Here is a 276,867-nt window from a genome sequence, read left to right on the forward strand (position 1 = left end):
CCTGCTTCCCATCCTGCTGTGCTGCAGGGAGCAGTGGCAGGAGGAGCTGCGGTGGGATTCAGTGTTGGCAGAGCTCTGGCAAACCCATGGCTTCTTGTTATCCCCTGTTGTCCCTGCAGCTGGGCGCAGGTCCATCCCGGGTTCCTCTCTGCAGGGAAATGGAGCATGATGATCACCACCACTTATCTCATTTTCTCCCCACAAGAAGCAATCGATCTGCGCTGCACAGGCTTGGTGCTGATTGATCCGTAAGTGTTTATGGGCAGGCAGGGACTTGCACCAAAGCTCTGTGTGCCCTTTGGGGGGCTCTGTCTGCCCTTCTGCCTTCTCCAGCCTGCCTGCAGTGCTGCCCACCCATGCCGGGGCCCGGCGTGGTTCCTGGGCTGCGCTCTGTGCCATGTGCAGTGTGCCACACTCACAGCCACATGGCTGCCCTGGGGTCTCTCTGTGAGTTCTCCTCACTGTGTTTTTCCACAGGTCCTGGCTGTATTTCGTGTCTGTGGGGCACTGCCAGGAGTGTGTGCTGTGCAGGGCTCTGCATTCTGCCACGTCCCAGCTGGGGCAGAGCAGAGCTGTGGACCCCAGGCTGTGACTTGCAGCTCTCACCTCCAGCTCAGCCCTTGGTGGAGGCAGATCTCCCCTAAATGAGATCCTCCTGAGCAATAAGTCGTGTGTAACACAGGGTATCACTGCTCTGCTCCTTGCTTTGAGGGTTCGATTTCATATTACGCTTAATGTCTCATCCGAAGACTTACGTGTGTAATTCATCCCAGCATTTAGAAAAATCCCCCGTATCCACGCTCAGATTCACTGCTGCTCTGGCTCTGCTCAGCACTGAGTGCCATCGAGCGCTGCTGTGATTTGTGGGTTGCCAAAGGGGATCTCAGGATGCAGAAATAAATGTGCCCTGCTCGACGAATGGCGAGGAGCCCGCAGAGCCCTGGCAGCACTCAGCCCAGCCTGGCATTGCAGGCTGGATCCCTCCAAGAAATTTTAATTAACTTAAAACAAATGCGCAGGAAAGGGCCAGCCATTAGCTGCTATTGCTTCCTGAGTCTCATCTCTGCTAATTAACAGCGTGTCAGAGCAAACGACCTACAGATAGCAAAGCACCGAATTTGCATTTAAATTAAAAACCATATTTTTAAAAAATAAAGGTTTCATGGCGCCCTGATTGTTTGTCTTTCCAGCATCCCCATCCTGCCTCCCCCCAACCCCAAGGGATGGGTGCTGCACAGGGGCACCTGGCTGCCCTCTGCCACGCTGTGTTGCCCAGCCTGACAGCTCTGATTTCTTTCTCCTGGTTAGAGAACATGAGGTTTTTGACAGCTGCCTTTGCCATTATTCTTCCCTTAATGCTGTTGTTGTTTTGCGTTACTGTCAAATCACATCTTATTAAAGTTCTTCCCATCCTGTCAGCAGCAGAGCTGAGGAGCGCGGATGCCTGCGTAATCTCCCGGCTCTGTCCAGGGAAATTGCTTTCCATTACTGATGGAGCAGTGCTGGAGGATGTGACCCAGCCACGCTGGGGGCTGCAGGCCCTGCCAGACCCCCACGGCTCTGCAGCAGCTCTGGCTCATGGGGTGCAAACACCGGGAAGCGGGCGCTGCCAGGGCAGGGCATGCAGGGTGAGGGCAGCGTCCCGTGGCTGCCAGTGTCCCATTTCCAGATCAGATTCTGATCAGCCGTTGGGCTCTGGTTACTCTCTGTTCTCTGGGAACTGTCACACCTTTGCAAAGCCACTGATGCTTCCCACGGCTTGCTAAAAATTCCGTAGCACCAAAGCAGTTCTTCTGGCTTCGTTCAGCTCCTGCCAGCAGAGCACAGGGCATGGCGGGGAGCCCGCAGACCGGAGGCACCTCCTTGGTTTTGTGGCACAGGAATGTGGGCATTTCCCTTGAGCTCGTTCTGTAGCTGCCCAAAAGAGCTGGATTGCAGGGCCTGGGTCTGTGCCAGCCCTGGATGCTACTGCTGGTGCTGTGGGAGTGTCTCCTTCGGTTGTTTGCATCCTAGGTCTGAGGGGACCATGGTGGCACAGTGTGGTGATGGATGGGGCCGGGATCTGCACACTCAGCAGCAGCCCAGCAAAGCGGGTTGGTTGGAAGTCACTGCAGCAAGCACAATGTTTTTGCTGATAAATCTTGTTTGTAGATCAGCTGCATGCCAGACTGGTAAATAATGCATCTTATAGATGAAAACACTGTTCAAATGAGGACTGGAAGAAGCAGCCCGTGCTGCAGGCACAGCCGGTCCTGTGCAGCAGGGAGGGCAGGCGCAGCGGGACCTGGGAGCAGATTGCCTTCTGCTCTGCTTTCCTAATTGCCTTCGTAAGCTTTTGGTTCCCACAACGTATTCCACGAGCTTCTCCCCGAAGCATAAATCAGGGAGAGGCTTTGGTGGGAACATGAAGGTATGAACTCAGAGCAGCAGGGGAAGCTGGAGGCTGCTCAGTCTGGTAGCCAGCTCAGCCCATTCCCAGCAGCGCTCAGCCGCATTGGAGCCCTCGCACAAAGCACACGTGCAGAAGGGGCTCCTTTGGGATGGCACAGCCCTGCCCTGCTCAGGAATGGGGCCCTTTGTTGGCAGCAGCCCCCAGCAGTTGGCAGCCCTGGTTGTGGGCTGGGTGCTGTGTTTTGGGGAGCTTCATCATCCCCAGGAAGCTGGCAGTGCAGGTTCTGCCCATCTGCAGAGCTGTCCCTTCTGTGCAGGCTGGGGGGGGGAGTTTGTCAGTGATTTATTTTGTGCCGTTATTGGAAGCGATCACTGGTCAGCAAAACGCCGGAAGGCAGAATGGAGCAGCCTGCAGATGGCTGGGAGAAAATGGGTTCGATTCCTTGAATGCTGCTCAATGGGTGGGGAATAGTTAAGGGCTAATTACAAATCTGAATGGTTTCCAGGAGGAAATAGCATGGGACAGTTAAGGTGCTCGTGGGCTGCTGTTACAAACCATGCTGTGCATGTTGGGCTCTGAGCACATCCTGGGGCCAGGCAGGCAATGCCCTGCTCCCATCTGGGTCCTCCAGTTCAGCCTCCATATCCATGAGCTTCCAGCTGGGAAGGAGAGATGAGGTGTCCTTGCTGATGCTCGCCTTTGTTCTCGATTGCAGTGCTGGGACAGCAGCAGCAGCATTGCAGCACTGCAGGGTGAGCTGAGGTCCTTGTGGGGCTGCACTCTGAGCTGCTGTTGGGTGTTTTTCTTGCAGGCACTTTGCAGAGCAGTGCCACGAGGGGAAGGGGCAGCTTGCAGCCCAGCCACATCCACCCAACAACGGTGGGCCCTCCTTGCTTTGGTTCGAGCTCCAAAACTGATATTCCACAAAGGTAATTTTCTGCTTCTCTGGCTCAATTCTGTTCATCTTTCAGAGGGTAATTAACATCACTTCAGTGTTCTTTTATGCCCAACTAATTGCACCTTGCTTCAGGAGTGAAAGTTAATGCCTCTCCATTTCGGTTAGCGCAGCAATATGTAATTAGGGGTGAGGCCAGGCAGAAAAGTGAACCATGAGCAGCGCTGTCTGCCTGCTGGTCTGAGGTGTTCTGCCTGCACCAGGGGAGAGATTTCCCATCTCACATCTGAGATGCTCCTTATCAGCGATGCCCCAAGCACAGCGGGCAGCACGCAGCAGTCAGTGCATCATACAGGGCACTGCCACAGGAGAAGGGAAAGGCTGAGCATCACTGAGTGCCAGGGAAGCTCCACAAGCCCAGCAGCCACCGCTTGGCATCTGGAGGCTTCTGGATGGGTGGCAGCAGTTCTGGTAGCGTTGAGGATTGGAAAGTAAATACTTTGTCCATAAATCTTGTCTGCTTTAAAGTAGGTTATATTTTCAAAGCGCTTTAGTTCTTAGGAATTTAATATCGTGATGTCAGTTTTAAGACAAGTAATTGGATGCAGAGAAGGTTGTTACTGGAACCTGAGATTAAAGGCAGGATTTGCAGCGCTGTGCTGTGGGCTGACGGTGCTTTGCTCCTTGCAGGTGCAGCTGTGGGGCATTCACAGACAGCACTGCTGTGCAGAGCTGCCCCACTGCTGCTGTGCAGTGCTGTGTGCAGCCAAAGCAGAGGGCATCGCTGCAGCAGAAAAGCAATTGAAGCTCGCTGGCAACCTGTGCCCCACTTTACGGTGCGACCACGCAGAGCCTGGAATCCTGCAGCCTTCTAAAGCCCTTTGCAGGGTTTGCTGGCTAAGAGCAGTGTTTGTTTGGGAGATTGAAGCCTGCAGCCCCGACCTTGCTGTGACAGCAGCAGCCAGCAGGTGAGCAGGCTGCTGTGCCCGATGGAGACTGAGAGCCTATGGGCTTTGCTGTTCTAATTTGCTTATGACCCGGAGAATTAGTGAGGAGGATCTGCTATCCCGTGGTGCACTGATGGCTCCTGCAAGCCACGGGCTCCCAAGGGAAGGAGTGGTATTTATCAACCTTTCCTCTGCACACTTTATGTAACAGCACATTCCTCCAAACGTCCTCAGCATGACCACCTGCTCCTCTCTTTTGTTCATCCTGCAGTGTTTTACTTTCTATATTTCAAGGACCTGAGGGAGCAAAGCAAGGCACTGAAGCCCTCCCTGCACAGCCCTCCTGGGCAGTGAAGGAGCAGCAGAGAGAGCTCTGAGTCCTGAGGTGCTGCTGCAGGACCAGGGCTGCAGTTCTCCATCTGCAGGCAGTGCACATCTGAGTCCTTTGCACTGCTCCACAGCGTTGTGCACACAGCAAATCCTGGAAGGTTTCCTTCCTTCCTTTCTTTCTTCTTTCCATGTGCAGGCCCTGTAAGCTCCCATAGCTGGCTGCCGCTCTGTGAGGGCTTTTGTCTCCATTGCTTTCTTTTTTTCAGGGACCACGAGAGCCTGAGAGCAGCCGAGGTATCAATTGGTGCTCTGAGTTTTCCATTCCTATTATTAAAAGAAATTTTCCCATGAAATAATTCATGAATGGAAGAGATGGTAGAGAAACCGCTTGCACAGAGCAGCCCCTGCCTCTGTCTGCAGGCTCCTGCGAGCTGAGGGGGAGCTGCAAACGAGCACGAGGCAGTTTTATGCTTCTATTTGCCACTAGTGCTACTATGATCCGTGAGCCGTAACAGACAGATCTTTCCCAAAGCTGCAATAATAAATCATAAATATTTATGGTGCTTAATCACGAGGCTGCAGCAGCGCAGAAGCACCCGACCCAGTTCCAGCACCTGGGGTGTCGGTGCTCACAGGGTGCAGGGGCTCAGCCTGAGCCATGAGCACCCATCTGTGCGCTCCCTGCTTTGATGGGGCTGGGCCACGTGGAGCAGCAGCCGCACAGAGCCGGCAAGTCAGAAAACGAGCTTTGAAATCGACACCAACGGAGCATCTGCTGCAATGGAAACTGAGCGGCAGCGATGTGACAGCGAGGAGGAGGGTTCGCCTGAGAGCCGTTTCCTACTGGAGTGCTTGGCAGTGCTTCCCAGTTAGCATCTCACACACGTGTGCTCACTCAGAAAAGCCATGAGGGGCTCTTGCAATGTCAGCCCACTCCTCTGCAGGTCCCACTGAATGCACCATGGGTCGGGCGGTGCTGCTGCAGTGCTCCGGATCCCCACCTGCTGTTGTCACACCTGCACCAAGCACTGCGAGTTGTGCTGGTGCAAGCCAACACATCGAGCCTGATTGAGGGCACCAGGCAGTGTTGGATGTGAACCTGCAGTTAATTGCATCTTCTTGCTAAGAATAATTGAGTAGCCTAAGTTCTGAACTCCGTAATTGCATCCTAATGAACTGATGTGTCAACTCTGGCATCTTCTGGTACTGAATGGCCGCACCACTCGCTTCTCAGGCACACAGGGGCAGAAGTGCCAACACACACTGTGTGCTGGAGGGGGCTGCCCAGGAACTGAGCTGAGTGAGGAGCAGAAACGGGAATGCCTATTGACTCCAGGAAATGGTTTGAAATTGAGGGAGGGAAGATTGAGGTTGGATGTCAGGGGGAAATTCTTTGCTATGAGAGTGGTGAGGTGCTGGAACAGCTGCCCAGAGAGGCTGTGGATGCCCCGTGCATCCCTGGAGGTGTTCAAGGCCAGGTTGGATGGGGCCCTGGGCAGCCTGGGCTGCTATGAAATGTGGAGGTTGGTGGCCCTGCGTGTGGCAGGGGGTTGGAGCTTCGTGATCCTTGAGGATCCAACCCGGGCCATTCTGTGATTCAGCAAGAGATGGAAGCAAACAGCCATTTGTTATGAACTGTGGTGACTGAAGAAGGTCAGAACTCTTTCTGTGCTTCTGGTAGGAATGCAGAGCTTTGGCAGAAGGTTGGGAGCTGATGCTGCGGTGCCGTCACGGCTCATTGCAGAGCTCAGAGCCACCACTCCTCGTGTTTGCTACCACACACCACCTACAGCTCCCTACAAAGCTGTGCATGTTAGTTAACCTCATTAAATCCTAAAGGATTAGTCAGCTGTTCCTCAGCCACGGAATTGTTAGGAAACATCTAAAGCTCAAAGTTATGTGGCTTGGAAAGTGATTTTCTAATGCGCAGACTTCAAAGGAGTTTTGAAATCCTGCAGTGTAAGGAGACAGAGCAACGTTAATCCACTGGAGTGCTGCTTAATGGCCTGCTTAATTTCTGTCCTGATCGCCCTCTGATCAGCACTGAGCATCAGCTCTGTGCCCTGCAAAGCCACGGAGCTGCTGCGTCCCATTTGTTCCCAAGGAGCCCTTTGCTGTTCCAGTGATGGCAAAACCTGGCAGCGCTGACGAGGTCCCAGCCCACAGTACTGGGGAGAAGGGCTGAGCATATAACCCCCAAACTGAACTACAACAGAATGGGGACTCAAGAATTTGAGATGTTATCATTGAGTCCAAAACAACAGAGAGGATTCAGAGCTCACTGTGCCCCCCTGCATGGCTCCATCCCCCCCAGACCCCCCCCAGCTCTGGGCTGTTGTGTCACACTGCGGTGTTTCACCTTTTCTGCTAACACATAAATTAACACCAGGTCGTTTATTGCACGTGGCTGTAATGAACACCAGGCTGTGAAGAAAAAAAGAAACGCTCTCTAAAACTTTGATCAAAATTATTTTGTGTTATTACTGCTGTATGTGATGCAGTAATGCTGCACTCATCTTGCTGCCTTTGATAGCGGTTTTGTGACAGATCTGCTGAGACTCCAATGAAAAGAGAAGAACGGGGACAGCCTTCCTACATCGGTCTGTAAAATCTCTTGCATGGCATTGCTGCTGCTTAATTCCTGATCTTGGGAAGGTAGGAGATGAATTAATCGTACAGCACTGCGCAGAGCAGCGCAGGTAGATTGGAGCGATGCTGCTGGGAGCATCATGGCCCTCCTGCAGTGTCCATGCAGATGGAAGCACTCCTTGATCCACAGCCCACCCCCTCCTCCCCATGTCTGCTCTGCAGTGGGAGCAATGTGACCAGAGGGCCCTGGGGAGCACAGCACAGCACAGCACTGCTACACCCAGCTGTGCTGCTGCAATGGCAATGGTTTGCTCTGTGACAGACAGCAGCAGGATGCAGCACAGCCTTCAGACGCCTGCAGGGCTACCAGGGCCTGGTGCTGGCAGGCAGTGATGTGCAGGAGTAGGTGTCCACTCTCAGCAACCTGGATTTCCTTATGCATTCTGCAGGTAACTTTGCAGCTTTCTGTGAGCTGCTGCTCCTTGCTGCCCCATCTGCTCCAGTTGGGGTGAAGACAGTGACTGGTGGGAGCTGGGGATTACGTGTGTCAGGGGCTGGGATGGGTTTTGGGGCCATGTCAGCTCTCCCAAATCCCTGGGAGCGGGGCTGTAAAACTCGACAAGGCGGCTTCAGCTCTTTCAGATCCCATTACAGATGTAAAACCACCGACAGAGCTGAAGTGCTTACAGCTGCTCACCCAGCTCCTGGCAGAGCGCTGACACCAGGGGAAGGTTCAGGCAGGGGATTTAGTGAGTGGTCCTCAGAGATGTGCAAAAACGGAGGGCAATGGAAGAACTGATGAAGCCAAGAGCTTGTGAAGTTCAGTTTGTTTCAGGCAAGCTCTCAGGAGGTGATATTTGCAACAGGTGATCCCATTCCTGGGGATGACTGCAAAATCATGGAATCAAAGCCCTCCCTGTAAGTGGGTGCAGCAGCCCGGAGCCCAGCTGGGTTCCCAATGCCCAAACTGCCTGGCACAAAGGGCACTTCTGGATCTTGCAGCAGTCTGAGCAACAGAACATGAGGAAGTGCTGCAAGGAGCAGAGCTTTGCCTTCACCTGGCCCAGCAGGCTGGGAGCCATCAGAGCTGAAGGCTGCAGAGCTCTGCTCTGCTCTGGAATGGAGCAGCGCTGCTCATCCTGTCTGGGACAGCAGGGCTGTCAGCACAGCTGATCTGAGGCATTTCTCTGCATCCTCTATGAGTGGGTAAAAGCCTGGAGTTTGCATATGGTCTCAGCTCACCAGTATGGCAAAGAGGGGACATCTCCCCAGGGACGCCGCTCAGCTCTGGCTACCAGCTGGGATGTGTGCTGATCCCAGCTGTGGCTGCACATCCCCAGGGGTGACCCCCAGCAGCACCCCCAGTGCCCACCTGGCCCCACATCACCTCACCACATCCACAGGCTTATCCCTCCCTGATGGTTCCGCACGGCGCTAAGCTCAAGATCCAGACTTAAATGCTCCATTACTACTTTTAGGCTCTAAATCCAACATGCAGACTTCAAACACACGCTCAGCTGTGATTCTGTGTGACTGCACAGCTCCCTCGGTTCCCTCCCTGGGTCTTTATCTGCACTTTGCATCCATAGGCAGCAGCAGTGCTTGATCGCATCGCAGACGTTCAGCGTGCATCCCAGAGCGAGCAGCAGAGGGGGATTTGCATAGGCTGCCTCCTGATTCACACTGACAAGTCCTCTTAGTTCATCTTTTTAGCTCCTCTATACACAAAGCTCCAGCAGCAACCAGCTGCACTCACAGCACACGTAGAGCAATCCCTGTGGTTGCCTTCTTTATTTCAGAGTGGATGAACAGTGCTTGGGGGCACATTGCTGTGCTCTGCACACCTCTGTGTTACAATTACTGCTGGGGGCTGCAGCCCCAGGTCCAGCAGCGCTGTGTTTTCAGCTGGGAAATCAAGGCATACAGAGGATGTGATTGGGATGAATTTGCTGCAACATCTCACCAAAACTTGGTGAATCCCCAACCTCCTGTTGTTTGTAAACTTTATGTGATTATTTGTGAGAGTCGGTCCCTATTGAACGTAATGATCACCAATTTAATATCTGCAGTGCCTCAGGGTGTTTTTTATTTGGGGGGGAGGAGGGCAGGGAGAGAGAAAAAGACATCATGATGCACAAATGCTGTTGTTGTTGGCACTGTGGTGATGCACGGACCAAACACTGGGGATGGTGCTCCAGCTTCAGGTGGAGCCAGCAGGGCTCAGCCAGGATGGCACAGCTCTGCATTCAGACCTGGCTTTGCTCTCTGGGCTTTTTTCAGAGCTTGGCAACACAAGCAGTGGCACTGCAAGCATTGGGCACAGGAATGACTTTGTAAGAATCCAAACACAGCACCATGATTCCCTTTCTGTCCTCTCCACCAAAAGTGTGTCTTCACGCTCTAATTAAACAGCAGTCTGACATGTTTTTGCTGTTTTGATTGCTTTTGAACTCTGACAGTGTGATAAACAAACACTGCATCTCTGCACAGCTGCGGTCTCAGAGCAGTTCCTTCTCTCAGCTGTGATGTGGCAGAGCTCAGCCCTGCCTGTATGGCATCACATTGCCCCAAAGGACAAGTGGATTGAAGTGAGTGTGAAATCCTTGTTGTATTTAACATGGAATTAACTGCTTCTATGTGTAAGAAATCCAGGCTGGATGTGGCTCTGTGCAGCCTGGTCTGCTGGTTGGCGACCCTGCACATAGCAGGGGGTTGAAATGAGATGAACATTGTGGTCCTTTTCAACCCAGGCCGTTCTATGATTCTATGAAACACATTACGGCACACTCACGGAGCTGCACCAGTTTGGGTCTTGTTGTTGGGTTGATGCCTGATGCCCAGCAGTGCTCCGTGCTTACAGCCCGTGTGCTGGAAGCAGAGGAGGGGGGGAGACACCCAGCACAGCTCCAGCTCCAATCACCTGCAGCCCAGAGGTAACGAGCAGCAGATGGATAATTAAAGTACAGCCCAAAGGAACAGCGATGTGAGTTATGGTAGGTGGGCAGACAGCTGTTAGCTGCGTGCCACAGAGGAGCAGGCCTGCAAAGGGACAGAGCTGTGGAGGAACGGGACAACGTGTAGCAGCAGGAAGGGTTTGTTTGGAGCAGTTCTGCTGCAGCACAGGAGGCTCTCAGCGGTTTCTGTGCTACACAGAAACGAACCCTTTGTTGCTGTTTACCATTGCAGAGCGCTCCGTGTTGAAACGCGATTCCTCCAAACGCGCTGTTGTGCAAACAGAGGTGAGCGCCGGGGCGCAGCGCTGCAAACAAACAAACAGACAGACAGACAGACAAACACCCGTTGTGCTGCAGCTGCAAACACCGCCGGGCTCCGCAGCACCTCTCAGTGGGGCCGCTCCGTCGGGACGGGGCACCGCGCACGGAATGCAGCGGGAATTCAGACTGAAAAGGAGCGGGCACAAAAACGCTCATCAAACCGCATCGCCGGGATTCATTTCTGCCCTTCACAGCGGTGATGACCGCTGCCGGAGCGGCTCCCTCGTGGTCGGCACTTGTGGCGGTTCAGTCGTCGGGCCGTGCCGACGAATGCCTGAGCCGAGACACGGAGCTGGGAGCAAAGCCGGCACGGTGCGAGCGCCCCGGATCACAACAGCAGCCGCTGCTCCGCGCGGCTCCCCAAGGCTGTCACGCGCGCTCCGAGCACAGCGCGCGCCAACGCAGGCGGCGCGCGCCGCCGTGACGTCACGAGCCCCGCCCCGGCTGAATGGGGGCGGGGCCAGCGCGGCAGGGCCGGGGGCGCGCAGGGGGGGCGGGGCGAGGCGCGCGCGTAGGGGGCGGGGCGGGCGGCGCCGCCGCGGCGGGCGGCAGTCGGGCGGCAGCGGCCGGTGCGGGAGGCGGCGCGGGCGCGCCCATGGTGCGGCATGTCCAAAACGCTGCGGAAGAAGCGGCACTGGCTGAGCAAGGTGCAGGAGTGCGTGGTGTCCTGGGGCGGCCCGGCGGGCCCCGACCCCGAGCTGCTGCACGGCGGCGCCGAGCGCGGCGAGTTCCCGTACCTGGCGGGCCGACTGCCGACGGGCGCCGAGGGCGCGCCGGGCCCCGCGCTGCTGTCGGGCAAAGCGCCGGCGCCGGGGGACGTGCTGCTGGAAGTGAACGGCACCCCGGTGAGCGGCCTGACGCACCGCGACACGCTGGCCGTCATCCGGCACTTCAGGGAGCCCGTGCGACTCAAGACCGTGCGGCCAGGTGAGCCCGCAGGCCGCGCCCGTCCGCTGCGGGCCCGGCGTGGCGGCCTTCGGGCGGCGGGACCGGAGTTGGAGCGGGGCGGGCGGGGCTGCGGGGCGGGCGGGGGCGGCGGCTCCGGCGGCTCCGGCGGCTCCGGCGCCGGGCCCGGCGGGGCTCAGCGGTGCGGGCGCTCCGTGCGTCCTTCGCGGCGGCGGGCAGCGCGGGCAGCGGGAGCGGGGTCCGTTCGATTCGTCTCGCCGTAGGTTTGGATTCGTTCTGGGCGCGGATGCGATAAATCCATCGGTCCGTGTGCCTGGCGGTGCCAGGCTGTGTTGGTTCCCCGCTCCCCGGGTTGTAATGGTCGGCTGTGAGCTTGCTGTGCCCTGTGTGAGCACCGACGGTGCCGCAGGGGTTGGCAGCTCCGCGTTTCTTATCTATCCGCTTTGTTCTGTGCTTATTTGCGATCCCCGGGCCGCCCTTTGGTTGTAGGTAATGTGTACCTGAAGGCAGTTTCCTCTTTTGACCGCTAATTAAGAGTTATCTGCTGTGCCCTGATGGGTATCGCCTGCATAAAGCAGAACAGAAGTGACCCACGGGAGGATCCTGGAGAGCTCTGGAAGTCTGGTTGAAATGGAGAAAACAGAAAAACAGAAAGGGTAAATAAATTGAGGAATAAGTTCATTAATACAAGGCAGTAATAAATCTTTAATTAAAAGAGGAGAATTTAATGGGAGATGGAACTCGAAGTATCAGATGGAATTGCATTTGCTCTGGAGGGCAGCAGGGATGTTCCTGCGCTGGGATTTCCATAGCAGAGATGTCCCAAACTTCACATTAAAACTGCCAGAACAGATATTAGGATGAGCGTATGCAATGTCAAGCAGAAAGGTGCTGTAGGACAGGTGATGGTCCCACGATGCCCCACACAGCAGTGGAATGGGGCTGCTGAGCACTGGGCTGAGCCTTGTGTGTACAACTGGCTTTTTTCTGCTGATTTTATGTAATTTTTGGAACAAATCATATCCATGCTCGAGATGGAGCAGCTTTTCCATGCTAGAACATATTGTGAACTTATTTACCACATCAGATGGTTTTGGCAGCAAGCTTCTGTGTCAGACTCGCTGTCCTTAAACGCAGCAGCTCGCAGCAGGCTGTTGCTGTTGACACCACACGGAGCTGGGGGTGCATGGAGGAGCACAGAGGCAGCAGGCAGAGCTCTGCGGGGCTCCTCTGCTCCCATCCCAGTGCTCCCAGCAGTGCCGGGGCTGCAGCGGTGGTGATGTGTTACGCTTTCCATGTGTCTGAGCTCTGAGCCCATCCATTCTGCATCCTTCTGAGATCCTGTGCAGGGATCAAGCTGCCTGTTCTGAGTGGGGCTGAGTGCAGGTGTGCAGCGGATGGGAGCCGGGCTGCCTGCTGCTCTGAGCATCCTTCATTAAAAGGCAGCGACAGCTTTCCTTGGCAGCAGTGAAATCTGTCTGTGATCCTTCTAGCAATCTCACGGAAAATGGAAAATGGAAATTTCAAGATACTGTTTAGTCTTGTTTGGTAAGACACTCGAATGATATGAATACTAAATTGAACGCCATCTGTTAAGTGCGGATCGGGAACGATGGACCACTTTGTTGCTGGAGGAATGGTTCCTTCCCTCTCTGGCCGTGTTCTCTGCCCCACAGAGTGAGGCCGTGGGTTGGTGCTGTGCCCAAAGCACTGTGATGGCTGTCAGCAGCCGTAGGTGTGTGCAATTTGTAACCTCCCATTCCTCTCTATACGAACATGTTATTCTTGGCATAGAGCATCTTGCCATTCCTTTTCACACACTCCTTTGTTTAAATCTCGCAGCCATGAGTGCTGTGATTTCACCAGCTCTAATTATTCTATTCTTTCTTGGTGCGTTAGCTTCAAACGATAATGAGGCCTCATGTGGCCAGTTAAACAACCGCTGTGCTGCTGAACGGTCTGAATTTGTTCCCTTCAGGGTGCTGCTCTGTGCTGTGCTCTGCTCGCTGGGGCCTCTCGGGCAGCGCCGGACTGGAATCACCTGAGCTGGGCATGGTGGTGACATCAGCCCCAAAGCCACCCCGTAGGTACAGGGTTTGTGGGGTGGGTTAACTTGGTGCTCCAGGTGTCCTGAAAGCAAAGCCTCTCTGCTCAGACAGCTGTGATTGAGACACCTGCATGTGTGTGTTGGTTGTGACAGAGAGGATTTTTTGTTTTTCCGCTCTTACAGTCCTGGTTTGCCTGCTAGCCTGGAACTAACTTGCTTAAAATCCTTGAAGTGTTGGTTGGCTCTGCTCTGCAATGGCAGGAGCTGCTGTGCTCAGTGGGAATGAGCATGAATCTTCATTAGAAGCCATGGCTTCAGCCACACATCGCTCCCTGGTTCTGTCTGAGCTCTCAGCTGCTGTAACCAGGGCCTCGTTGGTTGCAGAAAATGACTGGGTTTCGTTGTCTCGGAAGATTCAACTTCCTTAGTGTTTTTTCAGAGTTTTTTTTTTTTTTTTTTTTTTTTTAGCTTCTGCTTGAAGTTATTTTTCAGCTGGTGATTCTGAAAGTCTAAAAAATATAATGAGCAGCATGCACTCAGATTGAGAGCTGGAAAAACTCCTCAGGTTTCGGTTGTTGCTCTGATTTAAGGCCTTTGAATGCATTCTTCTGGCTCTTCAGGATGCCTCCTCTTAAGAGCTATCTCCTCACATCCACACCTGTTAGTTAAATTGTGTATTGTTCCCTGAGCCAGAACAGTTTTCTTCTTTAAAGCAGCATTATTCCTGGGAGCTCTGGATGTGGATGAAGAAAAGCACAAGCTCTTCTGCCGTATCTGAGAGTCATTCCTTGCTTCATCCTGGAGGGGAGAACAACGACGGTGAGAAAGTCTGCAGAATTGCACTGAGTTGCTTTGAATCCAGAATCCCCCCCCCCAGTTCCCTTCTCTGTCACTGCTGGGTGCTGGGCCTGCGCTGCTGCTCTGCGCCCTGCGGCGTGGCTTTGCCTGTTCCATGCAGGTGCAGCTTTTGAGGTGACACAACATCAGAACAGTCCTCTGTGCAAACGTGCGTCACCGTGCTTTTGTGGCAAGACAAAAAATGGAGTGTAGTTGTTCAGGGGTTGCTGGTTGCTTTTAGTTGTGTGCGGTGTCCTCAAATGAAAAGTCACTGCTGTGTTTGCTGTCAGTCCTGTGCCGCTCTGCCCTGTGGAATGGAGCAGTTTGCATAACTTGATTCATCTCAGGAAAGCAGTGTGTAATATGTAAGTAAGGAGTTAATCCCTTTAGGTTCAGGGTTGCCGTATCTCTTCAGTTATCTGCATGAAAACTGTAAAACTGGAATTCCAGCTCTGCCAGGCCGTGGTGTGCTTCCGTGTGCATTTTGACTGCGTTCTACTTCAGTGCTGTTTCATTACTGACTTTGGTAATAAATACAATCAGACTAACAGCTGGGGTCTGATGAATATGGATCGTGGGTTCTATATAAATACCAGAAGTGGGAATCTGGGAGAGCTGTGTAGAGATACGTTATTTTCATCTGCGTGGTGATGAAGCATTCTTTCAAGAGGCGTTGAAGGCGGTCAGCGAGGTTGGCGTGGTTGTATGGAATTACTGCTCACTCAACTTTCTTTAAACCTGCTGTGTTTGGAAACATTTGCTGCTTTCTTATCAATCTAAACTAGTGCTGTCCTGATAGGAGAACAGAAACCCAGGGGCTCACGGCAGCGACAGCAGCAATAATGTCTGCCCAGTGCTGTGTACTTGGATCTGGCCATGGTGGAAAACCTTTACTCTGTGAGACAGAGGAGGGTGGAATTACAGCACAGAGGAGCAGGAATGTGCCGTGCTGTACTGAAGAGCAGCCATGGGAACTTGTTGCTCCTCCTCTCAGTGCAGGTAGGAGGTGACTGGGGCAGGTAACCTGCGGCAGCAGGAAGTGAGAGGTCACCAAAGGGAAGCTCTGCCTGAGCCCAGCGATGTTTGCAGAGTGAGACTGCGCATGCTGCAGGAGCATCGCATGGGGGAAGGCACAGCCATCCCTCCTTTCTCCTGCTTGATTCCTGTGTGTCCCCCAACTTGTTTCCTCCTTGCAGTGAAGACCTGGGAGCGCTCCTCTCGTGCTGTGTTGTTCACAGTGCTTTTGCTATGCCAGCCAAGTGGAAGCTGCAGCGACTTGAGGGATCTCCAGACACACACATGTGCTGGAGGAGTTCCTGGGGTGCCAGTGCTGGGCTGGAGGAAGCCCTGCCTGAAAAACACTCTTCTGAAAAGCGACTGGTCTGTTCTAAAAGCGACTTATGCTGTTGCACCTGGGAGATGAGTGATGTTTACTCCATCCTGCATTCTTGGCTCACAGGTTTACAGCTCTCCATAGCTGTCTGCAGGCCGTGATGGGTTTACATAAAAACACTTTCAGAAGTTTCCAATCTAAAGATGCATCATAGACTAAACACTGAAGTCACTTAAAAGAAGGAGCCGCTCCTCTCCTCACAGCCCAGCCTCCAACCCACACCCTGTAGGTCTGGCCATTAGGCATCTCACTTTGTAGTGTAAATGTGAGGGTAGAGCTGTGTCCTGGAAATACAAAGGAATGGTTGGTATGTTCCAGTGCTGTTTATGTTCTGGTAAGCAGATGGGGTTTGAGGTGCTCAGCATCTGCCTCTCTCAGGGCGATGAACAACACTGAAGGCCGTTTTGCATTTTAAAATGCAAAGTCAGGAGCTGTGTGCAGTCATCTGCCAAAAGTTGCTCTGAAAAACAATCATGGATATTCTGAAGTGCAACCTGCGTGTAGTGTAGGAATAAGGAGCAATGGGTTTAAATGCCCCCAATGCCTTTGTTGAGAATCTTTGATAAGGCACCTGGGGGGAATTTCATTTCCCTTGGACTCGGGTTGTTTTGCAGTTAAATTCTGAGAGCAATTTGGTGCTCATTATGCTTTGAGATTCAAATTGTGTCCCTTCTATTAGGACAGCTTTGGTATGCAGGAGAGGAGGTAGCGTGTGATTAGAGCCCTGGCACGCTGCTTTGCATCACTGTTCACCATTTGGGAGTTTGGTCAGCTTTTGAATGTTCTGTGGGCTGTAAAGAGGGAGGTGGTGGTGGGAGCTGCCTGGGGCTGTTCTGCTTGGGCTGTGTTCTGCACACAGGTGTGGTTGTGGCAGGGTGAGAGGTGTTGACCTGAGGTCCTCACTGGGCTGAACCAGGAGTGGGCCAGGGGGCTGTGCTGGTGGGCCAGGGGGATGCTGACGTACCATTAGGATGCACTGTGGGCCTCCTGCAGCAGCTGTGAACCAAGCACTGCTCACATGGGTGTCCATAGCAGGAGCCAGCAGGGACATTCAGGTTGGCCTGCAGTGCTGGGACTGCCATCCAGGAGGTCCTGGAGGATTGCAGCACTCTCTGAATACATGAGAAGAAGCACATCGGAGGTGAGCGGTGTTGAGAGCAGGGCTTCAGTGAGCGCCAAGCAGGAAAATCCCTCTTAAAATAGGCCATAACAAAAAGAAGTGCCTGCTTCAGAGTGGATTTTCCTTTTTCCTGCAGGATCAAGGGGAATATCACAACACAAACATGACTGAAGTGGGAATGAGGGCTGTTTGGTCCCATTGGCACATGCCTGGTGTTTGTGCAGCTGTGGCTGCCAGCTCCGTGCTGCGGCCAAGCCCAGGGCGTGTGTATCTCTGCCACTTGGTTCTGCTTTTCCTGACACTGTTAAAGAACAAAACATAAAACTGCTGACCAGTAATTTGAACCCAGTGTAACTCAGCATGCTGATGAGATATTTTCCTACTTGTATGTAAAAAGCTAAGGACAGTGGATTTTTAAATAATCGTGACACAGGTTTGGCTGAAATGAAAGTAAGTGCAAAGCAGTTAGGCTTTCTCCTGCCTTTAGGATTTCATTGCCCATAGATGCAACTTTGCTTTGGTTACAGCCCTCATTGGCGGTGACCTTCGTCCAAACGAAGGTTTGCTAAAGGCAGAGCTTGCTGGTGCTGCTCATTAAATCCAAGAGGATTAACGTACAGTTTATTTCCTCTAAACCCACAGAACTATCAGGAAATAACTAAGCCCTAAAGTTTTAGGTTTGCAGAGATGATTTCCTCCTAATGCATGTACTTGGGAGGAATTTCAAAATCCCGTTATGTAAGAGGGAGGCAGAGTCCCCATTAATCCCAGGGAATGATGTTTAATGGCTTGTTTCATCCGTTATTGGTCTAAAGAATTCCTCAGAAATCAGCTGACCCAAAGTGCCAGGGAAGTATTTTTACCTCTGTTGCTGAAACTATTACTGCTCAGTAATTTCACTAATCTCCTTTGCAGCGAGATTAGATTGCAAATGCTTTGATGCAGGGAGGGCTGTGTTTGTGAAAACAGCTCAGTAGCCGCAGGCACCGCCGAGTGGAAGTGCCAGTAAGTGAAAAGGAGTGCTGCTCTGCTGCCCAGCAATGGTTTGAACCATCCATCGCCTGCATTGCGCTTCAGATCGGCTGCGGTTTGCCGTAGTTCCAGCCCTGCCCAGCTGTGTGCTTCTCAGCCCCCAGGACGTGGGGCGGCAGGTTCTGTGTCGTGGAACAACTGCACAACTTGTGCTGGAGTGGCAGCTCTGCTGCCCTACTTATGTGGTGTAAAAATACCTAATCCTGAGGATTTTATTTCCCTCTCTGTAGGGCAGCGGAGAGTAATTACTTTTCTCTAGTGGAGGTAGAGATGCTGGAAAAGTTTAATTAATGCCCGTTAGGAGATGCCAGTGATACTTAAATGAATTCATCAGGGCAAGGCACTTAACGCTCATCAGAACAGCCAGCAGTTGCATGGCTGTATGTTTTTGCACTGAGTTGCTAATGGCTGTGCAGAAGTACCTGCAGACACTGCTTGACACTGAGTGGAAGAGGAATTAAGGAATAACCCCCCCAAAACTTCACCTTTCTAATGTAAATGGATGTAACAGCATGAGAGCCTGGGAGGGCTGGAATCTACCTGTGATCACAGATGTGAGCCTTGAGGTTTGTGCTGAGGAGCCTTCAGCCTCTCCCGTCCCCGTGCTGATGGAGCAGATGCTGTGAGGATGGCACCAGAGCAGAGCTGTGCCAGTTGTCTCCACTGGAGCTGTGAATCCCTCCGAAAGAAGAGCGGCAGACACGTTAGTGCTGTTCATATGGTTCCTCATCCCAAATGCTGGCATCAGAGCCTTCCAGAGCCTGGAGAATACTACTGCTGGGCCGTGACTGCAGGAATTTAACCAGCCCTGCTTGGCCATGCAGCAGCTCTGCTCTGGTTTTAGCACGGATTCTAGGAGGAAAAAAAGACAACACAGCTGTGTGTGTGGGGAGGAGGAAGGTGCTGCTGTTCTGCTGCTGCTCCTGCAGACACGGAGCTGCTCTGCTCAGGAAGGAATGTGAGCATCGCAGCATTGCATGTGATGCTGCTCCATTCAGTCATCAAACTCTGCTCCGTGATGTGGAGTGTCGTGGTGTAGGAGTAGTACAAGGGTTTGTACCTGAGGAACTTCCATCCGTGCTTTTTCCCTAATGCAGGAGAGGAGAAAGGACTGACATCAGTTCCCGCTTTGTTGAATCACCCTCAGGGACATACAGTTGTGTTGTTCTGCAGTTGTAATTTGTTGCCTCTTGGCAAATACATCTTTTCTTTTTTTCTTTCTTAATTGAACTACATTGTTAAGAGGTCCATTGTTCTCTCTGGTTCAGGTGGTTGCAGAGATGTTATATGTTAAGGGAACTGAAAGGAAAGCTGTGCCTGCTCAAGCATGATGATATCTGCTGCTGCTCCGTATTTCACAGCACTGCAGCGTGGTTGGGTTGAAGAGACCCGGAGCCCCCAGCCCCATCCCCTGCCATGGGCTGGTTGTACCTCTGCTTCTTCGTTTGCCTTCAAATAGTGGTGGAAGTAAATGTGGAGGTACTGAGGGTGGCTCTGAGTAAAGGAGCGCTTTGGTAAAGGTCTGTTGTGGGTATCCAAATATCTGCTCTGTGAAATGCTGCGCCCTGGCAGTAGTAAAGCATTTCAAAGTGATGGCTCCAGAATGAATATGGTCGGGGGAGGATGACAGGAAAGGCAACGATGCAATAAATAGAGGGAAAAATGGCTGTGTGTCAGTTCTGGTTTCCCTGTTGGGGTGTGTGTATGTAGCTGCCTTCTGATTGATTGTGAATTGAGAACAGGAATTACATTTGGCTTTGCCTTTAAAGCTGTCTTGTTATTTGAAGTGCTTTCTTATGAGAAGAGCTCCATTCCTGTGTCAGCCTGGGGTTGGGGAGCTCTGTGAGCAGACACGGAGCAGGCCTGCCCTGCAAGAGCTGCACCCCAGAGCTGGGACTGTGGGACTGTGTGGCTGTACCAAGGGATCTCATGGCCTGCGTGAACATCGCTGCTCTGCTCCAGACATCTACCTTGTGGAGAACGTGTGGAGGCAGTAATGAAGATGAAGTCACCTGGAGAAAGTCGATGACAGGCTGATAACTCATCCTTCACACGGCCGCTGCGGCTGCCTGCCAAGGGAGTTGTTTTCTGTTCTCTTCTTTGGATTTTAATCGGTGTGTGATTTTTGCTGCCGTGTCAACGTTGTGACAATGAGGGGACAGCGTGTGGCTGGGATGAGTGAGGTGGCTGCAGCCCGGCACTGTCAGATGGCTCAGGCTGCACCCAGCTCAGGCTCCTTTTTATGGTAGAAAGCACAAAGTAGAAATGAGAACAGCAGTTTTCTTACTGTGAAGTTGCTGCCTTTGTTTATCCTCTCTGCTTCAGCTGGTTCTGCTTTATAATGTGTTTTCAAGTAGTGGAAAAAGTTTGTTCTGAAGGTAAAAACTAACCTGCAGAGATGTGGGATAGGAGGAGATAGCCAGAGTGTCTGTGGGACACGTGGGTTCATCAGTAATCCAGAGGATCCCGTATTAATTACCAGCAGTTAATAGACTCATTTACCAGTTCCAGTTTCCATGTGCTCTGCTGAGACCTCATCCTCACTAACTGTGAGATAAGGAGAGGAGAAATGCTGAGAAGCAGATGTTGCATGACCAAGTACCCAGCTGTGCACTAACAAAATGAATCTCCTGGTAATTAGTTAACAATTCCTTGGCAGTCAGAGGCATATGTAAAACAGTAAACACAGCATGGGGAAATAATAATAATAAAAAACATTAAAAGCACTTTCTGAGCTTTAAAACATTGGCAGCGTCCTTTCAGCCATCTGTGTTGCTGAGGAGCTGACTGCTCGGTAAGTCATGCCAAGGTCAGAGCTGACTTGCAGCCCTTAACCCTTTGGCAGTGAGATGTAACATCCTGCTTGCTGAGCGTGGTTGTGTATCAGCATGGCGATCAATCAAGGAGAGCAGTGGTGTGAGTGGTGCTGACACACCTCTGTGTTCAGTGGATGCTTCTTATGGAAGGAAAGCAAGAGCTGAAAGGTGGGCTCGGATGGGCACAGTGCAACTGAATTGCTGTTAATTTTTTCTGGTGCTATTGGTGTAGCCCTGGAGGGAGTAGAATATCTGTGCCCTAACGGTTGTGCTTGTAGGGAAAAAGTTGGGCTTTGTTCTCAGCAGTGCTGTGTGTAGTTCTGTTACTTTGTGTATGGTTCAGCTGTAGTCTGCGAGTTATTCAGCTGATTTATCAATCGCTTTTAATACAAACCCCACAGTTTACCCCGGTTTTCTCTGAGCCCCCCGTGGCCCAAACACTTTTATTTATGGAATACATCAGAGTGGTACCAGTGTGTTCAGTCCATTGGAAGTGTTCACCATCTGCATCCTCCTGGGGACGTAATGCTGCCACATCACCACAGCAGTCCCTGCTCCGTGCTGCAAATTCTGTGCTTGCACAACTATGAATTATGAACAATTGGTTAGGGCAGGAAACATAATCAATCAATTAAAGCCTAATGAAGCTTTTTACTTCAGAGTAGCTTCATCTGCTAAAATATGACGTCGGCTGCTGAGAAGGGGTGGTCTGTAATTGCTTCTCAGGGCATCCTGTGCATCTTGCCAGTCAGAGCTGGGCTGTGCACAGCTCCCAGTGGGATTCCAGGCCCTGTGCTGAGCTCGGGGCTCCCTGCCTGGGTCCTGAGGACATCCCAAGCTGGCAGAGCAGGCGACTGCAGCAACCTGCCTATAGTTGGCCTGCCCTCACTGCCCAGCCTTCTAGAGTGGCATTGCAAATACACAACAGCTTCGCTTCGGGAGAGAATGCTCTAGGGAATGCCAAATACCAGTACCACTGTATTTTGTGATGTGCTGTGGAGGGCTTTCTGCTAAGCAAGAGCTGATGAGAAGCTTTGAAACATCCCAAGGGCTATGTTTGACCCCATAGCGCCAAGCCTGGCTGCCCTGCACCCTCCAGCAGTGGGGCTGGGCCTGGCTGGGGGTGAGCAGGCAGCAGCCCTGCCTCCTGGCATCTGTTGGTCTTGAGGTACTTTTCTTGAGGTTTTTTTAGGTTACTGTAGGGCACCTGTGGTTTGGATGTGCTGACTGTAAAACTGGGATGAACATGGGGTGCATTTGCAGAGGTGAAAGTTTCAAGTCCTACAGGGTGCTGTAAGGGTTTAAGGCAGTCATGATTGGCACTAAGTGCTGTTCTGTAGGTTGTGTTTTGAGAGGAAGTCATTTTCTTGTGTTATTCTTACAAAATTAATGTGACTTGGGCAACATAAAAGTTGCATTGCTGTTTATACCATATTGCTGACATGTCAGCATGAAAGCTTGTCTCTACCCAGCTTGGTTTGCTAATAGATGTGTTGGACAACATGTGAGAAACATGAGCTCCCTTCCAGCCCTTTTCCTGCGGAAGGGGATACAGGGACATGCAGTTTGGGCCCTGCACTCTGCCATCACCCCATGCCCAGTGAGCAGGGCAGACTGAGCGTCACTTTTCTCCATCCCAAAATTGAGAACGGTGTGAAATTGCATGAGGCAGCATCAGCATTAGCCATGGCTGTGCACATCTGGAGGCAGAAGGATTGTGCTGAGTGTACGTATCGAGCAGAGGGAGCTTTTGGGGGGGTGGCAATGCTGCTGTTTACCAGTTAAACTTGGATGTACCTGCAATCAATACGGCTGTGGGCACGGCACGTTGGTTAATGTGATGCAGAGGAGTGCTGACCTAGAACGCAAGGTCGGTGTTTTTGAATCCCTGGGAGTCCTTGGGAGCGCAGTGAGGCACTGCTGTGAGTGCTGGAGCCTGCATTTATTGCTGCACTGCCTCTCTGGCGCAGCAGGAGATGTCCTCGGGGAATGTCACCGCTGTGTCGGAGGTGCTGGGCTTTCCAGAGCTCCTGGAAACAACCAAAGCCTCAGTGCTGAGTGCTCTTGGGTGGAAATGTCTTGAAACTGGGGGGGAAGTTTAAAACAAGAAGAAGCCCAGAGCCTGGCAGATGGGAAGTAAGGTAAGGTAAGTAAGGTAAGGTATCCCTGAGTTGTTAAAAATGTTTGTGTCCCTGGCTCTGCTCCGCGATGGCTGTTGATGGGCGAGGAGCACATGGGAACAGCAGGGAGAGGAAGCAGGGACGATAATAAATGCCTCATTTTGGCTGCAGTTCACGGTAATTCTTCATTTTTCATGGTCAGTCTAATCCCAGCATGCGAAGCTGAACTGCTCACGGATAGTTTTTTGTGGTCAAAGAGCTAATCTCTAGCCCCAGTTGATATGGACAGAGCTGTCTGCTCAACAAAGCTCTCTGATTACATTTCAACGTGAGCCAGCGCATGGGAATGAGCTGCGCTGTTAGGAAAGCAGTGATACTCAAAGCGAGGGGATGTGGGGACAGCTGTGGGGTCCCAGAGCAGAGCTTGGCTGCTGGGCTCGGGCAGAGCAGAGCTTTGTGGAGCTGCTGCCACCAGCTGTGCTGTTCCAGGAGGTTCCTTGCTGACGGGGCTTCCCGTGTCTCAGGAGAGCACGAGCACAGTGTCACTGTCGAACTGCTGCTCTGCCAAACTCCAGCCCGAAATAGGTTAGTGGGCCTAGAAATTATGCGCAGTGTAATTGTGTGTCTTGCTTCCTACGAAAAGTAGGCTAAAAATAAGCCCGTGTCGTATTTGAATAAGTTCTAATCAGCGCATTCCAAAAAAATAAAAAAGGTCTTGGCATGTGAACACGTACCATTCTGCTGGGAAAGTAATGCCAAGTCCCAAACAGATTAAATGGCTTGTGTAACACAGAGCAGCTGCAAGGACATTTTTCTTTGGGGATGTGACTGAAATGTGTCATTCTATAGAGCTTCACGCTGCTTAAGCAATAAGATATGGTGTGTTATCCATATGTCAGTATGTGAAATGTGACACTGCGTTGGGACAGGCACCAGGGCAGAGCATTTTTACCCAGGGCAAAACCAGTGCAAGTTGTCCGATTGGGACCCTTTGTTGGAGAGGGCTGTTGAAGCAATGCTTGCAAAGCGTAGCTATGAATTGACACGTTTGCTGCGGATTACGGTAGGGAAGCATTAATGTTAGAGCAGTTTTGTTCATTTGTGTATGCTAATTGTGCCTCCTGGAGCAAATTGCTTCGCTTCAAATCTCAATAAATAATTTTCTCTACTGTGAATGTACTAAGACCCCACACTGGAAATGCAAGGGAATGAATGGAAGACTGTCTATAAATTTGGAAGAACAAGCCGTAGTTACCCTGCAGAAATTTGCCTCATTGTTTGGATTGCTTGCCTTTGTTTTGCAGCGTCCCAGCTCTGTATCTGCTCAATTACGAGCAGATTAAACACTTTATGTATTACTACAACCTTAGCAGCTATGGGGGATTCTGATTTCATAGCTGTGATGCCTGTGTGCAGCTCTGCAGAGCGAGAGCAGCAGCGACAGCCCTGCTCCTACCAGACAGCCCCGTAGGTGTGCTCGTTTGCACGCTGATTAAACTCAGCAAGAGACGGAGCGCTTAATTAGGAAGCCTTAATAAAGCCATCCGTGCTATTCTTAGAACAACTCTGAGTTTTTAAGTTTTTTGGGCAATTTTTGATCCTTCAACTTTCTGTAGCGTGCGCTTTGGATGCATGTGAGCAGTGTGCAGTGTGACCGCGCGGCAGCAGCAGATCATGTTATGTCCTGTCCTACTAATGGGCCTTCATCTCCTGCGACCATGTCAGAAACTTGCTGGCTCTCCTGCTTTGCATTTCTGCTTCACTTTCAGAGGCAAGGTTTGATCTCACAAATCTAAGTTTTGTTTGGTGGGGTCTTTCAAGCTCTCCAGGATGCGTTCACTGAGCTTTCTAGATACCCATGTGAGTCCTTTTCTCTGCCTGAGTCTGGCAGTGGCAGAGGAGTTTGAGTTCTTTGTCATCAGTGTGAGCACAACTTACTTGAGCTGGTAGCTGTGTGCCATTCTGGCAGATGGAATATTGTGGGGGCTGCTAGAAATGAGGACAGTGCTGAGGGCCTGGGGAACGGGCAGCACTTGCAGTAGGCAGAGGGAATGATGGTTGTCCTGCTGAGCTGCAGCTCCAGCTTCATCTGGTGCATGAAGAGCAGGACCTCGAGGGCGGCTTCCTGCTGACAGCTCTTCCTCTGACTCTTATTCCCACAGCCGCCATACGGCGTCAGAATAGAAAATGCTTTCTGTGAGCCAGGAGCAGAGGAAAGTGGTAGCTCTCAACTTGGAGGCACTGCCCCGTAGGACCTGAAAGCAAAATCATAGGATCATAGGATGGATTGGGTTGGAAAGGGCCCTGGGCATCACTGAGTTCTGACCCCCCGCCACAAGGAGAGCAGCTAGCCTCCAGATCTGGCACCAGCTCAGGCTGCCCAGGGCCCCATCCAACCTGGCCTTGAACACCTCCAGGGATGGACGGGGCATCACAGCATCTCTGGGCAGCTGTTCCAGCACCTCACCACTCTCACAGCAAAGAACTTCCCCCTGACATCCGATCCAAACCTTCCCTCCTTGAGCTTAAAACCATTCCCTTGCCCTGTCACTGTGTAAATTTTTGTCAACTGTGGTACTTTCAGAAGTTGTGAAGTGCTCCATCTTTCCCGTGAGCCACGTGTGATACAGTGGACCTCTCCATGAAGTATGGGGAGGCATCTTGAGAAAAACAGAGAAGCAAAATGTTTCTTCAGAATATAGCAAACCTTTATAAATATGCATAACATTGTTGATCTTTTCTGTCCTTTTTCCTGAAGAAAATTCTGAATCAAAGAGAGGAAAGTCACCATATGTTATGCAAAAGGTCAAACTGTTCTCTTGCGGAAAGTTCTTTTGCATTTCTCTTCCCCTCTGTTCAGTTGAAGGAAATGGTTATGTTTGCGTTTTATTTGAAACCCATTCATTACTTTAAATCATTTGAGTTCTACTCATATCTCCTTCAGTGTCTGATCTTATATCAGAAACAGCTGTACAGCTCTTTGTGCTCTGCCATTCTCCTGTTTAATAATAGCTACGCTAAAATACTTGGCATTATCAGAGAAACCCCTACCCAGCTGTAATTCTCCCGACTCTCTTTCCATGGTTAATGGATTTTTGTGTGCGTGCAATGTATTACTGTAATTATATCTGATAATATTATATTTGAAGCTTGCCATCTGAAAGTTTCAAGTTCTTTGCTCGCAGGATTTCCCTTTTGAAGACCCTAAAGACTGCAGGCAGGTGGCGGATCGGGCTGTGCCACCACTGCATCACACAGAACGAAGTGAAGCTGAGGTCGGTGCCTGCCCAGCTCTCCCTTGGCCCCTTTGGGTCTTTGGGCAGCACTCGGTAGATGGAAGCAGAATCTTTCTGTGGAAAAACCTTTTCGCTCCACAGTGCTGCGTCCTCTTTCCTCGCTTCCAACATTGTCAACTGTGACACATCTGTTTGCAAACTGAGGGAATTGTTAGTTGGGTAACAAGTGTTATTTTCATACGCTAACCAAATGGCACTGAAAGAATCCTGTAAATGCCATCTATTTTCTGCCAGTGTTTTCTTGCTTCCTTCTGCACTGAACAAAACATTTTTTCTGGTAGTGGATGAGGAACCTCGCCATGGATACCCACAGACAGGAGGCTTCTGGCGCACTGCGTTTTGCTGTTTCCACACCACTGAAAATAAAAGAACCAAAGGACGGGGCACAGCTGCTGCTGCTCACACTTCATCTCTTGTCCTTTCCAGCCCTCAGTGTGTTTCAGAATTAAGCTGCGTTAGGATTAAAAGCCCAGAGCTCACATCTACTGGTGTTTTCTGTGCGTGGTGCAGCTGAGCTGGGCTGTGTTAAGGGAAGCTTTGGTCTTGGCTGGGTTCAGGCACTACCAGGGTAATAGAGAGCTTTGTGGCAGCCTTGCTTCAATCCGGAGAAACGGTTTTTCATTTATTTCTGTACTGTAAACCAAACATTGGATTTTTTGAATGCTATGGTGAACGATTTGTTAAGACTGTAAGGCTTATCTCCACCACAACTTCTGTAAATACAAATGTATTACCGAGATTTCATTGGACAGAGTGTAACAAACTGCAATTAAATAAGCCTTTCAGTGTAAACCCTTTAATATTTTCTCGGCTTTCAAGTGGTAAATGGGTCTGCTTTAATGGGCTGCTGTGACTTTGAACTGTCTTGAGATTTTTCTTCTGTACAAAAGACTCCATGTAAATTCTTCTGTGGGTTGTTCTGCATCTGTCATGTGAAGGCAGCTCGGTCAGTGCGACATACCCTGTACACGATGGTGGATTTGCAGAATATCTTTAACGACACATCCATTGCTCCATGAAAGATCCTTAATTCAATTTTCTTGAAAGCAGATTGACGCTAGTCGCATTCTCTCAGCAGGTCACCAGCAGATGCTCTTCACTCCTATTTCTTTACAGCACAAAGAAACAAGATTCGCTGTTGTAGCTGGAAGCTCACAGAAGGTTTTGCTGCCTTCCTCTGCACAGTGCTGGTGCATCCCAGCCTGGCCAGTCCGTCCTGTCCTGTTGCTCTCCGGCCTTGGGGCGTTTGGTGGGGATGTGTAAAACCAGTCTGATGAATGCTTCCATTTGCATAGCTCTTCAGGATTCAGTTATAAAGTGATCTGTGCTCTCCTTGTCTTCAATCAAACCATTTATTCTCTGCAGACGTTCAGCAAAGTGAAATTCGCATCCCAGGAGGCTTTAGCAAAATTTTGCACGAGCGTTTGAAAGCTTTTGTATGGCCGCCTACTGAGGAATTTAATATATATATTCAAAATATTTTCTCTTTAGAGCATGATTCTGAGTTGCTGTACCTGCTTTGTTGCCTGTCTGTGTTCCCAAACAGCCTGGCTTGCTTTCATCTGTGCTCCTCCACTTCTCCATCCCAGGGCGGTGTCCTCTCGCATCACACAGCTCTCTGGGCCCTGCACTTTTGGCAGTGTGGCTCAGCTCTCATTCTGCATCTCTGACAGAGCCTTGTGCTGAGGGAGGAGGTGAAAAGTCTGCTAATACAGCCAGAACAGATGAGCAGCATGTTTTGCTCTTTTTTCACGACCTTTAAAAATCTAAGGTGTTGGTTTCATGTGGTTTCTGGGTGTTTTTTTTTTTATTTTTGTCTCAGTGAAATATATCATTTGCATTTCAAATCCAAAATTATGCTTTTAATGTATTTGGCTCTTCTCCCACCTTTGTTCCAGAAAATCAAGTTTTGTTCTTTACCTTGTCCCTCCTGCTCGGTGTGCAGGGGGAACTTGATGTCCTGTGATGGGTTTCATCGTCAGCAAATGTCCCCACCCAACCTGTGCTTGCTGCCCATATGTGAGCAGTGGGGCAGCAGAGGCCTACAGGACCTTGTCTGAACCATGGCCAGCCTGGCTGGGTCCTGGCAGGATGCTCCCAGCTGTACAGGAGCTGCGGGTGCAGTGAGTGTGCCAAGCAGCACGCTGGGCCCACTGCTGCTCAGTCCCACTGACAGGCAAACAAGCTGTGTCTGTCACATTCTTAACGTGCTGCTCTGCTCTCGGTGCTGGGAGCATCCTGTGGTGACCTGAATGTAATTGATGGGTAGCATATAGGAATTGTTAAGTGTTGTGAGCTGAAACCGGTGATTTTCTTTCTTGTTGTCCATTAGAAAATAATGCAGCAGCTGATTGCTCTTTTAAGAAGCTTACCTGATTCTCCTTGGTGTTTTTATGAGGAAGTGGCTGTGCTCAGTGAGTGCAGTGTCAGGGTCTGCAGCTCGTGCTGAATTACACCTGTGAGTCGTTGCTGAGGAGCTACAGAGTGAATGCTGTGCACGCATAGCTTTGGTTTCCTGGAGCAGCACACCTGGTTTGTGCAGCTGGGAGCTGCTTTAAATGGCTTTTGCTTAGTCACAGGATCACAGAACGGCCAAGGTTGGAAGGGACCTCAAGAATCATGAAGCTCCAACCCCCTGCCACATGCAGGGCCACCAACCTCCCCATTTCATAGCAGCCCAGGCTGCCCAGGGCCCCATCCAACCTGGCCTTGCACACCTCCAGGGATGCACGGGGCATCCACAGCCTCTCTGGGCAGCTGTTCCAGCACCTCACCACTCTCATAGCAAAGAACCTCCCCTGACATCCAACCTCAATATGCCCTCCCTCAACTTCAAACCATTTCCCATTCCCATTCCAAAAACCATTTCAATCAAGTCAAAGACCAGTTAATGTTGCTTTTGTACTGGTACCAAGATGTAATTGAATGGTAGATGTTCTCCCTTGCCCTATGCTGTGGTTCCTGCTGCAGTGTGAGCATTCTGCACAGCCCCGTATGCTTGGCTGTGTCACAGTGTGGGGAATCCCCTCAGTGTCCCCTCTGCTTTGTTCCCACTGCAAACCAGAATTGCACTGCAGGATCTAATCCCTGCTTTTTTTTGTTCTTCAATGCTTTAAAAAAAAGAGAAAAAAAAAGCCCCTGTGAGCCTCTGGCGTGCAGGATAATCTGGGGAAGGGCTGAGGGGATTTAGGGTGAGGAGCAGTGCGCAGTGTTTGTGCACCAGTTTACTCAAGTTCAGGATCTCTGTGGGTCTGCATCACAGGACAGTGGGTTTCGCACAGGATCCTCTTCCCATGGCTGTGCCTTATGGCCCTCTCCCCTCCCCTGGGCCTGCTGGCAGTGGCCGAGCTGTGTTTGACTGCTGGGCCTGGTGTCCATCCATCAGCTGGGCTGTGCGGCCGCTCCTCAGTGCTCCTTCTGACACCTGCAGCCATTCCCCCTTCACATCCATTCCCTCGCATTACGTTTCCATGCTGGGTGCTGCAGTGAAGGTGCGTGCCCTTGCAATGGATTTTGTCATTTGCTAGCGAAGTTAACGTGCTTTTAATGAACTGCTGCTTGGAAAAGTTGCTTTTCTTGTTAACAGCGAGGTATTTTTTAAAAAAAAAGGAGGAAAGAAAAATGCCTCCCAACGCCGCCGCTGCAGTTTAGCATATAGAGGTCATTGTCTCAGCAGCTGTTGGCATGGAAACGTCGCTGAGCTCCAGCACAGAGCAGTGCCTGCTGTGCACCGCAGGCTGCGTTCACACCTGTGGGCACGGCTGTCACACAGCCCCTGCACCCACAGCATCACCTGCAGCTACCTGTGGAGTTGCAGTGTTGTCTCTTACGGTTGGGCGGTGATTCGTGTATCAAAGCTTGAGTGCTGCTGTTCTGCCAGCACTGGTAATTCAGCTGTGGGCTTGTTGGGGTTAATTCTAGTCATGCTGTAGCAGGAAGCAACTGTTTGTGGCTGTGTGCTCAGCATTCATACTCAGGTACAGCTTTACCCCTCCGTTTATGAGGTGAAAGCAGAGGGCTGCTGCCCTGTTTGTCCCCAGGTCTGTCCTCGGATCAGCTCCATGCTTTGCAGTGCTGCCAAAGCCTTTTTGTTAGCGTGCTTTTCCTCCAGGATCCGCACTTAACCAGTTCCTTTGTGGTTAATTTAAATGAAAGCAAGAGGATTGTGCCCGTGCATCTTAGAGAACCTGAGCGGTACAAAGGACGTTATTCCTCTCGACTGGTCCCTCTGTTGTGTGTGCCATCCATAAGGGCAGCTCAGCAGCACGGCACGCAGCAGCCTGCATTTAGCTTTCTTATTGCTCCCGGGGTCTGCTGGGCTGAGCTGTGTGCACAGCGTGCTGCTGGGCTCCTGCAGGAGGAGGTAGCTGCCTCTTGCATAGAAACGGGCCCTAGAGGCCGCCTGGAGCATCCTCGCTCTTCTTTCAGTTTCCTGCTTTTTAATGCATGCCACTCGCTGTGACCTTCCCTCATTTTTGTCTGCCAAGTGTTTTGTTTGACTTTCTCCCGTTTTCCCCAGGCAGTGCTTTCAGCTTTGTGGTCGTGGTCAGAGAATGCAGTCCAATCTGCGAGGGTAATGTTAAGATTAACCCCATAGCGTTGGCCCATCCTTAGGAGCAGTCTTAGTTGTACTTTTTTTCTTCCTTTGGAATGAACTGATATTTATTGAGAAGGCTTTATAAGCTTTTACATTTTAGAGGGGGAGATGAGTGAATAAAGGCTCTGCAGGTCCACGTCCCTCTGGGATTTTTCCCACTTGCCAAGCCTTCCCTCCATGCAGCTCTCGGAGCATAGCTGAGAACCAGAATCATCTGCCATGGGGAAATCTGCCTCTATCGATCTGTGCAGAGATGTGCTCGTGTTGCTCAAGTGCAGCACTGTGGGTTGGGCTTTGACAGGGAGATGGATGGGCCGTTTTAGTAGTAAAACATTTTTTAATGTTGAGAAACCATCTTGCCTGCAAACAATGAAGAGATTTACGGTAAGAAATGGAAAATATTCTTCTTGGTGGAGATTACACCATTTGTTTTCATTTTCCGTGACATGTTTTGCTCATTATGCTGCAGGAATCAAATCCAAAGCTTCATAAAGAAAAGCGCGTGATGGCAAAGCAGGGAATTCAGCTCAGGGTTTGCTGTCATAACAGCAGAGAGTGCTTCACCCATGGGAGCACTGCGAAGTTCTGCGCTTGGGAAGCGGTGAGGGGCTGAGAACTGTGCTGCTCACCCCACCCACGTGGGGTAATCAGTGCTTTACCCCCAGCACACAGCGAGGGTTATACTTTGGGGTCATCTTCGTGCTGTAAAATCCTTCTTTTGTCTCTGAATGTTGTTTCTTCAGCGCTAAATGAGGGTGAGAAATGAAGCCTGGAGTTCAGGGATGGAGTTGGGTGCTCCCTGTGCTGCACCTGCTGTGGGCTGGGGATGGGGTGGGCTTGCTTTGTGCTGGGCCATCTTTTGGTTTCTGGTTTTGGTCATCTCATGGGCAGACCTCCATAAGCTTAGCTGTGTGTGTCATTTCATACACAGAGTATTTTCTTTTTCTGAACAGATCACCTAACTCACTGCAGTAGGGACGTGGTTATGGGCATGATGGGGATGCGCTGATGGTTGGACTTGATGATCTCAGAGGCTTTTTCCAACCTTAATGATTCCTCCGGGCTCCACCTGAGGTTGTTAAGTTGTTAAAGGTTCAGGTTTTTGTTTTTGCTTTTTAAGTGTAACAAACAAACCCAAGGATGCCAGGAGCAGTAGATGATACACAGAGTCACTGATCTGTTATGTTGGAGAAGGGAAAAGCATAAACCCACAAGAAACAGTACACGATGTGCCTTGTGGCAGTGCTTGGGTCAGTAGCAGTGGATGGGGCTTTGTCTCCTCACCTCCTGACTGGCACCTCATACAGGAACACTTGCCTTGTTTTTAGGGTACGGGTGAGCTTTGTGTTAAGGCTGATGTGGACCTGGTGCCCCATTCCAGCAGCAAGGTCTCAGCTCCCTTCAGAGGCCGCAGTTAAAATCACTCATACAACTGTTTCCTTACGTTCTGTAACCTGTTGCTGACTTCCTTTCAAACAAGGCATTGAACATTACAGTTCTTGCTCCCGTCCTGCTGTACTGGTCCAACCATCTCCTGCATTGGTTTTAAGAGGCAACAACTAAAAGTCTTTTTCCCTGAAGCCCTGAGTGTTCTGCTGTAGTACGTAACTTAAATTTATCAGGGTCACTGAACCCTATTTAATGTGCTTTCTGGGAAGATGACAGGGTACAAAAGATTGTTTTGTACCCTTCTGTCAGAAGGATGAGGCAGTAATACAAGAGCTCGCTTATTTGTGTGCTGAAGGGGCCGTGGTTGTCTAGTGATGTGGCAGATTTGCTAATGATACCTGACAGAAGTATTGCAAAGGAATAATTGTAAAGAAAAAAAACCCACAAAAGCAGCCTCTTCTATCATGCAGTGTTTTAAAAAGAAAATATTTTCTTTTTGTTACATCAAGAATGCAGGCTTGTGTGTGACAAAATATTGAATTCAGGTATCTAACCAGCGGCAGTAAATTGAATGGAAGGTATTACTGCTGTGTGTGTTTTGAAGCAGCTTTCTATCTGTGTGGGGTTTGAATCTGGATAACAGATTTCATATTTTATTACTTTGTAGTTCAAAATATTTCACTGTCTTGCTTGGGAGGTTCTGAGGTTGGAGGGCTGTTGCTCAGTTAGGCTTAAAATCACCTTGCCATGTTTACACCAGCTGAGAATTAGGCTTTAGCAGTATGTTTTCCATTGAGATTATTCAGTTTCAAACAACCCAAGCCTTGCTGCTGCTTTCTTTTTTTTGCAGAACTTCCAGCAGCAAAACACCATCGTTGGCATTTTGTTTTTCGGCTCAGTGTCGACAAAAGATATTTTTGTTTGTTTGTTTTTAAGGAAAAGTCATCAACAAAGATCTGCGTCACTACTTGAGCCTTCAGTTCCAGAAGGGCTCCATAGACCATAAACTCCAGCAAGTGATCAGAGACAATCTCTACTTGAGAACCATCCCTTGTAAGTATGTAATGGTCAGCCTCGTTTGATCTGTTTGTGCTCACCATCACCTCATTCGAGAGCTTTACACGTCTCCTCTCTTAACATGGTGCACAGTTCTACCTTTTGGCAGGAGCTTTGTTCAAAGCTGTATGAGAACAGTTTCATATCTGAAGTTGCAATGACAATAACTCCTGGTATGGACTGACAACACAGCAAAAACTTCGGAGTTCAAAGCTCAGTATTTCAAGAGTATCTGTGTTCAGTTCACTGGAAGTTGTTGTTGTTAGAATAGCCACGTTACTTCCCACTTGGGAAATAAACTTCCTCAGAACAATCAAGCAAACATGTGAACACATCATGACTGTGGGATGTCATACACGTGTAGTTGGGAGGTTACATAAAGTGATGGAATGGCTTGGATTGGAAGGGACCTCAAGGATCACGAAGCTCCAACCACCCTGCTGTAAGCAGGGCCACCAAGCTCCACATTTCATAGCAGCCCAGGCTGCCCAGGACCCCATCCAACCTGGCCTTGAACACCTCCAGGGATGGACGGGGCATCACAGCCTATAGGGTTGCAGTGACAGAGGATGTGATGAACCTGCTGGGTGATGCTGTTAAGAAAGCACGAGGAGATGGTGGCAAGAGGCAGAGGGGGGTCTGTGACCAAGGAAGAAGAGGAGGAAGCAGGGCAAGGACAAACTGAGTGTCACAGCAAGACTTGATTAGCTGGAGGAGCTGGATGGACACGGGTCTGTTTAGCTGTGCCAGCCCTTCTGCTCTGTGCATCTGCTAGCATCACAGTCCAACCAGCACAGGTGGGAGCCTGCTGCCTTTATCTGTGTGTTACCTACATGGCTGCTGCTGCGGGTGAGGGTTCCCAGGGAGCACCTTGTAAGGCACAGGGTGCTAGGACAGCTGCCAAACATCCCGCCTTTGCTTTTCACCCTTCTTTGTCTTTTCATTTCTTAATTACCACAGAACCATCCTTCACCTTGTCTTAGAGGTCCTGCCATTTAAAAAGACTCACTGCTGTCTGAATTTGAGTATTCATTGCACTAAAAACTTCAGAGTTTGTCAGCTAACAGTTTTGTAACTACAGAGATTCCATTCTCTCGTTACAGCCGTTACCATTTTGAACACGTCTGCGAGTTTGTGAGTTCCTTGAAAGCTGATGATGGTGAAAAGCCATTCATTTATTAGCTGCTCTCTCTCTGAGATAACTCTTATTGAGTTAATGCTGCTCCCTCAAAAAAAAAGAAAATTAAAAAAATTGATGTATGCCTTTCCTGCTTTGAACCTAATAGGATTTTAATGAATTAGTAAATTCCTTTCCAGGGGAGCTTTAATTAAGCTGTTATGACAGTAGGTGGCCCTTACTTATAGAGACAGAAACTTGTAGAACTTCTGTATGTAATAGAGCAATTTACTGATCATGTTGAAGCAGTTAACCTAAGCCAGTGTTTGGAGTGCAGATGAATTGCCCTCTGAACTGTAAGGTTAAAATACGATTCCTCTGCCTGTTTATGGATTTTGTGGCCCAAAGATCAAGTGTATTTAGTCATGTTGACCTCATTACTGAATTAATACGGATGCTCAAGAAATGATGGGGAGATGAAACACCCATACAGCTGTATTAAAATACCATAGCTCTTAAACAGTCTCCCAGATTCCCAGACTGCTGTTGCCTAGCCCATGTAATCATCAGCTTCTACAGTGTAAGTTTTTGGTTCGCTGAACTTAAGGAAAAATTTCTAATTACTGCCTCGTTCTGCTTTTTTCTTCCTCCTTCCACCATAACTTATCATTCCTACACGATCTCTTGGCCTAGTTTTTACACATTATTGTTCACTTGCTTGCATAGCAGAATGAGGTCATCATTGTATGAAGCCTCAAAAATATCTTGTTTTCACTTATTTTGACAGCAGGCTGCATTTGGTAAGAAGGCAGGATTTCATTACCTTACAGTTGTGTTTTCTGTTTTTCCAGGCACTACAAGGGCTCCCAGAGATGGGGAAGTCCCTGGCGTAGACTATAATTTCATTCCTGTGGAGCAATTCAAAGCACTGGAAGAAAGTGGAGCCTTGCTGGAAAGTGGAACGTATGATGGTATGTGGGTGAAGCTTATTGGAATGGGAACTCATTTGCAGTGCTCACATCCAGTGTCTTGGTTTCTGTAGCTCTCTGTATCCAGGAGGTGCCACTTTTCCTACTCACCTTGATGGTTTCATATTGCCTCTCCACTACTGCAGTACCTATCTTAGAGCTGGAGTGCCTATGAGAGGAGTACTGGTCTTTTTCTTTTCTTTCTTTTCCCAGTTTTATGGAACAGAGGTGTTCTTCTCAGAGGCATGCATTAAAGGAATGGGAGGCAAGGGAAATCCTGATAAAATAGGGAAAAAGTGTTTTGCAGTTAAAAACATTTCATTGAAGGCAATGAACCACAAGGAAGCAGTTAGCTAGAGACCTGGAACTGCTATCATGATAGCCTTCTGTTGTGATTTAAGGGGTTAGATAGCAGGCAGAGAGAACTTCACAGGGATGTGAGGGACCTTAATGTGGGAGTGGAGGGAGTGGACCCCAAACCCACCTTTGTTTGAAGCAAGTGGGTGAAGAGAGGAGTTGCACAACCTTCAGATGTCTGTTACAGCATCCCCTGCCTGCAGTTGTGCTTCAGGTAATGTTTGTTCTTTGTTGCCTCGTGCTGTAGAATGATTTACTTTTTGGCACTTTCAGCAGAAGAAATGCAGACGTCTTACATTGCTTTTTGTACATAAATATCTGCAGTATAATCCTGCTAGTGCTTGGGCAAGTATCAGTGCTTTCATTATCCTGATTTCTGTCTCGTTGGCAGGTAATTTTTACGGTACTCCAAAGCCTCCAGCAGAGCCCAGCCCCTTTCAGCCTGATCCAGTGGATCAAGTTCTCTTTGACAATGATTTTGATACTGAATCACAGAGGAAAAGAACCACATCGGTCAGCAAAATGCAGAGGATGGACAGTTCTCTCCCTGAAGATGAGGAAGAGGAGGAAAAGGAAGCGGTTAATGGCAGCGGAGGGATAGGTTGGTTACAAGGGGAGAAATTCCCTGAAGTATTTTATGAATGAATAAGAAGCATACAAATAGTATTCATGCTTGCTTGAACTGCTTCCTTAGTTTTAGTGAAGTTTGAGAGCAGTTTTCTATTCAGGCGGGTGTTTTTGCTTTCCTTTGAAATTACATTTTAAAAAGAAACAGCTGTTCTCCCAGCCAGATGTGCAATTGCATCATAAAATGCACTGCTCAGTAGAGAACATGTAGTGCTGGGCAGCAGCCAGTTACTTGATTGGGAAGGAAAAATTTATCCATAGAACAGAATCCCTTTGCAGAGTGTAATTCATGCCCTGTAAATTTAATCGTTTCATTTTGGTCAGATTACCAAATCCAGGAGGTTTTAGTGAAACAATCAGTCTGAGGGGCAGCACCAGCTCGTACTGTAAAACATTCAGATTATTCTGCTGAAAGGAACTGCAGGATAACCCGAGGGAGTGTTTGTGGAGAGGAGTAAAGCACAGTGCATTGAGACCGGACCAGTGTCCAGTAGGATGTTTCAGAGATTGGCAGCACGCCCTTTTCGTTTTGCTGTCATGGTTATTCCTCTCGAGGGGGAAGAACTGATGTTGGAGAGAAGCCGTCACATTGAATTTGCAGCTGATCCCGTGTGTGAGTGTTCAAGAAAGGCTTATATTGACCAGACCTGACCTAATCTTGTTAGCTTCAGGGTTGGCGACGCCACAGCACAGGGCGCCCGGTGGCCTGGCTGGTGGTGATGTGAAAGTTGTGGGCATCATCGTGTGGCTGGGGATAGCAGGCATCACCTCTGAACTGCCAAGCTGAGGCTTGAATGAAGTGTTAGCAGGGATTTCTGGGGAGCTTTTACTTCTTGTAGCTTGCAGGAGAGAGGTGTGTTTGTCTTATTGGCAGTTTGGGTCTCTTCTACGTTTCAGTGCTGGTGCTTTGAGGAATATTAGTAGGACTTGTGGGAACTACTGGGAATAGGTGAACGGTTGGACTGGATGATCTTGAAGGTCTTTTCCAACCTTGGTGATTCTATGGTTCTATGACTTGTATATGTTTATTTATTTATTGGTGGCATTACAAACACTGTTCTCTGTGTGAGGAGGGACACAAATTAGTCAGCTTGCGTTTCTACCCGTGCTGATTTTGTAGCTTAGGCTCAGACAAATAATATGAGGTTAATTCTCTTTGGCAGGGGCAGAACAGAGTTCAGTGTTTTCATGTCAGCTTTTCAAAGTCCATAGCTGAAAAAAAAAAAGGAAAAAAAAAATGTGGAAAAATGCTCATCACATCCAGGGACATGTTTGACATTCTCTCATAGCCAGATTAAATTAGGGTGGTGCTTAGTGAGAAACAGCATAAGCATCTGACAAATAGTAATGCTTTCCCTGAACAACTGCAGAAAACAAAGAAAAACACTCAGATTCTTCTGACTGGATGAAACCTGTTCCCAGTTACAACCAGACAAGCAGCTCCATGGACTTCAGAAATTACATGTCAAGGGATGAAACCCTGGAACCTCTGCCCAAGAACTGGGAGATGGCCTACACTGACACTGGCATGATCTACTTCATCGAGTGAGTACCCAGCAGTGCCAGCAGGAAAGATCTGAGCTGAAGAGCCGCAGTCTGGGAAGCTGCCTAAAGCTCTTCCACCTCTCCTTTTTCCTTATGTTTCTGTATGGAATTTTGTATCTTTCTTCTCTTTTGTTCCTTACTGATAATGATTTGTGCTACGTATTTGATGGTCATTGTGCAGGAAGGTGTTTTGGCTCTGTGTGCACAGTCAGTTTGCAGTGTTGTGTATCTCACAAAATGCTGGCTGGGTGGATGTTGGAAGGGAAGCATCATATAAACTTTTACAATGACAGATCTCTCTGAAAGCTGAGAACTTGTGTGTTCTTTCTTCTCAGCGTGTTCCTTGGCTGGGAATACCTGCTTGAAAAGATGAGCTGCACAGATTAAACCTCAGGATAGAAAAGCAGTTCATACGTGCACGTGTGAAATAGCCTCATTTATGAATTCTGAGGTGAAAAGAAATAAGAGCCTAACTGAATGTTAAATATATGATAGCAATATATATGCAATAGCAATATATATATGATAGCAATAAATATATTGCTGCTTTCAGGTAGAAACAGATGATGTTTTCACATGAGCTTTCCAGGCCTCTCATGTTTCACATCTGTCCTCAGGAGTGCTGGCACCTCTAAGTATCATTGTTGCCTTTTCTATTTAGCATTTGACCGTGTGACTGCGGTGTAAACAGGGGTTAGGTTATCTAAAGGCTACGGTTTGACCGAGGTAGTAAATATTTAAAGTAAAGCAAAATTTCTTCAGTCTGAGGAAGGCCTCTTCTTTTAATGGGCTGTTTTGCTCTGCAGTCACAACACCAAGACAACCACATGGCTCGATCCACGGCTCTGTAAGAAAGCCAAGGCTCCTGAAGATTGTGAAGATGGAGGTGAGATATTCAGAGCTCATTTGTTACTGTGGCTGAGTTTATCAGGGCTGGATAAAATCCATTACTGCTGTGACAGAAACTTCTTGCTGATACATGTGCCTCTGGAGCAAGCAGGGCGTAGTGCTGAGCGTCCACAGTTCAGTGGTAGTGAGAGCCCACATAAGGCTGGGAAAAAGCTTAATGTATTTTTCCTGGAGTCGTGGAATCTGACTGAATCATGGATGTATCTGCATTCCTGAGAAGAGAATGATATGTGTTGTTCCAGTAAGTACCATTGCTAAGGAGAAAGCTGGATGTATCAGCAGAGATCACACTGGGATTTTTTATGTGGGTGGAATATGGCAGGGATAGAAGGTCCATAAATACTAGAATATATGCAGAATGAAGATACAGCATAATACCTACTGCTAGTAATGTGTATTGCATGTTTTAGGGTATAATATTTGAATGTGTAAGTAGAGGTAACAGCTCTTCATGCTGCTGTTTCAAGACTTGCAAGTCAGGTTCATGACTGACCCACAGATGATACCTGTATCATTTCCTATGCAGTCTGTGATTTAGTCAGCCAAAAAAGGAGTACCAAGTAGCTCTGTCTTCAGCAAATGCATGTTACAAAAGCTGAGGCAGATTCAGAACGGCCTGTCATCTCCTTAAATTGCACAGGCTAACAATCATGTATTCATAATGAAGCCAGCTGGAGCAATGGACTCATACTGCTGCTTGTTAAACATACGTGCAGCACACCACAGGATAAAAAGAGCACTTGAAACAGAGAGATGCAGGGTATCCAAATGAACAACGTTTAAATGAATGGCCCCCCTGGGTCTTTTGTCAAATCCTGTGGAGTGATGCTGATACTAATAAGTGGTAACATGCTGTCATATGCTTGGAAAATTGCTGTTACCTTCAAACTTAGGGCAGCCTCAAACAAGATTACACAGAAATTTTATCCTTCAGAATGTCTAGCTACCTGGTTGTGTCAAATATTTAAATTTGTGTGGTCAAGGTAACTAGGACAATAATGCTAGAGTAATTGGACCTCTGTTTTAACTGCCTGCCACCTCTGGTAAGTAATGATCTGCTGCTGCCTACTATCTTACCAGACTTTTATTTTTTATTCCCTTTCATATGTTCTTCCTTCCCAAATAGGTTAATTTGGATCTGTCTTTAAGTTTATTACAGACTTGAAGTGATGTGGTTTTGTTAAATGGAAGTCTGATCCAGTGGAACAAAGATTGAGAGGAGCAGGGCTTCAGATTCCTTGGAGTAAGCTAATGTGTTTTCATCAGAGGGACAAGTCTCAGACAAACAGAGGGAAAAAAGTGACTTCTATTTAATTCATGTTTTCCATCTGTCCTTTTTTTGTTGAGTGTTGATATGTGCAGACAGTTTTCCAAAGTAGTGGAGAATTTTGTTCTTTCTGATTGCAGAACTTCCTTATGGATGGGAAAAAATAGAAGACCCACAATATGGAACATATTACGTTGAGTAAGTGCTAATTATTAATTTGAAATAGTCACAGACTGAGCAGAAAGTAGTGAGGCAGTTGCTTAGCAGTGTATACAGGTTGTACTGAGGAACAACAAGTTCTAGAGGCCAGTGTGCACATTTCAGAAGCACTGAAGGTCCATAAGATGACTGTGCTGACATACTGGTGTAAATTTCTTCTAGGGAAGGAAAGCAAGTAGCAGTGAGAGTAATTAATGGGAATGAGCTGATGTCATTTTCATTAGCTGTAGCAAAAATAGGGTGACTTGATTTAAGAGTGATAACTGTAAAAGAGCAAGAGTAACATTTCTCATTGCTGTCTCCAAAGGGGCATCACAAGTAACTGCTAAACTGCTGCAAAAGCTCTTTTTGGTCTTCTTCAGGTCAGGGAAAATTAAACCTTTCTTTAACCATCGTTAAAAAGATCAGCAGAGTTGCAAATAATGAGATTGAAACAACACAGCTAGTGTCAGGAGAAAAGGCAAGTTTTCTCTGTTCTTATCTAATAGAAGTTTGCAGAGTGGAATGAAGGTATGCTCTACCAAATGGTCACAAGAAGTGAAATTACGTTGTTTTTTCAAATAAATCAAGGTGTTGAAAGGAAAAAAAGACATTCCATGTTGATTCTCTGATAGTTTGGCATTCATTTTTCCAAAGTCTTAATCTGATCAGACAATAGTATTTGTAGGTTGTCTTCTGTGGCTGTGTTTTCTGTGAAATGAGCAGGATGGTTTCCACTGATATCTTAATCTACCTTTTGTCTACAGTCATATTAACCAGAAAACTCAGTTTGAAAACCCAGTATTGGAAGCCAAAAGAAAAAAACAGCTGGGACAGACTGATGGTGGCCCTTCAAAATCAGGTATCACCAAATATTGTGTTCTTTATCGCTCATATCTTTATCTACAAGTAAGCATTGCACATAATCAGGTTGGGAATTGATGAAGAAATTGGCCTTTCTGCTGGCCCTTGTGGTTTTGCTCTTCAAACTCTGTAAGGTTTTTGGAGTGATTTTTTGATGTTAAAATTCAATTGAGACCCTGGCACTGCTTTAAAAGCATTTTGGTAAATCTCAAGCTGGTTGTCATAAGCAACTCTGGAATAAGTGGAGGGTTAGGAGAGCCAGCTGGAAGGTGCAGGTAAAGCCACTCCTTGAATTTTATTTGCTGCTGACGTTGATGTCAAAGGTAAGAGAGTAAAACCAGAAATTAGAGGTGGGAGGTTTAATTTGTCCCATTTTAATCTGTAATACAGTTTGGAAAACCTGTAAGTTTGGTACCCAGACTTGAAGATATCTTCCTTCTTTCTCCGATTGTCTATTTCACATGTGCTTGTGGTCACTGTCAGTTGGAGATCTAATGGCTGCCATAAAGCAGCTTTGTGTTGGTTGATTATGCTGCATCTTGTCATGCACAGGGCCAGAGAAGTCTCTCTTCACTAGAGATCCATCCCAGCTCATAGGAGCTCTTATACGGACGTCACTGAAAAAAAGCACGATGGGTTTTGGCTTTACAATTATTGGAGGGGACAGGCCTGATGAGTTTCTCCAGGTGAAAAATGTGTTAAAAGATGGACCTGCTGCCCAGGATGGGAGAATTGCACCAGGTAAATGGTTATTTCTCTAAGCTTGCATTTCTTTTGATGCTTTTTGGAGAGTGCAGCTGCTGATGTGTGAGATTGAGAGGACGATTTACTCCTGGGGATTTGTATTGTGTACGCAGAGTTTCTTGATCAACACGATGTGTTATGAAACAAGGTTTCAGGATTTGACATGCACTTTCTCTTCATTTTGCAAATACATGCTTAACCACGTGTGGCAACAGGGTAAGGCTATGAAACACACGTGGGTGCAATCCTGGCTTAAGTTCAGCCAATCCTAAAATAAACATAGGAACCCCCCCAAAAATCCGATTTATTCTTGGATTGAATTTAGGATGCTCTAAAGTCTGAATTAAAGCAGAAGACATCTGTTTGCAGCAGTGTGTGTGCCGTGCTTCATCTCCTGTGGCTGGGTAGTGGCATTTTTTAAGATCTGCTGGAGATTAAACTTTATATATTTAGCATACTGTCTTCAGAGATGACACAGAGTAAATGCAGAGAGAAAGTCCTGTGCACTTCTTGGAAACAGGTAGTCAAGAGGTACAGCCAGCATTATTGTTTTGTGAACAGTGGAGCAATGGAGCAATGCACAGTGATTGAACACAACGCACAATGATTTTGTGATTTCTTCTTTTTCTTCTGAGCCTCAGAATGCTGGAAAGGTGTGTGCAGTTTTGTTTCTGGTTTTAATGCTGTTTAAATTCCTTTTTGAACAGGTGATGTCATTGTAGACATAAATGGAAACTGTGTCCTTGGCCATACCCATGCAGATGTTGTGCAGATGTTTCAGCTAGTTCCTGTCAACCAGTATGTGAACATGACTTTGTGCCGTGGCTATCCTCTTCCTGATGACAATGAGGACCCAGTTGTAGATATAGTGACTGCTACACCTATTATCAATGGACCACCTGTGACCAAAGGAGACATTTGTCTGACCAGCCAGGAGTTAATAGCCGGGGCAGTTGTGTTGGACCAGAATGGAAAAGCAGGCCCAATGTTGGTCAACGGCCGTCTCAATGGCCCTTCCATGGAGACAAATGAGCAGAGGATCTCTGTTGCATCTTCGGGAGGCTCTCAGCCAGAGCTGGTCACCATCCCACTGGTCAAAGGTCCTAAAGGCTTTGGGTTTGCCATTGCAGACAGTCCTACAGGACAGAAGGTGAAAATGATTTTAGACAGCCAGTGGTGCCAAGGACTTCAGAAAGGGGACGTAATCAAGGAGATCTGCCATCAGAACGTGCAGAGCTTGACGCACCTGCAGGTCGTGGAGGTACTGAAGCAGTTTCCAATAGGAGCAGAGGTGCCCCTGCTCATCTTAAGAGGAGGTAAATATGTAAACTTACAGCTGTCACAAGTGCTTTTTAAAAGGCCTCTTTTTAGTGTGATAAGTTAGCTAGCAGTTTCATTCTGTCTCTCAGCCATGACGTTCTAGGTTTAATTTATCACCCTGAGTATTTGGATGAGGGCATGCTGCTAGGGGTTTTTTTTACACAAAACTTATTATAGTGTGTTCAGACACTGTCTCTTCCCAGTGTCTGGGGAGTGCTAAAGCAACAGTGTAGTCTCTAGTATTACACAAAGGGTATGATTGATGGAGTTTTCTGGACATGGCCAAATGTATTCCTGTAACTGTAGCTGTGCTGGACAGGTGATTAGGAGTGGCAAGAATCATCAGCTGTAAGATGGAACCTTTCACTGAAATGGAAAAAATGATCATTTTCACATCTGCATATTCATAGCTCGTTGTTAACCACATACCAGATGGAGCTGAATGAATTAGAAAGCAACACGACTGCTTTAGCGTCCTTTTAAGGTTTTATTGTAGCCTTTGGAGTGCATTTGGGTCATTTGGAAAAATCTCCAAGACTTTTTGTGTACAAATGCTGCTGCTTCTTAATCAGCCAGGGGAACAGATTTCTTTGGTGGCAAGTGAAATTCCACCAGGCTAATTCACAGCCTCCTCCAGTGAACTCTTGTGTGATCTGGTTGACCAGCATCCAGCAGAAGGAGAAACTCACTGCTGTACAGCCAGCAGCTCTGATCTGAGATTTCTCCTAAGTGATGGCTTTGGTCAACTAAACGATCCCTTGCAATTTAAAGAAAGAATGAATAAGCAGTTATCACTTTCAGCTCAGGAGGGACTGATTATATTCCCTTAATGCTATTTAAGCTCGGATGACCTAGAATTGAAATTGCTGTCTGCATTGTATTTTTTCAGGTCCGCCCTCACCTACTAAAACTGGCAAAGTGGTGAGTATTTACAGTCTATTTAAATTTGCTTCAGATGGAAAAATATTGAAGGGGGGTTGGTGGCAAAAAGACTTTTTAACATGGTCTACTTAAAACTGAAGTTCTTCTACAAAACCCTTTGAGTATTTTGAGTTTGGGTAGAATGGATTTCTTATTTCTTACTCCTGAAATTTCAAGAATAATACAGTGTATATATATGTATTTTTTTGGTTTTTTTTTTGCATGATCTGTATTAAAGTGAAATAGGATTTCTAAAAGAAATGTCAGATACTTCAGTGTTCCTCGATCCTCACATAAAATAACAAAATGGTTACTGCTCCCTTCTTAACACACTGCAGTTTTACATTTCTAGTTTGATGCTCGTGGTTTTTGGAAGTTCCCTCCACTGGGGTGTCTGTAATATATTTTGTCTCAGCAAAGAATCATTAGGATTGGTGAAAATACCCTCAGATTGTGAAATGTTTTTGTCATGAGCACTTCTCTTATGACATAGGCTCACTGATAGCCACCAAGAGCGTCTCCAAGAGCAGAGCTGCACACTGAAAAACGTATTGTACCCAACAAATTATTTCATTTTGGGAAGAAGCCCATCAGCAGGATGTAAATACAGTTCCTTTTTCCAACATTGTCCTGCTCTTCAAGTATGAAAGCTGCATCAGAGCAGCGGGATGATGGAAAGCACTCGCTGAGATGTGCAGATTCGGTTTCTCACAAGCATGCAGCTGCCTGCAGTAAAGAAATTGCTGCACAGATTGGTGCAGCTGGAGGACGTGGGCTGTGCCTGCATGGCTCCTATGTCAGCACGCTCTGCAGCCATGCTAAAAATACCCAGGGCTCCGGGAGCAGCGTTCCACACACGGGCAGAGCAGCTTTTCCACGGAGCACTCAATGTTCAGTGGCATTAAGCAACGTGGCAAAAGAGTTCAGTTAAAAAGGGCAAGTTCTTGTGTTCATGGACATGCAAGTGTGAAAGCTCTGAGCTGCTTGGGGGAGTTTTCTTCTGCCCTCCTAAAAGGGCACAGCTCAGAATATTGTGCTGTTACTCAACGTGCACAGACACGTGCAGAGCACCACGTTCCAGGTTTCCAGGTTGGTTTTATGGCCCAGAAGGATTATTTAGACTTATTGTTCACTGGAAATTAAGATGGGAGAACACAAGGATACTTGGTGGCCTTTCCTCTTGGCATGGCAGTGTTGCAGCTATCACAGGAGAAGAATACAAAGCCTGCTGACTTATTCCCAATTCATTTCACCTCTCTGCAACGCTTATCATCTTTGCATGCATGAACTCCTTCAGGCTTTTGGCTTAACGTGGGCTTTGTGGGGTGGGATTCTGTTCCAGAAGGACAAGCAGGAGAGTTCAGGGAGCTTGGAAGCGCTCAGCGATGCCATCCCACAGCCTATGCCTTTCCCTCCCACTGCTGTAAGATCAGGCTCTCCTAAACTGGACCCTTCAGAAGTCTACTTGAAGTCCAAGACTATGTATGAGGACAAACGTGAGTATATCAACCCCAGCTGGGAAATGCTCAGTATAACAGAGCCTTTTCTTTGGCATGCTTGTGGTAAAAGCAGTGTGACTTCACCCACTGAGTTTGTTAACCCTGTATGGATACAAACATTTCCAAAGTGCATAATTCACACAAATCAGAAAACTGTAGAGCCCGTTCAAGGTAGATATGTGCATATGCTGTGTGTTTCAACCATCGTGTCAATAATGTAATCAGTCATAAAAGTGGTATGATGTTCTAACATTGTATCTGCTCTCCAGGAATTTCTGAACAAATTGGTCACTCCATGGGCCTGGCAAAGCAGATGTGACTTCCTGCTCCCCCTGATCATCTGGGGGATGTGGTTTATTTTAACAATCTTTATTCAAGGGAATTCCACAAAAGAATGAGTAAAGGTGTTTTCTCCAAAAACCTTTTGTGTTCTGAGCTTTGTTACAGATAGACCTCAGTGGGCCCACTCACATACAAAGCAACTGTGCAGACGATTCTTTTTAAATGCTGTTCATAAATAAGCTGAGCAAAGAGTAACATCAGACCAAAGGACCAAAGCAAAGTGCAGAGCTGGACTTGGTGATCCCTTCCAGCTCAGGATGCTCAGTGGCTCAAACCATTTCAGCATTTATAGATGGTCCTGAGTTGTGCTGCGGAGTGGATTTCATCCTGGCACACTGTGTGAATGCAGCTGTGATTTTTCCCTTGGCACTCATCAACCTGTCCTTTCCTTTTTCATCTTTTTCTATATTGTTTGTTTGTTTTTTAATCCATTTTGGAAGAAGAACTTCATTAACTGTTAGAATTGTTTGCTGTATTTCCTGTTACTGTGTTCTGTCTATAAGAAGAATCAGAATGCACAACAAAGGAACAACCTTCCAATAACCAAAGGTAGCTCATCACGTGTTCTGCAATGTTTTGTCTCAGCTCCAAACACAAGAGATTTGGATGTTTTCCTACGAAAACAAGAGTCGGGCTTCGGATTCCGCGTGCTTGGAGGGGACGGACCGGATCAGCCTGTAGGTGACACTTCTTACAGCTGCTTACTGTTATCTCACTGTGCTGCTGTTGGGATGGCTACTGCTCTGTCCTCCTCATTTCTCTCTGCTTCTAGGGAGGGAATTCAGTGATGGAAAAACTGGCTTTTAAAGGTCGAGGATCGATTCAGATTACCAGATTGATTCTGGGTTTAAGAAGTGGTTCAGCTCAGGCTCCTAAGAAAGGAGAATCATTTCGTCTTCAGTCAGTGAAATGCTCTTGAGTAATCCAGTTAAAGCTGCGAGATGTAATCCAGTTCTGCTTAAAGCTGGACATTGTGTTCCCTGATCACAGAATCACAGAATGGCCTGGCTTGGAAGGGACCTCAAGGATCACGAAGCTCCAACCCCCTGCCACACACAGGGCCACCAACCTCCCCATTTCATAGCAGCCCAGGCTGCCCAGGGCCCCATCCAACCTGGCCTTGAACACCTCCAGGGATGCACGGGGCATCACAGCCTCTCTGGGCAGCCTGTTGAGCACTTCACTGCTCTCACTGTAAAGAACTTAACCATGGAGGTGCTGAGCATGGCCTGAGGGCTGCAGCTCAATCCCTGGGAGCAGGTGGCTGTGCAGGGCTCCAACTGAGGAGCTATAGTGGTTGCAGGCTCTTGGGTGACTTAAACTGGAGGCTGCAGGGAAACAGTTCTGCCTGACTTGTTCGAGACAAACAAAGGGAAGAATATGGTTGGTTACCGTTCTTCTCTTTGCTCTTCATAGAATTGTTTGAGTTGAAAGGGACCTTTAAAGGTAATCCATTCCAACTCTTCTTTAACAAACAGGGACACCTAAAGCTCGCTGAGGTTGCTCAGAGCCCTGTCCAACCTGACCTTGAATGCTTCAAGGTTTAATCTGCAAGGCTCTTGTTCCTTTTTTGCCCAGAGCCTTTCTTTGGCAGCAGGAATTTACTGTCAAGCCTGTAATTGTGGTGCATTTTGGTAACAGTTGTTGCATCTCAGGAAGCCTTTATAGGGCTGAGCATCAGCATCCCATGCTGTTGGCACCACGTGCACTGGCAATGTTCAGTTTTTGCTGCACATGTTGGAGCTTCCTGGGGAGCAGATGAGCAGAAGGGAGCTGCTTACCCTGCAGAAACTGCCAGGCTGTTCTTCTGACTGCAGCCTGATGAGACAAGGCAGCTCTGGGAGGTGTTGGATCCCCTTCCCCTTCCATCCTTCCTGCACGTTTTCAGAATCAAATGTTTTGTCAGTCTGTGGTTTCTGGTGGATTTTCATCTTGAGGATACAAGCACAGTTTTCCCAGTTTACTCTTGTGTTTTTGCCTTGGGTTTTTTCCTCTCATATTCAAAAACACAAAATATGCTGCTTTAGGATTTGCATTAAAGCCTTGAAGCTGTTAGACTGGCTTCCTCCTGCAGATGGATGTAGGTGTTATTTTGCTTCCTGAGTGGCATCAAAATGCAGCTGCAGTGTTTGCACAGGGAGAAGTGTGGTGGTGAGAGCCTGGTTTGCTGTCGCCTGGTCACTGATGAGGGTGCAGGTAAGGCTTTAAGCTGTCAGTGTAGCAGTGTTTCCTGGCTTCAGCCTACAGAAGAGCTGTTGCACAGTTTGGCTTGGATGAGGGGCAGTGATCAAGGAATGGGTTGGAGACAGACTGCCTTGTTCTGTTGTGGCACTTTGGGAGAATCTCCTCCATTGCCTGAAAGGAAAATGCTCTTCTCTGGAAAGTGGTAGTGAGACTGAAAGCATTATTCAGCTGTCAAGTTAGGAGAAAAAACCTTTGGAGTAGATAACCAGAGACTGCTTTCTGATTGCAGTTGAAGGAATATGTTTGTTGGTTTTTTTCCTCCATGCACAGCTGTGATCCAGTGCTAGTCTGCTTTTTTTCTAACACACCTTTAACAAAAAGGAAGAGCAGCTTCTCTTTATAGCAAAACCAAGCAGTCACACTTCTGTTGCACTGTATAGCATTTATCATGTTTGGTTTCCATAACAACCATAGCAGTTGGTGTCAAGCTGATGTCACGAGTGCTGTGTGCAGGTGATCTGCTCTCCATTGCTTGACCTCAGACAACTACTGACAGTGATTATTCTTAACCTTTCATTTAACCTGAATGTCATTCTAGTGTACAAACACTGTGTTTTTCTTATCTGTTATGTTTAGTAACACTTTATGAGGTGGCGACAGACAAATGTGATAAGAGGAGCGCAGCTGTTTGAAGTCAGCATTTACTCACCAAAAGCTGTGTAGTGAAATGAGGATTAAAAATCCCCCAGAACTTTTTGTATTTATTGATGTGTTGAGCCCCAGCTGGTGTCCATTCAGTCAGTCTGTGAGGATTCCACTCGCTGGCTGTGCTGCTGCTAGAAATGTTAGATGCTAGAAATGCTTAAATGCTAGAAATCAAGTGATCTGTTCAAGTATCTTCCCAAAAGCTTTTATCTGCCTGGATTCACCTGGGTCCCAACCCCTGTGTGTGCTGATGGCTTTGTGTTCTGCCATTCTAACCCGCTGACTGTGCCCTACTGATAGATTTACATTGGAGCCATAATCCCATTGGGAGCGGCAGAAAAAGACGGCAGGCTTCGAGCTGCTGATGAACTGATGTGCATCGATGGAGTCCCTGTTAAGGGGAAGTCACACAAACAAGTTCTGGACTTAATGACCAGTGCTGCACGGAATGGTCAGGTGCTGCTCACTGTCCGGAGGAAGATTTTCTTTGGTGGTATGTATCTGTCCAGAGTGTTGTGCAGGGATAGATGTGACTCGTGGAACATGTGTGTTGTTGCAGTCAGGTCAGCTAAAGCTGTTCTGAAACATATCAGTTACTGTGCTAGAATTGAGCAGCCTGAGGTTCAGGAGTTTCAGCTGTAATTCTGAGCAAGTGGAGAAAAGCAGAACTTAGGAGTTGATGCTTTGGTGCTTGCTGGCTTGCACTGCTCACACAGGTAAGACTGAAGATTAAGATAGCAGTGGTGTTTTCTTCATCCCTTTTCCAAATGCTCGTTAGAGCAGACATTAGTGCTATGTCAATTGAGTAATAGCACAACTCATGTTTGTACTGCATGCTGTATTCTGACGACCGTTGACATCTATGTGCAATGAAGATGAGTGTGTTCAGAGCAGAGATGATTCAGTGCAGCATCTTGTGATTCTGCACTTTGGGATCGGTGTCCAGATCTGCAGTGTACAGAAGGTGTTCATCCTTGACTCATTGCTGCTTGATCATGTGAATGACAGAGCTGGAAAGGAGCTCAGGAATCCTGAGGTGGTGCCCTGTTCTGATCAGCGCTCAGTGCTGCTTCTGCAGTGCTCTGCTCACCCATTAATTCTGAGTGTGCACTACTAAAAGGAAAAAGTATTTTAAAACCAAGTCTCAGAGTTGTTCCTCGTTTAAGATAGCAATAATTCTCTTTTGTAGCTGGATCTGTGCTGTAGATCATGTACATGTAGCTTGCAGAAAAACCGTGATGTATTCAGCCACAAAAAAAAGGCATCCCATCATTCTGACAAAGTTTTGTTGTGCACGCTGCCAAGTCTGTTCTGCTTTGGGGAATCAGGCTGCAGTGCTTAGCATATTTGTGCAATCAGGCTGCAGTGCCTTGCGTATTCGTGCACACCTGTGTAGGGCTCTGGGCCTCTGTCTGCTTCATCCAGTATCTGATTTCTGTTTTCTGTAAATCACATTGTTTATTAGCTTGCTACTTACGTTCCCAGGCAGGCAGTGTTTCCACTTGCTGGAACTGATAGTGAGATACACAGCTTTGTTGTATTTACCTGATAGAGCAGTGGCATTGTTTTTGCCTTACTTGTTGTCTGTTATTTTTAAGGAGAAAAACAAGCAGAGGAGGAGGATTCGCAGGCTGTTGTGATGCAGAACAGCTCTCCCCGCCTGAATCGGGCAGAGTTTGCAACCCAGCAGTCCCCAGAGGTCTATGATGTCTGCCTGCAGCGGAAGGAGAATGAAGGATTTGGCTTTGTCATTCTCACCTCCAAAAACAAACCTCCTCCTGGCGGTGAGTGCTGTAATCTGGTGGTTTGGTCACTGCCTGGCCTGACTGGTGCTGGAGTTTCTGCTGTGCAGAAGTTCTCTATGCCACAGCTTTATGTGAACCCACTGTGTTGTTCTGAAGCTGAGATATTCTAAAACAAGCAATCAGCAATTGAGTCTGCAACCCTGCAGTGCTTTTCTCTTCACAGTTGGCTCTTAGGTTTATGTAATACTTTAAAAGTAGTCTATTAAGGGAAGAGTAATTAAAATTTAAACTCATGGTAAATGCTAGAAGGCATCAATGTCTGTTGCTTCACAGTAACTTCTGCATGGGCTCATTAAAACTGTCCTTGATGGCTTTTTAATCTTGGGTGGCTGCTGACTGCGTGTTTCAGCTTTGCTGGCGTGGTTCTGAAAAGTCAGCTGATAATCCTGACACGTGCATGACGTTCCTCACCTCCCTGACCCCTCAAAAAAGCTCGCTGGGGAGAGCAGTGCTGGGATAACAGCTGTACAGCAGCCCCTTGCTCTGCACTCACTCTGCTGGGTGAGGCCTCCTTTGTCCTCCACCGGTTTTTCACTGCACTGCCAGCGTTCAGAGCAGGAACGACTCTGGGCTGATCTGGGAGCTCTGGCTCTGCTCAGTGCTCGTCTCACAGGAATATTAACCGTGCTCTGGAAAAGCTGGTGGGCCTGTTCTGACTCCGCAGTGATTCCCCACAAGATCGGGCGCGTGATAGACGGGAGCCCAGCAGATCAGTGCGGGAAGCTGAAGGTGGGAGACCGCATCTCAGCAGTGAACGGGCAGTCCATCGTGGAGCTCTCCCACGACAGCATCGTGCAGCTGATCAAGGATGCCGGCCACGTGGTGACTCTGACCGTCGTTGCTGAGGAAGGTGAGGGTGCGCGGCCTGCTGAGGTGGACGTGGCTGCTACGTGTGCCACATCTGTTGTCTGTAGCTTCCGAGGTCAGTTCGCTTGCGAGGGAGTGTTTTAGGGTGTCTGGGAAGGAGATCCATTTCTTCCAGAAGAACTGAATGCGGGTTGAGGTGGTTATGTTGGAAAATGAGATAGAACAAATAACAACGTGATTTGTGGTGAGGCAGATTCTCATGGTTTCTCATGTGAGAGGGAGACTGCTGGCAGTGTGTCCTGTCCAGACCCTGTGTTCTTCCACTGAAGAGAAGCTGTCCCTCCTGGGGGGCTGCCAGGCTGCAGGACTGCGCTGGGAGGGAAAATGTGCTGCCCAGATCCTTTCCACTTAGGCACTCTGAGTCTGTTCTGCCTGCCGTGTTGAAATACTCACATCAAGTAGTGCTGCATCCATAGGGTGCAATAGAAAACACCCTGAAATAGCCCCATTCCTGCTGGCTTCCCAGGCTGCTAGCAAATTCTTCACACACAAATGTATCATCTCAGCAGCAAGATGAATCTTCGTGGCTGCAAAGTCCCATCCCATAGCCCATATTCTTAATGGAAGCTCTCATGCAGTATTGCATGCAGTATGGTATTGTTCCTGCACAGTCAGTTCACTATCAATACATAAAATCCAATCATTGGGAGAGAAAAGCTGTGTACCAATCCTGCTTACTGCTGCATTTTTCTGGTTTGCTCCTTGTGGGTTTAATGAAACTTGCTATCATTATTTTGCCAGAAAGTTGGCTTTCCTGGTCCTTTAAATAATAAATACCTAAAGCCAGAATGTAAATAAAGAACATTCTCCAACTGAATATTCTCTAATTTCACATTCATTGCAAATATTTAACATGTTATCTAATGCAGAAATTCTAATGCAGAATTTCAGAGGCTTCATTTCCCTTCTTGTTAATTCTTGAAGCAGAGAGACTTGTACAAATTGTTGTTCTTCTATTAAGATTTTCATTTCCACCAAATCTAATTCATTGCAGTTTGAAGGCACGTACCTCAACGCAGCTGTGCAGGGCAGTGTTTGTAATGCAAGTGAAGTTTGAGTTGGCTGCATCAGATCTGCTTCTCTTGGCCTCTCAGTCAACTCTGCCTTCAGAGTGGACTTTCTGAACATAACCTTTTTGTCCCTTATTTATGCATGACCTCACCTGGATGCTGTATAAGAATGGAGCTTTTCCTCTTTGCTCAATTACAGATTTGGAGATAAAATAAGACTGAGAAGACGGGTCAGAAAACGTGAACTTAGAGGAGCTGAAGCTGTCAGGTTTCAGGTGTAAGGAGTTTCTAGCAGTGAAAGAGAAGCAGAAGCTGCTCCTCAGAAATGGGAATAAATCCCTGTTCTAAAATTCTCACTCATGTAGTTGGAGAATTGCAGGTAGCTCACAGCAGAATTCCTTTGTAAATTAGTTGAAGCTTCAGTCATTTCCCACTATTGGGGTGCCTGAGCTTTGCAGGGATTGTTCACAAAGCAAAGGACAAAGACAACATGCAGCTGCAAAGAGAAAAGCACCCATTTTGCCAGAGGCTGTTCAGCATCACAAAACAGAAGCCCCTGGTAGAGCTTAATGTTCCTCAGTGCATCATCTTTACTGCTGTCCTCTGAGACTGGCAATGAAAATATTACCATGTACCACTTCTCTCTCCCTCCTGGCTTTCACAGATGTGTGGTCTTTGCTTTTTACATGGATAAACGAATTGCACTTCATGCTCCAGAAGACATTCTTTAACATTTTTCACAAAAGCAGGAGCCTGTCAGCTTCTGTCATGTATTAGCAAGAAGCACAAGAGGGAGCGCAGAAAAAGGGCTGGAGAATTTGTACAAACAGATGGCATTGCTCTTGCCTGTGCTTCTAAATTAAAATCCTGAGTATAAACCAGGAGTAAAAGTTGACATTTTGTCTCTAGAGAAAAGCCTCTTTAAGGCACGTCACAGCAATAACACCAAGCAGTCCTGCCAACGACTTCTGGGTCCAGCATCACTGAGAAATTCAGCCTAATAATACACATCATGCCTTCCTTTCCTGAAAAATGCTTGGGTGCTTCGTATATTTTGCTGGGATTTGGGTTGGTTTGTTTTTAGCTCAGAAATGCAGTAAGGTGCACCTCACAGAGCTTTGGAGCAGCTGCAGTTTGGCTGTCTGGGATTTTTTTAAACATGATGAGGAAAAGGAGTTGATTAGTTTATAATTTAGTATAGAAGTTCATCTTGGGCCACAACTTGCCATTTAAGGTTCTAGCTAGGAGGCAGCTTTTTACATAGGCTATGGTTCATTGCTCTTTTAAGTGACACAGACATTCTGTGTTCTGAAACATGTTTTTTTTCATTTACTGCAAATCACTGCTCGTTATGGAAGAGAAAATAATCTTACATTATTTTAAAGGATTTGTTATGAATGTGTCCTTACACTTCAGTTTTTACTTAGCTTCTGGAGAAGGCAAAACACTCACATCCTTGTTGATGCACAGCAGTGATCCAGAGCGTTCCATGACCTGTCCTCTGCACCTGGAAGGAGTTGTCACTTTGCCTCTATAATTAAGGATTACATTAATCATAACCATCCCTCTGGATCTCCATTCTCCTCCTACCTTTAAAAAGGGAAATGTTCTCAAATGTCCCTTATTCCTCATTGCTTACAAATAGTGTTAGATTGAATATCTGAACCAGCCTTATAGACGTGATTGGCTGTAATGCCTTCTGGCCTTTATCAACTTGCAGACAATCTAAAAGCAGTCTGTGTCTGCTTCAGTAAAAATCACTTTTTTTTTTTTCTGGAAAAAGCAAAGTAAGAATGAAATTCTTTCATGATTTATTCTGTGGAACCAATGGCAGTTCATTGGATTACAGCACTCAAGATAGCAAAATCCTCTTCACTTTGTAAGTGTTGTGAGCTCAGCTCAGTGTGAGATGCTCTGCAAGTGGAATTGCTCCGAGCAGCACATGGCCTGTTACACAAATTGCCTTCCTGCTCATCCTCTGAAAGCTGCAATTGTCCTTCCCAAAATTTCAGTGCCAAAGTGACCACCTTGTCCCAGGCAGCAGACTCAGTGCTCCTGGTCGCTGTGGGCTCTTGATGTGTGTGCCTAGCTTTACATCGAGGACTTCTCTCTGACTGCTGGTTTTGTTTGCATTTATTAGAACACCGTGGTCCTCCATCAGGAACAAACTCTGCCAAGCAGAGCCCAGCTCCTCAGCACCGACCTCTGGGAGCAGCACAGAGCAGTGCTTCCAGCACAGACAGGTACAGAGCCTTGGGCTTGGGAAAAGGAACTGAGCACAACCAGACAAGCTTGGAATCGCTAAAAGTGAGGGTAACATTGGCTTCCTTTTGCCTCTCTGTAGGGGAGCTACAGAAGGTGAAGCTGGAAAAGAAGTTTCAAATAGTTACAGGCTTTCATGGCCTGAGCACAAGCACTTGGCACAACCTGAGGCTGGCGGCGCTTCAGGTGTTGGCAGCCGTCATTCGCAGGCGCAGGTGAGCAGGCAGAGCCGTGCAGAATACATGCTGGGTCATCAGGATGCTACAGTGAAGTTGTCACAGAGTATTCAAAATCAGAATAACAAAGCATTTCCTTGTCTGACGTGAGTAGAAATGTTGCTTATGAAAAATGCACTTCAGCATTTCACGGGGTGTTTTTGCTAATTACTCGTATTCATCTGCTTATCATAACTGAAAAAACAAAATCCTTAAGAAGGCTTCTTCTGACCCCCTGGAAAAGTTTCTTGAATAAATGTTATGGCTGTCTAAAACTGAGAAGGAAAAATATTATTTATGCGTAGACTTAGAAGGAAACCTTTACACCTAATTGTACATGAGTTGTGATTAATGCAGTTTAATTTGTGCTGCGCGCATCTCAAGGTGAAGAAGCGCATGAAATGTTTTCCTAGAGAAGCGAAGATACAAACCTGCCTGCAGGTCCTCAGCTCTCCATTCTGCTCTCACTTTTTGCACAGAATTCTGGCTGTTTTCCAGTAGAATTGGAAAGAGGCCCTCGTGGCTTTGGGTTCAGTCTTCGAGGAGGAAAGGAATACAACATGGGTTTATTCATCCTTCGGCTTGCTGAAGATGGACCAGCTGTCAAAGATGGGAGAGTACATGTGAGTTTGTCTTCTCTCATCCATTTGTTAGCACAGAAGTTGTCCTGTTGACAAACTGCAGCAGCCTGCAGTGGTAACAGACAGCTTCATTCCATGAGTTCAGGATGCCAGCAGGCAGAGCAGCATCTGGGCAGCTGCCCTTTCAGCTCTTAGTGTGCAGTGTTAGCAAATGCTGTGGTGCTGGGCTTTTGAAGGGGGAAATAAACGGAAAAACTTGGGCCATTTAGAATGAATCATCTGTCTGTCCATGTGCTTGAGTTGTAGTAACATAAATGTTCCAGGGTTATGTAGGATACTTGGGAAGCGCAGACAAGAAATTGCACAGGGGAGCAGAAAACTGAAGGAAGGCTCATCAAGTCAGTGAATTCATAAAGAATTGTTGTGTGTATATTGTGCTATTGTGGTTCTGTGTGGCGTTTGAAGATAAAGGGCTATTTCTTTCCAAAGATTAATAAGCTAATTCTTATGTCTTTATAAGTAATTCACTCCCAAATACTGTAGTAAGAATCCTGAATAGTGATAAATGTCCTCAAACATGCACAGATCTCTAAATTCCAGCCTCATTCACCTGTACAGCCTCCTGTTGCTGTGGTTGGAGAGTCCAGCAGCAGCAATCAGGCTCTGTTTTCAGACGTGCTCTGACTGTGCTCCGCTTCACACAGATCATCTGTGCCACAGCATGGCTGGGTGGGATGGAGGGAATGGCACAGCAAGGCAGGGCTGGAAAAAGAACCATTTCCCACATTCACATCATCACCTTCATTCATTTCAGTGTGACATGAGGTGAATTGTGCTACGTGCAGCACTGCTCCGTGTTGTGGCAGCATGCAGGGTCACAGCCCAGCTCTGTGAGTGCTTCTGTTGCCCAGTTGTGATTGTGGCTGCTGAGGGTCGGTGCAGTTGTGCCCCTCTGCAGGTCGGGCACTGGGAGGAGTGGTTCAGAGCCACAACCCAGGGTGAAAATGTTCTGTTTCCCTGTCACTCACTTCGTCCCTCCCCAGCTGTGAAATGCTGTCATTCTGCTGGCTGCACTCTGAAACAAAGAAGAGGAATTTCTCACCCAGTTAATGGCAGCTGAGCATGATGCAAGGCACGTAGCACGGTGCAGAGCGTCCTGTCCTGTCAGATGAGAAACCAGCTGGTGACCTTCTTTGGCACGGGCAATTTGTTTAACAAAGCCCAGGCAGTCTCTTTAAGCTGCCAAATGCGGGCACTGGTGACATCCATTGGCTGAGCTGCGAATTGCAAAACAGGTTTCATGACGCTGAAGAGGTTCTGTTTGAGTCCCCTTCTGTCGGTTTGCAAACTCTGCATGCATTGCAGGTAGCTGCCCAGTGCCCAAGTGTCATTGGCCTCAGAGACCTTACTGCTGATAACTACGTAATGCTGAGCTCTCCTACTTGGAAAAACAAATCCATTCCTTTCTATGACATTTGCTCTGCACTCTTTATGAAGCATAGAGAAATGAGTGTTGTTACAGAGTGGGCAGATGCACATTGCCAGGTTCATTGGTAAGCTACGTGGTTTATCAGTAAGCTCCTCTTTAGGGTGATCTGGAATGAAAATCTGCAGAGGAACGTGGAAGTGCTGTCTTGGATGGAATTTGTGTTTATAGTAAGCTGAGAGCTTCTGTTGAGCTTGCTCAGTAGATGTGCATGAAGAACTCTGAACCACCACGATGCTGTACTGGACCAAATTGCCTGGCGCTCCTGGGATGCTGGTGTTTATTGCTGGGTGGATTTAACACAAGAGGAAACACGGACACATCTGGCTCTGTGTTTTTGTTTGTTTCTAAACAAAAGCTTATTTTACAGCGGCTGCAATTCATAAAAACTAACCTGGCTGCTATTTTCTTATCAGGTCGGTGACCAAATAGTTGAAATTAATGGAGAACCCACCCAGGGAATCACTCACACACGAGCCATTGAGCTGATTCAGGCTGGAGGGAACAAAGTTCTGCTGCTGCTGAGACCAGGGACCGGCTTGATACCAGACCACAGTACGTCAGTGCAGTGCAGTGTCATCTTGTGGCAGTGGGGTGCAGTCTGTTTAATAAAGATACCTCGTGCTTGGCCACTGAAATCACTACCAGTTCATTCTAAACTGATGATTTTGAGTCTGATTTAGGATATAAACTAAAATTATGGGTCAGAAAGATTAGGCCCTACCAGTATTTTAAAGCAAAGCACGCTCTGTGTTCTGCTTTGAGTACGTTTTAATTCTTCAACTCTTGATGCTGACACCAGGAACTCTGCTGGTAAATTTCCTAAATTGTAAGCTCACTTGTTCTGATGCAGAGCTTTTCAGTAATGGTAACTAACCATGACTTCAGCCTTCCAAAGTTTTAAAACCCACAGCCTGAGCTACCCAATAGTTTGCTGTGTGCAGTCACTTACAGGCAGCAACTGGCGTCTGCTCTAGGCATAAAATCTGCTCAGAAGTTTCTTCGTTTCTTTCCACCAGAGAGCTCAAAGATGATTCTTAACATCTTAATGTTCCAAATTGAACGTCACGGTGAAATCAGAGTGCATTTGTGCATGGCACAAACAGCCCATCTGTGAACTACGAGATCTGCTCTGTGCCATCCTGCTCGATTTCTGTCTGGCTCAGTTTGTGTTTCACACTGAATTACTTTGTCGTTAATGGTGAAAGTGGAGCAGAGTCCTCTGTGTTCAGATGAGCTTCTGTTGGTTCTCTTTAAAATCAGCATTTAAAGTTGGTTTCAAAGAAGAGAGGAGCCATTGTGAGGTCACCTCCAGCTCTCTCCTTACGACCAGCCATTTGTGCTTGGTATCATTTCAGCAGTGATAAATAGTGTTTATTGTGCACCAAGAGGACAGCACAGCAGCTATCTGGAACCACTCCTGGCCCTCTTGTTCATAGAAGTTTCCTAAATCTGACCCAGAATCATAGAAATGGCAGAAGGGATCTCCAGAGGCCATCTGGTCCAGCTCTCTGCCAACAGCAGGGCCTGAGATAAGGTCAAGCTACGTAGATAAGATCAGCAGCTGTAAGGTTTTGCTGCCTCTCGTCCTGCTGTTAATCATACATTTCTGATTGAGATCTTGCTTGCTGTACTCTGTGATTTTGGTATGTAGTTCTGGGCTTTTTCTCTTCCTCCTTCAGGTTTGGCTCCTTCCAGTTTGTGTCCCTACGTGAAACCTGAGCAGCATTAAGGGCTTTCAGTGCTTTTCTTGGGTTTTCCTTAAAGACTTGGTAAATCTGCATGTCTTGTGTTTCATCTCTTTCTATTATTAAAGTGCAAAGCTATGAATAACCTTCACTTCTCGTTGTTTTCAGTTTTCTTTTAGAAAAAAAGTTTCAGTTCATTTGATTTTCCTTTAACAATGTAGGTCAGGAACTAATTGTGCAATTTGGCTGCACTGGCTCTAAAATGTGCTGATCTGAGACCACGTCAGTCCTGCAGAGATCACGCCAGCATTCTGAGCAGAAGCTTCTTCCCAAATCATTTCCTTATGATTGCTGTAGGCTGTAGAACAGTGAAATAGGAAGCGCTGACTAAATAAGACTTTAAATTAAGGCACTACGTGATCTTTGTAAAGTGGAAGATTTCACATAACAGCCTGGTACCCCAATAGTGTGAATGCTTATAGAATGTTTAGTGATCTTGTTTCTTCGCTCATGACTTAGTGAAATCTCTCCCTGTTCACTTCCAGGTGATTGGGATAGTTACAGTCCATCTTTGTCAAATGTAATATATGAAGAACAGTCACCGTTATCCTCATCTTCACATTCTGCTTCCCCATCTGAAGTGTGTAATTTACCAGTACCAGGAGAAGCTTTAAGGAAAGTTCAGCTGTCTGAGAAACTGGAACAAGCAAAGAACACTGTGCCTGAAAAGATAAGCACTTTAACTGAAAGCCAGTTTGAGATGAAGCCTCCGTCTTCTCCCCAGAGAACAAAGAAGAGATGGGATCTTCCCTCCAGTACTGGGTTTGAAGTCACAAAAGGTACTTTGGAATTAGGGACCAGAAGAGACAGATCTGCGAGCCCAGAAACGTTCGGGGCAGCCGAAGGACAGCATCTCAAAGGATTGCACAGTCCTAGAAAGAGTGATGCTGATAAAACCCACAGCAATCTCCCACGTAAACCCACAGGAACAGGAATGAACAGAAAGCAGTTTTCCAGTGGAGATCAAGGCATGTCTGCCAGCCCTCAGAAGCACCTCAGTAAGGGATGCGCGGAAGTGGGAGGCAGGCGGCAGGAGCATCACGACAGAAGTGCTGATGATAAGATGACTGCTGAGCAGCTGAGAGGTGGAAATGGTAAAACAGGAGTATTGAGGAAAGACAGCAAGCAGAAGGTTTCTGGAAAGAAGGAATTGTGGTTTTCAGAGAGAAAATACGCGACGCTGGACGAGGGCAGATTTCCATTCAGTGACTCCAGGAGAAACAGAGCTGAAGATGGAAAAACAAGGAAGTCAAACTCGGGAGAACCAGGCTCCAGCAGATTCAAAACTTCAAGTCTTTCTGATATTCCGCTGCTCTCCGTGGAGAAACTGAGAAGGCTGGAAGCACAGGAGACCCAAGTTCTGAACAGCCAACGTGGAGACGGACACATGGAGCTGCCTGATGAAACCAAAGATGATGGAATTCCCAAATCTGAAAGCAGTTCTCCAGTCAGGAAAACACCAATAACTCCGGGACCTTGGAGGGTTCCAAGCACGTGCAAAGTCACCAAAACTGTGTGTGAGGCTGAGAAACGGGTCTGACCAATGCTTTTTTGTATTAGAACGAATGACTCACGTTTCTAATAACGATCATTCAGAAGCGTTGTTTCTTTTCACAAAGTTGTTGTACTTTTCCAAAACTGGTCTGAGGCCGGAAAGCATTTGATTGGTTCTGAAATGATCCAAGCTGCATGAAGGGCCGTTCGGATCGCTGCCATGAGCTGCCCTGCGCTGCTGCCCCTCGTCCTTTCGAAGGCGGTGTTCTGCTGCTCTCAACGTTGCACTGCTGTGGCTTCCTCAGCTCGTATCGTGAGTTTCTGAACAAAATTATTTAATGCCTCTATTGCCAATGTGATCACGACTCACTTCTTGTTCTTGTGCCAAGTAATCTACTGTATCCAGTCAGTCTGATTCTTTTGTGTATTCCAGTCACGGAAAAGTCCAGGTTTTGTTGGAAATGGGTGTTTTCTCCAGAGCATGTTGCATGTTTACATAAGGAGATGCTCATCTTCCTCCTGGTTCAGTGAGGAAGGAGATGGGTGAGTCGGTTCTATCGATTCCAGAGCAGCACTGAGCCACTGATGCTGTTCAATTGAGCTTTTTCGTAAAGTTTTTATACCTGATATAAAACCATGTAGATAAAAATTATATTTGACATAATCGATGTTTTGTAATTTTGCTTTTTATGAACACAACAAAATTGCTTTCTTCTCTCAATTCGTGAGGATGCTTACAGTAACTGCTGGCAAACATCAGTCCAGGAAGAGAAAGTCCTGGTTCCTGTTGAATAGCATCGTTCCTTTGCTTCACCTGTGGCACCACGTCCTCCTTGGATTGTCAACACAAACATGGAGTCTGTGTTTGTTTTCAGCCTCATTCTGGTGCTGTACACTGAAAAGTCTCATCTTTTATTATTTATTGCTGCTTGATAATTGGATTTGCTCTCCCTCTGTAGAGCTCAGAATTGATCCATAGGACAGAACCAACCACATTAACTTCTTACATGAAGTTCCTGCCTGTGTATATGAGAAGTCTCCTGTATTTTATTTTAAATGTGTGATCTGAGAGTGCTGAATATTAGGAAATATGGGGTGCACGAGTCCCAATTTCTGTTCTTTGGGCTGTAGTGCAGATTTTGAAGTCCTGCTGGGGAATGTTACAAGCAGAACCCACTGCCACCTCAGGTCTATAGCTGTAAGTCAGCAGAATGCATAAACCCACGTGGTTTATATCTGTGACTGTTGTGGTAATTAAGGTGGCAGGTCTTTAATTAGTGCAGAAGAGAAGGTGGTAAAAGCTCATCAGCCCGGTGTGCAGGAGGAAAAAGAGGTGCAGAAGGTCAAGCATTTCTTACATTAAAATACAAACAAGTGATTTGCTATTTGGAATTGAAGATTTGTTTTGGCTTTGATACGCGTAATGGTTTTGTGCACCTAATGAAGCACGGTGAATCAGGCCTGATGAAAGAGTTCTTTCCAAGTACAGATGCCCAAACAGCTTTCAGAAGAAACACTTTGAAGCAGGCTTTAAAGCAGACCTGAACTGTGCTCTGCTGCTTCACGTTGGGCGACCCATCGATTTGCTGTGCAGCATCACATCGCCAACGCTCCGCGCTCGGGAGCACGACTGTGAAACTATTTAATACTTTGCAGTTAGCCTATGTAGATATTAACTGTGTACTCTAAACAAGAGAATCTGGTTTGTGTTGAGCTGTATGGACTTGCCCTAACCACCGAGTGCAGTAACAAATCCAGAAGTGTAGTGCAGAGATGAATTAGCACCGCTGAAATGAATTCCCTGACAACTACCCCCATCTTTTTCTATCTGTCAGTGTGACCTGATTTGGTGTCTGACCTGTGTGTGCTTTCTCCTCCCATAGAACTTGTATCTCTACTTACTGTATCGGATGACTTAGCAACGTGGCCTTGGGATGCTAAGCAATGTATGGATGTACTGGGTGTAAATGTTTATATATTGTACAGCACCTTTATACATACTTCTGAGGTTCTGACTAGAGAGAGACCTGTAAATCGCTCATTATTTTTTATATAGATATTAAAAAGAAACTCTAGTTCATGGCCTGCTGGTTCTGCACTGTATGCAGTATTCCTTATTGCTGTCCAGTGGTGTAATGCTTCACCCACAAACACGACACTCTTCTGGAAAACAAATGCAGTTTATTATTGCAAGTTTCCTTGGCTTCCTGCTCAGAGATAACAAATGTTCAACAAAGGTGATAAAGTCATGAAGCCACGTGGAAACAGCTGCTGATGAAGGAATAGTTGTACTGTAGGTTTATTTGTACATTTCAATATATAAAGTTGTCATTTTCTTTTCCATCTTTCAACCTTTCCTTGTACAGAAAATAGCTATAAACAGTTTACTACCAAAATTCCTTATGCCACCTCGCTCCTTACGTGACAGAATGAAGGCAGGATTTAGCTTTTCTTCATTGCCAATACAGCAGTCAGCAAAACTTAAGGAAAGTGCACGTTTAGCAGATGTCTTTACAGCTTTTCTTTCCTTCCTGTGCCATTTCTAAACACAGATCTGTTTTTAAGAGAGGAAGTCTTTCTCAGTCATCTTCCACTGCCGTGGTTTCCACAACAGGAACTCTTCCTTAAGTATCCCAGTGTAAGGCACTGTTGCAGTGCAGAGCTGCAGCGGCTTCTCGGAACACCAGATGCAGCTGTCGTGGGAGGAACTTACAGCAGGATGCCCTGGACATGGCACACCATTACCTGCCCACTGATTAAACACTGAGGTGTCAGAGGGAACAACCATAGCAAAGTGATTTTTAGCTGTTTTACCTGTATTTGCGTTGTAAGGTTGTTCAAACCTAAGTTTAACTCTCAGCGTCGGCTCAGCGCTCGCCCCATGCAGGCTGCTGTCACTGCATCCCACAGCAGCAGCCAACAGTACAGTGAAAGGCTGAGAAAAGTGCTCTTCAGCAAGGTCACATGAATGCCTTATCAGTATCATCTGAGCAGAGCTCTGAAGGCAGATACACAAAGCCCAGTCGAGCTCCAGCGCTCTCTGAAAATGATGCCAACACCACCAGGAGGATTAATTGGTTGTTATTGCACAGGACTGATTTTTAGAGAAACAAGGCACCTGCAGCAACCACCTGTGTCACTCCAGTACAAGCTCTAGCATGGCTTTTGTAGCAATTGATGCTCCACAGTCTGCATGCAGTTCCTGCTGTCTTCAGTGCAAACTACTACCGGTGTTTGGCTCAATTTATTCTGTTTCACATGTGCATGCCATGGGATGACTTCATAAATTGCACCAATTTATTCTGTGTGTAACAGAACAGTAAAGCAGAGGGACAACTTTCAGTGCATACCTTGAGGCTCTGTTAAGAAACTGCAGTGACAGAGCTCTGTAGTGTGAGAGCAGCCCTGCTTTGTGTCCAAGCCCTCGGTCTCTGCTCTGTCCTTCTGCTGGAGAGGGCTGTGCTGATGGTCAGTCAGTTCATGGTTTAATTTTCCATAACTGAAAAGAGATTCTGAGAATAAGCACTGATCTAAAAGTAGGACTGCAATGCTTCTCATCTACAAGGAAGGCTCATCCATCACCCATCCTGCACTGAACTGCACCTTACTGAACTGTAAGGTGTGCATTCCCTCTGGAGGGGATTAAGAGTGGCACAAAAGCATCATCCCACCCTCCCCTCCCTCCAGGATGTTTCTTCTCCATAGGGGAATTACACTTACTCTAATATTGAATCCCAGCAGATCACTTATAACACCCGAGACAGCAGAGAGTATGACAACACGTGTTATGTTGTAGATCAGTGGGTTCATGGTCAGCCCATACAGCCTGAATGGTGTGTCCAGTTCCTGTCATGGAAGAAAAAGGCAAAAGAACAAAAAACAAATCCCACAGCAGAGTCATTGTCTGCCCTTTAACTTAATGCTGGCTCTCTGGCACACTCTAACTGTGCACTGCTTCTGTATCACAAGTGTACATACAGAAATTCTATGCATTCCAAGCCTCTCTGCTCAAAGATGTTTTCTAACAGCCATCCAGAATCTGAAAAGTCCCCTTTTTATACTGGCTGTGTGGCAAAAACTTAATGCAACAGACTGTAGAATCATTATAGAACTATTAAACACATTACATGTGGCTTTTTTATATTGGCTTTGAGACTGTACTCCTTTTCCAAATGCCTGCTCTCCCACTGCCAAGAAAAAGCTTCCACACTGGAGCTGCTGAAGGAAAAGGAGATTCAATTTAATGAGGCACTCTGTGCTCATCATTCCAGCCTGTCCTTTCACTCACGTGAATCACAGTAAGCCCCTGTTAATTGTTTGTGGCACAATTAGCTACGCCAGTTTGTGTGACTGGATCTAATTCCACTGCTATCAAAGCACAGAGAAAAAACCCTTTGTAAAAACTGATTGATCCAATCAAAAGACAGTAGAAATGGGGAGAGCAAAACCCACAGTCGCTGCCTCCACTGCCTGCATGAAGTTGAGCAATCTTCTGTTTTTAGGGAGATGCACTTTACCTTTAGCAGCTTTGTAGACAGTTTCAAAACGTTGTTAACTAGAGACAGCTGCTCTTTCTTGTTGGGTTTCTTCTCCATCTTTAGATACAAGTTTATCTGTGACAGACATTGCAGACTGGATGTTAACATTCCAGCATTATTTCCCAACCAGTTTCTGTCTGAGGGCAGTTACAGTAATTGCTGCCATTTGTTGTCACTCCTAAAGCAGTGATACATCTACAGATGGCTTCAGCACTCATACATCGTTCTTCTCCTGTTTAACATGGCTGATGTGTTAACCCAAAGCCAGAAATAATTCAGAATTTGAATCTAAATGTTTCCCCCCTTGTCCCTCCCTTGCTGAGCTGCATTACTTCATTACAGTGCAGCACAAATGGTGTTTCTGGATTTTAAAATTTGATTTTGGTATTTATGAACCTGGTTTGAAAAGCAGTAGTTAAATCCAAACAAAAAAGTATAAAGCCAAAAGAAGAAGGAGGAAATGGAGGTACCTGCTCAGTAAGCAAGATGGAAATATTACTGTATTTCTTGTTGGTTTCGGAGCCCAGGGATGCGAGGCGCAGCAAAAAGAGAAGAAGTGCTGCCTCCCAGATTAAGAACTCCCAGTTGTAAGCTGCGTTCAGAAATGTTTTGTGACCCTTCAGGACCTGTTTTGGGAAGAATTAAAATCAGTCAGTCCCAACAAATATACAAAACCTGGCCTGTACAACTCTTAGAACAGCTGTCCGTGTTCTATAGCAACACTTTTGTCCTTGAAGCATCATTCATTCATGCAGGTTACAGTACAAAGCCTTGTTCATAACCCCTAGAATTTGTTCATTTTCTTTCTGATGAGAAAAAGTGTTAAGCTGCAAGTTTTTCCTCTTTCCTCCCTTTATCCAATTAGCTGGTAGGTAAATGTCTTTCCCTTCACATGTGCTTGTTATGCTGGCAGTGTTAAAGCACTCATTCTGCCTTTCCTAGGAGTACATGCACACCTCAGGTCTATTTGAGCAGGGATGGGATTGGCATTCCTTCCTCCAGTGGCTGTGGCTTGCAGAAGCAATCCCAGCAGTGTCTGCTCTCACGTACTGACAGCAGATCTTACTGCTCCCACCACTGCACCACCAGAACCTTCCTAAATACAGTAATGCATCTCTTGTTAAAGCAAGCAATGCACAGCTCTAAGACTGTTTGCTGTGACAGAAGGTGTAGAGAAGGACTAAAAGGTGTTACAAACAGTTACTGAGCTGTTCTTCAATAACAGGCTGAGGAGGCTGCTGCACTCAGCACTTAAATAAAACACCCTGAGAACATTTGAGTCTTACCTGGGCACAGCATATGAAAGCAATTGAAAGAGCCAGTAAGAAGATGGACGACACGACGACATCCACAGAGCGCTGCGGGCCTCGCCTCTGCAGAGCAAAGACAGCAGTGGCTGTGAGGGTTGGATCCAGGCTGCAGGGGTGCACAGCCAGAACCTTTGCTTATGCTGACTGTAATAACAGGCTGCTCCCATCCTGGGTCAGAACTCACCTTGAGATAGGAACGAAGAGATAACCAGATCTTTATGTTTTCTACCTTCTTGAGTCTGAAGTGAGGAATTTCGTATTTCCTGGCTTTCCGAGCCGATGTGATGTGACTGAAAAGCTTGGCAAACAAAAACCTCTGCAGATTACAAACAAAAAACACACAAACATAAGTGAGTCTAAAAAAGAAATAGCATTGCTTGGGACTGTTTAGTGGTAATGGGCAGAAGAGCTCAGCTTTTGGCAACCTGGGAAGGCCCAACTGCAGGGCCTCGTAGTGCAGCCCCACAGGTGCCATTCCTGTGCAGAGGCAGAGCTGCTGCTGCTGTGCAGAAGGAGCCACAAAGCTCTTGCTGTACCAATAAATGACACAGTGCTTTCTAGCATGCAGCACTTAGAACCAGTTTGACTGCAATGCAGCCTGCTATCTAATTCTCCTCCTCAGAACAACAGCTAAGTGGGCTTCTTCCTAAATAGGAAGCATACTGGCTTATAGCTGATTAATACAGGTCTAACCAGACTCATCTACTTAAGCTGGTAAAATTCCTGCTCCAGGGCTCGTGAGGCATTTTAGCTTTGATGCATTTAAACATACCTGTTTGTATGTTCTCTCAGCAACGCACATCATAAAGAAAAACATCCAGGTCAAGCAAAGCCGTTCAAGGAAGTTGATTGTAGACAAAACAACAGCAGGGATGCTAGCAGGCGCTCCACAGAAGATGTGCAAAAGCTCCTTCAGAGAAATGGAGCACAACTGCTCCATGTTATCAGTGTGAAAGAGTCTGTAGAGGAATGGCAGGAACGCTAATCCGATGGTGATGACATTTCCCAACATCTGATACCCCACTCCCTGCTGGTAGGCATTAACCTGGCAAGCAGGAGGAAAAAGTCACTGTCAGTTGGGCTGTTTGGTGCTGTGGCTGCGTTCAATCAAGCACTCAGTTCCCCCTCCCCTCCAAGGACACAGCCTAAAACAATTCCACCCAAACTAAACAAAACAGACTCAACAGTCTTCAACAAGACCTGCTAAATTTTTGTTTGTGCAATTCTTGTGTACATTTGGGACAGTTACAGTTGCAGCTGGGGGAGGAGCTGGTTTTATACTGCACACAGTATTTGCAGGTGTAGCTGCTTACAGTTTGGGTTGTTTTCAGAGATTGCAATGCTTTACAGCCCTCTTACTCTGCTCATGATGATCCCACTGATCTCCAGCACAGACATGTCCACCTTCTTACAGTCATTCCCTTCCCAGATCAGCGCGCTCACTTTTGCAGATTCTGGACTTGTATTCTGTAGCCACAGCAAATGGTTCTATAAAAGAGAAAAGAATGGGCATACAATGCATTTCTGCCCCTCTACTAAATAATACCTTTTCCTATAAAGTATTTCGATTGAAAGGAGATTCCAAATTTGTCTTTGTGATTAGCAGTGGTTTCAATAACATTGGGAGAGTCGTTCATGGATTCTGTTTACATCGTTCCACTCTTCTGTGATGAGCACAGCTGTCAGAATGGGCTCATCCAGCAGCAGGCTCCATGCTTACATTACACCCCCAGCATTCAGCTGCATCGTCTGTTTTATTTGGGCAGGATGTTGGGAAGGGAGGGAGCTGCACGAACTGAAGAAAAAAATCAAGATCTTTCACAGCGTTCTCATTTGCAGCACACGAATCAACAAACCTGCTGAAAAACATCTTCCTTCGGGTCCCTCCTGCTGCCTTTCATGCTCTCCTCCTCGCTGTCACTGGTGCAGGACGAGCGGCACTCTGGCCCATGCAGCAGATCATCCCAAAGCATGTCTTCTGTCTCAGAGTCGTGCCGTGTGCTCTCGGAGTCTCTCCTGGTCACACTGCAGCTCCGGGAGCCCACATTCATGCATGACCTCGAGTCCTTTGAAATCAAATAAAACTTACACAGATCAGCCCCAGTTTGCAGACCAACCCCACAGCAATCAGTGAAATGAGCTTCTGTGGGGCAGCTGGGAACCGACAGCCCCCGACACAGACTGAGGTGGGAGCCCTTAAAGGCAGTGTTAGCAGCAGTTTCTGTGCACAGTATTTCTACGTGGGAAGTCCCACGGATGGCGTTGGTTCTCCACCTCCATTCTCAACATCTCAAAATAAACATTGACTCATTCATTCTAATGCAAAGGTTTTCTGGCTTCATTTCAAAAAAACAGAAATGTTGAGCATGAAGGCCACAATCCAGCACTGCCTCCCAAAACACGTCTTTAAGATGTGCAGTTAGAAGCAGCTTGGACCATGCTGTGCTGCCAATGCAGGGATTTTCTGTTAAACAGACCAGAATGCTCACAATTGTGAACAAAGTCCACAAAGCTGCAAATGGGCAGGGACAGAGGTCACACATTCATGAAAATGATGAAGCACTGTCATTGAACAATAAACCATTCTGATGGGGGAGACACACCTGGGATCAGCAAAGAGTGTCTCTTGAACTTAGGACCATACCTGATTATATAATGTGGATTCCAATTCAGATTCCGCAACGCTGTCAGAATCTCTGACACCTCTGAGGGCTTGCTTGACCTGCCAAAAACAGGAAAAATAGACCATGATCCATAGCAGAAAATTGTGTGGAAAACAACAGCAGTTCAACATGAGTACCTGTGAGACAGCCTGGTTCAGAGAAACAGGACGCTGCTTTTTCTTCTCTTCGTAGCTGTTGTCACTGGAAGCCCCTTCTACATGCTGCCATAACAAGATCCTTTCTGCCACTGCTTCAGCATCTTCCTCGCTTGAAAGCTCATCAGACACACCATCTCTGTTGGTGCAATCATCCTAGAAATACAGCAGTCAAAACAGGACAAAAGCACCAACAAACAAGCTGCATCAAACCAAAGGTTCCAGGTTAGTGCTGCTACTGGACACAGTAACCTAATCACTGCCAAAGCCTGCAGGAAGCGTCCACAGAACACACAGAAACAGAACCCAGCACAGCATCACAGAGGCATGAATTTCAACTCAGTGCCCCCAGCCCTGCCCTGCCATAGGGATAATGAGAGCAAAGCTTGTGTTGGAGTTGGGGCAGGGACAGCAGCAGGGCAGAGAGGCAGAGAGAGCTCTTACAGCAACCTCAAGCCCAGAAACAAATGTGTCCACAAAAAACTCTCCAGAGCAGAGCTGTAACCATGAGATGTCTGTGTACAGCCAGCTGTTCCTCTCCAAATGCACAAAGGAGCTGGGATGGCACAGAACTGCGGTGTTGTGCACACACTGATGATCTTCATATGAGAGTTAGCACCTCATCAAGAGGAGCCTCAAAAGTGACTCCACAGAGCTCTCCCTGTCAGAGCTTTAAGTGGGGATCACAGCCCCTTAAATCAGTCCACTCTTTCTTTTCCTACCTCCAACCCCCAAGGGTTGCCATGCAAACGTTTTACAGAAATCACAGATTTAGTAGTTACTAGAAAAGCTACTTCTTTTTAATCATTATTCCTTAACCGAGCAGCTATTGGTCACAAGTTTCTGTAACTAAATCAGGACTTTGGTAAAAAAGAAGTTTTCCACTGTGTGTGTTTCACTCCTTGATTATTGTAACAGACAGAGGAAAAGGTGCTTACAGGGAAGGATTAGCACCATGGCAACAGTTCAGTCCAGAGGTAGAAAGGTTTTTTTAGGTTTCCTACACGCAAGCAGAGTTGTAAAGAAAGAGAGCAGCATGGATTAGAACCATCCTTACACTTAATATCAACAGACCTTTGGGTACACACAGAATACACTGAGATTTGCCACTTCAAATGGATCTTTTGGGGATGGTACCTGATGGCTCTTCTCCACATCAGAAAGTTTATGTTTCTCTTTGAAGTGCAGCAGCCTGTGCTCAGCCCTGGCATGTCTGTGCCTGACGCCATTATTCACAGTGCTCACACCGTGTTCTGTCTCAGTTCCTTTCTCAGCCACCAACTTTGTGGTTTTGACCCTGGATGAGGAAATAAAAGCACATCTCTGCATCAGAGAAAAGCTTTTAGGAAAATCACAGGATGGCCTGGGGTGAAAAGGACCTCAGTGCTCATCCAGTTCCAACCCCCTGCTGTGTGCAGGTCACCAACCAGCAGCCCAGGCTGCCCAGAGCCCCATCCAGCCTGGCCTTGAATGCCTGCAGGGATGGGGCATCCACAGCCTCCTTGGGCAACCTGTGCCAGTGCCTCACCACCCTCTGGGTGAAAAACTTCCTCCTAATATCCAACCTAAACCTCCTCTATCTCAGTTTAAAACCATTCCCCTTGTCTTATCACTATCCACTCACGTAAACAGCCGTTCCCCCTCCTGTTTATAGGCTCCCTTCAAGTACTGGAAGGCCACAATGAGGTTTCCCTGGAGCTTCTCTTCTCCAAGCTAAACAAGCCCAGTTTACCTTTCCTCACAGGAGAGCTGCTGCAGCTCTCTGATCATCTTAGTGGCCCTCCTCTGGACCCGATCTAAGAGCTCCATGTCCTTCCTAACATCAAGGTCTCTCACGAAGGGCATTTGCTATGGGAATGCAGGGCTGCCTCCTGCTGGCAGCTCTCCATGGCCTGATTCTGGCAGAGCTCAGTGACATCAGTGACAGTATGACTGCATCTTCATTTTCCAACCATCACACAAACCTCACACGGTGTGGTTACAAGCACACAAAGCCGCGGCAGATCGCTCACCTCCTCCGGAAGAGAATGCCAAACAAACTGGTGAGCGTGGATGCGGATTCTGCCTGCTGTTCTGTGCTGGCTCTGTCAGGAGGAGACCAACTGTTCCCATCAACACCCACAGATTTGCGTAATTTCCTGATTAGAAAGAATAAAAGAATTTGTATCACAGCGTAGTGGTGGGTCTGTGCTCAAAGATCTCCCACAGGAGCTATTTTACAGGAGCCGTGCTGACAGAAGGCGTGTTTCTAAATAGAATAACTTGCACTGACAGAAGTTACATATGCATTCATAGGACGTCAGTACCGTCAGGAAGGGAACTGAAAAGCATCCAGCAGGCAAAATCTAGATTGTTTTTTCCATAAGAAATCTAACGGAGGCAGAAATCTAACCACATCCCTCTTTCTGTGCTCCTAAACATTCCATCAGCATTTGCACTGAGACATCTAACAGTTAAATACCTCACAGCTGACCTGTAACATCTCCTGCAGGAGCAAAGACAACTGCCAACAGTGACTGCACTGCAGCCATATCCTTCACTTATTAGCCCTGTCTCAATACACCAGCAATTGGGGGCAGTTAGCACCAAAGCAGGACACCAACCTTTATGCAGAATCCTGCGGATGCTTTTTTATACAGAACACCCTCCTGTAGCCAAGGATAAAACCTCTTAAAGTCCCACCTTAGGAAGAGAAGGGCCAACTGCTCACTGAAGCAGACCTACCCCAGCCTGGGATCCTTATTGCTTTCGTGTTCATTATGAGGAGACACAAGACAGAACACACTCATTCTCACGTTTATGGGTAAATGCTATTTACATCCAGACAGAAGACATTTACCCACTAACTTCAATTCACCCTATGCTCCGATCCCAACAAATAAACCCATTACCTCTCTCACCTCCTCCTCCTGCTGAGGCCGTTGTTTCCTGATGTTCTGTTCATCTGGGTGGACACGATTTGGCAGTGAACAGTTCCCATCAGTAACATAAGGCACATCGGTCCCATGACTTCACTTGCATTCACAACAGGCACCACGAAATACAATATAACAGCTATGACTGAAAAGGAGAAAAACTCATCAAATGCAGAAATTAGCAGCGTGGCCTCATTTCTGGTTATTTTTCACTCTGCTTTCTAACTTCAGCCAAAATGAGTGTCACACATCTCGTTAGGCCTTGCTCATTCTACAAAGCAGCCTTCTCAAAACAGGAAGAGAAAGCACAAAGAAAGAGATTGAAAATACATCTGAAATGAATGTGGGTGCCCTGAAATGTGTCCCATGAAGGACCAACTCATCACTTCTGGTAGATGAGGTTCCACATCTGTTCAGAACAGCACAGTGACACAACATGGGTTGACACGAGAAGTCTGAGCTGCAAATCTCTGCACTGTATCAGAAGGGCTCCTGAACACTTCTTCAATGGTGGCGAACAGAAATGCAACCAGGGGACAAACACTGGACAAAGTATCGAACAGAGAGGGGTGCCTTGGTACAACATGAGCAAAATTCAAAGCTCTGCTCATCTCGGTGATCACTGCCTCCCAGTGCCCTTCTGCATGTGGTACTGAAGTGCCATCACAGCTCACACTGACTGCAATGCTGGAGAAAGTCCTTGGGAGCAGCCCTGCAGAGAAGGACCTGGGGGTCCTGATGGAGGAAAAACTGAACATGAGCCAGCAGTGTGTGATTACAGCTTGGAAAGCAAATGGGATCCTGGGCTCCATCAGCAGAGGGGTGGCCAGCAGGGACAGGGAGGTGATCGTCCCCCTCTGCTCTGCTCTTGTGAGGCCCCACCTGCAGTGCTGTGTCCAGGTCTGGAGCCCCCAGTACAAGGAAGACAGGGAGCTGTTGGAGAGGGTCCAGAGGAGCCACAGAGATGATCAGGGGGCTGCAGCACCTCCCCAAAAAGACAGGCTGAGGGAGCTGGGCTTGTTCAGCCTGGAGAAAAGAAGGCTGCGGGGTGACCTCAATGCAGCCTGCAGTACCTAAAGGGAGCCTACAAACAGGAGGGGAGTCAGCTCTTGGAAAGGGGAGATAACAGCAGGACAAGGGGAAATGGTTTGAAGTTGAGGGAGGGAAGATTGAGGTTGGATGTCAGGGGAAGCTCTTTACTATAAGAGCAGTGAGGTGCAGGAACAGCTGCCCAGAGAGGCTGTGGATGCCCCGTGCATCCCTGGAGGTGTTCAAGGCCAGGTTGGATGGGGCCCTGGGCAGGTATGAAATGGGGAGGGTTGGTGGCCCTGCGTGTGGCAGGGGGTTGGAGCTTCGTGATCCTTGAGGTCCCTTCCAACCCTGGCCATTCTGTGATTCTGGGAAGGATGGCAGGCAGGGGCTGAGCACGGCGCAGACAAAGGGATTTCAGGCAGCATCCTTAGCCTTTCCACTGCAGCCTATGAAAGCACAGGACATTGCTATAGGAAAAAAGAGCTGCAGCTGCTTACCTTGCATAACGTAGAGCACCAGGAGCCACGTGAAAATGCGCTGGGACGTAACCTGGATCCACCACTGACTGAACAGCGGGAAGAACACAACCCTCACGATTCCCTTCCGAGTCAACGAAGTCCAGGGGATCTCGGGCTTCGCTTTGGCAAACGTAGAACCTCAAAGCAGACACAAGCCGCTCCGTGCCGGCGAACCGCAACGACTCCCCTGCGGGCCGCCTCCCCTCCGGCCGAAGCCAACCGCCGCAGCCCCGAGGCGCCGCTCCGCTCCGCGCCGCCCCGCCCGCCCTTATCGCGCCCAGCTCCCGCCGTGCCGCCCCGCCCGCGCTCCCTGTGGGGCCGCCCCGTTCACAGCGTCTCCCCCCAGCCCCCCCCCGCACCTCGGATCAGATCCACGTCGATCAGATCGGCCTGGATTCGCCCTTTCCTTTTCGGCTTGCTCTTGAAGCCCTGCGAAGCCGGGAACAAAAGGGCCGTGAGCCGCGCGGGCCGCAGCGCAGCGCCGGGAGGGCGGGGGGGGGAAACGTTACCTTCATCTCCGTCTGCTCGATCGCCTTCTCCCATATCTGCTGATCGTAGGCCCCGACCTGAAGGGGGAGGAGGCTGAGCGCTCGGCCGGGCCCTGGCCCGCCCCGCCCCGCGGCGCCCTCACCTTCTTCTGGTACCAGGAGATCGCGTCCCGCTCGCGGGCGGCCATGCGGCTCCGGCCCCTCAGCGCGGCCCGCCTCAGCCCGGCTCGGTTCCGCCCAGCCCAACCCGCTCCCCCCGGAGCCGCAGTTACCGCCCGCCGCCCCGCCCCGCATTAAAGACGCGTCCAAACGGTAAAGGACAAAAATCAGACTTTGTTTATTAAAAAAATACTTTTTACAGGGAGGAAAGAAAAAAAAAATTATTATTATTTTTTTTTCTATGCATTCCGTTGGACTATTTTACAAAGAAACAGCTCGGACACGGGTACAGTCAGCTACTGAAAGAAACGCACCGCAGTAAGGATTATTCACAGAGAGGCTTTAGAGCTTTACCTGCGTACACGACTTAGTATAAAAACCTCCGTAAAACACTTGCTAAATGTCAATAAATACGCTAAGGCCGCACAAAGCAAACAGCCTTCCAGGCAATGGGACGCGTCCTCGGTCGGCAAAGGCTTCGTAAATTAACCACAGAAAACCGTAGCTGCCAATCAAACCTAATCACAAAACAGCAACACGGAAACTGCTACACACGTTGTACAGAGAAACCAGAAGCGTTGGAAGTTCCTTAAACTATTCGAGAGTGCCACAGCAGGTCGCCTCCTCTATGCCGTGTGCTTTGCCCCCCATCAGCCCTGAAGTTGGGATTTCGGGGCTGGATCCCTGCCTGGATCAGCACCTGCAACCAGCGGGCTGTGCCAGGTGATGGATGAGAGCTCCTGCCCACGGTAGAAGCTCTGACAGTTCTGTCCCACTGTAAGGGGTGAGGAGAGCTGATAGAGTACAGAACACAGCCCTTTTTTTACGTATGGTGACATCTATGCCTATGAAGAGAGCCAATAAATCCCCTGAGAACACTGCACTGAGCATCCCACCTTCCCAAAGAAGCGGTGTCAGATGTGCACAAAGTGACCAAAACACATCTGAAGGAGAGAACGGAGCTCAGCAGAACCTCACCCGCAATCCGCATTCTGCTATCACTTCTGGCACAGCTCCCTCCTATGCTTCACATTCTGAGAACAAACCTAAGTGCGCTATTAAACAGATGTTATCAGTGACTGAGCATGGAGAGAGCACGATGCTATGGGGCACATCCCTCCAACCAGAGACATCCCGGAACTTTTGGGGTATTTCAGGCAGCGCCCACAGATTTCACTACAGCAGTTCTAAAAGAAACATAAGCCATTCCCATCTTCTGCCTTTATCCATTTAGAAGACACTATCAGCATTCACACAAAGGATTCCCAAATTGATTTCCCTTCGTTCTGCCTCAAACACAGAGCAGACAGGTCAGTGTGCGAGGGGCTCTTAATCTGTGTTACTGGGCCTTTAAAGGTATGTCTGTGGGATCACTGGAGTACCTGCAGCTCTGTCAGCTCCTGAGCAAAACCTCACTGCATCGCATTGCTCTGCTGACATGGCCAGAACAGCACGTGAGAGAAGGAAAACGGGCACTTGGAAGACTAGCAGATTTCTTAAAGGGAAAGAACGCCCTCAGGTGATACGATCTTCAGACATGAAGGATGAACTGAAACCACTATTGCCTGTGAGGAATTTTACTTTGCACAACCCTTAAAGCTATGAAATTCCTCTCAACATAAGAAGTGGAAAAAAAAACCCACCAGAGAACAGACAGCTCGTTAACGAACCGGTCCAGATGATCTAGGATTTCTGCTAAGATTAAATTACACCCCTGCATGAATCACATTTTATCATAAAAGCTTTCCATTCTAACACCTTATTTACACAGATTACTAAACGAGTCACTACCACTTCAATCTGTAAATTAGTTTTAAATTGAAATATTTCCTAGTCCTCATTTCTGTACCGAAGACAATACATACATACACATAAGGAGTAATACAGGCTCTAACTAATCACTGCAGTATCATCTGATGATTTTTTCTTTCTATCAGTTTAAAATAGTGACCTCTACACTGAGGTGCTAATATGTATATAAAAGCCTACACAAACAATATTGCACAAAGTAATTTTTATAATAGAGTAACATATTTTAGAGACCCTTATAAAGAGAAGAGTAATAATTGATATTAAAAAGATGCGTCCAGAACTAACACAGCATCTTTGCATTTGTCTACTCTAACATAGTGTTTCAAATCTTTCCTACCCTGGTGAGGATGAGAACAGATAAAGCCATCTGGAGACAGCTTCAGTTGCACCAAAACCCAACTTGTACTCTAAATGTGGGTAGGGGGAAGGGAGAGGGTGAGAGGGACAGGATCGTTCCTTTCAGTGACCGGAAAGGGCAGCAATAAATGGGGTGAGTGAAAGTCAAATACAGATTACATATTAACATTTAGAAATATTGAAAGATCGTTCAAGAACTGTTGAGAGCTGACACTCCAAGTATTCAGCACGTACCACTGATTCTTCCACAGTACCTGGGCACCCAAAAGCTACACATGGAAACAGCAGTCCGATGCCATAATACTTTTTATTGTGAAACAGTAATACAGAACTTCCTAGAAAATGGACATTCTGGTGGTGGAAGTCAGTCACCAACCCAACGCTATTATATTAAGTGCATCAGTACAAGGGAAAGTGTGGTTCCATTGGACATGTAGTATGACCCGATCAAAACAAGCTGCCAAGTCGGTTAGCATTTGAAAGCCTTAAAGTGCTCAAAGATAACAAGTTCCTCCACAAGTCTACCAACAGGTTCTCTGCCTTCCACACTGGCATTACTCACATCCAGAGGAGGCAGCTTTTGGGAGCCAAACCCTCGCGCCAAGTAGCACAAGCAGCGCAGTGATGAGCGTTAGGTCAGTAAGCCATGGCATTTCAACAGGATCAGACACTGCCTTCAGTTGGTTTTACAGATCACCTGTGTAGGATCTGTAAGAAATACAGACCAATTCCTACAGCTCGTTTAGAAACCAACTCGCATATGAACCGCGTCAACAACAGACACCAAATATTTCACAAATTGTCCACAAAAGTGCTGTGCTTTCTCTTTTTTTTTTTCCTAGCAATTAAATTGTGATGGGGAAAGTTCCTACAAGTCTTCTACAAAAGCATCACTTTCTGGTGAAGAGAGTGAAAAATCGGGAGATAACACCAAGCAGTAGAGTTAAATCATTTTATGCTCCTGGAGGAATTTCATTCTGGTTTTGAGGAGATATTCAATATCTCATTAGTTAAACAGAAAGAAGTGGTAGACCACTGTTACAGGTTGTACTAAGGGGTTAAAATACAACTTGAATTTTGCATAATCTGTGTAAAAAAGATATGCTTGACATTTTGGAATGTCACCTTTCTTTATAGAATTATAGGCAAGATTTCTCCAATAAAACATAAGCCAGTTATAAAACTATAACTTCACATCAAAATTTTAAAAAGTAGTTAAAAAATGTTTGATTATATACATATCACACAGAAGAGACTGCATGATCCTGCGGATTGTGTTGCTGATCAGACTCTGTTTTAAAACCTGGAAGGGGCTGGGCCACCTGATCTGCTTGCACAAGTCCTGATAGCGAAGAAACAGAGGAGAGCATCCCTGTGGTAAGCTGCATTTCTATGCCTGGTTCTTCACACTCTGTTTTTACACTCACACATCGGGCTTCACCTTTGGGCTCTGTCTTTCCAGGAATGCTACTGTTCAAGTTTGAATCGCTCTCTGTGTTTTGAGAAGTCTCCCCCACAGGGTGATATTGTTTAAGTCGTATGTGCCAGGCTAAGCTGCAGACTGCTGACACTGTTTTGAACTGATGAATGACATTCCTAGGGATGAAGTAGATGTCATTGTCACACAACTGAATTCTAGCATAGCGAATGCCTTCCCGTCTCATTTGGTTTAGTTTGGCTTCATCCACCCATTGAACACACTGAGAGGAGGAAAGATGGTAAAGTTAGTGCTGGACTCTGTTCAGGGCAAATAATTCAGTACCCACCTAAAATAACATACTTTGCATCTGCATCACATTTCTGTTTAAGAAGCTTTCTTTTTTTTTTTTTCCTCTAAACAAGAATTTTGTTCTTTGAGGGCCACCAATCATCACAACTACAGCCATGACAATAACAGAAGACCGCCGTGTGACTCAGAGCAGGAATCCCAGTTTGGTAGAAGGGAAACACAGGAAGGAAAACTGCATAAGGGAGCTGAGAACTGATGGCCACAGGGGTACAGAAGGGGTGGCTGCACAATGAACCTGAAAACTGTCGAGCTTCCTACAAAGTGCTGTCAGCAGGAAAGCTCAAATACCTGTGACACCGGTGGCTCATGCAGGTCCAGCTGAAGTCTCTGCACAACATCAGTGAAATCTTCAGCATGGAAACAAACCACATCTTTGGTTATACGAGGCTGGTCGCTCCTACAAAGAGATGAGAAGAGCAAGGAATTATAAAGAACTTCAGTTATAGATTATTGTTTCATTGAACAAACTACTTTCTTTTCTACTGGTCTCATCACTCCTCAGTAGATATGCATGCTGTATCAGAAAGGAGGCACAGTCTGTAGATAGTTGGGTTTTTTTTAGTGCACGTACAACAGAAGCAATGATTTGGTGGACAAATACCATACTGATATGCCAGAAAATGAGGCTGACATTTGCTGTACACCAAAGTGTCTTGCACATTCTTGGAGCTACAATTTGCCTCCACTCTTCTATTCTGTGATTAGGCAAAATAACATTGTATAAAAGAAAAAACGCAGAGCAACCACGTGGCACCCTGAAGCTGTAATGAGGACAATATTAATCAGCTGGTTTTTAATCTAATAGCTGTGAAACAGATAAAAGAAGTTCTGGCATCTTTTTTTCCATATGAAAACTTAGCAGTACTGCTAATGATGCTATTAAAAACTATTATTAAAAACCCAGGAGGCTGTGGATGCCCCATCCCTGCAGGCATTCGAGGCCAGGCTGGATGTGGCTCTGGGCAGCCTGGGCTGCTGGTTGGGGACCTGCACACAGCAGGGGGTTGGAACTGGATGAGCACTGTGCTCCTTTGCAACCCAGGCCATGCTGTGATTCTCTCATCCACAGTAACTGTTAGAAATAACTGTGCAAATCTAGAGTTTCTGTGTAAGGTCAACAGCAACACCTCACGTACACAGAGTGAGAAAACACTGCAGCTTTAAATTCCATTACTGAGTTCTTAGATTGCTGTCTACAAAAAGTAGCATTAATACAGCTGTTTAGGAAAAGAACAGCCACAGTCCAGGTGTGGTACCTGCAGGCTTACTCTGTATGTCATAAATGTTTTTGTAAACTTGTTACAACTTCAGTACTCCCTCAGCAAGAGAAAAATAATAGACATATGCCTTACATTTCTCAAGCTACAGACGGCATTTATTTCATTACAGGGCTTAGACAATTTCTTTAATTAGCCTTTTTTCCCCAATGGATTTTCTTCTCAGAGAGAAAACATTGAGATTTGCCCCCTCCCATTACAGCAGTAGCATTTCAGTGGCACTTACCATTCCCCAAACTGCACAGCCTTCAGAACACCTACAGCAGCCGTGCTCTGCCAGTCAAACCCCTGACCCACATGGTCAGCATGAGCCCTTGTTCTGTCTTCAAACAGAACCTCACGGGGCTCGCTGGTCCGAGGTAGGTACTGGAGATTCTTGATTTCATTCATTGACCTGTAGCATAATTAAAAGACACTCTAAGATCTGTGGCAAACTGCTCAGAAAAACAAATGCTTGTATTGAAGTAATCTTTACATGCTGTATACTGCAGGTTTCAAAATCAAAGGCCAAAGCATTTCCTTCACTCTGGTTATTCGACAACAAAAGATCGAATCCCATCAAAACACATTTCCAATTTTTCATCTAAAATCAGTTCTACAGCACAATCTGAGAAAGACAGAAAGTACATCTACACACCACAGCATTTCCTGTGATAGCACTAACACTAAAATACAGCTCTAAAGGTTTAAGGATCTAAGTTGTTTTTGAGCATTGAACTCCCCAAATTAGTTCTTCCTCCAGAAATCAGCTGAAGGATTGAAGTGTCTCCTGGGAGCTATAAGAACTGGTTTTAACACTAAGGAAGCACTGATGAAGACCATATTACTTTGAAAAGTGATAGAACTACAATCACAAGTGATAAATCTACAACGTGACATTTGCACATTCAGCTCAGTTCACTGAGCTAATCAAACAAGTGAAAATGAAGAACGTAAGCTTGAGAGAGCTGAAGAACTAATTACATCTAAAATATCAAGGTGTTGTTCTCGAGTCCGAAGAACACAACTGCAGTGTTCTTCCTTTAGAGAGAAAGAGAAGCCAAGGATTACCGGCGCCGTTTGAAAGGCGATTTTGGCATATCAGCTGTTGGGATCATCTGCTCTCCTGGTCTCACCCACATTATGGGACCATCATCACTTTGTGACCTGCACTGAAGCCTGAGGCTTGAAAGAGTACCCCAGGGCAAAGTCATCTGAAAAAAGAAAAAAAGGGAGAAAAAACACTGGGTGAGATGGAAAAACTAAATGATGCCTCGTTCAAACTTACTACCAAAGCTGACACTCTTTATGAAGTAAGATATATTCCAAGGTAACTTCAAACTCAGTTTTTAGGGAAGTAGATAACTGGGTAGCTGATACACGATAGTGTAAATCATAATCAGCTTTGGAGTGATTTACAGAACCATAGCCAGTTAGTTCATACCTTCCATTTGGATACAGGAAAGAGTGCACCTCCATCCTCAGGAGCCCCGGTGATATCAATGGGGAAAAACACTTCTAAGGTTTCTAATCGCTTGAAAATATATGAATCTTAGCAATCTTTTGAACACCTAATGATGCACTTAAAGTAAACACCACAAGTTCCTGCTTACTCTCAGAAATGGGGACTCTTCCAACATATCCAGGAATTCTGGGAAGTAGTCCCCAACTTCTTCATCCACTGCTCCAACAAGGCTGATCTGCCGCATGGGCCCTGCTCTGTAGGTTCCACAGCAGTACGTTCGATTGACCTGAAGGACCAGAAAGACAAAAACACCACCACAGATTCAGTGCTGCTACAAGAAATTACAGTTTTCTAATATAATACACTAAGCTACCAATGAGTTTTCATCCAAATCCGTAGCTTGTCTCCATCTGTTTCATTAGTGGTGCCTTTAGGAGTACACAAGGACTTCAGGACGTCTGTGTCTGCAGGGTATCCCAAGAGAAAATAAATCCTGTTTAAACTACTAACAGGACACGCTTCTATTGCTTGAATAACAACCAGGGAGTGCTTGCCTAATGCAGGAGCAACACTTCCAGGCTGACGTGAGAAAACTGACAACCAAAGCTTTACTGTGACTCAGTTTTTCACCAGGAAGCTGGAGCTATTAATCACTGCATTTGAGTACTGCTTCAGCATTTCAAACTCTAACATCCCCCAGGCCCTCTCCCTATGACTGCAGTGAAAAACTTGTGTTCCTGCATTTAATGGTTCTGCAAAGAGTGCTACAGTGCATAAAATCAGAGAATAAACTGAGGAAATGAGAGGTCTAACTAAAAATCAAGAGTCAGATGCACATTTCAGCTTTTATCTTTACCAAGGCTTATTGTTTGTAATATAACCTACCAACACAGCCATGGCCAGGAACACCTGAATCTCACAGGTTTGTTTTACATCCTCTGTAGCACAGACCCTGTTCTCAGGTCACAGGATGGCCTGGGTTGCAAAGGAGCACGATGCTCATCCAGCTCCAACCCCTGCTATGTGCAGGTTGCCAACCAGCAGCCCAGGCTGCCCAGAGCCACATCCAGCCTGGCCTTGAATGCCTGCAGGGATGGGGCATCCACAGCCTCCTTGGGCAACCTGCTCCAGTGCCTCACCACCCTCTGGGTGAAAAACTTCCTCCTAATACCCAACCTAAACCTCCTCTATCTCAGTTTAAAACCATTCCCCTTGTCTTATCACTATCCATTCACACAAACAGCCGTTCCCCCTCCTGTTTATAGGCTCCCTTCAAGTACTGGAAGGCCACAGTAAGGCTTCCCTGGAGCTTCTCTTCTCCAAGCTAAACAAGCCCAGTTTACCTTTCCTCACAGGAGAGCTGCTCCAGCTCTCTATCATCTTAGTGGCCCTCCTCCGGACCCACTTCAAGAGGTCATCACAAAACCTTCCTTGGGAGAGCAAGTGACAGCACTAAGTTTGTTTCTCACAGCCATTTATTGATGGAGTTACAGAAGGTATCCTGTGCACCACAGATGGATGAATGAAGTAAGCTCGTGTGAAGTGTCTGCTCTTGCAGTTTTCCAGCCAACAAATCAGGTGTAATTAAATATCCCATGAAGTTGTTAAAAGGAAATTAGGTGAGATAAAAGTTACAGCTACTGCTGCAATTTTGTCCTCTAGCAGCAGCCACAGATATTCTGCACAAGTACAGAAGTTCAGCTCGCTCCTTCCTCCTCTGTGCACATACAGTTGGTAGCAGTGACACATTTCAATAAAAGCCTTCAATAAGAACTTCAGTGAGAAGCTGGAGCTGATCTCATGTACAGCTCTGCTGCACCACATCACCTCCACCTGGATGGTGGAGCTTCGCATCCCAGGTCACTCAAAGGAACACTGCACTGAGTTGCACCACCTGAAGCTGAATTGGCATACAGTCAGCTTCTGATGATACAGATTTTGTGTTTGTTTGTTGTTGTTTGGGGCACTGTCTTTGGAGACCCAGTAATTCTTTCTGGCTGTTGCCCTAAGTTGAAGTTAAGTCCCCAGATCCTATTAGAACATGACTCGTAAAGGTAGAATGATTTCAGCTGAAACAAACCAGTGTTATCCCAGGTCTGTGCAGCCACAGGAGAATGAAGGACTAAAATGCCCCAGTCCTCATGTCAGTTACAGTTTAACTGCCTCGTGCCATTAAGGCAAGTGGAGAGACAGGACTTCCAGACGAGTTATGTTCTGTTGACAGGACTTGCTGAGGTTCACTAATATCTCACAGGAGCTTGTCGTGAAAGTCAAAATGAATCAGGAGAAAACACACACAGGATTTTCCTTGTAAAAACATTAAGTTTTGTAAAGAAAAAAATAGAAAAGCCTTTTCTTTTTTTAAGGAAGTGGAATGTGATACAAAAGAAATGTGAGAGCTTGAAAGGAGATAAAAATACCTGAAAGAAATGTTGGACTTCTATGTTTAGCTGGTTTTTAATAACAAATATGTACACTTGGATTAAAATCAGCCTGTGTTTATGCTGAAAACATGTGCCAGCTCAGTGCAGGCCTGGACAGGCTGCTGCACTCATCTCAAGCCCCACAGTCACAGTGGGAAGAAGTTCATCAGTTTAAAATGTTTGAGAAGTTTCTCTGTGGTTTCAGGGAAAGCAGGAACCAGTTACAGTGATTTTTCAGTGCATCAAGTCAGCTACAAAACCAACCACACAAAGACTTTGCTATAGAAAGAAAGAACACAAGAAGGCTTCCTATTTACAAAGGAGAAGGAAGGAGGAGAGTGTGACATTCTCTACCATTACAGCAGGGGTTGTGTTTGTCTACAACCTGCCAGATACATCAGTAAGAGCATCAGGTTCTGTTCATATTGCTTTTAATTGATACACCACATCTGCAGTACAGATGCACTGTTTTTCTTTAATACTTGGGTAGCTTCTGTTAAAAAAAGAAATGACCCTTTCTGAATGAAGAGCTTCTTCCAGCAGTAAGAGAAGTTAAAACGGGGCAGCCATCCAACAGCAGTATGGTTCATTGGCCACAGCTGTCAAGGACAGTTTAACCTTTTCTGACAGCATGCTGCAGGAGTAGGAAAGCTTCCTATTATCTATCACCTGTTGGCTGCTTCTCCCATCTCCTTCCCAGAAGCAATATCAGCTTACAGAGAAATCTGATTTTTCCCTCAGCTCTTTCCTCTACTGTTTCTCAAACCCTTCTTTTGTGAGAGTCCTTATAGACCCTACAAGGAAGATGATCAGTTTCTTCTTGGAGAAGAAAAAAGCAGGAGTGGATTGTGAAGGTTGGATACGTTCCATTCTCAGTGCAGACTTAGCAGATGTAGTAAGAGAGAGTATGGGTGCCTTTCAGCTGCACTGCTAAGAGCATTCTAATTCCTCTGCCCTTATGCAAAGGAATTTACAAGTCACTGTCTTGAAAGCTCCTAGTGTAACTGAACAGCTTTAAACTAAAGCTCAGCTTTAGCATGTAAGTACTCAAACAGATAAGCCAGAGCCAACACCAGCAGGAGAAATCCAGAGAATATTCAAGCTTAAGTACTTTAATGTACAAAACCCAAACACGAGCTAGTATAAATACACACTGGAGTGATTTAAGTATTCCATCTGTACTGTCCTCACTGCCCTGACAGCAGAGGAATTCAATTTGCCAAGGAACTGATCATTAGATTTAGTAAAGTCTTCCAGATTCAGGTCCTTACCTGGAACTCGAGATGCTTTCTAACAATATTCATTTTCTCCAAACCAGTAAAAGAAACAGTTGAATGCCATTCAAGCCAAAGGCCTGGTTCAGCATAGCAAACAAATTCATGCATACAGAAGGTTCACCATAAAAGCTGAGGCAACTCAACTGAGCATCCTCAGCTGAAAGCAGAGTACACAACATTCCTGGGCCATGCTTGGTCTGCACAGGTGTAACATTACCATTCTACAGCACACTTGTATGGGACATTTCCTCATGTAGGAAAGTCCAAAAGTGAAACTTAGCCAAATTAGGCTGCCAAGCAAAACAACCTGCCTCATCCTCCCCCTGCTCTCCTAAGCAGAGCATTTGGACCATCCGCAAATAAATCTTACAAGCCAGCTTGAAAGCTGAATGCAGCAGAATGCAGCTACTGTGGTTTAATCCATCAGCTTAAATACATCTTCATGTTCTGGCATTACCCACACTCTCTAAAGACTCGTATTTCAGTTGTCTTAAGAGCTGTGACAACTTACACTGCTGTACACATTTGTTCAGTGTGTGAACCACACCAACACACTGCAGGCAGAGGAGATTAAACCCAGCTCAGCATGACCTGCTTAGAGAGGCATTTCAACCCAACTGAACCTAACGTCTGACTCAATCGAGTTCAGAGAGTGCTTAAAATAGAATTAACTGAATACCAGCATAGCCTGTAACCCAAGGAAGCCTCTTATTCACACAAAGCTATTCTGAAGTGAGTGCTGCAGCAGCTCTCCATTGTCAAAAACACTCATAAGCTAAGCAGTATAATTACTGATTTAATGGTGACTGCAACTGCTGGGAAGTATTCAAATACTCTGCAAGTTACCATACAATAACCTTGTAAGGCAGTAACCAGTTTTCCAATGCAAATCTGATATACAAGTGTTTGGTAACCTTCACCTACACCCAGATTACTGCAAGTTACACAGTTCCCAGTTCCTCCTCCCAACAGTTGATCCAATATTCAGGATCTTAACTTCTTTCAAGCACTGTAGCAGAAGCAAGCAACAGTTTTCAGGCTAGACTGAGAAAGAAAAGGTTTTACTCCATCTCTTACAGATTTACCCAAACCACAGCACCGCTGAACGGTCACAGATACTTCCAAGCTTGATGACAAGAGCCAAAGGTAAGGGCTTTTCTTAACAGAATCCCATATTTAGCTTAAATGCCATTGATGAATGCATTTAAGTCACATGAGATATCTTGAGAGCTTGAGCCCTGAGAGACCAGCTTTCAGAACTAAGCTTTTATCCTCTAAACAAAGGATGAAAAGGTTTTACTTCTACAGATTTAAGATAGGCTGAAGCTATCAATATCAAGGCAGTACATAAAGTGAAAGCCTTAAATCAAAGGCTATTAAGAGTATTCCAGCCATCTGACATTGGAAGGCAAGTACAAATTAACACCCCCCCATCAGACCCACAGATGTGAAAACAACTTCTCAGGCATGATACACTGAAACCTGAAAAGTAGATACATAGAAACCTAAAAGCAATGTTACTGCAAACAAAGACTGATCTACTGACAGGGGGGAAATAACCTTAGCATCTGTGATCTAAGCAACTCTTAACACACACTTGTCTGTGGTTTCAGTGTCAATATTCTTCCAAGCTCAGAAAAAGGTCAGAAGCTTGCAGGAAAATCACTACAGATCTGTGAAAGGTGAGGGTTAGCAGTGCCTCAGGTGTGATTCACCAGCTACCTGTGCACACAGAGGAACTTTGAGCAGGCAGAGAAGCAATCATTTTTTCCATCTGCTTAGAATAAAAACAACACGTGCCTCACCTACGTTAGGCTATCCCTGCTCTGGATCAATGAGGTCAACCACATCCAAGGTTGTGAAACTTGCATGCTTTTAAACAGATCTTACCTGAGAGTGAAAATTTGAAATTGTTGTTGTTTCAATGTCCTTCTTGCCCAAAATTTCCATTTTCACTGGAGTGTTGGGGAAATTAAAAGCAAAGTAATCCAGGAAGTCTGGTAAATAAGCAGCTGCTCCATGTACTATGGCCAAAGCATAATAAGCTGCGTTTTTATCATTTTCACTGAACGACAAAGCGAGAAACTCTTCTGCAAATCTCTCCATCTCCACTGGAGACAAAAATGAGAGTTCATCCATGTAGGCATGAAGGACCAGGGCACCACCATTGGACTGATGTTCTTCGTGAATGAAGTTACTGAATTTAGTGCCAGTTTTCAAGAAGCTGCTGCGAACAGAATGCTCCTGGTGTGTCACAAACGGTGTCTGTACTCCCTGGGGCACTCGGTACTCCTGCATGCCCAAATTCAGTCTGCAGAGCTGCTCATCCTTAAGATACCTGAAGGATTCCTTGTTCATTTCTAAGTTATCACACTGTCCTTGAGACAAAGTCTCTTTGTCGATGCGGGTGAGCCCAGCACACACTGTCTGCACTTCCTTGTTGTACATCTTCAGACGTTTGCCCCTCACATCTTCCCGATGTTTCTTTTTCTTTTTTTTCTTTATCTTCTTCATAATAAGACTGTCAGCTCGTTGGGTTTTGCCATTTTCATCTTGAGTTTCTAGCAGCAATAACAGAGAGAAGATTAGAGTTCTGCACTGCAGCATATCCATCCAAAAAGAACGAAGACTGCAATTCCTACCATTATCTGTTCCCACAGATTGACCAATGGTAACACCTTCTCTTTTGACTTAGAATAAAATAATGGAACAAAAACACAGCACATCCCTTCCTAAGAAAGCTCTGAATTAAGGAAAACCCCCTAACCTCAAGCTTAACATTTCAGAAATACTTCAATTTGTAATAAATTTATTAGAATACCTTTTGAAAGGAGTACATATTTCACAGCATCTAAATTAAGATGCACATTAATAACTCCTGACATTTAAAGCAGTGCCATGCAGAGGAAGAGGATAAACAAGTATCCATAACATTTAAACATCACACTTTCATTATAGAATGCCAGCCTGAATTGGGAGACAAAAATATAGAAACAAAACAGTGCAGCTGAAGAGATATGAGCATGACTGACATTTAGAGGGAAAAAATACTTGGAGCTGTTCACTTTCTGGCAAGAAAACACCTCTGGCCACTGATCTTTCCTATTAAAGAATTGATATATCTGGGCAACAGGATATTTTAAGTAAAGTTTTCATATTCAGCTGAGTGGAAATTGATAAAGTCAAATATAAAGGGATGGCTGTAATACAAACAGGATCACAAAGTATCCAAACAATCACATCCGTGCGTTCAGTTACCTTGCACCAGTCTGCTTCACAGGTAACTGTCAGCTAAAAAGCACTGACTTATCAGTTTTGGTTTGTTTTTTGAAGTTAATCAACCTTGAAAATGCTGAAAGGCTTAAAGAGATGAACGTAGAGAATCTGTCAAGCAACACGCAGCTTAACTGCTTATCTTTCAGGCTTACAAATACTTGGAACAATGTGGCAAGTAACAATGATAGGAATCTGCTGGTCCAGCTGCTACAAAACCTGAATTGCTCAGATTTTAATCTGCCTGAATCAAAGAACGTGATGTACATAAAACCTAAAGTGCCACATTGTCAGGATAAGCTACAGGCATCAGAGCAATCTGCTGCTGATGGCAATATCTGACCAGGACACGCAATAGCTGAAGCTCTTCCAGTTTCCTAAGCACAGAACTCCACACTAATCAAATTTCCCCTGTACACAAAGCTACAGTTTATATTTCCTTTCTTTTCTTGCTGTATTTGAAGTTAGAGAAAAAAATAACACAGTCACCTAGGAGAAAAGCTGTAATAACAAATACATGCAGCTTCAATTAGTTAGCTTCACCATGGTATTTAACTGTATCATTAATGCTCTGCTCTCTGAGCTCTGTACTGGAGATGGTTGACCTTCTTAACAGCCTCTTGTAGCAAACAGCCTTTCTCATGAAAGAAATAGTTGATTGCTTAATATACTAACTCCATACAATTGCTTTAGGACCTGAAATACAAGTTTTGCTGTTATGCCCCAGATTCTACAAGAAGCAAGTGGCTTTATTTTTTATTACTACTAGAGAAGACAAGGAGCAGAAAGGCAGCACCAGTTGTTTCAGTAACTCAAGTGAACCAGCGCCTTCAGTAAGCTTCTCTGGAGGTCTCAGAAGCTAAGCATGCACAATCTCACTCACTCACTACGCTCTCAAGTACAGGTGCTGCTTTTCCAACTGTAAAGAGTGAGCTCAGATCTCATCTCTGGGGAGCCCAGAGATTCCAAGTCCAAGTTGAACCTAAACAAGAGTTTCATGAGACTGCACAGCTGGGAACACTTCTGTGCTGATGTTTCTCATAATTTTTAGATGTTAACGGTATCTTAAACATCTCTAACTTGATATTTGGTTTGAAAAACTCAAATATGCACCAGTTTTCACTGAAAGTACCACCCTGCTTGAAGATATTCCCTAATAACAGATATGCACGTTGCACTTTGGAACACCAGCAAAAACACTGGAGATGCTCACTGTCATCTACAGCCAAAGATAGGAACAATACAGACAAATAGGCAGCTTAATTAGATATGAAAAGAAAAGCTGGAGTGAAACAACAGCCCCCTCTCCAAATGCACTAGATGTGCAGTCTGGGACAGGTAATGGGGAGCTTCAGACTCTCAGCTAGCAAACAGCTTTCCTTTGCAAATTTGGAATTTAGATGGTAATTATAAAGAGCATTTAAGTCTTCTTTAAAGGAGGTCTCATTTGGTTGCAGGGTTAGAACTGACATACAGAGGCACTCCGGATCAAAGAAGAAATACTCCTTTAGTTTATCAGCACTCATCAAGCCAGCAGTGTCCCACAGGCACCATTCAAACGGAGGTTTAGCAGCACTGAACAGTGGCAGTTGTGCTCATACAGTCACACAGCAGTGCCTCTGTAACCAAAACCATCGTTACCTCCCCAACAGTTTTGCCCATTCTTCAGACACTACAGCTGGAGTTCGCACTTCAGACCTCACTCCGCAAGCACCTGCATTCCAGCTTTCCCCGGCACCACACCATCACATCCACTCCTGAAGCAGAATTCACAGCGCATCATCCTCACTACAGCTGTATCCCACCCGTGCTGCTTCTCCTAAGAGGCTTTTTACTACCACTGACCTGTGAGACACTTATCCTGTACTACACACACACACACAAAAACAAAAAAAAAAAAACCACACAACCTTAAATACAGATTCTTAACCGTGAAACTCTGAAACATTTAGTAAAGAAACAACAAGCTGCTCCTCAGTTCTGCTAAGGCAAGCCTAGCAGGAAGACGGCTTCGCTTCGGAAGCATTCGCACTCCGGATCCACACCGAGGGCAGTTCCGAGCAGCAGCAGCCGCCAACGGAGCCGCAGCTCCACGCTCGGCCCCGAGCTGCGACCCGCCGTAGGTCAGCAGCGGGCCGGGCCGCGGCTCGGGCTGCCCGCACACACCGCGCTCCCAGCGCACGGAAGCGCCGTTTCCTTTCCTCCCGCCTTCGCCCGTGCGGGAGGCCGAGCGCGGCACGCCCGGGCGCGGGGCCGCCTCCGGGGGACGTGGCGGCGGGCGGGCTCCGCCGGGGTCCCGCAGGCTGCGGCCGAGGCCGGGCCGGGAGCGCGAGCGGCCGCCGCTCCCCTCTCACCTCGCTTGCTGGGCCGCCCGGCCGCCCCGTCCGCGGGGCTGCCCCGCCTCGCCTTCTGCGGCTGCACGGCGGCGGGGCGGCCGGGCTCGGGGCGATGCCGGTGGTGGTGGTGACGGCGCTCCTCGAGCGCGGCGGACGGCGGCGGCAGGCTGAGCGGGGAGAAGGCGAAGAGCCCGGCGGCGGCGGGCAGGGCGGCCGGGGGCAGCGGCTCCGCCGGGCCGGGCCCCGCCAGCAGCGGCTGGCTCAGCCGGGCCCGCTTGCCGCCGGCCGCCTCGCCGGGAGCGGCCCGCCGCCGCCGCCCGCCGCCCCGAGGCCGGCCGGGCCGCTCCCCCGAGGGCAGCGGGGGCGGCTCCTCCGGGGCCCGGGATACGGCGCGCACCGCAGCGACCTGCGCAGCCATTTCACAGTCTCCCTCACACACATTTAAATGGCCCGAGCGCCAGCCGGCACTGCGCATGCGTCGCGCGGCGCCCCTTGGGAGTTGTAGTTTGCGGCAGAGCGCCGGGAAGTGTAGTCCGCCCGCGGGCGCATGCGTGGGCGCCGGCACGACGGTAGTAGGCGGTGGCGGGGCGGCCGTGCGTCATGTGATGGGGTCACGTGCCCGCCACTGCGTTAGTGGGTGTAGCGGGCGGCGCGCGGAGGGCGGGAAGGCGGCGGTTCCTCAGAGGCGCTCTTGCGGTGTTGTGTGCGCGGGTGAATTCCCGGCCCATAAATAAACTTTATTTATTTACACAGCATTTGTCACACATCATAAAATACTTCCTAGATTAAATAAGCCATCCCCGAATTTGGATCTGGCTGAGTTTCCCGCGTCGTAAAAATATTAAATACAAATGGGTGTCAGTTGTGGGCACTGGGATCGCTGTGTGGGTTTTCGTATAGTGAGGGCTGCAGGTTTCGCAGTCCTGCAGTATCTTTGTTAACCGAAAAACAGGAAAAATAATCTGATTCAGATGAGAAAAAAGAACGTTAAATGTGAGGGGAAAAATACAGTTTGAGATACTAATTCCCTTTCAGTTCAAGTGATGGAAACACAGAAGGAAACAGTGACACGGCGTCTGCAGGTCTCAGCTCCTTGTGGTGGTTCGGTCCCTCCTTGGACCTCTGTACCATTCAGCAGCACTCACTGGAATCACTCACAGTTCAGTGTTTTGTTTTAGAAAGCTCAAATCTACTGTTCTGAAGTAAACACCCCAAAACGCAACAAAAATTGATGACTCGATAGGATGAAATATCCGTTCCTGGGTTTGATGTCCACCCCGTTGTGATTTAACTGAAAGCGCTCAGCTGCCGGTAGTTACGTGTGCTCCTGTACTTCAGATCTTCAGCTGAAGAACGTGCGAGTAGTGCCTCATCTGCAGATATCATGCGACACGTTTTGTGTGTTCATGTTGATGGAAACCTTCCTGAAGTGAGCACTCGTGGCATATCAGAAGGTATTCACACCTCTATGACACCAAATCTATGAGGTTTACCTAAATGTTCCATGCTGGTGGTGGGTTTCTTGATCCTTTCGGTTTTGAAAATCGACTCGCAAAGCCTAGGAAAAAATAAAATAAAATGCAACAAATGTAGCATCTTACAGATACGGACTGTGTAATTTCCTAAAGCAACGGGGTTTTTCAAAACACTTGTAATTTAAATTCTCCCAGAATTTAAAACGTCGTTTACTTGAAGCAACAGCCTGCATTCAGCTGGTACAAAAACTACAAATACAGTCTGACACTGTAGTTAGCAACAAATCCTCCCGCTACGACATGAATACATACCAAAATTAAAGAAAGAGCTCAGATGATTTGAAGGTGCAGATTCTGATGGTTTTGTCAGTGAAGATGCAGTACAGACGCCTGGAAGCACAAAATTGTACTGACACAGTTAGTGACCATCATAACCCCCTGAAGAACTGGGTTTTCACAGCCCTACAGGAGAGCACACTGCCACACATACAGCTGCAGTCCATATAAAGTACTTTCTGCGTTACTGCTGCTCAAATGCTGCACATTTTTTAAGACATTATTCTGTAGAGTTATAGAATCGCAAAGGACCTCAAGGATCATCAGCTCCAACCCCACTCCCACAAGCAGAGCTGCCAACCTCCACATTGCTCAGAGCCCCATCCAACCTGGCCTTGAACACCTCCAGGGATGGACAGGGCATCACAGCCTCTCTGGGCAGCTGTTCCAGCACCTCACCACTCTCACAGCAAAGAACTTCCCCCTGACATCCAACTGAAATCTTCCCTCCCTCAACTTCAAACCATTCCCCCTTGTCCTGCTGTTATCTTCCCTTGTAAAGGGTTGAGTTATTTGCTCATAGTAGGGAGTGAATGTGCTACTGCAGTGCTGTCTGTTGGAAAAACGTTTGCTCAGCAGTGCTTTGAACAGTTTTTAGCAGCCCTGTTTTCAAGATAAACTTTAAGTTTAGATCAAAGGGAACTTCATGAGAAAATCCTCATTTATGCTCCAGATAGGTGAGGCAGAATCCAGAATGGGGCTCAGGTCAATCGCATTCCCCACAGTTCCGCTCTCTGCCACGTTGAGAGCATGTGATGGAATGATAAAATCATTGAGGTTATTCTGAATGACTTACTTTTTCTCACGTTTTTGAATATTTTCAAGCTCTGCAAAAAGAAAAAAAAAAAGCTTTGTTAAAAAAAAAAAAAAAAAAGTAGCAAGTTTACTGTTTTCCTCAAATGCTTTTCTGCTCAATCATAACATCCCAAAGTACAATTTCTTATGAGGATCATTAACTGGAGCCATGGTGATGAACAGAATCCATCCTACATGGGAATTGAGACTCCACTCAAGCAGTTTTTTCCAGAAGAACTGGTGCTTATGAATGCTGAGACAGAGCCATTCACAGCCATGAATGTGTGGCTCTGTTCCTTTTGGACACAGGTTGTGTCTACAATTCTACAGCACAGCATTATTATTAGACTTGTTTCCTTGCTTTAAACTGAGGAGTGCTCTCAAAGCTTGCTGTTTTTAGGTTAGGAGTCGGAAAGCAACAGTAGCTCTTGCTAGAAAAGCCTCTTCTCACCATGTCCTTCACCTGTAGCTTTTGTGCAGGTGCTTCTGGTTTGTTTGTTTGCTTACCTTGCTTCTCCTGAAACATTTCACAGGCTCTTTTGATGATGTTTCAGAAGCTCCATTACTCAAGTCCCAAGAACTAGCTGTAGAACTTCTTCCAGGAAGCTGCAGACCTGGGAACATACAGCAGAACACTTTCTGTGGTCATTCATGAATCCTCTCTGTTCTTTTCTCAGTGCTTTGTTGCTGCTTTTTGATTTCTCTAACGCAGCAGCTGCAGGAATTCCCAACAGGGAATTGCTTCCTTTGTATCTGCTTACCTCTCCTATAGTTCAGTCTGTTGGTAATATTTGGAACAAATGGGCCACTGTTATTACAGGGTGAGATGCAAGTATGAATCTCAGTAAATGCTGGGAAAATAAATCATCACTTACTTTCTCCATCAGCGAGAACGAACGACTCCGGGGTTCTTTCAGGAAGTGGGGGAGGAGAGCTGGAGCGATCCCGGTTTGTTTCTGAGAAAGCAAAGGCAGGAGGGTTGTGTACCTGCTTTGAAAATGCATGTATCTGCTCACTGCGACTGCAGAACTCTATCCTGTGTATCTCCATTGTGTCAAAGGAAACACAAAACATGCAGTAAGAGGACGTGACAACCCTTAGCCTGAGGAGGCTGCAAGGGATGTCATCATGAAATACAGCCAGTGATGCAGGGGCTGATGAGGAAATTCAAAACTACGAGTTCATCTGGCTGCAGAACTGTGTAGATCTATTTTATTGCAGAAAATTTCTGTTGGACAGAGCATTGTTCCTAGTGACATTTACTAAATCTGGCATAATTTAAAGCAGGTTCTATTAAAAATAGACCTTGTACCCAATGCTTGTTACCCCAGCATAAAACTTGTACCTGAGTGTGGGTTCCGAAGCTTTAAACTCTGGAAATGAAAAACAAGGATAGCATATAAGGAAATTGACACAGTGACAGTGCTGGAGAAGAGATAAAATGGCACTTATTTACCTTACTTGGTCTCAGTCTCATTGAGTCATTAAACGTCACTGAGGGAGACACACTACTCTGCTCCAAGGAGGTTCCAGTATTTTCGTGTATAGGTGGAAACTGAAAGTCTGAGGTGGCCAGGGGAAGTTCTGCTGGAGACAAAACAAGGTGACATTTCTCATCCCAGGCAGACGGAGCAAAGGCACTGCTTTGATCCCCCAGAAGCTGAGAAGTGCCCTCAGAGCAGATGTCAGTCCCTGCACTGCTAAATGCACTTACCTGATTCACTGGCCACAATAAAGGACTCAGGAGTTCGCTCTGGCAGGGGTGGAGGATCGTCATCATCTGTCTGGGGCAGGATGTCTAATGGAGGAAATGTGGGCTGGTTACTGCATGGCACCACAGAACTGCAGACCTGTGCAGAGGCTGCTCCACCCAGCTGACCACCAGAGATTATCATAAACCTCTCTGAGCTGTGCCTAGAATCCAAATAGTACTCAGCTCCTCTCACCTGCTGCTGGATGTGTGCCCCAGGTGCCCTCCCAGCAGCTCTGACAAAGAGCTCTATGGCACAGGGTGTTACTGCATGCCCCCTCACTCACAGTCCCTCAGTGCGCAGCACCACTGCTGCTTGATTGCACTGCAGCTCCTATAAGTTCCCCAGCGCCTCTGGTATCTGAATAGTGAGAAGACTTGTGCACCAAATCCTGAAGTAAGGTGGGATGAAACCTCGTGAGGCCCTCCCCAGGCACTGCCAGATGCTGAAGGACTGCTCTCATCACCCACAGCACTTACTCAGAGAGGATGTCCTCCCAGTGCTTGGCTGGGCAGCGTGGTGGGATGCAGGCCAGAGCAGTGGGGCGGTGGGCACTGTGCAAGGAGGGCCCAGTGCATCCTGCCCAACAGGTGGCTCTGGGGATGGCAGCTCTTCTGGGGAGAGTGAAGAGAAGTAGGGGTCTTCTGCTGAACAACAGTAAGGGTAAGGACACTGCCTGCAGTTCCTGTGGCCAGGGGGACCGTCTGCTATTTGGCTTGAGTGGTTCATCTCAGCAGGAGAAAAGGAAAGTACATCCTGCTCCTTCACCTGGAAGCCTGAACAACAGGCATTTGGTGACTGAGAATTCGAAGTGGGTTTTGCATTCCCTCCATCACAAGGCCAGACTTCTCTTTGCTGTGCCAGCACAAAAGGTATCAATGTGGTCCGTGCCAGAGGTACTTTGCCATGGGCCCCTTTCCTGCCTGTTCCCTGCAGCTCCAGGTCCAGCAGCAGCTGCTCAGAGGACCTGCTGCTGAACTGCAAACTGCGGTGCTTCTGCAGGGCTTCTCCTGCACCCCACATCTTGACAGCAGCTGCGTGTCTGGTGCCGCTAACATTCAGAGTGCCGACAGAGACCGCTGGTCTGATGGAAGGGCCTGTGTCCCCAGAGCTGCCCCGTGCTGCTGTGGCAGACAGGGATGTCAGTGGCGCTTCATTTTGTACCAGTGGAGGAAGGTGTTGGTGCTCATCGTGGTCCTCTCGTCCCGAGCTGCAACAAAGCATGGCAGCATGATGTCAGAGGTGTCGAGCACTCAGGAATCTGTTAGCCTATTAACAAGGCCCCGGAGCATTGCTTGTAAGGGCAGATCTGTCCTCTGGGAGCACAGAGCCCGCCTGGTTCAGCGTGGAGTGACAGGAAAGCCCTGTTTGGCCACCATTAAATGATGAACACAGGAGGACCTTTTTGCAATCTTAGTGGTGTATTCCAATCTTGATGATTCTATGATTCCACAAAATACACACGAAAAGTGCATCTTCCTGAAATAATAGGGGTAATAGAAAATACGAGGGACACTTGGGTGGTGACCTTACCAGGTTAGCAAACTACTCAGAGAATAAATATCTTCCACAGGGCTCAGCAGTGGCTTGGGTTCAGGATGCCTTGTTAGAACCTGATGAAAGAAAGCAAGAGAATGAAGAAAAAGGATACAAAGAGCACAAAAATGCAATTTCAGGAGACAGAATTTCTGCCAACTACTTTTAATGATTAAATGGAGTTTGGGAATGACAAACACCAGAATGAAAACACCAATTTGGCACTGAATATTGAGGGCAGATCATCCTGAACAGCTCTTCCTGACCACACCTTTCTGAGATGAGAGTGCCAAGGGCCAGACAATGATCCAGCTGTGTCAAACACCTGCAGAATTGCCTGAGCTCTGCTTAAGACCCTCAGTGCCATTCAGCCATGCTGTGCAGGTGCTGATTTCATCTGTGATGCTTTGGCGTGTGACTGTCACCCGTGCTCCCTGAGGAGCTTTCAGAAGGCACTGAGCTTCAGGCAGGTGGGAGCTTTGGCCAACATCTCCAAAGCCACATCCAGACTTGCACCATTCTCTGCATTTTGTGTCAATCTAGCCCTGCATCTCCTTTGCTTACTGACCATCACTACACACGCAGAAGGTGCTTTCTAGCAATTCTCCCACTCAGCTCTGGTGAATACTATGGGAAAACTGAGATGTGAATCCCATCATGAGATCCTGATCCACATGCTTTAGACAGCACCTTTGGCAATATAAGCTTACTTAAGAGTGGCAATTCTTAACTTCTTCATTCCTACAAGACTGCAAACAGCTACAGCGTCAAGGTAATGCTTATGCTGCATTACCAGACAGAGAATTAGGAGAAGCTGTTGGTGTTTGGGCTGTTCCTGTTTACAGAACTCCATACCAGGAGCATGTTCTCTCAGAGGTGCATGAGATTTGAAATACTTCACAAGATGAAATGGCAGGTAAGGAACCAGGGGCCGCATAAGTGCTTCCATAGGTTGGAGGCTTCTGTTACAATGTAATTATGAACGAATAGGGCAAAATGTGGCTTATTTACCTTATACATTCTGCAGTAGGAATCAAGATTAAACCTGGTGTGCCTCAGGCTGCAAGAGGCTGAGCATTTGTCTTGGTGACATTTGTCCTTTTACCTGTAGAGAAGCAGAATCTTCCTGGGCATCCAGTGCTTCAATCTGCCTTTTGAAGAGCTCAATGACGGCATTGTAAACCAGCTTGTACTGCTCCTGCATTCAACAAATGAAAGAGATGTGAAAGCCAGCACCTGCAGTACGTGTCACCAGTGGTCACCTATCACCACAATCAAACATCAGCCCCTGTGAGAAGCTGCCACTTTGTGGTCTGGTGGCAGGACGAGTTCTCAGAAGAAGTAGAAGCTGCAGTTTCCACAGGGTTGAGACCAAAGCATTTGTTGTTTTTTTTTGTCAGCTGCGCCCAGCGCTGTTCTGCACCGAGCTTCCTCTTCAATCGGCCTCACTTGAGAAGAGTTTCCACTTTGTTTCCCGGATGGTCACTTGTTTCATAGCATAAGCATTCAAAAAACGTCTCTGCAAGCACCAAACTGTCCCAGCTGTCTACAGAGAAGTGGTCAGAAATTCATTTCTGCAAAATCATTCTTCCGCTCAGAAAATGGACCTTACAGAACAACTGCACACCCCCTCCCAGCCCCACAGCCTTTCTGTGCTTCCTTGCTGTGAGTCCTCCTGGGTGGTACTGAGGTTTCAGTTCTGTGTGTATACTAGTGGACAGAATTTCCTGGGCATACCTTGGTCTGCACTATCGAAGGCCTTTGTGTGCGCATCTCCTGGATCAGACTGAATATACTGAAGTTCACTGGAACAATCTTGCAAGAAAGAGAAATTATTAAGACTTGAAAATGAGAGTAGGTCTGATACTGAAGTGTGGAGAGACAAATAGTAGTAAACTTGTATTGAAGATTGAAGGCCAGTGCCAAGCCAAGCCCTGCAAGCTGAAGTCCAAGCCAAGAGCAGCAGTAGCAGGAAGGTCTCCAACCTGCCTGCACAGCTGCACCGCAGTGCTGCTGTTTGCACCAGGCTGCAGAGGGAAGAGAGTGCAGCAACAACAATGGGCAGCACAAGAGTGGTGAGTACACATGGGGGGGGATGACACCTACCCCATCCTTCAGCAGCTTCCATGTGTAGTCAATGGCACAAACAGCTCCTGTTCTCCCACAGCCAGCACTGCAACGAGAGTCACAGAAGGGTTGCTTGCAGAGATCAGAGTTGGGCAGGCTATATTCTCCAACAAAGGTATTAAGAAAAGCTGGCAGCCTTGCATCCCACGCCACAGACAGCACAGCCCACAGACTGCAGCACCCATCCCTGTGGGGAAGCCAGGGAGGCACGGGGCACATCCTGCCCTGCGCACACTCACCTGCAGTGGATGCAGATGGGGATGCTGTCATCTGGCTGGTAGCAGCGAACCTCGCCAATGAGCTCCAGAATGGGGTCAATGGAAGAGGGAATGTCGTGGTCAGGCCAGTTCTGGTAGTGGAATTGGTGGATGGTGCGCGCTGCCTGCGGGGGGAGAGAACAGCTGGCAGGACACCGAGTGGCCATCAGCACAGTGAGGTGAGCTGGTGTACTGAGCCACCTCTAATTCTGTGCTCTATTGACGAGCAGAGGCTGCAAGCTGCAAGTGCAATTTGTAGCTGCTCTTGCTCCAAGGGACACCTTGCCACCTTATGGGGTTCTCCGTACTGCCTTTTAGCCTGGCTTACCCATGATCTAATTTGTTACAACTGTCAGTTTCAGACATCAAAGTTTGAGTTAATTGTTTTTTTAGTCTCATAATTCCTCCAGTCTCATAATTCCTTCAGCTACTGCTGAATCTAAACCCCCACGCCCAGGAGCACAGAACTTTCTGCAAAGTGCAATGCATTTTAATATTATTTCTATAATTAAGCCACCCAAGATACTTTTCCTGCCTTGACTTTCCTACTTACTTCATTCAGGGTCACTTTTAAAGTCCTGATCACGTATTCATTTTTCTTTTCTTCAGCTTCCTGCAGAACAATAATTAGAGTCACATTTTCTGCAGATGGCAGCAGTTTGCAGTGCACGTGCTGTGTGTGGTGTGAAGGTGCTTTACTCACACAGGTGACGGAAAAGGGGCCGCACTGCAGGGAGGGGTCGCCCACCTCTGCCCAGTACCGCTCACATTTTTTCTGTTGCAAGAAGCAAATGTCTGGTTATTCATTGCTGCCCACACGAAGCACCTCCCATCTCTTTGCCCAGCAGGTGCAGCAGGCTGTGCTGTTGCTGCTGCTGCTGACCAACCTCTGCCCGCCCCATCGCTGGAATCCTCAGGCAGGAGCTAGGCTTGTTTCCCTGCCAGCAAGGCTGGTTACGTTACTGGAGATGGTTTGAGGATTTGCCACAGGAGACTCAAGGAACCATTTGTATCAAATGGAAACTTGCTGTCCCCAGTGAGATTTAATAAAAACCTTGTTCTGGCCCTGCTGCAACACAACCAACTCAGTATGTTACTCACCTTTCCCATTTCAAACTCCATGCAGGCCATGACCACGATCTGCAGAAAGAAGGTTTGTTAGAAGAGTTTTTTTTATCCAGGCAGAGAAATCAGTCCTGTTGTCTGGGGCTGCTCATTAGCCGCAAAGGAGGTATGTGGACTGCCACCCCCAGTGTCAGACAAAGCAAACTCAGGACACCACCCACAGCTCCAGACCTTCCCAGCACAGAGCTGGATGCAGCAGGAGGGCAGCAGGAGCAGCAACATCCCAGCTCACAGGAAGGACACGGGTCACACAGAGCACCTGAGTGCTGCCCTGGTGCTACCACCATCTCTTCAGTCACAAAGGAATTCTAGTTGCTTTTAAAGACAACTTTTAATACAATAAAACAAACAAACATGAATCCGCATCTTACCAGGACTTCATACTCCCAAATCATCCTCCAAAAGTCAGTGACAGTGGTGGGGAGAGGACCCTGGGTTGCAATGTATGCTCTCGGCCCATAGACTCCCTGTTTAAATCGGACATGGAGATACATTTGCACAGCTCACCAACAGAAATAAAAATCATCTCTTTCCGAATCCTACTTCTACCCTATGAGGTCAAAAAGGGGGGCTTCTATACATTACATTTTAGGCGCCTAAATTAAATGAAGCAATCAGAAGCCAAGCTGTGAAGATGTCCCACAGGCAGAGTCAGAGCCAGGAGGCTGGGCTGGAAGCAACATCTGTCCTAGCACCCAGAGCTGCCAGAGGAGCCTGCAGTGACTTTCCTGCTGCTCACTGCAGAGCTGAGCAGAGCTGCTCAGCTTCCGGCCATCAGCACCCTGGTTTCGGGCAGGCCAGCCTGGCCACAGGCAGTTTTGTGCCGTCCCCCAGCCTGGCAGGAAGCGGGGGCTGCAAGCCGCAAGCTTCTAACCCAGTAGGTGTGTGGTGCTGGGCCTGGTGCCTCTGTGCTGCTCCTGAAGGGCTCACCGTGCAGAACCTCTACATCTTTTGGCCTCATTGCACAGCATGGCAGCTACCAACCGCATCGTCTGCTTGTAGCCACAGCTACAGGACCTGCTCCTCATGGTGTGGGGTGGCCGGGAGCTCCAGCAGCCTGCAAACACGTTTAAACTGTAGAGCACTGTGAAAGAAGCAATACCTTGATAAAGTTGGCATTGATGTAATGAGAATCTGTATCTGATGTGATTAGGGATAGCTCCACTCTGCTGTGGTCATCTGCAGGCACAAAAGCAGGAGAAGTAGCAGCAATGTTAATGTATGTCTCCTGTGGCACTGAGCCCCTCTGGCTCTCGCACAGCATAGAAGGGAAGCCTGAACAGTAACACTTGCAATCTCCAACCTACAGGGCAAGATGTCTTTGTATCTGTTCTTCTTGATGTTCTCTGGGCACTCAGCTGTCGCTGTAGGGTAGATCTTATCCGACCTATATTTTGTTGACTGCCTTTTCAGCTTCTGCGGTAAAAGAATGGAAGAAGTTACAGCAAATGTGCAAATGTACAGCACTACTAGATAGCACGTGTGAAGGTCTCTGGGGGTCAGGCTCACCACCACAAAGCAAAATTTACACCATTAGTTCTTTTCGGAGAGGCTTTTCTCAAAGTACTCAGACCAAGAATAGAAGCAGAAGCCACCTAAGAGACCCAGAGTGGAAAATGTGTATGAGGCCATGGGAGGTGGGGGCATGTGGGCTTCTGAAGGGAGGGGATGCATTCATACAGCACGTAAAGCATCACCCTCACAAGTGAGTGTAGTATAGAAAGCATCGATAGGAGTAACAGTATGAAAGTACCTCCAACAAACGACATCAGAAAAGACAGATGAAGTAATCGACTCTTCTCACTTTGGTAAAAATGTTCTTATTTGCAGTTGCAAACAGCAATGCACAGGCAATTAAAGAGGCACAAGAAATCAGAGTGAAGCAGTTGTATACAGTGATGAGAGAGAAAGGAGGAGGATTCCTAGGAGAGGCTCTGAGAGATGTGAATCTCTGATCTCTTTCACTGCCAGTACAAAGCTTATGCACTCCTGGAGAGTTCGAGCGTATTTTCGCTTATTAAGTGTAGAATTTAATTTCCTTGATATCAGCCTGTAAATTACACACACCGTTCATTGCCACTGGCTTTGAAAGCACCATTCTTGCTGTATTCTTTCTTGCCATCAAGGGATAGCTGCGATTTAAAAGAAAAGACCATTTCTGTAGCTGGTATCTCTGCAGTCTGACACTCTGAAGGCCCTTCCAAGCACGTAGAGCAATGCCTTCAGAGAACTTCTCTCCAACGTCATCACTGGGTCCACAGAAGCAGATTTACAAAAGAAAATCCTCAGCACTCTGTGCCTTGGTGAAAGAATGATGCAAAAGGGCTGAAGAGAAGCAGGAAAGGACCGCTGACACACCTGAGCTGTGAGGTGGTGGAGCATCTCGTGCCTTGCACACACTTCACAGTCACCCACGTGAGTTATAGCAGGAAGTGGAAACAATGGTTCAGCTTCACTGCTCACAGGAAAAACATACTGGTCCTGGGGTCACCGAGCCGAAATAGCTCTGTGATCAAATGGGTGGAGGAGATGGCTGTGCTGTGCTGCTGGTGTGTGCTGGAGCACTCGGAGGGTCCAGAGGAGTCACAAAGATGATCAGGGGGCTGCAGCACCTCCCCAAAAAGACAGGCTGAGGGAGCTGGGCTTGTTCAGCCTGGAGAAAAGAAGGCTGCGGGGTGACCTCATTGCAGCCTGCAGTACCTAAAGGGAGCCTACAAACAGGAGGGGAATCAACTCTTTGCAGGGGGAGATAACAGCAGGACAAGGGGAAATGGTTTGAAGTTGAGGGAGGAAAGATTGAGGCTGGATGTCAGGGGGAAGTTCTTTGCTATGAGAGTGGTGAGGTGCTGGAACAGCTGCCCAGAGAGGCTGTGATGCCCCGTCCATCCCTGGAGGTGTTCAAGGCCAGGTTGGATGGGGCCCTGGGCAGCCTGGGCTGGTGTGAAATGTGGAGGTTGGTGGCCCTGTGTGTGGCAGGGGGTTGGAGCTTCGTGATCCTTGAGGTCCCTTCCAACCCTGGCCATCTGTGATTCTGTGAGGCAACATGCTCCAATGGCAGCACATGGGCAGGAATGGCAGTAGGGACCCAAAGCTTCAGGCACTGATTTGGGGGTTCAATAAGTAACCTTCCCCAGCATCCCCAACCATCCTTCCAGCATAGCCCCCTCTTCCCAGTTTGGATACCAAGGAATACAGCCACTCAGCACTGGGCCGGTCCTCATGGTTCCAAATCGCTTTATTTCTGTCCCTGCGTGAACTGAGTTAGGACTGCTGGAAAATGACTGCATATGAGAAAGCAAGTGGGAGCAGTAGGACTGTACGCACAGAAAACAGAGACTCAAACAGAAAAGCTCTATCATTTCCAGCAATATGACCACAATATGCTCTTGTTCACACAGAGAGGGGAGGCAGCAGCACGGATCCAACATTTATCCCAAGTTTGGAGCACAGTTCATTCCAATTATCTGTGCTTGCAAAAGTGGCCAACAGCTCAGGGCATTCAGGGAAGATTTCTCCCCAGTCCCAGAGGAAAAGCAGCCCTGACCTCCCCTACATGCTACCATCAGAACAGAGGCTGCACTGGGCTGCTGGAACCACACACACCAGGCTCACCACCCCTGCTGCCTCGCAGCCCTGCCCCAGCCCAGCAAGGGGGAAAATCCAGCAGCCTGTGACAGTGCTTTGTTCCGTGGAACAACCGACTGTTACTGCAGGCTCAGATTAATCACTTCCCTCCAGCCCAGACAGCTGGAAGTAGAGCACTAAGCTTTTCCCAAGTGTTTGAAGTGAAGATTTCACTGGCGCATCAGAGCAGGGCTGGATCTCACGGGCTTGATGAGCAGCCCCCAGACTTGCTGCCTGGCACAGCCCTTGGGGGAGATGTAGGGGCCAGTGTTTGTCCTGGTATTTGTCTGAGACATCTCAGGCCTTACAGATGCGCTAGTTTAGCCCTTCCCTATGTCTTCTGAAGCTGAGCAGTGCTTGGAGCAGCCCAGACTCTCCCACCAACCCACCAGGAGCCATCACCAGCCATCAGCACAGGACTGTGCATTACCATCTGAGGCTCACCCCTCCCAGCCAAACAACCACAAGGCTGGCAGAGAGCTAGCAGACCTGGATACTGCACAGATTTTCACCAGCCAGATACTGCAGAACGTTGGGGAAGACAAGAGCCACCAGCAATTTCTGCTAGTTTTGCCTTTAAGAAATAAGAAATTTGCTTCCAGGAGGAGGCAGGAGCACTAGCAGATATTAAGGCACATGCATTCATTCCAGATGAATGCCTGAGCCTTCCATGTAACGCAGCACAGTGCTGGAGGCTGCAGAAGCAGTCAGCACAGCCCTCCTGCCTTGGCCAGGGTGCCATACATCCACGGCACAACCAACCTCAGGTTCACAAGCACCTATCTGAACGCTCATGCCCTGTTCTGCAGGCGGTGTGACTGAGGGGCTTCTAGTGAGACAAAAAAAGCAAAGAACTGTCTCACGTAGCAACTAGAGCTTCCCAACAGGAGCACACATCACAGATGCAGCCTATTGCAGCAGAGAAGAGCGGCACTATCACTCTCCTCAGCATGTCCCCACTGCAGCAACAGGGCAAACCGAAACTGTATCCAGACAAGAGAATTCGCTCAGCAGAAAACAGGAAGCACTTGGTAAATTATTTTAAAAAACAAACAGTTTCACTTTGAATGCAAACCATTAGATTACTCTTCTGTCTTTACATTCTTTTTACTCTAATTAACTCCCACGTCTCTTTTTGCTTTAAAATGCATTCAAAATCTTATTGTCACATGCGAAGCTTCATCTCCCATCTGTGGAGTGCTGACCGAGCAGATTTCTTTTAAATAAATTCAAACACAGATCTGTACCTTAAAGCAAACTTACCAAAAACTCATCTGCAAATGCTTCTTGGTTGAGCTTCTTGCTCTGGGCTCTTTCCAGGTTCTGCAGCAGGATTTCCCTTTGGTCCATGCTGGAAGAGATGGAGCGAGGCTGGCCTGCCGAGAGCAGGAGCGAACATGTCAAGTGCAAGTCACAGCGGAAAGCACCAGCGCACAGAGCACTCGCTGCAGGCTGTGGTTTACTGACTTCATCATCAGCCTTAAAGGAAATTAGTGCGTAACAGATACCGTGGCCAAACAACAAAACAAAACACAGCTCTGGGCCCTAGTGCCTCCATGTAGAACCACGCGTGCTCGTGGCTGCGCGACAAAGAGGCTCAGGAGCTGGGGGCCAGAGCTGGGTGCCCCACACCTGGGTGCTCCGACTGCTGAGAGCCTCCTGGAGCCTCATGAACACACAGCAGTATGGGATCTCTGTTGGGACGCTTGTCCAAGTCGTGGCATCCCAAGCCCACTTTCATGGCCACATTTATGAGAAACGCAAGAAGAAAAACAAATAACAGCAAACATTTATTCCTTTTTATTCGTAGTGATACAGAATTTCTTTATAAATTACAGTTCTTCTAGCAATCTCCTGAAGAAATATAAAAGCAATTGTCCCAGTTAAATCAATGAAAATCCCAGCTTCACATTCTGGAAGGTTGTCTCTCAGTTGTCCAACTTCTCCTGGAAACAAACAAACAAAAAAACCAACCCTTGTGTGTATTTTAGAGGAAAGATTTCAGGTGGGTCTGAAGTTGCTGGCAGAACAGGAAAGATGCAGGAAGGCAAGGCACGCTTGGCATCTTCCACTGCGACCTCTCCCAGCCTGACTGCATTGTTCCACCGATAAAACACACCAGGTGGTGTCCATAGAGCCACATGAGCAGGAAAGTGCTTTTTGTATGAATAATCCCCAGTACTTTGATTACAAACTAATGCAGCAAGCTTAGCTCCCAAGGCACTGTGATAAGGAATTAACTCCTGACGCAGAGAAGCAGATGGGAAGTTTGGTGCTGACTTCAGTAGATCTTCACCAAGGCATTGTGCAAAGCCGTTTGCACAGCTACTTGCAGTGTTAGCTGATGAGTGGGTTTGAGAGCAGACACCAGGCAGAACAGCACATAGGAAAGCTCAGAGATACAAAGGAATGGAGCCATCAGTGCTCAGGCACACAGGACCACAAACTTCACATGCTTACCCATCCTCCACGGGTCTCAATGTAGTTTTTCACTTGAGCATTTTCATTAATCGCTTTTACGAGGTGACCAGGATTGACATTAGCAGCTCCTTTCTTAAGAATATACATCATCAGTTTCACAGAAACAGAGAGAAAAGCTCTCTCATAGACCAGCTCAGGGTTCTGGTCACTCCACCTTTTGCAGAGAGAATCCACAGCAGCCCCAAATTTCTCCATCTGCAAGCATCAAGAGGGCAGTTTGAGCTTCTTCTTTTTAAGAGATAATGTAATAAGCAAGTCTTGGCTCTCAATCAACATTCAGTTAAATTATTGTATTTATTTACTGCATTCACAACTGAAGCAGGTGTCCCCCACAGCCTCCTGGTGGTACCCACACAGCACAGGATGCCCAAGGCAGGGCTCTCTCCTTACTATGGCTTGTACAAATGAGAGCAGTGGGAAGCATGTCTGCAGACCTAGGCAGGACAGCTTTAACCAGAGCTGCAGAGAACCTTAAACTAGAAGTACAAGCAGAACACGCACCAAAACTGTGCTGGCTCTGACTTCTGGGCAAGCTGAAGCCCTGCTCCCTGGAGCACACCGTCTCCCCTCTTCAGTCTTTCTCTTACACACAGCATTTGCCCCCTCACCAGCCCTAAACTGCATCTTAACTCCTGCAACAACAGGTCAGCCTGTGCAGTGCCAGGTCTTGGAATCAGCCAGCTCCTTTGGAAGAGACAAGGAGAAGAGTTGTGAGAGGTCAGTGATCTGGATAAAGGCAAAGAACCGAGTGGGTCCTGCTGGCAGGCTGCTGGCTGCCACGTCCCTTTTCCTCAGGCATCTCTGCCTCCTACAGCACAAGGTGCATTCCTCCCTAGGCTTTTGCTGTTCTCCAATACAAGAAGAGCTGCAGGCTGGCCTACAAACAAAGAGCAGCCCAGGGCCGGGCGGGATGAGGTGTCCTTTACCTTCCCCATGAGTACTTCATGAAGAACCTGTGAGGAAACCCTTTCAAAATCCATGTTGCACTGATCGCCAATCTGCCGCAGACGACTGGCAATAATAACGGGGTCAAAACCACTTGGCTCTTCCTCAGACTGCACAGACCCTGAAACAAGGAAAAGAGGGAGCAGGCTGAGGGCTTAGGGTGTAATGCACAGCAAGGCAGAGAAGAGAGGAAGAAGACAGAGCCACAGAGCGATCCAAACTTGGGAAGGTTTTCAAAGGCACACTGCGCAGATTTCAGGCTCATAAAAGCATTAGAACTTCTCAGCTCAGCTTCTTAAAGTGGGGTTATTGCTTTTTTTTTTTTTTTTTTTCCCTCTGTTAAAAAATTTTCCATAAAAATATGCCGAGACAAAAAGGTTTTGCTTTTCTTTGTTCTGAATGTTCAGCCTGAAGGAGATACCCGTCACCGAGAACTTCAGCAGAAGTATTTCCAAGCTTCACAAAGCCATAAGGAACTGAAAACAGGACCTTTCAACAGAGTAATGTGCACCCTGCTCTCCTGCAGCACATCCTGCCCCGCTGCCCAGGCTGGAGCTGCAGGCCCACAGGGACACCCCACACCTGGTGCAACCCATCTGCCCCAGAGGAAGGAAACCAGGCGGGGGCTGATGGGGACTTTGCCCCCAGGTCCCACCAAGGCAGGCTGCAGCTGTGGTCTCTGTGGGCTTCTGACAGCACCACCCCACTTTAACTTATCCCCCAGCACGGGCACAACTCGGAGCTCATCACAAGATAAAAAAACCCCAACACCCGGCACCAAGCTGCACCTCCTGCCTTTACATCTCTCCAGCATCCTCAGCAAGAAGGATCTGCACTGAACTGCAGGCCTCACCTCCTGAGTCTGTCTGCAGGCATCGGAAATCGGCTTCATCCTCATTTAGGAGATCATCAAATAAGGCTTCCACAACACATGCTGTCTGTTCCTCAAAAGTCCTCATGGCAGCTTTCTCACCCCAAGCTGCTGGCAGACAGGAATGCCTCCCAGCCCTCGGGCTGAGCAGCGCCTCTGAATGCTATCCTCCTTTTCCCGTCCTTCCGGGAGCAGCATGGCTGCAGGCCCCTCCTGAGGGCTGCACAACCTTTGCCCTCAACCATGATTACTCAAACTACAGGCGTGGCTTAGTTTCAGAGTAAGGCATTGCCATGGAGATAAAATTAATTGAAGGATTACATGAAGCCAAGGATCATCGCTGACTCATTCATTTATCAGGAAAGGTACCTGGACAGAAGGTAGAATCTTGAAGTCCTACCCCAGATCAGCACACCATGCAGTGCAGCCACAGCTGAGTGAAGGGTTGTTTGCCAGCAAGCCATCAAGGTGAGGCTTGTTGAGTAAAAACTGCCTCAAATGAGTGCTGCAAAGGACTCCCCCAAATGCATGTGTTGTACTCCTGTACTTAAAGAGACTGGAAAATGGTATAGGAAACCTACTACACTCAACTTCCTTTATCTACATTTCACTTCACCCCTAGATAGTTTGGGTATTACAATAACTTGGCACGCAAGATTGAAATAAATTATTGCACAACTGCTTTTTAAAGGTTTTAAGAGAAGTGGAGAGAAAAAGTTCTGTGTAAAATGAAGGCAGGATCTGCTGTGACCATGTGAATCCATCCTGCAGAGCTCAGGCAGGAGTCCTGTGAACAAACACTCCAGAAAGCAGCCAGGAATGATTCACTTCTTTATTAGGAAAATCAGAAAAGAAATTTAAGACTTGTCTGACAGGGGCAGCAGCGAATCAGTGAAGTGCATTCAGAGATACAATACAGTCGTTTGGAGAAAGCACTGTGAGATAATTTAGAGAACAGGGTTAACAAAGCCATGCCTTGCCCTGCACAATAGGCACCACAACAGCAACCTGCAACCTTAAGCCAGGGAATTTTCCTTTGGTTTTGCCATTGTACAGAACGCTCAGTGGAGTGGAACACATAGCACAGCTGGATCATTTCCTGTTTCTCTCTGTGTCCTGGCCAAAAGCTACTTTAGTGGGAAGAGTGAGAGCTGAGGCTGACCAGGTGCAACTTTCTGTCCTTCCTCACGAGAACGATGCAATGGTTTTTGAATTAATTACAATTCTCACAAAAAAAAAAGAATAACAGAAAAAAAAAACACCAAACCTGTCCAAAACATTGCCCTGAATTTTGCTCACTTCTGGTTCCATCAGTCACACTGGTGCCTTGTGACAATCACGGCAGGTGTCAGCATTTCTGATTTAGATCAGCAGCAGCAGGCTTGCACACATTATTATCCTGTCCTTTCCCCAACCCAGGGGAAGATGCCCTTTACCCTATCCTGCTCACCAGCCTCAGTAGCTCTGCACAGCAGCACTGAGCTCCAGCTGTAGCTCTCCTTTGCCCAATGCTGACAACACTTCTGCAGTTCAGAAATACAAAACTTGCATCAAGAATGGCAAACTGAAGCCAGAGGAGAAAACTCTTCCTATGACCTGAGCAATCACCCCAAAAGGAACAGAGACCCTTCAGGATCTGAGCCCAGCAACTGCCTCCACAGCAGTCCTGAACACAGACATGAAGGCCTGCAGTGCCTCAGGCTTTGCCTCACTCTGCTTCACTGCAACCTGCATCCCTGAATCTTCTGCCTCGAGCAATAGCTCTGTCAGGAAGAGGCAACCACTGTCATCCTGAGCAATGAAATAAGCTTTCCATGGCTGGACACCAGCTTTGCTCATAGCAATGGTCCGGATGTGGACGACATGAAGAGCAGTCTGGATAGTATCTGGATGAACTGTTCCAATCCAGGGCAGAGACTGCTGGCAGCCAACATCCAGGCTCAGCCAGGTCTTCTCAAACTGTTCTGCAGTCAGGGCGACATCAGGAATTAAGGTAAGGCTGCCTGTATCAGGATGAACCTTAAGGACTTCCTTACTCCCTTCAGAAATCAGTGACTCTGAAATCAAAGCATAAACAAATGAGATGCAGTTTTTATTCCCCTATTACCAGTTTCACACAGAACATCCCAGGGGGCCAGCAGATGAAGGCTGGAATTACAGCACCCTCAGCAGCAGCCTCCCTGGGCTAATGGGGCGGTGATCAACCAGGCATTGCACAAGATATTAAGAACACTGAAGTGTTCTCAAAGCACTGTGGTCTTTTTCCAAAGGAACTCACATGAGGATGTCTACTGACAAGAGGAAACTGTGAGGGTGATGCTGGTTACCTGTGCCCCCGTTCCCAGAGTCTGTACAAGGAGAAAAAGCGTAACAGGGCTCCCCTGGCTGGTGAGCAGTGACAAGTGCCCAACGTGCTTTGCCATAAATAGGTGCAAGGGTGTTGAACTCAGATGCCCACGTATTCACAGGTTGTTCTGTTTGGTCCTCCAGGAGCCCTAGGGAAGGGTCTGACTTGGGGCTGCACAGAACCCGTTTCACTTCATCCACACCGGACTGTAAGAGGCGATAGTAGAACAGCCCACGGTCTCGTACTGACATATCTTTCTCCTCCTCTGCAAAGTTGAGCAACAGATTGTAGAGAATTTGAGCATTCAGATTTTTCCCCGGATTTCATGACCCCTGAATATTAAAAATCCATTCCCAGGGATACAGTGTAAGCCTGTCACTCTCACTAATCAGGGACAAGACACAGCCTAATGCATAAAACTACATTACTTTGCCACCCTCGATGGTCACTGCAAGGATGCTGACACTGCATCAGTGCACCAGGGACGCGTCAAAAACAGGCACCCAAAAGCTGCAAGAGGAAACCCACCTATGCAGTGATAGAGCAGCCTCCCCAGCATGTCCTGACACTCAGCAGGACGAGACAGGAAAAGTCGCACCAACGCTGTCAGGAGCTCCATCTTCACTGCTGGGAACACCTCTGTTTTCACATTCTCCACCAAGTCCTCTAACACATAGGGGGCGTTTGGTACTTTCTCACCATGTGCACCAAGGAGCCAGATCAGTGCTTGCTTCCCCTGAAGGCACCAAAAAAGAGCACATTCTGTTTCACAGGACAGCTATATTAACAGTGTTGACATGAAATCAAGAGACACGAGAACAAATCTAAAGCCACCTTACCTCACTGTCCTGGATGATGTCCTCACAGCCAGGCAGTGCCTGACACACTGCATCTGTGCACTGGGGACACAGCCAAACCAGGTCCCGAAAAGCCTGTACTACAGCTGCAATGAAACAAAATTCTCAGCATTCCCCAAGAATTATAAAACTATTAGGCAAAATAAGTAAAAATAAAACATAAATGAGAAAAGAGTCAAAAGAATTTGCAAAGTTTTAGCTAGGGAGGTCATGACTATGATTTGAGACACTCTCCTTCAAAATCCCAATATGCTGCCCCTGTCAGAGCACAGTTACACCACGCCTAAAATAAAGTACTGAAACTTTACATTGTTCCTCTTGCTTCTGGAAAGTAATCTCCCTTTTGGACATTCCCCAGCCTTTAGAGACTGACTCACGATGTCTCAGGCACACAAGGTTAGAAAAACAAACTGAAGCTAACACCAATTCAAAATGCATCACATGAACTTTAGCCCAAAATGTTAAAGGCTCTGTTGCACCCTTACAGAAACTCTAGCAGCTATTAATGAGCCAATTCAAGAGCTGACTGTAAGCATGTGACTTTGAAAGCTGAAAGCAAGAGCATTACAAAGAGGGCAGAAATAGCTAAGGGAAGTTAGACCTGAGGACAGCAGAAGAAAAAGGCAGAAGTCTGGGTTGAGTTGAATCCGACTGTTACATGAGGAAAAGAAATCAGGAAGATTTAAAAGACAGAAACTAGGAGAACCAGTCAGAAAGAACTCAAAATCAGACCTATTAACCATCAGGGCCTTCACAAAGAGTTAATAAAATGCCTCTGCCTTCATCCCTTGGAGTCAACAGAAGGCAGCCAGAAAAGAGCCTCCATATCGTATCAGACCAGGAGCGCAGCCATCACCATCTCCAAGGAAGAAAACCTACAATGTCAGGTCACATTCCACATCCCCACACAACCAGGAGACTTCTACCTGGAGACACCAAGTAAATTAAATGTCAGGTGCCTCCTAGAGCCTCAAGCTTTGGGACCACAAGCCTCAGCAAAGCCACTTCCTGGGAGCTTAAGCCATGCAAATAACACAAAGGTGATTACCTGACGTGATGTGCTCCTGTTGAAGCCCCAAGAGCTCTGTCAGAATCCCCACGCACTGCTCTGTGTATGTCCTAGCAATACTGCCTGCAGAGACAACAACAAGGATACGAGTCAACCACGAGCCCAACTATTCATCACAAACTCATTTTAAAGAAACAGTCGTCTTCTCTTTTTTCTATTCTTCTCTTTTTTGACTATTTTCTGACAGTCAGGTGAGCACATATTCTCACATAAGGCACATGTTCCTTTTTCTGAAGCCATACCTCTGAGAAAGTCTGCACTTTTCTTAACAGAGCAATGAGAAAAGCATTTTAGCATCCCTGGCTTTCTCCTAAAGAATGCTATAAAAACTTACATATTTTCGAGGTTGAAAAAATGAAACCAAACTGCCCCAAATCACCTGAACTCTGCCTCCACCACAACTCAAACAACAAGCAAGTATTAAAGCAGCTCATCCACCCGCTACAGTTCCACTAAGACTTAACACTATCAGGCTCATTTAAGATGAAATTATTTCATTCAACCTTGTCATTCATTTGTTTATTTGGAGCATCTCCTCAGAGTGTTGACATCTGAAAAAGATTCAAGGCATTACATGCAGCCCGAAACAGCTCAGCACCGGGATGGCTGGATGAACCAGCATCCTTGTGGTTTATAAACACACACAAAACATCCCTGGGGAGCAGGATTGACCTGGGGCTTCAGCACAGATCAGCTATTTGGAATGCATGCAGAAATACTTCAGCAGAGAAAGGCCGACCTTAAGACTGAGGGCTGCAGCTGCTTCTGAAGCAAGGCAGAGCTCTCACCTATGGCAGAGATCGCCCCCTGGGCCAGCTCCACTGATATATCAGTGCAATAGCCCTTCAGCTCTTCCAGCACTTGTTGCACATTCTCATCATTCACCAGCTCACACAACACTTCCATCTTCTGGCATTTGATGTAATGGGGTTCTGAATACGAGCAGAAGAACTTCTTGTAGTGGCTGCTAAAATGGCCAGGAAGACTCCCGAGGATCTGACGCACGTGGCACAGCGCAGTGAAGCACAGCTCCCTGCTCTCCGAGGTGCAGGCAGCCAGCAGTGGCCCCTTCACCCTCACCAAAACATCTGCCTGCACGTGTGGGTACTCCTTGGCCAGCACGAGGAAGAGCTTGGTGGCTGCCATCACAACGCTGGGGCTGCTGCTTTTCAGATACCCATCCAGCAAATTGAGAATGTTGAACAGCTCCTCCTCAGTGCGGGGTCTGTAACGCAGAAGGAAGGCAAGCACCTCGCTTTGCCCCCACTGATCCAGGTCAGCCATCCTGCCAAGGAAATAAACACCATTTGCAGGAGTCAGGATAAGTGTGTAAGGATCTGTGCTGTGCAAAGTGCAGACTGTAGCCCTTAGGTTGCTACAGTCTCCACTCCCATCAAACACTGCGGGTTTTTTTGTGAGACCACAATTCCATCTAAAAAGGACCAACCAATGTACCTGTTATAGGCTTAACTCAGTGTCAATCACATGCACTTTTGCTGACATAGAGCTTAGAGAGACAGAGAAACACTGACAAGATCCCTGGCCACAGCAGCACCTTGCTTTTCCAGATCATTTTGCTACACATAGGGAAAAAAGTTGGTATCTGCAGATGATATATGTGTCACGTATCTTACAATTGATTGGGAGAAACAAACCAGAACATCCTTGTACCACAATACATCACGTGCAGTGCCATGATTTTAAAGGATAATTGCATTAACTTACAACTCCAAGCAAAGCAGCGGCTGAAGCAGACTCTGGAAAAGCTGGGCGGTAAGATTTTCTCTTAAGACCTTAGCACAAAAACGACTGATATGCTTTTAGGATGGGCGCCTTCACCTTTAGGGTGTCTGACATTTCCAGATCTGATGGGAGCCCAGAAGCACTCACTGCTATCTGTACAAAATGCAACAGACAAAACGAGGCTTCCAGTGCCACCTCTGATATGGAAGAAGACAAACCTGTTGAGGAGATGATGGGCAATAGGTTTGTTGATGACAACTCCTCCCTCTTTCTTCAAGATCTCTTCCAAAGCCCTCAGACAGTTCACCACCACGATAGGGTCCTGGTCACGAAGCAGGCTGTACAACTCATTCACCAATGCACCGTCTGCAAAGAAGCAAAGGTGCTGCACCAATATTCTCACTCTACAGCAGCCTTTGGCACAGCCACGTGGAAGGACGTGTGATGGGACGGCGTGATGCCAGCCCTCGGCTCCCCACCATGCTCAGCCCTGGGCTGTTTCCCTCCTCCTGCCCACGATCTTGCAGCAGCCCAAGGAGCCCAGGACAGCCCAGACCAACCTGCCACGTCCCTCCATGCTCAGCGACAGCGCAGTGCCTGCCAGCTCACCCACTTCGGTGTCTCCTTGCAGCCTGTGCACCTTGGCACAGCCCAGCACAGCAATCCTGCGCACGTAGGAGGCTCTGTCCCGCAGGCCATTCAGGAGGGGCTGCTGCACATATTCCTGCATGCCGGGCAACCTGTGGGCAGCAGGGACGGGTCACACAGAATCACAGAATGGCCCAGGTTGGAAGGGATCTCAAGGATCGCGAAGCTCCAACCCCCTGCCACACGCAGGGCCACCAACCTCCACATTTCACACCAGCCCAGGCTGCCCAGGGCCCCATCCAACCTGGCCTTGAACACCTCCAGGGATGCACGGGGCATCCACAGCCTCTCTGGGCAGCTGTTCCAGCACCTCACCGCTCTCATAGTAAAGAACTTCCCCCTGACATCCAGCCTCAATCTTCCCTCCCTCAACTTCAAACCATTTCCCCTTGTCCTGCTGTTATCTCCCCTTTCCAAAGAGTTGATTCCCCTCCTGTTTGTAGGCTCCCTTTAGGTACTGCAGGCTGCAATGAGGTCACCCTGCAGCCTTCTTTTCTCCAGGCTGAACAAGCCCAGCTCCCTCAGCCTGTCTTTTTGGGGAGGTGCTGCAGCCCCCTGATCATCTTTGTGGCTCCTCTGGACCCTCTCCAACAGCTCTCTGTCTTTCTTGTACTGGGGGCTCCAGACCTGGACACAGCACTGCAGGTGGGGACTCACAAGAGCAGAGCAGAGGGGGACGATCACCTCCCTGTCCCTGCTGGCCACCCCTCTGCTGATGCAGCCCAGGATCCCATTTGCTTTCCAAGCTGTAATCACGCACTGCTGGCTCATGTTAAGCATTTCATCCATCAGGACCCCCAGGTCCTTCTCTGCAGAGCTGCTCTCAAGGACCTCTCCTTCCAGTCTGTATAAATGCCTGGGATTCCTACAGCCCAAGTGCCAAACTTTGCACACTGTTGTATTCAACATCATTAGATTCACCCAGGCCCACTTTTTGAGTTTGCTGAGGTCCCTCTGAATGGCATCCCTTACTTCCACCGTGTCAACGGCACCACTCAGCCTGGTGTTGCCGAGGGCGCACTCTCCATCATCCATCTCATTGATAAAGACGCTAAAGAGCTCCGGTCCCGAGACAGAGCCCTGGGGGACGCCGCTCACGGGATCACTGAGGGCCCTTCCTCAGAGCGAGGGCTGAGTGCTGCCGGGGCAGGAAATATACGGGACAAGCGTAGAGATGACAGAGGAGAGCCCGGATCCCCGCACCCACCTGAGGTCGCAGAGTCCTCGCAGCGCCAGGCCGCGCACGGCAGGGCTGGGATCGGCGCAGTCCCGTCGCAGCGTGTTGACAGCCAGCAACGCCAAGCGGGGCATGCGCGGGGCGTGCGCGCACACGTACAGCTGCACCAACTTCTTCTGCACCACGTCGGCCGCCGCACCCGCCTTCACCATCTCCGCAAACAACCCCGACACGTCCGCGCCCTGCGTCATGAGCCTGCGGCAGACACGGCGCGGCCGTCAGCTGGCCCCGGCCCTCGGCTGACCCCCTCCCTCCCGCCGCCCCGCGCCGCTCCGCCCCGCACCGGATGACTCGCAGCACGGCGGCGCGGTACCGCAGCGGCTCCGCCTGCACGTGCGGGTTGCTCAGCGCGCGTCGCAAATCGCGCAGCACCTCCTCGCCTCCCAGGTACGGCATGGTCGCACGGCTCCCTGCTCCGCTCGGCTCCGCGCCCCACCGCGCACGCGCCGCCCCTCCTCTTCCCTTCTCTCCCCTCTGCTCCCGCGCGTGCGCGGCGTCGCGCGCCAAATTCGGCGGGAAGCGGCGGCGCCGTCTTCGTCCGCGCGCTCCCCGCGCCCCGGCGCCATGAACGGGACGGTGATTCCCGGCACGCCCATCGCCGTGGATTTCTGGAGCGTGCGGCGGGCGGGCGGCGCGCGGCTGTTCTTCCTGTCGCACATGCACTCGGACCACACGGTAGGGCTGTCCAGCACCTGGAGCCGCCCGCTGTACTGCTCGCCGCTCACCGCCCGCCTGCTGCACCACCGCCTAAAGGTACGTCCTGTCCCGTTCCGTCCTGTCCCGTTCTGTCCCGTCCCGTTCCCCCCGGTCCTCACGCCCGCCCGCCCGCCCGCAGGTGCCCACACACTGGATCCGCCCGCTGGAGGTGGGGCAGAGCCACGCGGTAGGCGAGGAGGTGACCGTGACGCTGCTCGATGCCAACCACTGCCCCGGCTCCGTCATGTTTCTCTTCGAGGGCGCCTTCGGCACCATCCTTTACACAGGTACGGGGTGGGAAACGCGGTCGCCCCGCCGCTCCGTCCCCCCGCCCGCCCTGACAGCCCTGTTCTGCAGGGGATTTCCGCTACAGCCGCGCCATGCAGCGCGAGCCAGTGCTGAGCGGCCGCCGCATCGACCGCCTCTACCTGGACAACACCAACTGCCGGCCGCAGCGCGCGCTGCCCTCCAGGAGCCGGGCTGCGCACCAGGCCGCGCAGCTCATCCGCCAGCACCCGCAGCACCGCGTCGTCATCGGTGAGTGCAGCCCAGAGCCGTTCCTGCATCCCGCCCTGCTATGCCGTGATGCTGAGGTTCAGTGGGGCAAAGTGTTGGATCCTGCATTTTGGTCACAGCAACCCCAAGGCAAGCTTACAGGCTTGGGGAGGAGTTTTTGTCTGGAAGGCTGCCTGATGGAAAGGGACCCTGGTGTGTTGATGGACTGTTGGCTAAATGTGAGCTAGCAGGGTGCCCAGGTGGCCAAGAGGGGCAATGGCATCCTAGCTTGGATCAGGAATGCTGTGGTGAGCAGAACCAGGGAAGTCATCCTGCCCTGTACTCAGCGCTGGTGAGGCCTCACCTCATGTGCTGTGTTCAGTTTTGGGCACCTCAGTACAGAAAGGACATGGAGGTGCTGGAGCAGGGCCAAAGAAGGGCAAGGAGGCTGGGGGAGGGCTTAGAGAATGTGGCCTGTGAGGAGAGACTGAAGGAGCTGGGGCTGTTTGGTCTGGGGAAGAGGAGACTGAGGGGGGAGGCATTATTGCTCTCTTCCAATATCTGAAAAGTGCTTACAGCAAGAGGGGTTGGTCTCACTGGTGACAGGACAAGGGGAAATGGCCTCAAGTTGCACCGGGGAGGTTTAGGTTGGATATCAGGAAAAACTTCTTTGCAGAAAGGGTTGTTAAGCACTGCGATAGGCTGCCCAGGGAGGTGGCTGAGTCACCATCCCGGATGTGTTTAAAAAACATTTGTATGCGGTGCTCAGGGATGTGATTTAGCAGAGGTTTGTTAGTTAGGGTAGTATGGTTAGGTCATGGTTGGATTCAATGATTTTTAAGGTCTTTCCCAACCTGAGTGATTCTATGATTCTTTGACGGCTCTCCTGCAGGTGTGTACAGCCTGGGGAAGGAGGAGCTGCTGGTGGACCTGGCGCTGGAGTTCAGCACGTGGGTCGTGGTGAGCCCCTCACGCCTGGAGCAGATGCGGCTGTTGGAGCTGCCTGAGGTGTTCACGACGGAGGAGGGGGCTGGCAGGATCCATGCGGTGGACGTCGCTGAGATCCGCTGGGACACCCTTGTGAGCTGGAACGTGCGGCATCCGACCATTGCCATCCTCCCCACGGGCAGGCCCGTGAAGGTCACCCACCCCAAGATCCACCTCATCCCGTACTCGGATCATTCATCCTTTTCGGAGTTGTGTGAGTTTGTGAAGTGGTTGAAACCCTGCTCGGTCATCCCGATTGTGAAAGACAGCACGTGCCACGCTTCCTTTCAGAAATACCTGAGTCCTGACCACCAGGCACCTCCTGGCCTTGGAATTCCGAAGCCTCTGCAGGTGTCTGTACAGCGGCAGAGCAAAACAAAGAAGCAGAAACCTGTGTGTCTTGTGAAAAGAGCTGCCCAGCACTCTGTGCCCAAAGGAGTTGTTTATGAGTCCCTAGAGGAACATACTGAGCAATCTGACGGGCTCAGGGCTCTTACGGCTCCTCAGCAGAACTCCCATGAGTCAGCTTTCTGCTCCCTTGAACATATTTGTTTTTATGACTGTGAGGAGGAAGAGCCGAGTAGAGAACAGCCAGGGGGTGCAATGGCAGCTGGCACTGCTGGGCAGTTGCTTCTTTCTGATGAGGACTTTCCAAGTGAACTTCCAAAGGAATATTTACTCACTCCTTTAAATGCCTTAAAGCAGATTTCCTTTTACAAGGCAGTAGAAGATTTATTTAGTAGGTGGGAAGTGTCCTGAAAATTGCTTGTCTGTCAGGGCAAATACAGTTGATAATAATGATTCTGAAAGTCTTAAAACTGCATCCTGTTCCTTGTGTTCAAGTTTCTCATCACAAGAGAGAAGCTCAGCTATGAGAAATTGCTTTTGTTTCCTCTTATTAGAGGAAAAAGAGAATCTAAAACTAGTTAGTAGATATCAGATTTTTCGTTTATTTATTTTTATATCTTTGTCTGCATCTGTTGGGTCCCCATTCTGTATTCAAGCAATGTAGTCCCTCTGCATCTGAACCTTTAATCTCTATTGCAGAGATTTATGTGTCTGTTGTGGCCAAAGCAACCGCTGGGTTGGTTCAGGTTGAGCAGCAGAGGGCATGAGCTGCCTGCAGCCTAACTAATGGGCCTGCATGTGATGAAAGAAGCAACGCAGGGGAATCGGAGTCCTGCAGGTCTTATTCCACACATCTGTGCTGCCTCATTAACAAGTGTTTATAAGGACTTCACTGTAAGATGTATTACAAATATTTATTAGGCTATGTTACAAACTGGTGCTTAAAGAAATGTAGAAGATGAAGTGCCTTTCTTATTGCTGAAATACCTCCAGGCAGGGCTGCTTTTGAATCCTGCCAAGTGCAGCTGGATAAGGTTCTTCTCACCCAAAAGCACTACTTTCGTATTAATTGTAAATGCCTTTTTCAGGTCAGTGTCTGGAAAAGATAGGATTTGTGTGAGGTCTTGACTCCCTGGAATGGATTGCAGTATCCTCTTCAGTCTGCATGCTGACAGCTCTTGATGGCCAAGTGCTTCAGGTAGCTATCAGTGTTCTGCTGGATTCTGTGCTTGTTCTTATCAGTCAGTGGTAAATTGGATGGAGGACAATGAAACGTCTGCTTGCTGGTGTAAAGTGCCAAGTCGTGGCTGCATTATTTGGAAAGAATGCTGTGGCTAAATGGCAAAAAGCGTGCTCCATTAGCTTAGAGGTCAGGTGTTTCCTGCTCCAGGTGAACTGTACAGAGTCAGGAGTGTCAGTAACATGGCAGTGCTGTGAGTATTTTCTGTGAAGTCTGAAAATTCTGGTTATCCTTGCAAAACATATTACAGACTATTTCCCTGTGTGGTGGGATGTGACAATTGTCACAGATGGTGACAATGAAGTAGAAATGGCCTCTAAGTACTTTTCTGGGAGCAACAAGCCAACTTATTGTTCAGCTTTTTCTAACCTTGTTATTTTAAACACAAAATGTTTCAAATGATTTAATCAGGATCGGAGTCTTCTGAATGTAGAGATGTGTAAAGTTGCTCCAAGACCAGTCAGCTGGATAGACTGAATTCCCCAAATCAAGTCAGACAAAGACATGTTTACTCTTCAAGTGAAGTTTGAGCTTGTGAAAAGCAAAGCTACCTGTAGATGCAGCAGCTGTAGCTGTTTAAAAACAAGGCTGTCTTGAGCAGTAGTCATAATGACAGCTGCAGTGGGTGTGCTTGGGATGCTGCTCTGCAAACACAAGTCCTCACTCACAGCAGGACCTGGGGAAGCACAGGCTTGGAACGTGGCCACATAAGCAGCACCTCTTGTGGGGCTGCCTATAGACTCTGCCTGCCAGCTGCTAATGGGACACTGGAAATAATGGAGTAACTTTCTGCATTTTACTTTAGAAGTGCACTAGTAAAGCAGTGGCGAGGGCAGCTCAAGCATCTGGCTGTGGTCTGTAAGCCCTGTTTTCCTTGTGAAAATTAAACTACAGAGCTTTGTCAGGTCAGCATGAATGGAAGCACCTGCTTCTTTTATAACATCTGAGGCTGCCAGGGAAGTAATGGCCCTGTGTTTGCAGTAGTTTGTTACTGGGTGCCTTGGAGATGCAGGCTGTACTTCGGTGCTGTTGAAATGTAAGTGACTCACTTGACAGGCAGGTGAGTGAAACACTGCCTGCACTCGCAGATTCCACTGCTCTGCTTTCAGCTTGCAGCATCTCCACTGCTCTGAACTGATGCTTGCATTCTGAGTCCATTCTGCTCCATTTAGTGTCTCACAGTCTGTCTCACACATTTTGCTGCTCATGGGATATGTAAGTTTTTTTTCTCTGTTATCAATCCTAAGTGGAGTAGAAAATCTCCAGGTGAAGCTGAGCAAAATGGAGTTGTCATGTTAATTCTTTGGAGGAGCAACTGTTCTTCAGAAAGGAGAGAAAACAGCAAAGGCTTCAGAGGCTGGGGTTCTGCTCACCATGTCTGAGCATTCCAGTAATTTAAATTGGCTTCTGTTACTGGAGCCTTAGTGCATCTAAGAGCTGGAGTGTCTCATGCTGCTGCTAGCTCAGCTGCACAGAGCTGTGTCAACACTGCTACCACAGGTGTTCTGCAACATGACAGTGAGAAGCTGTAGCCAAGTGTTAGCTTGGCTATGGAGTGTCCAGGGCTGTGTCTCACAGTCATCCCTGCAGGAAAGTAGTGTTCAGACCAAAGCCCTCCCAAATCCATACTCACAGAGCATGTTTGAGCTGTTTATCTCTTGTTCCACAGTTGAGAACCAAGCCCCAGTGGGATGAAACAGACTATAGAGGAGCTAGAAGCAGAGCTGAGTTCCTTTTGGCAAGGTTTCAGCAGTGTTTTAACAAGCTGTGATCAAACACTGGTGTGTCACAAGGGCAGGGCAGGCTTATGGTTCTGGGAGCAGCTCTGCCCTGCTGAGCTCCTCCACACAGTTGCATGTGCAAGTTGAATTGCAATACTATGAAACAGTTTATTGAGCTCTAACTCAGCAGAAATCCTTGAAGGGGGACTCTGTGTTATGGAGAGAAGGAAATGGATTCTGTAAGTTACTGCAAGATACAGAGGTAAAATGTACCTATCTCCTGTGTTCCACAGCAAAAAGGTGTATGAAATGGGGCTGTAGGAGGCACCCCAAAGTAGTGTTCCTAACTCTGCTTCCCATGCTACAAGGCTGAAGCACTTACAGCTTCTCTGCTTTGGAGCTTCTTTAGGTTTTTGCAGAAAAGTCCTTGTGGTTGTTTTTCTAGATAAGAATGACATCAGGGATATCTTTACTGGACAAAGTAATTTGAAGAATTTTGTAACTTCATTTTTGTAACATTTTGTAACTTGCATTTGCAGTTCCTTCTGCTCCATTTTTGCTCTCTTGCTGAGGTTGCTGCAGTGCCTACGTTTTCCCCACTGTCAGTTTGCACTTGGCCAAGCGCTGCCTCAGCACAAGCAGCCAAGAGTGTGCAGTAACTTGTTTGGGAGGAACTTCACTTGGGAGAGCCCAGCACTGCGAGCAGGTGCCTGGGAAGATAAGGAGCATATTCTAATTTTGCATGCGTGCTCTTGACAGGCATGCAGCACTGTGCACAGCTGGCCCTGTGCTTGTTTTCCAGATGCCCCCCACACACAGCTTGTAGTTTTGTTAAAAAACAAACAAACAAACAAGAGCAAGGCTGTCTCCTTCAGGCTTTCTTGCTGCTTGTGGTCTCGGCTTGCCTGCTGTGATGTTGCATATTGACCCAAATTGTGGCTGCAAGTAGAGTTGCCCAGGGCTGTCTCATGGAAAAAGTTTACACTTTGGTTTCTGCAAGGCAAAGACACTTACAGACCCCCAACTTTCCTTCTCTGCGGTGGTTCTGGGGAACGTTTTGAGAATTTGTGTAATAGTGAGAGCAAAGATGAAGGCTGTGTGCTTTTGTAGATCAAAGTGTGTAGCAGCACGACTCGTCCCACCTTCGTTGGGCATAGAACTGGCAGTGAGCAGAGGCTGTAACTGATGGGGCTGTCATACAGGTGTGCAGCCCTCATCTCGGAGGATCCCAGGAGTGCTTTCCTTGCTGGAAGACCACTGGCTTTATGGTCCTTCCAGAGCTCTCAGGTTCTCAGAAGTGTCAGCGGAGTTACAGTCCTTACTTATGTGCTATTTGGTACTTTTAAAAGATGAACATTGGTCGGGAAAGGCCCTGTGACCTCAGTGCCACAACTCAGGGCATTTGGTCCAACAACTGAGGGCTGTCACAGCCTCACGAGGTGTACTGTGATCTTCAGGGCTATGTGTGTGTTTTGTTGCCATTGCAGCATTAACTGCTTCGGGCACGGATCTCTACGTCCTATCCAGGGGATGTCTGCTTATTGGGCTCAGCTTACAGGACTGGGCTCTCCTTGGCCTCAGGAAGCCCGGGATGGAGGCAGATGGTGACCTTCGGGCTGCTCACGGCCCCTCTGCCTTTCTGCCCGCCTGCTATGGAGCACCGCGTTGCATTTTGAAGTGTTGTTTCTTTCAGGCTGTCACATACCAGCCTCTGTTCTTTGTGCTTGTTGCGCTGCAACATTACACGAAGGTTTTTGAGGCTCCGCTGCTGCGTTTGTAAGCTTTATTTTAAAATAAACTCTGGAGAGAAACCGAAAAGTCTTTGCTGTGGTATTGCATTGACCCGGGGGGCTGAAGTAAGTCGGCCCGGAGCGACCCTGCCCGCCTTCAGGAGCCCCGCAGCCCTGCGCCGCCTTGTCCCGCAGCCCAACGCGCCCCTCCCGCCCGCTCCGCTCCGCTCGGCGCCGCCCGCCCCCTTCCGCCTGGCGCCCGCGGTCACGTGGTCGGGCTCGGCGCTCGGCCCGCCTGGCCGGCTCGGGGCTCGGCTGCCTCAGTCTGGCGCCAGAGGCCGAAGGGCCCGGAGCGGCGGGAGCGCGGCGGCGGCGCTCGGGCCCGGGCGGCGGCGGCGGCGGCGGCGCGGAGCTGGGGGAGCCCGGCCGTGCCGTGAGGGCGCGGCGGAGCCCGGCGGCGGCGGCGGAGCGGCCTGGGGGCTCCCCCCGGCGTGCGCGGGCCGAGCGGGCCGGGCCGGCGGCCGCGGCGGGGCTACGATGCGCCCGCTGCGGGGCTCCGCACCCCCGCGTGTCCCCCAGGCAGCTTCGGCCCGCGGCTGAGAACCACACACCGGCGGTGAGCGGGCCGGGGGCGGCGCGGAGGCCCGGCTGGAGCGGGAGCGGGCTGCCGTCGGGCGGGGAGGGCCGGGCCTGCGGCCGCGCGGGGCCTGCTGCTCGGCCCGGCCTGTTGTGGGCGGCGGCGCCCGGGCGGGAGGGACAGCGGCGCTCCCGGCGACGGGCGCGGCGTGCTGAGCTGCGCGGCCCGGCGCTCCGGCGGGGCTCCGCAACGGCGCCGTTCCGAACGGACGCTGCCTCTGCTGCATTCGTTGGGGAGGGAAACGGAAAGCAACGAACGAGCCGAGCGGGCCGTGCCCGGCGCGTCTCTTCTCCTCCGCCGGCTTCTCTCCTCCTGCTCTGCTCCGCTTTCCTCTGCTCTGCTCTCCCGTCATGCGCTCGGTTTTCCTCAGCCGTCGGGATGTTGAGCGTGGAGTTTGCTGTGTGTTGTGCTGCGGGCGAAGAGGTAATGCTGAGGGCGCCTGCACCGTCGGCGGTTGCACAGATGGATTTCCCGGGGGGTGCTCGGGGAGATACTTGGTGTTGCGTTTCTGGTTCTGATGGCTGCTGCCGGACGGTCCTAATGGGTTTTCCTGTCCTTCCTCAGGTATGGCCTCACAGCTGCAGGTGTTTTCCCCTCCGTCAGTATCCTCGAGTGCCTTCTGCAGTGCCAAGAAACTGAAAGTGGAGCCCTCTGTCTGGGATGTTTCAGGACAGAGCAGTAGTGACAAGTATTATACCCACAGCAAAAACCTCCCAGCAGCTCAAGGGCAAACCAGCTCTTCTCATCAGGTAGCCAACTTCAGTGTCCCTGCGTACGACCAGAACCTCCTTCTCCCTGCTCCTTCGGTTGAGCACATTGTGGTTACAGCAGCTGACAGCACAGGCAGCAGTGCGACAGCATCCTTTCAGAACAGCCAAACCCTAACGCATAGGACCAACCTTTCTTTACTGGAACCATACCAAAAATGTGGATTAAAAAGGAAAAGTGAAGAGGTAGACAGCAACGGTAGTGTGCAGATAATTGAGGAACATCCACCTCTCATGCTGCAAAACAGACCTGCGGTGGGTGCTGCGGCCACGACCACCACGGTAACCACAAAGAGCAGCAGTTCCAGTGGAGAAGGGGATTATCAGCTGGTCCAGCATGAGATCCTGTGCTCCATGACAAACAGCTATGAGGTCTTGGAATTCCTGGGCCGTGGGACGTTTGGGCAGGTGGCAAAGTGCTGGAAGCGTAGCACGAAGGAGATTGTGGCCATCAAAATCCTGAAGAACCATCCTTCCTACGCCAGGCAGGGCCAGATAGAGGTGAGCATCCTCTCTCGCCTGAGCAGTGAGAATGCAGATGAATATAACTTCGTTCGCTCCTACGAATGCTTTCAACACAAGAATCATACATGCCTTGTATTTGAGATGCTAGAACAGAACTTATATGATTTCTTAAAACAAAACAAATTCAGCCCGTTGCCCCTGAAATACATCCGGCCAATTCTACAGCAAGTGGCTACTGCCCTGATGAAGTTAAAGAGCTTGGGTCTGATACATGCTGATTTGAAGCCGGAAAACATTATGTTGGTGGATCCTGCGCGCCAGCCCTACAGAGTGAAGGTGATAGACTTTGGTTCAGCCAGCCACGTATCCAAAGCTGTGTGCTCCACGTACCTGCAGTCGCGCTATTACAGGTGAGTAGATACACAGTGCTTGCTTTCAGAATGCTGCCCTGGCACGGGAAATCTGATAGGGTGCCAGGGACTGGCTTCTGCAAATGCTTGATCTTCTGCTGTTATGGTTAGGGGACAGGGGAAGGAAATCATGTTCACCTTTCTGCCTGTTTCCTGGAGATTTGTGAAACTTGTGTGTAGAAAAATGGAACTTCTGCTTTGTGAACGTGGCGTAGCATGCAGTGCCTTTCTTTTAGCCCAGATTAATGCAGTGAGTTGGCTAATTCTGTCACCAGTTTGTGATGCTGTGAGACCTGTTGTTCTTTTTAAATGGGGGTGAGATCTGTGCTTCCCTTGGTGAGTTGTGTAAATGTCTTCTGCTTTACTGCTAAGAATTAAAAAGAAAGAAATGCTATTTTATGAGCATTTTATGAGTTTGTTAACTCAGAAGTTGGGTAGGTAAAGCAAGCTTTGATTATTCCTCAAGCTTGGTTCTGTCAATAAGAGCAATAGACTTCAATTAGCAGATGCACCTCTGCCATCAGAGGGACGTGAGCAGGTCTGTGCTGTGTTTGAGGGGTTGCTGTGTGTGAGCTCGCTTGACACAAAACACAGCCAGTATCTGGTCCTTCCAGCTGGGACAGACAGGGCTGGGACACCCCACCCTGCCTTGCCCCCGTTTGATGTCTTTCCCAAGCTTCCCTTTCAGGCCCTCTCTTGTTGTGGGCTTGTTCTTTTTGTTCCTCTTGCTCCCTCTGCTTTGTGTTCTGCTTCTTGCACCCAGTACCATTTTTCTTTGCTGTTTCCTTCTCTTAATGCTTTCCTAATGATCTTCATTTAGCTTGTTGGCACCGATTTTTTCAATTCCAGAGTACTTATTTTTTGTAACTGCAGTTGTCTTTTATGCACTATGACTCTGTTAAAGTGCTCACTTTCTAAAATGCATTATTAATTTTGTTGTTGTTGCATTGACCACTGATCGGGTCTGCACTCACTTGCAACAGATGCGGGCAGAGCAGCCTGGGGAGGCTCACAGTGCTTTCTACTTGTGATATCACGCACGCAAAAGCCAGATTGGCTGAGACAAAAGTAGCAAGGGCCGATAAGTATCTTGAAGGGGCTGCTGGGAGGGAAGCTGGCTGCTCGTCTTTGTGTGCAGAGCTGAGCTCAGAGCTGCTTCCGCCCCCTGAGAGCAGTGACTGACGCTGCCAGGAGGGTGAGAACCTTGAGACTGTCTGCTCAACTGAAGTTAAGAACGCTGTGATGTGGAAATCTAATATTTAGATTGATATGTAATTAGCTTGATGGTGTTGCTTACTAAAATCCATGTTCCAGGAACTTAGGCAGATGGTGCAGAAGCCACTTTATTGTCAGAGAACTGGATTGCTTCAAACAAGTCACATTAAATTCGTGTTCAGTGAGCTCTAAGTTTGATTTTTTTCAGTGCTGTCTTTAATAAAACAATACAGGCCAGTTCTTCATTTGGTTCTCTGTCAGCCATTAAGAATAAACTTGAAATGTTCTGTGTGCTTTGATTTTATCTCCCATTACTGGACTGAGTTTCCTGTAGAGAACTCTGAAGCAGCCAACTCAGATGCCATAAGATAAATTTTCTGATGCATATATATGCCCTGAGGGGAAAAACATTCTTTTATTAATTATGCTCACTGCTACTGAGCAGTAATCCATCTTCATTCGAATGAGACTTTGAGTTCTGAATAGGTCAGGAGGGAAAAACACCTCTGTGCATTTAGGAGCCACTGCTTTAACTTTCAGCTGATTGTTAAACGTGTGCTCCTCAGCTTGGGCTTCAGCTGTTCAGCAGTGAGATGGGGATGCTCTGCTGTATTGCCTTCGCAGAGAGATTTGGCTGAACTGTTTGGTGCTTTAGCTCATACCTAGCAGTACTTGCTCATGCTGCTGTCTTGTTTTGAAGCCCTAATGCCTGTTTTCATTGAATTCTTAACTTGCAGTTGGGGTGCAGTACTGGGTTTGTCAGGGCAACACTGTCAAGTTGGGGTTCTTTCTACAGGCATTTCTGCTGCTTCCATGGTGTTTCCCAGTCAGGAGGGGCAGTTTTCCTGCCATGGCATGGTAGACTTGGAGTGCTGGGAGGAATTCTTTGGCTCCCACACGTGGCACGGACTCGCAGCACGCCAGCTCTGGCACTCAGACTTCTATGCAATGACTTCTGTGCAGTCCTTGAGCTCGGTGTCTTCTTTTAGGCCATGAGGAGGTGGCACTTTGCATCGAGGGAGCTGCCAAAGCTGATGACTGCGTGCTCCTTCCTTCTTCTTGGGGCTGGTTCCTGTTCCTGTTCCTGTCCCAGCTGTGTTGGCTCAGGAAGCAGCAGTGTGTGCTGCCAGTTTGAACTTTCTCTGCTTGCCGGTGCAGCTCCCAGCAGCGATGTGTTGTCATTCACCCCATTGCTGGCTGCAGTTGTATCACCTTCATGTTACTGTTGTTCTTTACAAGGTGCAGGGCTGAAGGCCCACCTGTAAACATGGCACCTTCTGAAATGCTCAAACCAAGCCTTGGATTTTTCTGCTGCTGCTTTGAATCTCCTTTCAAGAGTCCCCAAGCAGATTTGCTAACTTTGGCAGTCAGAGCAGACTTGACAAGCACATATGTAAAGAAAGAATGTTTGATTTCTTATTTCAAAGAGCTTGAGACAGTAAAGCTCACTTTAATCTTTGACAGGCCAGCTATGAAAGTGACCTGTGTCTGTTGTCCTGTTTCAACTCACATCTCATAATGCCACTAATTATAGCAGTGTGCAGGAAGATGATAGAGACTCATTTGCCAGCTCTGTCCTTGAATCGGAATGAAGTTGAGTGGCTTGTGAGGAGTTCATTTAAGTCCCAGGGAATAAAAAGCATAGAATTTAACTTACTGTCGTTTTGATACTGAAGTTTCAGTCTACCTCAGTGTGTTGTTGAAGACAAACAAAAAACATCCAGGCCTCATTGCCACCATTTCTGTTGGCATCAGCATGATTTTTTTCCATGTGTTTGAGAAGGCTCAGCATATTCTGCATGTTCCACCAGCCAATATTTTATTTTGGGCATTCCAAACCAAGGAAACTTATGCACTAAGTTTTTGTTACGTGAAGCTTCAAGTCCAATCTGAATTGGATTCCTGCATTAAGTAGGAGAATCTGGAAGGTCAAAACACGTTTTCTAGTAGACTGATGACACATTGTGTTCTGAAAACCTGATGTGAGTGACTGCACTGCACTCACTGTGCTTGTGGAGGTGAAAGCACTACAGAAATGGAGTCCCCCTTAGCACCTGTTTGTCTATAGAGAGCTGCATCTAGCCTCACCTCATTCTTTTACAGTGAAAGCTTTAGCAGGAGATTCAGAATTGAAATGTCAGATATTTGTCACGTTGATACAATCATATTTTCACATAATAAAAGAACTGCCTTGCTTAAAGCTGAACAGCAGGGTTTAGGTATGACCTCACTGCAGTCAATAGCCAGTCCAGTCATCTGCCTTTTTCAGAGGCTCTGTGCCTGGGCAGCTGGGATGAGTGCTGTATTTTGGAGACTGGCTCATGATAATTGTGTCCAGTCACCTCAACCAAAAGCTGTGTCTGTGTCACTGCAGCTCAGAGGGGGGTTAATTGGAGAGTCTCTTCTGTTGTGTGCAAACTGCTGGAGGTGTGCTTGGGTTGTACACTTGAGGAAGGTGTTTGATCTGTTGACACCTGTGTGTTATGCAGACCATTTCAGAATTCTGTAGAAAGATCAGAATTGGTTTCAGAAGGATTTTTTTTACCCTAGACTCTAAAATATGGAGCAATATAAGGAATGGCATGCTAGCCTTAGGACGTGCTACCAAAGTCACATCCAGAAAACCACTAGCTGTAGTTGAAGACCTTCCTATCTTTGCAATTGTTAGTTATGCATGAAGAAGAGCAAGGTTTTAATGTTTGTACTTTCCAGAGTAAATTCCCATACCGACTCACGTGGTTCTTGCAGCACTTGGGTTCTGTGCTGTATGCAAATACGTGACCAGAATTTCGCCTAACAGAAAAGCATGGGTTTGTTTCAGAACTGTGTGTAGGTGAGGAGTTGTACCAAAGCATCATTCTGTGTTCTGAGTCGGTCCCAGAAGGAAATCTCCCTAAAATTCCAAATTGCTGCACCTGTTCAGGGCAATCCAGGCTGATGCATTTTGCTTTAGGTGTGGTTCAGTGCACAGAAACCTGTAGCTCAACCTTGCAGAGAAGTCAGAATATCCAGCTGTGTTCTTCTGATCCCTTTTAAACTCAAAACTCTCCAAACCCTGCACGAAAGCCAGGTGCCTCCCTGTAGGGCTTCTTTTTCTGGGTTTGCAGATGTGATTCTTCTCCACATGCAGGCAGCTGGGCGCCTGGGTAGGGAGACCTGCAAAGAAAGGTCTGAGCATCCTCTGCCAGAACTTCACTTCCAAGCTCTGTTAGGGAAGGCTCTGAGATGCCTCTGTTGTGTGTTATAAAACCAGTTACTAAAGGAGTCACTTTGTCTCACAGTTACATAAAGTTGGAGGGCACCTGGCAATAAAACAAAATCAGCCATGCTAAGTGATAAAAAGGACGCCCGAGGAAACATCTGCTTTAACGTGAATCTCTTAATTTCACATGGATTTACTCAGATGAAGGAGCATTCTCCAGAGAAATTATTAAAGGGCTGTGTTTTCTGAAAATTTTAACCCTCTTTTCCCCCCTCTTCCTTTTGTTTTCAACAGGGCTCCTGAGATCATCCTGGGTTTACCGTTCTGCGAAGCTATTGACATGTGGTCGCTGGGCTGTGTGATAGCTGAGCTGTTTCTGGGCTGGCCTCTGTATCCAGGAGCCTCTGAATATGATCAGGTGAGTGCATGGGGAGTGTGGGGATGTTCAGATGAAGCCACAGTGATCCGTGTCCAGACCCTCTGAACCCAACTGATCCTGCATTCAAATTTTATCCAAAATGAATCACTGTCGTCAGAATTTTCTTGCTGTTGGTCTGCTGTCCTTGGGCAGGAGAGCACAGCTCTGTGCATTTTACCAAATGTACTCATCCAGTATAGAGTCAGTTGACAATTCACCCCCTGTCTGTTCTTCCAAACCCAAAAGCTGTTGAAGTACATTCCTGTCAAAACAAAAGGGAGGTGTGTGCTCTGTAATTTCACCGTGAAAGCAGTTTTTCCACGTGGAGACAAAGCAAGAGTGCCACTCCTGTCCTGTCAGCACCTACAGCAGCCCTTATTTCTAATGCAAAATGTGGGCCCACGTTGTCTCTGCACTACAAGGGCAAGGGACTGAAAAGGCATTTTGCACTAATTATTTCTTTCTGTGGATTCTTAGCATTACCTGGTCTCCTCAGTTGCCTATAAAAGGGCAAAAAGTCTGTACAGGGGTTTTTCTGAGACTGACTTTTCCACTGTGGTTTTTGTTGGTGATGTCTTGTGACAGCACTTGGTTTAGTTTTCCTTATGTGACAGAGCACTTAAAAGTAAGCTTTCAAACTTAGTAAGTTTTTGGTATGGGCTAGGAAGCTAGCACTGTGAATTTCCAAAGGAAACCCAGTGGTACCTTAATGAGCAGAATGAGTTAGAAAATAACAGACACATCGTGGTGGTTTCCTTGCACTGTGAGTTTTGTGTAATTCTGAGAACCTTATCTAGCCATGTAGGGGGGTGGGAGGAGGTGCTTTTTCCATTGCTTAATAGCAGGATTTTGCAGTCCTTTGGGAGGTGTGACTTCATGTGGTTGGTTTTGATATCTGAATTGCCCTTGAAAAATAGAGGTGGTTTGCTTGTATTTTTTCTGAGGTTCCACAGCAGCAAATGAAAACTCAGGCAGAACTTCTGCAGGGACCTCTTAGGAATGAGTTCACAGCTTGGGATGGGTTTTACAATCATTGTTTAAACATTCTTTGCTTATAAGGAAGAGATAAGTCTCATAGGCCAGCAGATCACTTAGCTGAGCTACTGTGTGGATACCAAAGATAGCTGCCTGCAGATACCTCAGATTCACACTGGCATACATGGAAAGTGAATATCTGGCACACAGGCTGTAACCATCAGTTATCACTGCACAGTATTCAGCTGCTCTGACACAGTGGAGGAAGAGGAGTTTTGCAAAGAAGACAAGAGGCTTGCTAAAAAAGCCACGTATGAAAATCTGAACAAAGCCTGCTTACCTTAACACTGTGCTCCCAGCCCTTGTTTTTATAAATCAGAATATTACTTCTTTTCTTGAAACTTTCACATAGGCTCCTTCTGGGGAACAGTTGTGACAGAGGTGATGCCACATTTCTCACTGTACTCCTGAAGAGCAAATGTCATTAGCAGTCATGTGGCACTTAGAATACTTGAAGAAACGTGCTGTGCTTTCCAACAGTGTGCTGTTTTCTTTCCTTTGGAGCACGCCTTTGTGCCTGGTCTCTCTCTGCCTTGTGTCTTACTGATGCTATCGCAGCTGGTCAGGTGCATTTTCCAGATTTCTTATGTTTTTGCTACATGTTAAATGCATTAAATGCTTTTGAGGCTGCAGCTGATTGGATTAGAGGTTTGGGCTTGCTTTCTTCTTTAATGAGAGCTTTGTCGTGACGTTGTTGTGTGCTGTGAGTGCAGGCGGCCAATTAAAGCCGTGTTGCTTGGACATTGCTAGCAGCAGTGACTGTTGGTGTTACTTTATCTCTAAAAGCTCACAGTCTGCTCACATGTAGAAGGCAAAGAAGATTTTCATGAGCCAATGTTTATACAAAAAATTTTGGCAGATGATGTGACTGAGCAAGTTAAATATCCTTAGAAATACTTGAGTCTCTTTAATGTCAACTATCTGGGCATTTTTATTTGCAGGTTGCTTCCTAATAACTGTGAACAGAGCTGGTTGATAAGTGCTACGTTAAGCATCAGCTAACTACATTGAGAGTCCTGATTCTTATTATTTTCTTTCCTAGATTCGTTATATTTCACAAACTCAAGGCCTTCCAGCGGAGTATCTTCTCAGTGCAGGAACGAAAACAAGCAGGTTTTTTAACAGAGATCCAAATTTGGGATACCCACTGTGGAGGCTAAAGGTTTGTCTGTCTTCTTGATGCTCGATTCTGTTTTGTTCACTGAGGACTGGCTATAAATGGACACCTGGTTTGCTAAGATTGGATTTGAAGTGCCATTCAAATATCACTGATTTGTGTATTGCACTCCAGAAATTGTGCAGACCTCCTAGTGCTCATCTAACAATAGCAGCTATGAATGATAGCACCAGCAAAGAGTGGGTGTTGAAGTAACTGAGGTAATGGTTGCTTATTATGGTCTGCTCAGTCTTGGAAGCATGTCATCTTGTTGTCATCTCCTGACAGTATGGAGTGAAGTAGGGAGCTTTTCATGATGGTGATTCTCAGCTGAACAGAGGTTGGTTTGTGTTCTGGCAGAGGACAGGAAGGAGTCAGATGTACATTTGATTTACTTTTAAGCTGAGCTGCAAAAGGAGGGAATTTTATCTTTCTTTGTAAAAGGGAGGTTGAAAAACAGTCTTTTCCTAAATCAGAGCTCTTCTGTTCTTTTCACATTGGTACTACCTAAGAAAGCCTTGAAGGGAACTGATCCAGTTGTTAATTCAGCTTTGGCAGTGAGTAATGAGTGGTATTTCCAGTTTCAGAGGGATGAGAACCCGTGACTGCTTGTGTTTGGCATGCTAGCATATGATTTATACTGAAGCAGTCAGAAGATGACCTGGCTCAATGCTTATCATGTTGCTTTTTCTTTTTTTAATATCTCAGTTTCTCAAAACTCCATTTATATTAACAAATGCTTTGTTTTGTAGACCCCAGAAGAACACGAGTTGGAGACAGGAATAAAATCAAAAGAAGCAAGGAAATATATATTCAACTGTTTGGATGATATGGCACAGGTACACAGAAATACTGAAACACACAGACAACTCACTTCAAGTACATCACATCACATCACTGGTGTCTTTAAAATGAGGCTCCTGAACCAGGACAGTCTTCTTCCACATATTATTGAGGACACTGATATAGGTTTGCCATGGTGCCAATTTGCATCGGAAATCACTGTATTAAAGGCTGTGAAAATGTTAATTATGAAGCAGTTAGAGATTTCCTGTTCTTGCTTAGGCTTTGATCTGGTGGATGCAACAAGTGTGCTCAGCCTGCATTGCTAGGAACAGCTGAGCTGCAGTCAAGTAGCAGGAAAGTTAAGCACCTGCAGGTGTCTGTAGGATTAGGGCTCTTGGTGAGCCTTGTAAATCTGAGAGAGCGTGTTGACTGGAACCACAGCTTGTTCCATTTTCCCATTCTGTTTTCAGAATTCATAAGAGGGAATATCTGAGTGTTTTTAATAATACGAGGCCTTGCATCTTGAACACGTTGGTCTCCATTTTCTATTGATTTTGTAGCTATTATCATCACTGTGCATCTGTGCAGAGAATGTAGAATCTCACCGTTCAGTTTTGCTAGCCTCTTACAGCCCTGCTTGCTGTCTATTGAGCAGACCAACTTCATGTTGAGATGCTAATGCTTGTGTAAGTTTGACTTCCTTCTTTAGAGCAACGGAAAAGTTAAATGCTAGTGCCACAGCACCTAAAGCTACACTGGCTAAGAGACAGAAACGGTTTGTAAATATTTGTGCTTGATATGAGGTTAGTGAATCGTTAAGCAGTAATGAATGTAATGTTTGCATACCACCCTAATTTTGTTTTCAAGGTGAATATGTCCACAGACTTAGAAGGGACCGACATGTTGGCAGAGAAGGCTGACCGAAGGGAGTACATTGATTTGTTGAAGAAAATGTTGACTATTGATGCAGATAAGAGAATTACTCCGCTGAAGACTTTGAACCATCCATTCGTTACAATGACCCATCTTCTGGATTTCCCACACAGCAATCAGTAAGCTTCCTTGGATTTCTTGTTCTGTTTCAGGAGGACAGAGTAGCAACACAGAATAGCACATTTCTACTTCATGTCAGTACTGTTTTCTGCATTTTCTGGCTGATCTGAAAACAGCAAAGGCTGGAAGGAAAAACATGTTTCTAAGCTTCCTTTTCATGTTTTATTACCTTCTTGGTTTTTTTAAATACCTCCCCACAGCCCCCCAGTCCCCAAAGTAGCAACAAAAAAACAGGAAAAAAAAGTACCTAAACCTAAAAGCTTATGCATAACCTCAGAAATGCAGTGTCTCTGTTGAGTTGCATTGTACCTATTCTCATATCTTCCTTCTGTCTTCTCTTTCAGTGTGAAATCCTGCTTTCAGAACATGGAGATTTGCAAGCGAAGAGTTAATATGTATGATACAGTGAATCAGATTAAGAGCCCATTCACGACTCACGTTGCTCCTAATACAAGCACAAATCTGACAATGAGCTTTAACAACCAGCTCAATACAGTACACAACCAGGTATAGCATCTGCTAGTTGTTTTGTCCTAATTGAAGAGCTTGAGCAGTCTCATTTTAAGCCCTCTATCCTTTGTTGCAAAGCAGTGTGTTTAAATCACATTCTGGAATTTGTAGTCTTGTCTTGAAGTCTTATTTTCCATAACTTAGGCCAGGGCAGTCTCTTTTTCACCTAATCATATTGGCCTGTCAGTTCAGCAACATAAGTAAAGCTGGTGCAGCTCGTGTTTTTTCTTGTGTTATCTTGGGCTTTTTACCTAAAACCTTTTCCTGGTGCTTGATGCACAGTCTAGTCTTGACAGTTCCTGTTTTATAACAAGTACAGTTGATAAATCTGCAATATTTTTGTTTTCTAGGCCAGTGTATTAGCTTCTAATTCTACTGCTGCTGCTACTCTTTCCCTGGCAAACTCGGACGTCTCCTTGCTGAACTATCAGTCTGCTCTCTATCCATCATCTGCAGCACCAGTTGCAGGTGTGGCACAGCAGAGTGTCTCCTTGCAACCTGGAACCACCCAGATCTGCACGCAGACTGACCCATTCCAGCAGACATTCATTGTTTGTCCCCCTGCTTTCCAAAGTAAGCAGAAAAAACAACCCCTTTGTGTATGGTGCTGTGGTTTCACTTAGGTTAAAATGAGGAATTGTGATTGGCGTCACGTTGAGAAGGTGCAGAAGAGTGCTGTGTGCGTGTCACATCAGAGCGAAGAGCAGAATCAGGTCAGCCATGGGTAGGCAGCTTGGTTCTCTTCCAGGTGAGCTTGTGCAGGTGGCACTGCCTTGCCTGCCTCAGTTGCAGCCTTCATCTGGTTGCTCAACCAGTTTTTCCCTCCCAACTGAACACAACAGCATTCCTCAGAAAGCATTGGACACAGTCAGACTCCTCTGAAAATAAGAAAATACCCCACTGTGTTTTTTTATACCAGGAGTGAATATCTGCTTAATCCAGTTCACAATCACTGGTGCAGTTGTGTAGTTTGCTAACAGATGAGCAGTCACAAACTACAATAAGTGAAGTTAGCACAAGCTCTGTTAAAACTGAAAGTTCTTAATTTCTTTTTATACCTGGGTTGTGCTAGTCTGGAGTATTTATGGGATGGGAACTGGTGGTGTAGCAAAAGTAGATGTGTGTGTAGATTGCTGGTTTCTGAGCACAAGGCTGAAGAATTGGACAGAGCTTTTGAGAGCTGGTTGTCCATCGTTGTCCTTGAGCAATGGGGGCTGCAGGAATATTTACTCCAGCTGGTGTTTTAGTAGTAGGATTTTGTCAAAGGAAACAGTTTTTCTTCATCTGACCCTGTATTCTTTTACCTGGTAGGAACTTGAGAAGAATAAACAGATGTAAGTAAACCATCTTAGCTGTGATTTATTCTTGTCCTCCACAGCTGGACTTCAGGCAACTACCAAGCATTCCGGATTCCCAGTCAGGATGGAGAATGCTGTCCCAATTGTACCACAAGCACCTGCAGCACAGCCACTGCAGATCCAATCTGGAGTTCTCACACAGGTAAAAAAAGATAAAATAACAACAGGAATTCCTGAGTTAACTGTATTTCCTATCACTGTCCAGGAGAGCCTGACGTACCTTCTGGTGCTTGGGGTGAATGCTGGGAGGTGCTCAGCACACTCCAAGAGGTTTAAATGCAGATCACTTCTAAGACAGTGGTTTCTTGTTTTGTTTTTTCTGGAATGTTTAAAGACTGTGTTATGTCACAGGCCTCCCTGGTCTGAGGAGTTTGGTTTAACAGCAGGAATAAGTGAGTACTTTCTAGCTGTTAAAAAAAAAAGGCTGCCTTTTTACAACCTTACAGCTGTCTGTAGTGTACATTTTTGTCTACACTTCAAAAATAAGGCAGCACATTTTAGAAGAAATCTGTTCTGCCAGAGTTGAGATCCCAGAAAGCAGAAGTAGCAGTGAAGATTTTTCATGTTAAATTTCATCTTCAAATGAAATCGTATGAATTCTTCTCCATTGGTTTCATTGTTAGTGAATTGATCTGTAGCAGTGACATCCTTATTTCTGTTTGCAGTTTAAACAGCATGCAGTGTCAGAACTCACAGAGCATTCTAGAAATTGATGTTATAAATGTCAGTAATGTGCCATAAATGAAAATGATTTTTATTTAAAAAAAACTTATTTCATATATACGAATATGTATCTTTCATATTCATATACAGTGAGGATATACAGTGATTCCTGAGTATTATTCACTGAAAAATTGTCACTGCCTTTAAAATTGAGCACAGTCCTTTTTATTTGTATGGTTTAAGCTTCTGCTGATGTTAACACATGCTGTATTCATTCTGCTGTCCAGGAAGTGTGTCGTACTGCTGACCTGCTTGCAGAGAAGCAATTTTAGGTTCTTCAGTCCAAGTAATTTTGGTGGCATTCTGTGATCTCTGATTTGTTTGGCAGAATTGTGCAGGTGACAGTATCCAAAAAGCAGAATGTATTTGAAGGAAGCCCATCCTGAATTCAAACCTCAGTTTTCTTGAGAAGGCAAATTGTAAACTGAGAATCTGATTTTGTTAGATATTTCAGGGACTGATATCAGTAGTTTCTTGACAGTTTCATCGCAAATAACTTTGCTCCTTAATAATACAAAAGACCTTTGGTGCCTTTTAATAAATGCCTTGTTTTTTTTCCAAGAGTGCTGTATGTGAATGTGGAAGCTGTGTCCTGTTGGGGTGCAGTTTGTTATGGCTTAGGATGTAAAAGCAGTGCGGTGTGCTCTCTGGGACCTGGTAATATATAATAGTAGCTGAACGCTATCTTATATTTACTTCTCAACCGTGTCATGGGAGAGATGCTGTTCCCCAGTTCCCTGCTCCTCGTGTTCCCCTCAGGGATGTGTAATTGCTTAGAGGAACCTGCCCAGGGGGTCACAGTGCTGGTTTCACTGCACCCACTGCAATGCTGGAACTCGAGCACCATAAAATACAGTGAGGTGAAAGCCTGTCTAGCCCTATTGCTGAACCCCCTTACCTGCCTCGGTACGTTTGTTTCACTCACTGCCTGATCTACATTTCAGGGAAGCTGTACACCACTAATGGTAGCAACTCTTCATCCTCAAGTAGCCACCATCACTCCGCAGTATGCGGTCCCCTTTACTCTGAACTGCGCAGCCGGCCGGCCAGCGCTAGTAGAACAGACGGCTGCAGTACTGGTAATTGCCTCCCTTGATTGTGTTCACTAACTGAGTTTTTGTTTTAACTTAGACTTGCAGAGGGCATGGAAGCATGTGCCATCTTGTGGCTGTGTTCTCGCTACATCTTAATGTCTTGTTGTTTTCCTCCCCAACATTGCTGAAGCACTGTCTGACTCTGATGTTTAGTGTGGCTCTGTAAAGAATCCAGATCCATTGACTATTACTCTTTACTGGCCTAGAATTACAAAGCTCTTCTAAGCTAGCCTGTAGAAGAGCTACGATTGTTCCTGTTCTTTGCTTACTATCCTATCTTTGCCTTTTGATTGCTGAATACAAAGGAATCAGTCTTTAGCTCGATTCTGCTACAGGTACCTGGATGGCCAGAACTTGAACTACCTGGCAAGTTAGCTGCCTGCTTTGTCTGGACACCTGTAAAGCTGCTTTGTGTGTAGAAATGTGTCAGGTCATTAAGCACAGGCTAAAACCTCTAATGACAGCCAATTCTGTAGCATACTGCTTTAGGAGTCCATTTCTCTTAATCTCGGTTTGCCCTTGACAACAACAACGTTCTGGCCTTTTGTTATTCATAGCCAACCACAGGTAGCTTGCTTCATCCAAATCAAGGTGCTGTTCTTCACAGATACTTTCAGTTCATACGTATTTCTTGGTTGAAATTAAAGGTGAGCTGTATCAAAAATGCCACTAGATAGCGCTTAGGCTGTTTGGAACAACTGCAAAAAAATGGCGGGGGAAGAAAACACACCTTTAGGAAATGCTTGTTTTCAAAATTGTCCTCTTTGTACCGATTTGGCACCTGCACCACAACAACTTTGCAAGTGCCACAGAGAAGTCATTGTCAAACTCCAGAATCAGATCAGTGAAGCTTACGAAAACATTGCGGTGCACTGAAGTGCTGGTATCCTCACATGTCCTTCAAAGCACATTCCATTTCTTCTGTGAACCATGTCGTTTCTTGTGGCTTTAGAGTGGTAGTTTGAGTGTCATTTTCTTCCAAGGCCTCTCCCAAAGTGCAACTTGCTCAGGCCATACGTGTGTGGAAATGAAATCCTGCTCGTTTGAGTTCTGAAGCGAGCGAAGTGCTCCCTGTCTCAGAGGAGGGGGAAGGCAGGAGGAGGGGTTCTCCTGGGTCCCAGCTCTGAGCTGACAGCTCCAGGGATGCATCTCCTTTCCTCCTCTTGCGTTTTGATTGCCGAAAGGCTGCGCTCTAGGCTCTGAAAACAGCAAGGGGTGACTGTAGCAGAGCTTGGGACACAAGTGAGATATTAGAGACGTTTTCAAAAGCGGACGTTTGATTCAACAGCAGGCAAATTAGATCTGCTCTCCTGTGTGTGTACGGCGGGGTTGCAGCTCAGCTCCCCCACACAGCAGCGGGAGTCAGAGCCGGCTCCGAGCTGCCAGCCTGGATTCTGAGCTTCCCCGGAGAACTTGCCATTCCTGTTGGGATTCTGGGAGCCTTTGGCGTGATTTTGCTCACCTTTAGTGCTTCCAACACTTCTCCCTGCTGCTTCCCCTCAGTTTGCATTAGCCATTTGCTAAGCTTTGCGTATTTTTGTCCTTCCTCTGTCAAAACAGTTCGTCGCTTGGAAGGCCCGGTTTCTGCCTCTCATTGGGAATTATATATCTTGCTGTATTAAACTCTCTGCTTTGTCTTGTGCAGGTGTTGGCTTTTGGAAAGACGCATGGTGTGACTTTTAACATATTTCTCTTGATTTGTTTTTTTTAATATTATTGTTATTCCGCTTGTTTTGGCAGAGGTTTTCGCAGTTCTCTGCTTTAAAGGCTTCTTGTTTGGAACCAGTATTTGTCACACGTGGATCTGTTACTTGCAGAAATACTTTGTGCAGCATTTTTACAGTTCAATGTGCAATGAAGAAGCAGTTTCAAAACCTTAGAGTGTTGTACTGCAGAATTTAGGTCATTGTTGGCTTTTTTTTTCCCAGAAAATTCTGCATTTTGTCAATTTGGACAGGAACATTGATAGTACCAATGAATGAAAAGCAGCTTCCTGTACCTGCCAAATCACTGAATGTTTTTCTCACTGTGGCTTTTCTTTACTACTTTAGTTGAGGAGGGATAAATTTCCATGATAGCTCTATCTCAGCTGTGAGATAGCTATCATAGCATGAGCCCTGTAATCCAGACAAACAGAAAGAACCAAACTGCCTTTGTAGTTTGGAATCTTTCAGCAGAGCAGTGTGCAGAAACCTTCATGCAAAGTAGTCCAAAACACTCACAATGCATCCAGCAATACAGTACCTGGCTGCATTCTGCAGTACGACATCTCACTTCTCCCCAGTGGCACTTGGGCTACGAAAGGTTAGCACAGTGTCAGGAGAAGCTTGCTTCTCTTTTTTTTGTACTGAGATCTTTTGAGAAAGTGCAGTGATGTGCCCTTATCTCTGCAAGTTAACAATCTGCCTAAGTGCATTTATTGCTTGGAACAGCTCTCTCTGTCTCTGTAGGAACTGAAATCTAGTGAAGCTGTGTGTCTGTTTGTTGTTTTGCAGCAGGCCTGGCCTGGGGGAACCCAGCAGATACTGCTTCCTTCCACCTGGCAGCAGCTCCCAGGGGTTGCCTTGCACAATTCTGTTCAGCCAGCAGCTGTGATTCCAGAGACCATTAGCAGCAGCCAGCAATTGGCCGACTGGAGGTAGGGACTACGTGGGGTTCAGTCCCATGTGCTGCCCTGCACAGGATTTCTCCCTCCCCTTGAAAATCATGGAGGGGCTCAGTGCAGCTGTGCCTGCGCTCCAGTTCCTGCAGTGTTGTCATGGGGTTTGGGTCTTTTTGTGTTTTTTTCCTGCCCCAGGAATGCACATTCCCATGGAAATCAGTACAGCACCCTCATGCAACAGCCATCGTTACTGACCAACCACGTGACATTGGCTGCAGCACAGCCTCTGAATGTTGGAGTTGCTCATGTTGTTAGGCAGCAGCAAAGCAGCAATGTTCCAGCAAAGAAGAACAAGCAGCCAGCACCAAGCACAGCCAAGTAAGGCTTCCAGCAGTGTAGGGACTGTGGGTGTGTTGTGCAGGTTGCTTTTGTGGCGTGAAAAACTGTTTTTGCCATCACAGAATTACTGTCTGTGTAACTTTTTAATGTGCTACAGTTGCTTTTAAATATGTCTTGGATAAAGTGATCTGAGTTTCAGTGAGACTGCAAGGACTGTGGTTGACCAAGTGCTTTACTGTATGGGTCAGTGAGACTTCGTGCATTCAGAGTGTGTTGGTGCCATAGCATAGAACTGGCAGAACTGGCAGCTGACTGACAAGGGATGGCACAGAAGAATCAGTCCTGATCAGAGCATTCCTGAGTGCATTGGTCCCTTCTGGGACGCATTGCATGGTGCTTTCCTGTATGAGTGTCTGCACTGAGATTCTCCTTGGGTTTTTCTTTTTGCACTGCGCTCCATCCTGCTGGAGGCTGACTGTTGTTAATGCTGGTGCTGGTTTGTTCTGACCTGCTGACGCACAGCTGAATACTGCTTTGCTTTTCCTTCAGATCCAGCTCCACTCTAGAAACTGTGCCCACTCAAGTTTACTCTCTCATTGGGAGCAGTCCTCTGCGTTCCACATCCTCCTCCTCCAATGTGCTCGTCCCAGTGCAGGAGCAGCACCAGCCCATTGTGATCCCAGACACTCCAAGCCCTCCCGTCAGCGTCATCACCATTCGCAGTGACACTGATGAGGAAGAGGACAGCAAATACAAACCTGCCAGGTAGGAAGTTCATTTAGGCAATTAGTACTGATGGGTCCTGAGCTGAGCCCAAGCATCAGGAAGTGCAGAGAGCTACGTACAAAACCCCAGCTCAGCTAAGAACCGCTGCGTAAGACAGAAAATGCTGCATCATGTTCACTGTGCTGTTTGTCTCTCTAATTAACCAGATCACATGTGACTAGGAGGAGGGCATGAGATCTGAAGGGGAGATGTCTTGTGGGAAAAGCTAGAATGTTTCCTGTTTGTCTTTTTTCCCTGCAGTTTGGGTATGAAGCAGAGATCCAATGTCATCAGCTACGTTACTGTTAATGACTCCCCTGATTCCGACTCCTCCCTGAACAGCCCCTATGCCACAGACCCACTTTCTTCTCTCAGGAGTACAGGTGGTGCCCTGGAGCTGCCAAGCAGAGGAGCAGCTGACAGCTCCAACTCTCGGACTATCATTGTGCCACCACTGAAAACACAGCTCAATGACTGCATTGTAGCCACCCAAGCTTCAGGTAGATATGCTCTCATAGCTTGCTGTGCTCAGTGGTTTTTGCCAGGGCTTAGATGTTGGGCTTGGATGCTGTCTCATTCCTGACAGCTTTGTCCTCACAGTTTTTAACTGTCTGCTTTAGGTGTGATGTTCTGAGAATGCAAGCCTCGGTCTGTTTTTCGTGTCACTGATACATTTACCTTTCATGTATATTTGGCTGCATTCATTTAGAAAGGTCTTTTCTTGTACAGTCGAATTTTAAGTTGTAATTGAAGAAATAGCTCTGTTGCAAAAGTAGGAGCTGTGTTCTGCATAGTTGGCATAGTGCATGCATGCAGCATGAGAAGGAAGAAGGGATTAAAATGACAAAATCTTTCAGGCATCCTGAGCAGCACCAGTAAGACCAAGCCTGTGGCCTCTGTGAGCGGGCAGTCATCAGGATGCTGTATAACACCAACTGGGTACCGACCGCACCGCGTGGTAACAAACGGTGTGCAGCCTCTCAATCTCAGCCAGGTAAGCACTGTGTGACCTTTGCTGGCCATCATCTGTCCTGCTGGGACCTGGGTGTTAGTGGAGAGGCTCTGGCTGAACCTCTCGTTGCTCCCCGAGGCTTCTTGTTGACTTTTTTTCCTTCTTCTCCCTGCAGAACCAGCAAACGACAGTGCTGGCCTCACAGGAGAGAAGCGGAAATGCAGTCCCACGTAGGCAGCAAGCTTATGTGGCACCCCTCACATCAACTATTTCTCAGGCTCCCTACACGTTTCAACACAGCAGCCCAGTGCATCCCCACCTGGCGGCGGCGACTGCGAACGCACACCTGTCCAGCCAGCCACATATGTACACTTATGCTCCAACTACTGCTGCAACGCTGGGCTCCACCACCTCCATCGCCCATCTCTTCTCCCCTCAGGGCTCCTCACGGCACACCCAGTACGCTGCCCACCCCAGCACACTCGTCCACCAGGTCCCTGTGAGTGTTGGTCCGAGTCTGCTGACTTCTGCAAATGTTCCACCTGCCCAGTACCAACACCAGTTTGCTCCCCAGTCCTATATTGGTGCTTCCAGAGGATCTGCTATTTACACTGGATATCCGCTGAGCCCTACAAAGATCAACCAGTACTCATACTTATAGTTCTTGGTAGAGCAATTCCTGTCCTGCAACAGGCTGGAGCGATTGGAGAAAGATTTCAGGTGAATCTTTACCTGGTAATGACTGCCTGGTTTTTGTTTCTCCCTTCTCTGGTTGTATGTTGTTCAGAAATGTCTCTGGTGAGCTCAGTCACTAACCGAGCAGCATGCTTTGTTACCAGTGCAAGGGTCACTAATTAAGTTTTTAAAATTTTCCTTACTTTTTATAGATGCTTTTAAAAATTCATGGTCACTTTTATTTAAAATCGTTCTGTTGTGCTAATGGAAAGAGGAGGGAAGATCAGCATCTCGGAAGCAGATCCTGATGATTTTTTTAACTTGTATAATTTAAGCAAGAAGATCAGCAGATAATTTTTCAGCAGCTTGCACAGATCCACATTGCCACTAAAAATGTAATGCACATTTATCTCTTGGTCTTGCCAGGGCAGTTCTAACATCCAGCTGAGTGTTTTAACTTTTGTTCCCCATTTCACTTTCACAACTTGCTGGTTTTGAGGAGCCATTACATCTCTCTGCGTTTCTGTCCAAGGTTTTGTTTACATCTCTGCTTTGTTTGAGATGCTGGGAAGGGCAGCTGCCTCGTCCCACGTCGTGTATTCAGGAACCAACAAGAACTCAACAAGAGCCCTGGAATCTCTTGTTTTCCTGCAAATTCTTTGTTTCCGTAACACAGCTGAATTATTATCGCATTCATTGGGGAATCCCTTGAGGCTTTTCAAACAGATTTGAGGTCGTGCTGTGTAACACAGCTCAGCACCTGGACGAGGATGCCGTAACGTTCAGTTGGGAATGAATTGTGCCACACTGCTCTCACATCTGCATTCTGCAGCGTTTGGTGCTGGCCCCAAAGCAGGGCTGGATGCCTCCACAGAAGCGCAGGGCTTTTTGGTTCTGGTTTTTTTTTGGTTTTTGTTTTTTCCTTCATATTTTTCTTTCCATGATTCGTTTGTGAGGGAGTCGAACAATTTGAAATACAACGAAACGTCACTGTATTGGTGTGTACAGCTTTTTATACTCCTGTGACCATATCCTCCTGGATATGCCAACAGCTTCCTTAAAGCGCTCTTATGAAGACTTGTATGCAGTACGTGCATGGAGGAATTGCAAAAACAAGAAGAGAAAAAAAAAAAAGAGGAAAAAAAAGAAAAGAAGAAAAAAAAAAATCCAGATTTTAAAGTTTATTACTGAATTTAAAACTATTTTAGAAGTTTTGTATTGGTGGTGTTTTAATATTTTACAGAAAAATGAAATATGTACATATTGATTAGAAAAATATAACAAGCAAAACTTCCTGCTAACCCCAAACGTTCTGTCTTTGTAATCAAGATGTGTAGTGATGATACTTGAACTCTGTACTTAGTGTTTGTCTGATTCTTAAAACGTCCCTGGGGATGGAGTTTGATGTATCCTTTGTATTTAAACCAAAATGAGTGGATTCGTGTCGGAATGTATGTGATATAATGCAATGGTTAGAGCTCATCACTGTAGCACTGAGAGAGGAGTAGAGCTTCACGAGAGACAAGGATACTTTCTGATTTGTTTTGCACAGGTATGTGTGATGAAGAGTTGTTTGGTGTGTCCCCTTATTGTAGTGCCTTAAATGATGATGTAGTGTGAATAGAGTTTACAGTGAGCTTGCCTTATGAGGGACCAGCAAGCCCCCGTCGAATTGAAGCAATTCACTACGCTTCCCACAGCAAGAACAGCAGTCTGTCGCATAGGTGCATTGTTCTCAGTTTTAATGCTGTCATAAAAAGCAACGTTTCTGTTGGATTGAAGCGATGTCCCCTTACAGCTGTTCCTGGAAGTGGCACATGTCCTGTTAGCTGTCTGTCGGTGCATTTCGAATAGGGTCGTGCTGGGAATGCATTGGAATGTTTAGTCTCATATTGCAGAAGTGATTAAATACGTGCAATCACTTTTTATTAGAGTAGTATGGCGTTACCTTCCCCCACGTTAATAGTAGACATTTCCTGTAAAATATTGCTAGCTTGGTGATAGGATATTTATACCAAAGAGAGCCTGCTGTAAAGCACATAATACCATTAAGAAGTTTTCTAATGCTGCTGCTAATGTGGAGTTGTTGGGAAGGTGTCAGCTGTATGCTAGTCAGTGTGCAGAGGAAATGCAACCATGCTTTGTTTCCTTGGGTCCCTCGTGCCAGGAATTACTGCTCATCTCCAGTACACAGACCAGGACTGGCCGGCTGGCAGCCAGGCTGGCTCGGGCAGCAGAGTTACGCAGCAATAAGAGGTTTTGGTAACCTTGAATCCCAGTTCTGGCCCGTCCCAGTGGCAGATGGTCCGGTTCTCTGACGTGAGGAGTGTGAAATGAGCTTCTGGAATTCCATACATTTGATGGAAGGAAGGCTGGGCTGAGCTGACACCGAGGTTTGGGGCCTCTTTCAGCAGAGGGCTGAAGGACTTCGGAGCTGGACGGTAGCATTAGCGACGTTGTTGTTTGGTGTGTTTGTGGTCAGAGCACTTCTGTAGCTGTGAGGATGCCCAACGGATTGTGCTGTTTTACATCATGGGTGTAAACAATGCTCTTTGCTGTAAGCACTTTCTTGTTTCCGTGTTACGTTGCTTGTTTGCAGTACTTCCCTTCAGATACCTCCTGGGTACAGAGTTGTGCCTTTCCATCAAAGGCAAAACAAGTTCCAGTTCCTGTGTTTCAGAAAACCGTATGTCTTGTACATAAATAGGAAATGTTATGTATGAGGTCCAAATTGGAGGAAAACAAAACAAAACACCAGCAGCAAAATGTGCTGGGAATTTGGGTGAGACCCTCCCAGTCCCCCCAAGAAGTAGATGACAATGACCATTAAAAGGAATCTATTCACAGAGCACGGTAACATCTCTTGCACTGTTTCCAAAAGCATTGGAACAAAGAGGATGAGATGGGAATGACGTTGCAGGGATGGAACCTGCTCTGTTACAACAGCTCTGTTTCCCCGAGGCTCCTCTTGTGGCAGACAACAGAGCTGCCCATGCAGGAGCAGCTTTCCGGCCCGGTGTGCTGCTCTGAGCCCAGAAGGAGCTGCATGCCTCCTGCCCATGCATTGCCAGCCTTCCCATCAGTTTCAATAACCAGCTGTCCTCATTTCAGAGCTGCTACACAGATTTCACAAACCAATGCTCTCCGGATCGAAATTGGAGTCCTGAATTTCTTTTAAACCCGTTTTGGGATTCGCCGTTTGAATATCGGATAACCCACCTCTGTGATCCTGAGCTGAAGTCAGGGTTGTTCCTGTGGGCGCTCTGCACTCACAGCTGTGACAGCCACAGCAGAGGCAACTCCTGAGCCTCCCTGCTTAGCACCTAATTGATGGGATGCAGTAATTAACCTCTGACTCAGCGATTTCTTTTAGTACATTAAACTAAATTGCTTCTAAATGACAGGATTGGCACAGCCCTGCTTTCTTTTATTTAAAGTTCTGAATGATGCCGCATGTCCACATGGTTGTTTGTTGCTAAACTTTATATAAATGTGTGATTTCAGATTCAGCTTGGAATATATCTATCTCACTACATGTAGCAGTACATTATATGTAACGTTAGTATTTCTGCTTGGATCCTTGATATTGCAATGGAATTCCTACTTTACTAAATGTATTTGATATGCTAGTTACTGTGTACAATTTACCTTTCTTTTCTGGTTGTGCTCTTCCTTTTTACAAGCCGGTAGGTGCAGGTAGTTCCTGACATTACTGATCTATGTTTGTATTGCTGATGTACTTAGGGGGTATGTAAAAATCATTTTAACAAAAGAAATAGCTATTTAAAAATTTAATACTAACTATATGGGAGAAGGGTCCATTGTGAAAACATAGTTTATCTTTGGATTCAATGTTTGTCTTTGGTTTTACAAAGTAGCTTGTATTTTAAGTATTTTCTACATAATATGGTAAAGATGTAGAACAATTGCAATGCATCAATAAAAAGGGTTAATTTTCTGTACTCGATCCCTGGGGTCTCTCGGTCTCTCGGAGGGTCGGGGCTGCGGAGCCGCCGGAGTTAAAGCGGAGCTGAGGCGCCCGGGGCCGCCTCTCGCCCCATCTGGATTCAATCAGGGCCGCCAGCATTCCTGAGCGCTGAGCCGCTTCCGCGCTGCCGCACTCTGCGGCGGCCATGGGGCCCTGGCGCTGCCTGCTTCTCCTGCCGCTCCTCGCCGCGGCACCGCGCGCACAGCAGCAGCAGTTCATGGAGTACGTGGAGCGGCGGCTGGTGATGCTGGAGGTACGGGCGGGGGGAGCGGGGCGATGCGGGCGCGGGGCGATGCGGGCGCGGGGCGCGGAACCCACCGTCACCCCTCGGCCGCAACAGGAGAGGATCGCGCAGTGGCACGATCAGAGCAGCCGTTACTCCACGGAGCTGCGGGACTTCAAGAACCAGGTGCTGGGCATGCTGGAGACGGCGGAGAAGGAGCGCGAGGCTCTGCGGACCGAAGCGGAGAGCGCGGCGGCGCGGGTGGACCGCCTGGAGCGAGAGGTGGATTACCTGGAAACGCAGAACCCCGCACCACCCTGCGTGGAGGTGGACGAAGTGCTGACGGAGAAGCAGGCGGCCACGGCCAAGCAAAGGAAGAACGAGAAGTACAGCAAAGTGACGGGTGAGGGCCGCCGGGCTGCCCCGGGTGATGGCGTGGGGTTAGCGGGCTGCCCGGAGCTTCGGCTTAGCAGCTGCATCCCGGGCAGAGCCGCGGCTGGGGGGCGAGGAGGGGGGTCCCCCCATAGGGGCTTCTGTGTGCCGCTGGGACGGCAGCGATGCTGACCGAGGGCAATGCGGTGCTTCTCCAGGGAGCTGCCTGGAGCGCCCCTGGGGTGGGGGTGCCGCAGCACTGCGGTGACACGGGGGGTGGGAGCGACCCTCGGGCTCTGACCGCTGCCCCCCTCCAACCCCCTCGCAGATTGCAGTGACACCATTGCAAGCGTCAGAGCCATGAAGATCCTGAAGCGCTTCGGCAGCGCCGTGGGGCTCTGGACCAAGGATGCTGCAGGGAACTCCGAGAAGATTTACGTCTTCGATGGCACTGCCAACGACACGGTGTACGTCTTCCCCCGCATGCGGGAGTTCACGCTCTTCTCGGCCACGCGCCGTGCAGCCCGCATCAAGCTGCCCTACCCCTGGGTGGGCACCGGGCACCTGGTCTACGGCGGGTACCTCTACTACATCCGCCAGCAGGGCCCCTTCCAGGTGATCAAGTTCGACCTGGCCAACAAGACGGTGGTGGACAGCTCGGTGTTCCCAGCCGAGGAGCAGATCCCCGTCTTCGGGCTCTCCCCCTTCACCTACATCGAGCTGGCGGCGGACGAAGAGGGGCTCTGGGCCATCTACGCCACCAAGGAGAACGAGAAGAACATCTGCCTGGCCAAGCTGGACCCCGACTCGCTGGACATCGAGCAGATGTGGGACACGCCGTGCCCGCGGGAGAACGCCGAGGGCGCCTTCGTGGTGTGCGGGGCTCTGCATGTGGCCTACAACACCCGGCTGCCCAGCCGCTCCCGCGTGCAGTGCGTCTTCGACGTCAGTGGGACGCTGCCCCCCGAGGAGGCTTCCCTCGTGTACTTCCCCAAACGCTACGGCTCCCATTCCAGCATGAAGTACAGCCCCCGCGAGAGGCAGATCTACGCCTGGGACGACGGCTACCAGATCATCTACCGCATGGAGATGAAGAAGAAGCTGGAGGTCTGAAGGGCCCCTGCAAAAGCCTGGACTGATGAAATGAGGTTTTCTACTCTGTGATGCAATGAATAAATGCTATGCAGCACGCTGCAGCGGCCTGCTTGGGGGGAGTGTGGGGCGCTGGGGGCTGCAGCAGTGAGCTCTATGCTGCCATGAACTGCCTCAAAATGTCTTTCCTAGAGGTTTCCTGAAGCTGTGAGTGCACAGTCTGGGCTGTGGGCTGGGCAGGGCTCTGGGCAGAGGTTGGGCTGGAGTTCAGCAGCTTCTGCTGCAGTGAGAGCACCTCTGGGCCTGGCTGGGGCATGGCATGAACAAAGCTGCAAGCAAACTGCACAATCCCTTAATCCAAAAGGACAACTGGAGGTTTTGCTCACATGCTGGCGAGGCCTCCAGCCAGCAGGCACCAGATGTTCCTCATTTTCTCAGTTCGCATCTAACAAAGCACGGTTGTCTTCCCTTTGCAGCCACAGTGGTGGCAGACCCTTTCTGCAAGGCTCCATTCCCTGAGTCCCCATTCCACATGGCAGTGCCTGAGACCCAGGGTGTGGGGGCAGCTGGGGGCCACAGCCAACATGCACTGGGGGGGAACTGTCCCAGAAGGGCCCTGAGCATGAGGATGTGGCCTCAGCAGCCCCAGCTGGAAGCAGAAAAACAGCAGATTCTCACGCACTGCCACATGCACCTCTCCCCTGGGGGATGGAGGGTTGGGCTGGAGATGGCACCAATGCTCCACAACCACACCACAGTTCATTCCTGTCACAGTTCCTCCAGATGCCTGAGGATGCAGAAGTTGAATTTAGGATATCTGTGTGTCACGGAGCGTGCTTTGTCCACAACAGAAATCAGCTCTGGAGACAAATGCTTGTGTGAAGCCTGAGCCGCTCCAGCCATTGAGGGTCGCCCCTGCTGTGGGGCTGCAGTTGGGCAGCCTGGCCCTGAGGTTCCCCTGCAGCCTCTGGGATGCTGAGCTGCCACTCAGAGCTGACCCGATAGCTACCCAGAGCTCTTCTGTATGCTAATTAAATATCTTCTGCTTCCTTCAGAAAAATGCTTAAATACACACTTTGAATGAGTGTAATTGGATGGTGCAGAAAGTTCAACACAGTGTAAGTCAAGCGGAGAAATTATCCAAGGGTGAAGAGCTATGTGCACTGCCAAGTTAATTTATAGCCCTTTTCACAATCAGTAACTGCAGCAACAAATGCAATTTTCAGAAGTTGTACAGTTGTAACTAATGATGGGGCATGGTGGGGTGGTGCTGATGGCCTGACTGCGTGATCCTGGAGGTCTTCGCCAACCTTAATGATTCTGTGGTTCCATCCTAATGATTTTTTTGGCATGAATTACAGCTGATGGAACGCCAGAAATCACCTTATAACCTGGAACAGTGGCCCTGCAATGCCCGTCTGGGAGGATGCTTTGGTGGCCATGGCTGCCGGGTTGTGCTGCAGCCACAAACTCCACACTGCAGCGCCCAGCTGGGCTCACCCAGTGCACGTGTGCTGAGATGGTTGGTCCAAAAGCTTTGGGAATGAGAGGCGAAATGAAAAAAAGGACTGCGGTGCCTGAATTACAAAACGCAGCGCTTACCTGGAGCTCCACGTCTCCAGAGTGCTGCAAGGAGCATCAACAAACGAATCCAGCATTGCTCAGACAGAAATCACACCCAATCTCTGTGAGGGTCCCTCTGCTCCTGGCACCCAGAGCCCCCAGCTCTGCGAGGGCAGTGGCATCACCCTGCTGTGGTGGGGGGGATGGGAGATTCATTGCTGTGCCCTCACATCCCTGCTCTCCTCGACTCTGCAGCTCCTCGTGCCTTAATTGCCAAATATTTTATCTCTTTAAAGGAGCCTCTGTGTAAGTAATAATCCCTCTCATCTTTCTTCTCTCAAAAACTATTTCCCTTTGGAAGGCGATCTGATAAAGTAAATTGAGAAGTTAAAGTGAGGATGGAGAAAGCAAGATCTCCCGTGGCTAATTCCTTTCTCTGTCTCATTCTTGAGCCTTTTCTGTCTCATCCTCAGCCTTTTTTTCTTGCTCTTTTCCAGCTCATGAGAGCTCTTGGAGTGAAATGATTCTGCAATAGGAAACTAAAATTAAAAGTGGGCAACTCAGAGGAGCGAGTTACAAAGATGCCATTGTACTGCAGCAGGAAGGGGAACAATCTCTCCATCTGACGCCCTCCTAATGGCTGCCTGGCATCTGTAACCACAGCTCTCAGATCCCAGAGGTGTTTCTGCTCATGCAACATCTGCCAGAGGCTGATCCACACATGGGAGGGATGCTGCAGCCGGGGGGGTCCGTGGGGATGTGGGAGGGAAATGAAGTGACAGCAGCTGCTTGTCGTGATGTGCAATAAGCAAAACCGGGTTGAAAATCAAATCTTTGGATTCAGAGGTCGCAGCCCGAGGAGCTGTGCTTGCAGTGCATCTTTTCAGTCTTTCCTAGGCAGTTTCAGGCTCTTACAGAGCTTGCTGTCGTTTCGGTACTTTGATCAGCCCACATATGTCGCTCCCGGCCATGCTGTCAAATTTGGGGCTACACCAGGAAGGCCCATAGGCAGTGGCCTGTCCTGAGGGCTTTGTGCATCCTCAGCTGTGTTTTAATGGCATTGTCAGCTCTGTTCTGCTGCTGGGACCTCTCACCTCTGGCCAAGGAAACCAAATGGGTCACAGTGCTCAGGTCTGGCCCAGTCTGAATGCAGCGCAGTGCGGCCGTCCCAGCTCTTATCCTATGCAGGGCACTGCTTGGGCACAGAGGGGAAGGACCTGTCAGGTTTTAGCTTCCAGAGACACCCTATAGCAAAATGAGCCCTTAACCAGACTCAGCCCCTGTTCTGTGCTGTGCCCATGGGGCTGTTTTTGCTCACACACCCTATGGGGACATGGCAGCTCATGGCCTGCTGCTGCCAAACGGTTTGCTCTGGGGACCACCTTGGTTTGTGCTTATCTCGCACCCAATTCCACATCTCAGAAAGCAGCTTTGAGTTTTAATTTCTGTGGGTTTATGGCAGAAAATAGTGAAAACGGGCCCTGCAGCGCCAGGTGGGCTCCGAGACCCCCACTCCCCAGCTGGGCTCCCACTGAGATCTCTGCAGTTATTGCTGATGCTGTGGTTGCCCTCATCTTGGCTTTGGGGCAGACTGTTTCCATGGCAACGGAATATGCTGTAGGATTTGCATTGAGCCATTCATGCCACCGTGCTTTATTGGCTTTAATGAACTGCCATCCTCACAGCAGCCGACACGGGGTCTTTGAAACGGATGTGCTCTAAATTCCCTACTTTTAATTGCAGCTGTGTGAGAGCATCGTGTGCACAATCGTGTTTGCGTGGCTGTATTAAAAACATATAAAATAGGAAAAAGAAGCTAAAAGCAAAGCATTTCTTGAACATGCAATGGCATTGCCACTGGCTGCAGCAGTGCTGGTGATCAAGCAAAGCCACTGGGGACATCCCTGGCCCAAGGACCTGTGCATCCACAGAGAACCAAAGCCTGTTCTCCCAGGCTCACCTGCAGCACTGGTCTCTGCATTATCTTCTTCTGAAAAATGAAGGATTTATCTCTTTTTTTTTTCTTCACCCCCCTGTGGAGACAAGAAGAAGGTAAACACCATCACAAAAGGAAAAGCTGTGACCCTGTGCCCTGGGTCCTGGGTCCCTGCCAGCCCTACAGGACATTCCCCCCGTGTGCCCCAGCTGTGCAAGCAGAGATCAGAGGCTGAAGGCGCTGTGTTTGCATCTGGGAATGATGACTTCATAGTAACAACAGAGCTGCTGGCCCCCAGAGGTCATTCTGTACTGATGTGTGCAGCCCTAACGCCAGAAGAAATGATCAATGTCTCATCGAGAAAACCCCTGGCAAAATGAGACGCCCAGGGCTGAGATGAGAGAGATGAGTAAGATGGCAAACAACAAAAAGTAGAAAAAAGGACGAAAGGAAAGAGAAGCGGGTGAGCCATGCTTCTCTCAAACAAGCTGTAGTCACTGATGGGCTGTGCAGAGCTCCTCCGCCCCATGTCTGTACCCTTGCCATGAGCAGTCCAGCACTGTGTCACCCCGTGCCCCCACCATTAAAGCAGCAATAATTACATGCCAGGCCTTGCTGCAGTGCCTCTTAGTTTTCCTGCAAGCCTGTCATTGTTCTGCAAAGCTGGAGACCACGAGACAGAAACCAAATAAAAAGAGAGCATTTAAGGAACATGTGGGAGTGCTATTTTGTGTTTACTTTGTTTGTGTTACTCAAAATACAGCTTTCCCTTGCGGCTGCTTGCAGACGTTGCACAGCGACCAATGCTGCCATGCGTGTGCTGCCATCCCCAGCCCACCCTCCATCACCTGTGTGTGGTCACCCCTCCCGCCATGGAGGTGGTCCTCCACACCCATCGACTCTGCAGTGGGTTATCATCATATAATTAAGAGAAGCTCTGAAAAAGAGAAGGAGCAATAAAGGCAGCTTTAATTCTGGGGTGTCGCTTGTGCCAGCTTCAGCTGTCCTCGGAGTTCTAATCCTGTAGATGAAAGGGAAATATCTGCACTTGCACAGCGTGTCTACTTTCCATTGGTGTGACCAATCTTCTTGAGGCGGTGACGCGCACACAATGCTTTGATTATCCCCTCCCCGGGGACAAGGCCAAATCTCAGCACTGAAAAGCAAAATGCAGGGCTTTGAGCCACCGAAGCGCGGGCGTTTTCGCTGGCGTGACATCCCGTTTTCCAGTGACAGTCAGCACTGAGCAGAAATTGATTATCTGTGCGAAGCAGTGATTAAAAATAGAAGCCATGTGTCAAACCCCACGCATGTTTTGACTAAATCCAAGATAACAAGAGGAATGGATGAAAGACGGAGATTATACAGAGAGCACCGAAAACTAAGAGGCTGGGACTAAAGAAGAAAAAATACGTGCGTGGGTTAATGCAGTTAATGAGTGCTGAGTGCCATCCTGGTGCCCAGCTGGGATCGCAGCACTCAGGGCTCAGCTGCCACTCTGCATTCGCAGGACGGTGGCTTTGGTCTGCAGAACTGCATGAGGCCACCTCTCCTCAGTGATGCTGAGCACCTGGAGGCTTCATCCAATGCAGACCAAAGCTCAGGGCCAGCAGTCAGCCTTCAGACCACCTCTGTGGCCAGTAGTTTTGGATGGTTAAGACCTGCGCATCTCCATGCTGTCCCTTGGTAGAAGTCCTCAGTACTCACTGCTAGAAAACAACTGCAGTTTTACCACTTTTCGTTTAAATGGGCTCAAAGCAGTCGAAATTGTGAGGGTTGGTTTTTCTCCCATCATTATTGCTCATCTAAGCGTGTGCACAGATCATCTCAGTTCAATGGAGAACTGCGGCACTTAGAGAGGGACCAAACTGGAGTCTGTTATCACCCCTTCATTACCATCAGCTGTGATCATTGCAGCCAGATGAAACCTTTTTGCTGCCTTCATGAGACCAGTCAGGAGTTACAAATGAAACAATTTTATTGAGTTTCGGCTTCTATAGCATGTCGCAGATGAAGAAGAGAATTAAGACACGAGGTGTGATGGGAAAGTACACATTTGTCCATCACTTGAACAAAGGATTTGTGTTACCCAGAAAAACGGTGCAAATAAGCATCCTCTGTGCTGACAGCAGTGATGCTCAGCCAAGGCTGATGCTGTGACATTTAGGAAAAAGCAAACTGAAGCTGACTTGATGGATGCAGCTACTGCTAACCTGGCATGAGGGGAAACGCTGCCTTTCTAGCAAATTTTGCTTCAACTCGAAAGCAAAATATTTTAACTGGCTTGATTGAATTACAGCAGAACAAACAGCACTAATGCATTTAGCAACTGAGAGAGAAATCCAAGGTGTGAGAGCGTCCAGCTGCAGCTGTCTGATAAAGATGAGCTCAACGAGCTGCTCCTGCAGAGCTGTGCTCACTGTTGGCCTCTCCAGCCCTGGGATCAGGAAAGTTTCATCTTTCCAAACTTGACCTTCCTCCAGGGTCTGGGCATCAAAACTCAATTCACTGGGAAGTGCTGATTGTTCAGGAAAAGCATGTGGCAGTTTTTAGCAGCAGCTGTGTTTCTGCATTACCCTTTTGTTCACCTCCTGTGAGTGGGACGATGTAGGAAAGAAGGATCTAGTGTTCATGTGAGGATCTCACCTATTTTATATATAACAGCAAAGCACCGTTTCCCCTTCACATCCAAGCTCTGCTCACAACAACAACAGTTCTCTCCACTCCAGGTAACGTGGTGATGTTCAGAGCAATGAGCAGCAGCTACAAAGGGCATCTTAAGAAAGTGTTCATGCAAATAGCTCTAGGGAGGCTTCAGATACAGAAAAGCAGGTTTTCCCCCTGAGGAATCAACAGCTTTTTGTTTTGTTTGAATATATGACAAAAGGAATTGGAGACACACACTGCACACACTTCTAACGGCTCATGAACACCTCTACACCAACAGGAGACCTGTACACACAGTGCTGAGCTCGGGCTGAGCCATCACAGCACTGAGCTGCTCACAGACCAGGAGAAGCCTTCCCACGTCTCCCAGCTCTGACCCAAGCAGACCCAGCCTGCAGCACAGCAGGGCCAGGCGGCTGCTTCCCGGCCACGTGTGCTGTCTGTAGGAACTCAAAACATCTTTGCACATTTCCAGCCTTCATACAGATTACAAACTGTTTAAGAGACCAAACTTCCAGCTTACATCTCAGTCTGCTTTCTTCCTCTTAATAAGGGTCCGGACGGTAAAGCCACAAAAGGAACACATCACTTTGGGAGACCTATTGGACAAAGACGTGTTGACTACAGAACGGGTTTCTGCCTTTACTTACACAGGAACAACGAGGCTGGGAAGTCTGACTGCTGCCCCCACCACTCAGCAATGCAGTGCTGAGGCTGCAGGTGCACGGTAACATTGCGGAGTCCCATCTCTGCACATCACGGCGTGGGAGGTGGTTTGGGAGAAGGACAGGAGCTCTGGCTGTCAAAGCTCGCTGCTCGGCCTTGCCACTGTGGGAGGAAAGAGAAGGGAAGCCTAAGCAGATGGGAGAACACTCTGCTTTATTCCTTCCGAGATGAGTTTGCAGTTACGAGCTCTGCTACCCACTCATCCAAAAGAAAAATAAACAGCGTCTGCTCCATAGACAAAGTTTGTTCTCTGTTTGCCTGGCATCGTTTCCTGTTTTGGTGCTGTTGTTTTGGTGTTTTATTTTAAGAAATACCAAATAATTGCAAAAACCCTTCAATCTCTCTGGTCTGGCAGAAGCTGTGTTTGCTGTGTTTGCCAGAAATGTTTCTCAGAGTGAAAATCGGATCACAGCCAGTGGATGCAGTAAACATTTTCTTTTTTTGCCATAATTATGGGATCATAAATTATTACTCATCTGCCTTGGGGGCCATTATTATAATCCAAAGCCATTACTACTCAAGCTTTTGAGTACTCACCCATCTCGCTATCTTGCTTTATTAAATTCAAATGACAAATGATAGACGTCTTCCAAAGACAACAGGAGGCGTAATAGTTCCACTGCTCCCTTCTCCCCCAGATCAATTCCCTCCTCTCCTACTTAAGCAAGAACTCTTTGCTAAACAATATTAATGTTCCAGCATGTATGAATTTCATTTCTGTGGGTGAAAGCTCATTAGGCACATTGCAGCAAACCAGTTCAAGCGGAGCTAGTCATGGAGAAAAGAAACCACAGCAACGCAATCTCCTGCCAAGCCCCGAGCACGTGCATCACCGTGCCGTGGAAAGAGCATCCACACTGCTCCAAGGAATGCTGAACCCTCCTCAGCAGCGTGCAAAGCAGAGGTTTTCATAATTATGATAAATCTGGGGAAGTTGCTCCTCTGGCGACATGTGCTTTTTGTAAAGGGCAACGTTTCACGTTACAGACTGTGAGCATGGGTGCAGATGGGGTTCTGCTGCTTGTGAGGCACGGCTCTGCTTGGCCCCAACATCCAGGGGTTCATTGTCCCAAGGAGGGGACAATCAAGAGCAAGACTGCAGCCAGCACAGCTCAGGGAGCCCAACACACACACAGATGCATTCCAGCCCAGCCCCAGAAAAATGGGCAGCTCTGCCCTCCCATCAGCACTTCTCAAGAGGAACCACACTGCCATTCCAGGCACATTTCTCACCCTGAAGACTGCCAGTAAAGCAGGGGAGAAGCAGAAATACAATAGAAGTAGGCTTGTAGTAGAGCCCTCAGCATGCTCCTTACACTGCTCTGCCTGCATTCACAGTGACAATGCAGCTCCAAATAGGTGATGGAAACATTAGAAAGTGAGCAGTGGGGAACCTGAAGATACTTTTCCTTCATTTAATTAGGAAAAGTGAGCCATTCATTCTGTAATTGTCAGTAAGAAGCTAGGAGCAGTTCACTGAAAGTCAAACATGCCCAGGAGCCCGGACTGGGCCAGTTTAGCATATCTTTAAAGATAAATGGTTGTTCTTCATTACGGGCAGGACTTGGCTCTCAGCACACTTGTCCATCTTTTATCTGCAGAAGCACTTTAAACACATAAATGCTCCCACGCTGAATGTCAGAGGTGTTTGGCAACATCAAAGCCCTGCTCTGCACTGCCCTGGTGCTGCCGCTCTATGATATCAGCCTGTGTTTGTCTTTCATAAACAACAAAAAGATTTGCAGTTTTCAGATGTCCCCCTTCAAAGTCTGGAAAGATAAACTGTAATTCTCTGTTCCTTTCTGTAAACAAATCACTTAACCTGGGAGACTGAGGTACTGCAAGGAGAGCAGTGCCCACTGATGACGGGTGCAGGTTTGTGTGCTGACAGAGCGAGGGTCCTCTGCTCCCAAATGGCCTCTAGCAGCTGTGTCAGGAGGATACAATTTAGAAGGTAATTAATGATTCGTTTGCTCATGTTCTCTTCTTAATGATGATGGCCATTAAAGAAGCACAGTCGTTAAAGTTTGTTACTCACTGCTGATAAATATGGAACCGTCAAAGACAGGAAATGTGACAAAAGAAAGCTTCCCTAAAGACCTCAGCTATGGAGAAGAAGCAAAACTGCTCATACTGAAGATCCAGGTGATGCCTGTGCCCAGAAGAGAGGTTTTGGGATATGTTAGTACAGCACAGAGGCCAAGGAAGAGGATGGAGCAAACAGAGCAGACCACGAGGATCAACCAAAGAGCAGAGGCTGCTTTCGGAGCTACGAGATGTGGTTTAGTAGCTTGTGGTACTAATAGGAATGGGAGGGTGGTTGGACTAGATGTTCTTGCAGGTCGTTTCCAACCTTGCAATTCTGTGATTGTGTGATTTGCTGGATCCTGGCAGCAAACGCTCAGAGATGAGGACTGCTCTGGATTCCAGCACAGCACAGACACAGGGTGAAGAAGGGAACGAGGGGCAGCAGCTCCTCCTCAGCATCCATGCTCCAGAGCAGACAGACCCCTGTGTGCCCACAGCACTGACCCCACTGCGGCCATGGGGAGCATCCTGGGAGCCCCCTGTGTGCTGGGGAACCTGGAGGTGCTTGACACAGCACTGAATTTACGTCTCAATGATGCACAGATAGGGAAAACGTGATTAACTGTAAGAAATGGCATTTCACTAATAATTTCTGTCCAGGTTCTTGTGTCTTTTTTTTTTATTGTTTGTTTCTTGTTTATTTGCTTATTTCTGTTTTGGTTGGTTTTTAGCTGCAGCAGAACTGCCAACAGCAGAACTAGAGCTGAAAAGGGCAAATAAATATCATTTGCTTGCTGGCTCTGTGCACTGGCTTGTGGCAGAAATACCAGAACAGATGATCAGAGCAGTTTTTTGTGATTTTTTAAAAAATTATTATTATTTTTTTTTTAGAGTGTTCCTGACCTGACCATGAGGGGTGAAATGACTCAACTTTTTTTTTTTCTTCCTGTTTCTGAAATCTTGGGGCTCAGCAGTGACCTTCGAAGCATATTTTAAATGGTGAGTCACCCTATATGCCTTCCTCCGTTTCTTCAAATTTCGTCATAAAAATTACATCCTTTCCTTAACATTAATTCTCAAAACATTTACAGGAGTTTTTCTTTCCTGCTCCAACCTGGAGCTGAAAAACAGCCTTGTGGAGCCGCATTAATGACAAACTGCAGAAGGATCTCCTGCCCCTGGGTTGGACTTGGCAGCTGGTGTCACATCGAGAGGTACCACTGACAACGTGCAGCTCACTGATCCAACGAGAGCTCACTAAGCACTTCTGCTCAAGCACAGCGGTCGCCAATCCCCAGCAGTGTGAGATAGCATATGCTGCTGCCCAAACAGCTCTGACTCATGTGAGCCGTGCTTATGTTCAGCATGAAAAGCCTAATGAGAGCCTGGCACTGCTCAGCACCCAAAGGAAATGCTACTGCTGCACACCAACTTCACATTGCTTCAACCCTGTTTTGATTTACACGGATCTATACAAGTGACCCTCGGTCGTGGCTCCTTATTTACTGTGGTGGGGTTATACAGGTACTGTCAGAGCTCCTTAATTTGACGTTCCCCAGCCTCACCATGCATGGACACCTCTCACGAGCACTTGGAAAGGGAAAGAAACCTGCAGATGAAACAGGCCTGCCTATGGGATGGGCACAAACCAATGCCAGAAACCAGACTGATGAGAATGAACCGAAACAGAGAGCACAGAGCACAGACTGCATTCATGTTAGGGAAAAGAGCAGGTTTCTAACAAAAATAGGGTTTGCTGGATCCTAACTGAGACAGCTGTGGAGGACCACCAGGTCTCATATCTGACTTCCAGCAGAGCTCAGAATCTGAACTTCAAAGAGAAAATAAAGCTCTCTTTGTTATGAACAGCCCGCGGCCTTGAGGGGAAAAGCCTCCTTAACCCCAGATACAGAATTAATTGCATTTATTTTACTTCTGCTGGCTACAAACGCTGGCTTTATTTTCACAGAGTGCCATTCTCCAAATCTCTCTCCTCCAGAATTTATTACCTAAATCAGATAAAAAGCAAACAATTCCATAGGAGTGTGACAAAATGGAGCCCGAGGAGGAAGAAAATGCCAGAGATGGTCAAAATGGCACTCAGGCATTCCAGCCTTATTTCACCATCTGGGTCTATATCCAGCGAATCTCTTTCTCTGCAGATGCTTGCAGCAATTACATTTGTTCTATTTATTCTCCCTCAAAGGCTTGGAGATGAGTCAACAGAAAAATCTTCTAGGATGAAAAAACTGAAACTTGAATTATGCGATACCCCTGGACAATTTGTTCTGCAATCAGAACGGCATTCTCTTTCCTTACTGCTCTGGCTCCAATTAAAAAAAAAAAAAAACAAAACCATAAGAAAACAGTAATACAGCACCAGTCACATCTGTAAATGCAGCCCCTTTCCTTTCTGCTGGCAAGCTCAAGGAGTTATATCAAGACTACACCAAGATGTTCAGCTTCTAGAGTTCGTTTCTGCTGAGAACATTCCCTTGCCAGAAATCCCCGAGTGAGAGCTGCTCCTCTCTGAAAGCCCTGACCCACTCAGTCACGCACATTACGTGGATTCAAAGGAAAGAATAACTCCACACACCTCTTTGAAGGACTTCTTTACTTCCACTAATGGATGCCAGTGTGCAATGGGCTTGCGTGGGTACGCCAGCATCTCGTTCCAGTGGTCTCTCCCCAGTCCTTCCGCGTTGACCCCCACACGGCAAACCCCAATTATCTCATTGTGTCCCACTCTGAAGAACAATAGAAAAGCAACATGGTTATTCCTTGCCCCAAATGCCTGCACACAGTCAAACTCAGTTTCAGCATACTTGGTGTACTAGCAGGTAATTATCCATAACTGTTATCCACAATGGTTGCAAACTGAGACAGGGGAGGTTTAGGTTGGATATCAGGAAGAAGTTTTTCCACACACAGGGTGGTGAGGCACTGGAACAGGTTGCCCAAGGAGGCTGTGGATGCCCCATCCCTGCAGGCATTCAAGGCCAGGCTGGATGTGGCTGTGGGCAGCCTGGGCTGCTGGTTGGTGACCTGCACACAGCAGGGGGTTGGAAGTGATGAGCGTTGTGGTCCTTTTCAACCCAGGGCATCCTATGATTCTATGGTTCTATAACCATAAATATAAATGGCACTTTATAATACATCTCTAGAGACATATTGATGCCATGCAGCAGGGCTGTGATGGTAAGGCAATGACTACTAAGCAGAACAACTGTGCCCAATGGGATTTTCTCCTCTTTCCAGAGCCCTCCGCCTACCGATCATAATCCATGACAGAGATGAGCAGGCTGACTTGATCCATGTTCTCTGGGGGAATGTCGAAGATTATTGCTTCATTATAAGTAGGATTAAGTGTATTTTTCTTTATGGTAGTTTTCTTCTTTTTCAGTCTTCGACCATCACATAGCAAAGAGACTTTGACATATGGATCTAAGAGGTGAAGAGAGGAAAAGGCCTTCTGACTACAGAGCTTTATTTTCCTACCTTCACAATAGAGAAACAGCATTTCCAAAGCATGAATGTAAGTTACCACGAGCTGAAGACACTCCTCAAATATATTTTTAGTAAAAAGGATGTCTTTGTACCAGTAGGATCCACAATTCCTCATATTGTTGTGAATGCTGAACCCCCACACAGGGGGTGCTGGACCAGGTGCTCTTTGAAAGCCCCATCCAACCCAAACCATTCTATGATTCTGTGAGGTTCAGGCACTGGAGGAGGAAAAATCTGCTTTTTCTATCTGTGATAAGGGCTCACAAGGGTAGGAAGGCCCTTGCCTCAACCCCAGAGCCAATATTCATCAGCTGACAACACTGGGCTCTGAGCACTCGGGCATTAATTGCGTGGCCATGGAGAATGAATTCATTTTGCTTTCTCTGAAGCAAATCTGAAACTTGAATAAAAGTTGCCTAAGAGCAAAATGTGATGCAGAATTCTGAAGACCAAAACTAGTGTGGGGGGGTGTTTTCTCAGACACATTTTCCTGCACTGCTGCCAAATCTACCCAACTGCTTCCATTATGTTTCACAGTTACAGTGAGCAGGGGAATCTGAGCGCCCATTTCTCCCAATACTAGAGAGCAGCAGAGGAAGAAAAGATTAGAACAGCTCTATCTCACTTGCCTTCTGTTGGCTGATTGTGGCAGAATGCACTTCAGTTACAAATGGCTCCTGTTTCTGCATTTGGCTGCTTGGACAATTTCAGTGCACTCTGAAGTAGCAATAAACCTGCAGCATTTACAGAAACATCGAGCTGGCTTCTCAATTCCGAGATGTTTCCAATCATCCAAGCCCCAACTAAGCAGAAATGTTTTCAGCAGAGATCTTTTACTGCACTGCTCCTGTATTTTACACAAGTCATTGATGAAATTCAAATGCTATGATATTGATCTTTGGAATAGAAACTGCTTTTTGTGTTGAACTCCAGTCCACAGGCAGTCTCCTTGAACACTGTATTTGGGCATAGAGTCATCTTTGCTGGACTCACGTCCTTGGGAATGTATTTCATATAATTAATTATATATTAAAGCACATAGAAAGCTTTCCAGTGATGACAGACAGCATCAGGAGACAGATCCCCACTGAGATATCTCATGGGAGGAGGAGGAAGCTGCAGCACGGTGCCCTCAGCCTTCAGCACCCACCTGAGTAACCGGTGATGTCCATCGCTTTGAGATTCCTGCATTTAATGACTGTTAAGGTGAGGCGACCTGCAGTTGGCAAATAACAAAGGGAAAACATGATCTCTCCCAGGTCCACGCTTTCCTTCAATAAAACAGAGAACACATTGTATTGGAAACGTGCAAGATTCAGCCTGGCTGCCTCCCCCCTCCAACCCAGTGCTTTGTGCACGATTCACGCAGCACTCACCAGAACAGGCTTTTCCCTATGCTGTCATTTTGCAATGAATGAGTTTTTATGATATGATAAGGCCACAGAATTTAATTTTCAATGCATTCCAATGTTGTTTGGCTAAAAATTGTCAGAGGAGTAGGAAAATGTGCGTGTCCAAGTGTTGCAACTCCATATCGCAGCTGTGGATTACCATCCACGTCTCAGTGGAGGTGCTTCCCAGCACTACACTGCAGTGAGTGCACTCTTTCTTCTCCACTGCTCACACAAGAGTGATATCCAACACCAAATGAAGGCTATTAATGAAATTATGTCAGTATCAAGTTTGTCTTGAATTTACAGAATATATCTTGTTGTGCTGTGTTTACATTACACGGAAGGCTGCAACACAAAGAGGGACAAACCAGAGCAAGTGTATAGAAACGTGAGACCTGGCCATGCAGCAGCGCTGCATTCCTCCAGTGGTGTGCAGTGTTAGAACTGCAGCAATGGAATTTGCCCAAGGAGGCTGTAGATGCCCCATCCCTGCAGGCATTCAAGGCCAGGCTGGATGTGGCTCTGGGCAGCCTGGGCTGCTGGTTGGTGACCCTGCACACAGCAGGGGGTTGGAATTGGATGAGCGTTGTGGTCCTTTGCAACCCAGGCCATTCTGTGATTCTATGACTTTCTAGTAGCTTTCCTCTGAAGACGAACATGAATTTCTGGGTGGCTGCGTACCAGAGAGACACTGCTTCAGTTTGGAAGAGAATCACCAAAGACCTCATTCAGCTGCAACTTTTTGGGTGTCGACATGCTTACTGTAGCTCAGACCATCACCCGTTCAGGTGTGCCTTCCCAGAGCTAAGAAACACAGCATCAATTGTGTATGTCTGCACATAAATAGTGCATTAGCCAGCAGATGGCACTCAGAAACATTTAACACTTCAGAATTACACAGATCAATACAATTGCTGTTTCAGTGCCCTGTAAAGCAACTTTCAAACACAGCTCCTCACACCTCCTGCACATGTAGCATTCTCCTTTACACCTCTCAAAGCCCATTCCGTCACGGCCTTGCTCATGGGAATTCAGGAATAAGCACAAATAGACCAAAAATAAGATTATAAATAGGAGTGGTATTATTTAAACAGCCAGAACTTCACCTGAAGCCAGCACAAAGATTTTCAGACACCTTCTGGAAATGGATTTTAAAGAAAGTCTTGCCTTTTACACAGGGGTCTCACATCTGCAGAGCAAACCACTTGTTTATTTTTGGAAATGAAGAATTTGATTCGTTTCAGTGTTATATAATGATCCACTGAAAAGGAACTGTTCATAGAAGGGAGATGGAACTGGAAGGACAAGTCAGCACATCAGGCTCGCTGAGCTTCACTAAGAGGTGGGAGCTCTTGTAGATGGTACATGATTTTTGCCAAATTATTTCCTTCTCACTCTCTGGCAAGGCAGAGATTAAATACTCCCCTTAGACATGCAGGATAGTAGTGAGTGGTGCATACAAGTTTTGATTCTTGTCAGAGGCTTCACTTGGCTTTCGAGTCAATGGAATGCTTTCTCAAGTTTATAGTATGCAATCAGCCAAACGTTTTCTGTACAGAGCAATGTATGTACCTGTAAATAGCAAAACAGAAGTTGTCTGATGGCCACAGCTCACTGCTAAATGACTTTAATACTTAAGCATTCAGAGTTCCCACTCTGATCCCTCGCTCACCTTTAAAAAAAAAAACCAGCATCCTAAATAGCTTTCTTTTCCATGAGGCAAAATGATCTGAGTCACAGCCCCGTTGTCTGTGATCAGTATTGAAATATGAGAAAACAGTTACTGAGTTATTATTCCTCTACCTTTAATGCTTCTTGATGCGTCTACTGGGAACTGAATTTCTTGCTTCACAAAATATGAATAAAGGAACCTTATTAAGGTATCAGGATGATTTTCAGCTCACACTACGGAGGTTCTCCCTGCCCACAGGCTGAGGCCAGCACTGATTGAAGCATAGAACAAAACCATGGAATCATTCAGCTCGGAAAAGACCTTCAAGGATCACCAAGTCCAACCACTGACCCAACACCACCACGATCACTAAAGGGTTTGAGGCCAGACCAGGCAGGGGTGAGGTGATGCAATGCATCCATTCTTCTCTATGTTATTTGCTTTGCATTGGTTTGGCAGCAACTAAGGCATGACACGTGTCAGATGAGGTCCATGTTATATTGTGAGAGCACCATTTGGGCATCATGTAACCTTCTCCTCCATTCCCGGTACTGAGAGAAATCTGTTCAGAGTATAGAGCTAATACAAATTATTCTCTGAGCTCATTATATTAAGTCAAAAGATTTTTCTTTGCAGCCATAAATATGACAGAGTCAAGCTGATGTATCCACATCATTCTAGAAGATTATAGACACTGGAACATTTCCAAAACTCCTATCAACAGGTCTGAGGAAGTAATGGAAGCTCTGAATCAATAACCTTTGCAGAATTGAAACAAAAACGTTTTACTGATTCACAAACTGCACAATCATTAATTAAATAGCTGTGTGCTAGCTATTTGAATAGTTTATATCATTGCTTAAAAGTGCTCCTATCTTCTTACCCACAAGATTGAGCTAATGCATTATTAGTCACCCAAAGCTTTCCTTGGGTATTATAAAAGCCCTATTTACCTTTCTCATTTTTGATTAAACTGAAATGTCCTTGGGCATATTACAGCTGCCTGAGACGTACCGATGTTGGCACGTTCCCAGAGATTGGAGCCAAGAGAACGTGGGGATGGAGCCAAGAACAGCACTCGACGTCTCCGTGGGAGCCCAGCAAGGCTGCACCACGCTTCGTGGGTGTGATGTTGGCTCTGCTTCTCTCACACTTGGAGACTTTTCCCCCAGCAGCCCTCCTGGTGGTGTCTCTCCATTTGTTTTGGTAGAGCTTTCCCCAGCATACTGATTCTCTTGGTCAGCTAGGAAAGCATCTGCTATTTCTTACAGAGCCAACCCAGCAAAATACAGAACACACACAGGTCAAAAACTCCATAACCTTCTACTGGAGCTGCTTATTCTATAGTTCACATGCTTCTTCTCCAGTGAAACCACGTGTTTCCCCTTCCCTGTTTCACCCATGCCCATGGACCCCTCCCTCAGCACCCTCCAGGCTTACTCCTTGCACATGGATCACACAGCAAAGGAAGGGAAGCTCCTTGTCACTACAGAGAAAGCATTTGCCCCCAGAACTCACACCACAAAGTGACAGGCAGAACTGACAGAGCTGATGGTGACCTGAGCCATCCCAGGAGGAGCAGATGCCTCCATGTGGCATCCACAAGTGTGGTGCACCTTGCTCCTCTCCTAACAATCCCTTTGGCAAGAGAATGAATGTGCCTGGTGTCTGCTAACCTCTTACCCAGCATTTCTACATTCATTACCATCTACTGATGGTTATTTGTGGACTGAAGGTGAGGAGAGCAAGCACTGTATGCTTGCAGGTAATTGATGCCCGTGCCTCCACCTCACTTGCTGGACAAAGCAAGATGCTCCAAAGGCAGCTCACAGCACAGTTCCAGCAAGCCCTGCGGTGCCTGGAAGATGGTGCCCATACCTTGGTGTGCTTGGGCAGACATGGCAATAAACGTATGATTTCAGACAGGGCTGAGGACTTCCCATCTTCCAGTTTCACAAATAACAACGTGACAAGACAACTGATTTGGTGTCCAACTGCAAAGCAGGGCAATCATTTGTTCACCCTCAGGAAGAATCAAGTCTTCCTGGGAGGATGGTGGACAAGCAGATAGCTACTGTGTAGAGGTTAATGTCTTTGCTTCTGCACTGAGACCAGTGTGAGAAGGAGGTTTCTCCTGCCAGCTTCAGCCAGAGCCTGCAGCACTGAAAGCAGCTGGAACATTTCCATCCCCGATATTTGGTTTCCCTTTCAGAGAGAATTCAACAGAACTGCTGAAAGAGTCACAACAACCACAGAAGTATTTTCCAGTAACACACTGGAATAAAGCTCTCCATGTAGTAAAGCCCAGTACAGCTCCTCCAAAGCTATTTCTGGCTGTTTATCACGTGCACATGGCAAACATCCAGAACTCAAGACCTTCCCCTGATGAACAGATGACGAACAGGGAATTTACCTAACTCCTCCATCTGGTTTTTAGCAAACCTGGTGTCAGCGAGACTCACTGCAGGTGAGATAAGAGCAAGCCACCAATGAGGGGATGAAATCCCAGCAAACCAGGACTCAGGCACAGCTGTCAGGCTTCTGCATAGAGCAGCCTTTTCCATCCCTGTACATGACTGCTGGAGGCTTCCCAGTGTTCCCAGCAATACACCCTCCTGCTCCCAGCTGCACAGGGCTCAGGTAAGCCAGAGAGGAAGGCCAACCCACCCCAGCACGGCCGGGCAGACACTCACCGTTGTCGCATACTGAATGTCCTTCCAGATGGAAGTCTCCCTGGAGAGATCTGAGTCCTCAAACAGGTTCTCCAAGATAACTTCTCCTATCATGTCGTGTCTGGAGAACCTGTCAAAGTCAAAGACGCTCAGGTGGAGCTTCCTGCTCACCAGCTCCTCGTGGGGCACAGGGAAATGGAAGGACTCGTCGAAGGTGGGGTTCAGGGTCTTCCTATGCACCCGTGTCTGGAACTTGCGCTTTCTGTCGGGCAGGAGGTAGATCTTCACATAGGGATCTGAGCTGCCACAGAAATCTTTGGCTGGCAAATCAAAAGCCCTGAGAATTCGGACAGTCAGTGTCTCGTTCTCGTAGTCGTACTTGAGAGTGAAGTTAATTTTCCCACAGGTTTTTGCTGCTTCCTTTTTGGGGTCCTCGGAGTCAACAGATTTTTGCTTGTAGAGCTCAGGCTTAATGCGGCCGATGCTGGTCGGCTGCTCGGCGACGGGGGGTGGGTCCATGCCATAATCCATGCTGGATACGTGCATTTGTCGAGGAAGGTGTCTTTTGAAGGAGATGTGCCTGCAAATGGAAGAGAGGAGAGCTGCATTCTTGTCCAAGAACATTTCTCTCCTTTTCCTGGAAGTGGGAAAGCAGGGAGAGCACAGCAATGAAGGCAATGTGTGCTTTTGACCTCTGCACAGAAACCACCTACACGACAAAGAAGGAGCACTGAATAGCAACCTCAAAGGTCAAAGGAATCTATCTGGCAGAACGTTAACTTCCATTGCATCTCCATCATGCTACATTCTTTCCATCTATTACACAAGTGACAGCCCACAGTCAAATATACGAAACCCAACAACTCCTTAATCAGGACACACAAACCCAGTGTGGGAGTTCTTCTTCCTCTCCTTTACCCTTAGTTCTTACAATTCCCAGACACTGGCAGTAGGATTCCCCAGGGGTGGAAAAAATAGCAGAGCTTTTAAAGTAAGAGACATTGCCAGCTCAGAAAGTTTGGTTTTGTTCTGGGTATTGTTGCTTCCAAACTTCTCCAACAGAGAAATTTTCTCATTGAGAAATGATAGATAATTCTTGACAGATAGAAAAGCACAGCCTCATCTGGAAGTTGTCCCTTGCCTTGAGCTCCCCTTCAGCACAAGTAAAATGTTACATAAGCAAAGCTTTATCTAAGCAAAGCATAAACTCTTTCTGCGGACTCGTGGCATTACTGCAGACTGGTGTGTACAGAACATGCGTGGAGTTATTTAACCATCCCAGGAACTCGTACAGTTGGAGCATCAGCTCCAGGAACTCACTTTCCTTGGCAGCTTCCTCATGCGCATCCTGGCTAGAGCTGAGAGCCGCAGAACCCAGAAGCACGAGGGTGTCCCCATGTCCCTGAGTCTGCCTGTAGCTCCTATTGCATGAGAAAGTGGCTTTGACACCTTCTCATCCACAGCCAAGTCCTGCTTCATTTGCCTCAACTCAGACAGACTGACTTTTTGCCTTCTCTCTTATAAAGGCACGACAAAAGCAGAATGCGTGTGCATGACCATCAGCTGTGCAAAATCAAAGAGCATGCACACGAATTGCAGGTGGCACAGCCTTGGTTTTGACGCCAGCTTCCTGGAGCAGAAGGCTGAGCTCTGCGCCCTGCTCGCCCTGCAGCACTGCAGCCAATTTTCTGAGCAAAGGCTGCTTTCACAATTGTTCTGTTTTACACATCACAGCCATGGCCAAGGCAAGCAGAAGTGCTGGGATGCAGCCAGGCCCTGCTCTCACTGCTTCCTGCCCTACTTTCACAGCCGTCTGTGTCAAGCAAGAAGTACCGTATTTCTCAGTGTTCTTGCAGAGGTGTCCCAAGGTTCATACAGTCTTATTCCAAATTTAAGGAGCGTGGTGCTGGAACCTCCACCCCTGGCTGACAGATGCTCATTGATCACCAGCACTGAACGCAGCCGGGGAGCAATACATCGATTCTGCTGATCTAATTGTTGCTGCAATGAGCCGCATAAACAAGAGAGAGCAAAAAGGTCTAATTCTGTCTGACCGTATCCCATCATTGATACTCCAGCCTGCTGCATGTGTTGTAACAAAATTAAAGTGGCCAAAGCATACTGACAGCTAGACACAATGAGGGCAAGTCACGGTAATAAGGATTGAAGCCTTTAATTATTATTTTTTTTTAAGAGCCCACCATCAGCCAGTCCTAATTGGTTAATGGCCAGTCCTTAGCGCTTAATCCAGCACGTCAGTGGGTGTGCTTTCCCCAAACCATCAGAACCTTGGGCTCCATTACACGCTTCCCCCACCCAACGGGTTTCACAGGGGCTCAGTACCCCCAGCTCACCTGGTGGATGATGCAGGCTCTGTTGTTTGCCTCTGGATCCGCGTGCGCCGCAGGATGTGGTCCTTCATGGACATCTGCACCTCTGCAGGGATGTCTGGTGACGTGTGGCTGATTTTCACAGCTGCCTCCAGGAAGCTGATGGTGCCCGTGTCCTGGAGCTTGTCTGCCATGTTCTCCTTATTGCAGTCTGCCTCGCTCTGCAAGACGGCCAGGTTAGAAGAAATGGCCTTGTTCCTCCAGGGAACCCAGCACAGCTTCCAAAAGAGAAACAGAAAAACTGCCACCAGGGCCAGTCCACACACAATAACTATCACTGCAAGGAGGCTGACGGAGAGCTCTACAGGGGGAGAGAAGGCAACAGTGACAGGGAGCGGGAGGAGTGGGAAAGGAGAAAAGAAAAGAGAGATGGTGAGAAAGCCATCAGCAAAGGGAAGAAGTGATCCAACCTGACTTATATCGTGCCTATTGGAGAGCTCTCAGCAGGTTCTGCACAGGAGAGCCAAACCCAAGTGAATCCCAAGATCACTGCCTTCTGCAAGCACATCTGTGGAGAAAAGGACACCTCCAGATAGGTAAAATTATTAAGTTTTATACTATGGCAGTGAGCTTGGCTACAGAACACCCCCTTGGCTTTCTTTTGTGGCACTGACATACAACTGATCCTCAAATCAAGCAGAATTTTGGAACTGAATGAGAGAAAAGCAAGTTCCATTGGCATAATCCATTTTGCTTCTTAATGCAGGTGTTCTGTCGCTGCATTAAGCAACATCCTCAGTCTACCTGCCACGGTCCTGGAAGCAGATTGTTGTACCATTAACACTCGCTTCTTGCCCAGCTGCACCCAGAAGGAAAATAAGGAAATAAAGAAAATAATTAAAAAAAAAAATCAGAAGTTGCTGATGCAGTGAAATCAAATATAGAAGGAGACGGCATAGAAAACACTACACGTGTTTCCTTGTTCTGAACAGCACAGAAGCTGTGTATGTTCTCTGCTTCTCTGAGTCACTTCCAACTCACACTTTATGCATTTCAGCCCCTCGGTCTTTCCTGGAGTGAAAGATTTTCCCTCCCTATGAGTGAAGAATTAGGGAAAAAAAGAGCGTGTACATACATATGTGTGTGTGCTGAGAAATGATTCACACCAGTTCACAAAGAGAAAATATTGGCTACTTTAAATTCCTCTCTTAGCGTGTTTTCATCCCCAGGTTTCCACTCAAACCATAATTCCAAGTGTTTGAAATGCACAAACATATCAGCCCCTGGAGATGAAGACAAGATCTGTACTGAAATCATGCCCACAGCGTCAGGATTGGAGAAGATTCAGTTACAGACTGCTTTGAGATCAAGGAAAATTCCTTGCTTGCCTGCAGTGCCCAGCAATGCTGTACTCCTGATATAGGAAAGTGAGAGTCAGGACAGGTAGGAAAGGAAAAAAAAGGATTTAATGCAAACATCCAAGCTCTCCCTTCCATGAGCTCTAAGAAATGCTTGAAAAAAAAAAATGCATTTAAAGCCATCTCTCTCAAAATTCATCCTTATTGGGCAGTTTATAGCTCTCAGCACAGAACCCGGGAGACCACATCTGTGCATCACTGCACACAGTAACAGTCCTTCCTGACATCTGCTTTATCTTCACCAGAAGCCATGAGAGGACTCATATCAAGTGCAAATTCACAAAGAGCTTAAGGCAAAGCTTCTGAATGCCCCCAGGTTCTGTGCCTCGAAAGGAAGGGATGGAAGCTGCCAGCAGGTACAGATGGAAAGGATGAATGCTGTCCAGAAGTTCTGCAAGAGCTTCCTCTCTTTCCTTAACAGCCTCATGTGCAGCTCAGATTGCACCATTTATATTCTGATGGGGTTCCAGGATAGAAATACCTACCAGAATAAATAGGTCCTGTCTTATTCAACAAAACTTAGGATTGTACCAGTCAGCAGTGGAGCTTCCACAGAGATTTGGCTAAATGAGTTCTCAGCACAGCAATGAGCACAAAGGTACCACTTCCCTTCATTTAGGGATAAGTCCTGGAGTTGTGCCCAGGTTGCTCAAACAGCCAAGAAGAAAACCTGAAGAATCCAGACGTACAGCAAAGGCTTCTGCCTTTCCTGTTCTGACTTCTTCCTCTGCGTGCACGTTTTTGAAATTCAGTTGTCTTTTCCAGTGCCACTCCTTCAAATCCCTGCAAGCTGCCCATGGGCTGAGCCTGGACCGAATCTCAGAGCATCCCAAGTGGGAAGGGATTCCCAGGGCTCAGTGCCTGAGATTTACTCGGTGAATACTCCAAGAGCTTCATAAAAGTATTCATACAAAAATCCAGCAGCCCAGCAGGAACGCTTTAAGGATCAAGCTGCTTTGCAGATTTAACTTCAGCAACTGCTTTGTCAGCAAGCAGCAACTGATATCATGAGCCCTCGCTCGGATATTCATCCTTTCCAGTTATTTAAATGTACTGTGTGAGCTGTTACAAAGGAAACAGTCGCAATGCAGAGTCTATCACTGCTGGAAGTGACAGAAAAGTTCACCTTAAGATACTTCTCCCCATTCCAAGAGTTACGCAGCACCCATCAATCTGCCAACACCCCCCACCTCTTGACATGAAAACATCCCAAAGATGTTAACCCAAAAAAACCTGTTGCCAGTTTGAGAAAGATCGTAGTCCCCATCACCTCCTGCTGATCTGCTGTTCATAATGCATTTGACAGGATCCACGGATATTTTTATGCATGACCTCCCACTCTTGCCTCTGACAGCTCACATAAAACACAAATGGAAGGGATCGAGATTTTACAGACATTCTTTAAGCAATTGCCTGGGAGGGATATTGGTTTATCTGAAGATGGCATTAAATCCCCCAAGACTTATCCCTGACCTATTAGACTTTCGTATCAGTTGGATGGAGTTGACCTTAATTGATTTAATGAGCTTTCTCCAGTGGATCTGAAAATATCAATTATTTTAATAAATACCTGGTATTCAAAATATTATGCCTTAAATGGCCTCTAACTTACGGCAATCTTTACCAAAATCTTTTCCACATCAGGATAACTGGAAAAGGCTCCTTTCAGATGGGAATGAGTTTTCCTTTAACTGTGCCACAGATTCCCCAGAGTAATTCAATGCTGAGTTTAATAACGTGATTAGAAGAGGCTGTTACCAAAGAGCATACCTCATTTGTGTTAAATGGCATTAAGTATACGGAGAAATAGAGTTTTCTGAAACAGAAAGCCATTTGCTGGCAGGACTTACACAGGCATATCCACAGGAATGCCCACACTACTCATTATCTTTGCTCTGCTTTCCTTTAGTGACCAGGGGGAATGATTTCTGTTACAGGAGAATGCCAGCAGTACCTGGGTGGCCAATGCTAAGCCATCATCGATCACCACTTACGCAATGGGAGGTACCATTAAACATGAAATCTGAGTCAACTGAGGCTCCAGCCTCCCACACCTGCAGCCTAGCATAAGAAAATAATGAACTGAAGTCTTCAGAGATGGCACAGAGCAGCTTAGGCCAAAATGCTGCAAAAACATCACTGCTCTTCTGCTTCTGTGCATCTTGATACCGAGTCTTAGAGCAAAGTCCATAGGATGACTCCAAACTACAAAGCTTCAGGGAAGGTGACAGCTTTCTTCTGCACTCCTCCTGCCTTTCAAACAAAGGATAAGACAGCCCAGGGCAGAATGAAAGGACAGCACAGTTATTTAAAACTTTGAAGCTAAAAGCAAATTTAAGAAAGGGAAATCCTTTCTTGGTTATCCAAGCTCCTTTCCTTGCACTCCAAAGGCATCTCATTAGCAAAAGCAACCCTTTTGTTTCATCTTGGATGGAACTAATTAAGAGAACATCATGGAACCTCAACTCCACTTTATAGCTCAGATGACTTCACAGTACCCTGGCTGAGTTACCAAAGGGGATAATTAGCAATGTCCAAACAGAAAATGATTAATAACATGACAAAGCTGTGATAAAAACAGCCTATTAACTGCAAGACAATGCGTGGCTTCTTATGGCAACGCTGTTAATAGTCAGAAGAAGCTGCACTGATATTAAAGAGATGCACAGGTAACTGCATTTCATGAGAAGAGTTGGATTTAATATCTTAGAAGATGCAATTTAGCTTTTCTTCCATCCACTCCCCATTGAGAAAACAAAACATGTGGGACAGCTCTCACATCCCAGCAATCATTAGCCATTTCAGCAGCTGTTGGGATTGAACAAAGTTTGAGCACCACAGGTGAAAGCTTAAGGGTTCAACAGCCACCTTTCCTGTGCACATTTCTGACCATTAAGCTTCCCAGAGGCCAATGGAAAAACCTTAGAATCGGGGAAAGCTCTCCCTGGTTTATTTCCCACCAAAAAAACAAACATCACTCAGGATCTCCCTTCTTGCCACAGCAGATGCTGCCTGGAAAAGCAGTCATGGGAGCACAGGGAAGATGAGGATGATGGTGTTGTACCTTCACTTTGTTTCTGCTGTCTGCACACTGGTTTTCCAGAATCATGTTTTGGCCATTGCTCACACCGTGTCAGCAGGTGTTTCCAGGCTTCTCCACCCATTTTTGCCACAATTTTCTATTGCAAAGGGCTTGTGAGAATGAGAATATATCTTCCTATTTCTATGCTTTGTAGAAATCGCACATCCAAATGCTGGATTAGTGTGAGAGTTATTGCTGGAAGAGAAGGCAAGGAGCTCTGGGGCTACAACAGAGCACGAGGCACTCACCAATTGCTAATCTAATTTATGGGTCATTGAGAAGCACAAGCAATGTAAATCTGATGGGCTGAGGCTTGGAAATTGGACATGAGAAACTGTGATGAGCCTCAGCTACCTGGCCTGGGGAGCTGGAGGGGAAGCACATGACAACAGCAGGGGGAAAAGGAAGAAGTTTCCATTCAATCCTGGCTATGAACACGTTTATTCAGCAACGCTGTTCAGCTTTGAAGCGTTACAGAGCTCCAAAAGAGCAGGGAACGGAACAGAAACGAAATGCTGGGGCAGTGCAGATACACAGCATCCAGCAGCAGCACAGCTAGAGACAAAATAGGAACTGCAACAGAGCAAAGGAACAGCCCCTTTGGGACCAGCGCTCACAACAAAACACAGAAGGCACCAAGGAGCAAAGCAGCAAGCAGAGCACTTTGCAACAGGAATTTTGAGATGGAAACAGGCTGCCTTATGAATTGTAAAATGCTGAGTTTGATGAGAGAGGCGATCCGCAGTGCAGTGCTGCTCTCAGCCAGCTCCTTCTTCCCTTCTCAAGCATGCCACAGGCATGGGAATCTTGACAGAACAAACAGAGAACACACCATCCCTGGCACCCAGCAGCAGCCAGCAGCTCTTTGACAGAGCCTGCAGCTGAGTGTGCACTGGGGTCTGCAAAAAGCATCAGCGAGAGGTAATCATTGCAAGCCTGTCACCAGCTGCTTCTGCTGGTTGGGAGCACACCCAGCATGCCATTGCTCTGCTTGATGTGTTCATTGTCACATCTGCAGGTCCACTCGCTGCCATTTGGGTGTCATCTGAAACTCAGCAACACCTCTTGATTTATTGGCTATATTCCCTAGGCAGCTATGAGCTCTGGGATAATGTCCTGAAATATTCTTGGGCCAGAGAAGGCATTAACAGCTGTCACTTCAAAGTCTAACTGCTGCCAATTCTCTTTTCGCAGGTAGCCAACAGCAGAAATGCGTTGTGAAGCACTGCAGCAGGAGCTCCTGCTTGAATATCGGAGAGCAACAGTGCAGTAGCTGGGGATGGGAAAAGATCCCACTGAATTTTCAGCAGATTTTCAGGGATTGGCTCAGAGAACAGTTATGGATGAGCAGAGCTTTTATCATCCTTCAGACATTATCTATCAGCCCCACATAGAACCATCAGGCAGCAGCACCCCACCAGCACCAGGCCACCAGAGGCACCCCCTGTGCCTGCATGGTTTATCAGCTTGCTTTGCAGATCCTCCAAACTGTTTCTATCCAAGGAGCAGCCTGAGCAATAGGAACACATGTAAGCTGTCACCTACTGCTCTATCTGCACCTTCTGGCACTCTGCTTTGACTATGAGGAGCTTGGCTGCTTGTCAGGTTTCTTTAGAGAGGCAGGCAGCACTGCCCAGCCTGAGGGCATCCTTACAGCATGCGAGAGAGGAACATGAAGGGACACAGAAATATTCACTACTGTGACCAGTCTGGAAAGAAACAAATCAGCATGTTCTAATTTCCTGATAATAAAATAATTAACTGATTATCCTTCTTGACTGCCTACTGCAGCACAATCCTATGAAATACCAGTGGCTCTGGAACACCAACTCCTCACAATGCCCCCTTCAAAACTCAGCAGCCCCACCTTCCTCCTGCAAGCAGCAAGAAGAGGTTCATTCTATTCGTGCTCTTCCTCCATTCCGGGACAGTGGGTACATCTATCAGCTTCCAGCAGCTTCTTCCTGCACCCAGAGGCTCTGCAGGAGCTCAGCCAGAGTCTGCCCACCTTACCTGCACATCACAGCTGCCTACAGAGAAGTGAACAGAGACGGAAGGCTCTCGCTGCCTGTGCTGAAGTTTCAGTGAGATAGAGAAAACTTCTTAAAAATTAATTCACTGCTACCACAGGGTTCCTGCCACACCAGAGCTTATTGGAATGCAAACTATCAGCTTCAAAGGCAAGGATGAATCAGAAGCTATTTTGAGAGTAATTATATAAGATTACAAAATTCAAAATATTTTATTCTCACACACTCAGTGTGAGGACAACCTGCTTCAAAAGGGGACTTTGGGGGGAGCCCGCGTCCAAGCAATTGATCCATGGTCCAAGCACTGACCAGTTCCAGCCCAGACAAAACTTTCTTTTGTTGAGCATTGCTGGGGTTTTGTTCAGCACCTACTGCAATCCTTCAGGAGATACAGTTCTGTATCTGGGAGAACAGTGATGGCTGTGAGACATGGACAACTGGATGAGGCTGTCAGAAAGGTCTGAGGACCTCATGCATCACCTGCATGAGATCTGGATTTTCCCTTCAGACTGCACCAAAAGAAAGCTTTTTGCTGAAACTTTTGTTGGTATGTGCAACAAGAAGGGGAATTTGAGCTGCCAACAACATTGCACTTTTGTAATAAAAGTGACCCAAAGAAATAAAAGGAAAAATTTCTCCAAACTAAGGATACATATCCCAGTGACTTCAGTTGCTTCATGTCTTAATCAGCTGTTCTCTGGAGTATTAAAATGAGATAGTAACAGTTGTCATTGCTTTATGCTTAACTGATGACAATCTAATGAACTATTTATAAGCCACATAGCATGCAATTACAGTCCATAGCTGTGTGCTACTCCCATGACAGTTCATCACTGTGTGCTGTAGCAACATCTGTGAATGACTCGATAGCACAGAACACATGTGTGCTTCCTGAGCACTGAGCTGTCACAGGAGTGCATGCATTTCTTTGCAGCATTTGCAAACGTGCACAGAGAATGAGTGATACGTCAGAGACAGCACCCAGTGCGCTGGGATGTCTGGCAATTGTTATCAAATGAAAGCAGATACTCTGGCAATGGATGTCCTCCTAATGATGTTTCTGAAAGGGTTTGTATGTGCAGGGCTTCTGGCATCCCTCCTTCAGTCTTTGCTGCACATTTTTCTGTGTTGTCAAACAGGAACCTGCTACATTACCAACTGAACTAAACATGAGGGTGGCCTTAATTAGTGGCTGCAGTCTCACTGAGCATCCTTTAGTTAAGTTCCTTTTCTCCACAGACAATTCAGCATACAGCCACTCCAGATACCCCCTCGCTGTCTCTCCAGGATGCCATTTTGCACTGTGCAAGTGTAATTAATGACAATGCATGGCAGAAACACATCACATCTCTCCCAAACCACTGCTATCATAAATGACTGCTGTGCGCGCGAGTCCACTGGATGAAGCTATAAGGGCTGCAGAGAGGCATTCTGCGATACACAGACTGGAAGAAAAGAGTGCATTATTGCACCTGAAGAAGAAATAAATAGCAAAGCCAGATAAGGCTGCTTAACCAACATCAAATGAACACTCATCCCTTCTAAGGAAAATGAGTGTAGCAAAAGATGTGAACAATGAGAGGAGGAAAGAGGGGAAGAAAACAAGGATAGCTGAAACTACAGCTAAATGAAATTTGTATCAGAGCTGAGGTAGGGGATGGTGCTGGTTTTCGTCTCCAAAAAAATAAACGTGCACACAAGACTATGTGAATATGGTTTGTGCAGCAGGCCGTACCCACAGTGCTGGTATGATCCCAGCACAGCTGTCCAGCAACAAATACCTGCAAACAAAACCATCAGCTTCTCAGGATCCTGCTGCAAAGCAGTGGAGACAGACAGGGTAAGGATATGCCCTGATTTGAACCAGCTGAAAGCACATGCTTGGTTTCCCTGAAGCGTAGGGAGAATTCTTTCGCAATCAGTAAACATTTCAAAGGGAAAGACAGAAATCTTTAAAGCAAAAGTCTGTTAAGGAAAAGAGGCTCTATAGCATGGAAAAGAAAAAGAAAAATACAAGAAAGTAACTTCAGAAATATGGACTTACCAAGGAGGCAGCTGGTCTCCAGCTCAATCCGCCGCCACTGCCCTCAGCCTGCTCACCCTCCCAATTAACACCAGCAGCAATCTGGCTGCCTGTTTCTATGGAGTTTCAGATCCCCATCCCTGACTATGCATGAGGCGACTGCAGCAGCGCAGGAACAGCTCTGAGGTCCGCAAAAAAACTACAAACACACTCAGACTCTCTGACTGCTTCAGGAACGAACCAACCAGCAGCAATTAAGCAGATTCAAGCCTCGCCGCTATGCAGAGTTACTTAGAAAGCTCCCAGGCACGCACTGCACAGCTCTGTAGTGCTGTTTGTTTACCAGGACCATTACAGTGAGCACAGAGCCAGCTGTGAAGTCGCCAAGCTACGCACCAAACACACAAACATATTCATAGACAAACTATACAATCAATTTCCCCTTGATTTATGCTGCTGGTTTTGACCTTATTCTAATAGAGGTTTTTTTTTTAAGCCTTCCTCTAGCTGCAAGGTTTGAACACGACACCTTCAGGATCAGAGCACAAACCTGTTCTGCTTGAGCTAAAGAGCAAATCTGCTGCATGCAGCCCTTGCTGGCTCTCTACTGGCTGGTGGAACAGGCACAGAGGAAGGCAAAATCCATTTTGTAAGTGCATTGCTCCGTGCTAAGAAAGATCTTTGCCCACAAGCACTGCTCCTCACATGCTTGGCCTCCAGAGTTGTAAGCCTGGATGATTAGTATTAGTTTTGCCTGGATGGCTTCAAACATATTCACTGTTATACACCATGATTACTTAAAATATACTTGAACAGTGATTCAGAGAAGTATGTTATTACAGCCAATAAGTAAAAGCTGGAATTGCCCTTATTTCACAGCTAGTGGCTCGAGGCATCCCACATCAGTGAATGGGCACGCCATCAATTTTCCATTAGTCAAGCTGCCCTATCAAGGGATATTTTTTTCCCTTCATGTACTTCAGATGCAATTTCTCCATATAAAAATATTTTATCCCCATCAGCATTTCTGCAACAAACCACCCCATACTGCACAGAAATTCAGCCTCTTTCCTCCCGCAGCAGGAATGCTTACAGACCTGTGGGTTTTGCATTTAATAGTATTTGCAGTGTGCCAGGAGCACTCAGTGCTGCACAAGAATGGCCTGTGTCACAGAATGCAAGAAGAGCAGTTCACACAAAGGGCAAAGCACTGACTGTGCACTGAGTTATGGAAGGGTTAGAGCTGGAAAACCACACTGGAAAGCAGATGCTCTCTTCAAGTCTCTTGTTTTCCCATTTCCTCCCACTTGTTCTTTTCCTTCCTTTCACTTTGGGTCTGACACCTCATACCTGCACAACACCAGGGCACTGTGCTAAAGGCAATCTGTGTCCAGGGAAGGGGCTGGGGAGGATGTTCACACTGTGCTGAAGTCAGCAGGGTCTGCTGCTCACACAGCCTACAGGGTAAAGGCTGCAACACATTTTGCACGTTGCCTCCAAAGCGTTCCTGAAGAGCTCAGTAAACTCAGAGCGACTGCTGCAGCTCCAGGGCACAGCAGTGATACATCCATTTGCTTAAGGTGCATCACTGCAGTGGTAAGTGTTGGCTCTATATCACAGATCTCCTCCGCCTGTAGCTCGTGGCTGTCTGCTATCTGCACACAGCATCACCGCACAGCAGCTGAGGACGGGCAGGGAAGAGCTGTCAGGTGCACTGAGCTGCAGGGGGGTGAGATGGGCACAACAAAGGACACCGCCTTTGCCCAACCTCAGGGCCCACAGCCAGGAGAGCAGGGCTATTCCTGGCACTGCTGCTGACACATCACTGCAACACCTTCCTCACCCGAGAGCCTTATTTTTCAGACACATGGAGTTATTACCCAGCAGCAGCCCGCTCTGCTCCTTCATTGGTACACAGTGCTGTACGGCGTACTGGAGAAATGCTGCAGCTACATTTCTCTTACTGACTAAGTAGGGGAACAGGCTATTACATAACCCAAAGCACAGAGAGTAGGGTAGCATCTACTTGATACACAGAAGCTCTTCTCACATCCAATTCAAAGTGCTTTCCAACAAGAGAATCTGTGCAAAACCAGAGCTGCACAGTGCTGTGTATTTTCACATAAACTGCTCCAGTGTTTTTACATCCACAGTTCTTTTCCACGGCCAGATGCAGTTCAAGAAGGTTAGTAGTACTTGCTAACTCCCTAGCGATGCTCCCATTCATCAGCTACATGAGCTGCACAGGGAGCCCTGACAATTCAACCTTATTCATCCATCAGCCAATAGATCTATCCAGGAGATAAAAAAAACTTGTAGAGAAGTCCTTGAATTCAATATGACAGTGGGACAAATTTACCCCAGCAAACACTGCATCCAGATTAGCACAGCTGTGCTGCCCAACACAGCATCCAGGGCTGCACTGCTCCTCCTCTGACCTTCCTGCTGGTGCTGAGATGGCACCGTTCCTCAAAGCCTTATCACCTGCTCACCTCTGCACAGCTTTGGTTTTTAATCTGCACATTATTATGCTTAGGAGCCCAGCAGATCTGAATTTAGGATTCCTGGTGACCAGTAGCAAGTTTGCTTCACACAAACCTGCCGTGGTGTAACATGACGGAAAGCACAGCAACGGCAGCAGAGCTGCAAGGTCCCAGGCTGCAGCAAGTGAGGATTTCTGCTCAAACGCAACAGCCATGAGCACAGAAACAAAGGAAAGAAGTTGCTTACCACAGGAAGGCCTCAAGAAGGCAAGGACCTCCAGCAAGATACCCTTACCTCCACTGCCAACCCTTAAATGAGGTCTGGGAAGAGGTGGAGCCAGGATCTGGTCACTCAGGTACATTGCATACACCTGAGCTCCCTGGGTTGGCCCTGCCTTCCCACCAGGTGCTCCATCACTGTTTCAGACCATGACTTAGCATTTCTCCTACAGCTGGAAAATGGGGAAAGCACAAATGCAGGTAATGAGATACACATCCAGACTGTGGATGGGAAAGGTTATCTCACCAACACACTCAATGCACCACTTAGCACTTCCTGCAAACAGATGCGCTTCCTCTGCTGGTACAGTTTCACAGCTTTACAAAGTATGGTACCTGTAGGGCACAAACAACATCCTCATTTCTGCCTGAGCTTAAAATGGGCCTGGGCACTTTGAGCAGAGATCAGAGTGCCCAGAGCTGTCAGCCCAGCACAGCCTGAACCGTGACAGAGGCTGAAGCATTTGCAGCTGTTAAAGGAGGATGTTGGTGTGACCTGAAAATATGCCAGTGAGGCCCTTGATGGGCTACATAAATGCCTGCAGGGCCCTATCTGCCATCTCCATGCGTGTAACAAGAACAGAAGTGGTATTTTTGCTGCACGCTCAGGGAAACATTAACTTTGTTACCAAGGTAAAAAATATATATATGCAGGAAACAATGTCAAAAGTCATTTGTATTAGAGAAAAGAGCATCAGTGGATGATGCACCTAAAGATGGTGCCAGCAGAGGTAAGAGCCCATCAGAAGATGACAAGTCACACATGAAATGGAGACATCAGGTCAGGCACAGTGGCCAGCAAACACAGAGAGCCCCAGGGTGAGCTGAGGTGTGCTGCTGCAGCCTCATCCCAGCAGCAGGAACAGCTGGGAGATGCACAGTGAGCCCTGGGCAGGGCTGAGGAATGCTGCTCAGATCTCCAAGTGGGACACAAAAGGTTTCTGAGTACTTGGAGTCAGGTTGGGCTGATAAACCATCATGCCTTGAAACCTCAAAATAAGTGTCAGCTGCTTTAAAAAGAAAGCACACCAGTGGTTCAGTGCACAAGCAGCTCAGGGCATGCTACCCATAATGTTAACAAGCATTATTTCATTTGCTTGGTGTGTAATCAATGAATATAAAGAAATTATAAATACAAAATGAACAAGAGAGTTTGGCAAAGCAGATTAAAATAACAAAAAGAGAATAGATAGAAAGCTTACCCACATCCTAGGCTCACTGCAAAACTCCAGAGGAGGAATCTCCAGAAGAGATCCTTTACCCCTGGTGGTCAGCACTTAAATGGGATCTAGGAGAGGTGCAGCCAGGCTTCACCCTTCCAGCAGCACAGGTAAATTGCCTTCACCTGTGCTCCCAGAGCTGACTCAGGCCGTGATTCAGCAGTTCATACACACTTGGGTTTTGCTCCTCCGTGTGAACCTGTGATGTTTGTTCCCTCTGCAAACGTCTTTGGAAGTTGCAGGCAAGGGCTGCTCTCTGGAAGCTGTGAGCTGAAGCATACAGGGAATTCACCACATTCCCATGCAGAAGTGCTCCTTTGTCTTCAGAGCCATACACCAACTGCTTCTGGCCCATGCATCACCCTGCCTGGTGAATAGAAACTCATGCAAACCCTTCATTTTCTTGAGCTAACAATCTCTGTCTCTTAAATAGGCATTTTATTGCTTCTCTCTCCATATAGGATGGGAGTTGAGGTTTTTAACTGAACGAGGAACTTTCATGGAAACTTAAATTAACATCACCAACAACCTCTCCAACCTTGCAGCTCTCCCAGTTGGGTGACACTGACTCACACCAACAGATTAATCAGCACCTGCACCAGCTGTGGAAGGCATAAAGGAAAATAAAGACAGATCTGTGCTGAGACAGTTCTCCCCTAATTCCAACACTGAAATCCCAAAAGTCCCCCCCTGTGCAGGCGTTTCCCTGCTTTGGATGCTTGCAGTCCTAAGCTCACAAGACCAGAGTACTGTACCTGGCTCGGAGATGCTCAGGCTCTGGTCTGAAGGCAGAAGGAATTCCCTGCACGTGTCCAGATGCAGGGCAGGAAGGCTTTTCTTCCTGCACAGCTCGGTGATGATGCGAACTGCCTTCTGACAGCGGCTGTCATCCTCGGTGCCACTCATCTCCCAGACCGCATCCTCCGCTGCCCCCCTTCTGTCTCAGGAAGTCCAACTAGGAGCACAGGCTGTGCCTCCTTCCAACAGCTGCAGTCCCACCCTTTGGCATGGCTGCACTGTGGGGGTCCCACGTACCCCAACGCTTGGAGCTGCGGGTCGGGCTGCAGAGCCCTGTGCTGTCTGCGTGCTCCTGGCGCTCAGATTGCCTCTGAGATCAGAGATCTGTTTACTGCCAAAGAGTGTTCCAGACAAAGAACCTCCTACTAAATTCAGTTTCGTGCCCTCCATACTATGCTTTTAAAGCTGCAGCCCAGATAATTCCTTTTAACCCTTCTAAGGCTCTTTCTCTTGGTTTTCTGGGCACAGAGTTTCAAGCCCTGCTCCCAGAGCAACCTTACAAAGAAAGTGAATGCTGAAATCTGACTGAGGATAGCAAAGAAACACTGCACGAACTACTGCAGCTGTTAAAGGCAGCGTGGAACAAGAAGTCAGGTTTGTTTGTTAGCATCAGTGCCATCGCAGCCAGCTGGAGGTGGCCATCGAGACTGAGAACATTATTGTATTTTGTAATCAGATTTTTAAAAACACCAGAAACCTGTAGCATTTATTATTTCTGTTGCAATTTACTAGGCACCGCCATGCCACTCAGTAGAACCACACTTCTGAATTCGAGAACATATTGGGCACGCATGAAAAAAGAAACAATCCTATAACAGTCACTTACGGCTCTGTTCAGCAGAATGATTCCTTGCAGCCCGGAGCAGCACGCAGATAAATCAGCAAACCAGAGAGCAAACGATGCAGCTGCACGGGTCTCTCAGCCCCACATCACAGCAGCATGTCGAGATTAATGCCACTGTGTTTATTTTGTCTGCTAATTACTGCTGATGTACTGTGAGCTCTCACATCACGCAAGTCCCAGGAGATACACAGGCACCTGAACACCCAGGAGCATCAGCCCCATAGACTCATCTGAGGCTCCCAGAAGCTCAGGCCTGAAATTCCAGCCTGGTGATCTGAAGAAGTAAACACACCGTGTATTTTAGTAGCATATTTTTAGAAATACAGCTGTTGAACTGTTGTATTATGTGAGTAGTTCTTGCTTGCAAAACTGTAATAGCTTTTAGGTGTAGTGAATATTTATGGATGTAGCTTCACAGGCTAGAAAGCGTGCTGTAAGGCTGTTCTGTTTGAATAGGAGTAGTTTCTTTCAGCAAAAGAAACACAGTAATGAAACAAGGAGTAGGCTCATTAAACAGGAAAAGAAGCACGAGGCTGAGTTGTCTCAGTCCTGGAGGAGGTTGGGATGCAACACACAGATGCTGAGGTGCTCCCTTCTATCTTCCTCATCTTCCAACACCTCAATACATATCATTAAAAGACAGGTTGCCAAACTTATTTCTATCTGAAGACAAGCAGATGTTCAGAATACTGGCAGAGGGCTGAGTGAACAAAGGTTATGATTTTGGTACCTATAAAATACTTTTAATGGGCACTCTCCTACTGAGTGTGCATCAGTGAAGAGAATTCATGTAGAGGGCGAGTGAGGAAGACCATGGGACAAAGGAACAGGCTGTTGGTTGGGTTGTCACAGTGCTAAAAGGATGCTAGATGATAGAAGAAACCATGGGATAGAAGACTGGAAACCTCAATCACTGCCTGAGATAGGCATTGTATGTTAACTGTCTTGTGGGTAATGCATGAATATGCACCCAGCAGCCCCTGCCTGGCAAGAGCACTTCACCTACTAAGCACCTACCCTTCCAAAGAGTTCTGTTGCTGTGGCAACGTGTTGGAAAGCTTTTATTAAGACAGCAATATCCTGCAAATGGTCAGAAAGAGACACTTTTTAATTAGACACCACCACCTCCCGGTCAGCACTGCAGTTTGAGACAACTGCAAACAGCAAACACCAGCACCAGCCGTCCAGCTGCACCGAGCAGAGATCCCAAACTCCAGGTTGGAAACTGAACCAGTAACTGACTAGGAGCTCAACTCCGGTACAGCTTTGCATAATATTTACATGACAAACGCCCTAAAATTCCCCTCAGTGTGTTTCTAGGAAACTCAACACCCAAATGATGCCCCAAAGCTGTGTTGGAGTCAACCCCACCCTCTCAGCCCTTTTGCTTCTGCAGAAGGTGCTGCAGCACATCCATGCTGTTATCAGTGACCAGGCAGAGGAACATGGCAGTCAATGTCAGGGCCCATCTTTAACAACTGTTTGGATGTGGTGCTCAGGGACATGATTTAGTGGAGGGTTATTAGAGTTAGGGTAATGCATCAGGTTGCAGTTGGTCTTGATGATCTTCAAGGCCTTTTCCAACCTGAGCAATTCTATGGCATGCACTGAGCAGACATGCAGCCCACAGCTGTGATGCAGCATAAGGACAACAACAAAGCGAACACAGAGCGCTCTGATAAAAAGGTTAATGTCCAATGGAGAGCTTGTAACACGAAGATCAATAACACAATTCAATTATTTGGGAAAAAAAAAAGAAACCAACACGTTAATTTCGATCAGAGGTAACACCAAGAATGTTCCTCTTTTGAATCCAATGTCACCTTGTGTCAACCATTCACCTTCACCTACAGATCAGGATTCCAAGCTCAGGTGATGGTGACAGCAGACCCAGACCCTCCACAGTTCCTTCAAGAACCGACACAGACTTTACCTGCACCTCATAATGGTGAATTTACATCACATGCCACTTTTACCATCCAACACCAGAGGATGGAACACAGCCACCACCACCCAGTGGTGTGAACAGCTGCTGTCCATAAGCAAGAGTTCTCTCCAGCATTTTGCTCATACAGACACAGATTGTTACTGAGATACAAATCTCCATCTCAGCAGTGAAGCAGAGGCACCAAATGAAGCATTACCTCTAGCACTGAGGGAAGCAGAAAGTTTTGAATCACGCTGCAATTCTATGAATGACAGTACAATCAATGCACACCTAATCCTGGGCTATTTGTGCTTGGAGCCTGAAAACTGCGAACTGTAGGTACAATTTATTTTTTCTTCAACATATCTGGCCACATCTCTTGGATAGTGGAGGTTTGTTTGTACTTAAGATAGTGAAATCCAGAGAAGGAGCAGCAGCATTCATTTACACCATCATTAGGATGGCATTGATTACACTCCCAGCTAACACAATAATTGGAAACGGATAGAAGATTCTGATCTTCTTGCCAGTAAGAATGACTCCGATTTGGATCCTTTGGCAGCACTGATGTGCTGTCTGTGTGTAAGTGTGCTGCTTCGTGTGCTGCTTTCATGTGCAGATCCGTGCTGGTGGACAAAGCAGCAAGCTGAGCAAACAGCTTCACCCAACGTGTGCATGGAGAGGAGGAAGGTACTGTTAGTCACAGCAGAAATGGGGCTTCAAGAATAAGTAGAAATCCAATACCAGTCACCTTGAACTGAGTGTGGGGAAAAAAAATATGAAGGAAACTCTCCTTGAAGTATTAAATCTGTAGAGAAGTGCCAAACAGCAGCACTCTGCCCGGCCCCTGGAACCTGTGGAGCATCCAGAATTCGGCCCTTCTGCTGCTAACAGTGAATTAAAAATGGGCAGAACCTCTCATGACAGAGAGGCAGTCAGGCTGAGCTGCTTTCCCTGGAGAGCAATGAGTTAAACTTCTATGCAAAAAATAAAGCACGTACTGCTTCTCTGTTCCTTTCCAATCAAAATATTCCCCAAAGCAAAGGTCCCCAGGCTCCTGCTCCCATGCTGCTGAGCAATGAAGCTCCTGAAGAGCCCTTCCTGACAGAGACCAATACACAATGCAAAGGTAATGCTGCCCTCGTGCTTCTGAGCTCCACATCTCCCCTGGCTATGCATTCACATCAGCTTTTTGGGAGTGGTTATTCGGTTCCAGGGCTCCTGGGGAGGAGGATGGGATAGAAACTACCATTAATGTACTGAATTACTATTGACAGAAATAAGTTTTCAGCAGCCTGCAGTAATCGAGTGGCCTGAGACTTTTAGACATTAAAAGGATGCTGCTCTGGGTGTACCTGGAGGAGGACCAGATCGATTATAATTGGGCAGAAGATGTAACTTGGTTGGACACATCTGCAGTCCCCCAGCAGGAGCCGGCAGCATTCCAGCACTGCTGTGACAGGAGCTCAGGGGCTGCAGGACAAACAAAGTCACACTGCAGCTCTGCAGGGAGAGAAACCTTCCAACAGAGGAACAAAGCAGAGCGCTGCCCACATGAACCCACTGCCAGGCAGCAAGCATGGCACTCCAGTAAGGCCAGGATGGAGAGAAATGAGCAGAGCTGAAGCCCCCAGGTCACTGCACTCTGCTAAAGTGTGCTTGCTGACCCCGGGCTCTGGGTAACACCACACCGTGCCATGCAGGCAACCCGCTGCCACAGCTGCAGGGATCAGAGCCTGAGTTCAGTGCCAGCAGCACCCAGATGGCTGTGCTGGAGCACCCCCTGGTGACCCACAGCTCGCACGAGAGCCGCTCACCTCCCACTCAGCACAAGGCCGCATGCACTCCAGGTCCCCACCTCTGGTCCCAGGCAGGATGACCAGAATAGCAGGATTTGAGCAGAGGAGCTGAGGGTTCCCGGCACATCCCCGCTTTTCAACACAGCTGCTGCCGTGCTCAGCGTGCATTCCCTGGCTGCAGTGAGCAAACTAAACCTCAGGTTGGCAGAGAACGTCTTCATTGTGCAATGAGAACACGCTGCTGAGCGGGATCCCAACAGAGCTGCCAGGAGGAGCACAGAATGCACTGCTGTGCCATCTCCATCCTTCACACACACACTGTGCCTAGCAGAGCCGATGAGCAAACTGCACTTGGGTTTGCTTGGAGGCAGAGATCTCCTCCAAACCAGAGGAAAAGAAAGAGGAAAAGTGATTTCCAGTTGGCGTTTTGCTGAGCTTGCTGCCCCTGGGATGGGAGGACCGGTAGCTGGAGCTGCACAGGCATCAGAAAACTCATCTGCCAGCTGCAAATTGTAACATAACATCACCTCCATGTGCAAAAAAAAAAAAAAAAAAAGAAGCTCAAAACTGATTTATTTTGCTAATTTAATAGAAATAACCAAAACAAACCGGTTTTCAAACAGTGCTTTAAACTGAACTAATACAGCTTCTACAGCACATTCCAGAGTACGGAGCAAGAAGCATTTACAGGCAGCTAACGCGTTAAATAACTATTTAAAGAAAACCTTTTTATTACACGCCGGCAAAAAACACGGGAACAGAGCAATTAGAAACCATAAGCTTGTTTAAAAAAAAGTGAAATATGATTATTTAGGTAATACGATACCACAGAACCAGCACTTTTCTGAATAATCATATTAAACAATGAGCAACGTGTGCAAAAAAAAAGTACCAGTTTAATTACTGGCAGCAAGAAATACTTGGAGAACGTCATGGACTGAACCCTTCCACGAGTAGATTTACAGCTAAAAACCAGCTCTCAGCTGAGGAATTGGGCGTATATACATGTTTTGTGGTGTTCAGAATGGAGAACCTCCCCCATTGCAGGCCATGAGCACACATGCATCTATTTTTTAATGCAGCACTCGCTCTACAACAGGTCAGACTTAACTTAGAACATTATTTTAGCATCTTCCCTCATACAAATTCAAGAAGTTCTAAAGCAAGCAGCCTCGAGCTGCTTGGATCACTCATTACAAAAGGCCCCAACTGCATTTCAGACATTCAGCAATCTGCTTATAACAAAGATACCCAAATTAACAGCGATTTTCAAAAACTGATTCCATTCCAGCACATTAAAAAGCATAAAAAGCTGAAACCCCGTAAGCAAACACAGGAATGAGATGGAAGAGTTGCTGTACAAGCACTGGGAGAAAATCAGAAGTTGCCATATCTCAAGATACAGTGCATACATTCAATCCAAAACACGTCTATGTAAACTGTGGCATATATTCTTATTATGTTTAAAAAAGTACCTCCATTATTTACTCAAACTGCTACTTTTTAAAAAAATATGCAACTTTCCCCCAATTTTTAAAATAAAATGCCACATTATATCATCAGTAACTTCTGCACACTTGGTTTTTAAAAGCTAGGCTCGGTGATACGCACACGAACTTCCCTATAAAAGCATTATCCAAAGAAAAGGACTCCTGTCACGCCAATAGGCAACAAAGCACTTTTATTGCTTTTTTTTCCATGGGAGAGAGTCAGGAAAACAAGGAAGAGCTGAATTCCAGACACCCCACACACAGCCTACAGCACACAGCTCAGCCTCGAAGCCAGCTCACATCACAGAGCACAGAGCTGAGCTCGTTTCAAAGACCTCTCTTCCTTCAGCTTGCAGAATTGCTCTCCAAACGCTGCCCTGATCCATTATTAAGTATGCTGACATGGCCAAGGGCCACAAGAAAAAGCAGTGGTGACATTCAAAACCAAACAGAAACCAAACCAAAGCTCCGTGCACTGAACAGAGCATTGCCATTCTCAAATTCTGGGGAAGATTCTCTTTCTTTTTTTGGATAGTAACTCAGCCTCGGTGTAAGCGTAGGCCTCTGGGCCCCAGGGTGCAGTTACGTAAAAGACCTGAACCTACGTAGCTGGTTAAATTAGCACTAATCACTAGTAATTACAAGGCAGGATACCTGCTGAGGTAATTGAGATCCACACGTAGCGCACTGTACGCTTGTCATTCCTATTTCAAAAGCAAGTTGCCTTTTACTTCTTTGGATTAACTGAAACTTCCGGGTCATTTACAACACAAATTAAGACACTGATGGTCTTTCTACAGAAACTCTTCAGTGAGAGCACAGTTACCCTGGATGCTGGTCCACCTCCTTGCTATCACAGGTAGCACAGCAGGCAAGGAGTGCACCCACAACAGCTTTTATCTGCTGTAATCTATGCTGTTTCCCAGAGTAACAAACTGCCACTTGCCCATATTGCACTCGTGGAATGTGGCACAGGGATGCTCAGAGGAACACAGTGCCCTGTCCACACAAAAACCCAACCATTCCCTCTGGAATGAGTTGCATCCAGTGGGGCAACACAACATTGCTTCGACTGAGCAAACCATGACCAGTTCCAGGATGAACACCTACAGATACACAGTAAGAAATGCATCAGCAGTTACCCATTGATCCCTTTGAGTATTTTCAAATGCAACTTAGCTGATTTCAAAACAAGCCCTGAATTTCTGTACTCGGAATTCAGAGTGTTCCTTTGTTTCTTTGTATTAAATAAATGCTTAAGACTTGCTGCTCAGTTCCCCATGACGCTACTGAGGACTGATGAGCTGAATAGGACTGACTCTGGATGCTCACTGGGTTCCATGTGCAAGGTCAGAGTTCAGCATCACGCATGGTTTGCAGATGAACTAGTGGAATGCAAACTAACTGGCAAGACTACAAAGTTTGGTTCACTCTCTGAGAAAGCAGAAAATCTGTCAGAGAGGCTGTTTTAAAACACTGACACATCTGCTCTGGAGTCTGGTAGCTGGCAGGAAAAGAGATGTTACCCCATCTGCAGCAGCCTGGCTCCACGTCACCCCTGCACCATAGCTTCCTACTGGGGTCCTTCTCCCTTTCAGTGGATGGGACAAAGCATTTGTTCCATGCTCCAGTTCAGGCAGTAGGAATCTGCAGTCAAGGACCGGTGTTTCACAAAGTGAATGGTGACAAAGCTGACGCCTGAAGGTACAGATCCTAGAGTGCTTAAGCACCTAAAAAGTGACCCCAATTGAAGAGAATTCACAAAAAAATCTTATTTTCATTATAATTTTAATAATATTCTTTTGCAAAATGAAAATGAGAAACTAGAAACGCATAAATAGGCAATACACATAGCCAGTAATGATGCCTTGTTACCACCGGTGTCCTATTCACACATCTCATCCTCTGCTATGGGCTATATGTCAGTATAATACACATTTGAGGAGGATAACTTTTCCTTTTGCATACAAACTGGTAAAAACTAGATTGAAGCTGACACTATATGGACATCTGAAAAAATGGAGAAAAATCAGTTTGTCTTCTCCTGTGCAGCAGTACCTCGTCTTGGTACAGCTCATAGAATCCAAGGTGGTGAGCTCAAAGTTACAAATACCTTCAGTCTCCTTGCTTATGGTGAGAGGTACAGTCCCAACGTACATCTGCTTGGCTGCTATAAAGAGAAATAAAATCTCAATTGATTCTGCATAAGCACTTCTGAGAGCGTGTCTCAACCTGATCCATTGTGCTCGAAATACTGATCTTTACCATTGTTATAGTAAAGCACATACAATGAACAGTCACAGGAGTTGCCCATGCTTAATGTATTAAAACCCCAGTCATACACCACAGAATTGCTGTATTCACACAAAATCTTAATGGCAAATTTATAGTCTGTCATCTTGACCTCACCTGACTACGGAATTTCTTCATTTTAACTTTTAATGAGATCCATACGAAGGCCAGAAATCACATTTCTCGGTCCTAGTATTGATTTCTGTGTTAGCAAAGCAACTGTTCAAACTGTAATTACTTTGGGATGACCTCATTCCTAACCTGAAATGCTAGGATGAACACAGTGTGCAATGGGCAGGCACTGCACAAGTGGAATTGAGAAGTTGACCTCTTTTCAGTATTTGACCAGACACCATTCAATGCCAAGCCCTGGCCTGTGCAAGCAACCCAGTCTCAACGAGTTTATTCCAATCTTTCCAGACCATTTCACTCACAAGCTGCTCCTGAAGAAAGTTCTGAGTAGCACTCTTAATAAAAGTAAGATATAATCTCAAAATGAATGCAATGTTAGAAATAGACAGCATATATTACAAATCTTTTTCTTGATAGGAACAATTCGTAAGAATACATATTAGCTTAAAAACAGGTCAGCAAATGTTGCTGATCTGCAAGAAATCTCAGTTTACTATTTACAAGTAAGACAAAGTGAATACAGGAAATTTTACACATTTGGTAGTTAACAGATTATTGTTTGCCGAGCAGTCTATTAGAAACTGATATTTAGGAAGACTGGAAAAACACCCCAACCAGTTATTACCTCTGTAAGTACAGAACATGAGATAACAAATGCTGAAGACAACATTCTGCCTCGTTAGGGGGACCAAGAACAGATGATACAACTCAGGGGTTTGTGCCATGAGGACAGATTTGTAACAAACACACCCAGCCCTACCGAAAAGCAATCGCTGCAACCAGCTTAGTCTCAACCTGTCAAGAACTCACACTCCTACAGTCGCCAATTCAGAACAGTTTAATGATGGTTTGTTTTGTTTTGTTTTGTTTTTTCTTTTGCTGTACACAAAACGTAGTAAAGAAAGTCAAATTTAGGTAACTGGATCAACACGGAAGATCAGTTGTTCACAACAGCATTTAAATGAGATGATGAAAGCAATGACCCAACACGCATTTCAGTTCACACAAAGAGGGGATCTGGGGAAAATTGCTTACAGTTTTACATGATAGTCCAGCATGAAAGTAACACATAGCAACTGCATTGGTCCAGTCCTGCACAACATTTTACTAAGCCATCTCATCTGTACATGGAGCATCTCTTTTCAAATCTGCTTCTCTTCAACATTCATCCACCTCTATCTGAGACCAGGATGAGTTTGTGTCCCCTCCATCAGGAAGAGAAAGGAAATAGAAAATAGCCAAGGGAAAAAAAAAAAAAAAATCCATCAAAAATTTACAATACAGTTTTTCCCCTTCTGATGAGAATACCTTTCTGTACAAGTGTTTTTTGTACTCTAATACTGTTTAAAAAGCTATCAGCTTCTTCAAGACGGCCACCATAGGCATGGTAATATTCCAGGAACACTTAAATAACAGTTTTTACAATAAATTTAAGGTCCATATAATTAGATTACTTTATATGCACTGGTCTCTCATCTGATTTTAGGCGTTTCCTACGTGGCTGTATAAAATCTTCATCGGAGTCCTCAGTTATTTCACCATCATCCTCTTCCTGCTCAAATTCAGGCAAAGGCTGGAAGGTCCTGTCTGGGTAGATCTCTGTAAGTTTATCTTCAAAGTATAATGCAACTGCCTTCCCTGCCTGTGCTACTTCTGAATCAGCCTGTAAATAAAAGAAGACAGGAATATTCACCTGTTGGAAATGCACATCCCTTCACCAAGTGTGCATGGTCTAAAACGCTTACCTTCAAATTAATCTCTTGTGTTTCTGCATAAACTTGAACAACTTTCATCATCTAAAAAGGATACCAGAGTCAAAAAAAATGAAATTATAATCCTTCCTAAAGTTATGAGATTGCATAGGCTTGGATGACTACAGTCAGCCATAACAGGAAAACAGTTTGTTGTGGACTACACCTCTTTAGTTCTCAAACTTAGTGGAAGCAAGTTTAAAACAGTCGTAAGAGGGCAACATGGGGTAAATAAACCTTTGGCAAAACACAGTTTTTTACAAGTAAATGGCTCCGAGTCCTTTTGTAAATTGCACACTACTCATGACTGCTTTCTTCATTACAAACTCATGCACTATCATGGAAAAGTCTCAGTTCAATCTGACAGTTAAGTGTTCCATGAGACTGCTTTCTTGGGAGCATACTCCACTTTATTTTTCTCTAAGAGCATATGGCTTAGAGGCACTAGACCTGGTGCTGCTCAATATTAGAGTTAATGTGACTCATCTTTTGCCATTAGTTGGAATTTTAAACAGAGAGACAAGTCTGAAAGACCTTTTTTTATATAAAAAAAAACATCCATCAGTCCTTGCTCCCTGGTTTTACTCTTGCCCCTAAGAGCTGTAGCATGTTTTCCTCTACAGTAGATGCTCCATTAATTCCCTTGAACGAGAAGTTCACATAATTGCAACTTCTTCCACCTAATGCAGAGACACAAGGGAGTCGGGCTGTCAGAGTCCCAAATGATTGTAATTACAGCGTGCAGCATCACAATCTAAGAAGTACTTCAACTTGATTTTCACTAGTGCACTCATGAAGCAGTCAAGATTTTAAATATGTATCTGTGTACTTCAATTTAGCTCTTCACACAGCCAGAAATGTTGCCCAAATACTGCAAAACTTGCATTTTACAGAAGAAATATCAACCATTTGATGGATTTCTAGGATCACAAAGAAGCCATTCCTGGCAATGCCTTCTTTCTAGGGCTTTTTGTGGTCTATCTCAGAAATGCCTGGCTTTTTTTTTAGCAACTGCTCTGTTGCAGTACACCACCACAGATGGTTTTGATACTCAGAATCTTTTTTCCATTGTTCCAAGTAATGATAGCACCCTTATGGTGCATCTCTCCAATTCACATCCCACTCGTAAGGTGCAAATATTTCACTATCAGATGGCTTCACTGCAAAGTCAGTCACATTTCCACAATAAACTCCACACAAAAGTCACCTCCTGAGCACTAGTTTTTATGATAGCCCATCTACCCATGAGTTAAAGCACTAAGGATAGACACCAGGAATAATGAACAATTTGCTGTTCTGGATTCAGCCTGCATCTGACACAAAAACCAGTACAATATTTGTCAAAAAAGCACTTTTTCTCAGCATTTTACTCAATAGATACAATTCTACTGTTAAGTCCTGAGTTTAAGAACAACACTCTGTACAGTTTGAGTCATTTTAAGGACTTTAGATCTCCTCATCTAGCTGAAAACAAGAGCTAGTTCTGTAATTGCATAATTTTTCATTATTTAATGAATCAGCACCTGCTCCATAATAAGAACTTTACAACTGGAAGCACAGCTTCTACTTGGAGAAGCTTCAGAACCATACTGAAATAAATTAGAAAAAATAAATAGATGAAAACAGATTGGAAGTTAACGTACTTCATTAAACCTTTCACAGTTCTTGAAGATCAACCTGACATCAGCCACAAAGTCCTCGGGAGTTTGGTAATGCTGAGAATGCTTCTTTTGCAGTTTCTTTTTCACTGTAGATAAATCCATTGGCTTCTTTATTATTTTGTAGTAGTTTGGTATCTGTGAAGAACAAACAATGATTTGTCACTACAAGGGCAACGCAGCTCTCAGAAGCACTGAATGTCTTTGCTTCTCAAAGTATCAGCCAGATGATACTGTCATACATAGTATGCATGTGCACTGAAGTGGGAACAAGTTCCTTTCCTCAAACTTTCTAACAACCTCTTCCCAAATTTCTCTACCTGTCACAGAACAGCAGTACTTTGCAGTACATTTGTTAGCCTTACAACTGAAAATGGAAAAGTCAAAATAGTTTCTTTCATCCCTTCATTTAAGATTAATAAAAAAATTTTTTTAAAGTTCTTCTAAAGTTTCTTGTAACATTTTGAATTTAATGAGTATCCTGACAAGCCCTCCTTCAAGTCAACAAGAGTAACTTTAAATATCAGGGCTTAGAACTGAGGCTAGAGCTTTTGCACAGACAAGCTACAGAATCAGCTTCTGTATCCTTCAGAATCATGAAATTCTGAATGATTTAGACTGATCAAGGCGACCTGCTTCAAGTAGAAGCAGTTAGTTCCATCCCAAACTCACCTCTAGCCTTACAGAGATGCTATGATAAGAATAAATCATAAGCTATTTCAAAAAAGGAACTCACCGAGGCTGGGACTGGCTCCTGAAATTCAATGCTCAGCTCATGACAATACAGGTAAAGCAGGAGACGTTCACATTTCTTACAAAGAAATAAACAGCTTCATGTTAACATCTTTAATTTATCCTTGGTCCAGAAGTTTGTATTTCCTAATTTTAAATGGGTTTGTACTTTGTACTGGAAAATTGAAGTATGATCTCTACAGATTTATAAAATGTGAAGGTCCTTAGGAGGGCATTGGAGGGGGGGGCAGGAGTAGAACACCATCTTACTGCTCACATAGCAGGGATATACTCCCCTTTTGCTTTCTTCTTCCAACCAGATATCTAAGGCTAAATCAAACATGTGGAGGCACACTAATAGAAAGTCAAATTAAAAAAACCCAATCAACTACAATGATATTTGCCCAAAAGTAACTGCAAACTCAGTTCAGACTTTTCTTCTTTCCCTGCTCAAATGTTTTTCTTTCCTTTCCTCGTAATTCCTTTGCAGGAATTTGATTTGATAATACCATAACACTTTGTGCACAGGCTGACTGATAAAGCTAAAAATAATTATGCCAAGGTCATTATACCTTTCACAACAGAGCAACAGTTTGTAGCATCTCTCACAGCATAAACTTAACATGCCAGGCTCACGTAACTATTTGTAGGGAAGCTGTATCACTTTTAAAGCCTACTTAAAACACAAAGGGATTCATGTACATTACAGGATGCATTTAGATGGAAGTTTTAGCTACTGGATTATTGGAGTTTCAGTGTAATGGACAACTTCCAAAAAGTCACTAAGACCAGGACATGTGCTCACAAGCAAGATAATCTTATTAATCATTTGTTGCTTTGTTAAACCTGTTACTGTAATTAATTTGCTGCAGTCAAAGCAAAAATATAGTGAGAAATAGCGAGGGACAGGTAACATCAGAAAGCACTTTTTTTCTAAGGAACTGATTCCTACAAATCTGAGACATACCCTTTGGTCCACTGGACTCAGGCCTTGTGCTGTTTTCCCTTTCTTGCTGTGTTGCAAGTTGTCACAATCATATTCTACTTCTGGTTTGCTTAGATCTCTGCAGAATGTACATATCCAGTCTCCACTGAACAGAAAAAAAAAAGCTCATCAGTGCTGACCACAAAAGAGTTTTTCATTGGCTCTTACAAGTCACACTGTAAAATATTAAAGACTTGGATATGTAAAGATAGGGGATAACCCATAATGTTCAAGGTAAATACCCATCAGGGACATTTTTCCTGCCCTCATGTTCCTCTCCCAAGTATGCTCAGATACTTCAAAACCACTTCCTCATCAAGACTTAAAAATGAACTTTCCATAACAGAATCACACTTTGAGAGATCATACTTTCATCAAATAAACATTCATCAGTTATGTGAAAACCATCCAGGCATGCCTTTAAAACGCCAAACTTTTTACTACAAAAAGTCATGCAGAGCTGGCAGATCTTGAGGAGTACCAAAACCTTTTGGTACCATCTTGAAATCTGTCACGTGACTGAGACCACAGAGATGCTGTCAGGAACCAATTCACTGTTTCTGGTTCTGGTACCTCGGAAAGCTGAGGAGTGTTGGAACATGACAAGTCAGGTGAAACACTTTGGGGCACTTTTCACAACATAACAGATCTCCTCCGTTTTGGCATACAGCACACCAGTCTTCATTCGGATCATCATCCTTATTACTGCCTTCTCCTCCAGTTCTAGCTGATCGGTGCATTAGGCTCCGCATGGGGGATTTTCCATTGAGAAGGCCATGCCCAGACTGTTTGCAGCTTTCACTCAAGTCTCCTGGCTCAGTTTTTACGTGATTTTCCAGACTTCCTAAGGCTTCCAATTCACTTTCCAGATGCAAGTTAGTGGACAGTGGTGGTGTCAAGCTGCTCTCAGGACTGCTAAGCTGAAATGAAAGTAGCACATGAAAACCTAAGAGTCAGTTTAACAAGGGCATCTTTCCCATTACATTGCAATGTATCACCCACCATTTAAAAGTACTACACACCATCTGCCCAAGTAAGCAGCACATCATTCTGTGGACACGAGACCTGAAACCTACTTTTTCTGAAGTCCAACCTTCCAAGAACAGACTCATTTCTACTACCATGCTAAATGATAAACTTTTATTTATGCTCTGATTGCCAGCAAGATGTCTCAGTACGAATACACACATATGAAATCCTCATGATCTCCTACTAACAATGGGTTACTCACAGCTTTTACTAATTAGGGATTAAAAGCAGCAAACGCTCTACACTTGCTGGGCATATTTTGTTTTGATAACTAATAAATCTTACATGCAGACTAAGCTACATCTGTCGGAGCTTAGTATCAACAGATAAAGTCCTAAACGCAGGCCAAATCAAAATAAAGTTCTAACCCTTCTACTGAACTACTTCCAATAAGCAACCATCTAACACAACACACAAAACTTTTGAAGGACTGGGTATGGTCTGCAGCCACATCACTACATCAAGTCCTGTCCCAGTCAGCAAGGGAAGTATCTGCCATCATTTCATGTTTACCTAAGACAGCAAGTCACTGCACGACTCCCAGTGCCATCCTATTGGTATTTATGTCACAAATCTCTAATAATTAAGAGCCTTAGCAGTGCTACAAAAACAATTCAACATTAGAGCTGGCCCACACTTAATGTTCAAAGATACATTTGTGAAGTATATTTTTATATATATATATATTATATATACATTTTTATATATTTTTATATATACATATATAAAATATATATTTTGTGAGCAAAATACCTCACAGTCTTCAGAGGTTGTTAAAGGGAGAATGAAGCTTAAAAGTAACACTGCTTTATGATTTCAGGATTCTTAACCATGCTGCTAGGAATACTATGAAATACTGCTTCACAAACTAACTTTACCATGCAAGCACTCCTTCTGCCATCCTCTGTTTTCTCCTGCTTTACTGTTCCTGAGAAACTGCATATCTCTTCCTCTGTCCCCGGCTCTTGCTTGACTTTTACCTGGTCAGACTTGAAGTTAACACTAGTTTTCTCAGCAGTTCTGCCTGAGGAGCCACAGCTAGAAAGATATGGACACATAAATAAGAGGAAAATGCATTAGAACAAAGAAATTGAAGTGTGCCTGAATGATCTCAAGGCAAAGCGTGTCACAATATTTACAAGATACGAGCCAGCAGAGAATTGCTTTAAATAAAAATCTCCTTCCTGTAAGCATTCCCCAGTTACTGGGTCACGGTTACAATAAAGCCCTATTGACCTTTTGCAATTCACTTTTTGACTCCTCTGCCTGATGGCAGCATTACTGCCACATACTCACCTTCCTCTACTTCCTGTGCTGGAGGTACTAGGTGGCCTCACAGGAGTGTGGGAGTTGGATAAACCTGAAAAGAAACAGTATAGAAATCGACTTGGTACAAACATACTGAACAACACCCACCAAAAATGGGTTGCAGTAACATAAGACAGAAACATAGCACAGACAGATCAGTCTGTATGCATATCTGGAATGCTGCATTCATATGATGGCAGCTTGTTACCATAAAGATATTTCTCAAGGAAAGTTAAGTTCCCAGAAGAACTTTTTTTCTGAGAAAAAGACAATTTTTAAGCTTACAAAATATCACTTTCTTTGTGGCAGGAATTGATAGAAATACCCATTGCCTTTACCTGATGACCCTGGAGATAGAGCTGAAGGTCCTGGGGAAGGATTCATGGTACTTGTGGGTTGTGGGGGTAGATGGCTGCCTGTGATATATCTGCTTAAAAGGTTATCCAAATTACTTGAACCAGCATCCTCAAGCTGAAAGGCAAAAACAAGAATTTGAATCAGAGTTTTCTGCATCTTTACACTGTGATCAGCATCTTCACTGGAATTGATCACCATCTCCTCAAGGAGTTTGGGCATCAGCAAACACTTTTCTCAGTTCCATACAGAAATCACTCTGTCCAAACAGAATCCCCTATTTAAAAACTTCATGTAAGATTTTTCAGAAGCCCCTGATTATCTGAGCTCTTCCACTATGGTCAGGATGTGCAATTAACATTAGGCCATTCCAGACTGTCTCGATTCCCAGATGTCCACTGTGTTAATCATACAAGTGCTGTTAGACTAATGAATTAGCTTATTAGTAATGCTGCAAGAGTGATTCCACAATTAAGATATTAAGAGAAATCATGAACTTGTTTTTCCTTAATATGATGTGAATTCTCCTCCTGCCATTCATTCTTTTTTAACACGCATTTTAGACACTACTACAAACAAGGGAAAAGACACCCTGTTACTTTAACTACAAACAAATGACCTACCAAACAACAGCATAATTTTGAACAATGTCTCTGAAACATATTTTATTCAAAGTGATTTTTTATGTCTGAAAGCAACTCTGAGAGATTAAGCTTGAAAGAACTGGATAGGTTTCTTTCATAAAGCAAAATCTGTAACAGCAATTATATATGAATATAAATATAAAAAGATATTAAAAAAAAAAACAGCATCTTTATTGTATTCTGTGTTTTCAATGCACCTAGAAGCTGTGTGTTTATGTTTTAGAAATCACTATCAATTATTCTAACTTGATATATAAAACTTCTGATGGGGTACAGCTGGTCCTAATCAGTTAAACTGCTTTTTATTCTGCCTGAACAGAGCTTCAGCACCACTAATCAATCACATTCAGAGATGCGAGCCTTTCCTTTTGTTACTCTGATGTTAGTAGCAAACATTACCTGCAGCCTCATCAGAAAAACAAACACAAGGCCCTCAAACCCAACTCTTTCAGATTAAATTACAAAATTATTAGTATTACAGCAGATGCTTTGAAATTAAGGTGTTTTTAAGCAGGTTGCTTCCTGTACAGTGACAGACCATCCAGGCAGCAGTGGTCATGCTGCATTTCCAGGCAGACACCAAAACCAAAGCTCCAGATAAATCTCTGTTTAAGTTATTGTAGCACCCAGCATTGCCACAGGCCAAGTATACCAGCCCCATACAGTCAAAAACAGTTGTGCATCCAAAGCCAGGGCTAAAGACTTCAATTATGCTTCAACTTCAAATAATTAAACCATTCCACAAACACTGATAACCAAATAAGATGAAGAAAGCATAACGGCTCGGTCTTCTCCACTGACCTGGATGGGTGGGATATCTGGCAGGGAAGGTAAATTCTCTGGGTTTGTGACGGAAGGAATGAGTTCGATTGCTGTAACAGACGGACTGGTTGGGCCACGGTTTGCACTTGCCATTGTTGCTGTAGTAGGACTAGTTGGATTAATAGTGTTGTTGTGCACAGAAACAACTGGAAAAGGCCCCGCATGCCCAGGGTTAGAATGCTGTAGGAAAAGAGAAGAGACAACGACTGCATTAGAGACAAATCCTATAGCCAGCCTGCATGTAAAATCACAACACGTGCACTGTATGGCAGTCAACACAAATTTAGTAATGGAGGGGGATGGACATAAGATCAAATTCCTATCAGTGTTACCTGACAGCACTGAATGCAAAGCAACTGCTATGTATGTTCACTTGGAAAAACAAGTGACCAGATCTAAATATACAGTACAGATTTGTCCTGAATTTCTGACAAATTATTCTGATGTTATTTCCTTGAAGCAATGACTTCCTCCAGAGCACTCTAGAGTTCATGTATCTATGTACAAACACTAATTGTTCCAAGTCATTTTGGTTTGCCAGTCACATTAGTGTTGATGATAGAAGTTATTTTTAACACCATATGTTGCTCAGCACTGTGCTTCAAGTTTGAATTTAAAAACAATTCAGAATGTGGTTTCTTTAAAAGCCTCTAAATCACATCATTTTCAATTTCACTATTCCTGACTATTCCTTAATAAATCCCAAAACTGAATGCCACTAGAAAGTGAAAAACTGCCATGTTTTGTTCCACAGAACTAAAATGCAGTACATTTTAGTAACACAAAGAAGCAAATTCTTTTCAATTTTAATGTTTTAAATTTTCTTACATTCAGTAGCAAAAATGTCACAGTACAGTATGCAATATGACAAAGCATATAAATATGTGTAGCTGTGAGTTATTAAGTTACAGATAAACACATTTAAAGCTGGAGGTATCATCTACTGTAATGAAAGTTTGGCACGATGGCACAAATGAAGCGTGTACACAGGATATACTTGTCTTTGAAGGTGAGGTTGCATCATGGAGTATTGTGGTCCATTGTGGCGTGGTATTCCTGGTATACGAGCAGCATTCTGAGCCATTCTCATCTGATGTGCTTGGAAAGCCCCACAGTTCATGTTACCTCTCTGCATGGTCTGCATGCTGATCAACCTGGGAGGCTGCAAGGGTTTTTGTTTTTTAAAATTTTTGCTTTTAACATGGAAACAAGAAGCCGATTTCTTTCCACAGAAGTAGGTTTACTAGTTACATAACACCAAGAAAGGCCAACAGTTGTCATACTTAAAGCATGTCAAACTTCAAAAGATTTTCATGTTTATAAACCGTTTTGTTTTGAAAGGGCATTTTTTAAGTCTCAGTGTTATGGTGAAACGTGAAATAACAGCATACAAGACACTTGCCTGCTGCTGTAAGACTTGAGGGTTGGTTTGTCTGGGAACTGACCCAGATGGCTGTCCCATCCTCATCTGCTGCAATTGCTGATGCTTTTGTGCATACACCTGTTGCTGCATGTGCTGAAGTCGAAGCTGTGCTAGATTGATTTGTCCTGGAGCTTTGTTGATGTGGTTTGTCCCTGGAGGAGCTTGTCCAACCACTACATTAGGAGTGTAACTAGGAGCTGGCTTATTTTCAATAACAAGGTTACCTGAAGAATAAAACAAAAGGAGAACTAGTGAACAGTTTCACTTCCATTATCATCCAAAGGCCAATAAATGAAAAATGATTCAGATGTGTCTAACTGATGTCCCACAGGGGCAGTAGCAAAGCAACTTAAGTTTGAAATTTTCTCATTAGGCCTTCAGAAACCACACATGAGAAAAGCAAAAAGAAAACCAAAGAACAAGAAATTACAGAACTAAAAAGGAGGAAAGACTAAAAGAATGTAACTGCAAAGCTTCCAAGACAAGAAAACAGACATAACTGTTCTTCATGTTCAACATAAACACGCAAGACAAGAAATTTAAAAAGTCATAACGGGGAAAAAAAAAATAACACAGTGAGAATGAAATTTCTGTAAGTAAGGAAGCAAACACTGGGAAAAGATGCTGGAGACAGTGGATAGCATCCCATCACTGCATGACTTTAACAGCAAGTTATGCTAGCATGACACAAAGCACTGCTAAAGCTGAGTTCTGTCTCGATATGGATCATATTGTCTCTAGGTATCTCCAATCCTCTCACTCAGTTGTTCAAGTATCACAGAGTAAACACTGCAAGTTTTCTCACCTAAATTGACAACGTTCTTTGCCCAAAACGTGGGGTCACAATGAAAGCGAATTGCTCCGTTGGCAGCTGGGACAGGATCACAACGTGCCTTCAAAATATGTCGTAACTGGAATGTTATCTAATGGAAAGCAAGAACAAGAATGTTCATGACAACATAATAATGAGAATGTTAAGAAGCATGCATTTGCCCACTGAGTTTAAACTGCTGGATCACTATGAAGGACTATAATTAGCATGTCTGGTTAATAGCATGGGAAGCATTCTGCTCACTGGCAAAATCAACCACTGTACAACAAATGTTTTACTGAACCCAAAGTGTTATGGCAGTACTGCTACTCAATTTCTACATGACTCAAGTGAAACACTGAGGTGCCTTTACAGAGCTCTACCCCACTCCTACAACAAAACTGTTATGTCCTTAATTTACAAATGAAACTTGCTCTACAAGTTGGAAAACGTAGCCCATTGTGATACTAGTGGCTGTTTTGTTTTGTTCCTTAAATGGAGTGCAGATAATTCAGTTTTTCCTCCTCAGATATAATCTAGAGAAGCTACAAAATATTTAGGAAGTTCTTTTAAGCAAACTTTCTCTGTACTGCACATACAAGTGGGAAGATGTTTCCTTACCAGCCGTTTACTGTACAGCAAAGCAGTACTGCTGCCACTTGCAATGGCCCAATTAGTAAAGTTCATCACATGCTTCACTTGTCGAGAAAGACCAGTGATGTCATTTTGCTGTTGTATTAACTTCATCTGTCTTTCCTTCGTTACATTCTGTGAAGAAATAAAAACCTTTATTACAATGGAGATTTCAGATTTAACAGGCAAATATAAACTGCTATCACAGTTCTTGTAACAAAAAACTGTAGCAAGATAAGAAGTTTATACTAATGCTTATATAAACTAAAACCACAAGGAACAATTCTTTATTACTGCAGACTATCAGTCTTTCCATGTGTTTCAAAGTGCAGGGAAAATGGCTCAGATAAGAGCTTCGTTCCTGTTTTATCACAGTGAAATCTCAACTACTGAAACCAGACCAGCTCCCTCTTTTTCATACTGCCTCTCACATCAGCATGACAGGGATGTGAGGAGTGATCCAGACAAGTTGCCAACAAAACAGCCAGCTCTGTACTGAGTGGAACCCCAGCAGCAGGAAGTGACAGCCAAGGGTGGGCAGGCACTCTGCAACCAGCTTCCTATCCCAACCCGAAACTGCCTCTAAATACCTCCTGAATATGGCAGATAAACTCTGCAGCCCCACTTCTGCAATGCTGAGCCTTCCATGACCTGCAGTCACACCAAACAGTTTTCAAACACAGAATGTGAGTTCTGGATGGGAGATTGGAAACAGTGAACCAACATTTATTTTCCCCCTTAACTGTACCTCAAGGTGCTGTAGGAGAGATTTGCCCTTTTTATTGATTTCATTTATGAGGGTGAATATAGCCACTTTGATTTCCTGTTCTACTCGTTTGTTAGTTTCATTTACTTCTTTTATCCTAAAAAAAAAAGAAGAGAAATGTAATGTCAGGCAGACACTTTCTATTTTGCCTCTAAATCCAACTTCCCACCCTTGCAAGGTAAAGGAGCAATTTCAACGTGGAAGAAGTTCTAATACGTGCAAAACTGACAGCATGCTTAATTTCAATCAGAAATAACTGTTAATCACTGGAAGAAGCCATTTAAAATTTCAGTTTGGGGAAAAAAATCAAACAGTAAGACCTATATGTCATCTCAAATGGCCAACATGTGTTTGACTTGAAATAACTGAACAGTCTTTGCCATTTATCTACTTCATATATTTATACACATGCAAACTCCATGTGTGCATCAACACAAATACATATGTCCATATTATGCTTCTCTCACTATGAAAAATTTGTGCATGATGCCTTAAAATTGTTGTGCTACTGTATACTAACCTGAAAGGATGTCATTCCTGAACTTGAAATGGACCCTTCCACCCCAAGAAAGTTTGTAAACAAAACTGTCATTACATACCTGTAAACAATAACTAAGAATTCCTTTCACTAATTATTTGCCTGAAGTCAGTCTACATTCATCTCCTGCACTTTACTACTATGGCCTTTTAGTCTGTACACCTCACAACTCTTCATCATGTCCATTACTGTACTTCTTCCTCAGTTGAAGTAAAAGTCAAGCAAATTATGCTGAGTTCTGTATACAGAATTTAACCCTGACAACAACACGGTGCTGCACTGGGATTCTTTACTTTGCCTGTAGTCCCTGCCATGAGCCAGTCTGAGTGTAAAGATTTCAAGTGTCCCTTTTGAAAGGGCTTTTTCACTGCTACATCAGGAATCACAACTTGTAATGCCGTTCATCCTGATATGACCACAAAAAAAACCAATGCTTTTCTCTCTGGTGATGGTCATTGCTGGTGTCTAATACCCTTCAGCTCCTTGGACAAGCATGCCTTTTTATGATAGCACAACCTATTTCCTATTCAAAATCAAAACTAAATTAGAAAAAAAATAAATCACTAACCCTTCATTGAGACAGCATCCTTGTTTTGGCACATAGCAATTATTCCAGAAGTTATTCCATCTATGCTGTTTTACCCTTCTAGACCACATACAATGCCATTTTGAAGCCCCTTGCTATCATTACCAATATTATTGTAATGCCTTTCCCCTGTAGCTTTTACTGATGGACCTCGTGCCCCACACTTTGACAACGTAACTGAACAACATGTGAAAGTAAACCTCACTTGCAAGATCCACTGGGCTCAGCAGTTAATCACAGCCTTTACAGAACCCAAACACACTCTGCAGAAATTCACTGCGTTTTCAGTGAAACCAGAAACTTTGTCACAGGCAAAAAACAATAACAATTCCCATGCACTGTTACTGGCCTTGAATTCTTATCACAGAATTGTGTAACATCTCTTGAGCTTTCAGTTTATTTCTTTCCCACATATCTGGGTTTCTGTATCTCCTTCAAGCATGCACCAAATCCACAACTTGTGGATTTGGTGCATGCTTGAAGGAGATACAGAAACTTCTTAGCCATTCTGGGTCTCCTGAAAGAGCTCCCAAGAGCAATTAAGTGCATGAAAAGCTTGGAGCAATCACATGCCCTCACTGTCTCCACATTCAGACAAGGACTCTGAGAGCATGTATTTGCTCCTTTGTCAGTAAGGTGGTTCCCATGTCTGATGATCACAAATCTTAATGCAAAAAAGATAACCTTGATCTTAAGCTATTCCTAGAATTTATAGGCTGAACTACCAAAAGAAAAGCTTGTCTTCCTTTCAGATAAAATACACTAAGTTTTGCTTGGATAATAACAATAAAAAGGTCAACTTCCTATTCACCTCCAAAACAAGCTTTGCTTCACAGTTCAGGAACAGCAACAAAACTTCCATATACAACAAATACATATTAAGGACTTGATTAGAGCCAAAACTTGTGTCACCTAGAGCTGAACTTAACAGAAACCATGAGAGGGGTTTTACTTGATCCCCCCCCCCAAAAAAAACCTGTAGTCAATGTAAATCTCTAGTTCTAATCAAAGCTGCCATCATAAAAGAGAACATCTTTGAAATTTATTTCATATAACAACTTCTTATAGAAGCACACTAGTTTAGAAAAGGAAACTTTCCAAATGTTTTAAAGTTCAATACAATTAAAGATACAGGATCAACTAACATGACAGTATCCTTCCAACCCCTTTGTTCATTAAGGAGGCAATCATAACAATTAATCATTTTGTGGTATTTACCTGTTTTGAACTTGTGTAGCTGCAAAATTGACATAATTCTTCTTCTCAAGAAGTTTGGCCAACAGGTTCTCAATCGCACCCTTCTGGTTCTGGAAAGCTTCTTCTAGAAACTGATACCTTTTCAACATACAAAAGAAGATCTCAGTTAACAAGGACCAATAAGGATCCCCAATTTGGATGTCAAGCTACAGCGACCATCAAAATTTTGATAAAATATGACAGGTAAAATAAAAAATACAGAAAGAAATGGGTCTTTATATACATATATATATATACATACACACACATACATACACAGTTTAATTTACAAATAAAATTCTCTGTCGATGTCCAGAGGGACTGTATCTGTATGAGTGCCTCAGTTTCAACTACACAGGGAGACAATGCACTGCATCATTTCACAAGACAGCAGCCTATGGAAAACCCAGCTAAGTGACACCATTCAGAGTCTAACAAATGATTTTGTTAACACTAGATGAGGAAAATGCAGTAATAGTTATATTCTTTCATTAAACAATAGCCAACCATTTATGAACTGTTAATCTGTTAGCATCGAGCACAAACAGGAACGAAAAGAAACTAAAAGACTTGCTTAAGAAGAGTGCTTTTCAGAATATTTATGCTCAAGCCTATGAAAGAACGCAGCAGGAATACAAGGTTAATATTCTAGGAGTGGTAGTTTAAAAAGTGAAAGTTCTCCAGGCTGCTCTAGCAATCTATGACACTAATTACTGCTCTGGAAAAAGAAACAAACAATCTAAATTCATGCTGTTAAGCACCTTCATAGAGAAGCGTTACTGGCAGACCAACTTGCTGATAAACGAGTATTTTTATCCCCAGATTCTCTATTATAACACTGCAAAGTGCTTTTTCAAACCTATGAGCAACTACATGACCAAGCTGCATTGAACATCTCCTAAAGAGGGTCAAACTTTTTTCTAGCAGCTGAGAGAAAAGTGAGCTCTGAGACAACATCCATCATGAAAATGATGCGATTTTGAATCAAATAAGGCCATATTTTTCTGTTTTTCCCCCCCACATTCAGTGATGATGTGAAATCGATACCTTGCCTTTAGAAAATTCACCCTGAATAGAGAGACCACCTTGTAACAAAATCCATGCTTTCAAAAACTGCCTCATCTGTTTGTCCTCATACCATTTCTGCTTCCAGGTGTTCAGGGCTGCAGCACTTCCTATTTAAGTGTTTTCTGTGTGTCATGCAAATAGTGACAGCACTGATAACCACCAGGCTGGGTAACAGCTTCACCACACCAAACCACCCAGAGGACATCATTCTGAGCCCAGTCAATCACACAGCTCAGTTAATTGATCACCTGAAGTTTTCAGCACTACACGCCTGCTCTCCTTTGTGAGGAATTATGTCTGATGGAGAGATAACACAGCAGTTCAGACTCAACTGTTTGAAATCAATAGTATTTCTTCCCCTGAGACAGAGCACCACAGGAGGTAAGACATGGTAATATTTGTACCTGTGTTCTTTGTGTTCCAGTAACTGACAGTCTCTGCATGTCAGCCTGTCACATGTTTCACAGAAAAGTTTTAACTGCTCTTGTTTGTGGACAGGACAGAAAACAGGACGTTGACCAGATGCTCCCACGGCCTCTGTTTTTAAAAATAAACCATTTTTGCATTTTAAAATAAATTTAAGACAATCTGAAGTGCAAAACTACCAACTTCCACACTAAGTAAGTACGAACCAAGAATTCAAAGACAACTACAGATCTGTTCTCACCCTGAAGTAATTATGGATACATTCTTATTGAAATAATTGCAGTGCCAGTGTTCTGCAGTTTCTGCAGCTGTCCCCACTTTTCTTGTATTCAAAATGAAAGAGGAATTTCTCTCCCCATCAAAACTATTCCAAAGACACTGCTACCTGCAAAGACTGTTGGTATACACACTTGGATTTCATACCCATGTCAACAGATGAAATTCCACGCAGAGTCACCTCTGACACTTTACAGGATAGACTGAACTTCTCAAACTTTTATGCTGTCAGATACCCATAGATGTTCTAAATTATCACTTCAAAATCTTTACAAAGCTCATTAAGTCATAAGCAACTGAAGTGGTAAATGCAGAGCAAACATGATTATGGGTCATAAAATTACTTAAGCCCTAACTAAAGCAGGGGACTTTTCCAATTAAACACATCAATACTGTTGAAAACATTTCTGAAGTTATTAAGAAAGCGCTGCACGGTGCTGTAAAGCTTTTTTGAGCTTGGCACAGAGAAAAGGAGCTTCTGGAAGGCACAGCAGGTAAGGCTTAAAACAAGTAAACGCACTGTAGTCCCAAAAATGTTTGAAGATTGTTACAACATGCAAGTTATGGTAAAGAAAGAGAGCTCATGAATCAAAAGCTGACGCTAACTGAATGCTCAGGTCTCTGAGGATATTGCATAGCCTAGAAAGCAAGAAAGGAAAAATCCCTGAGCAAATAATGAATGGCCAATCCTCACGACCAATAGAGTTACTAAGGAAAACTGTGTGCCAAATGCAGGCTACGTTCCTGCCATATGGACTTGCTATCAGATTCCATCTTCATAAAGAACCTTATTGGAACAGTCACTTTGGGGCACACCCACACTCAGGTTACTGAAGTGTACATGGGGTTAGATTATCAGCCAGATGGCCACAATACAGCAGTCCTAAGGAAAAACATTACTAATTCTTTGCAGAGTTCTCTCATTTGACTCAACATTAATTGGTTATTGCTTACTAGGATTAAGACATTTAAATTTAAATAACCTTGAAAGTTTACTTGATACAACAAGCAAAACAAGATTGTTGTCCACAGGAACTAAGCTCTCAACAGTAACAATTTTTAACTACTACTGAGATTTTACCAAAAACAATGGAAGAAAGCAATGCAGTATTACGACTCTGCAATGGCACAACAGAACAATCATGAAGATCTTAACTAATTTTAGATGGAGAAACAGCAAATTTGAACCTATCCCCTCAACACAGGGAGAGTTATATTTACCTGCTCTGGGAACGTTTTCCCCATTACTTCCATAGAATGCAAATGACATCATCAAATGATAGCTGAGGAATTAACTTTCCCTAATGAAGTTGCATGCTTCAACTGTGCATTCCCTATGCACATTAATTTTTGCTAACCAGGAGATAAAACCTAAGAATGAATTCAAATTCCAATTGACTCAGCAACATCAATGCAACTGCAATATTATACTGAGTATGACTGTAAGCTTATCTGTATATACTTTTCTACTGGGTGAACTATAACTGCTCATTATAACCAAGTACAACAAAATATGATCTCATTTCCTTGGCCAGTGGATATAACTACTATGCTGTCAGTGCTTCCCAGATTCCAACCCCTCCACTTAGTTATTCCATTAATTAAAAGGATCACTAAGAACTGATCTAAATTCTTTCCAAAGATGACAGTTTTATTCTGCTTCTTCTGTGCTTAGGACACTTACTACACAGAACATCAAACAGTACAAAGTATTAGTAAATAAGCCATTTCAGTTTAAAATTTAATTTTTCCTCTATTTTTAAAGCTACCAATTTTGCAATGATAGCATTTCATAGATTTTTCCCAAGTCTTTGGAGAAAGCTAAAGAGCTGGTTGGTACCCAAATAATCCTCCCCCTCTACATTCACATGGGCCAAAGAGAAAATACCACTCCTACAGGCAGGACTAAACAATATCCAAACACTCACCTGAAGATACATCCTCTTTTTTTCTGATCATATGATCTTTAGTAAATTTTACTCGCTGATGAGCTTCTATGCAAGTCTTGCACAACCATTCCCCACATTCTACACAAAATCCCACAGCACTAGCGTTGTCTTCACAGCTTGTGCACACCTGCAAAGGGAAGAAAGGTCAGCTGTCATCACTTTCCTGGAAAGCATTAACATACACAGGAAAACAAACAGCACAGGAATTCTGGCAAGCAGAAAAGCACCGTACCTGTTCTGATTTCTCATCAGAGCTGCTCGGTGTTTCCGATGTGTCCTTCACAAAGTAGTTATCCACCAGATCTATCTGCCTGCATTCTTGGCGGCATATCGGACATCTGATCACCCCAACTGAAAAACACAAAATGTTTCTTAGTTATAGGGAAAACAAACACAAAATCCTCAGACCGCTCATTTCAGCAGTCACCAACACACCCACAGCACTCTTTCAGCCAAGCTAAAGAATAGAAAGCCCTTCAAGTGATGCTCGAGAGAATGTCTGAGTACCAAAGCATGATGATATTCTCCCACCTACAACAGAGGCTATGATCTAACACAGCCCATTTCCATCAGGTTGGGGAGGCAGATGTAACATCACGACTTACCTGAAGGTTTCAGGATGGTTCTTTTCAAGGAATGTTCTACAGAGAAAGCAGAACTAATACCAAGTACCAAAAACGCTTCCAAGTTTCTACTTACAAGTCCTCTCAGGCCAACTGCACCTGCCTGTCAGCAGCACACCACCCATTTACAGACATACTCACAGAAGTATACACACACAGTTTTAACAAGAGGTAACATGTACATTAATTCCTTCCCCAGCGTTCTCCAAAAAACCCACTTTGTTTTCTTCTGTACTTGCTAACTTACAGTTCTAAACCCTCAGCTCAACTGCAGAGAAGTCACTGCACGAACCAAACTGGCTCTCAAGGATGTCCTAGGAACAACCTGCACAGATTTAAGCACCTGTTCACCACTCCAAAGGCACTTACTGCTTTCGTCCCAGAAATGCCATCCAGTCTTAAGTTCCTACATGTTTTTGTTGTGAATATATTTTTCAAGAAGGTGCTTTCAAACTATCTGAGAGTTTTTGTACATTTGCATACCTGAAAGACTTTGAAAAGTAAATGCAATTGGACGACACTGAGCTCTTTGTGGACACTCAAAAAGAACACCAGATCTATTTCAAGGAGATAAATCACACTGGTGATTAGCTGCCCTTGCCTCCTTCAAGCACGGTGAGCCACTCCTGCCTGCCATGCCACCAGGACAGAGGGAGTTTCCCCAGGTCTGCAACAGGAGGAGTAACAAAGCAGCCCAAGGTAAAACAGACATGAAAGTAAGTCAGGAAGGGTACGACTGGAGTGAACTGAGGAGAAAAAGCAAAATCAGAACAACGTCTGCAACTTCATCCTGCAGCAAATAGCATTGCAACTGAACAACATACAGAAGATTACAGCCCTCAGCTAACAGGGAAGCTGCCCTTTCCAGCCAGGCCTGCACTGAGCACAGGGCCCAGCGTGACACCTGTGGCCTCAGCAGCTGCCATCCTCCTTGAGGACACTGATTGCAAAGAAACTGCTTACATTTTTTCTGTTGATGTTTACGACCTCAATTAGAACCAGCTCCAAACTCCACCAAATCATCCAGGAGCAATCCACCTTCCTCACCCCTCACTGCTGTTGGAGAGAACCCCATTTCAGACACCTGTTCTTAAAGACAGGTTGGTTTGGGCTGACACACGTCAGACTGGTTTCCAAAACAGAAGCACGAAGTTAATCGTGAGTAAGTTCAAAATCCTTTTAGATGTTTGCATTGCCATAACGATGCTTCACAGCTCAGGAAATACTGGCAAGCACTTGTGCAATCCAGCAACTCAAACTTCCCTTCCATGCTCACCCTTGGCACGTAGCAGCCTGCAGAGCAATGAACGCCTGCCATGTTCAGGGCATGAAAGCATCCATGGCAGTGACTGCACGTGCAAAGCACTCACATCCATTGGGAATTTAAGTGTTCCAACACGTGTTTCTGAAGATGCAATAGTTATAAACTTTCCTTAGTGAAAACACTTACTGTCAAGCTCACTTTAAGTGATACGTCACATTTGTGTGGCTGTAATATCATTTTTATCTCCCTTCCCTTCCAAAGCTGATTAAAAATAGTTACTGCATAATTTAAGATGTAATTTAATACAGTGTTTCTAAATACACAAACCCTGGGAATGGGATTTGAATTCAGCATCTCAAAATAATAAATTACTATGAATTGCAGCACTCAGCATTAAATGTATTTTTCCTTGAATTACACATCCATATACACTGACTAATTTTCTGTTTCCTTGGCATTTCTGAAAGCAACTTGCAGCTCTTTTTCAAGCTTCCAGCCCAATGAAGGCTGGCTAGATTGGGACATTCACAAGGGAATGGGAGAACCACACGTTCTCTCTACTGACATAATGTTAAGAGAGTATAAACAACCACCTCAGCAAAGCAGTGACACCTCATAGTAACCACTCTGCAGCAGCTCTGGGTGGGTAAGAAAGCTGCCCTACAGCCCCTTTAACATTCTGAAGTCTCTCACTTAAAAATAAACGTTTTTTAATACTGTGATTAAAAAAAAAAAATCACAACAGTGCATTTTCTTGTAGGCTTCTATTCAACCTAAAAGAAAGGGTACAGTTGGACAGATGAAACATCAGGCATTGAGAAATCACCCATCCACCAAATAAAGTGCACAAACCAATGTCCTAAAAGTAATTAGAAAGAGTATGAGATACTAGTTTACGTGCTAAATACCTAACATACATATTTTAAATATATAAAGCCACAACTCTGGATGACTGCTTTTATGTTTGGTCTCTGTTTCTAAACTTTTAGGAACTGAAACCCTTCTTCTGTCTTCTTTAGCAGCATCTCAAGGGAATGACAACAGGGCAGAGTAGATGTTGATGTAGACCACCAGCAGCTCCTGCTTCCAAGCATTCCTACTGTTCAACCCACCAGAACAGCAGCACAGTGCTGTCAGAGAACTGCTCTGTGTGTATCTGACCCACGCTCAAGCAGCTTTCACAGTTATTAGCCAATAAATACACATATTTATGATTTTAAGTACTGACAACACTTAGGGATAAAAACCTGAAACTAATTAAGAAAACAACCAGGAAACTATCAAAAAAACCAGTAGTTTTCCATAGTGTTTGTGATTCTCTTATGTAGTCACAGGCACACAGAAAAATAGCAGGAAAACATGGATGCATGTAGAATAGTGCAGCACAGAGACGGCCTTCGGTTGCACATAACCCACTTCAGGAACAGCTACATATATTATTTTCCAATAATTCCTTCATGAAGAAACATCTGCTCACAGTTAAGGATAATACAAATGTGGAAGTGGGATTCGTGACTATCCATCTATGCCAAGAGGGGGTGAACCTGTGAGGCTAAGCAAGAGGGTGCCCTCTCTACACTGAGAATGCCTGTTTTCACCTGATTTGCTGGTAAACATTTCATGTGCTGTTCAACTGATTGCATTCATAATGTGCAGAGAGGGCTGTCCACAAAACTGCACCTCTGCAGTTCTAGTCAGTCAATGTTTTGCTCTTTAGTGACCTGTTGCACTAACACGTTTGGTCGTGCAGACCAACAGACTGATTACAGATGGAACACACAGCTCCACCAGCGGGGATCCTACACACACACCTCACTCGTGACATCTGTGAGGTCCTGATCAGGAGATGAATTCTTATCTCACCAAAGCACACCATCAAGCACTGTGACAATGTGGGTGACAAGAATTGAGATTCCAGGTTATCAGTAACTCAGAAGAGAAACTCTGTGGTTTCACTACACTTGTACCCCAGCAGATATATTCAGACAATGTTGCTAATTACTGCTACAATGAGCTTAACTTCACAATATCTTTCAGCATACACCATGTAAAATACAGAGCTTGGAATTTAGCAAAGGAGATCCCAAGATCAACCGAGTGCTTCAGTTAGTGCGTTTATAAACTGTTGGGAGCCTCGTGCTTGAGGAAGTGATGGACCTTCTTGGATCTACATCCCAGCTGAACTGCTTGCAGTCAGCACAGCCAGCAGAACCACCACAGCTGAGTTATTCCTTGCAGAACCATGTGACAACACATTGCTATGCAACCCAGAGTCCTTCCCAAAATTAGACGAGTGGCCAAACAGAGTCCTGCCGGCCACGGGACCGGGCTCAGACCTGAGGAACCACCCAAGGCTGCAGTTCAATCTCCTTCCATAGCACAGAAGGTAACCGGGTGCCACCCGCCTGAGCGCCGCGCTCCCAACGATGCACCCCAGGCCGCACCCTGGGGCACCCGGTAGCACCGACGAGAAGGCATTATTTGTAGAACCGAGCAGCTTAGCACCTCTCAGAGCCGCGCCTCTAACGCAGCATCCCTGAAAGCCAAAACAAAAAGCACGGCGCGATTCGCAGCGCCGTTCCCCGAACGAGCAGATCGACTTCGAAGTTCCAGCTCTCACGTGGAAGCGCGACGCGAGAGCGCAGCCGAGAGCCGGGAGATTCCGGAGGATCGCGGCACCGCAACGCCGGCGGTCACGCGCGCAGCCCCCGCCGGCCGGGCTTCGGAAGGCGGCACACAACAGCCCCGGGATCGCGCCCGCCACCCCGCTCACCTTGCTGCACGTCGCCGTTGGCGCCGCCGGGCACGGGCACGCTGAGCTGCCGCTCGGGCTCGGGCAAACAGCGGCGGCAGAAGGAGTGCAGGCAGGGCAGCAGTTTAGGCTCAGCCTCGCGCCGGCTCTGCAGGCTCTGCGCGCACACGGCGCAGGTGTCCAGCAGCGAGAAAGGCCCCGGCACCGCCGGCGTCAGCGGGGGAACCGGGCTGGGGCCCGGCCCCGGAACCACCCCGGGCCCCGCCTCGGCCTCGGCCTCCCCGACACCGCGCTCCGCCGCCGCCGCCGCCGCCGCGCCCGGGCTCTCCCGTTCCTCGGGAGGCGCCGCGGAGGGTGCGGGCGGCGCCGCGCCCGAGGGGGACGCGGCCGCGGGCTCCAAAGCGCCGCCGCCGCCCGGCCCGGCCTCGGCAGCCCCCTCCCCGCCGCCGCCGCCTCCTTTGTTTTCCGCCATGTTTCCTCCTTTGAACCCGACTCCCCGCTCCGCGCACGCACAGCGTCACAACGCGCCGTGCGCGCTCCCCAGCGGGAGGGCGGGTCCGGGGCTCGCGCAGGCGTGGCCGCCCGGTGCGAAGCGGTGCGCGGACAGACGAGACGCGATGTCACGTGACGCGCCGCCGGCTAGAGCGCCGCGCGCGCCTCTACGAGAGCTCCGGCGTGAATCGCGATTGGCCGCCGCCGACGGCGCCCCCACGCGCGCGGAGGTCGCAGCCAGGTCCCGGCACGGCGCTGAACTGTCGTTAATACGCATCAACCACGTGGTGAGAGGACCAGCCTTTATTGGGCAAAGCAAAGCTTATTACAGCACAGTAGGAAATGCAAAAACACGGAGCAGCGGTCAGAAGAGAGCAGCTGTCAGAAGTCCTGCTGGATGTTCTCCTTGTTCGCTTCCCCGTGCTGTTGTTTGATTTGGGAAATCTCATTTTCTAACTGCACAATTGTTCGTTCAATCTCGTAGTTCTTACTGACAAGAGACACCCACCTGGAAGGGAACAATTTTAAGAAAGCTGTCAGGTGTTACCAGGGCTTACAACAATCCTCTGATTCAAAATCAAAAGAGTGGGACAGCAAGTTGCGGTAAAGCACAAGGACACAAACAACCAGCATCTATCACAGTATGTGACACAGCTGACACCAGGAGTAATCTGAACAACCACGGTTAGAAAAAGATGTTTTCAACAGTTAAACTTCAACATATAATCCAGGAAATGAAATGTTGTAAGGAAAAAGGGGCTAAAAAACACCAATGTCCAATATTTAGATAAAGAAGAGTTTAAGAAACAATCCACATGAGAAGTTCAAGCTGCTGTCACTCACTGGGTCACCCATTCACAGTGACCATTACACAGAGCTGAACTATGCACCCTCTAAAGCACTGCAAATCAACAGCAGCCATTTGATTATCTGCTATGGCAGTACAGAAAAACTGATGATGTTCTCCATAAGGGAATTCTATACAGGAAACACTCCTGGAAGGTGTACCAAAAATTCCAGCTACTCACGTGGATTCCATTTCTCGTAGCTTAGCTCCAGCTGTGAGCTGCATGTTCTTTCGTTGCCAGTTCAGATCCTGAATGCTCTTCCTGAGGAAAAAAAAAAACAAAACAAACAGAGACCTATGATTTTTTTTTTCTTCCTTATCTCATTTATTCAAGAATGTTTAAATCTGCTGCTTGAAATTCTCTGTCCTGGAAGTACCCACCAGGAAGCACTGGTGCAGCAGCATCCAACCACCACAAAGTAGTAACACAACATTCAGAATCCCAACAGAAGATTAAAAACATCATTTCAACAAAACACCTCCGTCCCTCAGTAATTTAGTAAACTTGCTAAAGCATTCACTTGAAAACAAAACTTAACATCAGGAAAGCTGAGCCAACTGCATGCTAAATAAAATGGTATCAGCAGTGAAAAGGAAACATGACTGCATTTGAGGGAGGTCTCTACCACGATTCATTCTGCTCAAAGCAGAGGTTCAGACAAAAACAACAAAGAAAAACAACCACAGACTTTGAGTGGAATAGACGTCGTAAATGCAACAGGGAAGGAGGGAGGGGAAGGTGAATCTTCTTTCCTTGGACCACTACAGCAGCATAAACACGGCTCTTTCAGAGCTGAAGGGGTGGGGAGTTTCTATATTCCTTCCAACTTCAGTATAAGGCTATGAAAAACCACTCACCGCAACTTCTGAAGCTCCTTCTGGGCTTGTTCTATCATATGAACCAGATGTCTAACAGCAGAATGGAAGCAAAGCACAAGAAAAACATACAGTTACTAGGTTAGACCCATTTAACCAACCTCCCATGTAACTGTTCCAGAAGAGTTCAGCATGCAACCATCCACTAAGGGCAAGCAGCACGCTTGTTCTCAGCACAGTCTGTGCCCTGCACTCCTGAAGGTTATAAGGTTATGGCAACTTGATAGCATTACAACATATGCAGCTTTAAGACAGACACCTTTAATAATCACTACATTCAACCCTTGCTGACACACAATGCTATAAAGCCACATCTGATAGTTGGTGGTGATTTTTTATTTTCAAGACTGTTACTGTAAGCTCACACTACTTCCACTAGAACAGTATTGAAGTATCTCATCACCTTACTGCCAATCTTCTGCTTTACACACTAACCTCACCTGTAACCAGCATTTTTTCCCCACTCTGTAACACTGTCTGTGCACAAACAGTTCTCTATCTGACAAATGTATGTAAGCCAGCAGATCACAGAATGAATCACAGAATGGCCAGGGTTGGAAGGGACCTCAAGGATCATGAAGCTCCAACCCCCCTGCCACATGCAGGGTCACCAACCTCCCCATTTAATACCAGACCAGGCTGCCCAGGGCTCCATCCAACCTGGTCTTGAACACCTCCAGGGATGGGGCATCCACAGCCTCTCTGGGCAGCTGTTCCAGCACCTTCAGATCCTCCACCCAGAGCCCTTTTCTTAAGCTGAACAGCCCATAGGCCTTCTCACAAAGGTATGGTTTGCATTCTTTTCACTTTTCTTTAAAGTTAAGCTGACGCTCCTTTGAAGCGTCATCGATGCTCCCTGTCTGCAACAGCCCCGCTGCTTCTTGCAGCTACACTCTCACATGTTTTTTAGCCATTTCAACAGTGAGTTCTGGTGAAGAGGATCAGCAGGACAGCGTTTCTACCTTCAACCACGACACCCCCATTTCACGGGCTGTCATTCCAGCCTCAGCCTTACTCATTGTACACCTTCCAAGCATTGCAGCCGTGCTGGGACATCAGCTCCAGGTTCTCGATGCGCACAGCCTGGTGCTCCAGTTGCGCCATGGAGTTGTTAACGCATTCCTGCCACGCCGTGATGTCGTTCTTCTGCCCGGAGGAGGGAGCCGGCAGTTCGTATCTGAAACGCAGCGCCGTTCGGATCCCGCTCGGAGCTCCGCGCCGCATTCCTCCCCAGCCAACCCCTCACCTCTTCATGCTGAGCAGCTCCAGGGGCTGCCGGGCCGCCAGGCGCTCGAACTCGTTCCGCATGATCTCGGTCTGCGGGGAGAGGGCGGTGAGGGGCGGGCGGGGGGACGGCGCGAAGGGACGGGGCGAGGCGGCTCACCTCGAAGGCGCTGCAGTCGTGTGCCGGCAGGTAGCTGAGGTAGTTCTTCGTGGGCCGGTAGCGCCGCGTCTCCTCCTCCACAAGAGCCGCAGCCTAACGCACAGAGGCGTCAGGCGGGAACGGGCCGCGCAGCACCGCACCGCACCGCCTCGGCCCGGCCCGCACTCACCGCCTCGCGCACGCCCGGCGCCTCGTAGCCCTGATCGAAGTAGGGCAGCGCGTCCACCACCACGTCTCCCGCCACCAACCCCGGTCCCGCCATGATGCGCGCGACTACCGCGCATGCGCCCACCCTCAGACCGAGCGGCGCTTCGCACGGCGCCTGCGCGCACCGCCCGGACCCGCTCCCGCCCCGCCCAGAGAGGAGAGGACACAGGTGGTTGGTTGCGGCACTGCTGCTTGTTATGGCGGCCCGGCGTGGCCGCCTCAGCTGTGGTAGAAGCTGTGAGTCCGGCTCCGGGCAGGGGTTGGTTCTCCACCCGCCTCCTCACTGCTCTCTGCCGTTCTACGGCAACGCACGTTCATTTCTTCTGGAGAAATTTCATCTTACTTCCTAGAGGGAAACAAAACAAAACAAAACAACATGTCAGGATTTGGAGACGTATCTTGGTCAGTGGTCCAAGGAGCTTCTGAGAGCAGGAAACCCACACAGAAGGACTTCTGTCCTGTGTTGCACGTACTGCCAAGGCTGAAATTGCCAAGTTTGGACAACTTTGGGATTAGACCACTTCCGCACATTTTATCCAAAGTCAAAACTTTTATTTAAAATAAATACCTTACAGTCATATCAAGAAATGGCCTGGGTTGAAAAGGACCACAACGCTCATCCAGTTCCAACCCCCTGCTGTCTGCAGGTCACCAACAGCAGCCCAGGCTGCCCAGAGCCACATCCAGCCTGGCCTTGAATGCCTGCAGGGATGGGGCATCCACAGCCTCCTTGGGCGAGGCAAAGGAAAGCAGCATGTGTACACAAGGCAAAATATAGGAGGGAAATAAAATAAAAAAGCTGTCTCCTTACCAAGAGTGCGAAGGATTCTGTTCATCCCAGTCGGCTCAGTCTCTGGAATGCTCTCCAGATACTCCAAGGCACGGACCTCAAAAAGACCTACAGAGAGAAAGCAGCACATAGCTGGGTGAGATCCTCCACCTCAGGCATCAACATCGTTGTGTGCAGGACCAAAGCCAGGAGGGAGACAAAGGCATCCTTTGCTTAATGAGATTAACTTTACTGAACACCTAGAAGGCCACAGAGCTATTACATATGCCAACAGGAAAACTTGCTGGGGCAAAAGGCTTTGTAAGAGTTAAAGATATGTGATGTGGAAGTGAGTTTGTAAAACAAGAAAGCCTCACCTTTGACAGCACTCTTACTTAGCTCTCGATCCTGTATGAACCCTGCAAACATCTGCGTCTCCATGAAAAAGTGCAGGAAGTGGCGCACATTGCGTGACATGTGGGATTTACGGAATGGTTCCCGCTGGAACACTCGCTCTCCTTTCTCTGTAACGTTCATGTGCAGGGAATAGTGACCAACAATCTCCACAAAGAAGTGCACAAAAGCTTCGGAGACCAGGGAGTTTAAAGGCATGTCACCTGTGAAGAAGATAGCAGAGGAGAAATGTCCAAAGTGACTCACATTAGAGGGACACTCCTCTTCTAAAAGAAGAGCACCAGATGCTTTTTCGGCTGGCTTTCTCAGACTATGAAATTTCAAATGGGTGTTCAATACCAAAAGAGACTTGGCTCAAGTGTTTAGACTCCTCGCCCATGACAGCTTTCTGCTGAGACAGGTTCCATTTTGAAGCTTTTCCAGCAGTGAAAGCATTCAGAATTTCTTTTCACCCAGTAAAAAACTAATAAGCAGTAAGTTCATAATAGTCTAATTCTTTTAAAGAGTGAGGCAAATCACAAAACACAAACCTAGTGGAAAATTTTCTTATGCCGATGACCATGGAATCACAATTTGTCAATGCCATTCTCTCAGGCAATTCAATACTTTCTAAAATTCTCAGATTAATTTGTCTGAAAGATTGTGTATCAAGACCAGCAACTTTGAAAATGATGTTAAATTATCCTCTGAAGTACAGAGAATTTACTCTATTCTCCATTTCAGAAAAACTTCCTCTCCATCACTTCAGGAAAATTACAGAAAACTCAAAGCATGGAAACTGATACACTTGGCCTAAGTAACACCAGAGTTCTCCACACACTGACTGTGAAAAGAGGAACAATTATTAGGACAGCAGATTTCTAATACATTCACATGAAATATGTTATCAGTAAGATCACAGGAAAATAGCTTTATAAAACGTTACTCTGTAAAGCTTATTTCCATTTGCACACTTCTGTGGCAGCAACTTGATAACTGAAGAGGTGTGCTGACTTTTCTACAGATATACCTTGTGTGCAGTTCTGCTCGTGCGACAAGATTTCATTTCGCTCCTCCAAAATTTGGACAAGTGCAGCCTGGAGCTTACGAGGCAGGATTTCTTCTTCATCCGATACCTAAACAGAAAAGTGATCATGAAAGCTTTTTTGTGTTACATCTATTCAACAGAAACTTCTCTGATGAGAAATACTCTTAACACGCCTAGAACAATTAGAGGGAAGTTACTCTGATGTGTTGCATTCTGGTGGAGGCAATATATTTGTCTTGTTGCCACAGAAATGAAAAACACTTGCCCAATGCCTTCTCTCTACAACTAGAATCAATGCATACATTAACACAAAACAACGTATACCAAATCCACTACACAGACTCAGGCTTATCAGAGCAGTGATAAAACACACTAGAACAACAATAGTCTGTTGAGAAAATATGACAAATGTCTCAACATTTTAGTGAGAAAACAATCCTTTAATACCTTTCTCCACTTGCAGGCTGCAATGCAAAATAGAACAGTAAGGCAAGGGAAAAGAGATGCAAATATCCTCCTGAACTAGTAACACTCCACTAAGTTCACAGTGACTTGTCTGGTGATGTAGAAGGCTTTTTCAGCACATTTAGTAAAGTTTGGGGCCAGCAGAGAATCACATGTGAACTGTGACAATTTCTCTCAGACTCCTGGGAAAACAAACACACCCTAGCTAGATGAGAGAGGGGAAAATCATGTAGAGAATAAGTCCAGAAAGACAGCCAGAATGCAACAAAGAATCCTAGTGGTCCACTTCACATGCTGAACCAAGATCCTCTTTTCAAATCCAGTTCAGCAGCATGCCTGGCTTACAGCGCTCTGTGCTGTTGCTCCTGCAGCCTCAGCCTGTCTGTTCCCTTCTCTAGTGATAAAAAAGGAATGCAAGATATTTCTTCAGCCACTGGAGTCTACAGATGAAAACAAGTCTTAACTGATTCCTTGCTCACATTTGTGGATCCTATTCTTGGCATGTAACACCACCAAGAGTAACCAGTGCTGTAATCTCACTCTTTCACTCACCTCTTGCAAAAACTTGTCAGCACAAAGATCAACAATCAGAACCTAGGGAAAGACAGACAAAAAATTATTAGCTCTTGTAACTATGTATGTTGCCATGCAGCAGGAAAAAAACAATAACTTACATATATATAAAACTTTTCTTTTGTCCCCAGTTTTAGGGGATGTCACACACAAGTTTTGCATGACTTCAGCCTGTCTATAAGAACAGTCAGTATTATTAATCTTTGATAGCAAAGGAATGTGCTGGCATGTATCTTGCAAGTTAAAAACTGTCTCAGAAAGGTTTAAGATGTTACACTAAGACAGAATCCACAGAGATTCTTTCAAAGAAGTCAGCCTAATTCCACTGCAATTGTCCCTCCACAGTGTTTTGCCCAGTTCTCACCTCTTCTACAGGCAGGTCTTGGAGCTGTGGTAATGAGCAGGAGAGAATGCCAATTAAGAATGGAGTCGGAGAGCACACAATATCAATCATAGAAGTTGGTAGCACTGGTATGTACGTGTGTTGCCAAGTGAAGGGATAAAGTATTGCAACTGCAGCATGGCCACATTTAGACAGGGTGCTAAAAAGTAAGGGAAGCACAGAAGGGATTGTCAGTGTCTCTTTCAGTGTTCTGCTACAGACATAGATTAGAAATGCTCTGAGGAAATGTAATTTATGTATGCTGCTTGTGCATCAGAAGAAGCCCCATGCAACCATTTATGAAGTCAGTTATGGGGAGCTAGGAATAGCATCAGCCCAGAGTAAAGAGGTAAAGGAAACATTCCCTTGTCTCCTCTTGGGTAAGCAGCGCACTCCAATTGTTAAGCATGCAAAAGTTTTGTGGAGAATCTGCCAAAAGCTTTTAAATCCTAATTATTTACAGAAAGTTAGACATGCTCACACATGAAACAGGCCCAAATACAAGAGAAAAAGCAACATGCCTCAGAAAGAACTGGTCACTCAGACTCATTCTTTACCTTAAATTGTCAGCAACAAAGATCACTCTCCTTTCCAGCAGGAGAGAGGCAAAGACCCGTATCATGTGAGAGACACTTAGGCACCTGAACAGGCATTCGAAATCAACGTGTTCAAGTCGAGAATCCGACGGACGGCAGAGTTTCATAACCTGGGAACAGCAGAGATGCAGAGTGCTGGATGGAACTGCCAGATCACAGCATTAGGCTGGATGAGGGAGGACCTGACTGGAAAGAAGTGTTGGATCCTCACAGGTTGAACCCACATCACCTGGACGGACAGTTCAGAGCATCTCAAAGGACTCTCAACCTGCTCTTCCTTTAAAAAAAGCAACGAATCACTTCTATTGTGCAGTTCAACGGGAAGCTGGTTTCTCCGACAACCTCCAGTCAGTTTGGAAATTACCATCAGATCAATGATTTACAGACAGCATCACCCTACAGTGCAGTTTGCAAAACGCCACTTTGCCCCACAGACACCAGTCAACACAGGAAAACCAGTCCTGAATTCAGTTACCTCATTTCCTGCTCCTGGCAGGAAGCTCTTCACAGTAATAGTGCGTCCGGGAGCAGGGAAAGGCGCCTCCATTACGCTACGCATAAATGGGTGGACGAGGGCTGGGGACATCTCTCGCCTTTTCTCCACTTCATCTAAAATCTGCAAACAAATCAGACTTTGATTCACTGCATGCTGGTTAGCCCAAAGAAATACAAGCCTATGTTATGTCCCATTCCATAGCTACACGTGAGGGGTCCAACACAGACTCACAGCCCTCCTTCCTCCTTGCCCTGGGGTTCTTGTGTAACCTCTCAAATGTCCAAACAAGCAAATGGTAATATGTAACTGTAAGTAAACTCTCCATTCTCAATTCCATACTGCTTCTACTAGAAGAAATCTCTTATGTGTTGTAATCAGATACTCTAGTTAGATGGGGAAGAAGGGCAACATCTCATCCAAATCATCTTTCTGAAACACTGTTCTAGTAACTCACTGATCCAATTATTAGAAATCATCACAAATTCGCCCCTGTACTCTTCTGCAGGAACTGCTCTGTATCTGCAAGAGCTTCCTCTAGTGTTTAGTTCCTTATCTATTCTCCTTACTGTGCTAGGAGAAACAAGCTGAGATCTTGCCCTGGTTACCTTCTTGCCCACAAAATAAATGATTTTTCATTTCCAAGTCATGAAAGAAGAGGACAAAGGGACACTATTAATATTAACTAGTATTAGGAGCCACTTCCTGACAATAATTTGCTGAATTTTCTGTATAGCAGCTGACAAGTCCCAGCCCTAGTATAATTATTTGCCCGTCAAGTACAAAAGTGGCAAGGAAGCACTACACTGATGGACTACAACTGCTAAGAAAATTCTAGACTGGAGAAAAGCATCCAGTTACTTCTTGGTGCTTGCTGGCTGTCAGACCCATATCACAGATGAATACAGTTTCTCATCTCACCTTGGAGAAGAGGTTGAAGCAGCCCAGGCGGCTGACGATGCAGTACACCTCAGGAAGGCGCTTCCCTTTCCCTTCTGGCTGAAAAGCAACAGGACCAGTTATGCTGAGAGCATGGATGTGAAAAACAAACTAACACACACAGTGTAGTTGATGCACAGTATTCCTTCTGCTGCAGTACCCTCGACACTTCTGCCTTGTGGGATTCCTGAGGAATAACCGGCTCCAGGAGTTTTCACACCCAGAATTCACTTTACTGTATTGCTGGGCATTGTTACGCTCCTTCCCTTATGCAATTAAATGACTGGTAACCTCAGCAGCAGCAGCAGCCCAGGAGCTGCCTAACCCACATGGGAAATTACTGCTGATTCATATTCTGCATTTGATTGTGCATTTAACAGTGCTTTCTTTACACTCCACCCAATACACAGATGCTTACCAGGAGCTTCTTGCAGTATCCAAACCAGCGGCTGCCATCCTCACCCGTCAACACAAAAGAAAATGTTTCACTGGGAAACCAAAGAAGAGTCAGGAGTTAAATTCACCATACAGTTCAGACGATTGACTAAGTAAAATGTGCTCCATACAGACTATAAGGTATCCTTCTGATCATGCCAAATACCCCCTCTGTAATGAGTAGCCAAACAAAAAACTCATAATAAAGATGATCAGACAGATGCAGTACCTCTGAGCCCACCTCCATATCTCACCTTCCCCCTTCACAGGTCTTAGAGATTCAGCCTTTCCATTTCAATGGATCCAAGTTGAAGGAGGGAAGATTTAGGTTGGATGTTAGGGGGAAGTTCTTTACTAGGAGAGTGGTTGGGCCCTGGAACAGGCTGCCCAGGGAAGTTGTGGATGCCCCGTCCTTGGACGTGTTTAAGGCCAGGTTGGACGGGGTCCTGGGCAACCTGATCTGAATGTGTATGTTTGGTGGCCCTGCCAGGCAGGGGGGTTGGAACTGCATGGTCCTTGGGGTCCCTTCCAACCCGGGTGATTCTGTGATTCTGTGATTCTTTCCCATTTTTCCTTGCTTTGGCTGCAGTTCCTCAGGTCCAGGAAACTTCTACATATCTAAGGCTTCAGACCCACCTCAGACCCATCTGTACATAGCAAGTCTTTACCTTTTAAGGTCTGATGCAGGAAACCAGTCTTTGGGATCTGGAAAGCAGAATTTGGGAATGACCTTTAGCCTCTCTTCAGTATCCTTTGACTGTCTGAAGCGATGTTCAGGCTGGAGAGGTAACATATATTTAAAGTCACTGAAGTGTGGTGCACAGCTTCAGCATTTAAAAGAAAAGGGGACAGTATCTTCTTGATTATTCGAAGTGCTGAACCACCCGGTAGTTAATCTACAAGTATGGGAGAAAGCATTCTCACTAAAACAGATTCCCAGTTCCCTCTTGCAACTTAGCTGCTGACTGGACCTTTTTAAAATTACCCAGCTGGCTGCGGTAGGAACTGAGTAAGATTCAGAGCCATGGCCAAATTCACAGGAGAATGAAGCACCCAAACAACTGTTGTGCTATTTGGCAGCTTGCCTCACTTCTACTCCTAGGAGATCTGAAGACAGGAAAATTCTCAATTCTTAGAAGTGCCCAGAAGAGGCAAAAAGGGAGGTTTTCAAATGATAGAGATTTCACTTCAGTATGAAACATCCCTGAGAAGAGCAAAGTTCATTCCGTACAGCTGATATTTTTAGGACTGTATTTTCAGTCAGCACATACATTCAATTCTACCCATTAATTAAGACCTTGCTCTCTTTCTGGCTATAGTCCCTTATTAATTTTGTGAATCCAAAACATGTACATGTCAAACACAATGAAGGTATTTGCACACAAATCCTTATGCTGCTGGACAATAACCTCCCTTAATGAGCTTAGGATAACACTCATAATAATCAGTGGATTACTTCTGACAGCACAGAAAGAATTCTTAGAAATAAACAGCTGCTGTGTTTTATGCAAATGTTTCCATGCCAGTCTTACCTTGCTGGGAAACTGCTGTATGATTTGTGGTGTGTATTTTATCTCAGATGCCCTTTTCTGTAGTGACACTACCACAAACAGCTCAAACAGCTGCTGCTCCTGGAGCTCTATTAAATCTCTCTCCAACGTTTGGTAGTGTGGGTTCCTCTTGGAGGCTGACTGCACCAGTAGCAGGCCCCTATGTCGACCTGAAGAAAGGGACAAATCCAAAACCAGCCTGTGACTTTTACGGCCAGAAACCTATTAGTTACAGAACAAGAACTGTCATCACCTTCATTAAGGGAAAAAGGGGTCGGTGCATCTGACTAATGCCACAGAACTGCTGCATGCTATGGGCTTTGGACTCCTGGGTCCATTTGTCAAGTTCAGAGCAGTTCCAGATAAAGGAGCAATTGCCCTGCAGCAACTCTGCAAATCTCTTTGCTTGATAACTAGCATTCTCCTGCCATGTCTTCCATACATCCCAGAGCAACACTGCTAGTTGCTACCAGATTGTTGGCTTTAAACCTGAAGGATTCAAGAGAAGTGGGTGAAACAGAAGTTGATTTGTCACTGCAACAGCTCCCAGCCTTGGCCACACTAACCCTCAGATGCTCCCTTTCTCTGTCTCGGCAGAAGCCACAACTTGTCAGCATGGCCATCCCACCAGAATCTTTTGTGTTGTGCTGTGGGGATAGGACCAGCCCTTATGATTCACTCACTTTTTGGCTGGTTTTCCGTATCACTTTCATTTCCACTGGTTTCACCTGAAACACACACAGTTTTCACTTATTAGCCATGCAGAAGGAAGATGGGCAACACCCTAACCTGGGAAAGACAGAGAACTTTAGACTCATCAGATCAACATCACTCAGGTCTGCTCATCTATCCTGCTCAAGGCACCAGCAAAGAACAACCACTACTGGCAAATGTGCTACAACAGTGAATTCCAGGAAGTAGAGCTGATTAAGATCCCTGTTTCCAGGATGCAGATCAGAGGCAAAGAGCAACCAAGTGGTTATTTGAAGCTGCTGTAAAAGTTAACAGAATATACTATGAATTGCTGGACAGAATATACTATAAATAGAGATTGTACCACTGCTTGTAGTTTTTAAGTACACAAGAATATCATTGTAGAGGCACAGAAAAGTAGAGCAGTCACAGAGAGTTCTAGTGCCAAGTGGTTTTGTTCTGTTTCTTTGAAAAAGCACTTGGAATCATTACTCCAGCTCTTCAGGTTCAGACTACAGGGGAATCTTCCACCTGTACCAGTGTCAAATCTGTGCAAGTCAAGTGTTCCCAGTCCTACTGGTGCTGAAAGTCCAACAATTCCAGTTGCAAGACATGGGGCTCAGCACTGTTAAGTCAGCCCAGAATGAGCTGCAGGAAGTCTAAGAGAACCCCAGCACATACAGAAATTGTGCCACTCAACAATTCTGTATCAAACAGAACAGTGCTGGAGAGCTCTGTACCTTTTGTTGGAGGCATTTCCTTCCCAGCAGGACTGAGCAACTTCACCCTTTTCTTCCCACGCTTAGAAACAAAGATCTCCTGTATTTTTAGTACCATCTGAAATCCAAAGCAGAACCAGAGATTAGTAAGGGGATCCAGAGAACGGACCAACGGACTAGAGCCCAACATCTGTCATCTGGGACTACAATACTTAGGAAAAGTTGCTGAATCCCTGCCAGGGACCTGGCTCAGAGATTGCTTGCTAGAATACTTTTAGCAGTTAACTGAGTAACGAATGGGCATAGTTTCTGCTGCACAATTACCATTAGCACAGCCTGAAGTTGACACTAAACCATGTATACATTCTGGAAGTTATATTTTGCTTGTAAGACAGACAGCAGAAGTGGCAAACTGGCTGGCATCAGATCTCAGTCTTCTATTGCAAAGGCCCTTGCAAGAATATCTTATAAACCCTCCAGCTCGAAAGCCTCTGAACTCCACAAGCTCTCAAGTACCCAGATTCTTTCTAAGCCCAATGAGAAGTAGAACTCCCCCCAGTGTAGTTCACTTTTTATGCTTAGTTTTGGTGGCTTCTGTTGTTGTTAACTGTCAAATAGCTAGAGTAAGTTCTCCAAAACACAGGTTGAGCACAGAGCAAGGCTGCACTATGTCCTTGTCCCAGGGCAAATTGCCAAAATTAACAGATTAAGTACTTTCATTTTGCACAGGTAATAAAAGACAATGGAACTGAAGTGGTCTATGCTGCAGGCAAACACAGACTCAGTCTGCTGGAAGAAAAACTTTGGAAAACAGCACAGTTCAAAGCAGACTACAGACCTAGAAGAAGTGTCAGCGTTTGGCACTCCATGTCAGCACTGCTAACCTTCACTTCACTGGTCACAGAGGCCTTAAAACCAAACTCATAAAGCTTTCTGTTACTCCTGTCATAGGCCTCTCTGCACTGTTACCCTCATTTGCAGGTATACAGTGCTGCAGGCAGCTCCGTGATTCTGCACGTCAGAGACTGCTATCACTTCACTGTGAAGGATTTACTTTAAATGCAAACAGCAGATCAAGTTCATTCTTGTCTCCAGTTAAGAATTCATTAAATGCTCCTACTGGATGTAGCAGGGTGTGCCCAGCCATTTGTCACCACAAAAACTGCATAAAAAGGAAGATACTCAGAGAGAGAACCTGTTTTTCAGCTCAAGCCTTTATCCCCAGTTCAGCAAACTATAATTAGCTCTTCTCCTTTTCAAATGTCCTCACACATGTTGTCTCCTGGTGTTCTGCTTTAGACTAATACGTCCTAAAAATGAGGCTGAAAGGAAGAAAACAGACCTCAGGAGGTGGTGCTTCCCTTGCAAAATCTGCCTTCTTTTCCCTCTACCATCCAGCATTATTGAGAAGTTTTCAATTTCTGTTCTCATTTTTGCACAGTTGAGTCACCAGTGGAAGATACTGGGTGTGTTTAAGGCTTCTTATGTGCTTCTTGAGCAATAACGTTTTTTCTTCTTAGACTAAAACCCTTTTCTCAATCTCTTGAGTAATCTTGGCTCAGTTCCCTAGGAGCAGTGTGCTTCCTGCATGAAAATTATTACCAGATTTTTGGAGTAGGTTTGCTTTAGGAAACATTACACTTTCCTCCTCCAAAAGAAAGATATCCTCCACAGCATTTTTACAATCTTTCCAGTATCAACAATTTTCCAAGCCTGTACTTTGTTTAAAAAAAAACAAAAACAAAGCACATTCAAATGTTCCTTGATATTCCAAAACACTTAACGTGTGAAAAGCATTTTGCAGATGTCCAATTATACTTCACAGGCCTCTGCAAATTGTTCAAATTGAGCACATGTTCTGAAGAAATAATGATCTGCAGAAGTTTATGATTTTATCATGGCAAAAGCAAGTTGTTGTCAACACTACAACTGGAATTGGAGTCCTGCACACCATGTGCCACACATACAGCACACAGTGGTAGCTGCAGCTGTCCTTCCATAGCACATGCTTCAAAGTGTTAACTAATGCCAGCATTTAGAAAGTTTCCAAGCACGTCAAGTGAGAATCAGAATGAATCCTGTAGTGCAAAACTGAATTACAGGCCTCTCTCACTAATCAGAAGTGTGTCAGTATTTTGCACGCAGGCAGAAAGGAACAACCAGAAGCAGCAAAGGGGAGAACTGTAGGAAGGCTATGGGAAATGGGCTTATCCCAGTGAGGTGCAGCTCACCTTTGGAATATGGCAACAGCTGCAAAAGCGTGTTCCCAAAGTCAAGAACCACAAGCCAGAATGTCAAGTAAGCAAGTGCCCAGCCTTCTCACAGCCCCATGCTGTCAGCCATTAACAGCTCAGTCCCTGCAGTGAGAACACAGGGCTCAGCCTAAGAAGCCCCCAGGAGAAACGTATGCACAAACAGAATAGTACAGGGCTGACCCTTCAGCTTACAAAGAGCTTCCTTGCCTTCCTGCATTGCATTCAGTATAAAACGTCAACGTACTTCGTGGGAAGAGGCTTTGCTGACTAGGAACACTAGGAACAGCTGGTATCCACAGATAGAACTGGTATCCATTTGACCTATTGCCCCATTTGCAGATTATTCATAAACAAAATTACTACTGGCCCACCCAGAACTGGCTCTCTGTTCTTCCATTTCCCAATACTTGCCCTACTCCTTGGAGGAAAATGGTTCAAGAGAAGCATTTGTCCACACAAACAGCAGTGCTAAGCAACATCCACCTGCCAGACATATGAAGCACTTAGAGGTGCTGGACAAAGAAGCAAGGATTTGAAATACCATGCAAGAAGAAATGTTTCATGCTTAAATCTCACCCAGGGCAAGTTCTTTCTCCTGCTAGTAGCCTCTACTGCTCGGAACAGCTTCCAGTCGGTCAATGTGACAGGCAAGGTCGTGTCCTTCACAATTTTCCCTTGCAAACTTGTCAGGGAAGGCTTTAACTCAAAAGTCTTGCGACTGAGGAAGGAAGGTTTTGGAGGAAGCTAGAAAATAGAATCAGAAGGGATGGCTAAGCATGGGATAAAGCTCTGGTCCAAGTTCAGAGGTAAAAAAGTCAGATTATGATTGATAGATTTCCTGCAACTTCCTGCACTCCAAAGCTTTCTCTCCCACCCCCATCCTGTGATTCAAGTGATACATTCAAGTATCACATTTAAGCACTCTTGATTCTATTTTTCCTTAATAATTTTATGAACAGTCATTGCCACGGCTGTTTATTACCACTTATATTCACAACGAGCAATAAAAATAAAAAGAAAATAAAAGGAAAAACAGTGACATAGCACTGACAAACTAGGGTAGAGGAGGAACACAAAACGGCCCTTGTAAAGATGACTCTTTGTAAACACACGCTGGTTGAATCCCCTCACCCTACCTTTGGAGCTCTATTGGTGCTTTGGGAAGGTGGTAATTTCCAAACAGATGGGACCTTCCATAGGGGTAAAGGCAGCACTCTGATATCTTCATAGGGGTTCTCTTTTTCAGGACCTGGAAGAAGCATTGAATGGGGGATTTACAGAAGAAGCTAAACTTCTGAATGCTTGCAAGGCAAATAAGCAAGGAAAGTCTGTGCAGTTGTCTGCCAAGGTTGAACGGAGTCTGAAGAGACACCAGTTTAAGGACGGATTAGGCTTCTACCACCTAGAGGTCCACCTAATCCATTACCATAAAACTGGCAAGCAACATGGATCAGAAAAGTAAAACATTTCTACCACTGTGGAGAAAGTAGCTCAACTGCAAAGCAGTTAGTTGGGTCAGTACCCGCACAATATCACTGCAGCACTCAAGCAGGGGATGTGAAGAGCTAATAAAGAAATCAGTTTAGCACAGGTGAATTCTAGCAGCCTCCCATGACATCTGAAACCAGATACAGACAGCTATCCTGCATGGTTATTCACAAACAGATAATTATTAATACCAACGAAGAACTCAGATGGGGAAGACCATAAAAATCACAGAACTGGTCAGGTCCTCAATGCATTCTCATCTTCATTCCTCCCTCCCCAGCAGTTTAGCTACCCCTAAACAACGTGAGTGTACCCCCAAGAACAGGCACATACAGATAATGTCCTCATAGATGTTGTCTTCTGACTGTGTGTAGATGAGCCTGGCTCCTGCAGTGCCATCTGCTTCTTCTTGAAGTTTACGGGACCTGGTGGCAGACACCCAGTTGCGGAAGCCCTGAATGTCCTCAAACTCAAAGGATTTCCTAGAGGAAAACCAGCATAACATCATCTAAAGACAACATCATGTACAAAGGCCATTGAGTTGTACTATCCAGCTCACACGGACTTTGACCCCACTTGGGGCCATCACATACATGGATGCTCCACTCTGGACTCTGCCAATCAAGTCCTGCTTACTTACTCTGGAAGGTTTTTAAATTTAAAAAAAGGAGTTTGAGGCTCCATGGCTAAGCACACCACAAGCAGACAAGGTAAATCCCATCCCATCTTGTCACAGCTTTTGCAGACTAAGTACTTGCAGCAGTACTCTGAATTAAGCAGTTTTCTACAGGACCTCTCCTCTACTGTTCTTGCTAAAGGAACCTTTGGGAGTTGGCGTTTGCATATATTTGGCCTCCAACCCAAAATAATGACATAGAGGTCACAAAGGAGCTGACTGCGATTTAACCCATCATCACAAAACTTATGGGGCTTGCTGCACACCTTGCCACTGTGAAAAAAGGATTTAGGAGTCCAAGTCACATCTCCATTCATTGTGTTTACACTCATCTCTAGCACAGCTGCCCTGAACAGCTGCTAGAGGAGCACCTGACAGCCTCCAACTCTAAGACAATAAATAACAATTCTCCAACAGAACAATTTTTCATTCAGAGGAAAATTTGAACATTTAGCAGCAATACTGCCACAAGAGAAGGCTACTCTGTAATCTACAAGTTGCAACTGAGAACAAGCTCTCCCTGGGGTCGGCAAATTGTCACTCATGTTTCAAAGTGTGGGATTGATAAATGTTTGGGGCTTTGAGCATTTAAAAGATTATCAGCAGCAAAAGCAATGTGTACAGAATGTTAGAAAGGTGGTACTTTCATCCAGAAATATTGTCTCCTCATCAACAGTACTGACCATCATCTCCACAAGGACATCATGGCAAGCAAGCTGTTTAGACCCATGCAGAATCTGATTTAATGGAATGAGTTTCATAGATGACAGATGAATCAACATACCTCTGGATTCTTCCTCGGATCCTTCTGCTGACTGTTCTCTTCTCCAGATTGTTAGAAAACGAAACCAGATCTCCTCCACGTTTCTTTTCCAGGGGAGCTTCCTTGGTAGCACTGGCATCGCTGCAGCTGCTGGCACAGTTTTCTGCAAGATAGCGGAAAGTCCTACGGGGCTTGGGTGGCGGGACTGCAGCCAACTTCTTCTCTTGCTCCACAGCCTCCAAGTAAGAGTTTTTCACATTCCTCTCTGCCCCACAGAACAATTCCACTCCTTCGGCTTTCCGTTCTCTTTCTGTGAAGCCACAATTCCCCCACTTCTTCTGAAGGTCCACAGGAACTGGCAGGGCTGTGCTAGGGTCTACTTTCCTCCAAAGCCCTTGCAAAGTGTAGAAGTTGCCTGGGGGCAATGCCTCCCCTGGGTCTGGGAAACCTGCTTGCCATTTCCCATTCTCCTTGGCCTGGGGAGCATGGCTGCACGCACAGGACTTGAGGTCACCACAGTCAGCAGTTTGCAAGCAACTCCTTGCATTTTCCCTGAAGTCCAAACCCAAGTTCTTTGGATCTTTAGACCCAGCCTTTCTGCCCTTCTCTGTATCTTCAGGCTTCACTTTGGACAGAACATCGCAGCCTGGATCATATTTTACTCCAAAATCATTCAACTGCTGTTTCTCCTTGCTGGAGCACCCTTGTGTTCTCCCTTCCCACTGGGAGATCTTCTGTTTGATGTTGCGGCAGTGGCTCCGAGAGAGGGTCTGCACAGCAGAGCGGGAGAAGCTACTGTCACCTGTCTCTGTTGGGTGCATGGCAAGTGCCAACGTGCTTACAAACACCCCATCTCCAGTTCTGCCCAGTTTCACCTGTGTCTTGCATGCATCAAGCTGGCATGAGACTCCAAAGCATCCAGGGGCATCCAAGAGCCCCTGAGTCCTGCAAGAACTGCCTCCTAGTGCAACCTGAGGACAGAAAAAAAGAGAACCATCAGCTGCATTCCAACCATGCACAACACCAGGAGTTTCCAGCTGTACTTTGGCAACTGCTGAAGAACATTCCTCCCCAAACCACACACTCAAGACTGCCTTTCTTAGTGCACTCTTCACAAAGCCTGCTGCTGCTGAATATATCTGGGAGGGCTAACAAAAGGAACTAGAGGAACTGCAGCAGAACTCCCAGCCAGCTCCTTTGCAGCATACTTGTACTGATGCAGGCCAAACAGGAGCGTTCTGTTTCTCTGATGCTCAGCACTGCTCAAAGCACCTCAGGCAGCCCACAGTGCTGCTGCAGCAGCACATCTCCACTGGAGCTCTCTAACACTGCAAGATACAAGACACCATGCCAGCTCTATTGACAGACAACCACATCTACCTCTCCAGCGTCAGCAGTAGCAGGACGGCTGCTGCTTCACACAGGCAGATTTGCATGGCTGTGTTGACTGCAGAAGAGCTCAACAGCACAAGTGAAAACTTGTTTGATGTTCTGCGTGTCAATACCTGATCTAACTTTGCCAGCAGAGAAACTGGAGGGCAGTGGCTGGCAGTCAGGGGAATTTTTAGGAAGACAAACAACAGGAGTCAAAAAGCAGAGAAAACCGGTGAATCGGGAAAAAGAGAGCTGTATTTAGATCAGCAGAGAAGGAACACCAAAGAAATGACGTGATTTCTCCAGCAGGGTCCTGCAGCAAGAAAGGCAAGTGAAACTGCCACCTTACCACCAGGGAGAAGTGGGTTTGCTGCAGAGATCCAGCACCAACAAATCTGTCACACAGCTCCAGCTGGCCTTCCACACTTTGTACCAAAGCAGTGTTGCTTGCTGTGGCAAAAAGGTCACTGCTGCCTGTCTTCAGAGAGAACAACATAGGTTCCTGAAGACAAGCATTTTTTATCATATTGTCCCAGACAGTTGCGAATAATCCTCCCAATTATCACTGAGAGAGTTTTAAACTAGAAGAGGGGAGATTGAGGTTAGATGTGAGGAGGAAATTCTTAACTCAGAGGGCGGTGAGACCCTGCCACGGGCTGGCCGGAGAAGCTGGAGGTGCCCCATACCTGGAGGAGCTCAAGGTCAGGCTGGATGAGGCCCTGAGCAGCACGAGCTGGTGGAAGGGAACTGGCCCGTGATGGAGTGGGGCTTGGGGGGCTCTGGGATCCCTTCCAACTCAACCATTCTGTGGTTCTATGATTAATGAATGGGCCAAATTTAGACTACACGAGTAAGCAACTGAGCTGAATATATATGCTGCACCATCAGCCCTCTGCCCCCTATCAGCACTCTGCCATACCCTCAATGAGCTCATACAGGCACCCCTCCTGACCATCACCATACCCTGTCTCCAAAGCAGTGCAGGCAAGCTGCTCCTGTGCACACAGCACTGCCAACTGCAGCACAGCACAGCAAAGCACAGCACACACTCCCTCCTCACCAGCAGCAAAGAGCAGGCAGGGGACCAGCAAACTAACGGGGGCTGTCGATCCCATCACACGGGAGCAGGAAAAGAACAGAACAAGCCTAGGAATTACACACAACTGTTAATAAAACGGAAACCACACCTACAGTCCCATCATTCCTGATTCCTTTGGCCGGGGTACTGCTGTGCTACCACACCCCACGGTGAGACCCTAGGCCAGGCTGCTCCTCTGCTGCTCACAGGCAGCCCCAGGCCTTTGCCCTCTCCTATAAATAGGGCATTGTTTCTAAAACATCCTGAGCCAGAGCAGATCCATCCTTCCTCAATCCCTGTCTGCACAGCCCTGATTAGCAGACAGCAAAGCAACTTTCCTCTTCCCTGCACCATTGGAACTACGAGAAAAACAGTGCTCTGGGCTGCTCCCAAGGACCTAAAAGCACAGGCTAGCCAGCATGCACGGTATCCAATGGGAAAAGCCAGACTAGAAGATTTGGGAACAGAGCCACGTTGTTCTGAGTGCAGCAGCAAAGGTCTACCTAAGGTATGTCACTGACCTTTGCATTATCACACACAGGTAGAAACACGTGATTCCTTGTTCATCTTAAATGAAGGCAACAGAACACAAGTTCAAAGCACCTCACTCTCTCCTGCTAAGTGCTGCTCCACCAGCCATAGTGTTGAACTGCCTTCCAAAATAACCCATCCTCCAAGGAGAAGAATGCAGCTCTTCACCTGCACAGGCTTGCCAGGCAGCCAGCTGCTATCAGCATACAGGCATTCAATCTAAACTCATTACATGAACCAGGGCCAGCAGTAAAAGCTGATATTTAGTGAGGAAAGAGGAGTCTGGAGTGGTCTGACCCATGCCTGATAGCACCAGACACAGCCTGAGACAGGCCAGTGCGTAGCTTAGAGAGACACACACCAGGCAGAGCTCACCTGAGCCAGGCAGCCAGCACTTGTACATCAGGGACCACCCCACATTCTTTTCACAGATTAACCTGACTTTCAGTGACTGCTTCTGTCTCCATGCCTCCTTCCAAACGCCTTCAGCAGCACCAATATGCTTTCCAGTACTTCCACAAAAGCCAAATCTATCATCCCTATAGCATTAGTACTTACAGCTGCATAGAGTAGCCAAAAATACCGAATTAATTCACTGGAAGCAACAGCCACAAGCAAGTACGGCAGAAACAGCACGCATCTCTCGCCATAAGAGAGACAGCATGGAACTAAGAGGGACAAAACAAGTTTACTCAAAGCAGACAAACAAGGCACATTCACAACATACGACAGGTAGCCCTTAGTCCTCTCCCAGTTCTGAAAGCAGAGAGCATACTAAGCGCTTTCTATACAGTTTCAAGGCAGCTTAGTTTCTTGAAAAAAAAAAAAAAGGACAGAATTGTTGCCAGTACTGTTTAAGAATAAAGCTGAGATCAAGCCCACCCACTGTGGGTCCCTACAACGCCCCTCAACAAATCATGCTGGCAGCTAAATAGCTAAACAAAGACACCAGCACACCACCTTACCTTATCCTGCTGTACAACAGGCATGAGAACAAGCAAATCAACAATCTGGCAAGCCCATGCAGTTCTGAAGCAATCTTTTGCTCCTTTTACGAGCCACGTGGTTCTAAGACACCTAAGAAATGACAGAACTCCTTGCCATTAAGCCTCCTCTGTTGGTAGCCCAATACAAGACAGCTTCTGGTCTTGGGAAGGCTAGGGAAGCTGTCCTAAAAGGATGAGGGGACAGCCAGTGCAGCAGGAAGGACTCCCAGAGCTTTCAGCTACTCTCATTCTGTTCAGCTCCACAAAAGACCTGAACTTTTTCTGAACAAAAATGTGTCATTCAGATGGCTGAAAGACATAGGCAGAACCAGACAAGCAGATTTTATATCAAAACAAGTAATGCTTCAGGAATGTGGTGTGCTTAGTCATTTCCATTTCCATCCAAAGCAACTCTGATGATTAACTCATTCAAAGCTTCTGCTTCACAATGTGGAACGGAGTCCCACCTGACCCCATACCTGGCTATAGAACTGATGGCAAAAGTATATGGCAAAAAGGTTAAGTCTGACTTTGTGGGTCCTGCAACTTTTGTAGGGACGAGGAAGATTTGACTCATAAGGGATGAAATTCCACTTCCTGAGCTCCTCAGACACACTCTGCACTTGCCTTTTCCCTGAGCAAACCAGAATCCGCAGCCACAAACATTTTGTGGGACAGCTTACCCAGGTGTCTTTCAGGGTCTCTTTCCTTGCCCATCACACCCTCCCCCAGCAGTTTTTATTGTCTGCATGCTCAGACAGCGGGCAATTCCCTGCAGGCCTGAAGGGACAGGACTAAAGCGAGATGGGGAGAAACACCGCAATCCCGGACAAACCGCTGTCGCCGCTGCAGCAATCGCTGTCTGACGCCTTTCCCTCACCCCCACGACCCCCGCACCCCCTCTATCCCCGCAAGGACAGCACACGGGATCGCTCGGCAGCTCCTCTCCTCCACACCGCGATGTCCGCGCCTGCCCTTCGGCCGCCGGGACGGGCGGCACCGAGCGCGCACGGCCGTAAGCGGGGGTCCTGCGGGGCCGCCTGGCCGCGGCTGTCAGCAGTCCTTAACGCAACGAAGGAGCACGAATACCTAACGCTCGTGAAGAACCGGTCCGCTAGCGAAGAGTTACGGAGACTTTGCGAGGGGCAGCGGTAAAACGCGGCCGGTGACTCCTGCGGCAGCACGGTGCTGCGGCGGACATCGCCTCCTCTCTGGGTTCATTCGCTCGTCCCCACCCCCCACAGCCAGCGCTCTCCTCCACTGCGCGGGGACGCGCGGACCCTCCGGGACCCGAAGGTCTTGGCTCGGGGCGCGCCGTGTCCGGCAGCACCGCGCACCGCGGCGCAGAGCAGCAGCACGACGTTCGCAGAGCCCGTGCTCTCCCGTGGCAGCGCCTCCCGCGTCGATCCGAGGCAGGCAGCCCGCGGCCTCGCACGAAGCCCGACCCTCACCCCAGTTCCGCACAGGAGTCCCGTCCGCCGCCCCGCCCCCCCAGCAGCCCCCACCTCCCCGCGGCGCTCCTCCGCCGCTACCCGCGCTCACCCCCGCCCGGCCCTGCTCGCGGGGCGCTCCCGACGCACGCTCAGCTCCCGCCCTCCGCGCCGCACAGCTGGTCCTCCCCTCCCTCCCTTCCCCGCCCCTCCCCGCTCCGCAGGCGCATCGAGTAGCTCAGAGATGCGGTTTTACTGCCCACGGCCGCGGCTCAGCATCCCGAGCCCGCACCCCGGGGCACGGTTGAGTCCCGCTGCTGTTCAGAGAAGCCGAGCACGGCGGCAGGCTTAGCCGCGCCCAGGAGTCCGCCCGTACTGCGCGCTACTCGGCTTTCAGGCCCTCCGCGATGAGGTTGAGCTCGTAACACCACGTCTCGTAGCGATAGGCCATGCGGATCTGAGCCACGTTGGTCTTCCGGACGTCGTTTCCATAGGGCCCCTCCTCCTGGTAGTTCTCACCCAGGAACTTGGCTTTCTCCTGCCACGTACAAGCACAGGGGTAGGGGTTCTCACAGGCCCCTGCCGGCAGCACCGGCACAGATGCAGGAGCTGCAGTGCAGAGAGGTGCCCATGGCCCTGCTGGCCCGCTCTGCTACCCGGCCCTCCCTGGGCACCCACCTCGTGGGACAGGCCACACTGCAGCACGCTGTTCCTGGCAATCTCGCATATGTCACAGGTGCTGAGTTTGAAGACCTGGGCAGCGATGGCATACTCCTCCATCAGGGGCTCCTGTAGCCAAAGGTTGCTTTAGAAGCCAGGCAGCTTCTGCCTGCGTAGCCCACACAGCTGCCCTGTAAACGTGCTGCCCCCAGCACACCCCACCCTCTGCCACTGCTGCTGTGACAAACGAGGCCCACACAGCACCTTGGTGTAATGAAACTGCATGGGGTCATCTGTAGAAAGGGACACCATAAGGCCCTTCTGGTGGAAGTCAAGCAACGGATTCTTTGCGTACTCCAGGAAGAGGCTGTTGTTGCTGAGGGGGGACATAGCGATGGGAATTTGGGCAAGGAAGTACAGATACTGCAGCACTGGGCTCTGCAATGGAGAGAAGAATTGCCAGATGTAGGGATAAAGCTGCTGTGACCTCTACCTCTTCAGGCTCACAACTCAGATCAACCCAGTCCCACAGCCAGAAAATCCACTGCTGCTCTCATAAAGGTTAGCACCCATAATGGTCGAAGTTGTGTAGGCAAGCTAGGAGTTCTCCAGGGCCCACCTGGAGCATGAGAGACCAAGCGAGTTGAGGTCTGAAGTCATCCAGACTTCAACTCCAATGAGACATATTTATAAAAATGATAGGTCTGTGATGTTAAACCCTTTGGAAGTATGAATATGTTTCCCAACTGCGGCCACAAACATGCCTGGGAAACCCAGGGAGTCACATATTGTTTGCTAAAAGCCAGGCTGTCTGTGTAAGGCTAAGGCAGAGGCATGATGAACTACCAGCTACAGCAGAGGTCAGCTGTGAGCATGTTCTCCTTCTCTGCCACTTCACTGCTCTGTGGCAGACTACTCCACTCACCTTCTTGAGGTTGAGACCATGGGAGATGTTATCTGCTGTCATGAAGGCTGCAAGCAGGTGTGTGATGGCCCCAGCTTCCCCACAGTGTGGACGGAAGAGGAACGTGTTCATACCTCGCTGCCTAAACACACAGAAGGAGGACTCAGAGCAGGTAAGCAGTAGGGTTATATGGCACATGATGCAAGATTCCCCTACTTTAGATCCAGCTCAGCCCCCATCAGTGTGTTCCCCAAGGAGCCAGCTTGACCTAACTTATACTCTTTCCTCACCTCCATACACAAGAGATGCATTTCTGCAGTCCTAAAGTTTTCACCCCATTTGATCACACTTCCTATTGATGAGTGCTGGGAAATCGGACTGGGACAAGAAGCTCCAAACTACACCAGTTGCAGAGCAAGAAGAGCCCCTGCTGACTTCTGCCAGCCCATCAGGTGTGTCCTTTAGCAGATCTGGGGCCTCACCTGCGCAGGTTGTTAAGCACCAGGATGTTGGCATACATATAGTATACATAGTAGGTATAGGATGGGTTCTTTGCAGAAGTCCACTGCTCTGGCTTTGGACTTTTAGTGGAGAACATGTGTCCGCTGTGCTTGGATTCATCATCCACGCTGTCAAAGCCAGTGATCTGCTTGGCAAAATAACAAAAGAAGCTGCATCTCAAAGCTCCTCCCATCATCATGGCCAGGTCTGCCTCACTTTGCCCCACTGCAGCTTACCTTACCTTGGCTGTAGCCCACACCCCTGCCCTACCCAGGAGCAGAGTCAGGAGCAAGGTTGTAGACCCCATGAACCCCCTGGCTCTATCAGTGGGTTGAAAGAAAGCTTAAATCAAACCGTTTATCCAGGAGTTAAAGGGACAACATTTCTCACAGTCCCACAGCAGCCCAGGGTGACTGATCCCTCCCTTTCAGCACTTGTGGACTCACATCCCCTTCCCAGAAAATGGCAGAATAGCCACAATCCCACTGACGATATTTTCTGAGTGAGAGCTGATGTCCCATTTCGTGTGCACAAACAGGAACATCCAGGGCTCACCAGACCCTGACAGCACCATGGGGTGACACTCACGTGGCGTAGAAAGACACTCAGCTCTTTGTGGGCTTGAGGATTGACAGTTGCCTCAAACACAGGAACAAAGATATTTTCCAACATCTTCCCAAAGTGTGGGAGGAAATTCCGAGATCTGAACACGTCACTGCAGACAGACACAAAGATTAATCACTATCAGAGGAACATGGCTCACTGTTCCCATAATTCCTTTTGGGTTAAGAATAAGGTATGATGCACTGTAAGGCAGAGTGTCTGTGAGAACCACAGCACATACTAAATCCTGGGTACTTGGATCATCCACTTCATATTGGGGGAGTAGACCCGGTGTCTGCAGAACCAGTTGGCCAGCTTGGGCCACTCCTCAGCTGATCGCCCATAGATTGAGAGGCGAGGCTCCGCATGCTGGTACTTGGCATCCTCCAGATCAGAGCCAACCTCCTAGAAACCGAGAAAACATACAGTACACAAGTATCCTCTATCCTGAGTGCAGCAGCCCCACGACTTTCTCCTGCCCTGTGTTCATACCTTAATGATGGTAGCAAAGTATTCACCATTGATGGCGTTTTCTGTTTTCAGGTAGAGGTCACGCAGTTCACTGGCACCCACAGGGTTGTACTTATCATTGAATTTGTCAAAGCGCTGAAACGTCTGACGCCCCTGGAGTAGAGATGACAAGGGGCAAATCCTGTAAATACATGCTGAGTCCAGGCATATCAGCTGGGCAGGGGCTGATCCACAGAAGCCAGAATGGGAAAGTCAGGAGCTGCCATGCCCTACCATGAATGCCAACATGCACAGTGTGTGCCCTGCCACTTACAGCATGGACATCCAAGGAGTCCACTGTCAAGTCATATGGGTGCAGATTGAGCTTCTGAAAAAGTTGTTTCAGAGTGAGCTTTTCACCTTTGGCATCGTAAACAACACGGTCAGCATCCACAAGGTACGACTTCTTGATGAAACGCAGAAGGTGCTTCTGGTTCATGCAGGCTGCAGCATGGATGTGTGTATCCACCTGAGAAGGCAAAGCAACAGCTCTCCAGCTTCAAGATGGTGCTGCTCGGGTAACAACATCACATATCCCTTAGCCGAACCCAAACTGTGTAAGGAACATAACTCAGCCATGTTCCCATTAGCAAGCGTCCCAGACCTTGACCCCAATATCCACATTTCTCAGAGAGCAGCAATTACCAAGAGAGCTCAGCTGCAGGGTTTCTAGGGCTGTGAGCCTTGCCATTTACCTTACGGCAATTGTAGAAATCCCGATGAGGGTTGTTCTTCAGCTCTTTCATCTCCTCCATCTCATTTAGCATTTCGTGCACTTGGAACTTGTATGAGAGGAACTTCAGGCGTCGATGACTGTAGGTCTTACTGGAAAAAGAAAAGGGTGGAAGAGTGTCTGGGCACAGAGTCGAATGCATGGGGGTTGAGCTGTCACCCCAACTGGAGGAGCTCACACTGCCTTGGCCTGCCTCCCCGTGGTGCTGCTTCAGGCTGTGTCACAGAGCTCTGCAGGAAGGCCTTGCCAGGTAGGAGCGTACCCACAGGAGGTGTCTTCAACCCCTGACAACCCCAACACTGACTTTGCTCAAGACCCCAACCAAGATGGCTGAGAAGGACCAAGGACACTTCAGTAGCCAGCAGGCTGTTGGTATGGCAAAGTGGGATTCTGAGGCTATCCCTCAACACTGCCCCTCCAAGCCCCCTACCAAAAGGATACAGAGCTGGCAGAATCTTCCCATTTGGGTTTCTGGCTACTGTGAGCAGGTCCCTCCCTCCTTTCAGGAAGAAGGGGCAACCATGGCTCTGCCCTGGTCCTCCCTCTGCCTGCTGAGGCCTTACCGGTTTGATTGCCTCAGGCTGAGCACTTACACAGGCCCCTGTGCAATCAGGGCCAAGAGGAAATTCATGTCATCAACAAAACGCTTAAGGTTGGGGTAAGGCAGGTCCTTTGGCTCATTTCTTCCAGCTGCTGCCTTGTCACTATAGATGTAAACGATCCCATCCTTCATCTGGACGTGGTATCCCAGGTCCTCAGGGAGATTCCCAGTTTCAAAGGGATCCTGTCCATCCTTCACTGGCGGGGTGAAAACTGCACCAAAGGGAAAATACTATGGGGCTGTGGCTGTCTGCCAAAACCCCACAAGCCTGCTATGCTCCTTCACCCCCAGCAGAGGACAGGCACAGCCCAAGCACCAACAGTGAGGAGTCCCAGGCAGGCAATCTCCCCATGGAGCACTGTGCAACTCTTTTCTGACACCTCGTCATCCCAATTTGAAGCCAGGGGACAAAACTCTGCAGGTGCTTAAACATACCTGGGCCAGCATCACTTGCCCTCCAGACTTCACCTTCAATAGCACGCAGGTACTGGGATGGGGTCCTGGGAAACCTCTGCAATGACTTCTGCATGTATTTCTCCCGGATGCACAAGGCATGGTACAGGCCTTTGCAGACAACTTCAAAATCTTCCACTGTCACCTGCAATAGGGCTGCTGTTGGTGTAACCACGCAGATGGAACATAGTTGCTTGAGAGAAACTGGTGCATCAAGTCTTAAAGGGTGCAAGCGTGTTTACAGCAAGATACATATTTGATCATCCTCTCCCTTCCATTGTTCTGCCTGAGCAGGACAAAGAAGGGATGATGGGCAAAGTCCCAGACATGGCAAAGGGAGGTTCTTTATGCTACAACAAACAAAATTTAGCTGCCACCCCCTTACATTCCTCGCCTCATGCTGTAGCTGGAACCAAAATGGAACCTAAGCCTGGGCAGAAGACTGGATACTATTTCTGGAGCCCAGTCTGAAACTGAGCAACATATACCAGCCCAATACGTCAAGAATTTGATTTACTGCACAGACAAGTGTTTTGGGCAGCACAGATTGGCCAGACTGGGGCAGCATGACAGAGTATCTTGCATCAGTTGCAGCTAAGCAGTCACGGCAGAAGGAATGCGCCTGCTGCATGCTGGTTGGAATTTCAGTTTCCCCTAATTGCTCCTCTGCTGTAAAACCCCAGGTTGAGCAATCTGCCAGCAGATCTGCCAGCAGCATCTCACAAACAGCACAAATACAGCAGGAGGCTGTGGAAGAAAGGAGGAGAAAGAGGAATTGGTTCAGGATGTGCTAGCAGTGCTGTCCAACCCATTCTAGATGACTGTGTAGGGGTTGGACATCCAGAGGTCCCCTTGCAACCTCAATCATTGTGTGCACAGGTCTCAGGCAGACACAGCTGTGTGCAACAGAATGAGCATCACCCTCCCTTTCCATGTACAGAGAATCCCATGGGAAGTACACAGCACTCCCTGAGACTCCTGTTAAGGCATTCAGCTCAGGATCCTGCAGGGGATACAGCAGGAACATCATCAGATGCTTATAAGACATACGTAGAGCTGGAAAGCACAAACTACCTCCACACATCTTGCATGGATGTCTGTGACAGTGGGCACTCGAGAAGGACAAGCAAGGACTAGATGAGGTGGCAGTCGCATAGGGAAGTTGAATGGCCATGAAATACCTACCCCAGAGGCATAATCCCCTGTGATCTGTACCCTCTGGAAGTCAGGCACCGATTGGTAATGGGGGGAGGTAGAAATGACCTCATCAATAGTGGACAATCCGGTCTTCTGAGCCAAAGGGATTGCCAGTGCAATTGTCTTCAGGCTGAGCATGTGCTTCTTCCTGCCAGGAAGGAAAGCCTCAGGCAAGCAGCCCCAACTCCTTGGCTGCACACAGGGCAGGGGCATTTACCAGCCACCTTCCAGCTGTGTGCAACATCAATAATCTTTCTGTTGCTTTCTGAGCACCTTAAATGAACGCTGCCAAGAGTAGAGACATGAAGCACATGAAAGTAGCTGTGGATTTTCAGCCACTGTCCCTGGAAGTCTCCCCTTTCCAGAGGGGTCCCCAGGTCTCCCTCTCCAAGAGACCTGTGGCCATTGCAATGGCAGTGCTGAGGTAGCAGGACAAAAGGCTTTTTCTGTCCAACAGTGGAAGAAACACTTGAAAAGGAAACCCAGAAGCACCTGACAGATACTGTAGGATTACCAAGGATGTAAGCAGGCTCGGGTGTGCTGAGCTGTTTTTCCCAGGCCTTGATTTATGAATCTCTTGCTTTTCTCCCACCTCTGGCTGAGCACGAGCTGAGACCACCCCTCCCCTCTGCCCCCACCACCCTGGTTGTTGCTCACCGCTTTCCTGCTGCAGAGGAACTTTCCCGAAGCATCATGTGTGTTCTCATTTCATGGCATGAAATGGGGCAGATCTCTTCCACATCGAAAGGAGAGATCTCTTGCCTGGTTGTCTCATCTTTTACTTCAGAGGCAAAGACCTTCTCTGCGAAGGAGCGCGTTGCCTCATCTATCTCTGCAAGGAGAAAGAGAAGGCTGCAGGGTCAGGTGGGTTCCTAATTCCAAGCCACCCTAACAGAAAGATGCCTCCTGCAGCCAGCTTAGAGCTCAACTCTCATGTCCTTAAAACACCTCCACTCTGCCTGGAAGACTCTGAGTGCCCCCCTAACAGAGCTTGTCCCACATGCTGTAGGCTGCAGGGGTATCTAAGCATTCCCAGCATAGCAGAAAAGGTAAATACAGTTTTCAGTGCAAATAGCACAAAACAGCTCAGAAAGAAGGGAAGGGAACATAGGAGACAGAGGGAGACTGGCAGAGCCCTTGCAGCTCTAGGAAGGCCAAGACCCATTTGCTCCACAAGGCATCCAGGCAAGATGAAGACAGGTGGACATGGAGATGGACAAAGCCAGCAGCCAAAACAGTTCCTGCCATCACATTGTAGCTGAATTGCTCCTGGCTAGGAAACCATTTGTGGCCTAGATTCCTCTCAGCCCATCACAGCCAGCATGCTGCAGAAGTACCAAAAAATATGGCTCTATGGAAGTCTCCATGGGCAAAAGCTTGGCTGGAATTCTAGGGAGCAGGAGGAAGAGGGTCATTAGAAGCATTTATACTGCCAGCAAAGCAACATAAAACAAGACCTCTTTGGGAAACATCTCAAAATGTATGTTTGCATAGCAGCATATGAACAAATCAAGCACGTTTCTCTGGCAGCTCAGCATGAAGCACGGTGAATATTGATGCTGCAAGTCAGCTACATGGCACCACACCACTGAGATGTCTTCCAGGATGTTGTGGTCAGCAGATGAGGACCAATGCAGGGAGGGCTGACATGCATGAGAGAAATGTGGTAGACCTAGAATTGATTTTCAGCACTGAAGCTGGACAACTTCTCATGGGGTTTTATGGGGAAAAAAATTAAAAACCAACAGCAAATCCCTGAGTTCACAGTTCCAAGGTCCTGGCAGCAGGTTAGTTAGGAAACACCACACAGAGGCTTCCTTTCCTTGCTTATATGATAAATCACAGGAAAGATTCAAGCACCAGGTCCATTTCTCAGCAGTGCAATGTCACAGGCGCAGCATTTCGGTGGCACGAGTTGCCCGTTGTTATGAAGCTGCAGCATCACCACCAGGCCTCTACACACAATTCCTTGCACTTGTTTTATTACTGCCCAGTGTCAGGGATCTGGGGACACCAGGTGTCTCAGCAGTAAAGGGTCGCTGCTGACACGTGAGGTCTCAGCAAATAGGAAGCAGGAAGGCAAAGGCAGGAATGCCATTCTGGGGGTGTCAGTGTGAATGAAGGATGTGAAGCACTGAATCTATTCCCTCCTGGATCAAATCCTTTAGGAGCATGATTGATTTGGAAAGAGTTATTTTGGGTCAGATCTCTGTTTAGAGACAAAAAAAACCAAAGTGTGAGTAGGCGCCAGGGAAAATGCAGAATGTTTTCCCTCCTCCACAGAGGAAAATATTCCTCTAAACAGGAGCTTGAGGGTGCTAGAACAACATTTAACCAAAAGCAGGTTCCAAGGAGCAAAAGGCCTGAAACCATTCTGTAAAGCAGTGAGGCACACAACTGGCACTGCTGAGAAATAGCATGTGCTTGAACAGCAGAAACATTGCCATGATCGTGTAACTGCTGCCTGCTCCCAGCGATCATGTTCTGACAGTAACACGGGAGAGCATGTAGGAAAACACCACCATACTCACGCTTGTCTTCTGCTGTTGGAGATGAAACAGAAACAGAATAAAAACAGTTGCTGATCAGCCCTCCAAAAATCTAAACCTTTTTGCCTTATCGTCATGCCCATGATTAAAAAGTGATCGTAAACTACAAACCTAGGCAGAGCATTACACTTACAAAAGGAAGTCACAGGATGGCCTGGGTTGCAAAGAACCTCAATGCTCATCCAGTCCCAACCCCCTGCTGTGTGCAGGTCCCAACCAGCAGCCCAGGCTGCCCAGAGCCACATCCAGCCTGGCCTTGAATGCCTGCAGGGCTGGGGCATCCACAGCCTCCTTGGGCAACCTGTTCCAGTGCCTCACCATCTCTAGGTGAAAAAAGTCCTTGTTCCTTCTTAACATCATAAAGATGCGAGGTCAGTATTCATATTCTGTGATATAGCTTCAGCAGTACGTGCATAAACAAAGCACATTACAGATACCAGAGGTTCTCACAGAGCTCAGGTTTACCTTGCAGGAAGCTCTAGATTTACCTACACCTATTCCCAGGGGAAGAGAGTTTTCTGGAACCTACATCACCTCAATCAATACTAAAAGCACCTAAAGGATACCTGGTTATCTAACAGGACCCAGCTGTCCTGAAAGATCTCCCCCTACATCTGTGTTCAGAAGTAGGAATGCAGAAAAGCATAGAAATAAGATGGCAAAACAGCTTTCTCCAGCCTGAACAAAAAATAGAATAAAAATTAAATTAAAATTCAGTGACTTAGAGTTCTGAGGCTCCTTCACCATCGTTTATTTGTCAGTCCATGACTCACCATCCTTTATGAAGCTCAGGATGGACAGCAATTCAATTATATTAAGTTTCGCTCCTGATCTCCTGCCACCTGTTGTCACATCTCCACTTATTTGCTACCAGAATCAGATAGCTGAGACATTGCAGCTCCACAGATCTTCGCTTCTGGGTTTTCAGGACAGCACCAGCACTGAGGATGCTGCTTATGCCCTTGCTATCTGACCCAGAAAATTCACACTGGAGCTCCCTGGCTTTGCAGTCACCAGCTGCTCACTTTCCAAAATCCAGCCTACATTTGCAGTTCAGATGCTTCCAGTCCTGGCACTTGAACTCCACATATTGATTTGCAAACCAAGTATCCCTGAAATGCCCACTGTTTGACCTTCCATTTCTTTAGTGGATAAAAAATACACATACAAAGGTCAAGCTCCCATTGATGTCACAGGTGCAGGCTGTAACACCAGCTTCACTTACCGGGATATATCTGTGGCAAAACAGAGCACTGCAATTCTAAACATGCTCTTTTCAGACCTATTAGGTGCTGAGATTCTCCAGGGTTCAGTTACAGCAGTTGCACCCTTCTGCACTGCCCTGCAAGGCTTGGCTGACCCTACTGTACCCAACCTGTGCTTCCCACCCCCTGGGCACTGCAGCACCCAACATCTTCTAAGTGCACTCAGGTTGACTGGAGACTCCTGAAATCCCTTTGGTCCCTTCTACAGCCGTTTTATATCAGGATACTGCAGGAAGCATAACAGGTTTTTCCCCACTATGAGCTGAGCAAGATTTAAACAATACAACCTTTTTTTCTACTTCACTATCCAAAAATGCCTCCAAGCAGGAAGAAAAATGCTCACAGGCCCTAAAGCTGCATCCCTGGACTGCAAAGACAGCACAGCACCAAAATCTCAGAGCCTGTCAGCTAACAAACCTGCCCTGTGCCTCCCCGTCTTGCTGCTTGCCTTCAGACCTACCTGGAATTTTCTCTTGTGACATCTTTGCAGCACGTTTGCAGACCCCCAGGTAACACCCTGCTGTAACCCAGCACAGCTGACTGACTGCTCGGCAGCCTAACGCTTATTTTACTGCTTTCCCTTCCCTGTAATTAGACTCTCCCCCTCTAAAAGGAGAAGGGAGATGAACGGCAGGACTATTTAAAGTGCTGCCACAAGCACTTGCACTGAAACAGGTGAAACCAGGGCTCAAATTCAACTTTTTTTTTTTCCATTAGGCTTTCATTTCACACTTAGTCAAGTTTTGGCCACTGTCTGGCCAGACTGTCGCAGCTCAGGACCCTTACATCTTTATAAAGGGAGAATGTGGAAGTCAGCCTTTTGAGAGAGACTAAAACTGATGTCTTCTGTGCTGAACCAACGATTGGGAGGAGCTCCTCAGGGCACACGGCTGATGGGAGCAGGAGCTGTGGGGACAGATAGGAACACGTGATGTGCTCTCACTACTAACCAGGAATTCATAGCAGATTTTTCCTCAGAAGGGTCTGCATGGAAGAGTGGATTTCACCTGCAGGAGTTGCGCAGATGTCCTCATATCTTCCCAGAGCGATGACATAGGAGGGAAAATAATAATAATAACAAAAAATGAAGGAAGCACAAGGAGCTGTTAGGTATGATTTCTGCTCCTGAGTTGGTCAGGACCTGCCTTTATAAGACTATATTGTAGTGAGGTGATTTACATCAGCTGGCAAGCCTGGGTGTCATCTGTTTCTGTATGCAGTGAGCCATAACCAAGGCTTGTCTTGTTTATTCTAGCGGTGATCGGCATTTAGCACAATCCAAGGGTGATGAGAAACTGCCCTAAGGTACCCAGAGTGACCTGGATTTGAAAAGCAGGAATGGATTTATGAAGTCCCTCCTAATGACTCGTTTTAAGCAGATTCCTTCCAGCACACCGGTAAATCTTTCAGGATCTCCTCCCTTTTTTTTTTTCCTGGAAAACAGTTCCTAGCTGAAGAAAATTTGTACTGCATGTAAGCCTAAACAGAACAGAAGTATAAAATGGTTTTGATTTGAAACAGGATCTTTTCCTATTTGTTGTAAGTGACATTAAGATCAGGACGAGTAAGAAAAGCAGTCAGGCTGCATTCTAACAGATTTTCACTGATGATTTAAGAGGTGATTTTGTTCCCAACAGAGAAGGGAGCAGAATAACCTGCACCCCTGGCCAGGACAGCATTGCTTGGAGGTACACGTGTGTAAGGGCTTCTGTGCTGTACGTTGTAGGAACAGCTCAGGGAAGGTGCTGCCCCAGAAGCAGGCTGCTGTAAGTGGAAGGGATCACCTGCCTGAGAGGCAGAGTGAGAAAGAAGGCACAAATCACAGATTGTGGTCAGGGATGCACGGGAAGCTTCATGGCACCACGAGTCAGTGAAGGCAGATGGGCTGAGCCTCTGCCCTGCATTTCAGCTGAGATGATTTCCAAAGCATTCAGAAGGTCTGCAATCTAGCTGATGTGCATAGCTTCAAGCCACACTGGATTACAATTAGAAAATCCTCCAGAACTCAGGGAGTTTTAGTCCCACTTGCTAGATATTCCTCAAGAATCTCAGTTGGTTTCCATCCCCAGCAAGCAGAGGTGTAACCAGTAGGGCAAAACTGGGATGCTGGAAGTCTTGATGTGTAATATCTCACCTCTTTTTGCTTGTCTTCACTTTCTTAATTATTCATCTTGTCACCAACGCATCAGTTTGTGAGTCCCCAAACCACACTGTTGTTCAGCTGTTCCATTTAAGGCCAGTAAGCGCAAACTCCTGCTTGTTTGCTCTCCCGCAGGGCTCAGACCTGCCCCTAACCTTTCTTGACATGTCAAGGCCTTAGGATTCACATCTGAAACCAAAAATAACCTTTATGGTGCAGAGGTTATCTTCTTCAAGAGATCTTCTGATCCCTTAGCCGTCTAAATCACAGGGTCAAAGTGCTTGGGTTCACGATAGAAATATGAGTAAAGGTTGGCTATGTGCTAAAGTTAGAACTACAGTCTCTTTAAGTAGAAGGACTGAAGGCAAGCAGGCCCTCTCCCCAGTTTTCAGCTGGGAAATGAATGATTTGCACAGAGCCTTTCAGTGCATTCTGAAAGAAATGTGCTTCTCTCTGAGCTGCCTTCATTCTGCCTAGGTCTACTCAAAGCACGATTGCCAAACAGGCCAGGAACTTGGCAGCTTGGGGAACTTGGCAAGATCTGCCTCCCATCTGCCTCATGAAACAGATATACCTCACAGCTGCCCAAAAAGCCTACGGACAAGCCTTGCTAGAAAGTCATCTACAGTCCCCTGTTGGTACTCCTGCAGGAACTGAACACGGAAACTCACAAATGCACTCCTTGCTGTTACACCTGTGACCTGTTAATGGCAGCTTGCATTGAGGAGACCCACAGAAGGTTCTTCTTGTCTCACATTGCTCCTGTTCATCCCCCCCAGATTCCTCCAGAACCACTTCAATCATCCCCTGCTCCAGAACAAAACGAAGATCAATGCGCCCTTTGTCGAGATCTGAATCACTTTCTAGGAGCAAATTGCTGCAGATTACAGTTATACAGGAGGGAAAATTGCCCTAACAAGCCCAGAACCGCCTTGCTTTTAAGCATCTGTCTGTGCTGTGATTCTAAATCTCTCCCTTTGGAACAGGCTCTGCAATACAAGGAGGTTTATACGCAGCACAGAGCAAACTTCTTTGGATCAAGAGAAGGGGATCCTTCTGGCAATGGGAGGAGTGCCTTCAAAAGGTAAATTTCACATCCAGGCCCTCAGCAGGTTATGAGCCTTCATTTCTCCTTTGCAGGGCAGCCCCTGTTGCTTTACTTTTCCTCAGGCTGCAGCCTCATGTCAGGATGTGCAATGACTTTCCTCGAGCACTGCAGCAGGCGATGCTCACAGCTGGCGATGTTTCTCTGTTCTGCACAGGGAAGGAAGAAGAAAGGAAAACAAAACCCAAATGCACACAAGACTACAAAAGCCACTCACCTTTATTTATGGAAATAGCAGATAACCTCAGGGCCGAGGTGGAATTCCTGTGATGCTGAGGATGGTGAGAATGGCTGCAATGTTCAGTGAGAACAGCAGGGAGGATCAGCTGCCCAGGAAAAACAGATCCTGCAGACTCGAACGTCTGCAATTCACAGCTCTGGGCTGTGACACACAGGCTGCAGGACTGAGCTTCCCTGCAGCAGAAGGCAGAATGCCTCCATCCCACCCTACACACCTCCAGACTCCAAATCTCTTGCATGTGCAAAAATGAGCCACCACAGGCAAAGGGAGCTGAAAAGCTGAAGCTCACCAGTATGATTTGTCACCTTGGTTTTGAAATGCTTCACCATAGCTGCACTGTGGTTTGGGGAGCTCTTCTGTTATTGAAAGTCTATTTTTCAGTTCCTTACACAGAAAACAGATTGGACTTGGGATCCCAGAGGTCTGCCATCATGTTTTAGGAGCAATGTACCTAAAGCACATTTACTGAGTGGTTCAGTACTCCTTGTGCAGGAGAACCAACAGGGCACTACTTCAGAAGAGTGAGATTCACAACTTGAAAACCCAACAGAGGGCAGTGGGCACAGAAATACCTCGATAGCTGATTTCACTCATGGAACACCAAGTGAAGTGTGTGCTGAGCTCTCTGTAAGCCAGCTGTGTGATCTTGCTCCAGACCACTGCCATAAAAGAGACAACCAAAGAATTCACAGAGTTTATTCTTTAAAAAAGTTATTTAGGAAGCAAAATAATTTACTTCAATTCAAACCAACAGAGATGCATTTCTGAAAGCAGATAATTATACCAAGTTACAACAAGTTAGCCCTTGGATAAAAAAAAAAAGTCCAGATTTCAACAGTTTCCAGCTATCCTGGAGGCTGTCTAGGATTTAGGCTTGTGGAGTAATGAAGGACACAGAATTAGAATGTGATTCAAACCTTCATTAACCTCCCTCCCCCCACAGGTCCAAAGTTGCTTGAAATCCAGTTCTTTCTAAATCACTGAAGTGCACTCACAAGACACGTCTACGTAAGCATTACCATCACTATTCAAGTCTTTCTGATGACACTAAGAACAAAAGCTGAGCAATGTTTGTGGTTGTTTTTTGTTTTTAATCAGACCATGGAGCTGAGGCTCACATTAACAAAGCCACAATGCTACACTCCAACAGCTGCTCCCAGTCAGCAGTAACAAATGTTTAGTTCAGTTATTTGCACTGGTAGTTTTTGAACAAGGTTGCTTAGGGTCTGTTCTCCTTAGGATAGCGAGGTTAGATGGGCACGGACACAGTGTGGTGCTGCTAAATCTACATGAGAACATTTGGACTAAATCTACAAAATCACCACTATGAGGAGCTGCCTTGTGCAAAACCATCTGTGCTTATCTTCTAAACAAATGTTCCAAAGCTTCTTGGGGTTTGGTCCTCCTGCAGTGCAGTTCCCACCAAAGCCAGGGCAGTTTGGCTGACCGTCCACATTCTGCTTGCTTTAAAGGAACAGCTGCATTTTCTATCCGCCAACCACTCCAGTTAAGTCCTGGTTACAGAAGCGCATCACGCTCTGCTCCTTCCTGCCACACACACATCCAACTCAACGCCACCAACAGACATTAACCGAGCAAGCTGTAGAACGAGTGGCATCTTAAACTACAGGAAGCTCTAAGAGATCAGAGCACCTTGACTGAAAGGGAACATCTGGTGCAACTACTGAAGGCGGAGCTGTGCTCAAGCGTGGGATGGCCAGGTTTCCTTCTCACCTGGCTGCACCCTGTCATGGACTGCAGCTCACCAAGAGCACACACAGATCCAGGACACAAAACCTTTTCCACGGTCACCAAAACCTCTCTGCTGGAGCAGCAAATCTGCTCATGTGCTCCTCAAACACATCTTCCTTCATCCAAAGAGGTGCCACTGCATTACCAGAGAACTCCAGAAAGCGCTTCAGATATTCTGTTTAAAAATACTGCCTATATAAAGCCAAACCCATGAAGAGATGGCTCCTAAGATAGGACTTTTGCCTGTATGCATTATGCGGTGCATTCTGCTTTAGGTACTGACAGCAACCTTGACTGACTCAAACTACCCACATACAGGCATGTCTGTATGCGTGTATGCAACTAGAAACCAGGTACAACCGTTCACTTCATGCTCATGATGGGCACAAAATCTGATTTTGCAGATCTGGTTCCAAAAATGAAACGCACACCAACCAACCCTCACCAGGGCTCCTTCCTTTTTAAAGCTTTATCCAACCCAAGAGAAATGGAACACATCAAAGAGAGAGCAGACACGATTGCCAGCTCCTGTATTATTCTGATGATTCACAACTTTTTGAGTTATGGCTAGTATGTTTTCAGAAAGCAGAGCGTGCCACACAAAGTAGAAAGTTATGACAAATCTCCCTACAAAATGTATTTTTAATTGGCAAATTTGGCCACTGTTCAAACACCAACTGTGGGATTTCCCACAGCCATAGGCAGCAGCACCCTGAGCTGCTCCTGTCTGCCAGGGAAGCAGCTCCACATTTCCCCAAATCATCCAGAAGCCTAACAGACCCACCACGAACTCACCATTCAAACACAATGCAAACTCCACACTGACAGCTTCCCAAAACACTGAATGTATGTGACCAGATGTGACTCCCAGCAGCTGCTTCTTTCTGTAATTCCATTAAGTGGACAACAGTACATCACAGCTCAAGGAGCAAAGTCAGCTCCTGCTGACACACCTCAAAGAATGCTGTCACGAGGAACCCTTCCTGCACCAAGTTAAGACAGACAAAAAGAACACAGTAAGAAAAACCCACAGACTGCTTGCTGACCACACACAGCTCACAGTGATTGTGATTCTGTCCCATTTAACCTGCAGGCAAGAGACTGCCTTCAAATTAACTCGAGTCACAGGTGCTGCTATCCCATAATGCTTCCCACCACTCAGTAGGTCACTGGAAAACCATGTTTTATGTAAAAATATTGTGTTAAATTCTTCTCATTTCCATCATTCAAGGATAAAATGAATTCTAAAACACTTATCTGGAGCATCACAGATAAAGTTACACAGATCGATCCTCTGCATCCCAAGAAGAAAATCAGGAGCACAATTAGTGGAGAAAAGAGCATTAAAAGCAACAGTTTATTTTCTCAATATTTCCTTATTTCTGATTTCAGTTTTGAAAATATAGGAACCTGACTGCAACAAACTGAAATTACGCCTCTTGCTGTGTCTACAGCTCGCACTGCTCCGGCAGATTGAACGCTCCCTCTGTTGGCTGAAGGCTCATTATTCTCTCACCAAACTAACAGGGAATTCAGCTTTGCTATACGACGCTGTCTGACACCACAGAACAGAACCCAGCATCACTGGCACAAGAACTGAGAAGGCCAAGGTACACCAAGGAACCCAGTAGGTTCTGGTCTCACCTGCACGTCCCAACCATATGGGGGGCAGTGCTGTGTTCTAGGAAGAAGTCACACAGCTCACACAGCACTTCAGTCCTACTTTGAGGCTGTTACAACAAACCCAGAACTGCTATCAGTGTATCATTCATCTCCAGAGCAGACATCACTGAACTCCCTTCCTCATTTTGCAAGGATGCTGCAATTAGAAGTCAGCTCAGTGCCTCTTCCACTCAGCCTGGACACCTGAAGTCTGTGACAACCATTGACCCAATTATAGTCAACCTCAACTCCCAGGCTCCTCCCCTGATAAGGAAGGAGGCTCTGCAGAAAATAACTCAGAATAACTTGCAAGTTACAGACAGAGTTGAAGAACAGCTGCCCAAAGTAACCTCCAGTTTCTAAATTCATTATTGGTCCGTAAGAAATTGTCTATAAATATTGGCAGTTATGTTAAAATGAACAGGTCACTAATTTGGTCCAACCTGAAAGAGATCCAAATGCTGTAGAAAACCAAAACAGAACATACACAGTTCCACACACAAAGAGGTGGATGGAAGCATTCTGATGGATCAAGAACTGATGTAGTTTACACTTCTCTCCCTAATTCAAGAGTCTCACAAACACCTGATCGATCTTCCAGACTACAAATTCCCATTTTAGCATCTTACCATGAAAAGAGATCACCCGCACAAAACTTGCCTGCTCAAGACAATGAGCACCCAAGAAATTCATCCTTGGGGTTTTCCTCAGCCCAAGGGAACAGCTCTCAACCTCCAACCTTGCGAGCAAACAGGCACTTAAGTTAGCGAAGATATCTCCTTTTTATTACAGAAAAATAAAGGATCAGTTAATCAGTTAAGTGATACTCCTGGCACAACGCAGATGTTGCAGATACACTGGGTGCACAGACAGCAGACATCAATCCGACTGGTGACAGAAACCTTTGTAATGGCAAAATTACTTCTGCCACTCCTCTGACAACACCGCAAATCTGAATCCAATGCAAAGGGGTCAAACGCCACTTCTAGCTTTTACTCTGGAGGTAAAGTGTGATCTTTTTCACAGCATTTAGTCTCTGTAATTCACTTTTCTTGTGACTGGTTTTCTTCTTGAACAAACCCAGACAGCACAGCTAGAAAAGAATCCCAGTACACCAAGAGATATGACTGCTCTGTGAGCTGAGCAAGGAGGTAGATACCAGAGATGTTTTCTTCAGATGGAGCACAGAAAAGGATCCTGTGCTAATTAATTGGTACCAAGAGTCTGGTCGCTGGCACCAAAATACTGCAGGGCATCAGCATGAGACACAATACAGTAGCATTGAGACTTGTCCAGCAGCTACATCTGAACCTGGCATCTGGAACAGAAAGATATCTGTAATTAGCTTCTTCGCTAATTTGCTGTAGGTATGCAGTGCACAGCACAGGTCATGGACTGGTCTCCTCTTTGTACACTGATGAGTGACATCACTGTAAGCACTCTCGCCCACCTGGAGCTCATAAGTTTCATGACCCACATTATTTTATTTGGTTAATCACCACGTAGTCCATGTTCCCCAGGTAAACAGCTCAAGATAAGCTGTCAGAAAGGTCATCACTTCCCAGCAAATTCTGACTGCAGCACTGTGCACACTCCCCTTTCTGGCTCAGGTGTTTCTTGTGCACAAGACAGAAATTATACCATCTTTAAATAGTTAAAAAGGAAAAGAAAAAAGCATCGATTCCCAAAGGAAGGAGACACCAAGTAGATTGATACAGAAGAATCCCACTCTTACCAGTTCAGTCAAAATCCAGGCTACAGCCAAAAGGTGGCTGTCAAAAGAATTTCTTAACAGTTTTTCCTCAAGCTTTGCCATCTACTCACCAAAGGAAAAAAACAACAACTGCAGAAGTAATTAATTATTGGCTCCAGACCTCTGGGAATCAATGGGTTGTAAGAAAATTAACCTACAGCAGCTCATATTTCAGAGCTGCGCTCATCAACAGTTGAAAGACACACAGAACAGAAGACTTGAGGAAGAAAGTACAGCTCACCTTATCACATCACAATGCAAGACAACCCCATACAGCCTTGATTCCCATCTTCATTGCTGTTGAGCTTTTTCATCCGGTACTGCCGAATCTCTCTCACCAGTGTGTAAAATGCATCTTCCACACCCTGAATGCAAATGATTCACATGAAGCATTCATCCCCAATCTCACAAGATCACGTGGATCCCGTGGCAAATATATATATATATATTTATATTAAATCAAAAGCTGAAAATCTCAAATTGATTTAGGAGTGTTTATTACTACAGCTAACGATAAAAGAACACAGGAAAGAGATAAACCATTCTTCATTTATTGTACTACCAAAGAACAGAGACATCTTACCTGTCTCGTTTTAGCTGATGTCTCTATGAAGGGAATGCCATAACTTTTTGCTAATTCTTGAGCCTGTTTTGTGTCTACTGTCCTCGTGGGCAAATCACACTTATTCCCAACCAGCACCATCGGCACATCGTCTGAATCTTTCACTCTCTTGATTTGCTCTCTTAGAAATTTAAAATAAAGAAACATGAATTATTACCTGCAAATAACAGCTGTTTTATTTCAAAGAATAAAAATTTATATATATCGAAGCTGGACAGGACAGCAGGGGCTCTGATCTACAGTTGTACTTCTAATAACTCGGTACAGCCTTATCTTGTATACCACACACAACTCTGCTCTGTGCGTTTTGGCCCTCTCACCATATTCCCACACATTCTGTATGTCAGTTATTAACCCAGACAGCTGCCCCTCTTTCCCCTGACAAATAACACACAGGTGCAGAACAGCTTGAAAAACCTTTTGGAACAAAACAGATTTAATGTTTTCCTCTTATTTAGCCTTTGCTTTGGCTAACAAAAATACACGATGCCTTTTCCAGTCTTTTCTCCTCAGAGCAAAGACTCAGCCCGTACCTGTAAAGGTTAATATCAGCAAATGATTTACTGTTGTTAATGGCAAACACACACAGGAATCCTTCCCCAGTTCTCATGTACTGATCTCGCATAGCACTGTATTCTTCCTGTCCTGCAGTGTCCAGAATATCTAACAAGCACGTCTCTCCATCAATGACAACCTGCTTTCTGTACGAATCCTGCAGAAAACACAAACAAATTAAAGGCGATTCAGACAAGCTGCTGCTCCTTCCCACGCCTGACTGCGTTTGGGGGGCTGTAATTCAGAGAACTTTTCTGTTCCCACGCCTCACACAATGAGGAATCCCCAAACCCATAACCATCAGACGCACACGGCGCCTGAGCCGTTACCCGAACCCTCCCCAAACTTTCTTTTCTCGCAGCGCAGATCCCTGCGGTGACGCCGCTCCGGCATCAGCCCCGGGCTCACCTCGATGGTGGGGTCGTACTCGTCCACGAAGTGGTTCTGGATGAGCTGGATGGTCAACGCGCTCTTCCCGACGCCGCCAGCTCCCACCACCACCAGCTTGTATTCCGTCATCGCCCTCCCAGCGGCCCAACGCGGAGCGCGGAGCCGCCCGCCCCGGCCGGCCCCAGCCCCGCCACCCCGACTGACCGCTCCCGCACCGCGAACGCGGAACACCCTTCTGTAAAGCTTCCGGCTTCCGGTCCCGGCGCGTCGTCATCACTCAGCGCCGGAAGTACATCCGCTGCGCCCGGGCACGTGACCGCAGCAGCTGCCAGCTGACCGATGGAGGGTGGGGGGGCGGCGCCCAACAAGAGACACGGGCGAGGAGAGAGGAGTTGTTCAAAATCAGTAAAACTTTATTCTATTTCCATTCTTTGCCATTAACAGAAAAAATTGGAGAAAGCAATGTTTGTTTTACAAAGATAATGCATCTCCCAGAGAAGAAAACCCTAAATTGAGAATAGAGGTAACATGAAAACAAAACAAAAAAAAAAACCACAGTACTGCCCTCTATTCAAAGAAAGGAACTCCTGATCTTTTTTGGTAAAGTAATACTTAGACCAATCATTCAGTTTTCTTGCTTGATAAAGTGTGACCGGGGAAACGGGGGAAGAGGATGGGAGGTGGGGAGGGAAGGGGGAGGGAAGCACACAGACATCAACTATTTCACCTTGATGAAAGTTTCAATACAGCTATGGAAAGCCTAAGTATTTATTCTTTTACAGTACACTGGGTGCCGGCTGCAAAGAAAAAAAAAAAAAATGGATTCACTTCAGGCACAATTTCTTTCTTTGTAAATTTAAATCAGTAAAAGAAACTGGGTTTAGAAGCTGCAGTGTTCTAAGCAGCAGCAAACTTGTGCATTGTTTTAAATATATTTAAATTACCACACTGATGGCACGCCTCAGCCTTATGAAATTCTGCACTGCAGGCATTTCAGAACACTACAAAAAATGTCTACCCCAGAAAGAGACTTTCACTGAGCTCTAACACAACTTCGCTGGCTAAAGGATTCAAAATTAAATGAAATATGAAAACAAAGTAACATCTAGCCATCATCTTAAGTTATCTGAATGTTCATACAGATTTTCTATCAAACTGAACTTAGTCTCCACGCTCCTATGGTCCTCAGAATTTGAGCAGAGTGAGCAGAAGTGAGCTTTCCACATCCACTTCGAAGGAAAGACGTAACGCAACTGAATACTAAGGCATAGTAAAATACCTTGGCCAAGGTAACAAAGAAAGCATAGGTAAATGTAGTGCAGAATTCCATAAGGTCTACCAGAGTAGAGCTGTCTATAATGTTTACTCACATAGGCAATGTAGATTTGCAGTTACCAGTTGCGTTAAATGCACCATTCAAAACAAGCTTCTAAAATGTGATACTATAAGGCGCCACCTGAAGTTCTCCAGAATGCAACTGTGCATAATTTTAAAATGGTTTCATAAATTTATTTTAAACATAACATGAGAAGGTGTTAAAACTGGTGTAATAGCTTCTTAAAATTTGGAAGGGATGAATAGGGAGATATTCAGTACCCTTCATCAGCCCCCACCACTTTTCATCCTTCAGGCATTGGCTTTGTTGATCAGTCTATAACACCAGCTTGACGGATCTTTCTCTCTGCACCAAATCCCTGCAAGGAAAAAAACAAATCTTTTAGGTCTGGCATCGTGCTTTAAAGCAGGCTTGTTTTGATCCTACCGTGTACAACATCAGCACGTGGCTAATTCCCCATACTTGGCTTCAGAACCAGAGCAAGCCACAGAACAAGTTGTGTGGGTTGCTCTTCTGAAACTATAGCGTGCATCAGCTGCCCAAACACATGACTGAAGTAGTATAATCTCACACAGCAGGAGATTGTTATAAGGCAGTTAAGTTGACATGTTTCAAACAGTTTTGACTTTCAACAGTAGAAACAAGTTAAACCACAAGCTGGTCATCCTGCAAGCCAGCCCTGTATGTCACACACCTTTGAGTTATCCGGTCCCCTGGGCTGACGAAGAACTGTTAGACGAGGAGCATTGGCATCATCCAGATTAATGTTCTTTAAACGATTAACAAGTCTATCTGGACGTGGAGCAGCAACAGCCTTAGCGCCTTCACTGTAAGAAAGTCAATCACACAGAATTCTCATGACTTCCCAGAGATGTGCAAGCTACCAAATACAGTCATTTTCCCCATTAAGGCATCAGCACAGCCCGCTTTGTTTGAAGGCAGACCTTCTGGATGACAGCACGTCTGCTTCAAAACCATTGTTTGAACAACCACTGGATGCTGAAACAGCAGTAGATCAAAACAATATTCTTAGAAGGAGTATAAAGCTGCCACAGTCAGTATTAATGCATGTATGACAGCACTCCCTCTATTTCTGTTGCCTTTAACTGAAACAGTGTAAGTCTTGTAATTTGCCAGTACACTGCAGCACAGTAACACTCTGAAGACAGTTTTGAGAAAAGAACTGAACACTGCCATAAAACATTAATAAGATACCTTAAAAATACACACTTTAACACAATTTAGAAGTCATTCAAAAGCAAAACGTGCCTATCCTCCCTAGAAACAGCATCAAAGAAGGCTAACATGCTTACTTGTTTATAAACAGGTAAGGAGCATAAATCACCAGACAGACCAAGAACTACATAAAGATTTAATCGCTTTTATCACTCATTAATTTCTGCATAAATAATTTAATTACTTGTCTTTTTTTTTTTTTTTTAAATTCATTCTTAAGCAAAGCTGGACTCTGCTGCTGCACTGCAGGCCCCATAAGCACTGGCACATCTCAAAGCAGAGGCTCTCACTGAAGCCAACCACAATTCAGAGCCCTAGTTGTAGGAACAGCCAGCTCAGTTTGAAAGCACTCTGTGCTCCATTGCTGATGCAGTCTGCCAGATTAAACCAGTGATTTGAAATCCTCACCAGACACGCCACACGTTACAGGCACTGCATTTCCCTGTGCGCTGGTTCAGAATTACTGAGAACTCCACTTCATCCCCAGCTTGTAGTTCCACACCATCCTGTACTTCTTTGACATGGAAGAAGAGCTTTTTGCTGTCACCCACTTCATAGTTAATGAAACCAAACTGAAAACCAAAACATTATATAGTTATTTATTTCCCCTTAACCTAAGCAGGCACAATTATAGTCATTCTATTACAAATAAACTTCTACAACAGAATACAGTATTTCTACAAGTCTAGCCACTCCCCATGGGTTTCTAAAGGCACATTTAAACCCTGAGGCCTATAAGCAAGCTCTGAAAACTGCAAAAATCCTTCATTAAAGCAAGCTGCCAAAGCTTTATTCAACTAAGATATGCAATGCTGTGCATTCTTTTCTAAACTCCACCTTTAAAATTACCTAACAGAAACAATCTCTTTTCTCTCCCGATTATTAGTGGCAGATTGAGAAGCCAGTTATTCTGATTTACTGCTTTACTCGTGCTGTGCCAAGGAAGGCTCTCATCAGGTATGAGGAAAAGTCTTCACCAGAGAGTGATGGTGCACTGGAACAGGCAGTAGGAGCTCACCTTCACTAAAGCCACTCTACACAAGCCTGCATAAACCAGTACTGGGGTTACATAAGCCTAGTTCTTATTTGTTTACAATAAGAGTTTCTGCAACAGTTTGCTTCACAACAGACGTTCAAGTGTCAAAGCAGGTCCTGACCTTCTCTATGCCATCTCCAACGATTTCCCATTAGCAGCATTTGCTCACCTGGTCTTTCACACATTCCACAGTGGCTCTGCGGAACGGTGTGATGTTGACAGCCATTGTCTGCCCATTCTGACCAAGAACACACAGCTGGAACTTTACTGTCTCTCCCTTCTGCAGACAGTCACCTTTGTTTGCCATTCCAACAATTCCAAACGGATAGAATTCTCCTTTCATTTCACCTACAGAAGAAAACACACCAGATAAGATTAAGCCTTTCCGTTCTTGAGGGCATTTAGAATTTATATCTGGTATTTACTTCTATTGTCAGCTTACTGCTGTGAATACAATCCTCATCACCCCTATTATCATGCAGCTTATTGCATTTCTATGCTTCCTGCGTGCCAGCAAAGAGCACTTACAGATTTACCTCAGATGAAAACTGTTCATTACAGTTATTAAAGCAAGCTTGAGGTAAAAGCACCAGGTCTTACCATCCTCCATGACTTCAATCATGCCCTGGTATTCAGTCTGTGTTGGATCTACACTCCGCAAAGGACGAATTACTTTACCAGAGTAAACAGTTGGATCAGCTTCTTCAGTGATACCATTCACTGAAAAGAAAGAGACAGTGCAAGAATCAGGAAGTTCTTGTCATACTTTTTCTTTTCTGAAGGACTGACCAGTTCACGTTCACAGTCTGCACTGCAACACGTTACTACAGCACATACAGAACTGGAACAGCTTTATATGTTCCCCTAGACTTCCCCCAGAACTGGAACAGCTCTAACTCAGAAGCACATGGCAATAGCTTTTCTAATCACCACCACTGTTCCACTGCAGAAGGAGGAGGATACTAATTCCTCATGAAATTAGAGGCCATACAACTTGAAAAAGCACACTACAGTATCTTGCTTCTCTACTGCTGTATTTCCAACTCCCTTTCATCATGTAAATTGGATTAAGTATACATTTTGCATCCCCAAAATCCTTAATATCCACATCTGCAATTCCTACTGCAGTTTTTTTTTTCCCCCCTCTAAGAAACAGCACAACTACTAGAATTACTAGTGGCAAAATCATCCAAATTGGGGGTTTTCTTCTATCCCTCCAACTAAAGAGTAGAGGCAAAGGTAAAGGAAGAGTTGCTTCTGCAAACAGTGCTCTTGCTCTGCACTTCCCTTTTAGTTAACACAGGAAACAGGCTTCAGGAAATTTGATGATATTAGTGCTTAGCAGACTCAACTACTGACCATCACATTAAGCATCTTCCTCTTGCTTTAAACTCCAACTGTCATCAGAACTACCAATTTAACCACCAGCATCTGTCAAGACCCTTTAAAGAAGAAATTACCAGGTACAGTCTTACCTGCATGCGTTTTGTTGACCTTTTCTGCACTAACTTTGTTTCCTTTGCCTTTCGACAAGCTGTATTCAACTGTGTCTCCAAGTTCCAGGCTATCAATATCACCACAGTACTCACTACAGGAAGAGAATCACGTGCAAATTTCTTTCAGTCTCGTGACAACAGTAATGCTCATCCAACATTTACACAGGTTGATTCAGAACACATTTAACTGGTTCAGCATCTCACATTTCCAAGGAATTCAGGAAAGCAAAACTTTTTAAATATACAATTCAGAAACTGCATTTCTTGGCCTGAGATTCAGAAGCAGAGATCACAGAGAACGCTGACTAACAGAAAAGCCTGAGCTCAGCAGAGGTCATAAATGGAAGTTCAGACCCCAAAGCACGTCAACGTGTGAAGCAACAAACACTCATTCCTACAAAAGGAACTGCCACTCACCTGTAGTGGAAGAAGATCTCCTTATCATGATTGGCTGTTTCAATAAACCCAAAGTTATCCTTCAGGGCTGCCACGTATCCCAAAAGTCTCTTGGAAGTGTAATTGCGTCCAAGCATTCTGACAGAAACTGCTGTTTGCAGACCAGTTCTCTTCACTTCACAAACACTGAACTCAACCTGTAGAAGAGGTACGTGATTAATACTACAGACAGGAAAAAAGCACAACCACCAAAAGCAATAAACAACAACCCAAACAAAGCTGCACTGCTGTAATCAACACCCAGGCTCTGCTGGAAAGGCATCTCCTCTCCCAAAATCATCTGTCAATTGCTGACATGTAGGACATTCAAAGAGTGGCAGAATCACAGCTGTAACACCTGGCAAGGCAGGTGAGCCTCCAGCACTCTGCTTCTTCTACCTATCAAATAGGTTCTCTCTTACCTTTATGACTGATCTCTGCACTGTACATTAGCAGCTGCCCACTGAGACTATGCAGCTGGTTTGGCTTGCTCATTTTAGGTTTTTAATAACAATAATCACAGCATTCATAGCACAGCACCTGAACACCAACAGGTTTTAGGCTGCTATTCCAGATCTCTCAACTCTTTCCCCAGCCATTATCTCTAGATATTTCACTCATAAGTGGATGTTCTCACTCTTCAACATCCACCTTGATGTCTTTATGTTAATCTCTCTCCCCTCAAGTATTCACAAGTGGAGTTGCCCACTGTCCTTATAAGCAAGTATAAGAATTCCTTTAATTAAAACAGTTTGCATAGCAAAATAGTATTTTTATGTGTGGTATCAGGTTTCAAGATGTCTCTTAGTTACACAGAAAATAAAGCTACAAACTTAAGAGAGAAAACAAAGAAATAGGCGACTATGTAGATGCCTTGTCCTTCACTTGAAAAGGAAAACAAATCCAGGAACAAGGCAAAGAGAAGCTCATATCTTTAAAAAAACCAAAAAGTATTTCCCAATGGTATACTTAGTTGTATTGCCTTATCTCCTATCTGGGGATTAGCAGATCCTTCCACATCCTTGGCCTGGTAAGGAATGGTCAGTTTCACTCCACAGTCATCATAAACAATTATTCCATCTTCAGCTTCCTAGAGGAAAAAAAAAAAAGACAATCAGGTGTTTTATTTGTTTGCAAGCAAGCTTACTATAAACAGTGCAAGCACTGAACATTTACTTGTTCTGCAACAACTGCAAAGCATCTGGTGAAAACAGACCAATAAACACTAAGATGATCAAAAGACACAAGGTTTAAATGACAAACTGTAGCTTTTACCAGGCAGTGGTACTTTATTTCCTCTAACAATACTGTTTCCATTATTTACTGAAAGTTTATTCTATCCTAGTTTTAAGCAGCATGACGAAACAGAGCCTTAGGTTTCAACCAATTCTAGCACCCTTAGCAAAAGGTTCTTCACCAACAGGGTGGTCAGGCCCTGGAAATGTCTCCTCATGGCAGCAGACATGGCTCCAAACTGCCAGAGCTCAAGAAGCATTTGGACCATGCCCTCAGACACAGAGTTTGGACCTCAGGTGATCTGTGTGGAGCCAGGAGTTGGACTCAATGATCCTTCTGGTTCCCTCCCAACTCGGGCTATTCTATGGTTCTACCTGCCACAGTAGGAGGTAGAATCTTCCCAAGCTCTTGGAAGTTATCCTCAATAGAAACACAGAATGGTAGGGGTTGGAAGGGACCTCCAGAGATCGAGTCCAACCCCCTGCCAGAGCAGGTTCCCTACACCAGGTCACACAAGTAGGCATCCAAGCAGGTCTTGAACATCTCCAGAGAAGGAGACTCCACAACCTCCCTGGGCAGCCTGTTCCAGAACACCACTAAGGGTGCTTCTGTTCTACTGTTTCATTTAAGTTAGCCTTCACTGAGTATTGTAATTAGCAATCCAACACAGACCATATTTATAGAAGATAAAAAGTGCTTCAGAATGTTGAATTATAGACTTCAAAGCAGTAGTCTCTGTCTGCAAAGCAACAAACAATATAGTTACTTTTACTTGTGTACTACCTTCTCTTTGCCTTTATTTGGGCTAGTGGCTTTGGCTGGAGTGGCTTCTTTGTCTATAGTGCCCACAAAACGGTGATCTGATTGGGTGTGGAAAGAAACTGTGCCTTTTGGGAGTTTTTTAATCCTTATAGCATGATTTCTTTGGGCAGACAGCATATCCTGAAAAATCAGATCAATGTGATTTTAGACAGACTGCATATAAATGCTTTTGTGAAATCCTCGCTTTCAAAGGAATTGTACCACTCACAGGAACCACAGTAAACTCTACTTCATCAGAAATATGGAGTTGGTTTCCATCCATAATTTCACTGAAGTGAAAGAACATGCGAGCATCCCTGTCAACACACTTAATGAAGCCAAAGCCATCTCTCATCGCAGCAATCACTCCCTGTAAACAGAAGAACAGTTTTACTTTGTGAACATCTGTAGAAAGACAACGATGGAGCATCTAATAATCTGAACACAAACCTCAAATTCTAAAAAGAAAAAATAATAACAAAAATACTTCTCAGTAAGCTTCCTTGCAAACTGTGGAGCCAATGGTTACAGTCAATCTTAAATGCAAGCAAAACCTACTTACCTAATTTTTTTCTACTTGCTCCCTGATTCATAAGTAGTAAACAGTGAAGATGAATTTAAGCCACAAAAGAACTAAGAAAAGCCCAAGAACTGGAAGTCACTGCTACACACACACACACACACAAACACACACACACACACACACAAACACACACACACACACACAAACACACACACACACAAACACACACACACACACAAACACACAGGTTAGGTTTTTCCAGCACTTTACCAGAACAGAAGATGTTCTTTCATAACGATAAGCACAACTATCTCAGTCACTGTGACCCATTCACCAAGCATAGAAGCTTCACTGCACATGACAGAATTCAGCTCTTTATCACCCTTCTGTTTGATCCTCAGGCAGAGATTGTACAAAGATCAATTTGAACAGAATTTGAACAGTTCTGTATGTAGTTAGCATGCATGCTCAAGGAATCTGGTCCCCCTAAAGTAAAAGATGGCAGTTGAAGATCAAGATTCAAAAGCTGTACCTAGTTACCTCCTCTGATTCTTACGACTTTTCATGGCCTGAACCAGAGCACCATCAGGTTCTTTCAGTTTTCCTAAGGAAGATGAGTTTTTAATTTCTTCATGCTGCATGACAGCTATGCCTGCTATAACCAAAGAGCAACCTACTCCAAGAGATACAACATATTTGCTTTCCTAGTACGATTTAATTCCCTGAGTAGAAAAAGTGCACAGCATTAATTCAGTTTTCTGCCATTCAGGCACATTTCTACATTTACTGAAGATCTGACTTCAGACATGTCAGCAGACACCAGCAATTTTTATATTGCTTCAGAAACTGTTTTTCACCTTAATTTCCTCTCCTCAACAATAAAAACTTTTAGAAATAGATACTTACCATTTCCCTAGTTTCATTAGTAAACTGGAAAGTATTGGGGAGAACCTCAATATTGGTGGCTCGTTCCAGTTTGTCACGTCTGTCTGTCGAAATATTGAATCGAACGTGGTCACTTTCCAGCAAAGTCACCTTGGATTTTGTATCTTTGTCTCCAAATGGAAGTTCTTTAGGAATCACAAAATCAACTTTGATGCGGCCAGGTAATGGATCATTCTATAAGAGAGACAAATGCAACAGAAGTCAGTACACCTACAAGTCTCAGCACTGAGCATTTGGGTTAGGAAGGCTCGAGTGACCGCTCCCAGATTACACTGCCATGACTAGAATTTCATTTAGTTTTTACCTTACCTATCCAATGCACTGAATTGCCAACAAAACTAAAAATTACCGTTGAGAATGAAGTTCATAACCATACTTACCCTACTTCTTACTGTTGAGTGTTCAAACACACAAAAAACATTTCCCTATAGCCTCCAAAATCCCAACCAGCAAAACAAAAAACAAGGATGCAGAGTAGCCTGAACACTTTAGAGAAGTGTTTTTGAGTACATCCTCTACTCTAAGCCAAACATTAAGGGCCACACAACTCTGCTTCACACCCAGATTAACTGCCAATGCTCACAGAAGCCCATAAAGCACACTGTGTTTTTGCCTTAAGAGTCTTCTTTGTTGTTGTTTTTTGTTTGTTTGAAGAAAGCATCTTTAACACCCCTCATTTTTCAATTGGAAGTACTTCAAAGCGTAAAGATACACGTCACAAAGCACCACTATTGTGTATTACCCTATTTCCTGGACCTTTAAATTTTAGTAAAAAAAACTGCTTCCTGTGACTGCTGTCAATGGTTGGCACAAGTTAAGCAGTCCAAACTTCCTCTTCTACTCTGCAGCCATCTCTGATGCAATGCCTAACAGCAGGCTTCCACAGAGAAAGGAGAACATTTGTACTCTGACTGGAAGTCAATGCAGTATTTCCCTTAAATTTAACACTGAAACACACCTGGTTTTTGCTGGGTACTTTTGGAATTACTTTGGTTACAGTTCCTTCAAAGTGTTCTATGCTGATGTCTTCAAAGATGACAGTTCCTTGAGGCAGCAGTCTTACATCTGTTGCAACTTCTTTACCCTAAAAGCACAAAATCAGTCAAACAGCCCTAAAGAAGTGATAAAAACAATAAGATCATTTTCCTATTAACCCTGCTTCCCCCCACCCCCTCCCCTTTTTTTTTTTTTTAAAGTGGATTTGAATAAACAGGCAGCTGTCCAGGATCTTGTCTTCAATTTTTACTGGAGTTCATCTTACATTTCTGTCTTTGATTGTAAACTCCACATCATCACCAGGCTGTAAGGCTTCTAGGTCACCTTTAAATTCACTGTAGTGAAAGAATATCTCCTTCACGACATCACCCCTCTCAATAAATCCAAAGGCTTCCTAAGAACAGAAGAAAGCGTTCAGTAGATTGCCCAATCTCTCCATGTATTATTAACAAAACATTCTAACAATAAGACTTCACCACTTCAGTACAGCAACCTTGAGTGTATTCAGCTCACACTACAGCAAATGCATTACAGGAAACAATTAAACTTTCCTGTTTTCAAGGAGTGTGTGTACTCAAGATTAGCTGTTTACACTGTTTGAGCTAGTTTGCATTCACACTTCCAAGATCTTAATAGCTCTTAATGCACTCAATTTACTATTTAGAGAACTTGACAGGAAAGCATTCCATCTTTTAATAGTATTTTGAAGCTGAGACATCACTTACTTTCATGGCACAGACTACTCCTTGACAACGGGCTTGTTTCTTTTTTAATAGCATAATGTTACGAGCACTTACAGCACCAGTACTAAAGGGAAGAAAAAGAACAAAGCTGAAACGTCTGAAAACCAGAGGCAATGTTAAGATTATAGTTCATAATGTCATTTCAGTTCTTGGAAAAGGCACGGAGTGCAGCCCGACTACTAAAAGAGAAAGCATGAGATCAGAAACACGGGATCAACTTACTGTTTATTTGTATCAATTACAAAGTTTATTTTATCTCCTGTTTCCAGCTGAATATTTCCTTCAACATCTTCTGGAGTGTAAGTCAGGTAAAATACTTCCTGTAAATTAACAGTGACTAATATTATTCCTCTTGTCAATTCAAAGGATCATTAGCACATTTTTGTTTAGAAGGAACAACTGCTTTTGTATCAATGGATTTAGTGAGAAAACTGAAAATGATCAAACACAGCATGCAAAAACATTCTTTCTTCCATTGGGCTGTTTTTAAAATTTGGGCTGAGTCTGTAAAAAGCAACTTAATTGAGAGGTTTGGAGGTGGCCATCTTGAAATGCCAACTTCTGAACTTTCCATGTTCAAAATAAGGAGAGGTGAATGTTACACAATCCAGCTTCTTTAAGTTTTAAAACAGAAAAACAACTGTTTGGCTCTACACTGAGTTCCCCATAGAGACAGGTGGGCAAGCAAGCTGTAAAATTAATACCTGCTTGTAGCAATTGCTTAAGTATGTTTGGTTTGGGGTTTTTTTTTGCTAAGAACTACAGTTCTTAGTGTCAGTTGTCCACATTCAATCATGTGTTGGTTTTTTTTTTCTGCTCACAGACCACAATTATAGATCAGTCAAGAGTTCAAATAAAATACATAAGCTTTACCCCATTACGTTCGTAGCATACACTCCCTGTTGGACTCTGACCCGGGGCAGCTGGAGATTTACTCTCTAAATTGTGAGGAACAGCACACACAACCTACCAGCCAAAAAAAAAAAAAGAAAAAATCCATGGCGAGTCATTCCAGGAGATGCAGTGTAGAAAGCAAATATCGATATCCTCTACTGTACACCTGGGGATTAACTTTAGTTTAAACCACCAGGGAATGTCATGCTGTAACATTTCAATCTTATGGAGCATCTGTTGCCTTGAAGGGTTGCTTGGAGCAAAGAGCTCACAACAGAAACTCTAAATTTCTACTACAATAACAAAAAAAAGATTTCAGTGTAACTGAATTCTGTATGTAGTTAGCATGCATGCTCAATGAATCTGGTCCTCCTAAAGTAAAAGATGGCAGTTGAATGCATAGAAAACAGACATCATAGCCACTGACTTGTCCGTTTATTCGTTCTTCAGGTAATATTTCTGGTTTGATCTTCACCAATTTAACAGCAATGGGTTTTCCAGTTCGGCGATCAGAAGACACTTCAAATTCAACATCATCTACAAAACAGACACGACAGTGACATCACAGACTGCAACTTTTAAACATTACTAATTGGTTCAGTCTGGTAGTTCACTGCTCATACCTAAACTCAACCAAGTAAATCCTCTTTTCCCTAGGAAGGATGCACCATTTGCAGTTCTGGAATTGCTCCACTCTAACTGCTTGCCCTGCTGTACTTCCCCCATCCTTCCCTGTGCTCACTTAGCAGACAACCTCACACTGGAGGAGCTCAGATTATGTAAAACTGCTACCGAACAGCCTATAAACTTCATTACCACAAACTACTAGCAGCACCCCTACTCTGCAAGACAAACATCTTCCAACTAATTCTCAAAAAACCCCAAAAGCTAAGTACATGAGGCACTTCCAGTCTAAACGCTTGTTTCCACTTTAGTTTTGCAGCTTGGCCTTCACGCTGTACACCTTTATCAGAACAGCCACATTTGCATTAAACATGCTGAAGTAAAAACCAGAACTCTCATCAGGAGTGGCAGATGATGAATCCTACTGATATTTTAACTCATTAATAGCAACAGAACGCATCCTTTCATGCCACGGATAAAATGATTTCCTACGGAAAACAAGAGACTTGTTCTCATTTGGTACAGAAACTCCAACAGCTGTCTAATTACCTCCTACTTTGAGCTCCTGTAAGTTGCCATTATACTGTGAGCAGTGGAAGAACAGTCTAGCCTGCCGTTCTGAGCACTGAATGAATCCATACGAAGTCAACAGTTTCTCTATAACGCCAGTCTCGCGCAGCGCGGCCGAAGTACCATTGGGGTACCCGTTGTGTCCATTGTTGTGGAGAAGGTTTGGATCAAAGCTCATCTATTCAAAAGAAAACAGCAGAAAATAAACCAAACAGTACTCACATCTCCTTTCACCACATAAATATAACAACAGACAAAGAGCTTATGGAACTGATGGTAACAAATCCTGACAGTTTTTTTAAATAGAGTAAAAAAAATGTTCAAGTTGTCTAGCTCTTGGAAAACAATCCTTACAACTCAGACTGGCAACACATCGCATGTTGGTTCCTGTCACCATCACATACAACCCTCACCTTTTGAAGAAGGCAGTCCGTAGTACAACCAAAGAAAGGAAGAGGCCCTTGTGGGAAGGCTGACATGTTTTGATTTTAAGCCATCTTAGAGTTCAAAACATTTTTGGAAATTAAACCAGCCCTGCAGGTAAAATGACTGGGGGAAGGGAACGTGATGTATTATTAAACTCATTTGCTGAATAACAGGTTGATGGTTTTGCCTATTACGAAAGCTCCAATCAGTGCTACACACGCTTTTTGTGAGTCATGGACAAAATCATCTCTTCACATCTCCAGTGTAAGCTAAGCACACACACACACACCACCCCCTGCTAACAGGGAGCATAAATAACAGCTTACTAACAAAATCTACCTCAAACCAAGTTCAGAATGGCCAAGGCTCAGGGTTACAAAACAACACTGCTAACTCTTGCTCAAACCACTACTGATCAGAGCTGAGCACAGATCAGCTAAAGCCTGACAGCTGAAGTTGAAGGACGGATGCACTTCTCAGGGTGACACTAACATGTGCTGTAGAAAGAAAGGCAGGGAATGATGCTATCAGCACTCTTTCCAGATGTTGCCACGTTGCTACAGCTGTTCAAACAAAGTAATAGAGCACAACAAAAAGCTACATATAAATTAATTGGGGGAAAAAAAATAAAAATCAACTTCTGCAAAGTGACAGATACAGAAAAATGGAAACAATGGAAGTCATGAAGCTGTTCTCTAAAAACCAGCTAGCAGAACAGTTCTTTAAGAACCTTCTAGGAATAGACTAATTAATTAATGCACGAACAAGACTTGCTCAGACCTGAAATATAATGAGTGCATGCTGAACCACAACTAGCTGCGGTGCTGACTACCAACAGTTTACTCACAACAGCTGACCCATCAATTAACAAACCCTGGAACTCCAGTACTTGGAAATAAAAAAACAAACTGTACTAAAAGACTTAAAGAAAACTGAAGGGAGATTGCAAACCAATGACAATCGTGTAAACTTTGGAAATAAAAAGGGATTGTAATCACAACACTGCTACTAAAATAAACACGAAACTGTAACATAGGTATCACCAATTCATCACGCTACCATCAAACCAACAGAATAGCCAAAAAAACCAACATCACAAAAAGCACAGCCTCCTGTTGTTGTTTGCAGCTAAGTTTGGAATGCTATAACTACACAGCACACGCACAAACCTCGCAGTGATATTCAAATATTGCACTTTCAGTAGTATTCGCCGATTCTTCCGCTTCAGTACGAAGTTTCAAAGGATGAAGACTGCTATTGACACAGAGAGAGAAAAGAAGAAAGATAGAAGGAAAAAAAAAAAAAAAGAGAAAGAGAGAGCACACTAATAAAGAATACAAGCGCTGCTGCCCTGGGCAGTTTCAATACAGCACTGGAGAAAACAAAGACTACTAGCAGCGTTGGGACGTGCTCTTTTGAAGCTGTTGAGTAGGCACAAACTTCTGGTTTCAGATCAAGCCTTGTGTCTTCAGTGTAAGTTTCCTCTTCTTTGGTCTTGAGTTGTTGTTACGATGCGGTATATTCTTTTCCTGATCTGAACTTGAAGCAGCAGTTTCAGGTGGTAAATTCTGTTCTGTTTCACTTCATACTGGAAAGACAAAAACAAAAAGTTGTGTGCTGAAGTATAACTTTAACAGAAATTACACATCAGCCCTATGTGGGTGCAGATCCTCTACTTTGATACCATGGGTTTGATTCAAATTAGGGGAAGCTGGTTCATATATTTATTTTGTATTCCCATTTTCAGTTCTGATTTCCCAAGAAACTCTACCTCCATACCAGTGATACACGATTTCTAATTTTAAACACTTCAGATGCAGTTACACATTCCAGGAAAGGTCCCAGTTTGTACCAACTAAAACAGCAACTTCGTTTGGATGCAAGCTGATTTCGCCAATGTAAGGAACCACTACTTCCCAATTTACGTTGAGCTCTGAATTTCCTTTAATGAATTATGAAGTCGGAACTGCAGACTTGGAAAAAAGGAAAAAACAAACTTATGTGACTACAAAGACACCCTCACACTTATTGCGGTGAAAACGCTGACTGCAGTTCGCCAATACAGAGAACAGTTCTGAACCCCCAAAGCTTACAAAGGATGCACGCAAACTCAACACCTGTTTTTCACAGAAGTACTTCAATGACATCCTCCACAGAAAATATCTTCCCCATCACTCTTAGAACAACTCCGGGCTGAATAAGTCTTCTTGCAGTACTGCACATACACAGAAACTAAATGAGGGCAGAAATCTGTGCCCAAGTACAAACCAGCACCCAGAACAGGCTTGCAGTGAAGGACTCAAGTGCAAAAAAACTGAAATAAGTTAATGCAAAAATAAAAGACTCAGCACTGTTCTCACATATCTCCCTCTAATATTCAAGCAACCTTTATCATAACTCCATCCAGGATAAGGTAAACATCCCTCAATCAAGTTCAAGAGAAATGAAGCAGGCATGCACTGCAGCACAGGAACTGCACGGAGACACTTGGAATCTCATCATTAATATTCACACTTCTCCCTCATCTGATCAGACCAATATCATCAGAACTCTTCCAGCACTACAACTTACATCACCTTTTGTAGCTTTCAGGGCATAGAGTGTATACCTACATATAACAATCAAAATATTTCTGTCTGCCCAAAGATAACTGAAGTAACTTTTGTCAAGTAATGGCATGAACCATCAGCTTGCCCCCTAACAGCAGGTTGGACTCAATAAATCGTTTCCTGTATTTAGGTCATTACAAATTAAAAAAAAAAAAAGAAGAAAAAAAAAAAGCAGGGATATCAAGCCTGCAGAAGTTAAGTAAAAAGCAGTGCATGTATACCTCAAATTCTTTACTTTTTAATGCAGCTACTATAAATACTTCTCCAAATGGTAAACACGCTGAGCAGGTGCCCAGCCCCCACATCACACTGGGTTCTGAATTTGTGTATCTACAGCAGAATTGGTTTGTGCAAGGACAAGGAGGAGGCAGGGCTGGAGATGTGCTGCTCCTGAGCTCCTTCATTGTGGATTTTGCTAAATGACAGCAAGTTGCACAGTGCTGCTCACAGCCTGAAATGCACGCAGACTCACAGCAAAGGCTGCCAGATGACAGACACTTGCTTTGGTTCTCATTTTCTCCACAAGCACAGGTATGTAACCACAATAACATACATTCATAGAAAGGCCTGGGTTGAAAAGGACCATAGTGATCACTGAGTTTCAATCCACTGCTGTGTGTAGGGTCACCAACCAGCAGCCCAGGCTGCCCAGAGCCACATCCAGCCTGGCCTTGAATGCCTGCAGGGATGGGGCATCCACAGCCTTCTTGGGCAACCTGTTCCAGTGCCTCACCACCCTCTGAGTAAAAAATTCCTCCTAATATCCAACCTAAACCTCCCCTGTCTCATTTGAAGACCATTTCCCCTTGTCCTATCACTATCCACCCTCATAAATAGCCGTTACCCCTCTTTCCCCCTCCTGTTTATATGCTCCCTTCAAGCACTGGAAGGTTGCAACGAGTTCTCCCAGCCTTCTCTTCTCCAAATAAAAATCACATTCCACAGACCTCAAGCACAGGCTAACTCTCTCTTAGGCACGACCAAACCTAATGAAGACAAAACATTGTATTTTTAGTACGCAGGCACAGCGCAGCCACCAGATATCACTGGGAAACAAACGTGGCCATCTGAGGATGCGTGACGTGTGAGGAGCGCCGTGTGCCACCTCCTGAACGCTGCAAACAATGCTGACAGCAGAGATAGCGCTCTGATATTCGCCAGATCGCCCACGGCACTCAGAGATTTTAAGAAATAAAAACTCGAAGAAAATATCAGCGGTCATTTTTGTGCATTTAAGCAACAACCCAGAGGAAAAAGAAAAATAAAATGAGAACGAGACGGTCAAGCTAGAGCGAGTTCTGTCTGAAGGATGGAAAGCTCCGCGCGTGTTCCTAAGGGGGATCTGACAGGGCTGGGACGCGCAGCGCCGCGGAGATTCGGGAGAGGCCGCCGGGCGCCCCAAGATGGAGGCGGCGGAGCGGAGCCGAGGGGCGGCGCCGCCAGCGGGGGCTGCGGCGGCCCACGGCGTGACAGCGCGGGATCGAGCGGGGCCGGGCCGCCTCCGGGCCGAGGAAACGGCGGGCGGAGCGGAGGGCGGGAGGCAGGGAGGAAAGGAGGGGCCGCCCTGCCCGCACACAAAGGGGGGCGATGGCGGCCGCTCCCCCGCACACAAAGGGACGGAGCCCGGCTCTGCAGCGGGCGGGGCCGCGCGCGCAGCACGCCGGGAGCTGCGCTCCGCCGCCCGCCCGCCCCCGCGCCCGCCTCCGCGCCCGCCCCGCAGGCCCGTCCCCGGCAGCCCAAGCGCCAGGCGCCGCCCGGGGCTCGCCGGGACCCGTAGTCCCCCCTCGGCACCGCCCCCGACCGGGCCGCGGCCCCCGACCTGCAGGTCCCGGCAGACCACGCGGCGGAGCGGGCGCGAGGCACGCCGGGAAGGCGAGTCCCGGCGCCGCCACGGCCCCGCCCCGCAGCCCGGCGGGACCCGGCCCCGCGGCGGGGCGGCTGCCCGCGGGACGCCGGGAAACGTAGTGCGCGCGACGGCACGGCCCGACGGGCCCGAGGCCGCCAGTGCTTCATCCCCGGGGACGGCCGGCCCGCCCCACCCCCACACGTCCGTCGCCCCATGTACGCGGCCGGGGGGAGGCCCCGGGCGGCTTCGCCCCGCCGAGACCGCCGCGACAGGAGACGGCCGGGCCGCGGGATCGAAGGCGGCCCTCCACCTCTTTCGCCGCTTCCCGTAGACCCCAGTTCCCCTTGAGCCGCGCGGGTGCCGTGCGTCGCAGCGCCGGGCGCCCTTCGCTCCCCACCCCGCCGTACTCACCCCAACAGCTCAGCGCCCCCGCTCCAGCGCCGCCATGAGCAGCACGGCACCGCACGTAGGAATAAATCCCGGCCTCTCGCGAGAACGTGGGGCGGAGTCGCGTCTGCGCCGTCGCCGGCGGCCGCATGGTGCGCATGCGCGCAGGCTGGCGGCCAACGGCACCGTCGGCACGGCGTATGCGTCGCAGCCGGCCGGTCTCCGCGTGGGACGGGCTGGGAGCTCCGTGACTGGGCGGGCGGGGAGAGGAGCTGACGGCGGCTTTGCCGGTCCGCCTCCCTGCCTTGCTGTACTCTGTGCTGGGCTGCGGCAGCTGCTAAGCGGGCAGCGTGGCTGCTTCCCCACCGAATAACATGGAGATGGTGGTGGTGCAGCTGAGCCAGTTCAGCTGACTGGATACTAGCGATAAATCAGCAACCCTCCTCCTTATAGGAACGTTAACCTGCACTTGGTAATTGAGGTAAAAACACACCGCCACAACCATTTCAGAGAGCTCAAACACACCATTTTTGACTCAAGCAATAAATTAAAATGAGAGCAGGATGAAGCAGCCGAGTACAGGCAGCACAGTCCGAATTACTGCCACGCTTCACAGAACAGAATACAACTGAGAAAATGGTGCCTGTAGTATTTTTTATTATTATTATTATTCCCTCTTAAAATATTTCAGGAAAGAATTTTGTACAATGTTCCTAAACAGGAATCCCCTTCTATCAACTAAACACTTTTCTCTGCATATTCCAAATTGTCTCGTGATAAGATCTAAATTGCCTTCTGTATCTATCAAAATTCTTGCACAGATAAAAACAGCATAAAAAACCTAATATTGACAATTGGATGTTTACTGTTACTGAAGTATTTTCCTGATTGTTGGCAAGAAAGACCCAAAAAAATAAAACATTAAAATGCCACTGAAAGCATCACAATATTGATAAAATCCTGCTACACTGCAACTTCAATTTCAACCAATATAGGATTTTGGAATAACTAACATCTGTCACTAGACT

The 276,867-nt window shown here is 46.5% G+C and overlaps 17 protein-coding genes across 34 annotated transcripts in view; 4 read left to right on the forward strand and 13 right to left on the reverse strand.

Annotated features, from left to right (window-relative positions):
* The first annotated feature begins 10,982 nt into the window (after positions 1–10,982).
* On the forward strand, positions 10,983–62,154 carry MAGI3 (membrane associated guanylate kinase, WW and PDZ domain containing 3). Of its 3 annotated transcripts, XM_048925737.1 has the most exons (22): positions 10,983–11,355; positions 32,918–33,034; positions 35,006–35,125; positions 35,871–36,080; positions 37,477–37,651; positions 38,458–38,537; positions 39,968–40,025; positions 40,793–40,887; positions 41,442–41,630; positions 42,341–42,949; positions 43,843–43,874; positions 45,217–45,370; positions 46,301–46,392; positions 48,905–49,097; positions 50,203–50,388; positions 51,074–51,259; positions 54,427–54,529; positions 54,631–54,763; positions 55,243–55,386; positions 57,247–57,385; positions 58,513–58,602; positions 59,064–59,176. In XM_048925737.1, exons 1-21 carry the CDS (start codon positions 11,034–11,036, stop codon positions 58,560–58,562), a joined length of 3,387 nt encoding a protein of 1,128 aa, XP_048781694.1. In that variant the 5' UTR covers positions 10,983–11,033; the 3' UTR covers positions 58,563–58,602; positions 59,064–59,176. The 3 variants fall into 3 exon arrangements, with proteins under 3 accessions (XP_048781694.1, XP_048781692.1, XP_048781693.1); XM_048925735.1 differs by lacking the exon at positions 58,513–58,602 and having other exon boundaries at positions 10,984–11,355; positions 59,064–62,154; XM_048925736.1 differs by lacking the exon at positions 58,513–58,602 and having other exon boundaries at positions 10,984–11,355; positions 45,220–45,370; positions 59,064–62,154.
* Positions 62,155–62,255: 101 nt separating this feature from the next.
* On the reverse strand, positions 62,256–73,957 carry PHTF1 (putative homeodomain transcription factor 1). The gene is made up of 18 exons (XM_048925749.1): positions 73,835–73,957; positions 73,713–73,769; positions 73,563–73,632; positions 73,183–73,341; positions 71,639–71,798; positions 70,751–70,876; positions 69,876–70,035; positions 68,721–68,894; positions 68,565–68,642; positions 67,777–67,986; positions 67,280–67,408; positions 66,693–66,965; positions 66,105–66,236; positions 65,897–65,983; positions 65,081–65,236; positions 64,590–64,685; positions 63,793–63,918; positions 62,256–63,571 (listed from the first exon to the last, which is right to left on the reverse strand). The coding sequence occupies exons 1-18, from the start codon at positions 73,877–73,879 to the stop codon at positions 63,551–63,553; spliced, it is 2,259 nt and encodes a 752-aa protein (XP_048781706.1). The 5' UTR covers positions 73,880–73,957; the 3' UTR covers positions 62,256–63,550.
* Positions 73,958–74,006: 49 nt separating this feature from the next.
* On the reverse strand, positions 74,007–90,269 carry RSBN1 (round spermatid basic protein 1). Its single transcript, XM_048925750.1, has 7 exons — positions 89,857–90,269; positions 86,120–86,790; positions 80,678–80,815; positions 80,136–80,278; positions 79,312–79,479; positions 78,097–78,205; positions 74,007–77,719 (listed from the first exon to the last, which is right to left on the reverse strand). The coding sequence occupies exons 1-7, from the start codon at positions 90,254–90,256 to the stop codon at positions 77,261–77,263; spliced, it is 2,088 nt and encodes a 695-aa protein (XP_048781707.1). The 5' UTR covers positions 90,257–90,269; the 3' UTR covers positions 74,007–77,260.
* Positions 90,270–90,522: 253 nt separating this feature from the next.
* PTPN22 (protein tyrosine phosphatase non-receptor type 22) lies at positions 90,523–104,303 on the reverse strand. Of its 3 annotated transcripts, XM_048925745.1 has the most exons (22): positions 104,128–104,303; positions 100,548–100,656; positions 100,343–100,419; positions 99,612–99,707; positions 99,217–99,255; positions 98,819–98,890; positions 98,669–98,728; positions 98,098–98,240; positions 97,838–97,904; positions 97,469–97,546; positions 96,837–96,929; positions 95,729–95,808; positions 94,675–95,405; positions 94,159–94,242; positions 93,901–94,031; positions 93,790–93,817; positions 93,320–93,400; positions 92,952–93,058; positions 92,446–92,476; positions 91,626–91,703; positions 91,332–91,396; positions 90,523–91,211 (listed from the first exon to the last, which is right to left on the reverse strand). In XM_048925745.1, the coding sequence occupies exons 1-21, from the start codon at positions 104,212–104,214 to the stop codon at positions 91,332–91,334; spliced, it is 2,337 nt and encodes a 778-aa protein (XP_048781702.1). In that variant the 5' UTR covers positions 104,215–104,303; the 3' UTR covers positions 90,523–91,211. The 3 variants fall into 3 exon arrangements, with proteins under 3 accessions (XP_048781702.1, XP_048781703.1, XP_048781704.1); XM_048925746.1 differs by having other exon boundaries at positions 90,523–91,396; positions 93,901–94,028; XM_048925747.1 differs by lacking the exon at positions 99,217–99,255 and having other exon boundaries at positions 90,523–91,396.
* Positions 104,304–104,653: 350 nt separating this feature from the next.
* BCL2L15 (BCL2 like 15) lies at positions 104,654–107,861 on the reverse strand. The gene is made up of 4 exons (XM_048926171.1): positions 107,144–107,861; positions 106,272–106,411; positions 105,325–105,540; positions 104,654–104,810 (listed from the first exon to the last, which is right to left on the reverse strand). Exons 1-4 carry the CDS (start codon positions 107,247–107,249, stop codon positions 104,793–104,795), a joined length of 480 nt encoding a protein of 159 aa, XP_048782128.1. The 5' UTR covers positions 107,250–107,861; the 3' UTR covers positions 104,654–104,792.
* A 117-nt stretch (positions 107,862–107,978) lies between these two features.
* On the reverse strand, positions 107,979–115,511 carry AP4B1 (adaptor related protein complex 4 subunit beta 1). Of its 2 annotated transcripts, XM_048926167.1 has the most exons (10): positions 115,346–115,511; positions 115,033–115,257; positions 113,787–113,917; positions 113,396–113,543; positions 112,223–112,719; positions 111,414–111,497; positions 110,348–110,451; positions 110,037–110,244; positions 109,489–109,773; positions 107,979–109,218 (listed from the first exon to the last, which is right to left on the reverse strand). In XM_048926167.1, exons 1-10 carry the CDS (start codon positions 115,456–115,458, stop codon positions 108,791–108,793), a joined length of 2,223 nt encoding a protein of 740 aa, XP_048782124.1. In that variant the 5' UTR covers positions 115,459–115,511; the 3' UTR covers positions 107,979–108,790. The 2 variants fall into 2 exon arrangements, with proteins under 2 accessions (XP_048782124.1, XP_048782125.1); XM_048926168.1 differs by lacking the exons at positions 115,033–115,257; positions 115,346–115,511 and having other exon boundaries at positions 113,738–113,850.
* Positions 115,512–115,556: 45 nt separating this feature from the next.
* DCLRE1B (DNA cross-link repair 1B) lies at positions 115,557–122,420 on the forward strand. The gene is made up of 4 exons (XM_048926170.1): positions 115,557–115,815; positions 115,898–116,045; positions 116,116–116,295; positions 117,146–122,420. The coding sequence occupies exons 1-4, from the start codon at positions 115,627–115,629 to the stop codon at positions 117,997–117,999; spliced, it is 1,371 nt and encodes a 456-aa protein (XP_048782127.1). The 5' UTR covers positions 115,557–115,626; the 3' UTR covers positions 118,000–122,420.
* A 359-nt stretch (positions 122,421–122,779) lies between these two features.
* Positions 122,780–146,408, forward strand: HIPK1 (homeodomain interacting protein kinase 1). 6 transcript variants are annotated; one of them, XM_048925929.1, is made up of 16 exons: positions 122,780–122,895; positions 123,481–124,558; positions 129,270–129,393; positions 131,471–131,590; positions 132,337–132,423; positions 133,238–133,422; positions 133,768–133,930; positions 134,284–134,506; positions 135,312–135,433; positions 136,959–137,093; positions 139,604–139,746; positions 139,906–140,088; positions 140,599–140,814; positions 141,076–141,314; positions 141,672–141,808; positions 141,942–146,408. In XM_048925929.1, exons 2-16 carry the CDS (start codon positions 123,483–123,485, stop codon positions 142,425–142,427), a joined length of 3,639 nt encoding a protein of 1,212 aa, XP_048781886.1. In that variant the 5' UTR covers positions 122,780–122,895; positions 123,481–123,482; the 3' UTR covers positions 142,428–146,408. The 6 variants fall into 6 exon arrangements, with proteins under 6 accessions (XP_048781886.1, XP_048781887.1, XP_048781885.1 ...); XM_048925930.1 differs by lacking the exon at positions 122,780–122,895 and adding an exon at positions 123,208–123,339 and having other exon boundaries at positions 141,190–141,314; XM_048925928.1 differs by lacking the exon at positions 122,780–122,895 and adding an exon at positions 123,209–123,339 and having other exon boundaries at positions 139,607–139,746.
* Positions 146,409–146,467: 59 nt separating this feature from the next.
* Positions 146,468–149,501, forward strand: OLFML3 (olfactomedin like 3). Its single transcript, XM_048925934.1, has 3 exons — positions 146,468–146,682; positions 146,770–147,055; positions 147,353–149,501. The coding sequence occupies exons 1-3, from the start codon at positions 146,575–146,577 to the stop codon at positions 148,135–148,137; spliced, it is 1,179 nt and encodes a 392-aa protein (XP_048781891.1). The 5' UTR covers positions 146,468–146,574; the 3' UTR covers positions 148,138–149,501.
* Positions 149,502–152,699: 3,198 nt separating this feature from the next.
* SYT6 (synaptotagmin 6) lies at positions 152,700–182,240 on the reverse strand. 3 transcript variants are annotated; one of them, XM_048926214.1, is made up of 7 exons: positions 181,902–182,240; positions 168,636–168,972; positions 166,303–166,861; positions 161,694–161,814; positions 160,309–160,480; positions 159,633–159,783; positions 152,700–155,110 (listed from the first exon to the last, which is right to left on the reverse strand). In XM_048926214.1, exons 1-7 carry the CDS (start codon positions 182,050–182,052, stop codon positions 155,039–155,041), a joined length of 1,563 nt encoding a protein of 520 aa, XP_048782171.1. In that variant the 5' UTR covers positions 182,053–182,240; the 3' UTR covers positions 152,700–155,038. The 3 variants fall into 3 exon arrangements, with proteins under 3 accessions (XP_048782171.1, XP_048782172.1, XP_048782173.1); XM_048926215.1 differs by lacking the exon at positions 181,902–182,240 and adding an exon at positions 181,129–181,183 and having other exon boundaries at positions 152,701–155,110; positions 168,636–168,889; XM_048926216.1 differs by lacking the exon at positions 181,902–182,240 and adding an exon at positions 181,129–181,160 and having other exon boundaries at positions 152,701–155,110; positions 168,636–168,832.
* A 9,010-nt stretch (positions 182,241–191,250) lies between these two features.
* TRIM33 (tripartite motif containing 33) lies at positions 191,251–214,534 on the reverse strand. Its single transcript, XM_048926004.1, has 20 exons — positions 214,084–214,534; positions 209,656–209,774; positions 209,403–209,550; positions 207,177–207,309; positions 205,687–205,803; positions 203,327–203,441; positions 202,567–202,713; positions 201,940–202,057; positions 201,114–201,358; positions 200,709–200,873; positions 199,691–199,891; positions 198,230–198,362; positions 197,880–197,943; positions 197,462–197,621; positions 196,128–196,474; positions 195,537–195,660; positions 194,574–194,648; positions 193,823–193,975; positions 192,174–192,224; positions 191,251–192,091 (listed from the first exon to the last, which is right to left on the reverse strand). The coding sequence occupies exons 1-20, from the start codon at positions 214,532–214,534 to the stop codon at positions 191,879–191,881; spliced, it is 3,279 nt and encodes a 1,092-aa protein (XP_048781961.1). The 3' UTR covers positions 191,251–191,878.
* A 308-nt stretch (positions 214,535–214,842) lies between these two features.
* BCAS2 (BCAS2 pre-mRNA processing factor) lies at positions 214,843–218,042 on the reverse strand. Its single transcript, XM_048926092.1, has 7 exons — positions 217,831–218,042; positions 217,662–217,754; positions 217,524–217,594; positions 217,293–217,454; positions 216,260–216,310; positions 215,583–215,663; positions 214,843–215,062 (listed from the first exon to the last, which is right to left on the reverse strand). The coding sequence occupies exons 1-7, from the start codon at positions 217,921–217,923 to the stop codon at positions 214,936–214,938; spliced, it is 678 nt and encodes a 225-aa protein (XP_048782049.1). The 5' UTR covers positions 217,924–218,042; the 3' UTR covers positions 214,843–214,935.
* Positions 218,042–237,684, reverse strand: DENND2C (DENN domain containing 2C). Of its 6 annotated transcripts, XM_048926087.1 has the most exons (20): positions 233,829–236,935; positions 232,981–233,076; positions 232,127–232,875; positions 231,000–231,148; positions 230,315–230,427; positions 229,755–229,922; positions 226,945–227,041; positions 226,195–226,239; positions 225,494–225,681; positions 224,630–224,739; positions 223,945–224,014; positions 223,509–223,586; positions 222,570–222,710; positions 222,056–222,204; positions 221,481–221,658; positions 221,096–221,137; positions 220,061–220,166; positions 219,015–219,254; positions 218,680–218,766; positions 218,042–218,214 (listed from the first exon to the last, which is right to left on the reverse strand). In XM_048926087.1, exons 1-20 carry the CDS (start codon positions 234,003–234,005, stop codon positions 218,183–218,185), a joined length of 3,015 nt encoding a protein of 1,004 aa, XP_048782044.1. In that variant the 5' UTR covers positions 234,006–236,935; the 3' UTR covers positions 218,042–218,182. The 6 variants fall into 6 exon arrangements, with proteins under 6 accessions (XP_048782044.1, XP_048782047.1, XP_048782046.1 ...); XM_048926090.1 differs by lacking the exon at positions 233,829–236,935 and adding an exon at positions 237,617–237,684 and having other exon boundaries at positions 232,127–233,076; XM_048926089.1 differs by lacking the exon at positions 233,829–236,935 and adding an exon at positions 237,164–237,519 and having other exon boundaries at positions 232,127–233,076.
* A 45-nt stretch (positions 237,685–237,729) lies between these two features.
* On the reverse strand, positions 237,730–248,068 carry AMPD1 (adenosine monophosphate deaminase 1). Its single transcript, XM_048926259.1, has 15 exons — positions 247,941–248,068; positions 244,324–244,498; positions 243,655–243,814; positions 242,452–242,614; positions 242,009–242,228; positions 241,378–241,507; positions 240,957–241,151; positions 240,665–240,796; positions 240,414–240,577; positions 240,158–240,284; positions 239,551–239,714; positions 239,090–239,210; positions 238,429–238,602; positions 238,183–238,293; positions 237,730–238,042 (listed from the first exon to the last, which is right to left on the reverse strand). The coding sequence occupies exons 1-15, from the start codon at positions 247,960–247,962 to the stop codon at positions 237,887–237,889; spliced, it is 2,214 nt and encodes a 737-aa protein (XP_048782216.1). The 5' UTR covers positions 247,963–248,068; the 3' UTR covers positions 237,730–237,886.
* Positions 248,069–251,640: 3,572 nt separating this feature from the next.
* On the reverse strand, positions 251,641–257,968 carry NRAS (NRAS proto-oncogene, GTPase). The gene is made up of 5 exons (XM_048925826.1): positions 257,719–257,968; positions 257,289–257,467; positions 256,717–256,876; positions 256,375–256,498; positions 251,641–255,698 (listed from the first exon to the last, which is right to left on the reverse strand). Exons 1-4 carry the CDS (start codon positions 257,827–257,829, stop codon positions 256,379–256,381), a joined length of 570 nt encoding a protein of 189 aa, XP_048781783.1. The 5' UTR covers positions 257,830–257,968; the 3' UTR covers positions 251,641–255,698; positions 256,375–256,378.
* A 524-nt stretch (positions 257,969–258,492) lies between these two features.
* CSDE1 (cold shock domain containing E1) lies at positions 258,493–275,995 on the reverse strand. The gene is made up of 20 exons (XM_048925825.1): positions 275,864–275,995; positions 272,167–272,585; positions 270,551–270,749; positions 269,805–269,914; positions 269,357–269,449; positions 268,706–268,803; positions 268,466–268,547; positions 268,006–268,134; positions 267,703–267,828; positions 266,706–266,918; positions 265,506–265,646; positions 265,259–265,417; positions 264,222–264,329; positions 263,222–263,397; positions 262,784–262,896; positions 261,909–262,028; positions 261,478–261,656; positions 260,681–260,844; positions 259,731–259,863; positions 258,493–259,394 (listed from the first exon to the last, which is right to left on the reverse strand). The coding sequence occupies exons 3-20, from the start codon at positions 270,747–270,749 to the stop codon at positions 259,347–259,349; spliced, it is 2,391 nt and encodes a 796-aa protein (XP_048781782.1). The 5' UTR covers positions 272,167–272,585; positions 275,864–275,995; the 3' UTR covers positions 258,493–259,346.
* Positions 275,996–276,479: 484 nt separating this feature from the next.
* SIKE1 (suppressor of IKBKE 1) overlaps positions 276,480–276,867 on the reverse strand; it is a 5,062-nt gene continuing 4,674 nt past the window's right edge. Inside the window, exon 4 of the mRNA XM_048926217.1 lies at positions 276,480–276,867. This exon is cut by the window's right edge and continues 993 nt beyond it. The gene's annotated coding sequence lies outside the window, so the exon portion shown is untranslated.

Source organism: Lagopus muta, chromosome 24, assembly GCF_023343835.1.
Source record: "Lagopus muta isolate bLagMut1 chromosome 24, bLagMut1 primary, whole genome shotgun sequence".
NCBI classification, from domain to species: domain Eukaryota; kingdom Metazoa; phylum Chordata; class Aves; order Galliformes; family Phasianidae; genus Lagopus; species Lagopus muta.

Excerpts from the sequence above, each read along its gene's own strand:
- MAGI3 (XM_048925735.1), top strand. The coding sequence starts at position 11,034 with ATGTCCAAAACGCTGCGGAAGAAGCGGCACTGGCTGAGCAAGGTGCAG. Across the intron at positions 11,356-32,917 it reads ACTCAAGACCGTGCGGCCAG|GAAAAGTCATCAACAAAGAT; the intron begins GTGAGCCCGCAG and ends TTTGTTTTTAAG. Across the intron at positions 40,026-40,792 it reads TATGGAACATATTACGTTGA|TCATATTAACCAGAAAACTC; the intron begins GTAAGTGCTAAT and ends TTTTGTCTACAG.
- PHTF1 (XM_048925749.1), bottom strand. The coding sequence starts at position 73,879 with ATGGCCGCCCGCGAGCGGGACGCGATCTCCTGGTACCAGAAGAAG. Across the intron at positions 73,770-73,834 it reads TCTCCTGGTACCAGAAGAAG|GTCGGGGCCTACGATCAGCA; the intron begins GTGAGGGCGCCG and ends CTCCCCCTTCAG. Across the intron at positions 68,643-68,720 it reads TGAACCAGGCTGTCTCACAG|GTCAAGCAAGCCCTCAGAGG; the intron begins GTACTCATGTTG and ends TGTTTTTGGCAG.
- RSBN1 (XM_048925750.1), bottom strand. The coding sequence starts at position 90,256 with ATGGCTGCGCAGGTCGCTGCGGTGCGCGCCGTATCCCGGGCCCCGGAG. Across the intron at positions 80,279-80,677 it reads AAGAGTCCCCATTTCTGAGA|ATGACTTTGCCCTGGGGTAC; the intron begins GTAAGCAGGAAC and ends TTCTTTTTTCAG. Across the intron at positions 78,206-79,311 it reads GCTGTGCAGTTTGGGGAATG|GAGCGACCAGCCTCGTATAA; the intron begins GTAAGTGCCACT and ends ATCTCTTTGTAG.
- PTPN22 (XM_048925745.1), bottom strand. The coding sequence starts at position 104,214 with ATGGACCAAAGGGAAATCCTGCTGCAGAACCTGGAAAGAGCCCAGAGC. Across the intron at positions 96,930-97,468 it reads CTTCGATAGTGCAGACCAAG|GAGCAGTACAAGCTGGTTTA; the intron begins GTATGCCCAGGA and ends TGTTGAATGCAG. Across the intron at positions 93,401-93,789 it reads GCTTCGGAACCCACACTCAG|AAACAAACCGGGATCGCTCC; the intron begins GTACAAGTTTTA and ends TTGCTTTCTCAG.
- BCL2L15 (XM_048926171.1), bottom strand. The coding sequence starts at position 107,249 with ATGAGGACTTTTGAGGAACAGACAGCATGTGTTGTGGAAGCCTTATTT. Across the intron at positions 106,412-107,143 it reads CCTGCAGACAGACTCAGGAG|GGTCTGTGCAGTCTGAGGAA; the intron begins GTGAGGCCTGCA and ends TCCTTGTTTCAG. Across the intron at positions 105,541-106,271 it reads ATGAAGTACTCATGGGGAAG|ATGGAGAAATTTGGGGCTGC; the intron begins GTAAAGGACACC and ends TGATGCTTGCAG.
- AP4B1 (XM_048926167.1), bottom strand. The coding sequence starts at position 115,458 with ATGCCGTACCTGGGAGGCGAGGAGGTGCTGCGCGATTTGCGACGCGCG. Across the intron at positions 115,258-115,345 it reads GCCGTGCTGCGAGTCATCCG|GCTCATGACGCAGGGCGCGG; the intron begins GTGCGGGGCGGA and ends TGTCTGCCGCAG. Across the intron at positions 112,720-113,395 it reads GCCCATCATCTCCTCAACAG|GATGGCTGACCTGGATCAGT; the intron begins GTTTGTCTTCTT and ends TTTCCTTGGCAG.
- DCLRE1B (XM_048926170.1), top strand. The coding sequence starts at position 115,627 with ATGAACGGGACGGTGATTCCCGGCACGCCCATCGCCGTGGATTTCTGG. Across the intron at positions 115,816-115,897 it reads TGCTGCACCACCGCCTAAAG|GTGCCCACACACTGGATCCG; the intron begins GTACGTCCTGTC and ends GCCCGCCCGCAG. Across the intron at positions 116,046-116,115 it reads CGGCACCATCCTTTACACAG|GGGATTTCCGCTACAGCCGC; the intron begins GTACGGGGTGGG and ends CCTGTTCTGCAG.
- HIPK1 (XM_048925927.1), top strand. The coding sequence starts at position 123,267 with ATGCGCTCGGTTTTCCTCAGCCGTCGGGATGTTGAGCGTGGAGTTTGC. Across the intron at positions 133,423-133,767 it reads GATTTCCCACACAGCAATCA|TGTGAAATCCTGCTTTCAGA; the intron begins GTAAGCTTCCTT and ends CTTCTCTTTCAG. Across the intron at positions 140,815-141,075 it reads AGCAAATACAAACCTGCCAG|TTTGGGTATGAAGCAGAGAT; the intron begins GTAGGAAGTTCA and ends TTTTCCCTGCAG.
- OLFML3 (XM_048925934.1), top strand. The coding sequence starts at position 146,575 with ATGGGGCCCTGGCGCTGCCTGCTTCTCCTGCCGCTCCTCGCCGCGGCA. Across the intron at positions 146,683-146,769 it reads GGCGGCTGGTGATGCTGGAG|GAGAGGATCGCGCAGTGGCA; the intron begins GTACGGGCGGGG and ends CGGCCGCAACAG. Across the intron at positions 147,056-147,352 it reads GAAGTACAGCAAAGTGACGG|ATTGCAGTGACACCATTGCA; the intron begins GTGAGGGCCGCC and ends ACCCCCTCGCAG.
- SYT6 (XM_048926214.1), bottom strand. The coding sequence starts at position 182,052 with ATGAGTGGCACCGAGGATGACAGCCGCTGTCAGAAGGCAGTTCGCATC. Across the intron at positions 166,862-168,635 it reads GAGCCTGCATCATCCACCAG|GCACATCTCCTTCAAAAGAC; the intron begins GTGAGCTGGGGG and ends TTCCATTTGCAG. Across the intron at positions 161,815-166,302 it reads ACATTCAGTATGCGACAACG|GAAAGCGTGGACCTGGGAGA; the intron begins GTGAGTGTCTGC and ends GTTTTATTGAAG.
- TRIM33 (XM_048926004.1), bottom strand. The coding sequence starts at position 214,534 with ATGGCGGAAAACAAAGGAGGCGGCGGCGGCGGGGAGGGGGCTGCCGAG. Across the intron at positions 207,310-209,402 it reads AAAAGAGGATGTATCTTCAG|AGGCCGTGGGAGCATCTGGT; the intron begins GTGAGTGTTTGG and ends TTTTAAAAACAG. Across the intron at positions 195,661-196,127 it reads ACACTCCTCAGCTTTCCGAG|TGGAGACTGGATATGTACAT; the intron begins GTACCAGAACCA and ends TTTTCTGTTCAG.
- BCAS2 (XM_048926092.1), bottom strand. The coding sequence starts at position 217,923 with ATGGCGGGACCGGGGTTGGTGGCGGGAGACGTGGTGGTGGACGCGCTG. Across the intron at positions 217,595-217,661 it reads ACGACTGCAGCGCCTTCGAG|ACCGAGATCATGCGGAACGA; the intron begins GTGAGCCGCCTC and ends CTCTCCCCGCAG. Across the intron at positions 215,063-215,582 it reads CTACGAGAAATGGAATCCAC|GTGGGTGTCTCTTGTCAGTA; the intron begins GTGAGTAGCTGG and ends GTTCCCTTCCAG.
- DENND2C (XM_048926086.1), bottom strand. The coding sequence starts at position 234,005 with ATGATAAAAAATGCTTGTCTTCAGGAACCTATGTTGTTCTCTCTGAAG. Across the intron at positions 226,240-226,944 it reads GGAAATGCCTCCAACAAAAG|GTGAAACCAGTGGAAATGAA; the intron begins GTACAGAGCTCT and ends TGTGTGTTTCAG. Across the intron at positions 225,682-226,194 it reads TACGGAAAACCAGCCAAAAA|GTCGACATAGGGGCCTGCTA; the intron begins GTGAGTGAATCA and ends CCCTTTCTTCAG.
- AMPD1 (XM_048926259.1), bottom strand. The coding sequence starts at position 247,962 with ATGTCACAAGAGAAAATTCCAG. Across the intron at positions 240,578-240,664 it reads ACTTTGCTACCATCATTAAG|GAGGTTGGCTCTGATCTGGA; the intron begins GTATGAACACAG and ends CTCGGTTTCTAG. Across the intron at positions 238,294-238,428 it reads TGCAGTTTCATTACACCAAG|GAGCCCCTGATGGAGGAGTA; the intron begins GTGCTGTGTGGG and ends CTTTGGCTACAG.
- NRAS (XM_048925826.1), bottom strand. The coding sequence starts at position 257,829 with ATGACGGAATACAAGCTGGTGGTGGTGGGAGCTGGCGGCGTCGGGAAG. Across the intron at positions 256,877-257,288 it reads GCTGATATTAACCTTTACAG|AGAGCAAATCAAGAGAGTGA; the intron begins GTACGGGCTGAG and ends TAAATTTCTAAG. Across the intron at positions 256,499-256,716 it reads CATCAGCTAAAACGAGACAG|GGTGTGGAAGATGCATTTTA; the intron begins GTAAGATGTCTC and ends ATTTGCATTCAG.
- CSDE1 (XM_048925825.1), bottom strand. The coding sequence starts at position 270,749 with ATGAGCTTTGATCCAAACCTTCTCCACAACAATGGACACAACGGGTAC. Across the intron at positions 269,915-270,550 it reads ACAGGAGCTCAAAGTAGGAG|ATGATGTTGAATTTGAAGTG; the intron begins GTAATTAGACAG and ends TCTGTTTTGTAG. Across the intron at positions 261,657-261,908 it reads GATTGAAGTCATGGAGGATG|GTGAAATGAAAGGAGAATTC; the intron begins GTAAGACCTGGT and ends TTTCTTCTGTAG.